This window comes from Mastigoproctus giganteus, chromosome 13, assembly GCF_048544385.1.
Source record: "Mastigoproctus giganteus isolate SK-2022 chromosome 13, ASM4854438v1, whole genome shotgun sequence".
In the NCBI taxonomy this organism is placed as follows: Eukaryota; Metazoa; Arthropoda; class Arachnida; order Uropygi; family Thelyphonidae; genus Mastigoproctus; species Mastigoproctus giganteus.
This window is the reverse complement of record NC_143587.1, coordinates 116,090,487-116,378,844: the sequence shown is the minus strand read 5'-3', so window position 1 is coordinate 116,378,844 and position 288,358 is coordinate 116,090,487. Positions and strand designations below refer to the sequence as shown.

Genomic DNA, 288,358 nt, shown 5'->3' with positions numbered 1-288,358 from the left:
ATGAATCAGATGACATAACAGGGCTGACAGTAGAGGAACCAGTAGCAGGAAGTGATCACGGAGTTCTACGGTGGATGATGACGAGAGAGGTAGCAGAAGTAAAAGGCAAAGGAATGGGTTTTAATTTCAGAAAAGGAAATTACGATGCCTTAAGGTACTACATGGCTTCTATTAACTGGGTAGATATCGCGCAGAGAATGAATACAATTGAACTGTGGTATGCTTTTAAAACATTAATCACAGATGCCTTGAATGCGTATATACCATTAAAAAAATACTCCACGAGGAGGGTTACAAGTTGGATGAATAGTGAAGTTGCCACATTACTTGAGCAGAAAAAGGTGGCATGGAAAGGTTACAGAGCAATAAAAAGTACTGAAGCCTATAACAGCTACAAGGTGATGTGTAATAGAGCCACAGAAAAGGTTCGACAGGCAAAGGCAGTTTATGAGAAATCACTAGTAAACAGAGCAAAGAGGGGGGGATAAAGAATTCTTCACATATATAAATGCCAAGAAGAGCAGGACAAACCAGATCGGACCTTTACGTAAGGGAAAGGGGATAGTAATAAATACACCAGCTGCCATTGCAGATGAACTCAACAGTTATTTTGCATCGATATTTACAAATGAAAAGCCTTTTGTGGCAATGGGAAATTGTGGGAGCGAAGTTAAAAAATATGTAATTAATGATATTGAAATTTCGCAAGATTATTTAATGAAAAAACTTTCGAGCCTACAGACCAGTAAGGCTCCTGGAGTTGATGGAATATACCCTATAATCTTAAGAGAGGTGGCAAGCGAGTGCATTGAACCATTGAGGCTAATTATACTAGCATCACTAGACTCTGGGGAGATTCCCTTGGATTGGAAAAGTGCAAATGTATCTCCCATACATAAGGGTGGCTCTAAAAGTGAAGTTGGAAATTATCGACCTGTCAGTCTGACTTCAGTAGTAGGGAAAATCATGGAGGCAATGATCAAGGGTGGAATTCAGGATCATTTGGATCGAATTCAAATTCTCAAGGATACTCAGCATGGTTTTGTAAAGGGAAAATCGTGTTTAACAAATCTGGTTCGCTATTTCGAAAGGGTCACTCACGAGCTGGATTTAGGGAATAATTTCGACATTGTTTATTTAGATTTCAGCAAAGCTTTTGACTCAGTCCCACATGAGCGGTTGCTTTATAAGCTGGAACAGGTTGGAATCACTGGGAAAATCCTTAGATGGATAGAAGGATGGCTTCAGGGCAGGAGGCAGAGGTTTGTGATAAATGGCTATTCCTCAGATTGGGTTGATGTAAGAAGTGGGGTTCCCCAAGGATCAGTATTAGGACCACTTTTGTTTTTAATATTCATAAACAACATTGATGAAGGGATAGAGGGCGTGATGTCTAAATTTGCAGATGATGTTAAAATTGGTAGAGTAGTTAATGATCACTGTCAAGCTGAGCTTCTTCAGAGAGACCTAGATAGACTTCAGGAATGGTCAGAAAAATGGCAGCTGTTCTTTAATCCAACAAAGTGTAAGGTATTACACCTGGGAAACAGTAATCCCAAAAAAACTTATTCACTTGGTGGAGTTCAACTAAACCCAGTACTGGAGGAAAGGGACTTGGGTGTTACGATATGGTCAGACATTAAATTCTCTGAGCATTGTAAACAGGTTGCAAGGAAGGCCCATGGTGTCCTATCGATGATCTATCGAACTTTTGCAAGTAGAGATAGGGACGTGATAATCCCATTATATAAGGCTTATGTTAGACCACACTTGGAATACTGTGTTCAAGTATGGAGACCGCACCTAAAGAAAGACATCGAGCTTCTTGAAAGGGTGCAAAGAAGGGTAACTCGCCTGGTGAGATCGGCAAAAGGGCGTCCTTATGAAGAAAGACTTCGAATATGTGGGTTGCAGAGTTTGGAAACTAGACACATTAGAGGAGATTTGATTGAGGTGTTTAAGGCTCTGAGAGGCATCAGTAAAATGAATGAGGGCAAAATTTTCAAGATTATAAATGATGCTAGAACTAGGGACATAAATTCAAGTTACGGGGGGAAATGTTTAGATTGGACTGCAGGAAGTTTTATTTTAGCCAGCGAGTTATAAATTACTGGAATAAGTTGCCTTCATGGGTGGTAGAGGCCGACAGTTTGGGGAAATTCAAAGGTCATCTGGATAGTACTTTCGGGTAAGGGAAGCGCATAGGATGATAGGTTTAATTTCCTTTTTTTTTTTTTATTAATTATTATTATTTAGTTATTTATTTTATTTTATTTTTTTGTTTTTATCATTGTTTTGTTCGGATTTTTTTTTTTTTTTTTTTTTGGCTGGTGCAGCATAAGCCATAGGCTTTCTTGCACCATGCGGCCGTTACTAATACTAAATAAAAAAGTATGTTTTTCGTTGACAGCATGAAAGGCTAATTCTGACGCTGCTGAATGAGAAGCACAAACTGAGGCTGCGTGTTGATTAACATGAAAATTCATAGAACTTTGGTACAACGAGTTGCAGTCACTGCAAGAAATGTTGTATACCAGGTCATTTATTTGTTTTGCGAACAAGGAAAGGACTGAGTGATTTTTCAGTTAAGTGTGTAGTTTCCTGTTGGCCTGGCCACAATTTTAAATTCGATATCTTTAAAGAATCTGTTAAGCTGTTTCTGCTTTAAAGATACCGAATTTAAAATTATGGCCAGGCCAATACAGAAACTACACACTACTGAAAAATCGCTCAGTCCTTTCCTCGTTCACAACACAAATAAATGACCTGGTATATATTTCTTGTGGTGATTGCAACTCATTGTACCAAGGTTCTACGCGTTTTCCTCTGAATTTTCGTGTTAATCAACACACAGCCTCAGTTCGTGCTTCTCATTCAGCAGCGTCAGAATTAGCCTTTCATGCCATAAACGAAAAAGATACTTTTTTATTTAATGAAGCCAAAATACTTAGTGTCCAACGTAATTATACCAGACTGTTAATTGCAAAAACTTGCGAAATTAAATTACATGAGAATTCTGTTAATGTTTGCTGACCATTTCTAATCTCTGATTCCTGGGCTTTTATGTGCATGCATGAAGACAGATAATCCCTATTTAAGTTTTATGCTCACCCCTGTTCGGTAATTGTTGTTCCTGTGATCACGACATATGGTCGAAAAGCGTTGTCAGCTTCAGGAAGGAAAATCGTTTTGCAATTTTTTGTTATATTTCTTTTAATTAATTTATTTAATTTTTTGTGTTAGATTGATTTTTAATTGTGTTCAATTGATTTTTAATTATTTTTTACTGTAATGTAAGATTTGATTTTTTTTTCATTTTAATTTCTGGAGGGTATCATACAGAAGTGTTCTATGTAGTATATTGAGGTAAACTTCTCTTATTATTTTACAAATATTGATATCAATGTAGTCCTGAGAAGAGAGAATATACATAATCACTTATAAGAGTCATAAATCTGTTTCTTTGAAATTCAGAGTCAAAAATGGTTAATTTAAAAGGGTCTTCTTTTTCAAATATCCCTCTATTAAACCAGTGAGACTATGAATTCTGTTTTCCTTCTACCAGATTGATGAACAGTCCACACGATCTTTGAAAACCATACCAAATATGCAATCAGGCCCTCCTAGGGTGGTAGACTTGGCCATATGATAGTTGTTCCACTTCTACTAATTGTTCTTCCATCAGCTCTTGTAGTTCTTTTTTTGTTAGAAGCTCACCATTGTTATTCAACAACACTCTTGAATGTCATCTACATTGATCTCTTGGAAGTTAATTTCATTTAGCCATTTACGTGACCTCTTCCTTTAGTGTTTGGATATTCTATATTAAGATATTGGGCTCAGTGCGGGCGAAGTTTTTACGGCTCCAGCAAATAGAGAGGTTTTCCTTAAATTTTTACCATTTTATTGACTAAATTGGCATATTAATTTTTTTCTAGATGTAGCTTATATTCTTAGTTATAATATTTAGTTTATTTTGAACTTAGATAGAGATTTTATGGGTTATCACTTAGTATCGGTAAAACCTGTACTGTTCGAAACTTGCCTTCTTTGTGTAATATCGATACGGAATAGCATTACGTATATCTCAAACTTGATAGCATAAGACATAATGTAAAACTAAATAGCGTAATACGTAGCACTGTAGTAGGAATCTGTTAACTTAGTATAGTATTGGCAATTAAATTTATAAATACTTTTAATTTTTATTGTTAACTAAATTGTATTTAAACTGAAATCATGCCCCAGCCTAGAGCAGCAAAGCAACTTGCGCAAAGTAGCAAAAGTGCTATGGTTTGCAGGAGAACCGTAGGGGACAATTCTCCAACACACCACAATCTAAAAAAAAATGTGCAAAATTCAACGTTTGCAGATCTCTCTCTCGAACAGGACATGATCTAGCCATAGAGGATGTCTTTGTGTGTGCTAGATGCAGAGAATTTGAAGAAATTATGCGCCAACTCAGCATTCTGATGGGCATCTATGAGAGCTTGAAGAGTCAGGTGGATGCCCTTGAAGGAATTAAAATGGGAGGCCCATCAAGTTCTCAGCTGCCCAACTCAACGCCAGAGCACACTCTTATGCACCGGGCAACCCAGCAGCAACCTTCAGGGCAGAATGCACTGGTCCCACAGGAGGTAGTTATTGTTGGCGACTCAATTGTCAGGGAAATGGGATATATATTGTGCAAAAACAATAGATGGAATAGGACCAGGCTATGTCTGCTAGGAGCAAAAGTTGATGATGTTGTAGAGCAGATATCATCTTTTAAGGGCACAAAATGTGATATTGTTGTACATGTTGGCACTAATGACATTAACTGTAGGAAATCTGCGGATTTACTAAGCAAGTACAGGTCAATGTTGGAAAAAAAAAGTCGTGAGTTAGGGTTAAATTTGAAAGTGTCTGCAGTCCTGGCCAGCATGATAGAAGGGAGTATATGATGAGAATCTTGTCAATCAATTTGGCCCTGGAGAGATTGTGCAGAGCTCATGGGGTAGAATTTTTCTCATCGTGATCTGTGTTTGTTAACAGGGGAGATTACCTCTACAGGGATGGGATACACTTAAATAGAAGGGGTGCAAGAATATTTGCTGATGCTATCGAGGCAATGTTAGGTGGGCCGGAAAACTGCTAGGTTGGGGGGATTCACAGACTAATAGATTAAAATTAGCCACAGGCAGAGGTGGAAATAATTCTTGCACTGCTTCTATTGGAATGAGCAGCAGCCCACAAAGCAAGTTGCTGGGGATTACAGGAACTGGTGAGGGTTATGAAACAAGTAAATACATGGGATGTGTTAGAGTAACTAAGAGTAAGAACAAGTGCATGTGTACTTGCATGTATACCAATGCTAGGAGTATAGTAAATAAATTTGATGAATTTGAAGTGCTGGGTAAGACATCCAAGGCAGATATAATTGGGATATCAGAGACGTGGTGTCACTCAGATATAAGGGATGCAGAATTGGAATTTGGAGAGTACAATGTGTACAGACAGGATAGGAAAGAAGGACAGGTTATGCTGTTAGTTAAGAAACACATAAAATCTAAAGAAATGCATACAGTTGATATAGATGGATAGTGCAATGTCGAATCAGTTTGGTGTGACATAAGACCCGGGAAAGCAAAAATGAGGCTAGGAGCTTGTTATGGGGCTAATGACTCTGATGAGTACAATGAACAGTTATACAGAGAAATAGAGTGGGCCAGTAAATCTGAGTGTCTTGTAATGGGGGATTTTAACTTCCCAGATATAAACTGGAACTTGTGAGTTTGTCACTTGCACACTAGCAAGGCTTTGGTGGATTTATTGGATGATTGCTTTCTACAGCAGCATGTTAGAGAGGCAACAAGAGGAAGTAACACTCTTGATCTGATTATCAGCAGTGATTATTCATGCATTACAAATTTACAGATAAAGGAACCAGTGATCACAGTGTACCGATGATTCATGCATTAAAAATTTACAGATAAAGGAACCAGTGATCACAGTGTACTGATGTGGTATTTACTTAAAGATGTAACTACCATAAGAGGTAAAGGGAAGGATTTTTTCCTTCAAGACCACTGTGGTCATAAAGGTGACCCCAGTGGTCGTGGGGATTTTTTGGGTTCTGTACATTGGGACCAACTGACGATGTTGTCAACAGCAAATTCTAAATGGGAAACATTCAAGGAAGTAATTTTGGAAGGAATTAGGCTTTTTGTTCCAACTAAGAAATACTGCTCTAGTTTAAAGCCCAAATGGTTGTCACATGAACTAATGAGACTCATATCAGAGAAGAAAAATGCATGGGATGCACATAAATTGTCAGGCGACACAGAAGCCTCTGATAGATACAAGCTAGTCTATAATTAAGTCACAAAGGAGGTTAGGCAAGCAAAGACAGATTATGAAAAATCTTTGGTAAAGGATGCAAAGAAAAACAGCAAAGACGTCTTTACTTATATAAACTCTAAATGGAAGGGAATGAATCAGATTGGTCCACTTGATATTCAGTGGTTTGACTGTATTAGCATTAGCAAAGGCACATGATGCAAGAAAGCAAGCTTATATAGCATCAGCCAAAAAAAAAAAAAAAAAAAAAACCCTTATTTCACTCATCCACTCACTCCAAATGTTTGTCAAGTTCTGCCTTGAATCTATTTAATCTATCAACTTCTACAACAGATGGAAGTTTCTTCCACCAATCAACCACCCAGATGGCTAAAGGCATATTTACGCACATCTATCCTACAACCATCTTTCCTCAATTTGAATTTATGCCCTCTCAGGTGATTATTCTGAGCAAGAGGAAGAATCCCATCCACATTGAGCATGCTCAAACCATCCAAGGCTTTATACACCTCAATCAGATCACCTTGCCGGTGCCGAGTCTCCAGACACTGTAATTTTCAAAACTTAAGCCTTTCTTCGTAAGAGCAACCCTTTGTTCCATTCACTAATCTTGTTGCCCTTCTCTGTACTCGTTCCGACAGCTGTACATCCTTCTTAAAATGAGGCCTCCAGACCTGTATACAGTACTCAAGGTGTGGCCTGACCATTGCCTTATACAAGGGGATAATCACCTCCTTATCCCTGCTAGAAAAATTCCTGTATATCATTGACAAGACACAATGAGCTACTCTTGCAGACCGTCTGCACTGCACAGAAAACTTCATATCAGCCTGCACAATTACCTCCAGATCCTTTTCATTCTCTACCACTGTCAGTGTAGTACCACAGAGTTGATACGTAACTCTGGGATTACTGCTTCCCATATGTAGTACTTTACATTTGTCAATGTTAAACTTCATTTACCACCTCTCAGCCCATCTGCTCAACTTTTCTAGATCCTGTTGCAGCAGTGTACTGTCATTAGTGTCATTAACAACCCTGTCAACCTTCGTATCATCTGCAAACTTGGACATCCACCCCAGGATATACCATAATCAATATCATTTATAAATACAGAAAAGAACAATGGACCTGACACTAAACCCTGAGGAACTCCACTAATAACATTCGTCCACGAAGAGCAGTGTCCATTGATTACCACTCTGTCTTCTCCCACTCAACCATCCCTTTATCCATAGCAGCAATTTGCCTCCAATGCCACACTGCTCCAATTTGTGCAGCAGTCTTCCATGTGTAGCAGTATCAAAGGATTTTCTAAGATACAAATATATGATATCAAAGTTATTCTTTGCATCCAGTTCCTTTGTGACTACATCATAGTATCCTATCAAATTAGTCAGACAAGACTTCTCCTTAATAAACCCATGCTGTGTCCGAGCTATAACTGAAGTCTTCTCTATATAATCCTGCAATGCTTCTTTAACCAGTGCCTCCATTAATTTCCCTGGAACAGAAGTTAAACTAACAGGTCTGTAATTACCTGTGTCTCCCTTTGATCCTCCTTTGTGGATTGGAGTCACATTTGCACATCTCCAGTCCATGGGTACCTCCCCTGAGTCCAGGGAATCTCTCATAATTATGGCTAAGGGTTTGCTTACTTCCTTTGCCTCCTCCTTTAATATAACTGGATAGATTTCATCCACCCTCTGTCCATACAGAGGGATAGATTATCCCTCTGTATAAGGCAATGGTCAGGCCACGCCTTGAGTACTGCGTACAGGTCTTGAGGCCTCATTTTAGGAAGTTTGTAGATTTATTTGAGCGTGTACAGAGAAGGGCAACAAGATTGGTGAGGGGAATGAAGGGATCCTCTTACCAAGAGAGGCTTAAGTTCTGCAAATTGCAGTGGCTGGAGACTAGGCACCTGCACGGTGATCTGATTGAGGTATATAAGGCCTTGAATGGGTTGAGCACGCTGAATTCTGATGGGATCCTTCCACTTGTTCAGATTACGAATCTAAGGGGACATAAATTCAAATTAAGAAAAGACAGATGTACATTAGATGTGCGGAAATTTGCCTTTAGCCAGCGGGTGGTTAATTGCTGGAACAAACTTCCATCTGTCGTTGTGGAAGTTGATAGGTTGAATAAATTTAAGGAGGAACTGGACAGGCATTTGGAGGGAATGGTGTGATTTTTTTTTTTTTTTTTTTTTTTGGCTGATGCTGCATAAGCTCATACACTTGCTTTCTTGCATCAAATACCACTGCCACTACTACTACTACTCACCCAGGTGCCTTTCTTGTGTTTATCTTCAACAATTTCTCCTCCACTTTACTCTCAGTTATTACAAGATTATCTAGCTTACTGCCAGAGTTGAATACACCTCTGGCATTACCCTCCCTGAATAACTCCTCATGTGTGAATCTCAATGCAAAATATTCATTTAGTTTGCTAGCTACCTGAGCAGGATCATCAACAGTTGAACCATCGATATCAAGTGCACCAATCTGATCTATCCCCTTCCTTCTAGAGCTTACATAAGTAAAGAATTCTTTGCTGTTTTTCTTTGCATCCTTTGCCAAAGATTTCTTGTAATCTGCCTTCGCCTGCCTAACCTCCTTTGTAACTTGGTTAAAAAGGAGGTTAGGCAGGCGAAGGCAGATTACGAGAAATGTAGATGATCATTTTCAGATAGCTGCTGAACTAAATGAGTATTTTGAATCTACATTCACACATGACAAGTTATTCCAGGAGGAGAGGGCCAGATGTTTATCAAACTCTAACAGGGAGTTAAATGATTGTGTAATAACTGAGAGCAAAGTGGAGGAGAAATTGTTGAAGTTAAACATAAGAAAGGTACCTGGGGTAGATGGGATCTATCCAGTTATATTAAAGGAAGGCAGCAAAGGAAGTAGGCAAACCCTTAGCCATAATTATGAGAGCATCCTTGGGCTCGGGGGAAGCCCCCACGAACTGCAGATGTGCAAATGTATCTCCAATTCACAAAGGGGATAAAAGGGTGAGTAAGTACAGACCGGTTAGTTTTACTTCTGTTCCAGGGAAAATAATAGAATCGCTCAAAGAAGCATTAAAGGATCATATAGAGAAGACTGCAGTAATAATTCAGACACAGCATGGGTTTGTCAAGGGGAAGTCTTGCCTGACCAATTTGATTGGATACTATGATGTGGTCCCGAAGGAACTGGATGCAAAAAATAATTTTGCTATCATGTACTTTGATTTCAGGAAAATGTTTGATACTATTGCATATGGAAGACTACTGTACAAATCCGAGCAGTGTGGCATTAAGGGCAAGTTGCTACAATGGATAAAGGGATGGTTGAGTGAGAGATGACAGAGTGGTGATCAATGGTACTGCTCTACATGGACTAATGTTATTAGTGGTGTCTCCTCAGGATTCAGTGTTGGGCCCATTATTGTTTTGTATATTTATCAATGATATCGATGAAGGTATATCAGGCTTCATGTCAAAGTTTGCAGATGATACAAAGGTTCGCAGGGTTGTTAATAACCGTAATGACAATAATTTGTTAATAACAGTATGTTGCTGCAACAGGATCTGGAGAAGTTGGTTTGATGGGCTGAGAAGTGGCAACTGAAGTTTAACATTGACAAATGTAAAGTACTGCATATGGGTAGCAGTAACCCCAGAGAAATGTACCAACTATGTGGTGTAACACTCAGGGTAGTGGAGAATGAAAGAGACCTGGGGGATAATTGTGCAGTCAGATATGAAGCTTTCTAAGCAGTGCATTCAGGCTGCCAAAGTAGGTCATGATGTTTTGTCAATGATATACAGTAATTTTGTGAGCAGGGATTTAGAGGTGATTATCTCCTTGTATAAGGCAATGGTCAGACCACTTCTTGAGTACTGAGTACAGGTCATTTTAGGAAGGATGTAGAGTTGCTAGAATGAGTACAGAGAAGGGCAACAAGACTAGTGAAGGGAACAAATGGTTGGTGTTATGAAGAAAGGCGTAAGTTCTGCAAATTGCAGCTTCTGGAGACTAGACACCTGCGAGGCGATCTGATTGAGGCGTATAAGGCCTTGAATGAATTGAGTAGGCTCAATGCTGATGGCATTCTTCCTCTTGCTCAAATTATAAACCTGAGGGGGCATAGATTCAAGCTGAGGAAAGACAGTTGTAGAATAGATTTGTGGAAGTTTGCCTTTAGCTAGCTGGTAGTTGATTGCTGGAACAAACTTCCATCTGTTGTTGTGGAAGTTGATAGCTTAAATAAATTCAAGGCAGAAGTAGACAAACATTTGGAATGAATGGATCAGTGAAATGGGAATGTTTTTTTTATTTTTTGGCTGATGCTGTATAAGCTTGCTTTCTTGCACCATGTGCAAGAAAGCAAGCTTACCTCTACTAATGCTAAAGATTGGATTTAATTATTCAATTTGAAATACTTTGGGTAAGGAGCAGCAATTCAATTACAATCATACCTCGCTTAACAGAGTAAATAATAAATTGCAGAGTATCACTTCATTAACAAAAATTTTGTTATCACAGGTAAAAATAACATAGCAAAAAAATGAAGATATGTTTACAAAAATAAACATGTTTGGAGAAAATTTATTTTTACTCTACATAAATGGTACCTGTATGCATTTTATAATTAAATAAAAAAAGAACACGAAATGCTTAACATAAACAAAAGTCAAATTAATTAATAAGCAAGCAAACAAATGCAGAATGCTGTGGTTATTCTTTACTGTTCTTGAAGATTTTTTTTCAAAAAAAAATGAATCTAGCATCATTGCTTTATATTCTTTAATTTCTCATGCAAAATTTCACTATAAAAATTTAATTCTTTCTGTATACCTCTTCACTATGCAACTTCATGCAATTGTGATTGTTTTCAGCTAGAATTTCTTATGCATGATTTCTCTCATTTAGGCAATAAATAAAATAAATTTTTTTTTTTTTTTTTTTGTTAATGACCTCTCTGAAGGAATTTTGCCATTTTCTGTAGAATCCACAGTTTCTTATACTGCTTGGTCTTCCATCAGCTCTTTTAGTTCTTCATTTGTTAGATACTCACCATTTATTCAACAACATTTTTGAATGTTATCTATATTGATTGCTTGGAAGTTAACTTTCTTTTCCATTGGCATGGTGTCTTTTGGTGTAAATAGCAGATTCTAACCTATTGTGTTCTTGTACTACTTTAGGCTTGGGCCATGTCTTCTTCTGGCCAGCGTTAAGACAATGGCCTGTTACTTTTCAGGTATTGCTGATATTGCTTATTGCTTTCATTTATTATAATTTTTTGATTGGCTGTCATTGATTTTCAGTTTAAATTAATTAGATTAATTAGCTAAAAGTGCATCATAGATAGCAGGCCTTAAATGGGCTAATAATGCCTTGTCAGCTCTGAGCATTTTGTAGTAGTAATAATTCTGTGGGTTCCAATTTATTTTTTAGTCAGTAGCCTTTTACAGCAGGACAGAAGTGATCAATAAACCTGTCACTAAACAAGCCCATTGTTACCCAAGTCTTTCTGTTGGATTTTCATATTATCAGTAAATTATGTTTGGGAGAAACTGTTCATTGCTCATAGTCAGGGGCGTGCTGTCCATGTGTGCAATGCGTGCGACGCACACCGGTGCCAGGAGGCCAATAATAAGAATATCAGGAACAGCAACTAAGGTAGGTTATTTAAAAAAAAATAACCCCTCTTAGTTAATTTTTTTTAAATAGCTAGCATCTCAAATAAAAGAGATGCTGGTTATTTAACTCTTTGTGTATGGTTTATTTTTACTTTTCTTAATGTGGTGGTGTTGATATGTGTTATAAAATTAATAGTGATAATTTTGGGTTGATTTAGAGAGAAATTTTTAATTTTTGAATATTATTTTTGTTATTTTTAATTAATGGTGTGCCGTATAAATTTTTACACTCAGGTGCTGCACACCCCTGCTCATAATGTCTCAGCTTAGTAAATGAGCTGTGGTTTAACTTTCTTTTCTCCTGTTTCTTTTCCACCTGGTAGAAGGGTCAAATGATCTTTAGCTGCTTTAAAGCCTGATGCTCTTCTTAGAAAATAAAAATTTTAGAAGGAAACTGCTTCAAAAACAACCCTGTTTCATCTATATTGAATACTAAATTCAAAGGACTTTTAATTTACTATGGCTTTTAGTTGAGTGATAAATTCTGCAGTTGCAGAATTTACCACACACCTGTAAATTTACCACACACCCGTCCCACCACCGGCGCAGGGGAGGGGGTGGAAAGGCACCAGGGAAGGGAGCCCATTGCGATCGCCAACAAGCGTCTGCAGGAAAACTATACAATGACCCTGTTGGTGTTGTCCAGTCTGGTGTCATGTCCGAGTTGTCATCCTTGGGACCTGGGTCCCGTCCATGTTAGTCCTTTACCTTAGTGTGGTTTATTTCCTAAGCTTTCCAGTTCTCAGGAGTGTGTCTTGTTCACATAGACCCAGCTGGTGGGGTGTCTAAGTTTGGTAGTCGTGTCCATTTGTCTTTCATGGGACATGGGTCCCGTCCATGTTAGTCTATTTTGGTATAGTTTGTTTCCTGAGTTTTCTAATTCTTGGGGGTTTTCTGATGTCCCAGTCCTAGCGAGCTGAAGAACAGATGTTCTTTGGTTATAATGGTAGTGGGTTGTGGGCTGTGGCCATTTGGTTTCTCCTCCTCCTCCTCGCGAACAATGCCTGTGCGTAATCCGAGAAGGCTTGATACTCCTCCTTCGTGTCTAGGAGGTGATGTTCTTGTCCCTGTGGTAAGTAGTGGATTCTGGTGAGTAAAACACCACGTAGGTCTTCATAGAGCCTGCAGCCATACATTAGGTGCTGTCAGCTCTCCAGCCCCCCGCAAGTACAAGTTGGATCAACCTGAATCACAAGTAGAGACAGTTTGGCATTAATCGCTCCGTGTCCAGTTAAGAGGTACGTTGCTTGTAGACCTGGGGAGAACCAGTTGGGTGAGGTTGGGTAGTTTTGTTCAATATTGGGTAGAAATTTCTTTGTGATCTCTCCCTTTTGAGGGTTGCACCACCTTTCCTGCCATGCCTGCTGCAGGTGAGTTTGTATCCTCTTCTTTTCCACATTTCTGTTGCTGGTTAGGTCAATAGTGAACCCCAGAAAAGTCTGTGGGGGTGCCTTTGTCTAGGTAGTACAGTAGGCTGCGTTGTATGATTTCTAAGTCCAGCGGGAGAGTGCCTGCGAGCACTTGCAGGGTGTGGGTGCTCACCGTGCGGCAAGCGCGAGTGATGGTTAGGAGGATGGGTCTGTGATACGTCTGTTTACTGCTGTTGTAGTTTTTTGAAACCATGCATCGGATGCGTATGTGATGATCGGAGTGAAGATAGCTTTGTAGAACAGTTTGAGGACTTGCTTTTTCAAGCTCCATTCTTTACGCGTGACCCTGGCAACCATGGCTGCGTAGTGTCTTATTTTTTTACGGAGATATTTCAGATGGTCCTGAAATGACAGGTTTTGGTCCAATATCACGCCTAGGTGTTTCAGTTGGTTGGAGAATTTGATTGTTTCCTGCCCAATTTTTATTTGCGGAGGCCGCCTAAGATCAAGGCGCCCCTTTAGTAGGATGGAGTTTGTTTTTGTGGGGGATATTTTGAGTTGATTTTGGTTTGCCCATTCTTGGAGAGTGGTCAGGGCCCGATTTGCAAGGACCTCTAACACGGCTCTTGAGTTTGCCTGTATCGTCAGAATGAGATCGTCCGCAAATGCCTGAGATTGTACTTCATGGAGATCGATGTTAAGAAAGGTGTCCAAGACAATATTCCACAGTAGTGGGCCAAGGACCGAACCTTGAGGGCAGCCCCGATGGACATGCCTGTAGAGTGTGCCATAGGGAGCGGTGACTTTGATGGTTCTGTTGCTTAGGTAACTTTTGATGGTGTTATAGAGGTTTTCCAGCATGTTGGCTTCGTGCAGCCTCGCCAGGACGCTCGGCCACCAAAGTGAGTCGAACGCCCCAGCGAAGTCCACGGCTATCACTAGTACTTTGTATCACATCTGTTTACCTTGGTCAGGAGGTGAGTTAAGGCATCCACGGTGGAGGTTCCCCGTCTGAAGCCGAATTGGTTTGCTGAGGCCAGGCCTGCCTCATCATAGTAATGTTGGATCCGTGTGTAAAAAGTAGTCGTTCAAATAGCTTACTGATAACTGTCAAAAGTGCAATGGGCCGGTAGGAGTCCGGAAGGTGTGGTGGCTTTGTTGGATTCTTTAGGATGAGTTTAATGTTTGCCATCTTCCAGGAATTCGGGAAGGTACCTTCTGTGAGACAGAGATTATATAGGTTTAATAGTAAGTTCGGAGCGTACTCTACCGTTTTTTTGATAATTTCGGGTTCCAGAAGGTCCGGTCCAGGGCATCTATTTCCCTTTATTAGGTCTGCTGCATTGCTGATCTCTTCCATGGTGAAAGGGTGCTCTTTTGTTGCCGTTTGATGAGTCTCGTTGGCCTGGCAAACTCGGCTGTTCTGTTGTCATTGTTTGTATCTCTGGATGAAAGGCAGCGTCAAGGATATTGTTGATGGTGTGTTCCCAAGTGATAGTCAAGTGATAGTCAAGGATACTTGACTATCACTTGGTGTGTTCCCAAGTGATAGTCAAGTATCCTTCAGGTGTTTTAGTGGCTTCAACTACTTCCCCTCTGGGAAGTTTGTTGGTGACGGGGCTTGTATACAAGTCCCCAAGGGTCCTTGTTTCCAGTGCTGGAGACTAGCTGCTCCCAGGATTGGTTTTTGCTTTCTCTAATTTGTGCTGTGTAGGCGTTTCTCACCTATTTGTAGCTCTGTCGTAGGGTTTCAATTTCTGCCATCGGCCAGGAGCGTCTGGCTCGCTGGAAGGCCTTTCTTCTTTCCTGTGCCTCCTTCCTGAGTCGCTGGAGGTTTTGATTCCACCAGGGCACTTTCCCTGGTGTTGGATTTTTCTTCCTGATATCTGTGTCGCTGGCTTGTTTTATGATTTCAGTCGTTTTAATTTGGAGGATTCTTGGGTCCTCAATACGTTGGAATTCTCTCTGTCGTTGTTGTATGCTATTCCGTAGGGTGGTCTGGAAGAGTTCCCAGTCTGCCTTTGCTATGGCATATCTATGGGTGGTTTGTCTGTTCACAGGTACTGTGGCCAGTGATTTGTTTAGACTGAACGTAATGGCGCGATGATCAGACGTTGTCCAGGCCTCACGGACGGTCCAATTGGAAATGTTGTTGGCAGCATTCCTCATTGCCGTGGTGACGTCTATAGTGGCCTCCCATAATGTGTTGCAGAATGTAGGCAGATTGTCAGGTAAGTTTAGTACAGTTAATGTTGAGGTTGCCAGGAACTCTTCTAACTTGGTCCCGTTTCTGGTACCCTGTCTATCTGGGGTATGGCTGTGCCACATTGGCGACCGGCAGTTAATGTCTGCTGCCATGATGATTTTTGAATTTGGGAGCATATCACTAGCCAGATGGGTTCGATTCCCGCCTCGGGCATGGATCACAGTAAAATGCAAAACCTTTGGGAGGTGCAATATGGCCATAGATGCTGATGCGCCAACTACTAAAAAAAAAAAAAAAAAAAAAAGAATACTCTATGACAAATGAAAAACTTTGGTCCTTCACATATTGTAGAAATGCAATTGATAAGGAGTTTGCATAGCTGTGAAATATAGTTTGCTTAAACTAATAAATTCATACACTTTACTGCATTTAATTTTAATGAGATTGCTCTGCTCCCATCGATGACAATGTTGAGTACACACACTAAGGCTTGGACTCATGTTTATCTTACAGACAAATGCTGTTATGTACAGTTCTGCCTAAGTTGCTAATATCTTTTTGAATTGTATATCACCACCTGAACTGGTAAATCTGCCATACATTTATCTGAGACACCATCAGATAGCTTTCTTGAAGCTGGTAGATATTCTATTGGAAAACTGCTGAACTGTGAACAGCCAAGCAGCATATGGAAGTAAAACTTCCCATTAAACACACAACTGCAGGGGCTCACATCTGATGAGTATGGACTTGGCACATCCCGGGTCCTGAGCTGGATATCATCATTCTTTCCTTTCTTGGTGGTTCCCTTCTACCTTCTAACAATCTCTCTCTCTCTCTCTCTCTCTCTCTCTCTCTCTCTCTCTCTCTCTCTCTCTCTCTCTCTCACACACACACACACACACACACACACACACACACACACACACACACACACACACAGAGAGAGAGAGAGAGAGAGAGAGAGAGAGAGAGAGAGAGAGAGAGTAACTCAAAGCAGAAAAAGTCTCAGGCTTCCTTGCACCATATGGATAATAATAACTGTTATGTCTTTAATCCCTAGAATAGCAATTGTCCTACATACACAATACAATGCTATAGGATTTTAGGAGGTTATTTCAATAGAATTTGAAATCGAATTCATACACTTTGTGTTTAGTTTTCAATTATGGGGCTCATTCTGCTCCAAAAGAAGACTTACACCAAGTACTTGGTGCTAACAATTTTAAAGCATACAAATGTATTCATTTGTTTTCAACTTCTGCATTGAAATATCCCCCTGAAATTGTATGATAACTTTGTTTAGCAAACATTTTAACACTTTGCTTTTGTGCAACAGTTTTCCTTTACATTCACATTCAGATATTTCTAAATTAAAGTACATATTTCCATAGTGTGTGTGAAATATCTTCAATAGGTATGACATACTGTAGATTACTTCTGTAAAGCATGCTTGATAAGACCAAGCTTATAAAAAAAAAAAAAAAAAAAGAAGAAAAATTCAGTCACCATCAAGAAATTAAAAAACATCTATTTTTTTTTTTTTTTTTTTTAAGTCAGTAAACAATTTAACAACTGATTTTATTTACTCCTATATTTTATAAAACGATTGGTTTCATCATAGGTATGATTATGTTTTGCTATGCACAGAACTACTTGACGGTCACATTCACATGAAAGCTTTGCACACTTGTCTTGCTTTGGATCTGAAAAGTAAAAAATAAAAGTTTAAGTATCGGAGTTAAGTGTATAGTGCTTACTAGGACAATTCAAAACTTCCATTCTTAAACCATATACTGGTGTTAAAGCAAATGGGATTATTAGCATATGGTGCTGTCAGCATTCCTTTATGCCTCTCTAGCAGCCATTTGGGAACAGTGGAAGATAATTTATTAGTTGCATTTCACTTATTTCATATGGCAAAAATTGCTAACCAGCTACAATCACTGAATTCTCTTTACAAAACAAAGAATAGTAAAATTCTTGCTACACAGATTATCTAAAATCTCCACACAAATGGGTTTTAATATTAACATTGGTCTCATATTTCATTACATAATTGCAATCGACTGCAAGTAGATGATGAAAGTTAACAGCAAACAAGATTTCTCTTAATTTTTAAGGTTAGAAATTATACAACTTATGACGAAAAAAGACCAAAGCATATACAGGAAGACATTGTTAATTTGATATTGGACAGTTTTAAGAATTACCTAACTCTACTCTTAAACAGATAAATTTTATACTGTATTTGGTTGTTTTAGAAAGATTTGTCAAGCCATTGCAAATTTCAGAATGATTTAAAATACTGTGTATAGATTTCTAAAAAAATAGGACTGAAGTGAAAAGGCCTTATAAATTTTTCTAATTGGGACTGTCATTTACAAAGAAATAACCCTTAAAGATGTATAATGTTACTTCTAACAGACGTAGGGAACATGAAAGAATAAAAATAATGTTTAGAATATAAAAGATCACAAGTATTGAAATAACAAAAAGCCGCAGAAAATTCAAAGTGACTGGTATCCATTACTGTTTAAGCAAAGAAGAACATATGGTGGCTAAGACTGCCATTAGTATCGAGCTTTTGCACATGCAGTTGTTCCAGTGTGTTGAATTAGCATTATCAGCGGAATATGATGCAAAAAAGTGGTGTGCAGTGCAGTGTTGAGTCAGTTTGATGTGACATAAGCACTGGGAAAGCAAAGTTGAGAGTAGGAGTGTGTTATAGGCCTAATGACTCCGATGAGTACAACGAACAACTCTACAGAGAAATAGAGTGGGCCAGTAAATCAGATTGTCTTATAATGGGAGATTTTAACTTTCCACATATAGACTGAACTTGTAGATTGGTCACTCTCACACTAACAAGACTTTGGTGGATTTATTGGATGATCGTTTTCTACAGCATCATGTTCGAGAGGTATACAGAGGGAGCAATACTCTTGATCTGATTATCAGCAGTGATTCTTCATGCATTAAGAATCTGCAGATAAAGGAACCACTAGGTTGCAGTGATCACAGTGTGCTGATATGGGATTTACTCAAAAATGAAACTATTATCAGGGGGAAAGAGAAGAGTTTTTGCTTTCGTAAAGGTGACAGTGGTCTCAGACAGTTTTTAAATTCTATACAGTGGGACCAAATTATGATGTTACCAACAGCAAATTCTAAATGGGAAGCATTCAAGGAATTAATCTTGGAAGCTACTAGACTTTTCATACCAATTAAGAAATACTGTTAAAGGTTTAGGTCTAAACTGATGTCAAATGAACTAATGAGACTTGGGGCAGAGAAGAAAAATGCATGGGATGCATAAAATTATCAGGAGACACATGCCTATGGTGGATATAAGATAGTCCTTAATCAAGTAGTAGTAGTAGTAGTGGCATGTGATGCAAGAAAGCAAGTGTATGAGCTTATGCAGCATCAGCCAAAAAAAAAAAAAAAAAAAAAAAAATCACACCATTCCCCCAAATGCCTGTCCAGTTCCTCCTTAAATTCATTCAACCTATCAACTTCCACAACGACAGATGGAAGTTTGTTCCAGCAATTAACCCCCCGCTGGCTAAAGGCAAATTTCTGCACATCTATTCTACATCTGTCTTTCCTTAATTTGAATTTATGCTCCCTTAGGTTCGTAATCTGAACAAGTGGAAGAATTCCATCAGAATTCAGCGTGCTCAACCCATTCAAGACCTTATACACCTCAATCAGATAACCTAACAGGTGCTTAGTCTCCAGCCGCTGCAATTTGCAGAACTTAAGCCTCTCTTGGTAAGAGGATCCCTTCATTCCCCTCACCAATCTTGTTGCCCTTCTCTGTACACGTTCAAGCAAATCGACATCCTTCTGAAAATGAGGCCTCCAGACCTGTACATAGTACTCAAGGCGTGGCCTGACCATTGCCTTGTACAGAGGGACAACACCTCCTTTTCCCTGCTAGCAAAATTCCTATATATCATTGACAAAACCCCATGACCTGCCCTGGCAGCCTGTCTGCATTGTTCAGAAAACTTCATATCTGACTGCACAATTACTCCCAGGTCTTTTTCATTTTCTACCACCTTAAGTGTAGTACCACACAGTTGGTACTTTTCTCTCGGGTTACTTCTACCCATATGCAGTACTTTGCATTTGTCAAGGTTAAACTTCAGTTGCCACTTCTTAGCCCATCTGCCCAAATTATCTAGATCCTGTTGCAGTAGCACACTGCCATATTACTGTCATTAACATCCCTGCCAACCTTTGTATCATCTGGAAACTTCGATACTAAGCCTGATATACCTTCATCAATATCATTGATAAATATACAAAACAACAGTGGACCCAACACGGAACCCTGTGGGACTCCACTAATAACATTAGTCCACGAAGAGCAGCACCCATTGATTACCACCCTATGTCTTCTCCCACTTAACCATCCTTTTATCCATTGTAGCAACTTACCCTTAATACCATTCTGCTGAAATTTGTACAATAGTCTTCCATGTGCAACAGTATCAAAAGCTTTCCTGAAATCCAAATATATGATATCAAAATTATTTTTTGCATCCAGTTCCTTTGTAACCACATCATAATAACCAATCAAATTTGCCAGACAAGACTTTCCCTTAACAAAACCCATGCTGTGTCTTAATTATTGCTGCAGTCTTGTCTAGATGATCCTGCAATGCATCTTTAACCAGTGACTCCATCATTTTACCCCGAACAGAAGTTAAACTAACTGGTCTGTAATTACTCGTGTCACCCTTCGATCCCCCTTTGTGAATTGGGGATACATTTGCACATCTCCAGTCCGTGGGAACCTCTCCTGAGTCCAAGGATTCTCTCACAATTATGGCTAAGGGTTTGCTTAGTTGCCTTGCTGCCTCCTTTAATATAACTGGATAGATCCCATACACCCCAGGTGTTTTTCTTATGTTTAACTTCAACAATTTCTCCTTAACTTTGCTCTCAGTTATTACAAAATCATTAAGTACCCTGCTACAATTTGATAACCTTCTGCCATTTTCAACCTTAATAATTCCTCATGTGTGAATGTAGATGCAAAATACTCATTCAGTTTGTTTGCTATCTGAGCAGGATCATCAACAGTTGAACCATCGATGTCAAGTGGACCAATCAGATTCAGCCCCCTTCCTTTTAGAGTTTATATAAGTAAAAAAATCCTTGCTGTTTTTCTTAGCATCTTTTGCCAAGGATTTCTCGTAATCTGCCTTCGCCTGCTTAACCTCTTTTGTGACCTGATTACAGACTACGTTATATCTGCCATAGGCTTCTGAGTTGCTTGATAATTTATATGCCTCCCATGCATTTTTCTTCTCTGTCATGAGTCTCTTAGTTCATTTGATAACCATTTAGGCCTAAACCTTGAACAATATTTCATAGTAGGAATGAAACTTTTAGTAGCTTTCATGATTAATTCCTTGAATGCTTCCCACTTAGAATTTACTATTGGTAACATCGTCAGCTGATCCCACTGTACAGAATTTAAAAACTGTCTGAGACCACTGTACTCACCTTTACGGAAGCAAAAACCCTTTCCTTTACCCCTGATGGTAATTATATCTTTAAGTAAATCCCACATCAGTACACTGTGATCACTGCCACCTAGTGGTTCCTTTATCTGCAAATTCTTAATACATGAATGATCACTGCTGATAACCAGATCAAGAGTATTACTCTCTCTCGTTGCCTCTCGAACATGCTGCTGCAGAAAACAATCATCCAATAAATGTACAAAAGTCTGACCAGTGTGTGAGTGACCAACCCACAAGTTCCAGTCAATATCTGGGAAGTTAAAATCCCCCATTATAAGACATTCTAATTTACTAGCCCACTCTATTTCTCTGTACAATTGTTCATTGTACTCATTCGAGTCATTAGGCCTATAACACACTACTACTCTTATTTTTGATTTCGCAGTGCTTATGTCACACCAAACTGACTCATCAGTGCACTGTTCATCTATATCAACTGGGTGCACTTCTTTTGATTTTATGTTTTTCTTAATTAACAGCATAACACCTCCCTTTCTATCCTGTCTATCCTTTCTGTACACATTGTACTGCCCAAATTCCAGTTCTGCATTCCTTGTATCTGGGTGACACCACTTCTCTGCTATCCCAACAATATCCGCCTTTGATGTTTTGACCAACACTTCAAATTCATCAAATTTTTTTACTATACTTCTAGCATTGGTATACATGCAAGCATACATGCACCAATTCGTATTCCTAGTTCGTATTCCTTCACTAACACATCCCATATACCCACCTATTTCACGATCTACCATCCGTCCCTGAGACCCGCAACACCCCTCGCTCCAGGTCGCTACTTATTCTAATAGAAGTTGTGCAAGAATCTCCTTCACCTCTGCCTGCAGCTACTGTGAAACTATTAGTCCTTGTATCCCCCCAAGCTAGCAGTTTTCTGACCCACCTAACACTGCCTCGATAGCATCAGCAAATATTCTTGCACCCTTTCTATTTAAGTGTATCCCATCCCTGTAGAAGCAGTCTCTCCTGTGAACAAGTATAAAGGAGGTTAGGCAGTGAAGGCAGATTATGAGAAATCTTTGGCAAAGGCTGCTAAGAAAAACAGCAAGGATTTCTTTACTTATATAAACTCTGAAAGGAAGGGGATGAATCAGATTGGTCCACTTGATATCAATGGTTCAACTGTTGATGATCCTGCCCAGGTAGCAAACAAACTGAATGTGTATTTTTCATCTTCATTCACACATGAGTTATTCAAGGAAGAGAGCGCTGCAAGGAGATTGAGGTGTTTAAGGCCTTGAATGGATTGAGTAAGCTCAATGGTGATGCAGTTCTTCCTCCTGTTCAGACTACACACATGAGGGGACAAATTCGTGTTGAGGAAGGATGGTTGCAGGTCAGATGTGCAGAAATTTGACTTCAGCCAGAGAATGGTAGATTGTTGTAGATCGTTGGAACAAACTCCCACTGGTGTTGTGAAAAGGGTAGTTTGAATAAATGAATAAAGTCCAGAAAGAACTAGGTAAGCTGTTAGAAAGGATGGACAGGTAAAATGGGAAGTGTTGGCCTTTTTTTTTTTTTTTTTTTTTTTTGGCTTATTATATACAGTGGATTCTGGTTATTTGCGCCACTGGTTAATCGGGGCAGCCGTTTATTTCAGACAAATCTTAATGAACAGAACCTAATTGAGAATAATAGCCAGGGTTTTCTTTGCTTAACTGGGAAACATGCCGTTTAATCGTTGCAGAAGACCGCAGCACTCGAGATTACCCTACGATTGTCTCCAGCCATACTACATTGTCCCTTCAGATTTATGGAGGTCACAACCATAAAACAATTAGCAGTTTCTGGTGTATTGGGCTTTTATGTTAGTGCAATCTGTTGTAAACAGATAGTAAACTTGATTTTATTGAATTTGCGATAATACCAACACCTTGTATTCTGCGGATTTTCTGTGAAATGTGTTTCTCCTTCCATGAAATCTTTAATCTTATAAAAAACAAATAATTTCAGAATCTTCTCTTCATTCCTTTTTTTTAAAGCTTCATAACTTGTTACTCCATTATTATCACTTGTGTATTGTGTTATTTGCAATTTGTGCATGCTGTGTTGTTTGTTATTGAATGTTTATCTTTTTTACTGTTTTAAATTTTAACCCTCCCCAAATATCAGTGAACAGAAATATCAATTAGTTAGTATGTACATTAGGCCATATGGTGCAAGGAAGCCTGAGGCTTATGCTGCACCAGCCAAAAAAAAAATTTGAGTACCCTGAGAGAGAGAGAGAGAGAGAGAGAGAGAGAGAGAATCGCCAAAAAGGAGAAGAATGATGATATCCAGCTCAGGATGCTGGGTGTGCCAAGCCCATACTCACCAGATGTGAGCCCATATGTATTAAGCTATGTACGTGAGCATGAATCTATTTTTATTTTGCTAACCAGTGGAAAATATTCTTCTGATTTTTGCATATCATTTAATTTTTTAATCAGTAAGGTAATAAAGTGTAAATTTGTGCTCAATATATCTTTACTTTTATAGCCTGTGGATAATAATAATTTGGGGAGTACAATGTATATAGAAAGGATAGACAGGATAGGAAGGGAGAAGGGGTTATGCTGTTCATTAAGAAACGTATAAAACCTAAGGAAGTGCATCCAGTTGACAGAGATGGACGGTGCAATGTTGAGTCTTTTTGGTGTGACATAAGCACTGGGAAAGCAAAAATGAGGGTAGGAGTTTGTTATAGGTCTGATGAGCAATTATACAGGTAATCCTCATGTAATACATAGTTTGGTTCCTACAAAATCTCGTGTAATGCGAAACCGTGTTATATGGGTCTAAGAACCAGTACAAAAAGTGGGGTTACGTTCCAAAAGCTAACAAAAATGCGCCATTTTTTTATAACTATCGGTAACTTAAATTTTTATAGTAGTAATAACTTAATATTTTAACTTTCTTTTTATAATAGTAATAACTTAAATAGTAATAACTGAACACATGTCTCACCTTACAGACTGTGACACTTATATGTGAGATAATGTATTAGAAGATGAAATGCATGCACAAGGCATAATTCCTGGTTTAGGTAATTAACTATATTATTATTATCAGTTTATTAACACAAGGTTCACCCCCTGTGCAGCTAGTGGGCTAGGAGGGTGTACAGAAATTTTGAAATATAGATTATACACTTTTATACAAATTTTCAGATCTTTATAATATAATTATTGTATAGTAATAATTATAAAATAAATATATACATTTACTTAATTGTATTCACTTTGAAATAACATAGATCTTAATAATTGAAGAGTTAAATACACAGGTCGATTTCTTTATCAGCAACTAACATAACAAATTTATTTATTTTCATTATATTATTGCATTTAATTGTTCATATCATACAAATTGCTAATAAAAACTGCTTAATTTTCACAGCAATCCTGGCGATTTAGTCTAGATGTGGTCTATAATTTGGCTTCTGTAGGTTTTATTGATTTCAAACTTTACCGGATCAATGGAGAAGGTGTTGAAGTGTTCAATGGTGTTACATGGGAATATTCCTTTTAGGGAGTCCAAGTTTGATAGCTTCATCCTAAGTGTGTGATAGCTTCTATTTCTTCCTCCTGTTAGTACAATGATATCTTCTATTAATGGGGAATCAATCTGGTGAGTTAGCAGCTTGGTGAGTGTTGACAGATTTTTTTTGAGGACAGTTAGCTTCCCTAGGTTGACTAGGAGAATGGATTTTGAGATGGTGAACGGGTTGCCTTCCAGAGGTTCAGCCACTGCAGAATCCAATATTCCATTGACAGAAATTTGTTACATCGAGAGGTAGATGCAGAGGACCAGATTTCTGAGGCATATAATGGTATGGGTGTGAGACATCTATTAATGTATTGTCCGATCAGTTTGATGTTGTGACAGCCTGTGAGCTCCTGGCAGATAGCCCAGAAAGCAGCATAGGTCTTCTTCTTTGCCTTTAGGAAGTGTTCCTTGAAATTTAAGTCTTCATCCCACGTTAGTCCCAGGTCAGTATGAGATGAAACTTTTGGGACTGTCTCACCATTAACTGTAACTCGAATGTCATTCTTGACTTTCGTCTTCGTGATTGTCATGTGGGCTGACTTGGCATTGTTGAGTTGGAGTACAGCTCGCTGTAAAAAGTCAATTAACTGTTGAATTTGCTTGGAGGTTTCATTATTAATTTTCTGTATCTGTTTGGGGTCTTTTGAATTGATAAAGAATTTTAGATCATCAGCCAAGGAGCTAAAATTTGGATTTTTTGTGAGTAACGGTTCAAGTAGGATTGCAAAGATGGTTGTTGACATCACTCCACCTTGAGGTACACCCCTTGTTGCATAAGTTGTTTTCTGGTCGGTTCCATTGGCTATAATTAAGTGTCTCCGCTGTAGTAAAGACTTCAGAATGATGACAATTTGGTTAGATACTTTGAAATATTCTATTAAAATGCCTATAAGAGTAGGAATGGAGACAGTATCAAAGGCAGATTTGATATTGAAGAAGATTATGTCCAGTTGGGCTCTGTCATTCAAGGCTTTTTGTGCTCTGAAAAGAGTATCGAATTGAGGTGAAGGACTGTGTGGAGGTAGGGTGGTCAGTGAGCAAAACAGTGTTGAATAATCACTGGGTATATGAGTTTTTGAAATATTAATAATGTGCATCCTATGGAGATTGGACGGAAGTCCTTAGGCGTCTTGGTGTTTCCAATTTTAGAGACTGGTTTGACATAATAAGATTTTCAGATTTCCGGTATGGTGCCTATCTTTAGAACCTTCTGGAAGATGTTTAAGAGAAGATCCACAATGTGCACAGAGCACACCTTAACTATAAACAGTGGTATACCGTCAGGGGCCCTTTAGTAGTTTTGTTGGGCAGGCCATTTATCACGTCAGTGAGCTGCTGCTTAGTGATAATAACATCATCCATGGCAGAGAGTCTTCTGGTTTATACTAGATAGGGTTGAAACTTCAGTGGTCGCATCTTAATGATCGAGAGATGTGTGTCCACTCCTTAAGTAGCTTTTTATCCACATTGAGATGGTTGTTGCAATTTGGGAAAATTCTCCACGACTTTGTAATTTGGGATAATATATACTGTTGATGTGCTCCTCTCTTTAAATGAAGGAAACGAGCTCTCGCTTTTAAAAGTTTCGTGGTCTGTACTGCTTCTCGATTTTAACCATTTTCTGTATGCCCTCTGCTTACTTCTAAAGGCAATTTTCATATCCGGATGGAACTACCACTACCACTGGGTTCTCTCAGTAATTCTGACTTGTTTAGATACTCCGATCATGGCGATATGTCTCAACTGCTCAGCTAGGGTTTGGATTGCCTCTTCAACAGATAGTGAAGATAAATTATCTCAATCAATGGTGGAGAGATGGTTGATAACGGTTTCAGGAATTTTGGAGAAAAAATCAGATGACAATGAGTATCCGAATAGTAATTTCTAATTTTCTTTCCTGATAACGTTGGTATGGGGAAGGTACAGGTGATAGGTGAGTGATCTGACGAGAATGAGAATGGGCTGAGTATGTTATTACAGTTGGGAAAGTTGTGGAATACTAGGTCTGAAGCTTGACCTGCTCTGGTTGGCGGTGTGATAGATATGTCTCCTGAGGTCTAAAGAATTCAAGATTATTGTAAGTCTTGTAGAGCTTTTACATGTCTTGGGACTGGCATATTGAAGTCTCCACCTACAACAGTTTGTTGAGTAGGGGCTAGGCTTGTGACTAACCAGGTCTGGAGTTCAATCTGTGTAACTTCGGACTGGTCAGGAGGGAAGTAAACCAAACAGAGTTGTATTTTCACTTGTCAGTTCACTAGTGTTACATACAAAGCTTCAAAATTGTTAGACTGGCTTAGTTTAACTCTTGTCGCCTGCCACTGGAATTCGAAGAATATTTGGATGCCCCCTCCTCTTACCTCTACTGTTTCCAATACCTTTGTAAGGGGTAGTTTGAAGAAGTACTGTATATTAATTTGTCGCTCATTTGTCAGCCAGGTCTCCATTAAACAGATGAGATCAGTTTCTCTGAGAGATAAAAGCGCTGGAGGGAGTGGAGCTTATTAGATAAACTGACATTTTGTAGGAAATATCGCAATTGCATAGTTTTTGATTCAGTCTCCAAACTAGCCATTAGTTGCTACGTTGGATTAGATTGTGGGTTTTGTCATGGGGCGTCTTTCTTTAAATGCTTAACCAGTGTTCCTGGAGGCCAGTTCTTCTGGTTCATGACAGTATTAGTCGCGTTAGATGTGCATATCACTAGGAAGGAAGCATAGCATGGGTGTTTGGTTCTTAATTTCTTTATGTCCACTTCAAACCCATATTCCATCAAAAAGATACTTTGAATACTCTGTTCTTGTCTCAGGGCCCAGTCCGGATACAAAGATCCTTTCTCTGGTGCAAACAGCTGATATATAGTATATGTCCGCCAGTCTTCTTGCCTGAGTAATCAATAGGAGGTTCGTATCAACTGATACATTAGTAGTTCGCCGAGAGAGACTAGGTTTAGATGGAACATGCTTAAATTTTTTACTTTGGTTTTCGACTAGGGGAATTTGGACTGTCTCCGTAAATGTGGGATATTCAATTAAAGTCGAATGAGTTATGCATGTTTTAGGGTTTGCAGAGGTCTGGGTGGGGACTGTGATTCCTCTTTTACGTGATGCTTCAGTCACTGCTGGGGAACCTGATGAATCACGTCTTCGCAGACATGGCAGCCTAGTGGAGTAGGAATTTCGTTTAGCGAGTTGTTGGCATGTTGTTTTTTCTGAAGTTCGGCACATTCATTTGCATTCTCTCCTTCGTTCACATGGAGCGGAATCTCATTGGTAGCAGGCATACTGTCCAGAGTGGGCTCTTGAGGTTCGTTGGCGTAAAGATGGTTTAATATTGGTTCTATTAGTGAATGTTGACTTGGAATTACCATTTCACTAACAAATTGTTTGAAGTCATGCAGTTGTGTTTCTACATCATTTAGTTCGTCTAAAATTACTTGGTTTTGGAATCTTAAATGTTGGTTTTCTTTAGTTAGATTACTAAGGTTGGTTTGCAGTGGTAACTTCGGCTCCCTAAGTACTCGTTCCGACTGGCTAAGGTGCCCTGAGAGTTGTGCTAGGTGGTCAGGACATAGGCAATTATGTATAGAGATAGGGTGTTCTTTTCTGGAAGAAGTACAGTATTGTGTAGTCGATCATTAACCTTTGATAGGCTCACTTGGCCTTCCTCATTTTCGAGGTGATGCTGGCTCTCTCTTTGTGACAGTTCATTAATTTCAACCATTTGGATGAGGTGCTTGGGTTTGCCAATCACTTCAGTTCAAGGTTGTGGTTAGACTTCTATAAGTCAAAGGTCTGTTATCATATGCGTGACGGTTTTATTTTATTCTCGCATAGAGAAAACTTCATCCCTGAGATCTTCAGTTTGCGCCCCCTAGATGTTTTATCAGGAAGGTAATATGTCCAATACTCTCAGGGAAGGGACATGTTTCCTCCAGCCGGCGACCTTCAAAGTTTGGAACGGCTAAACATAAAGTGTCACGTTCTGAACTATGCTCAGTTCCGGCTTGATTTCGTGGTTGCATATGCCTTATTTCATCCAATTAAATCTAGTTTTTTGTCATCTGCTTGTTGATGGTCAGATTTTTTGTTGGTTCCTAGGCAAGCTTCCACAACCGAGTTGGATGTTTCACTTGGGACATCTAGACTCGCGCTGTTGTTTATTTGGGACTGGCACATTGAATATTGAAATTCATTTAAGTTTACAATACTCTTTTCACTGTTAGAACCAGCATCAGCGAGGTTTTCATTATGACGGCCGCCATATACAATACTATCACTAATATGCCGTTGTCTACATCGATTTCTGTGGAGTTGCGTTCTGGAAACAACTGGTTTAATGTGGGTTGTAAGATTGCCATTAGCATTAACAACATAACTTATTTACCGAGATTGTATCCTAGTATTAAAATTCATTACAGAGTTGAGTGTAGAAATGGCGGGTACACTGTGTTCGCCAGCTATTTTGTCGTTAGCATAAACCCTGAGCGATTTCTCCAGTATCAGACAGTTTGTTTTCTGACCAATTATTACATCTCCTTGCATAGAATCTTCACTGATGGTTGGCTCCTCACATGGAGTTTCATTTTCATTCACAGCTACAGAGTTCTCTGAAATGAACACGGCAGCAGGACTGACATCACTGTTCCCATCGTTTGTTCTTGACAAGGTGGTTAATTGGGTGGTTGGATTTTTTCCTCGCATGATGTATATTTTAGATAGCGATAGAATCTATCTAGGATTTACATCACACAGGTTCTGTAAGTTTACGATTGTCAGCAAGTGTTTCCGTTGTTTGGGGTATGGCCACTCAGCACAGTTTTGTTCGCATAAGGCAATTTCTTGTGGACACTGTGCAGAGAGTGGTCATGTCTACGGAGATTGTCCCCATAAAGAAGACTCTCCAAAATGTATCAACTGCAAGAGACGTGGTAGAGATTACAATTATTCTGTAAGGGATGCCAAGTGTACAGAATACTTAAAAGCAGTACAACTTACGGACAGCAGAACCAAACATGAATGATAATGATTCAAATTCAGCAACAGCGTTGGCTGATAAGAATCCAATTTTAGGTAATATTATATATGAAGGTCATTATATATTATATATAAATGGTCAGCACTACAGAGTGGCAATGGATGAGATTAGAATAACAGCATTTGAAAATAAGTTTGATATTATTTGCATACAGGAACCCTTTCATTCTTTGCAGGTAGGGGGTGGGACCCACAAAGTTATGGGTTTTCCTACAGCAAGAATTATTCATTCGCTTGACAAACCTACAAAAAGTGCCATAGTTGTTATAAATAATGATCTGGTTGTTACCAACATTACAGGTATGTGCACGGACACTGTGACCTGTATAATGATTTCTACAACTTTGATAAATTTTTACATTGCATCTGTTTATTGTCCGCCAAGTGAAGACATACAATTGACTCTCCATCGTTTGAGACAATATATGTACTAATTTTGCTTCTAAAAATCTTATAATAACAGTGGATCTAAATACCAAATCCAACTTCTGGCACAGCGGTTTTACCGACCCTAGAGGATTAGCTCTCGAGAATTTAATTTCATCCTACAACTTAAGTGTACAAGACTTGCCTGACAAGCCGTTCACATTCTCTACTGTGAATGGCGAATCAAACATAGATGTCACTCTTACCACTCTTATTTTAACTGACTGGGATGTTATTCCAAGCCTTGTGAATAGCGACCATCGTATTTGGTTCACAACCACACGATCTTAGACGTTTCTCAATGAATACCATTGGAACAAATTCAGAGATTACCTTCTCACTATTTTCTCTGCAGATGTAGATAGTTTAAATGTTATGACGGCAATAGAATTTACAAATTTCGTCCACACCCACCTGTACTTGGCAATGGAGTACTCAGTCAAAAGAAAGCAGACCAGAAGAACTTCTGTTCCTTGATAGTCTTCAGACTTAAGTAACCTGTGAAAGTAAGTTCAACAGGCTAGAAAAGAATTCCAGCGACGTAAGCATCTTTCTGCCGAGGATGTTCGGACCTTCAGGGAAGCTTACAGTACGTTAAGGAAAAACTATCAAAAGGCAATTTCCAACTCTAAAGAAAGTTGTTGGAAAAATTTTGTAACGGATATAGGAAATAAAGAACCGTGGGGCTTGGTTTATTAGATATCAAGGAACAAAATGGCTTGCGGAGATGTTTATAACACAGTTAAAGTAGATGGTCAAGAGACTCAAGACTGGATATCTAGGATGGATTCCATAATTAACAACCTATTACCCAAAGATATATTGGATCTAGATTCACCTGAACAAATGCAAATACATCATGATAATGAAAAGTATGAAGGACCCTTTTCACAGCAGATTTGGGCTCTGCCGTGGCAAAGCTCAATGGTAAGAAATGCCCCAGTACTGACCTGATTGAGAATACAGTCATAGTTGAATTTTTTCCACACATTCTTTTAAATTTGATGAATAAGCGTTTACTAGAAGGAATATTTCCTCATTAATGGAAAATAGCTCTACTAAAGATACTGCACAAGCCTCAGAAATTAATATCAGATCCACGAGCCTACAGACCTATTTCACTTTTAGCAAACCTGGGGAAATTGTTTGAGCGAATGTTAGCCCCAAGAATCCAAAATATGCTAGAAGATCATCAGTTGTGTTCAGAAGCACAATACGGCTTTAAGAAAGGACGGTCGACTGAAGATGCTATAAATCTTCTGACCAACTATATGTCTAACTCACCTACTAAATATGTACTCGCTGTGTTTGTGGACTTTCAGGCGCGTTTGACACTTTATGATGGAAAAGTGCCGTCAGGAGCTTGAGATCCGTAGAGTGTTATGCAATCATACTTTAGCGACAGATATATTAAGGTGGTGGCAAAACATCTTACTTACTGGGCTCAGATTTCAAGAGGATGGCCCCCAAGGATCAGTGTTGGGACCTCTCCTCTGGAACGCTGTGCTGGATCAGTGTTTAACGAGGGAACACAATGGTATCAGTAAGATAGCCTATGCAGATGACTTGGTGATTGTTGCTGATGGAAGCACAAGTAGAATAACTGAAGAGAAAATACAGCCTATCTTGGATGACTTGATGTCATGGGCTACAGTCAACAAACTGAAAATAACCCCCAGTAAAACCAGTTTATGACTTTTAAGAACCATTTTAGCCACAATAGATCGCCCAGAATCCGACTAAATAATACCCAAATCCCATATGTATCCCAAACTAAGTATTTGGTTATCACCTTAGATGATAAACTCAGTTTTCTGTCTCGTGTGTCAAAACTCAGGGACAAAATCCGTTTTTTCACAGCCTCAGTTATCAGAGTCTCCAGGAAAGAGTGGGGATTATCAAAGAAAACCTTGAACCTTCATTATAAAACATATTTTTGCCTATTTTATCATACGCAGCAAGTGTTTGGTACCAAAAAGTATCAAAGGTAAAAGTTAAACAGAAACTTATTTCCACACAAAGATCAGTTCTTCTAACGATTAATGATATTCCAAGGACTGTTTCAAACAACGCACTCCAAATACTTGGCGGTACGATTCCTGTAAATTTATATATTGCTTTTTTTTCGGAGTTTGATTTTCTACCTAAAAAAAGGACAGTGTAAGACACTGCTTGGAATTAAGACTGACCCAGCCAGCGACCTTGAAAGGGAGAAGAAAAGGGTTTGGAAGGAATTTACTCTTGTCTGGCAAAAAAGATGGGATGAGAGCGAATTTGGGCTTGTAACAAGAAAGTATATTGCGAAAGTGGAATTCTAAATAACCCCTGGAGTTATTTCGTGGTTTAGACCTATGACAACTTCTTATCTGCTCACAGGGCATGGATCCCTCCGGGCTAAGTTATTTGAGCGTGGCCTGGAGCCTGATCCGTACTGCACATGTGGGGAATATGAAACGTGGATTCATGTACTTCTGAACTGTCCATTGTACTCTCAACTTAGAGCGGATTTAATGTCTGCGGTTCCAAACTTATTGGAGAACAATGTAAATATCTTAGTTGAAGACCATAACTTTACTGCTCTGCAAACCTTTTCAAAATCAGTTTTCATATTGAGGACTCAGCTAAGGACTTTACAAATGACCAAAAGACAAAATGTTTGTGTAAACAGACGATTTAAGTTATGTGGATTGTTATTGTGTTGATTTATGTTAATTGTTGCATTGATTTTGGCCAATTGTTATTGACAAGATTTATGTCAATTGTTTTTTTTTTTTTTTGTTTTTTTTTTTTTGAATTTTTTTGAATTTAGTCCAATAAAACAGTACTTTAAGACATACTATAACTTCTAAGTGTCAATTGTTATTGTAAAGATTGGTTTCTGTGAAACACAAGGTTTACGAGAATCCTTTAGTAGCTATCTCATTGTGTTTGTCAACAGGTTTGAAAGTTCCAGCGGACGGAGCAGACAGTGTTGTTAATTGTCCATTGCATATTATATATTGTTTTCTTGGTTCTCAGGAATTCAGACTGAGCATATTTAAAACAAGTATTGTATATATCTGTTTAATATAATAATTAGTGGGTGTTAGTGAGGATAATGTGTGGAAGTTCTCCACTGGTAATTCATTTGTCGACACCCACTGGTATTGCACTACATCCGGTGGGTGTGGGACTTGTGCATTCTGCACAAATACAAAACGTAAACTCGAGCCTAGAGAAGGGCAGTAGCTGTTTTATATTGGTGGTGGTAAAATACCTCGCACATGTTTTTAGCCTAGATTTGTTGAGTTTCTACGTCAAAACAGATGAACATAGGTGGAGATGGGCTTTTGCCTAGCAGCCACCCTTGACTCTGGATACACGCACGCAGTACGATTGTTATTGGCAGCAGCTTAGGTTTATCTATATTAACGGAGTTATTATGTTGGGTCTCAATTCCTTTCGATTTCGTCCTTTTATTTGCTAATACTTTCTTATGTACAGGTGTTTTGCAAGATTGGCAGAAGTACGATTTTCGCTTAACTAGTGACAATTTTGAAAGATTGTTAACACAACAAGCCCCTAAGCTAATTGAGCAGTTGACACATTGCACGGTGAGCGCCGCAGGCTTTTGGCACTGGCCACAAGTGCTTTTTGCGGTACACATGGTATTCTTCTGAGTAGGACTTGGCATGTTTAAATTCCACGAATTTTTCTACAGTATAGTGAACGTAGAATAACCTGCTTTCAAATGACTTAAGTTTAAGCTAAGAATAGTACTTACTTTAAGACGTTTTCTAAGGCGACGCTCAATGGATTTATTTCAACTTGCAGGCCGTTAGATGTTTGGGAGGAAGCCACTATTGTGTGGGTAAATTCCAAAGGGAATTTACCCACACAATAGCGCCGATTTAATCCCTCACTCAATGATTCAGGGATTAAATCGGCACCATTGTGTGGCAACCTTGACTTGAATGGATTACTGTGGTTATGATAAGCCTTTTGTAATGTCTGCAATATATGCAACAGAAAAATGACAATAAAATTTTACCTGTAATAGAGTTGGACGATAGTTCCATCAAACAGAATCTTCTGGTATATGATTCATCATGGTGCACTGTTACGAACTTTTAGCTCTTAGCGTGGAGCTTCAAAACGCGACCGCACGAGGAGGAACAGTGGCAGACACCAATATAATATCGGTGTAGATACACCATAATTAACCCATAATTTTGAACTACGTATGTAGTGTAAAAGGCATCGTTTTAATTGTATCTCATATTGTGGGTGCCTTCACAACGAGATAGCTGGTATTGCGCTACTTCAAATAAATAACGCTTTTCTAGTAGAGAAGACTACTGTTATTTATTTTCAGAGGATACCACCACCCAGATGATCGTTTTCGAAGCTAGTGGGCTTCATCATCAGTGGGCGGGCAGATATCCTGGTAATGCAACATGCCATCACAGTTGCGAAGTTATTTGGCATCTCTCATATTGTTAAAATAACTTCGCAACTGTGATGGCATGTTGCATTACCAGGATACCTGCCCGCCCACTGATGATGAAGCCCGGGACGCCAATATGGCCGCCGTTGAGTTCGGACGTACGATATATCGCTCCGTGATTTTTGTGTAAAAATTGTTTAAACTACAGTTTATGTTCTACAGTGTGTTCTCTCAAGAAGATATACAGTACAGGAGTCCCTTGGTGAGAAACTTTTTGCATTCTACCGGGTATTACGTTAGATCCCAGCGTAATTTATCTGTTTCCTTTGTTGCCAGACCGCACTGGTCACAATGTGGCTGACGGCAGGGAAATAGAGAGCCGACCAATATAACGTGGCTGGTATCTGGCCGTTGACTGGGGAGGTTGCTCTCATAGTGATTGCCTCCTGTGTTAACTTGTGCAGAAACAACGTTCTAATATTTCTGGACTGTGTTTAAAGCAATATTAGAGAGAAAATCATGACTTTTGTGCTTCCCCCCCTCCCATAAACTTTCCATGGTGACGTGAACTTCTTACTCGTGCGACACATTGAAATCGTGATGTCACCATTGTCTTCGGCGTTCCCCGTAAACACCACAGGGAACTAATCCCATCGCTCTGGGTGCACTTTAGCACTTGGCTGTTCCCTCCCCCCACCACGTGACCAAGGGGAGAACTTAAATTTGCGATTAACAGTTGTAAGACACGTAATAAACCTACGGACTTGTGGTTAGGGTCCATCGACAGCTCTTGGAGCCTTACTTTCAACAAGCACGCCCAAAACCCGATAATCCGGAAAACCTCTTAAATCCGGAATACCAACAAAATGGAGAGAAAATCGGACAGAACTACCGTCGCTGCAGAACAAGATCAAAATAATGACTCGATATTGAGAGAAATCCAAGAAGAGACGGAGAACCCCCGCTCAGGAGCCCCCCCCCCCACCGACAAAGAAAAAAATTGGAAAATGACTGCTCCAAAATCAGAAAGGAAAACACGCTCGCAATCCGAGCAAAAGGAGACAAATGAAGTAGCTGCCACACAGAATGACATTACAGAGGACAAACGGGATGCCAATGACGCATCAAAAAATGCGGAATCCCCCCCCATGGACCCTACGCTGCCCGAAGGTTCTGTTCTGGACCAGATGCTGGTCCTCCGGGTCCAGCTCGAAAACAAGTTGAAGGAATCCTCTAGCAGAATAACCACTGCCCTCAGAGGAGAAATTGTGACCATCTGGACCAAGCTGGAAACAGTTCTACAGAAGGTCCACGTAGAAGCAATAACAAATAAGGCCAAATTGGAGGTCTACATGGAATGTGGGGCAAAACAAATGCCACAGTGGGCACCCACTTACACAGAAACGCTGAGGAAACCTACAAATGTACAGACCAAAAGTCAATCGGTCAAAAGAAAAACCCTTCTGCCCACACCCAACATAGTGGTTGTACGACCAGTAGGGAATGAAAAATCCACCAGTGAGGAAATAAAGAAGAAAGTCACAGAAAACTTGAAAGAGGACTTTGGCGCTACTAGAATCAAAGCTATCTGAAAAACCAGGAACCCCAGAATAGTTATTGAAACGGCAACGAAAGAAGAAGCACAGCAGAAATTAACAAACCCCAAGATCTTCACCCTAGGCCTTACCGCGGAGGCCCCCAAAAGAAAAGGGCCATCTGTAATCATTTTTGATATTGACCAGGATATGACATCTGAAAGTGTAAGCGAAGAGATATACAGGAAAAACCTAAACCAATTACCTGACAAGGATGAAAAACAGCTGATTATACCCAAGTACAGAACAAAATCTAGAAATAGTGGAAACAGCAACTGGGTGGTAGAACTGGTCCCCGAAGCATGGCAGATCCTACGAATGCAAAACACCATATACATAGAGTGGAGCAGTCATAGATTTAGAGAACGTGTGGATGTACCAAGGTGCTTCCGATGCTGCAAGTACAGCCACACAACACACACCTGCGCCCAAAAAGAAGCAACATGTGGCCACTGCTCTGAAATGGGCCACAATTACAGCAGCTGCCCAAAGAAAGAAAAAGATCCCATCTGCATCAACTGCAAATCCCTGAGGTTAGATCATGCCCATTCCACACGTGACACAAACTGCCCAACCTACCAGAAAGCTAAGAGTTCATACCAGTCACGAATCAATTATGGGGATATACCATAAGAAATTTAATAACAGAATCCTTGTGCACCAAATAAATGCGCAGCGGGCCAGAGCAGTGGCTGACCAAGTACGGCAAAGCACTGATGAGGCTAACACAATGTTATCCTGATACAGGAGCCCTACACAGGGCAAGTCAGGGGCTATCCGCTCCAATATAAAATTGTACAATGCAATGAAGGCACTCCGAGGGCGGCGGTGGTAGTACAGAACCCGGAGATAACCACGACAAAAATACCACAACTCTGCACGCCATGGGCAGCATGTGCCCATATTATTATCTCTGTTGGCAGCCTGTATATGATCTCGCTATACTGCAGACCCGGAATAGAAATAGATTTCGCTATCACTTACCTACAAACTGTGCAAGAAACCGTAGCAGGACAAAGAGTCGTAATTGGCGCCGATGTAAACTGCCGCTCCCCTGTCTGGCACGGCACAGCACTACACCGGACCGACGAGGTACCAGGAATGGACAGAGGCTTGAGCAGTTCCTAGCAAATTCTATCTTCACTGTAAAGAATCAACCCTTCAATCTACCGACATACTGCAACACCCTATGGGAATCAACCATAGACATCATGCTAACCACAAGAAACAGAAGCTCATGTGACCGATTGGACTGTGTAAAACGCCTGGACCACATCGGATCACGCCACAATCACCTTCAATATCAAGAGAACGATGCCAAGACCGACAAATACATGGCGAGCAGGTTCGCCATCAAAAAGGCAAACTGGGAGAATTTTCGAGAACAATTGATCTGCAAAGCACAAGAGGAAGTGACAGGATGGAAAACGTAGACAGGATGCAGGAGAAAGTCACCCACATTATAACCACTGCAGCGGAAATGGTGATGAAAAGGAAGACACCCTCCGTAGGAGCCATGCCGTGGTGGACCCCGGAGTTACAAAGATTACAAAAGCAAGTTCAAATAAAGAGAAAAGAATACCAGAAGGCACGGAGAACCTGGCGACTGGCAGAGGTAGCCTATCTAAGACATCAATACCAACAGCTACGCAATGCCTACACTGAAAAAATAAAGAAAAATAAGAAAGCCTCCTGGGAGCAACCGGAAATGAGGACCCCTGGGGGGGGTTGTATACAAAATAACCACAAATAAGCTCCCCAGGGGGAAAATAACGACGGCAACAAAAACATCTCAAGGATCCCTGATCCCTCACTAAAACATGGGATGATTCAATTAATAACATTCTAAATACAATCAATCATTCTAGAACCCCCAGACAACCTCAGTGACAAGCAAGAAGAAATCTCCAAAGCGAACAAGGCATACACATCGCAACAAATGGAGCCGCCCTTCACCATGGAGGAGCTACAAAATGCTGCGGCACAGATGCGAAATAGGAAATGCCCGGGACCGGACCTCCTGGAGCCGGAGCTGATCAAAAAGGCTGTGGAACACATACCTGGCCTCCTGCTCAAACTTCTAAAATGCTGCCTGCAAGCGGCGAAATTTCCGACCTCCTGGAAAACCGAAAATCTGAAACTCATCCTGAAGAACCCTAACAAGCCACCGGAACAACCGGATTCCTACCGACCGATAGCTTTACTGACTACCGTGAGTAAACTATACGAAAGGCTGTTGCATAAAAGAATTATGAGCCACTACAAAGCTGCAACCTAGAATCACCAAAACAATATGGATTCAAACTGGGATTATCAACCATAGAAGCAGTCCAAAACCTTATATTCAAAACAACCCAATGCGACAGGAAGTACTTCCTAGTCATCGCAGTGGACTTTGCCGGGGTGTTCGACACCCTGTGGTGGCCCAGCATCCTCGGCTGGCTCTGGGAGGCAGCGCTCCCAACAAACCTCTACAAGTGTATAAAGGATTACCTAACTGACCGAAGAATTGAGGTGGTAACACCTTTTGAAAAGTGGCTCGATGGGTCCGCAGGGGCTGACCCCAGGGCTCGGTCCTGGGGCCGCTCATGTGGAACGTTGTCTTTGACGACTTCCTGGCTCAGGACTTGGGCAAAGTGAGCTGCCAGGCCTTTGCTGACGATTTGGTCCTGATGGTGGAGGCGGACTCCAGATTGGGCCTGGAGACTCATGCAAACCAGGCAATACAGGTGTTACAGGATTGGGCAAAGCTACACATGTTGAAGATCTCACCCACGAAGATGAACTTTGTTCTACTGAAAGGAGTGCTCGACATCCTCAGACCACCACAAATAAAGATAGCAGGAGCAACCATCAAACTTGCAAAACGAATACTTAGGAATTACAATCGACAGTAATTTATCCTTCACCCCTCACATCATACACCTGAAAGAAAAACTAAGGAATTATGCAGCATTAATAGAAAGAGTCTCACGCAGGGACTGGGGATTAAACAGAAAAACCCTGTCCCTCTACTACAAAGCAATTTTCATCTCAGCCATTACCTACGGATCCCCGATATGGTACAAAAAAGCAGGAACAGTAGTAAATAAAAGACACCTGGACACAATCCAGCATAGCATTATGCTCATCGTCTCTCATGCATGCAGAACAGTGAGCATGCACGCCCTCCAGGTCTTGGCAGGAGTCCTCCCACTGGACCTGGTGGTGACTCGCTGCGGGCTGATGTACCACCTGTCTAAGGGAACACCCACTACAATCTATGGACTCACCCTAGAACCAAACAACAACCGCAAAGCAGAAAAGCATAGAATCGTAGCTCACCTGCTACAGCTGTGGCAGGACAGATGGACAGCGTCAAACAAAGGTGAAGTGATAAAGAGATTCATACCATTGGTTGCCAAGACGTATCCAAAAGCCCCCCCCCCCCCGTGGTTTAACCCGGGGTTAAATGCAATGTACTTACTAATGGGCCATGGTCCATTCAAGGCAAAATTGAACATGCTGGGTATAACGGAGGAGCTAACTTGCACCTGTGGTGAGCCTGAAACATGGCATCATATAATGCATGACTGTGAGTGCTATGAGGAACACAGAAGCATGCTAATAACTAAAATACAGTACATACCAAAAAACAAAGAACACCATGTCTTGGACACAGAAGATGACTACGTGGCTTTCAGCCAATTTGCACGAGAAGTCTTCGACCGAAGAAGAACAGAAATTGCCATCCATAATGAATGAAAGTAAATTACATACTCGAAGAAAATCGACCACCCCACAAGACTGCAAAGAGCAAGAGGAAATCAAAATGAGCATGGAAGAAGAAGAAGAAGAAGACCACCCCGACCAAAGTGAGGCCACAAACGGATCAAAGGACCCTACAAAGATCAAGAAAATAGCAAAGTGACAAGGAACCTGGTCAGACACAGCCACAGGAACTAACCGACGAAGATGAGTATATGCAAACAAACCAAGTGACAAAAAACCCGGACTGGACATAAATGCAGGAACTACTTGCAGTACACCATATGGCGGTCTGAATAGGACTCCCTAGTCCTATTCACCTTTTATTCCCAATCCCCAGGCAGGGGGAGACAGTTTCCTGTTCCCTCCCCTGCCACTCCCCGCTTCTCTACTTCTGGTGGGGCATGGGCCTGCCCCACTGCTTTTGGGTACACCTACTCTATTGTTCCCATACTTCTGGCTTTTCCCCCCAGTCTTTAGCCTCCCTCCCCTACTCTGTCTATACACCAGCGCATGTCCCACACAATGTTAAAAATTAAAATATGTCCAAATTCAAACCGCGCATGCAAAACTCTTTCGTCCTAAACCTTTTTCAGCGATTATTTTTTTATTTATTTTATTTTTTTGTAATATATTTTTTTTTAGGCCCTAGCCACTGAAATCTCAGGAAACTAGGTGGCAGGGCCTGCCAGAGTAGGGCGCCTCCGTAGCCAGGTGGGAAGGAGCAGCAGTGGGTACCACACGCTTCTTGATTAGACCGGGGTTCGAGCCCGTCACCACCAAATACGAAAGATGCGGAAAGGTCAAGGAATGACCACCGCATATCCCCGGAGCAATATGGCCTTAGTTGCTAATGCTCCAAAATAACAAACAAACAAACAAACAAAACCTGCCAGAGTAAAATATCAACTACTGGTTACCTGTTCTGCCTGCACAAGGCTAAGTGTGGACAACGTTGGGCCCCAGCAGGGGTCTAGCAGCTAAATGGCCAGAAGAACAACGATACACAACACTACACTTACAAAATCCATACACTTTTAAATCTCTGGCCTTTACAGTGAACTGTTACACCTACAATGAAAGCAATGCAGAGTTGGGGGAAACCCCCGGTGCCGCTAGACACGAATACACTTTACACTTTTGATGATGAAGCCCACTAGCTTCGAAACGATCGTCTGAGTGGTGGTATCCTCTGAAAATAAATAACAGTAATCTTCTCTACTAGATAAGCGTTATTTATTTGAAGTAGTGCAGTACCAGCTATCTAGTGAAGGCACCCACAATATGAGATACAATTAAAACGATGCCTTTTACACTATATACGTAATTCAAATTTATGGGTAAACTATGGTGTATCTACACCGATATTGTATGTGAGATAATGTACGTTCATTTAATTTTCTTCCTCTTCGTCGCTGCTAAGCACAATCTCTTCTGCAGCATCTAGATTTCGTGTACCTTCTGTTCTCTTTAAAAGTCACAAACTGCACTCTTCGAAGTCACAATTATATTTTTATGGTCTCAAACAAGCACAAGTTCAATAGCACAGAACCTAACCCTGGGATCTCCCAACAAAGTGCACCGCTTTAAATGATACGTGAAAATCGGAAGAATATTTTTCAGTTATCAAAATAAAAATAAATTTACGCTTACATACTAGCTTAATTAATACGTACTATAATAATTGATATTTCTGTTCACTGACTTTTTTTTTGTTGTAAAATTTAAAACGGTAAAAATGATATGCAATTAATAACAAAGAACACGGCACACACAAGTTGCAACAAATGCGACACGCACAAGTGAGATATAGAGTGATGAGTTTCTGGACATTTATGTTTTTTATATGATTGAATATTTCATTTAAGGTGAAACACATTTCACCATAATAACATGAAAACCCACAGAATTCCAGCTATCAGTACTATCGCAAATGCAAGAAGATCGAGTTTACTTCCCGTTTATAATTGATTACACTATCAGAAAAGACCAGTAAACGGAAACTGCAAATTGTTTTTATTGTTTCATGGTAGTGACCTCCAGAAATGTGCTTTAGAAAAATATCATGAAGACGATAACTAGCGAGTCAACAGCAGGGATTCACAAAAAGGAATGGAAACGTTGAAAATTACATCTGAAAATCATTAATAGTAGGGTTTTCCCAGCGCAAAAGCTCAAAAATACCATGTTATGCAAGATTTCCTGCCATTCTCAAAACCGTGTTAGAGAGAAATCTTGTAGAAATACCGTGTTGTGCGGGGATAGCCGTAATTTATCAATCGTGATAGAGTAAAACCGTGTTGTAGAAGTACCGTGTTATACGGGAGTTACCTGTATAGAGAAATAGTGGACCAGTAAATCAGAGTGTGTTATAATGAGAGATTTTAACTTCCCAGATATAGACTGGAACTTGTGGGTTGGGTCACTCGCACACTATCAAGGCTTTTGTGGATTTATTGGATGATTGTTTACTACAGCAGCATGTTAGAGTGGCAACAAGAGGGAGTAGCACTCTTGATCTGATTATCAGCAGTGATTATTCATGCATTAAGAATTTACAGTTAAAAGAACCACTAGGAGGCAGTGATCACAGGCGCCTCCGTAGCCAGGTGGGAAGGAGCAGCTAGTGCGTAGCACACGCTTCTTGATTAGACCGGGGTTCGAGCCCGTCACCACCAAATACGGAAGATGCGGAAAGGTCAGGGAATGACCACCGCATATCCCGGAGCAATATGGCCTTAGTTGCTAATGCTCCTAAAAACCAAATAACAAACAAGCAGTGATCACAGTGTACTGATGTGGGATTTATTTAAAGATGTAACTACCATTGGGGTAAAGGGTGGAGTTTTTGCTTTCGTAAAGGGTGACTACAGTGCTCTCAGATATTTTTTAGGTTCTGTACAGCAGGACTACCTGATGATGTCACCAACAGCAAATTCTAAATGGGAAGCATTCAAGGAAATAATTTTGGAAGCTACTAGGCTTTTTGTTCCAACTAAGAAATACTGCTCTAGGTTTAGGCCCAAATAGATGTCAGATGAACTAATGAGACTCGTGGCAGAGAAGAAAAATCCATGGGATGCACATAAATTGTCAGGCGACACAGAAGCCTATTGTAGATACAAGCTCGTCTGTAATTAAGTCACAAAGGAGGTTAGGCAAGTGAAGGCAGATTATGAGAAATCTTTTGCAAAGGATTCAAATAAAAACAGCAAAGACATCTTTACTTATATAAACTCGAAAAGGAAGGGATGAATCAGATTTGTCCACTTGATATCAATGATTTAACTGTAGATGATCCTTCTGAGATAGCTGCCGAACTAAATGAGTATTTTGCTTTTACATTTTCACATGAGGATTTATTCAAGGAGGAGAGTGCCAGATGTTTATCAGACTCTAACAGGGAGTTAAAGGATTTTGTAATAACAGAGAAAAGTGGAGGAGAAATTGTTGAAGATAACATAAGAAAGGCACCTGGTGTGGATGGAATCTATCCAATTATATTAAAGGAGGTGGCAAAGGAAGTAAGCAAACCCTTAGCCATAATTATGATAGCATTCTTTGAGTCGGGGAAAGTCCCAACGGACTGGAGATGCGCAAATGTGTATCTCCAATTCACAAAGGGTGACATGAGTAATTACAGACCTGATAGTTTGACTTCTGTTCCAGTGGAGTCACTGGTTAAAGAAGCATTGCAGGATCATCTAGACAACATAGCAGTGATAATTCAGACACAGCATTGGTTTGTCGAGGGAAAGTATTCTCTGACCAATTTGATTGGATACTATGATGTGTTCACAAAGGAACTGGATGCAAAAAATAATTTTGATATCATACATTTATATTTCAGGAAAGCTTTTGATACTGTTGCACATTATTATTATTATTATTATCAGCCATACAGTGCAAGGAAGTCGAGGCTTATGCTGCATCAGCCAAAGAGAGAGAGAGAGAGAGAGAGAGAGAGAGAGAGTCGGAAATAAAGGAGTCACTAAGAAAGAGAAGGATGGTGACATCCAGCTCAGAACCCTGGGTGTGTCAAGCTCATACTCACTAGATGGGAGCCTCACATGGAAAACTACTGTACAAATTGGAGCAGTATGGCATTAAGGGTAAGTTGCTACAGTGGATAAAGGGACGGTTGAGTGGGAGAAGACAGAGTTGTGATTAATGGGTACTGCTCTACGTGTACTAATATTATTAGTGGTGTCTCTCGGGGTTCGGTGTTGGGCTCATTGTTGTTTTGTATATTTATCAATGATGTTGATGAACGTACATCAAGCTTAATGTCCAAGTTTGCTGATAATACAAAGCTTAGCAGGGTTGTTAATGACAGTAATGAAAGTATGCTAATGCAACATGATTTAGAAAAATTGGGCAGTTGGACTGAGAAGTGGCAATTGAATATTAACATTGAAAAATGCAAAGTACTGCATATGGGTAGCAGTAACCCCAGAGAAATGTACCAACTGGGTGGTGTTACACTGAGGTTAGTGGAGAATGAATGAGACCCGGGGGTAATTGTGCAGTCGGGCATGAAGTTTTCTGACCAGTGCAGACAGGCTGCCAGAGTATGTCATGGGGTATTCTCAATGATATACAGGAATTTTGCTAGCAGAGATAAGCAAGTGTTTATCCCTTTGTATAAGGCAATGGTCAAGCTATACCTTGAGTACTGCGTACAGATTTTGAGGCTTCGTTTTAGGAAGGATGTAGAGTTGCTAGCATGAGTATAGAGAAGGGCAACAAAGGGGATGATCTTACGAAGAAAGGCTTAATATCTGCAAATTGCACTATCTGGAGACTAGGCACATGTGAGATGATCTGATTGAGGTGTACAAGGCCTTGAATGGTTTGAGTAGGTTCAATGCTGATTAGATTCTTCCTCTTGCTGAGATTACACATTTTGGGGTGCCTAAATTCAAATTGAGGAAAGGTAATTGCAGAAGAGATGTGTAGAATGCCTTTAGCCAGCGCGTGGTTGATTGCTAGAACAAACTTTCATCTGTCATTGTGGAAGTTGATAACTTAAATAAATTCAAGGAAGAATTGGACAAACGTTTGGAGTGAATGGATGGATTAAATGGGAAGGTTTTTTTTTTATGCTATTGCTGTATAAGCTTGCTTTCTTGCGTCATATCCCTCTGCTAATGCTAATACTTAAAATAATAATAATTTATATTGGTTGGTATTATTATGCCTTTGGCCCTATTAGATGATCAATTCTTGTGTATCTTTTCCTTATTTACTACATGCCTTCTAATTCACCTTCAGGACTCAATTTTCCATATTCTTCCTAAAATTTAATTTAATAAAATTTAATTTATTTGGTTAAATAAATTAAATTTTATTCACAAAATTTAATTTATTTAACCAAAACATCCCACAACTTCACCATAGTTTCATTTAATTTTCCAAAGCTTACTCATTTTGAAAAGGAATCGTCAAATTCAGTGTCTGCTAATCTCTGCCTTGGTCTCGTTGAGTGGATTCTTTCTTTACGGATTTCAGATTAACGGATAAGTTCCCAACAAAAAAAAAGTACAAATCCTCCTCCTCTTGAGGAGATATTTGGATATCCTTGATAACACTATTTTCAACACTAATCTAAGTATATAGGATAGCACGTTATGCATATTCGTGGTCCCTTTATGGAGGGGCGTTCCTAGGATATGTGGCACCCCATTTAAAATTTTCTTCATGTGTGTATGTAAGTTTCAGATTTTTCAGGCGCCCCTTGAACGTTGGCGCCCGGGAGCTGTGCACCCCTTTCACTCTCGGGATGGCTTGCAGTTTTTACAGACTGGTAAGGTAAGGGCAGTGTGTATCGTATAAAAAAAAAAAAGTCGTCGTTTGCGTTTGTTTCGTAGAAACACATCCCCTTTTGAAGGACCGGCTAGATTGGTCAGGAGTGAAAATAATCCATAAATATTTCTAATAGTGACTGGACTCGAACTCTGGCCTTTTCTGCATGCTGTGCAAGAACAGTAATCATAACTTATGAAGAAAAATTTCTAATGACACATGTCAATTTATGACACAGGGTTCCATGATGACTATATGTTCCATTAAAGGCAAATATTTGGCTACACCAAAAATCTGATCTGTTCACAATGTTTACCCTGTTTTCCACACATGGACCACTAGAGATGTGACAGTTATTATAAGCTTAAACATGCAATTATCTCGGATAGAGAAGAGTTGGCTCCTTTTGCTGTCTGTGAATCATCCTCCTGCGAGTTTTACAAGACTTTGTCGTTGTGGATTTAAATGTGATTTCATTTTATTTAGTCTTGTGCTTTCAGTTCTGTTCTTGTGACATAATATTGACGAGAACTGATATTTCAGAGCTCACAGTGGTGAGCCAATTCTTGAACCGAGCATAGCATCGCTGAATCTAGTTGCAACTAATTGTGTATCATCAGGGCTTTAATGCGGAGTGGCGCAGTACATTATTACTTGTTGTTGAAAGTTGAATCAACTGTATGGATTTTAGACATTGTTGCTTACTTTTGAGTCTATCTACCTTCTCTTTAAAATTTAAGGATTTGTATCCGTAATACTGTATGTATGATATTGTTAATATATGGCAGGGTTGCCAAAGGTTAGCTGGGAATAAAACCTAGTAATAAATTTTAAAAATAATATGTATGTGTGTATATATATGTATTTGTATATATGCATGGTGATTCGGGAGGAATAGTAAATATTTTGGGAGGTTTAGTATCAATTATTCTGAGTAAAAAAGTTTGTATAAACGTGTCCAATTCTCAATGGATACGGAGATACCTCTGTTTGAAACCCATTGCTCACAAGCCATTATGAGAGGTATTAAAGAACGATAAATGACTTATTGTTTGCATTTATTGACTTTTTGAATGATACAAAATGCAAATAATTGACAAATTTTTTACAGTCCACAATAAATGTTCAAAAATCCCACCGCCAACCTCAATGCACTTTGCAACTCTTGTGGTAAATATGACATGTTCTTGGTGTTCGTTTATGAGGGCAGCAGTATCCAAAATGCGAGCGAGCAATTTGTCTCTTGTATTCACTTTTTCTTGTATATTGCACTTTTCATCCATTCCACAAACAAAAATCTAGCGAAGTGAGATCTAGTGCCATGGGACCACCGCGGCCGATTCATCATTCAGAAAGTTCGATTTAGATATTGTATCACCAGAGAGGTATAATGTGCAGAAGCTCTGTCATGCTGAAAGTACATACCAATCCCTGTAGCCAAGGGAACATCCTCCAATAGTAGTGGAAGTACGTTTTGCAGAAATTCTAGGTAAATGGGCCCTGTAAGACGATTTTGTTACACAACAGGTCCAATCAACTGATTGTCGATGATACTGCACCCATGTTTACATAGAAGCGGTGTTGAAAATTTGTTTCTACAGTAGCATATGGATTTTCGTCTGACCACCTATGAGAGTTACGGATGTTGATACAGTCACGGGTGAAAGTAGTTCCATCACTGAACAGTATTGTGTGTGTGGGGGGGGGGGGGGCTCCCAGGACAAAAGTTCATCTCTGCCTCGTTGCTCTGTTCAGTTTTTACAGACTGTTAAAGTAAGGGCAGTGTGTGTCATATAAAAAAAAAAATCATCCAGCATAGGAATATCCCATGCTGGATGAAGATAGACGAAACGGAAAGAGACAGAGAGAGAGAAAAAAGTTTTTCATCCTGCACAGGAGATTTTTTAGTCCGCACGGGAGAAAGTGACAGGAAAGAAAAACTGTTTGTGAGCTTGTGTGTTCTATAATATGTTGTGTTTTGGCCACCTTGAAGCAGTAATTACCTGGACGACTGCTTCCAGATACTCATCCGTAGCCACAAAAGGGCAAATTCCTTTACTTTCTTTTCCTCCCTGGGGAACGAGTTTCCCAGGAAGGAAAAGAAAAAAAAGTTGTATAAGATGAGAGGAGGAAAAGAGGAAAAGGACTTCCCCGTCCCAGGTAAGCCCCAATGTAGATTGGATTGCTAGAACAAAACAAAACAAAAAAACCCACACATATAGGGTGAGTTGGAGCTGGTGTGGTCTGGAGAGCCCCAGCCCAGGGCAGAACGTGAAAAAAAAAGAAAAAAGAAGTTAAATCCTGCAACCTGGTTGAGGAAAGGAAGAGAGCATCGCCCAGAATGCCAGCAGGCACGATGATAAAGTTTTTCATCCCGCACGGGACAGATAGAGAAAGACTAGCAGGAGAGTGCTAGGGCTACTCCAGGTCAGGGAACACTCCCCACTCACAGAGCAGAGTGCGAGAAGGGGGAAAGAGGGGAGAATAGTAGGACTATGTTCTACTGACTGAAGAATGTGTTCTATTTCATCCAAATTTTGTTCATTTGTATGTTCAGAAGAAATATGAGCACTGGAAACTACCAGTCTTATGGTGTAAACGCTCTTGAATCCGGTATTCTGTGGTTAAGAAACTGTCGACGGTATTCTCTACAAGCAGCAGTAACACTTCCACCACAAAAACAGGAGAGAAACGCTATATCGGCATATTCAGCATGTGTAAACTTCTAACAGCATCAGGTTATAACTGCTCCTTGATTACATCAGATTCAGGGAGCTGTGCACACCAGTTTCAAACAGCTATATCTCCATTGAGAATTGGACACGTTTATAAGAACTTTTTTACTCAGAATAATCGATACTATAACCTCCCAAAATATTTACTATTTCTCCTGAACACACACACACACACACACACACACAACAGGGGTTCCCCCATCTCCGCATAGTCTACATTATCGTGTTACAGTACGCTGTAAATGCCAGAGATTTAAAAGTGTATGGATATTGTTGGATGTAGTGTCATGTACCGTTTTTCATCTGGCCATTTAGCTGCTGTACCCCTACTGAGGCCCAGCGTTGCCCACACTAAGCCCTGTGGAGGCAGACCAGGTACACCAGTATTTTTAAATAAGTACTCTTGCAGGTCCTGCCACCTAATTTCCTGAGATTTCATTGGCTATGACATAAAAATGGGAGGGGGGCGCTAGAGGTTGGGTCAGGCCAAAGGAGTTTTAAGTTATACAGTGTGGAATTAAACACTTGTTAGTCCTGGTTTAGAAGAAAAAAAAATACTAAAGTGGTAAAAATAGTTCTGGCGATCTCCTCATTGAATAAAAAAAATTGTGTGCACATGGGCCAAGCACGCATAGCGGAAGTTAAGTTAAACTTCTTTATAATCTTTTGAAACGTTTATTATTTCAATGTTACAGTGGTTTAATATTTTGCAAGTTTATTACAAAGTATTTACACCTCTCCTTTGTACTCAACTTTGGTGGTCGCATTGCACGTATACGTGCTCTATACGCCTTACAACGCTGACTATTAGCCTTCGGCATGTTGAATTAGAAAATATTTTCCGTCAAAATTTTCTATGAAATACGGTGGTGAATGAGGAAAGAAATATTTTGGTTTTTAAATTTTAAAAATCAGAGTGCTAGAAGCTGAGATACGAGGGGGTATCAAAAAGTTAGTACCCTGACCTAGATAAAACATCAACAGGAAGGTGCTGCTTTTAATATAAGCTAGCTACATATTCAATAACTAACATGTGAAATTTCATTTCCGTAGGTGATTGTACACCAGAGGTGGAGCCTGGAATCTGAGGAAGACAAAGTGGAGTATCGAGCAGTGATCAAGTTCCTGCATTTGCAGGGCAAGAAAGCTCAGGAAATTGATGAAGAAACGAAAGGTGTGTACGGGCAGAATAGCCCATCCTATGACACTAAAAAAGTGGAAACAGGAGTTCCAGTGCGGTTGGACAAGTGTTTTGATGAGCCAAGAGAAGGAAAGCCATCAATATCCACAGACAGTGAGACAGTTGCAAAGGTTGAGCAGCTGGTGCTGAGTGACAGACATGTGACAATTCATTTCATTGCAGACGCAGTGAGAATTAGTTATGGGTCTGCCCACACCATTTTTCTGACGCCTTTGCAGAAGCAATGTCGAATGCAACGTTCTCGCCAACTGTTGGATTTGTGTAATGCGTATGTTGAGAACTTTTTTGATCGGTTGGTGACAAATGCTGGGTGTAGAAGTATGATTCGGAGACTAAAGCCATGTCTCGAGAATCGTGGTTTCAGGCAAAAAGTGCGGCTTTCTGTGATCAATGCATTAAACAACTGATCCAGAGATGTGAAAAATGTGTTACTATACATGGAGAGTACATAGAAAAGGATTAAAGTTCCTGTGAAGTTTCATGTTCTAGGGTTATATTATTTCTAGGTAAGGGTACAAACTTTTTGATACCCCTTTGTATAGCGATTTAAAACGTAAATGCGGCACACATGCGAGTTACACAGTGGCCACACTGTAAGGATACTGATTGCATCATGCGTCGCTGCTACGTACGGTCGCATTTTCGTGGCGATTTTTCTCAATCCACGGATGCAAGTTATTCCCATGTGAAAACTGCCTATGGCGCGCCGAAAGAAGTTTCACTTCAAAACCATCACCGAAATTGAGTGAGCAATCATGTTAATGGTTAGCCAGATTTTGGATTATCAGACTGAGAAAATTCAGTACTCTAGAGACGACAGTTAAGCTAAGAACTTAACTCAGATGGAAGAGACCTATTGAATTCAAGAAAGTCGTCTGCTCGACTTTTGAAATTGCTCTAGCAGTAGAATCACAGTAATGGAAAGAGAAGGGGCGGGGTAGGATATCGAAATTTGGCCAAGAATTAGATACTCCTATTATCTAATTCCACCATCTCTTCACCGATGTAATCAAGGAACATTTTATGTACCGAAAGTTTGGTTATAACAATTGATAACAGTGGTGTTTGTAAATCATGTAAAAAGATTAAACATTTTTAAAAAAAGTTAAAAATTAAAAAATTTGTTGGAATCAGATCGTTTTGTGAGAAAGGTGGTATTGCAACTCAGGTGAATAGTGACAAGGACGTTAGAATATTGGAGGCAGATAACCTGCTAAGAAAGTCGGTATGAATGGTAAGAACTTTGGATCTGAAACCGAGGATAATTATCTGTGATGTGAATCCAGACGTTGGTGAAGTGGATTTAATGAAAGAACTTTGTGTATGCAACTTAGCAGATGCTGATATCAGATAAGGTGAATTTCAGCATCCTTGGTTCTCCAAATCCAACTAGTATGGTGTGATGAAAAAAATTGGATCAGTGAAACATCGTTTAGAATCAGATCTGTGCTAGCAACACATCGGACATTTATGATTTTTTTTCCAGTTATATGTTTAAAAAGGTCTGCTTGGTTACTGTTTGTTACTGATGCCTTCTGTACGGTCTTGCTGTGAAATAATGTAAACGTAGAGGTATTGCGTTTGCTCTGTGTACAGATGAGCCATTCTCACTTGCAGTGCACTCTTAAAATTAAACAGCCAGTATGTGTAAGCTGTTTGGACAAGGTCATCCATTCCTCAGTACTGTACAGCTAAATTGTGTCCGAGTTATTTAAGAGCTGTCCATTGAGCTAGAGAAGAAGATGAGCATTAGAAGTATTTAGAAGAAAAACTTAGAAATGCAGCCAATGTCTTTAGGAGGGGTTGAAATGATATTATTATTAGCCATATGGTGCAAGGAAGCCTGAGGCTTTTGCTGCACCAGTCAAAAAAAAGAAAGAAATCTAGTTACCTTGAGAGAGAGAAAAAAACAAGAATCAGAAGTAGAAGGGAATCACTACGAAAGAGAAGGATGATGATATCCAGCTCAGCACCCTGGGTGTGCGAAGCCTATACTCACCAGGTGTGAGCCCATCTTGTTCCACATTTGGTGAAAGTCTAGTTTGTGGTCGATGTTAAGTTGTTTTGTTTTTGTTATTTGGTTTTTAGGAGCATTAGCAACCTTTCCGCATCCTCCGTATTTGGTGGTGACGGGCTGGAACCCCGGTCTAATCAAGAAGCATGTGCTACGCACTGCTACTCCTTCCCACCTGGCTACGGAGGTGCCTCGATGTTAAGTAAGAATTTGATTAATCTTTAAATCTTATTCTTGAATAGAATAGAATTCAATTTTTTATGTATAGTAGTTTCTCTACTTTATACATAGTAGATTTTTATACAGGGTGTTTCAGTTAAACGTTTCAGAACTTCTAAGAGGGGTAGGGTACATCCTGAAAACTCGAAATCATATAGCAATGTGGGGTCGGAAATGCTTTCCTGAAGCGGTGTTGTACGCAGAAGCACCATAAAGAAAAGAGACCGTAAGTGAGAAATCGTTTTAATAATACATGAAAAGAAGCAAAAGGTACATGGATTAAAGTAAGTGTTCGAAGTTTCTTCCACGGGCTACAATGCACGCCTCACATCTCCGACGCATGGACATCCGAACATTCTGGAATACTCCAGGCGAATTTCGAATTTCTTCGGCAGCTACTGCGATTCTTGCAACCAGCTCCTCAGCATTGTCAACAGGGGTGTCATAAACTAGCGATTTCATATGACCCCAGAAATAAAAATCAAGACATGATAGGTCGGGTGACCGAGCAGGCCAACGCACGGGACCACCACGTCCGATCCACTGTTGACCAAATGTGACATCCAGGTAGTTACGAACATCTCCGCTATAATGGGCAGGGGCTCCATCGTGTTGGAACCACATTGTCTGTTGCGTCGATGCAGAAATCTGTTCATCTCTCAAAAGTTGTGGCAATACTTGCTGCAGAAAGATCAAGTAGATAGGTCCGGTTAGACGACACGGTAACAGGTAAGGTCCGATGAGGTGATCTCCCATAATACCGGCCCATACATTGACTGAAAATCGAATCTGTGCTGCACGACGTCGTATTGCATGCGGGTTCTCGACCGCCCAGATATGGTCGTTATGCGTGTTGAAAATTCCTTCCCTTGTGAAGGATGCCTCATCGGAAAACAACACTTCAGCAGGAAAAAGGGGATTTGTAGCACATTTTTTTGCATCGACGCAACAGACAATGTGGTTCCAACACGATGGAGCCCCTGCCCATTATAGCGGAGATGTTCGTAACTACCTGGATGTCACATTTCGTCAACAGTGGATCGGACGTGGTGGTCCCGTGCGTTGGCCTGCTCGGTCACCCGACCTATCATGTCTTGATTTTTATTTCTGGGGTCATATGAAATCGCTAGTTTATGACACCCCTGTTGACAATGCTGAGGAGCTGGTTGCAAGAATCGCAGTAGCTGCCGAAGAAATTCGAAATTCGCCTGGAGTATTCCAGAATGTTCGGATGTCCATGCGTCGGAGATGTGAGGCGTGCATTGTAGCCCGTGGAAGAAACTTCGAACACTTACTTTAATCCATGTACCTTTTGCTTCTTTTCATGTATTATTAAAACGATTTCTCACTTACGGTCTCTTTTCTTTATGGTGCTTCTGTGTACAACACCGCTTCAGGAAAGCATTTCCGACCCCACATTGCTATATGATTTCGAGTTGTCAGGATGTACCCTACCCCTCTTAGAAGTTCTGAAACGTTTAACTGAAACACCCTGTATAAGAGGAACTACCATCTTGTAAACCTCTGTCTGACCTTATGTGGTCAGAGGTTTACAAGATAGATAGTGATCGCTACAAAGTGTAAGCAAAAAATTTATCTATCCAGTTTTTGGACTTTTGCCGTAGTTGTGTGTGGGGGGGGGGAGGAAGTGGATTATTTAATTTTTTCTAGAATTTGCAAATGTAATAAATTGCAATTCGATTTATTACATATAAAAGAATGTAATTCACTGCAATGTTTCTATCTGCAGAAATTAAATGTCCTTTCTCTGCACAACACAAGAGGAAAGTCTAATTTGGTTAGTGACCTTTCAAGGAATAAATAACTTTCTCCAAATATTATTCAGAAAATAGTAATAAACAGACAGGGATGTACGCAGAGGTGTATTACTAAAAAAAAAAAATAGTACCGGAATGCTCGTTCTTCAGAAGACTATATGATAACGCCACATCGACTGTACAGTAACTGAATCAGACTTCAGACTCACGGTTCATAGAACAACTAGTTCTAGCGTTCAGCTCATGGCGAATCAAAATGCAACGTTCGCACCCATCACAGTATATCTCATTTGTTGGATCTCTTTATCTAATACATACTTTAGTAAGAAACGTTCAAGTTTCATTGCGAAATTTATATTTATGTTTTTAAATAAATTTTAAAAGAAATCTATTAATTTTAAAGGTTACTATTAATATATATATTTTTAGTAGCAATGGGTAAAATAGATATTTCTCACTCTCCTTTGATTAGGCCTGACGGAGCCCAGTGGTCAGGAGCGAGAGTGCATAGCACGCGTTCCTTGAGTGGGCCGGGGTTCAAGCCCGTGATTTACTAAATACGATAAATATTTGTACTGACGATTTATTGTAAGCTCTACTGACTTGGTTGTCGTGCCGGAGTATAAACAGAAAATTTATTTATTTATGTCATTGTTTCATAATATTACGTGTATAAATTTAATGATTTTCTATTATGACATTTAGAAAAAAAGTACCGGAACGTCGTTCCGGCCCGAATACACCACTGGATGTATGTAGTTCGTATGTCACAATATAAAGTTCCAGAACCACTTCACGAAAACTGGATCGCCTCATTTGAAGCAACTGAATACTAATGGCCACTACACACCTTCAGGTGTACCGGAGCGTGTAGATGATAAACTGCACAGTTATTTTTACCTGCACAAGGCGACCGGAAGAAATATGAAAAATCATTCGATTTACCTGAGTGGCCTGTGCAAGCAAACCGGAGCACGTGTAGCGACATGGCAGGCGCACTGCCAGATTGGGGGTTTCTATAAATTCTATAAAAAAAAATTCACTTATTAATTTTGTTGCCGATTAATAAAAAAATTGCCTGGATTAGATGTAAATTTTAACTTTTAATGTCAGAGTGTCAATACATATAATTTATAATAACAGCAATAATAAAATTCATAACTATATTATTTTATTAAATTTTAATAAATCCTGGAGATTTTTCTGAGAATTTCACTAAAATAGGGGAATTTTAAATTGATCTAGGCCGGGGGGAATTGTCTGGAAACACTGGGCAGGTGTCAGTCGTGCGGTGAAACGGCCGTCCTCATAACAGTATCATTTTTTTTTTTTTAATTACTGGAGTAACTAATGAAAGAAGCTCTAAATCAGTTTATTCATTCATCCGCAAATAATTATGCCAATCTTTAGGGGCCACCTGCCCCTAAAGTGTGTGTGTGTAGCGGCCACTTAACAAGTTCACATGTGAATAAGCTTTTCTTTTTTTCAGCTATTTTTTGCACCCTGTATTACGTTTTATTTTACGTTTAAAACACTTCGTTCCAAATAATAAGCCAACTCCAGTGTATTGCTAAAACGTCGTCTATCGATGCTGTGGTCAGCCGACTGAACGAATGATGACAGGTTTACCTGAGCGTGTGGGTGCACTACGGACGTCCGGTAGACCTGCACAGGCGTGCCTGCGCGGGCATACCTGACAGGTTTACCTGAAGGTGTGTAGTGGCCATAACAGTTGTCTCTGTTTCCTTTATTTTAAAGAAATAAAAATATCCATTCCTCCTAATAATTCGAGGGTTTAGTGTCAAACAACAAAATCATTTTGTAGTAAACGTTTTTGTAATTAACCAAGAAAAAGTCATTTGACATTTTCTTGCTTACCGAAAATGTGCTTATAGCCGAAGCTAAATTGTAAAGTACTAGAGAGACACAGCTGTGTGACATGATATGCACTGTTATTTGTATAAAGTAAAACTAAAGTTATCTCAAAACAAAAATGCAATTTTGTAGTTAACGTTGTTTGGCAGTAAACCCTCGAACTGTGTGTAATAATTGGTCTAATTATTATTTTGCATGTTTTAAGTGGCAAAACTAAAACTATTATGGCGTGTTGCTTGTATATCTACGACGACACCTTATTTATAGTTAATTCTTCCTAAGTGGAAACACCCATGTCTGAAATGAAAATGTTTTGCCGCAAGAAGTTCAGTAACCCCACGCTCATTTAAAATTAATCTTTACGTAGCCACGAGCAATCTTACGAGCATTGTTGTTAAGAAAAATAACTCGTACGTTACTCTGGCACTCCTGTCGTATGTGCTGTGTGTTTTTTGCCTGTATATTGATTGAGTTGGAATAGCATATCTTGAATAGTCTTCATTAACATTTCCATATGAATAAGCCTTATTTCAAGATTTCTAGGAAATAACTGCTTTATAGCAAAATGCGAATACTGGGAGAAAATATGTAACAAAGCATATGCAAATACTCTACATTCACTTATCTGGAAAAGGAGAGGGTGAAGGAGAGAACCAACAACTGAAGAAGTTGTTTATTCAAATATTTTCGTCTATTTTATTTCCAAGTTTTTCCTTCAAATTTTCGTTTTTTGGCTAGAGTGCACAAACACCATGCAGGCATGGAGTTTCACCCTGCTGTTGTTGTTGTCTTTTGGGGCATCGACTTCTTTGGTCGTACTGCAATGGCTTGCATCATGTCACAAATACGCATTCGAACCGTCGGTACACCGGGCCACTTAAAAAATCATAGTCAATCTGCTGTTTGATACGTGATGAGTAAAATCAACCAAATGAAAGCGAGTGTTTCTTTATTTGAATATTTTAGGCTTATTACATAATTATTTAATCCTATGATGAAAAGCACTCAAGTGGAAACAACCAATTTATTTTGCACACTGTATTAAATGTTATTATAACTAAAAATCAGTTTATCGTGTCACAGTTATGCCTGCTGGGACGTCAGCCATTTCAACAAACTAAAACGCCTTTGAATCCAAAGACAAACAAGCCCCCTGTACCTATTAGTTGCTTCCAACAAGCGTTTCATTCTTGTTTCCCAAGCGAATCAAGTAGAAACGATACCGATTTGATTCTGCCTCCGCCACCTTCCAGGCAGGTGTGTCGTAGTTAGTTTTCATTCTTTGGGAGCGCCGAATGATAAAATTATTCCGTGCGCCCACGAAACACCCCCTTGAACCTTACCAATGAAAATTTATTCTAGCAAAAAAATCGTATGCAACGCCCATGCTCCTATTGTGCAAAGAGACTACCTTTTTCCAAACTCCTAAAGTAACACCAAATCAGGAGTTATTATTATTGGTTTATTACTCTAAAAAAGGTGCCACTCAGGGGACATCTTCAGTGGCTTATCATTACAAGCTTGGGCCCTAGTGCAACAGGACTCGAGCTCGTGATGATTTCTTAATTGATTCTCAAACAAAGTCATTTTCACCTTTTTTTTTTTTTTTTTTAGCCCTGATGCTGCTGCACCTTCTGCACTATAGGATGCTACGCCACTGAACGTTTATGTGCCAAGTGGTGCCGTTTACAATGTGGAGTGCGATGTAATATATCTCTATACCCAGAACATGTAAATTCGACCTGAAAGTTGTATCGGGGTTCATAAAAGTTCTATTACTGCATAGAAAAGAGGGATTACTGACACTGCTGTGATCTTTCATAAAGATACCTTTTATTTAGTATTAGTGGCGAAAATAATGCAAGAAAGCAAGCCTATATATATATATATAAAAAAATAATAATAATAATTTGTCTGATTCTTCCTTAAATTTATTCATACTATTCACTCGCATAACACCAGATGGAAGCTTGTGCTAACAATCAATCACTCACTGTCTGAAAAAATTTTCGCATGTACATCCCGCAAACATCTGTTTTCATTTTAAATTTATGTTCCCTTATGTAATCCAAGAAAGAGTAAAGAAAACAGCCGCATTTGAATTACTCAATCCATAAAAAGCCTTAACATTTCAATCAGGTTTCCTCCCAGATGCCTAGATTCCAGGCGCTGCAATGCAGAACTGACAGCTTTCATGATGAGAGTACCCTTTCGTGTCTTTGATTAATTCTGTTGCTCTTCTCATCACCTGTTCCAGCTCCACATGCTTCTTGAAATAACGCTTCCAGACCTGTATACTGTACTGAAAGTGTAGCCCAACCATCACCTTATACAACAGGATAATCCTCATACCATATTTTAAGCGAATATGAGAGATTCCGGAGCTTCGCAGAGCAGCATTGGAGTATATAGTCATACTTGTATCACATGTAAGCTATTAACTGCATAAACCTGCTTGACTTAGCGAATTATAGCCTTAGCTGCCAATGCGCCATTAAAATCCAAATTAATCAAGCATAAACCTGCCATTCGCAAGGGGTTTCTTGACAGTAGGTTTGTGTTGTTAATAGCTTAATTATGACCACCGTTCTTCCACACCATGTAGAAAAGCCATGGGCTGAATACCCTGTCAGGAGAGGAGGGCGTTGGGTATTTTTCACATCGATCGATTTGTCTCTGGCGATGGTTGCATAGTTTTTCTCCTGAAAAACTAGGAACCGATATTTTTTTATCCAAAAAATTTGTATGGAAAATCGAAATAATATTTCCAGATTTCACTGAAATTTGGAATGGCTCCACAAATATTTTTAAAAGGCCCAAATATAAAATTTCACCAATCCATCCACTAGAGTCCCTCTTTTACACAAAGGATGAAACCTTTGTTTCATCCTTTGTGTAAAAGAAGTGAAGACAGTGAAGTAGTGAAGACAAGAGGGTCGTATATATAGTCGAAGCTCTATATAACGCATACTCCCCACCAGGAATAAGAAAAACGGTCGTTTTATTGGAAGGACGATATAACGACCTTTTATGTCGATCATTGGTAAAATCAGTAACAAAACAAGTAAAAGCTTGAACATTTCATGTAATTCTACTAATACGATATGGTATAATATTATTTATATGTAATTAACAAAAGAACAGTGTAAAACAAGAAAATTACGATTGTAAATTTTGCATTGATTGTAGAGTGCAGTAAGGTTACAATTAAATTGAAAATTTCGTTACATAGGCTACATACCTATCAAGACCTAACAAGAGAATTGTTTCATACTTTAAAATAATCTGTAAAAGTATGCTCTTTAAATGGGAGAGCATGTTTTTAAAAAAAGGATTATGGTGTGCGATAGCAGTCATTTCATTCATTTAGGCTGCCCTTTAAAAAAAACCGACGTACAAGTTCTAATCCTTGATGAGCATCTTTCACTGAAACTTCTTGTTCAACCACCAGTAGGTGCATCATCTTCATTACTACAAATTTCAGAAGATTCCATTACGTTTACAGTGGGTTCCTTTTCATTCGTATCCTGAAACATTCAATGTTTCAGGATATGCCGCATCCACTTCTGCGTAATCTTTGAAGCTTAAGTTTTCCTGTGAGTTTAGGTGATGACGCACATGCTCAAATATTTCTTCCCTATCATCGGACTTTTCTTCGGAATTAAACAAAATTGTGCTAAGTCTTGAAAGCAAAATTCAATGCGAGATGGGCATCCTTCAAATAGTGTATTTATGTGTTTCATAACGGGATGAAGTTGAAGAAAAAGTGATCGCCAACTGCTTCAAACATGCTGGATTTACCCCCTTGAATGATGCAATGTGTGAAGTTTCACATGCTTCTTCCTCTATTAATAGCATTCTCTTCGGTAGTTTTTCGTAAAACACTGGATTACACCTTGATCAATGGCTGAATATTTTGTTAAAAGGTATTCGATAATCATTACACGTAGGTCATTTACTTGACAATGAGAGGTCCAGTCAGGTGCGGACCACCCCGAGGGTGAAAGGCGTGCACTGCTCCGGGCGCCAACGTTCAAGGGGCGCCTGAAAACCTGACACTTGTATACACATAATTTTAAAAGGGGACGCCAAATTTCAGTTGGTACCTGGCGCAAAATTACGATTGACACCCGGGCGCCACATACCCTAGGAACTCCCATGGGTGCAGTTATCCACAAAAACAAAACTTTTCTATTCTCGCTCATCCTGCCATCTAAGTCTGATCCATTCTTCGTAGATTTGTGATGTTGTTATTTGGTTTTTAGGAGCATTAGCAACTAAAGCCATATTGCTCCGGGGATATGCGGTGGTCATTCCCTGACCTTTCCGTATTTGGTGGTAACGGGCTCGAACCCCGGTATTATCAAGAAGCGTGTGCTACGCACTGCTGCTCCTGCCCACCTGGCTACGGAGGCGCCTGTGATGTTATCCGAGCTTTTTGGTTTGCTCGATACGTTAGCATTAGTAGAGGCATATACTCCAAAAGTTTGTCCAGTTCTTCCTTGAATGTATTTAAGCTATCTACTTCCACAGCGGAAATAGAAGTCTGTTCCAGCAATCAACTACCTGCTAGTTAAAGGCAAATTTTCTCACATCAAATCTACAACTGTCTTTCAATTTCCTCAATTTAATTTTATGCCCCCTCAAGTTCGTAATGTGAGCAAGAGGAAAAATCCCATCAGTATTGAGCCTGCTCAAACCATTCAAGGCCTCATATACCTCAATCGGACCACTTTGCAGTTGCCTAGTCTCCAGACGCTGCAATTTGCAGAACTTAAGCCTTTCTTGGTAAGAGTACCCCTTTGTTACCCTCACTAATCTTATTGCCCTTCTCTGTACTCGCTCTAGCAACTCTACATCCTTCCTAAAATGAGGCTTCCGTTTTCTTAAACAGAGGGATAATCACCTCCTTATCCCTGCTTGCAAAATTCCTGTATATCATTGGCAAGACCCCATGACCTGCTCTGGCAGTCTGTGTGCACTGCTTAGAAAACTTTATATCTGACTGCACAATTACCCCAGGTCTTTTTCATTCTCCACTATCCTGAATATAGTACCACACGGTACATTTTTCTGGGTTTACTGCTACCCATATACAATACTTTGCATTTTTTAATGTTAAACTTCTGTCAGGGCCCGCTTAACGCGTGACCGTCTGGAAAACCAGAGAGAGAGAGATGACATAAAATCACACACTAAACCATTGATTGGTTCAGGGAAATTCAAAAAAAGAATGATATACATTCATATGTTTATCGCGAAATAACCAGAAAACCTGCAGTCATGTAATATGCGCCACTTGTAAGAAAAACTCTCAAAGTTGCATACCTTATTTTAAAACTTTCATTGAGGGCATATGTTGTGTGCCCTCAATGAAAGTTTACATGTCACACAACATACATCAAATAGATAATCGAATTCCAGCTGTACTTTCTCCATCATGTGCCTGTTTATGGCTGTTTAAACGTTTTTTTTTTTTTTTTTAAATAACTACAACATGTAACCTTCCTTGATAATCGACTACGTAGAACACGCTATGCGATTGTCTGGGGCAACTACAACTTGCACCAATGTGACTGCATTGGTACGTCGATTTCCGTGGGCTTCGCTGGATGGCTGTCGAATATGGTACGCATTCTGTTACGATACACAGGGACGACCAGTATTTTTCCCTTTACGGATACAAAAGTGTTTTTCAAATTGCTTATACCAACAATAAACGTTGCTCCTAGATGGCAGATCAATTCTAAAATGTGTTTGGAATGTCTGTTGCACCACTGTTACACAGTTCGTCTTCGTGAACTGCAGAATGCCTTTTCGCTACAAATCTCTGGTGGCAAGATAAACCTTTCTCTCATCAGTTTGAATCAAAATTTGAGAGTGTTTCTAACGATTGGTGCATATTACATGATTGTAAGCCTACTGGTTACACAAATAAACATATGAAAGTGTATCATTTTCTCGTAGTATTTGGAAAAAAATATGAGTTCATTGGAAGCATTAATAGATGCGAATGGACTTTTGAGTTAAATATATGTAAATATAACTGCTAAAGTGATTTCCTCCCATTCTCTTTAATTGTTGATTTTGAAAGCCTGACACCTTCTTTTAGCCCTCCCATAGGTGCCTGCCTTCTCCGAAGGGGAAGATGTCCCTTCCTATTCCATGGTTACGAAATGGGCAGCAGAATTTAAACGAGAGGAGGAGAGCCTGGAAGTTGACCTATGCTGTGGGAGGCCTGCAATGTCCATCACTCCAGAAGTTGTTGACAGTGTACATGATCTGGTAATGAGTGATCGAATAGTGACAGTTTGGTACATTTCCAGCATCTCATTTGAATGTATGCACCACATAATAATAAGAGTTCGCGCTATGGAAAAGGTATCAGCACGATGAGTCCCAAAGTTGTTGACATCAGAAATGCACAAGGGTTGTTCAACTCTTGTGCATTCAAAACACTTGACTTGAACAACTCTTGGGCTTCGTGAGTTGTTCAAGAGTTGTTCAAGTCGAGTGAATATTTTCATAGTTTTCAAGCAGATCTAGGAAATTTCCTTGCAAGTCTCAAACATCTCATCCTTGTGACCATGGATGGGATGTGGGTCCATCACTTTCAGTCAGAGAGAGAGAGAGAGAGAGAGAGAGAGAGAGGAGTCCAAACAGTAGAAATACAGCTTTTCTTCCCTTCCAATAAAAGTCGATTCCTTTTGCTGGAAGGTGATCGCATCGGATTTTGGGATGCTGATGGAGCGTTGCTAATGGATTTTTTTTCATTTATTTACACACTCAAATATTATGTACAATCTCAAGAAACATATACAATAATTTATATACAATTTTATGTTCATTTTCATTCTTATATATAATTATCCTAGCATGTATATTTTTGTTCAGAATACAGTTGAGGAAACACTGTACAAAACACATGTGTGTGTTCTGGTATCAAGGGTGGCACCTAGGCGTAGCCCATCTCCACCTAGTGGATCTGTATTGAATGTAGGACCTCTGCAAAGGAGCAGCCAACACCTGGGCAGCTGCTGCCTGGCGCCTGTCCCCAGGCACGAGTAGCTGGGCCTGGGTTTTTCCTTCTTTTCCCCTTTCTTTCTTCCTTTTTTTTTTTTTTTTTTTAACCTCTTACATGCCAAAGTGCACAAAATCCCGCACCCACTGGAGGTAGTGCAATACCAGTGGGTGCCAGCTGTCCCGCTCCCAGGCTGTCCAAGCCTTAGAGCCCGCAAAAAAAAAAAAAACAAAAAAAAAAAAAAAAACCCAAGGCTTGAGCTCCAAAAACCCATTGAAGTCACACAGCCAAGACAAACATTTTTAAAGAATTGCAGTTTTCAATAGCAATATATATCAGTTACCCTATTAAGTTTAGCATTAACAAGGAAATAAACTGTTAACATTGATTACACTATTTACATTCCAGTGAGGTTTACCACTCTCTGATCAGTTCTAGCAACAGAATTTGACAATTATTTACAGTCGTTTTACAGCAACATTAGTTGTTACTTACCAATAGTTACATGTATTTCTGTTTTATACAATTGTAAAGACTGTCCAGTAGTCTAACTGTTCAGGAAATATATAGTCTGATTTAATTTCTTCTCTAGTAGAATCTGAGCTTGTAGAGTAGGGCTATAGAAGTTCCTCAAGGCGATTTCCATGTAGAGAGTTCACATAGTATTCCTGAGCTTTAGGCAGGTTTGCCTCTCAAAGAAAGGCTCTGAGAACAGTTCTTCTTGCAAAAACAGCAGCTTCTACTATTCTAGTAGAAGAAGGAAAACCCATAATCTTATGGGCTGCCCCTCCCACTTGTGAGGAATAAAATGGCCCCTGGATACAAACAATGTCTATACAATGCTCCAAGGCAATCACCTTTATTTCATCAGCAACTGCCCGACAGCGCTCACCATTTATTTGCAAAATTTTTAAATCACTATGTCCTTGCAAAGCTCCAGATGTAAAATCAGAGAAGCAGTTATTATCCATGATTGATTGATGCGCATGTTTGCTAATTCCAGTGCTCTCATGAACTCAGGACACTTAATGTCCCTTACGGAGTGATTATATTCTCTGTTTCTTCTCTTCATTGTGGAGGGTCCTCCTTGTGAGGGCACTCAGCGAAAACATGACCCCCATTAGCACAGTGGCCACAAGAAACAGTCTTGTGTGAACATGACTGTGCACCATGTCCAAAACCCAGACATCTAAAACACTTGTTCACTACCGTGAATTTCCGAAATCTATGGGAACCGAATCCAAGGAAAATTCTTTCATTATGAAACAAGCATTTATATAATCGAGGGCTGAAACCAATGACCCAATTAGTTGCATTAGTTCCAGATCCAGAATTAAATCTGAATGTTACTTCATCTTTTACCTCATCCTGGGTAAATTCATAATCTTTAAAATTTTTATAGTATAAATCCTCCAGGATTTCGTCCTTTGTAAACTCTTTGGGCACCCCATGTACAAGCACTGTTGGATCTGACATTTTTAGGCCTCTCGATCGATTTTAGACCAACCTCCTTTAAAGCTGAAACATTCCCTATCCTAGTTGCATCTTCTGAGTTTGTGGTTTCTAATAAAACCCCTTATTCCTCAGGAGACGAATATTTTTAATATTCATATTCTTATAATCCTTCTTAATTGCATCTAACACCGCATTCCTGACGTCTTGGCTCGAAGCCAAAGCAGAATTCTCTGTAGGTCTAAGTATAACAATGTTTTTAGGGTCCCAAATACCACGAGGACTAAAGGACTAACCGAGGACACAGGCACAACCTTATCTGCAGCTGCAACACCCATTGCGCGCCTCACAGTAGCCTCCCTAACAATAGTATCACCATTAGAATTCTCACAGACCAAATTCTACCTAACTGCATCAGCAAATAATCTGTGAGGAGCTGCTCGTTTCTCCATTAGCTGTTCAAAATGATTCGCTCGAATTTCTAGTTCCACTGATTTAGCTTTTAATCCCTCATTGTCAATCAATAAAGCTGTTGTGACTGCCTCCAAATCTTCCCACAAACTATGGATGCGATTTGAGGCCAACTTTGTTACTTTGCTTGAATCAGCTGACATAAACTCTCCCAAAGCCTTTCGGATTTTGGCTACCGTTGCATACACAGCAGAAGCCTCAAGGGATCCTCCAAGGTCCAAACCCTCGGTAAATGACGAATCCTGAACCACATCATTTTCACTAGAACTATTTTGATTATTCGTATTAATCGTAGAAGTAATAAGATTGAAATCCGTTTCTATCGATGGGGTAGACTCTTCCACCCACACATGAGGATTTTTATCCTTATCCTTGTCTTTATCTTTGTCCAACCGAGGAACAAGCACTCTGGGCGTTTTCGGGGTTTTTTTTTTTAACCTCTAGACAGTTTTACATTGTCTGAAGATTTCTTTCTCCTCACCGAATCTACTAACTGTGATCCGGAAGACGAATTCTGTGCGTCAGAATGTCTAGTTAAAGTTTTTCCCAAATCCGTATCCATGTTTGAGAGTGTATGTTTTAGTGAAGAAAAACAAAAGCCATAAATAAATAATCTTATAGCTGGATAGATTTCTCTTCTTCAAAATATCACGAAAGATAATCACCCTACTTCAAAATATGTATATTTTGAATTATATTATATTTAATATTATATTCAGTACTATGTATTATTGAGATGCCACTAGTTAGTGTTTTTCATCTCCATGGATATAGTTAAACAAAATTTCTCAGGTAGCCATTTTCTCCCAAGAAAAGTCTATGGGCTAATGCTAAGTCTATGGGAAATTTCACAACGGTATATATTCCAGTGTTATCTATATGTATAGTATTCAAATAATGAAAGAGAACACTTCACTCAATGATATCAGCACAACCCCACGATCCCGACACCCAAAATTTAACCCAACAACTCACCAACACTTCATCTTTAAGAAGCACATAATTTTATGGCAGGGGGTGGCTTAAGAAGAGGAGCACATTTCCACGATTAATCCAACCAACAATCCCTCTTTGGATTACCTTCAGGAATGCCAGACAGTCGGGGGGTATAATGTGTATCCCTTGTGAGGTGTTTGCATGAAAACACCGAAAGACAAACGCCGAGGAAAACTCAGCAAAGGAGCCTGCTCCAACCAGATCCGCCATTGCCAAAGGTGCACTGCATGAGTGCGGCTTTGAAATCTTGGAATATTCCCATATTCACCAAATCTAGTACCATTAGACTTTCACCTATTTCATAATTTGAAATAATACCCGGCTGGCATCCCTTTTCCTACCAACAGTGACATCATTGCTGCAGTGGATGCATTCCTAGATGCCCAAAAGAAAACTTTCTTCGCAGCTAGTATCAAAGCGTTGCAGCATCAGTACAAAAGTGTATTGACTTCAAAGGGGACTGTGTTAAAAAGTAATATGTTGACAGACTCCTCAAATAAATGCTTCATACTCAGACAGTGAACTTTTCAAACGTCACTCGTACAGCTACGAATGCGCTCTTAAAGCATACGCAGAGATTTTTCTGCATTACATCAGGAATATACGCTTTCAATTTTCACTTTTATCAGGCCATAACTTCAATTACATTAGTATGAAAAAAAAAGAAAAAAAAACCTTGGAAGTTATCCATTCATTTCATCATCCCACATGACAATAATTGAATATTATTCGTTATTATTAGTTTCTTTTAAACTCAGACGAATCTCAGTTTCTTCCTATGATTTGTGTTGTGAAACTTTTTGCTATTACCAAAGAAGATGGATAATGATGAAAGCTCATCTTCTTTTTATAAGAACAGAATAAATATTAAATAATAATATCGAAGATGGGTCACCTAGTTTTGAATTTAAGTATTCGAACTGTAAAAATGGCGGTTTTGATTAGACCATCCACCTCTTGTACATTTTTGAATTGAACATTAACTTACCACAGGACAGCATTCCATTCGAGTAAGACCAACTGTACGTTACTACATGAGGACGCCTTTCTTCACAATCATTGCCAGCTTCTAAATAACAGAGATCGTGTACCTTGCAACATCTGTAATGAATAACAACGTATTTATTACACAGCATCTGCATGTAAGAACTAATTTTACAGATGATTAATGAAAATTAAACACGTTTAAGAAAAAAGGAGAGTATGTCACGCAAACATATTCAGCAGCATATCCTCATAGTTCTATGAATAAGTTCTTAAATTTTAGGCGTGAGATGAGATATGCCTTATCAAAAATAAATAAATATAATGGATAAATAAAAATAAAATAAAAAGTTGTTCTAATTTTAAGTAAATCTCAGTAACCCAACCCAGTATACTATGTACGTGTAATCCAGTAAAGAACGAAGAAAGTTGTACTATTTTAATTAGTGTTAGTTTTGATGTAAATAAAGTTATTTTAAACTGCACCGTAACTCTATTAACAGTTCGTATATGTAATATAAGTATCAGGGGCGGGCCGTCCCGAGGAAGAAAGGGATGCACTGCACCCGGGCGTCAATGTTCAAGGGGCGCCCGAAATCTGAAACTTACATACACATATGTATGAAGACAATTTTAAAGGGGTGTCAGATTTCAATTGGCACCCGGGCGCCAAATTGCGATCGACACCCGGGTGCCACAAACTCTAGGTACGCCTCTGATAAATATAAATCTGAAAATAAGAAACTTCACGTCAGAGTAAAGTACAGTATAATAATAGCAGGGCATACCCTTTTTGCCATACTAGACGAACAAACCAAGTGTGCATAGTATCTGTAATAAAAAAAGGGGGGAGGATTCAATAATGCTATGCTGTGCTTGTTACCTATAAAAGTATTTATGAAAAACAGCAGCATGTTGTCACCGGCCATCTCATATGGTTTGTACTGATTTAATGCTTCATATGATTGTAGCAAAAAAAAATTTAAGTGAAGAAAGGCGTTTTGAGAACCAGTGTCTGTTTGTCGGTGATATTGTGCCAGCGTATTATGTTTGTAGAAGCGTATGTGGTGTCTCCTACCAACTGTGCTATCTTTAGTGGACGAAGTGTGCTCCCTTACCATCCAGCAGCTTTCCCACTAGCATAACATCCTATGGTGCAGCTGCACCGGCGCCCTGAACTCAAGGAAGCCCAGGAGGGGGAGGTGGGAGAAATAAAACGAGGGAGTTACAATTTTAAAGAAAAAATATAATAAAGTACATTGCACAAAGACACAAGCATGTGTTGATATGCCACTATTCTCTGATAAAGTGATAATATCAAAACAGCTGTCATTCATGATGGGAGCACCATTTTTCAAATAAAATGGCAGTACTGCTTAATACGAAAATACTGTTTATACGGAGAAATGGTATATCTAGGCGATTCATGCGATGGAGAAGGGGGGGGGGGGTAAACTAAAAAATGTGCACGTCCTGTTATCATTATTTTTTTTTCACCAAGCAATTATAATTAATTGACTCTTTCGAGATTTATTTTTCTATGGCAGTCAAATGTAATATAATAAAGCTAGAGTAATGACATGCAGGAATGCCGCGTGCCTATGAGGCTCCTTGTGCAAAGTCTTATTGTCCCCTTCCAAAATAATAATAGACAGTTATTTTATTATATTTCATAATGATCATTGAATATACAACAAAATAAATTTTGTAACTACGAAACTACAACTGTTTTGATATTTTACAACAAAAAATGTCTTTTATCAGATTATTTATCATATCAAATTTACTACTGGAAATAAATTTTTGATGATAATGTAATGGGCTGTAACTTTTTATTAATGTTTATAGTTAAAAGTACAAGCAACAAAAACGAGCATAATCATTCTTAATTTTCAATTGTTTTAATTTTTAAAATTTGTAAACTATTAAACTCCTAATGACACCCCCCCCCCTCTCGATTAGGCTTCTTTGTGCGGTGCACATCACTATATACAATTCTTCACTGCTTCTGATTTTAACTCTTGGAAGAGTTAAGATAAGAAATTTAAACTGTTATCAGAGGAATCGAACAAATCTCGAAATAGTGCAGAATACTGCCTTTTGCTTGCAGATTCTTCAACTTAAGTTTTAACTCTGCTTACTAATTCTTCAACTTAAGTCTTAACATTCAAAGATTAAGCAAAAGATTGATGAAATCCGTTGAGTCTTGTTACATATTTTATACGATATAATCAGAATATGTAATTTTACCTTTACAAAACTTTTCACAATTTTGTCATAAGTTGGTGGTACTTTCATCATATGTTCTCTACCACATGACAGGTCCACAACAACCAGAACTTGACTGCATCTCTCCCTGTCGGTAGTCCTCTCCTTCAGTCCATGATACTCATCAGACTATCAAATTGTTTCTTTCTTCCTCTTTAATAACCCACTACCTTTTCTTCAGCTAAATCCCTTAACAAACTCTTCGCTCAGTACATATTCAAGCCTTTTTTTTTTTTTTTTTTTTTTTTAAGCCTTAATGAGCAGGCTAAATAGTACTTCTCATTTCATCCTTTCAAGCCTTCTCCGCAGTACCTTCTGGTTGTGCGAAGAATATTTTGTGAGGATAAAGGTTGTATAGATAAGGCTTTTTTTTATGCAGCATGAGGATTCTTTGCATCTTTTAGGCTTTATTAATAGTAGTAGTAATGGCAAATGATGCAAGAAAGCAGGTTTATATAACTCTACAAAAAAAAAAAAAAAAAAAAAACCTACACAGTTCACTCATCCATAGCCTCCAAGAATTTGTCTTGTTCTTCCTTGAATTTATTCAACCCATCCACTTCCACAACAACAGATGGAAGCCCTTTCCAACAATCAACCACTCTCTGGTGTTGAAGGCAAACTTCCACACAACTGTCCTTCCTCAAATAGAATTTATCCTTCCTGATGTGTGCAGTCTCAGCAAGCTGAAGAATTCCGTTAACATTCAGCTTACTCAATCCATTCACGGCCTCAAACACCTCAGGCAAAGGCGCCTCCGTAGCCAGGTGGGCAGGAGCAGCAGTGTGTAGTACACGCTTCTTGATTAGACCGGGATTCGAGCCCGTGACCACCAAATACGGAGGATGCGAAAGGTCAGGGAATGACCACTGCATATCCCCGGAGCAATATGGCCTTAGTTGCTAATGCTCCTAAAAACCAAACAACAATATCAACCTCAGGCAACCCCCCCAGCGGGTGCCCAGTCTCGAGACGCTGCAGTTTACAGAACAGAAGCCTTTCTAGGTAAGAGTGACCTTTTGTCCCCTTCATCAGTCTCTGGATACCCTTCTCTGCACCCTGGCCAGCAGTTCTACCTTCTTCCTAAAGTGAGGCCTCCAGACCTGTATACAGCACTCCAAGTGCGGCCTAACCATGTTCCTATACAAAGGGACAATCACCTCCCCATCCCTGCTAGCAAAGCCTCTGCATATCATCGAAAAAATCCCATGAGCTGTGCTGGCATCATGTCTACACTGAAAGACCAGGGGGTAATTATGCAGCATGTCTGCACAATTACCCCTGGTCTTTTGCATTGTCTACTACCCCGAGTGGATAGAAATCATGGGATAACTATCTAGTAATGGGTAGGCTCACCTTTCGCCCGGATAAGGGCAGTCACACGGCGAGGCATTGAGTTCACTAGGTCGCGAAAGCGTTCCACAGGTATTTCCATCCGTGCTTGCTGTATTGCTGTTCATATTTTCGTCCAATTCCTTGGTGGAAGATCCAAAGCTCGAACGGACCTTTCCACAGCACCCCAAAAATGCTCCATAGGGTTCATGTCCGGTGAATTGGAAAGTCATTCCGTGGTGGTAAAATCTGTGGAATGCTCTTCGAACTATGTTCTAGTCACCACGGCTCTGTGGGGGAGGCGCTTGTCCTGCTGGAAGATTCCATTACCCTGTGGGTACACGATGACTATGAAGGGATGCAGATGGACACGTAACCTGGACCGTCTAGTGATGCATCTAGACGTACCAAAGGTCCCAACGTGTGCCAGTTGAACACACCCCAGACCATTACCGATCGCCCACCTGCCTGAACAGTTCCTTGTTGACGTGACGGGTGCATAGCTTCGTACGGTTTCCGCCAGATACATACCCTCCCGTCCCCTGGAAATAACTGGAAAGTGGACTCATTGGACCAGGAGTCCCGGCTCCAATCATCCGAGGTCCAGTGCCAATGTTTTTTTCCCAGTTGAGGTGTAGTGTCCTGCACTGTGGTGTTAGCAGTGGAACTTGGTGGATCGGCGGCTCCCATAATCTATTGCGGCTAATGATCGTCTGATGGTTTTGGCTCCTCCGTCGTTGAAGTCAGCAGTGATTTGTGCCACTGTCGCTCTCCAGTTGGCTGAAACCTGGCGAGACAGACATCGACGGCCACGTTCATCCACCACCTTTCTCTGCCCACCGCGCTGTCCACGATGATATCTTATTCCAGAAATGGCTTATTCCCGATACATTCTTGATACTATCGAATGGGGATAGTGCAATTTCTGAACCACCTCCACGATGGAGTGAGCCATGCGTTGGGCACCCACTATCATCCCTCTTTCAAAGTTGGTTAACTCACGACGTTTATCCATACTGATATCGAATTACCGTCTACGTGAATGTAGTGATGCAGTATACCTATATAACTGCCAAGCAGTGGGTTCGTTCGCCAGCGAGAGGAGTGACAGCGTCGAGCTGTTCAGGAATCAGGTATCTTATGAATTCTCTCCTTTCAGCGTAGTTTCACACAGTTGATAAGTTATTCTGGGGTTACTGTTACCCATATGCAGTACCTTGCATTTATCAAACTGACCAAATTTTCCTAGACATTGTTGCAATAGCTCATCCTGATGACTGCTAACCTTTGTATCATCTGAGAACTTATACATAGTATACGTTTGCAGATGTTTCTTGCACCAGGCATGTGATGCAAGAAAGAACGCTTATGAAGCATCAGCCAAAAATAAATAAAACAACACTTACACTTCACCTGTCCGTCCCCTCCAGTAATTTTTCTATTTCTGCATTGAATTTATTCAGGCCCGCCGCTTTCACAAACTTTCGCACGTCTGTCCTGCAACCATACTTCTTCAATTTGAATTTATGCCCCTCATGTGTATAGTCTAAGCAAGAAGAAGAATACTGTCAGTATTGAGCTTGCTCAATCCATTCAAAGCCTTAAACACCTCAGTCAGATCACCTTGCAGGTGCCTAGACTCCAGGCACTGCAATTTGCAAAACAGAAGCATTTCCTGGTGAAAACACCCTTTCTTCTCTGCACCCGTTCCAGCAGATCTACATTCTTCCTAAAATGAGGACTCCAGACCTGTATGCAGTGCACAAGATGTGGCCTAACCATTGTCTTGTCTTATACAATGGGATAATTACCTAGCAAAATTCCTGTATCCCTTTGACAAAATTCCATGAGCTGTCTTGGCAGCCTGTCCGCATTGCTCAGAGAACTTCGTATCTGACTGCATAATTACCCCATGTCTTTTTCATTTTCCGTTACCCTGAGCGTAGTACACTGGTGTGCAAAACTTAAGGATCAACACTATTTGTAAAGGTTACAACCATAAAATCTTTAATTAAGATGCTCTTTACTGATGAGAGTAGAATCATTCTTAGCAGCGATTCTGGACATCAGCTAACTGGCGAGAGATTGTCACAATGTATCACCCCGCAAACATCACTGAAAGGGATCGATTTGGTGGTTGAGGTGTTCTCGTCTGGGGAGGCGTTATCTTGGATGGACTTACACAACTCCAGATACTGGAAGCCGGTACTGTAACCGGTTCACGCTACTGTACTGAGGTAATCCTTCCCTATGTGCATCTGCTCCGAGGTGCCATTGGCCTCGAGTACGTGTTTATGTATGATAACCCCATACCCCATCGCACTGCAGCTGTTGATATGCTTTTGGAAAGTGAGGACATTATTCGTATGGACTGGCTGCCCGTTCTAAATCCTATCGAACACATATTGGACGCTCTGGGAATATGTTTCTGGTCCACACCCACCAGAAAATGTTCACCAGCTGAAGATGGCGCTGATAGAGGAAGAGACGATGTTACCGCAAGAACTTATCAACAACATTGTTATAAGTATGGACAGGCGGTGCAAAGCCTGCATCGACATTAGGGGTGGCCATATCTCCTACTGAGGACCACCTCTTCCCTTTGTTCCATTTTTGGCAGTGATGCATCGGTATCATGGCAACCAGTGCTGTGTTGCCATTTTTGAATCAAGTCCCTCTGTACCGTTTTGTTTCCGTTGTTGTGTCGGTGTTGTTTCCTTCATCATTTCTGTACCTCACGAGGTTCTTTTGGTATGCTTTTCCCATATCCAGGCCACTCCTATGAGAAGTTACAGGTAAAAACCTGACTGGTCCTTAATTTTTGCACACCAGTGTACCACACAGTTGGTACTTTAATTTGGGATACTACCCGCATGAAGTGCCTTGCATTTGTCAATGTTAAACTTCACCTGCCATTTCTCAGCCCTGCTCAATTTTTCTAGATTTTGTTGCGTAGTGCTGTGACTTTGATTACTGCCATCAGTCAATCTGTGTTTTTGTTGCTGTCGGGTTTTTTTTTTTGGAGCATGAGCGACTAAGGCTATATTGCTCCGTGTATACTGTGTAAATTGTATGTGGTCTGTCGTCGATTTTTCTGTTTTGAAGGACGAAAAGCTGTTTCCGGGAGAAAAAACCATGCTACACTCGCGTGACACCGACTAACTCAGCCACGTTGTGAAAAAGCTCATAAAAATTTCTCACGTCATTGACGGGATTCGAAATTAGGTCTTTTCCATCCAGGTGGGGAGGACGGCGATTCTACCAATTGCGCTACCCACGCGGGCCTTCAATCGCCTTGCCAACCTTTGTATCGTATGGGCCCAGCACTGAACCTTGGGAACTCTACTAAAACGTTAGTTCAAGTAGAGTATTGTCTATTAATAACCACTCTCTTCACCCACGCAACCATCCCTTTATCCATAACAGTAACTTGCCCTTAATACCACACTGCTCCAGTTCATACAGCAGCCTTTTGTATGCAACAGTATCAAAAGCTTTCCTGAAATCCAAGTATACTATATCAAAATTATTTTTTGCATCCAGTTCCTTTGTTACTGCAACATAGCATCCAGATTGGTCAGACATGATTACTTTACTTTTAAAAATGGTCACCGAGACTGCTCAGGCACCTGTCTGAGTACAATTGAAGATTGTTTAAACTTTAGTGATAAGAGTTTGTCTTGTAATTGCGAATCAGTGTTTGGCAGCTGACAGAGTCAACTGAGTGAGAATTCCTCACTTAAATCACGCATATCGTTTTTCATGGATTTTGCGATGTGGGTTTGTGTTGTCGTGCATAAAATAAAATAAATAAGAAAAAATTCTGTTTATTCTCCGGGACAACCACATAAGGTCAGAGGAGTTTACAAGAGAGAGAGAGAGAGAGAGAGAGAAAGAGAAAAAAAAATACGAGAACATTAACGGAATTAGTAGTCATGCAGAGTTGAACCACGGTCACTCAAAGTGCGTGTACTTCTGTAGTGTTGCTTGACTATTGTAAAGTGTTTTGTGTCTAATGGCCGCAGAGGTTTCCCCCACCTCCGCGTTGCTTGACTACTAAAGTAAAGTGTGTTAGCTGTCTGACGGTACCAGAGGTTTTCCCCATCTCCGCGTTGTATACTCTGTTTGTGCATCACAGTACTCTGTGGAGGCCAGAGATTTAAAAGTGTGTGGGGAGTGGAATGTCGTGTAGTGTTATGTTCTGTTGTTCTTCTGACCACTTAGCCGTTGGGCCCCTAATGGGACCCACCGTTGCTCACACTTTGTCACGGGGAGGCAAGTCAGGCATCCAGTAGATTTTAAGTATTCTGGCAGGCCCTGCCACCTGGTTTCCGAAGATTTCAGTGGCAAAGACCTAGAGAGAGAGAGAGAGAGAGAGAGAGAGAAAAAAGGGGAGCATTTCGATGAATTTACCAGCCGAATTGGGGTATAGGTTTAAGTGGGAGGGGTTAAATTTTGCGCTAGTTCAATTAACTTACTTTATGGGCATACTCGGTAAGTTAAGTTTGAGTAGGGGGAGAGACTGAAGGTTGGGGGGGGAACAGATAGAGATAAGAGGACAATAGGGAAGGCGTCCCCATGAAGATCAGTGGGGACAGGTCCCACCAGGAGAAGAGGGGGGCAGGGGAGGGAAGGAGTCGGGAACCGTCCACTCCCACCTCGGTGATTTAAAGAAACCAGATTAGGGCACCGGTTTAGATCGCGAAATGGCAGAAGGTCAGATTCAGGATGTGGTTCTTCCTGACACCGCTACCGAGGGACTAGAAAGTCATTCCATTAGTTGGTACTTGTCATACTTCAGTTGTATTTCCAGTTCTTCCATTTGCTAGTTTCGGTTTTGGTGAGGAACCTTGTACTACTACTTGGCGTATTGTGAGTAGTCAGTTCTGGTCCAACAGACATGAAGCTGATATGGGACATATCCATCATGTGTCGTGTCGCCATAGGCATCTTCCTCTTTGTTCATTGCCTTCTCTATTTAGTAGCGTCAAGTTTAGGTGTCATTTCTGGGTGTTCAGTCAGTAAGGATTTGTTGATAGGGGCACCATTCTTAGTTAGGTTCCTTGCTCGTTTGGTGCGGTTCTATGGTCTGCTGTGTACTGGCCCAGATTTGCTGAAGTCTCCTGCGTTGTTATGCAGAGCAATCAATGTCCTCCTCCTCCTTGCGAAAAATTCTGCGCGAACTTACTGAACGCTTTGTATTCTTCTTCCATGTTCAGTAAAAGGTGTTCCCGATTACGAGGAAGGTATGTAGTCTTGGTTATCAGGATACTTCGGAAATCCTCGTAATATTTACATTCACGCATTATGTGTTGCCAAGTCTCTAACTCTCCGCATCCACAATTTGGGTCTTCTACAACTCTCATATTATTTAGCTTGTCATTTATGGCACCATGATCCGTCAGTAGGTATATAGTGGGAAGAACCATTACATACCTACATAACTACCACTGCATGTCCTGGGAAGAACCAATGTGGGATTCTGGGGGTAGACTCTGCTGACTTGAGGTATGAATTTTCTTGTGATTTCTCCTTTACAGGAGTTGGACCATCTCTCTTGCCATGCCTTCCGCAGGTGCAGCATCAGTCGCGTTTTTTTCCTGTTTCCGATTATTCGCCGGATCTGTTGTGTACCCTATGAACGTCGTTTGGATTCCTCTAGAGAGCATGTACATTAGCCCACAATGCACCACCTCTAGATCAAGGGGAAGCACGCCCACCAGGGTCTGTAAGGCATGGGTGCTCACCGTACAGCAGGCGCGAGTTATAGTTAGTAGAATATTTTTCTGGATGGTGTCAAGAATTCTTTTGTTAACTGCTGTAACTGCCTTGGTAAACCATACAGGCGAGCCGTAGGTTATTGCCGGGATAAAAATCGCTTTGTAGTAGAGTGCCATAGTTCTTCGTTTTAGTCCCCAGTCTTTTCTAGTGATTCTTGCAATCATGGCCGTGTATTTTCTGAATTTCTCCTTCCAGTAGAGGAGATGTTGCTTGAAGGATAGGTTTGAGTCTAAAATGATTCCAAGATACTTTAGTTGTGTGCTAAGCTTGATGATTTGCCCCCTCCCCCCACCAATTTTAATCTGTGGGGCCGATGAGTGTCTAGTGTCCCTTTTAATAGGATTGAGCCCGTCTTTGTTGGCGAAATTGTCAATGAGTGCAGCTTCGTCCATTCCAGTAGCTTTTCCAGAACCCTGTTTGCCTGAATTTCCAAGTCGGCCCTTGAGTTCACCTCCACGGTGAGGATGAGGTCATCTACAAACACTTGACTGTTTACCTCTCCCAGGTCCATTGAAAGGAAATCATCTAGAACCACATTCCACAGGAGTGGTCCCAGCACTTAACCCTGCGGGCAGCCTTGGTGTACGGGTCTAGTTATTTTCTGATACGGTGTTATAACTTCCACTTTTCTGTCCTGTAGGTATGATCTTATGGTGTTGTATAGATTCATCAGTAGGCATGCCTCCCGGAGTCTGCCGAAGACGCTCGGCCACCAAAGGGAGTCGAACGCCCCGGCAAAGTCAATTGAAAGCACTAGGAAGTATTTTTTAGAACACTGTTTTGTTGCTTGGATAAGGTTTTGGAGTGCATCTACTGTTGACGAGTCTGAAACTGTATTGTCTGCTTGAGGCAAGGTTTTCTGAGTTATAGTGGCTAGTAATTCTCATGTGTAGGAGTCTCTCTAACAGTTTGTGGAGAGCAGAGCAATTGGCCTATAGGAGTCCTGCATATCTGGTTTCTTGTTTGGATTTTTTTTAATCAGTCTAAGTTTCCAGTTTTCCAGCTAGTTGGAAATTTTCCTGCCATGATGGTAGCAGTTGAATAGATGGAATTGGAGGTTCGGGGCTATTTCTACCACTGATAATCTCTGGCTTCAGCAAATCTGGGCCAGTACATTTTTTGTTTCTCATTTGCGCAGTTGCAGCTTGAAGTTGGTCCATTGTAAATTGTGGTTCCATCCCCTGCGTAGTATATGCATCGTTTGACTGACAGATGGTCTGATCAGGTGTCAGCATGCTCGGTGGTTCCCGTAGAATTGTATTGAGTATATTCACTATAACAACAAATTGAATTCAGTATTCAATTTGTTGTTATAGTACCTTGTGGCGTCTTGGTTGCGTTTGAACCTCTTCCCCCCGGGGAGTTTGTTAGTAATTATTTATGAACACCCCAGGGATCTGTGTTCCCAGTCGTGGAGACTAGCCTTTCCCAAGATGCTTTTTTGTTTTTTTTTTATTCAGTCAGTGTATCTGTTCCTGGCTTCCCTATAGCGCTGGCGCATATGCTCCACCTCCACGGCCGGCCATGATCTACGGGCCCGCTGGAACTCTTTCCTTTTTGCTTAGACTTCTCTCCTCAGCCCCTGGAGCTCCGGAGTCCACCAGGGCTTCGCACCCGACGCCGGCGTCTTTCTTCTCATTGCTGCCTCTGCCTCTGTTGTAATTATTTGGGTTATTTTTCTTTGTAGGATGTCTGGGTTTCCCTGCCAGTCAGGTTTTTCGTCCCTCAGTTCATTTTCTTTTTCTATTGAAAATATGTTCATCTTCAGCCTGATGGTAGGTCTCCTCGTCTTGGTTCGGTCAATTTGGTATGTTATAGTGCGATGATCAGATGTGGTCCAGGCGCTTTAGACTTCCCAGTTTGAGACATGCTCTGCTATGTTCCTTGTAGTTAGTCTGATGTCGATTGTAGGTTCCCATAGCGAATTGCAGAAGGTTGGGAGCTTGAAGGGCTAGTTTTGCACTGTGTAGGTAGAGTTCGATAAATAGTCTTCCAGTTGCTGGCCGTTTGAGGTGCCTTGCCGGTCTTGGGTTGTGCTGTGCCAGGCTAGCGAGCGGCAATTAACATCCGTTCCCACTATTATCTTTTGTCCTGGAAGGATGTCTTGGACAGCATGGAGGTATATTATAGATTGTTGGATGTCCTTCCCCGGCCTACGGTAGAGTGCGATCACTAGAGATTGCCGTAGAGATTATGTAGAGATTGCCGATAGAGGTGACAGTATGGGCACACGCTGCCCAGGTAGTACATAATTGTGGAATACGGGTTGCAGTTATCTCTGGATTGCTGATAACAACAGCTGCCCAGGGTGTATCTTCATCAGTGTGGATTACTTTGTAGGCCAGGGGGTATCGGGGTATCCCCTTACCTGTTTCATATTGTGTATATGGTTCTTAAAGCGGGATTACAACCGCGTTTTCCTCGTCCGCCTTAATGCGGACCTGCGCAGCCACTGCTCTGGCTCTCTGTGCGTTTAACTGGTGTATTTTGAGCACTCCGTAGTTGTATTGTTTAAGCCTTGCCCCCATAATTGATTCGAAGTTGGTATGTGCTTTTGGCCTTTAAGTAGGTAGGACACTTGGCATCTCTAATAGAGTGCGTGATAAATAAATAAATAAATAAGATCTTTATTGTACAGTTCATTGGTACGCGCAGGTACCACGACCCTACAATATAAAGATTATAAAGATTAATTATAGGCAGATTATATATATATAAAAAAAAGTTCTTATAGCAGATAACATTGACTCGGAAGGAAAACTAATACAAAATAACAAAAATAATACAAATTGTGATAACAAAAGATATTTTCCTCGAGTCCGGTTTTCTGAGAGTTTCTTGCCCAGCCAGAACGATCTAAGATCAATTGGTAGTTGTGGAGACCACGTGCAGATCTAAGATGAGCCGTCTATACTTTTTATCATCTATGATTTTAAACAAGTCCGCATCCAGGGATTGAACTAGACGGAGCTTCTGATAAGGGAGGAACCGATCTTTAAAATGTAGCCTCGAAGGAAGAGCAAGAAGCTTGGGAGTTGAGCGGAGAGCTGGTTGAGGAATCCGCCAGCACACGGTGTCCCAAACTTTGGGTGCTGAGACTCTCCCGGCAATAATTTTTACAGTGAAGATGAGTCTTCTCTCGTGCATTAATGCTGAAAACCTGGTTAAATTCAGCGCTTTGGCCATCGGTGTTGTGCGCTGCTGTGGTGGGAGATGACACTTCCAGGTTGCCCACTTCAGGAGCCAGTATTCAGTGGCTTTTAATGGTTTAATTGTGGTGTCTGCAGCTGAGCCCCACAACTCTACTCCATACAGTACACCTCCGAAAATCATCATTCCGATATACATTTTTATCAGGTTTATCCGATCCAACTGGAGAGACTTACAGTTGGCACACACAGGTTCATTTGTCTTGTTGGGGCAATTACTAAACTCATGGCCCTTTTCAGAGCAGTGGCCGCAGGTCGATGTGGTCTGTGTACATACAACATTCAAAACATTTTGGAACGGCCACATATTCCCTGAAGCGGTGGCTTCCCCACTCTATGTAGATCCTGTTCTGCACCCGCAGCGCAGTACCTACAGGCTTCCGGGACCAGTTCAACGATCCAATTCAGGCTGCCATTGCTTCTTGTTTTGCTCATGTACTTAGGAAATATAAGGTTCTGTCCTTCCTGATCTGGTAGGTCGCTTTGCAGATTTCTTCGGTACACTTCTTTTGTTAGTTTCTCTGATGTCAAGTCTTTATCTACATCAAAGATAATGAGTGATGGGCCTTTCTTTTTTGGTCATTTTGGGATTACTGATTATATGCTGCATCTCCTCTTTCGTTTTAGTTTCAATCACGACACCCGGATTTCAGGTCTTTCTAATTGCTGTTTTTTCAACATTCAAAACATTTTGGAACGGCCACATATTCCCTGAAGCGGTGGCTTCCCCAGTTGGGCCGTCCCTTTCTTTTTTGGGGGCTCAGCAAGTAGATCCAGCTTGGTCATTTTGGGATTACTGATTATATGCTGCATCTCCTCTTTCGTTTTAGTTTCGATCACGACACCCGGATTTCAGGTCTTTCTAATTGCTGTTTTTTCAACATTCAAAACATTTTGGAACGGCCACATATTCCCTGAAGCGGTGGCTTCCCCACTCTATGTAGATCCTGTTCTGCACCCGCAGCGCAGTACCTACAGGCTTCCGGGACCAGTTCAACGATCCAATTCAGGCTGCCATTGCTTCTTGTTTTGCTCATGTACTTAGGAAATATAAGGTTCTGTCCTTCCTGATCTGGTAGGTCGCTTTGCAGATTTCTTCGGTACACTTCTTTTGTTAGTTTCTCTGATGTCAAGTCTTTATCTACATCAAAGATAATGAGTGATGGGCCTTTCTTTTTTGGGGGCTCAGCAAGTAGATCCAGCTTGGTCATTTTGGGATTACTGATTATATGCTGCATCTCCTCTTTCGTTTTAGTTTCGATCACGACACCCGGATTTCAGGTCTTTCTAATTGCTGTTTATCCTGGTGGTTCTAAGGTCCTCTTTTAGTTTTCCATTATTTTCGATTTAATCTCCTCACTTGTTTGTTTCCCTACTCCTGTTGGTCTTACCAGATTAGGTGTTGGTAAGCCTGAGGCTTATGCTGCACCAGCCAAAAAAAAAATTCCAAGTTATCCTGAGAGAGAGAGAGAAGTAGAAAGGAATCACTAAGAAAGAGAAGAATGATGATATCCAGCTCAGGACCCTGGGTTTGCCAAGCCGAAACTCACCAGATGTCAGCCCATGGAGTTATTTGTTCACTGTTTTACTGTGCAACTTTCCCCGGCAGCAATCCATGTCTCTTTCTGTGTAGCTTCCTGGGCCTTTAAATTTTTAGTAATGTGCAGTCCATGTGCCGAGTTTGTTGATTTCATGGGTTCGTTTAAATTTCTACTAACCTACCAAAAAAAAAAAAAAAACTGCATTCTTTCCCTGTACACATTTTCGAAATTTTCATACAGCTGTCAGCATGCTACAGGAGTTTGATCAGTGCTGCCATCTAGTAATGAACGACATTTTCTCAGATACTGTAGTTCGGATATCATCTTTTCAATAATGATAAACTTTTGCTTAATATAATGGTTACTTTTCATGAAGTTTCACCATACGTGTATCCTTATTTAATGTAAATCTCTGAATATAAATAATTTGCTAGGGTAAAAGTAGGAATAGTTTCTTATCATTGAGGAGATTGCTAGTTAGTAGTGGTAAATTAGTAGTGGCAAATGATGCAAAAAAAAGAAGCTTATTTTAAAGCAGCAGCAGCAAAAAAAAAAATAATAATAATAATAAAAAATAAATACTTCACGTAGCACCTGTCTATCCCTCCAATAATTCTTGCTTTAATTTTTTACCCGCTTCCACAACAACAACAGATGAAAGTTTATGAATAGGCTGTTTAAGCATGAGTAATGCCTCTCCATCATTTCTACTCCCTATAAGTTAATATAATTCTTGACTAAATGTCAAAGACTATGAAAAGTCTTAAACAGTCTTTTCATACTCTTTGACATTTAGTCAAGAATTATATTTAGATTAAACCATGCACACCATCAAGCATCTCTCATATTGTGGAATTATACTTCATAACTGGGTTGTCACTATTGCAACAGGGTACCTGTCCACCCACCGATGATGAAGCCAACCAGCTTCTAACCGGTGCCGTCTGGGTGGTGGTGCCCATCTGAGAATAAGTAGCAGTAGTCTTCTCTACCAGAGAAGCATTACTTATTCGAAGTAGTGCAATACCTAGGCAACTCGTTGTGAAGGTATTCATAATATGAGATAAAATAAAACGATGCATGCATACTACCTATGGAGTAGAAATGATGGAGATGCATTACCCATGCTTAAACAGCCTTTTCATACTCTGACATTTAGTCAAGAATTATATTTAGAAATGAAAGTTTGTTCCAACAATCGACTACCCGCTGGCTCAAGACATACTTCCGCACAACAATCCTTCCTCAAAGTTTAAGATCATTCGCAGGCATAATCAGGGGCACTTTCCTTCGGCTGCATTTATATGCACATGAGTTTTTGAATAAATATGCGAGTAATACTTACTACAGCTCTTCTGCAATGCATATGTTCCAATGAAAATAGCACTTAAAAATATAATCTCCTTTTCAGTGATATCTATTAATGATTGCAAACTTAAAATTACTTTAAGGCAGAGGTTCCCAAAGTGTGCCCCTCCTGCTGGAGACACACTTGGGTTTTTTTTTTTTTTTTTGGGGGGGGGGGATATCTGTTGTTCTAATGAAGCACATTTTGAACGAAATATGGACAGGCATCCCACTAATCCAGGCAAACGTGTATTTTTTTCAGTGTTTGAGATTGAAGTATATATTAAATTTAAAAAAATTTAGATCTGAGTATATCCACTTTATACTTTAGCTACTTTAGTAGCTAAAGTACTAATAAGAGTATATAAAATAATAATAAGAGTAAATTTAATATATACTTCAATCTCAAACACTGAAAAAAATACGCGTATACCTGAATTAGTGGGATGGTCTGTCCATATTTCGTTAAAAATGTGCTTTATAAGAACAACAGACCTGCCCTCCCAAAAAAATGAGTATATGTATACTCTAGCAAAATTTTATGTCAGATCTGTTTATATGCTCTGGAAGATGGGGACGCAAATTTTTAATATTCCAAAAGAGAGGATGTGAAACTTATATAAAGGGGCGCAAGTTGTAAATATTTGGGAACCTCTGCTTTAGGAGTTATGTCAACACACACAATTTATAACTTACTCGTCAATCTGATCAACTACTGGACCACTTCCACCTAATCCACACCAGTTGCCGTAGGGAATTATTTCTGAAGGATCCATACCCGTATACGATTCGAACATATCACACAAATTAATCAGATCTCGTGGCCTTCTTGGTTTGGATATTCCTGTGGAATAATAGTAAATCGGATATATGTTATCTGTTGTTGTTATCAATTGCTGATTTAAAACGAAATGCTTTTTTGACCCGAATTTGAAATTTATCTTCACTTGTTAAGGTAATATTTCAAATGTTAGGGAAACCACATAGATTTACACAGACTCTGCATTCAATCGTAGTCTCAACTATGAGGGTTCTTTAATAAATATGCCCAATGACGCGTGCAGTACATGAATGGATGAAGTGGATGTAATCTCATATAAGACTGTGTGGGAGAGGACGGCATCAGTTTAGAATAGCGAAACCCTTGCAAACATGGTCTCGTGAGGTGATATACCGGGTGGTTATAAAATAAGTTTCCCTATTCAGGAGACCCTAGTGTCAAAACGGTTAGAGTTAGCGCTGTGAAAATCGGTGGGTATGTCATTTAGGGTATGGGGAAGCGATTCGTAAAAGGAAAAAAATTAGTTCAAATTTCCGTCACCAGGGGAAAACGGTGCTGCACATATGTAAAAGTTGCTATTTACTTCAAGACACACTGCTTATGCAAACGACACCCTGTTAGATAAAATCAGAAAAGCTAACGCCACTGTCAATAACCATTATAGCTCTTACAAAAAAGGAACGTGCTCTTTTAGTTCTGTTCTTCCAAAATAATAGTAATGCTAATGCAGCACTACGTGAATATTGGAAACTTAAAGGTTTGCGTAAAGGACCTTTGGCGTCAGTGGGGCTTCGAAAACTAATAAAGAGATTTGAAGCGACCGAGGAGTTAAGTGTAATTCCAGACAGATGATGACCACGTATCGAAACGGAAGTAGTGGATGCAAGTGGCGGTTGCAATGGTCAGAATGCGAAACACTACCAGTCAGTAGTGCCAGAGGTGTGTCCAGTGGCGCGTTATCCTATAGGCAAAAAAGACATCTGCCTAGGGCCCTGATCAAAGGAGCCGCCGAAAATCACTGTTTCAGAAACTCATTGCTGTTTTTTTATTAATATTTTAAGTGATTTTTATCGGAAACTGAACTTTATACCTGCCAAGGTCAGTGGATTTTACTTGAAGATTAATTTGAAAATTACGTTTTTTTTTTTTAAAAAGTTTTACCGATTTTGATGAAATTTTATATTTAGTTCTTCCTTAAATAGTTGGGGTAATTGAAAAAATAAAGACTGCCTTGTATGTACTAATTTCAGGCAAAAAGCTGAACTAAGTTCAGCTCTCCGTGTTCTTCTGTCACTCAATATTTAATGTTAATGGGAACCCCCTTTTTCTTTAGATGGGGCCCCCAAATTCCATTTTACCTTGGGTCACCATGAAGGTATAATGCGCCACTGGATGTGTCAAGAGACTTGAACCTTCCTTGGCCTACTGTACGTAAAGTGCTTCGAATAATTTTACGCTGGTTTCCGTACAAGATTCACGTAGTGCAAGAACTAAAGTCTTGTGATCGCAACAACGAGTAGACTTTGCTCTACGATTTCTGGCTTGTATGGAACTTGATGATACATGGGCTCGATGATCTTGTGGTCTGATGAGGCATATTTCACTCTTCGTGGGACTGTAAATGCACAAAACTGCCAAATATGGGGAACTTCTCGTCCATCTGCTGTGCATGAAAGACCACTGCAAAGTCCATACGTTACAGTATGGTGTGGATTCACAGCAGAGTTTATAAACGGACCATTTTTCTTTGAAGAGTCTACACCTCATGGCCCCGTAAGGTGTACAGTAACTAGTGCACAGTACTGCGCTCTTCTAAGAGATCACATTATTCCCACTCTGCAAGAAAGGCAATGCTTGGAGACCGTAGTGTTAACTGAAATGTTTACAAATAGTGTTAAGGAGTTTCTCGTTAATTGAAAGGTTTACAAATATGAAAAAACATGTTGAAATATTTAAAATGTTTATAACATTTCAGAATTAAAAAAATGATTTATTAAATCATTGCAAAGATTTACACATTAAGTTAAGTGGCATTGATATAATGAGTCCGATATTGGTGGTTTAGCATTATCTCAAGAGCTTAGAGTACTTCAAATTTATATTAAAGACAATATTACTCCATTTGAAGTTTTACAATATATTTTTAAAAACGATTTTACAGATACTTTTCCAAATGTAGCAGATGCATTAAGAATTTTTCTAACTTTACCAGTTTCAGTTGCCTCAGGTGAATGGAGTTTTTCAAAATTAAAATTAATCAAAAATTATTTTCAATCGACGATGTCTGCACAACGAATCTCTAATTTGGCAATAATTTCAATAGAAAATGATCTTTTGGAACAAATAAACATAAATGAATTAATTAATAAATTCGCACATCTTAAAGCAAGGAAACAAATTTGTATATTATAATTTTAATTTTCCTTTTATTTTATTATTGTGGGTACGATTAAGTGTGATTTAGAATTTAATGATTTTGTTATTTTTGTTTGATGTTTCATTATATTACATGTGAGATATGTTGTAATTCTTTTCTTTTTCAATAAATTAATAATAATTATTTACAGTTTTTTATTTTTTAATCCAAATATTTTGGGGCTGCAAATTTGATTTCGCTTACTGGCGGCGTATAGGGTTGCAGCGGCCCTGCCTCTCTACGTGGCAGTGAGAGAATAAATTCAAAGTCCAATTAGATGGTTGGCTTGGCAGAAAATACAGTAGTATGAATGTTCTGTTTTATTAATTATTTTATTCATTTATTATTTTTTTTTCTTGGCTGATGCAGAAAAAGTCCGCTTCCTTTCATCATTTGGCATTAGTGTCTCCTCCCACGTTACTAAAACTAATAAAAAACTGAAGTCCATGGCTTTATTTTATTTTTTTTTATTTAATAAAACATATCAAGCATTGATGCGCATCATATGTTTTAATAAGTTCAAAATACACGTCAAAATTAAAAAATATGAAGCAGTAGGTTTACAAAGCTATGAGGTACTTTAAAATGCTACCCAGTTTCCGCTTCAGAAAAATTTTTATTAAAAAAAAAAATAAACATAATTGTAAACTGTTATGGAATGAGGTGGAAGTGTTATTTTTGCTCGCGAACTTGTATTCTCTCTTTATAGTGTGTTGGCAGCTCCGATGAATATGAATGGCTTAAAGATTTCGTAAGGATTATAAAATAATAAAAAATATAACTTTACACTGATTATGATACAGACTGCAAATTGCAGCACCTGGAGAGTAGGCACCAGCGAGATGATCTGATTTGAGGTGTATAAGGCTTTGAATGGGTTGAGAAAGCTGAATGCTGATGGGACCTTCCTCTTGCTCAGATTAAGAACATGAGGGAGCATAGATTCAAATGGGAAAGACAGTTGTAGAATAGATGTGCAGAAATTTGCCTTTAGCCAGCGGGTAGTTGATTGGTGGAACAGATTTCCATCTTTTGTTGTGGAAGTTGATAGCCTAAATAAATTTAAGGCTGAGCTGGACAGGCATTTGGAACGAATGGAGGGATGAAATGGGAAGGTTTTTTTTTTTTTTTTTTTGCTGATGCTGCATAAGCTTGCTTTCTTGCATCGTATGTCTCTGCTAATGCTAACAAAGGATCATAATTTCCTTATTTGTCTAATCACAATCCAAAAAAATTTCATAAATTAAGTTTAACATTAGAGTTTAACATTTATCGTACGTACTTTCCTGTAAAGTACCTTGGCGATTGTCTTTTCATAATTAATCGCCGTATGCTTACATCTGACATGATTGCTGTATTTATCTAGTGTCTCAATTAGTTACAAGTTGAAGGCTGTTTCCTCTTTATTCTGCTACACCTAAATGTCTGCTATCTACGAAAGTTATATGTCCGGCTTAATTTATTGCAACTTGTCTTAGAAGCTGTTTTAGATGCACATTGAAAGTTTTAAATAAGTTTTCGCTAAAGGTCTTTCTGAACAGAAACTTTCTTGATAAACTAATTGTGTATGGCTAGTGATAAAGTAAATTGAGTAGGGTTTTCAGAAATGGCTATCTGTGTTTGTGCTTCTTTCTTTCTTTCTCTCTTTTTTTTTGATTGACTTCTAAACCAAAGGCATTAAAGAAGTTGCAGGTTTTATCAAGTGCATCATTTAATTTAGTGTTACTCCATTTACAAGGGGGTGTATCAAAAAGTATTTCCCCTAACCTTCTTCTGTGTATTCTATAAACGTTATGTTTTATGGACTATTTTGCTTGTTTATTTAGTAATATATGCCAGAAGTTTCATTGCTCTACTTCATATGTTTCTTTTGTTACAGAGCTGAATGTGCGACAGTATCATCGTGGATAAAGTTGAACATTGATCCATTATCAAATTCCTATTTTTGCAAGGCAAACAGCCAAGAACTATACATGACGAGATAGTCTACAGTGTATGGGGGTATGTATCCATCGTATGACTTTGTAAAAAAATTGGTGGAGACAGTTCAAGTGTGGCCGGGAGAGCGTCCATGATAAGGAAATAAGTGGGCGGCCATCCACATCTCACACTGATGAATTTGTGGAGAAAACTGAACAGTTGATGCTCAGTGACTACCGGATAACAATTAAACAGATAGTTGCTGAGACAGGATAACTTATGGATTAGTGGAGAACATACCGTAATTCAATGAATTTGAATATGAATAGTCTCAGCACGATGGATTTTTCGCTTGCTTACATGTCTTCAGAAAGAAATAAGGGAAGCCTGCCCTGCTGAATTGATCGCCATATGTGACAGAGATCCTGACCTGTTTTTTTTTTTTTTTTTTTTCTCTCTCTCTCCCCGATTGGTGACTATGGATGAATCATGGATATCAAAGCAAACTTTTACACACAAAAAAAAAAAAAAAACAGGTTTCAAAACAATAGAAACATCCATCATCAGTAACTCCCAAAAACGCCAGAGTACAACCATCTGCAGTGAGGTGTTGCTGTCAGTTTTCTGGAATGAATAAAGGGCATTATTCTCACAGATTACCTGGAGAATGGTACCACCGTCAATGCACATTACTACAGAAACTTACTGAAGATTACTTGCAGAAATTTAGGAAATACGATGCGGGATGCTCAGCGAAGCTGTTCACTGCTGTTGAAACCACTGATCTTGCCTGGAAGTTAGGACTTCATATTTTTCCGACTTGGCACCTTCCGACTTTTTCCGCAGCTGAAATACTTTTATTTTGTAATTTCTGCTACAGAAGCATGGTTTTTAGACCAAAGTGAGACCTTCTACAAAAACGGCATAAGGAAGCGCCGCAAAATATGGGAAAAATGTGTCACTTTGGGTTCTGACTACATAGAAGAGTAATATATGTTTCAAACCTCAACCTCCTGGGACACGTAGAACATGGTCAGGGGAAAACTTTTTGATGCTCTTCGTATTACTTGAACCAGAGATAACCCAGATCGTCAATTGCCCGAATAAAAAATTAAAAAAAAAAAAAAAAAAAGAAAGTCAGATAGCGTTCCACTTGGGGGAATCGCCGTTGAAATCACTTAGTTTTTTTTTTTATTTGAGAGTCAGAATCATAAGTGAGGTAACGATTAGATTATGATTTCTGTATAATGTAAAGAATATCACCATTAATATTACAGAATTCAGACAAAAGTTTGATAAAGAATTCTGGGATGCACAGAATTAAAAGCAGAAGAGAGATCAAGATAAATAACATACATTTAAGAATTTAGGTTTATTGCATCATTAGCATGGAAAGTAATACCAATCAGATTATAATCTTTCAGATATTTTTTTACTCGATAGTAAATGCGAGATGCACGAGAAATCATTTTAGTTAGTGAAGGTAAAAATAATATCTGAAATAGGTTGAATATAGAAGAGAACATTACAATAGGTTCCCATTCCTTAATTTCAACAGGATGTTTATTTTCAGCAGCAGCAAGGAAATTGCAATTTTTTTATGTAAACCCCAAACACGAGAGGTATTTAGGACCTACAGTACTTAGTACCGTGCTTGGGTTGTAGGTTGAGAAGACGAAAGAAGAATATTTGTTGACATTACACTTGAACTTCTGTAGACTGTAATTTTCAGGAAATACGTATGAAGGAAGGTTGTTCCAGAAAACGACAGTTGAATGAATAAACGAGGAAGAAGAAAAGTTGGTTCTATGAGTTTGAAGTTCGACAGTAAATGGATGTTGGCTTGTGGCGGCACGTGGTCGGACTGTTTTGAAAGAGAGAGCGGGAATTATAGAAGCCAATTCAGAAGAACAGTGCCAATGGAAATATCTGTAGAAGAGGTATGCAGCAGAAACATGAGATAGCGAGCGTAGAGACTCTGTTAGAGATGAATCATTAATTAACCTAACTGCCCTCTTCTGAACGGAGTCAAGAAGCCTGAGAGAGGTTTTGGGATCATATCATCACCCCAGATGTGGGAACAATATTCCATGGTAGGGAGGATTTGTGATTTGTACAGAGTGAACAGCTATTTGGAAGAAAAGTAACTCCGAGAGCGAAAGAGAAAACCAAGTTTTTTAGATGCAGAGGAAGCAATATTTGTAATGTGCTTGTGCCAAGAGAGAGATTAGAAGTCAGGGTAATCCCCAAAAGAGATATATCATTTTGCCTAGAAATCAGAGTGTCACCAAAGATAAGAATAGGAGCAGAAGAATCCTTTTTGTGAGATATAAGACAAGACTGAGTTTTACAGGATTGAAATCAACTAAGTTGTCTTTGCCCCACTGGAGAATTACCTAGAGATCGGCATTTAAGCAATTGGTAGCAGATTTTCGAGAAGTTTAAGCTGGGCAGGGCAAGGTTTCTCAAAATGGAAAGTGGAATGCAATGTGCTGTCATCGGCAAAACTACGGATAGGATTTCCAGTCAATGGAAGAAGGTCATTAATATACAAGAGGGAAAGAACTGAACCTTGGGGGACACCTGCATTAGTGGAGAAGTTAGAAGACAGAGAGCCATCTACCATCACACTCAGTGAGCGATCAGAGAGAAAACTGGATAACCAATTACAAAAAACAGTTGGCAAATCATAAGGTGGAAGCTTGTTTAGAAGACCTTTATGTCAAACACGATCGAAAGCCTTTGATATGTCAAGAGCAACTGCTTATGTTTCACCGAACTTTTCCATTGATTTAGTCCATAAATGGGTAATATAAGCCAGAATATCACCAGTGGATCGACACGGACGGAATCCATACTGCCGATCGTTGATTAGACGGAACGTTTCTAGGTAGTTTAAGAGTTGGCGGTTAATTGATTTCTCCATTACTTTAGAAAGAGTAGAAATAATTGCAATGGGACGATAATTGGATGGGAAGGATTTTTCACCCTTTTTAGGAACTGGCTGGATATGAGCAAATTTCCAAGCAGAAGTCAAAACGCCTTTGGAATAAGAAAGTGAAAAAAGGCGGCAAAGAACAGGAGTAAGTTCAGGAGCACAGATTTTGAGAACAAGTGGAGAAATACCATCGGGACCTGGTGCTTTCTTAGCATCAAAATTCGTCAAAATCCTTCTGACATCCTTTTGACGGAAGACCACAGGATGCATTGAATGGAGCGTGTTGGGGATGGTGGGAGGTATTTTACCAAGATCATTAATACATAAGTTGGAAAAAATGGGATGCTAGCAGGTCAGCTTTATCCTTGGCTGGAGTGACAACAGAACCATCTGGTTTGGACAGAGATGGGCAAAGGTTGCGGCCAATAGCTTTGGCAAGAGACCAGAATTCTCGGCTAAGATTAGGGCAAGAAGCAAGTTTTCTACTCTTAGACTGTTCAAACTCTAGTTTGGACTGATTAGTAACTGCTTAACAATTGTTGCGAACTTTGATGTAGGCAGAATATGAAACTGAAGAACTAGAAACAAGCCAATTATGATATGCAACGTTCTTCTCTTGAACAGCCTTAGCACATTTATTGGAAAACCAAGGTTTTGATAAAGGACGAGATTTTAAAATGGAGTGTGGGTTAAAGGATTCCATTCCTGCAAGAATAATTTCACTGACACGATCTGAGCAAAGTTGACATCAGAAGTTTTGAAACAGTAATCCGACCAAGGAAAAGAAATCTCGCAGGTCATCCATTTTTGCATTCTTGTAATGCCAAACAATACGAGGTTGGGAATAGCCGTGAGATAAAGGCTCCATTGGAGAAGAGGCAATCACTAAGTTGTGATCTGAGGTGCCTAAAGGACCTCTTACTTCGACTGTGTACTTAAAAGGGTTGTTTGTGAGAAAAAGATCAAGCGTTTTGGCTGTATGGTTAGGACTGTCCGGTATTCTTGTAGGTAAATGAACAATCTGTGCAAGGTCATTAGTGCAAAAGCCTCAGCATCTCGACCTGCTGGGTCGGTGTGACTAGAAAACGGAAGCCAGGTGGAGTTGTAAACTTTAAAATCACCAAGGAAAATTACCTCACTGTTAGGAAAGTTAGACTGGAGAAAGTTAAGTTGCAAAGAGAGGAACGTTAGAGACAACAGATGAATTTGACACAATGAAGTAGAGAGAGAGAGAGATTTTAAGCTAGAGAAGATCGAAAAGAGGAAATTCGAAATTACCAAGTCTCTGACAAGGAAATTGGAACGGACATATGCACAAGTACCAGTTTTGAGGCGAAAGGAATCATACAGCGAATAATTTGGGCAACTGAGATGAGTAAGTAGTAGTTGAATCAACCGATAACTGAGATTCTGTCATAAAAAGTACATGGGGTTTGGCAGACTGCAAGTGGAAATGGACATCGTTGAGATTAGAATTCAGACCACGTATATGTGTGAAGTGAATTAGGAAGTGTTTGGGAGGTTTCGATCTTTTCGCAGATAAGCTTACTCTATTAGTGCACGTAACATGACTTGGGAAAATATTTTTCGTTTAGACTGCGATTAAAAGTATTAGTCAGAGGCTCAAGAGAGCATAAATTGGACGTTTTATTAACAGAATTTGGCACAAGATCTGAGCCAGTTTTATTCGACAGTGGAAGACAGTCAATGGCAGTTTTTACTAAATCTATGTCAAGTGAAATTGTATTCTATTGCAGTTTTGTTTCCAAGGTAGTGTAACCTTTGTGAGCATCTCACATATCAAACTTACATATGAGATCAATCCATTGTTCCGAGATTATGAGCAGCCAAAAATTACGCGTCGATCCCGGAAACATACCTTAATAACGCTCGTGATTAATAACAATACCGGTGTTACCCACTAAGGTAACACCGGTATTGTTACCTTAGTGGGTAACAATACCGGTGAGACAGACTCCTTATGCTGAGAACAAGATTGCTAATTTATTAATTCTTGCCTAAAGTCAAAGGAAGCAAGCTCAGTTAAGGTTTCTAGTAGTGATTGGCAGTTCTGTCTAGAGCAGTGTTTCCCAACCTTTTTTTTACCATGCCCCACCTAAGTCTTTCTAAAATTCTGATGCCCCCTATGTAACGTTGGGAAACACCGATATACATATTTTTTATATTCAAAAATTGAATTATTTCCTAAATGAAGCCTAATTACAACTTGTTCAGGACACAAAACTTAGGTTTTAGGAAGAAATCATTAGGAAATTATTAAGAAAAAAACAGTAAGTAAATTTTCAAAACATATAATGGACAACTAAAATTCAAGTACAAAATAATTTATATGAAAGATTTTTTTATAATATTTTAATTTTTAGTAATTATTATTTAATTGTTTAATAATTTCAACATTCCATGTGAAGTCACTTCTAGATGAGTGCACTAAATTTAGTGAGACCCTTGTGCTTGATGCTTGCCGCAGAGAGATTTTATATTGGGCTCCAATTTAGTCAGCTTCAGTCTCAAGTCTCCCCGTTTTGTGATATCCAGTCGATTTCTTTTCTTTAGGAACAAATCATTTATGGCACTAAATCCACATTCAGCTAAATATGAAGATGGAAACGGTAACAATAGCTCTCTTGCAAAGTTGGTTGAATTTGGGTATTTAATTTCTGTTTCATCACAAAGCCATGCCATCGCTCCTTTTATATTGAATAAAGTTTTAACTGACTCATCATTTTGCATTTCTGAGAGTTCTTCTTGGTACTGCATTGATACATCAGACAAATCCACTAACATTGGTTGCATCATCCAGGTTGGAAAATCAATTTGTTTTAAATCAGAAAACCTTTCTTTTAAATCAGCGGACAGAATTTTCAGATGATCGACAATAACAAGTACAGCGGTATCAGTCACTTCACATTTTTGCAGCCAACGAAACTGTTCAAAATTTTTGTTACAAATATATTTTTGACATAATTCAATAAATGTAATGAAACCAAATATCTTCGCTTTTGCATCGACGAGAGTTTTATTTGTTCCTTGAAGTTGTTTATTTAATATATTTAGTTTTTCAAAGATATCGGCTAAATAACTCACAAATGCTTTACCATCGACCGTTAACAGATGCTTCATTTCAGGTTTGTCACTTAAAAAGTCACTAATAGTATCAAATAGTTCCATGAATCTTTTCAAGCAGTTCCCTTTCGAGAGCCACCTTACTTCAGTGTGAAGTAAAAGTCTCACATGGTCTCCATTTTGTTCTTCACAAAAAAGCTTGAAGAGACGCTCACATTTGGCATTAGCTTTAATAGCATTGACACATTTTATAACTGATTTTAGTACTTCATGAAGAACAGGCGAAATATTTTTAGCTACCAAGTTTTCCCTATGAATAACACAATGCACAAGAAGCATTTCTGGATTCTCATCTTTCATCAATTTTAAGCAGCCATTTTTCTTGCCCATCATATTAGGAGCACCATCTGAAGCGCAAGATGTCATATTTTTCATTGGTATATTATTGTCATCTAAGTAATTTTTTAGCTTATTATATATATCTTTGGAGGTAGTGGTGCTCTCTAATGATTTACAGAATAACATTTCTTCAGCAAAATTACCTTTATCAATATATCTCACATAAGTTATCAGTACGGCTTCACTGTCTCTCAAAGTTGATTCATCCATTTGCACTGAGAATTTTCTTGTTTTCAGCTTTCCAACAAGTTGTATTTCAATATCTTCACTCATTTCATCTATTCTTCTGCTAACAGTATTGTTATTGAGTGGCATAGCTTTCACGTCTTTGTCATCTTTTTCCAGAACTGTTTTAAGAAATGCTGATATTGATGGTTTGATTAAATTCTCTCCTATAGTATGATTTTTCCCAGATTTAGCAATGAGTAAAGAAATTTCATAACTAGCCTCAAGAGTACGATTGACAGTTGCAGTATGAGCAATAAACAGAGACTTTAATGTTGCTCTTTTTTCAAAATTCTTCTTTAAAGTTTGAAAGTAATCTAAATCTGAATTTACATGAGCATTATGTTTCGCCTTCAAATGCGCCTCAAGACGACCTCGCTTCATTGATTCGTTGGTCAAGCATTGTTGGCATAAAAGACAAAAAGGTGACCTTTGATCGTGGATAGCGGGTATGAAACCAAATTTTAAGTATTCCTCTGAATACTGACGAACTTTTTTTTTACTTGCACTACTCATTTTACTGCGCAACTGAAAGAAATAAATATAAGATAAATCAAAAACTAAAAATAAACTATGCATTAAAGTTAATTTAATTTTATTTTAATATATCAAAATTAATTATTAGTACGCTTTTTGAATGAATAAATCACACGAATTACTGAATTCGGGCTATTAAATCTGTGGTCTCTGTGAACAAGCAGATAAGTCTAATTTGTCAAAAATGAGATAAGTGCACTATAATAAAGTATTTATTATTTACTATTATGTGACACGCAGCTATCTTCGTTATTGTAGTTTTAGCGTGAGTAATAAATATTTGTATATTCGAATATATGCGTGTTTATATGAGAGTGTGAAGTTTATTTTTCCTCTCCTGCAAATTCGAGTTTTTGGACTTATTTGCTTATTTACTGAGACCACAGAAATACATATATGACAAATACATACCATTGTATATCACGGTTCTTCATTAATAATAATTCTGTGCGTGGACAAAGTAATTTTTATTTTAATCTGAGATCGTCAAACCTATCCAAATGTACAGTCACGATGCCCAAACGAGCGTTTGTATGAAAGGAATTACCTATTTCATATAACATGCTGAGTTTGCGGTAGGCTACAGTAGACAACCACTTTGCTTGCACATTGCATATGCCATAAGCAATCGTCCAATACAGTATGTACTATTCCTTCACTAGGCATAGTAAGCAATACTCTCCGAGCAAACTGTAGTTGATATTACTCCAAACTTTCAAGTGCAGCTCTATAGAAAGTACAACATTTAACGAATGCTTATTTAAAATTGAGATACCAACAATTCTTCTTTTGTACAAGTTAAATCATAGTAGGCGGTTGTTTTAAACTCTAGACGAGCAATTTTTGAATTGCCCCCCTGAACAATCAAATTGCCCCCATGTGGGGCGTGGGACCCACGTTGGGAAACACTGGTCTAGAGCGTACCAGGCATGTTCTATTCGAGACGAGCTGGATTTTTTTTTTTTCTCTCTGAATGTATTCGGCTGTTCTCTGAGGACAGTGGTTGCCATCAATTGAAAAAAAGTCTCTCACTGGAACTTGGAAATCTGTACTGACATTAACAGCGAGCCCAAAGAACATTAAACAGTCACCTTCAAAAATGTCTTTTTGCTAAATTAGTGGCATGCAGTCTGGTTCTCCATTTCTCTCCAGATGAAAGTATGTTGAGAATCCCATTGAAGATTGTCTCGACTCATTAATGAAGAATAGCATGGCCCATTGCTACCGAGCACTCTTGTGTGCACGAATTCAGACCCGCTCTTTTGTGTATAAAGGTCAAGGGTAAATAGGCAGTCTTGAATTAATGATTCCCACGCCTGAATGTCCGGATATAGGCTATCCTCTAGCCTCAGCAAGCTCTGAAACAAGTTGCCATGCTATGAAGTCACTATGACGACAAACAGTAATGGCTAATTTACGGTCACCTTGCATTGAGGGGAGGCACAAGGATAGCTTCGAACTGTTCTTAGATTCAGACTGCATGTTTTGGTTCCATTCCACAGTCTGCTTATAATAGTGATGTACCCAAATATTTTGTTTGGGTGCGAGCTCGTATGCGTTCAAAATTGTTAGCTTTTACAAGCATAAACACCTGTTCACTACAATTATATAATATAAAACAAAATATTCTTGGGGAATGGTTAAGCTTCCCCTCCTTCCTTGCTTGTGCCTTACAACTACGAGTCGCATTCAGCCACATTCAATCATTTATGCTTCCATTTTTCATATTATTTTCCACCTCTAAAGCCCGTCCGTTTGGAAGACCTTTAAATGACGAATACTTGGCTTTATTTTTATTGGCATTTCAAAAAGTATTGACATTCTTGTGTTCATTCCTTACTTTGTGAGCACCAAATTTCTTATGCTTGAGGCTACTACAATAACACTGACATAAATCGCAAACAAGGCTGGCGTTTATTGCTTAAACGTTATTAATTAAACTGTGGAGCAATTGTCGTGCAATCAAAGTTCGTAATTTTTTTTTTCTCTGTAATCAAGTTCCCATAGCAACTTTATAAATATATTCAGAAAGACCGGTTTCGAATTGTTTGCCAGTCAACAGGAAGACAAGGTGGCATTTTGAAACTGACACGTATAATGAATCATACATGAATATGTTGTACGTCTTGTTGAGTGCCAGCATGGGTGCTGAACTAAGTACGCAGGGACAAATTACCACTTTTACTACCTGGATCTTTTCACACAAACTTTTCAGCTGCAAATATTAGCAAATCGAGTCGGAAGGATTGTAGTAAGGATATACGGCAGAAATATACATCCCCGAACTTGTACGGCTTTCCATAAATTTGCATATATCCATTACTTTTCATAGAAAACTTTCGGTATACCTATGGTATGTCATGTGGTTTTATGTCAACAGCACTGGTTGTTGGCACATTTGAAAGTTTTCAAACATGTTCCAAAAATTCCAAGCTTAGCCATTAGGGATTGACAAGAGCTCACAGGTATAGGCGACAACTTAGTGTTTTCAAAGTGATTTTTCAAACTCAAAATAAAATCGTTCTTCGAACCCACAAGAAATTTACGAAGACAATTTAAACAAAGAAGGGCTATTTTTACACTGATCTCATGGTCAAAAACCATGAGATTTTAAATATCGAAATAAAACCGTTTCTGAATTTGAGGAAGTGGTAAACTTCCCAAAGGGCGAAGCACTTCTAGTTGGTATGCTATTAGCGTTCACTGAATTAAAAAAAAAAAATAAATTTTCTGTTTATACTACGAGACGACCAAACAGTCAGAGGAGTTCACAAGATAGACAGAATACAAGAAACAGCACCGTATTTAGCAGTCACGGGCTTGAAGCCTGGTCGCTCAAGGCACGTGTACTTATGCACCCGTGCGCTTGAACACTCGGCTACGGCTGCCTTTAATTCTTTCAGCCGTAGCAAAGTCTGCATCGTCAGGAACTTTCAGGAGGGTCAAAACAGTTCAAAATTATTAAGAAAGTAAAAATAGGAAAATTTGCATTCACTCTTATTGATATGATACACATTAGACGATCCCTGTTGATGGGGAGAAATGGGGAGGACTGACCAGTCTGATTTCCCTGGAGGCTCTCATGGTTAGCTTGCGCAGCCAAAAGATTCTTAAAGATGTCCTAGTTGCGGTCGATTGCAGATATTTGTTAATACTGTACTACATGCTTCGCTTACATACAAGAGAGTAGTAGGGACGCATTGGCAAATAGTAATAATAATTCACAGATAGATTCATAACAAAAAAAAGAGCAAAACAGCAACGACATTTATGCTCGAACCAAGAACATTTCGTTCCTGTGCATTGGCCATATTACCCATTCATTCCTCCAATAAGCGTACTGCAGCAAATATAACATCCAACTATAAATACTGTATATTTTAGCTAAAATTCGGCTTCAACTACAATATAGGGTATATGGATAGCCAATGTAATATGTATGAAAAAAATTAATAATAATAATAATTACCGGATTTATATTAGTCAGCTACTGACCATGTAGTAATAGTAGTTTATTATTATTACTACTACTACATGGTAGTGGCATGTGATGCAAGAAAGCAAGTGTATGAGCTTATGTAGCATCAGCCAAAAAAAAATTTACAAAACAAATCCCACTAAATGTTTGTCCAGTTCCTCCTTAAAGTTAGCATTAGTATAGTAGAGGCATATGATGCAAGAAAGGAAGCTTATGCAGCATCAGCGAAAAAAAAAAAAAAAAAAAAAACACTCCTATTTCACCCCTCCGTTCGTTCGAAATACCTGTCCAGCTGAGCCTTAAATTTATTTAGGCTATCAACTTCCACAACAAAGGATGGAAGTCTGTTCCACCAACCAACTACCCGCTGGCTAAAGGCAAATTTCCGCACATTTATCCTACATGTCTTTCCTCAATTTGAATTTATGCCCTCTCAGGTAATTATTCTGAGCAAGAGGAAGACCCCCATCGGCATTGAGCATGCTCAAACCATTCAAAGCTTTATACACCTCTATCAGATCACCTCGCCGGTGCCTAGTCTCCAGACATTGTAATTTGCAAAACTTAAGCCTTTCTTCGTAAGAGCAACCCTTTGTTCCATTCACTAATCTTGTTGCCCTTCTCTGTACTCGTTCCAGCAGCTCTACATCCTTCTTGAAATGGGGCCTCCAGACCTGTATACAGTACTCAAGGTGTGGCCCGACCATTGCTTATAGGTACTACATATGGGAAACAGTAACCCCAGAGCAACGTATCAACTTTGTCGTACTACACTGACAGTGGTAGAGAATGAAAAGGACCTGGGGGTAATTGTGCAGGCAGATATGAAGTTGTCTGACAGTGCAGACGGGCTGCAAGAGCATATACAAGGGAATTATCACGTTCTTATCCCTGCTAGAAAAATTCCTGTATATCATTGACAAGACATGAGCTACTCTTGCAGCCCGTCTGCACTGTCAGACAACTTCATATCTGCCTGCACAATTACCCCCAGGTCCTTTTCATTCTCTACCACTGTCAGTGTAGTACGACAAAGTTGATACGTTGCTCTGGGGTTACTGTTTCCCATATGTAGTACTTTACATTTGTCAATGTTAAACTTCATCTGCTCAACCTTTCCAGATAATATTGCAGCAGCATAGCGTCAGTAGTGTCCTTAACAACCCTGCCAACCTTTGTACCGTCTGCAAAGTTGGACATTAAGTCTGTTATACCATCATCAATATCATTTATAAATACAGAAAACAATAATGGACCCAACACTGAACCCTGAGGGACTCCACTAATAACATTAATCCACGATGAGCAGTGTCCATTGATTACCACTCTATGTCTTCTCCCCCTCAACCATCCCTCTATCCATAGCAGCAATTTGTCTCCAATGCCACACTGCTCCAATTTGTGCAGCAGTCTTCTATGTGCAACAGTATCAAAAGCCTTTCTAAGATCCAAGTATATAATATCAAAGTTATTCCCTGCATCCAGTTCTTTTGTGACTGCATAATAGTATCCAATGAAATTCAGGCAAGACTTTCCCTAAACAAAACCATGCTGTGTCCGAGCTATAACTGAAGTCTTGTCTAGATGATCCTGCAGTGCTTCTTTAACCAGTGCCTCCATTAATTTTCCTGGAACAGAAGTTAAACTCACAGGTCTATAATTACTTGTGTCAGCCTTTGATCCTCCTTTGTGAAGGGTCACATTTGCACATCTCCAGTCTATGGGTACCTCCCCTGAGTCCAAAGAAGCTCTCATAATTATGGCTATGGGTTTGCTTACTTCATTTGCTGCCTCCTTTAATATAACTGGATAGATGCCATCCACCCCGGGTGTCTTTTTTTATGTTTATGCTCAATAATTTCTCCTCCACTTTCCTCTCACTTATTACAAAATCATCTAGCTCACTGCCAGAGTTTACTTCACCTCTGGCATTCCCCTTCCTGAATAATTCCTCATGTGTGAATGTAAGATGCAAAATACTCGTTTAGTGTGTTAGCCACCTGAGCAGGATCCTCAACTGTTGAACCATCAATATCCAGTGAACCAATCTAATTCATTCCTTTCATTCTAGAGTTTACATAGGTAAAGAACTCTTTTCTGTTTGGGGTTAAAAGAGAGCTTCGAAATAAGAACATTGGTGGGGTCAACAGAGAGCTTCAAAATAACATCAGGTTTGAACAGGCCGCTGCGACCCTATGTGTCGCCAAAAGCGAAATCAAATTTGCCGACCCAAAATATTTGGATTAAAAATTAAATAAGGCGTAAATAATTATTATTAATTTATTAAAAAGAAAAGATTACAACATATCTCACATATAATATAATGAAACAATAAACAAAAATAACAAAATCCTACTGAAACTCTGGGAATAAACTTTAAATTCTAAATCACAGAAATCATACCCACAATAATAAAAAATAAAATGAAAATTATAATGTTGAAATTATACAAATTTATGTTTATGATGTGCGAATTTATTAATTAATTCATTTATGTTTATTTGTTACAAATGATAATTTTCTATTGAAATTATTGCCAAATTATTATTATTAGCCATAAGGTGCAAGGAAGCCTGAGGCTTATGCTGCACCGGGCAAAAAAAAAAAAAAATTCTGAGTTACCCAGAGAGAGAGAAACAGAAAAGTAGAAAGGAATCACCAAGAAAGAGAAGAATGATGATATCCAGCTCAGGACCCTGGGTGTGCCAAGCCCATGCTCACCAGATGTGAACCCCTGAGACTATTAGAGATTCGTTGTGCAGACATCGTCGATCGTAAATAATTTTTGATTAATTTTAATTTTGAAAAACTCCGTTTCAGTTTCAGTGGTAAAGCTGCATTAAGAAAAATTCTTAATGCAACTGCTACGTTTGAAAAAGTATCTGTAAAATAGATTTTAAAAAATATATTGTAAAACTTCAAATGGAGTAATATTGTCTTGAATAAAAATTTTAAGTACTCTTAATGCTAAACCATCAATATCGGACTCATTACGATCAATGTCTCTTAACTTCATATGTAAATCTTTGCAATGATCTAATAAATCGTCATCTGATCATTCTTTTAATTCAGAAATATTAAAAAAAATTTAAATATTTCTACATGTTCTTTCATATTTCTAAATATGAAAGAACATTTTTTCATTGTTTCAACAATTTTCTCGTTAACCTTTCAGTTAACGAGAAAATTGTAGTGTCCAAAATTTAAAAGAAAAAAAAATAATTTTTAAATTTTGTTGCGAATCCTGAATAGCTTCCACTCTACTTTCATAATCGAAATGACGTTTTTCAACCTTTTCCTTACAGTGCTTACTTTTGGAAACGAAGCTTCAATGCCAATGATAGTAGCCATATTATTGCTACGAATCGAAAAATTTTTTGGACTGCTTCCTCTGTTCTATTTTCTTGAAAATATTCGTTATATTTTGTAGACATTACATTCAAGAGCTTCATATATATGAGAATCCTTTTTTTTTTTTTTTTTTGGAGCATTTTACTTACCGGATTATCATGTCAAATTATAATTGAACAAGGAAACTTATAAGATGTTATTTTTAAGGCTATTGATTTAGTATGATTCCTTGCATCCATATATTTATTTTTGTCTTCAGTGATTATATCAAAATCATAGCAAAATATGTAGCTTCTCTAGTCATTTCTAGTATTTTATCTTCTAATATTAGTAGAATCGGAATAGGGTATGAACGAAATTTGCGGGGACGGTACCCAGGAGGAGGCGGGTCTCAACAATATTAATCGATTTTGCGGGGACGGAGGCAGGTCCCTTGCAGTGTTCATGCACGTGAAATGGTCTAATAATGTACTGGTGAGAAGAATCAGTGGTTGCATGTGGTGCTAATTTTTGCTAGCTGTTTTTTTAAAAAAATGCCGTTTCTTTCTCTTCATTTTGATCTCCGACATATTGTGATCTCACGTGACATCCCCCAGTAACATGCAGGTGAGGAGGAGAGAGGGAAAGCAATGAGCAGGAGGTGCCTTCACGTCCTATCACTGCCTTCTTCCTCTCTTTCTCTCCGAAGTACGGTGTTGTACCTATGTTCTGGAGTATAACCCTGCAATATATAAATATGAAACACGGATCCAGATAATAACAAATTAACATAAGTCTGCAATATCATGTACTGTATTTATTTCAAACGAATTATTTGCCTGCCGTGTTGAATATTGGTAAACGTTAACCAAATCAGACGATCAGCACGACTTCTGGGCATGTGGGACTGGGGGTTGGATAGGTTTTTATGAAGAGCAAGTTGAAGAATGGCAATCCCTTTGTCTCTTAATCCTTGCTTAGTAGCAGCACTAATTGTCTCAATTGCCTGAAGTGCAGAGGTGTGAACTGTTAATGCGTTCCCAATTAAGTCTCTCGTAATCCGTCGTTATATGGATATTTTCTTCGTTCTACGGAACTATTTTAAATGTAATTACGAAGGGGTATTCAAAAAATATCGCTAACTAGAAAAATTTTCTATAAAGAAGTTCGTTAAATAGGTTCGACTTGTATATGTCAAACATTTTTTGGCGCCCTCCTGAACTGCCGCCCGTAAGCGATGCTTACCTTGCCTACCCGCTTGCAGCGGCCCTGGTCTTGACTATCTTCAAATTCATCAAATTTATTTACTATACTCCTAGCGTTGGTGTACATGCAAGTATACATGCACCTGTTCTTACTCTTAGTCTGCGCGGGTAACATAGTGGTATCGTCACCGTCTTCCCCACACCGGGTGGAAAAGGCCCGGGTTCGAATCCCGTCGATGACCTTTAATGGACTTTTTTTCACTCCATGGCTGAGTTTCTCGGTCTCAGGCGTAGATAGCAAGGTTTCCCCCCCCCCCAGAAACTGGGGTTTTTCATCCAGTAAACAGACAATTTTGCCATAGAACACATGCAATTAACAGACATAAGACACAGCACGGCAGATGAATTTAATTATTCTGACGGCAGATGAATTTAATTATATTGACGGCAGATGAATTTAATTATTCTTCAACAACAACGTTGGAGCCTGTGCTTAATGGCTCCTCAGTTCCTTCCAAGTGTTCAAACGCACAAGGATCTGGGGGGTAGTTTTCGACTCCAAACTATCTTTCAACGATTACGTAAACCTCATACAGTCGAGGCTGAATTCATTACGCTGGGTCGCCAAACAACAGCTGCTCCGCACCACCGACCCACACCTGGTAAAAAGATACATCGTATCAATCCTTTACCCGACAATACTGTATGCTTCAGAGATATAGGCCTCGACTGCCGAATCTAGCATTAAAAGGATATTCTCTTCCGAATTCTGGCTTCTAAAATGGGCTTCCCCCAAACTCCACTTCCCCCAGCTCTCAGATCAACGCAGTTAGCAGATGCCCTTCAACTACGCAGGCTCCGATCCTACATTAGAGAAGAAGGCTGCTATTCACCATCAAGATGGCCACGGGTAAAATTACAAAGCCGAACTTCTGGGATCACTGCACTTGACGTATTCCTCCCCCTTATCTCCGGTCTTCAGCACAGCTGCAAGCCAACCATAACCGGCTAGTACTAACCTGCAGATTCCTGCCGAAGCAAATGCTGCCCTCACTGCAAGCCATCGGCGGGGACCTTCAAGAAGTGTTGAACAATAAAAAATAAAAAAAAATACAGGAAGGGAATCCTCGTCGAACTGAAAATCTAAAACTGTGCTTTGTTGCCTTCCAATAATCTGATGTAACATATATGTTTTTTCTCATGTTTGTATATATCTCTTTTGTAAATATGTATTGTAAACCCCTGGCACCACCATGCCGTGACTGGACTAATTGTATGTATATCATGCTGCAATTAAAGATTCTATTCTATTCCATTCTATTCTAAATATAATAGTTTAGTTAGTAGTAGTTGTTCTTACTCTTAAAACCTGCTATTATTTTTAGGCCTCCTGAATAATTAAATTCATCTGCCGTGCTGTGTGTCTTATGTCTGTTAATTGCGTCTGTTCTATGGTCGTTTTGTCCGTTTTGCTGGGAAAAAAAAAACCCCAGTTTCTGGGGGAAAAACTTTGTTATCTATGCCTGAGACCGATAAACTCAGCCAGGGAGTGAATAAAGCCCATTAAAGTTCTTCGCGTCTTCGACAGGATTCGAATCCAGGCCGTTTCCACTCGGTGTGGAGAGAACGGTGACGACGCTACTGTTCTACCTGTACGGACTGTTCTTACTCTTAGTTAACCTAACACAGCCCATGTATTTATTTGTTCCATGATGACTCCCGCCTATCCCTGAAACCTCCACACCCCACCCTCCAGGCCACTGCTCATTCTAATAGAAGAGTGCAAAAATCACTTTCACCTCTGCCTGCGGCTACTGTTAATCTATTAGTCTGCGATTCCCCCCCCCAGCTAGCAGTTTTTTCCGACCCACCTAACACTGCTTCGATAGCGTCAGCAAACACTCTTGCACCCTTTCTATTTAACTGTATCCCATCCCTGTAGAAGCAGTCTCTCCTGTTAACAAGCACAGACCATGCTGTGAAAAATTCTACCTTATGAGCCTTGCACAATCTGTCCAGGGCCGAATTGATTGACAGGGCTTTCATCGTGTGCTCCCTCCTATATGCAGAATTGCAGACACTTTCAAATTTAACTGTAACTTACGACTTTTTTCAACATTTACCTATACTCGTTAAGTAAATCTGCAGACCTCCTACTCTTAACGCCATTAGTAACAACGTGTACAACAATATTACCCTTTGTGCCCCTTAATGATGAGGGCGCCTCCGTAGCCAGGTGGGCAGGAGCAACAGTGCGTAACACACGCTTCTTGGTTAGACCGGGGTTCGAGCCCGTCACCACCAAATAGGGAGGATGCGGAAAGGTCAGGGAATGACCACCGCATATCCCCGGAGCAATATGGCCTTAGTTGCTAATGCTCCTAAAAAAAAAAAAATAATAAACCCAAAAAAATAAACCTTAATGATGATATCTGCAATACAACGTCATCAACTTTTTCCCCTGGCAGACATAACCTGGTCCTATTCCACCTATGCTTTTTACACAATATATTACCCGTATCCCTGTCAATGGAATCATCGACAATAAGTAACTCCTGTGGGACCAGCACATTCTGCCTTGGCGATTGCCGCTGTGTTTTTGGAGTTTGCGCTGGGCACCTGAGAGCTTGATGGGTCTCCCACTTTAATACCGTCAAGGTCATCTACCGAACTCTTCAAACTCTCATAAAAACCATCAGAACGCTGAGTTGGCGCATAATTTCTTGACACTCTCTGCACCTAGCACACACAAAGACATCCTCCTTGGCTAGATCATGTCCAGTTCCATAATTCCGCAAACATTTCACAAGTCGCACATTTTTTAGGCTGTGATGCGTTGGAGAATCGCCCACTTGGTTCTCTCCCGAATACAGCACTCCTGCTACTTTGTGCCTGTTGCTTTGCTGCTCTAGTCTGGGGTATGATATCCAATTGAATACCATTGATTAACAATGAAAATTAATAAATTTAATTAATTATCAATACTATGATATCTAGAACGATTACAGAGAAGGGCAACAAGATTGGTGAGGGGAACGAAGGTGTACTCTTACCAAGAAAGGGTTAAGTACTACATATGGGTAGAAGTAATCCCAGAGAAACGTACCAACTGTGCGGTCCTACACTCAGAATAGTAGAGAATGAAAAAGACTTTGGGGGAACTTGTGCAGTCAGATATGAAGTTTTCTGAGCAGTTCAGACAGGCTGCCAGAGTAGGTCATGGGGTCTTCTCAATGATATACAGGATGCTAGTAGGGATAAGGAGGTGATTATCTCTTTGTATAAGGCAATGGTTAGGCCGCGCCTTGAGTGCTGCGTACAGATCTGGAGGCCTCATTTTCGGAAAGATATAGAGCTGCTGGAACGAGTACAGAGAAGGTCAACGAGATTGGTGAGTGGAACAAAGGGTTGGTGTTACCAAGAAAGGCTTAAGTTCTGCAAATTGCAGCTTCTGGAGACTAGGCACCTGCGAGGTGATCTAATTAAGGTATATAAGGCTTTGAATGGTTTGAGCAAGCTCAATGCTAATGGGATTCTACCTCTTGCTCAGATTACTCACCTGAGGGAACATAAATTCAAATTGAGGAAAGAATTGTAGAATAGTTGTGCGGAAATTTGCCTTTAGCTAGCGGGTGGCTAAGCAACTTAAATAAGTTCAAGGCAAAAAGAGACAAAATTTGGAGTGAATGGATGGGTGAAATGGGAGTTGGTTTTTTTTTTTTTTTTTTTTTTTGACTGACGCTATATAAGCTTGCTTTCTTTTATCATATGCTTCTACTAATGCTAATGCTAAAATATCCATTCTCATTTCATTTATCCCACTTTTTTATTTTATTTTATGAATAAAAACTTATTATCGTGGATTTGTTCTTTTTAGCTTAAACTTCTATTTCAGAAAATAGCTGCTTGCTAAACCAGAATTTATTTTTGAAAAATAGATGTTTCGAATGTTAATACTTTTGTCATTATTTGCAAGAAGTGAAGCAACACATTTGTCACAGATAAACGCGCCTATCGAAAAGCAACCATTACATTCAAACGTTGTGTTCGTTTATTTATTTATTTTTAATAAAATCGGTTTATGTTCCTTTCAGGAGTACATAAATGATATTTTCAGACTAAACCTAGGGCAGAGAACAATGCAAACAAGCAATTGATTAGGCGGAATTTAAATTTAGAAATCGAAAAATCTAAAGGGTAATAGTCTAATTTAAACATCAATTTGAAAAATTTCAGCTCAAATATGATAAAAAAAAGTCCAGACGATATAGAGTCTAAACCTAAAAATAAGAGAGATAAATCCGGGGGCGTTTTAATTGAAAGAAGCCGTATAGGCTGTTTCCATTAAAACGCACTGAAATATAGTGTCATTTAATTGAAACCCACCGGTACCAACCTTTAAGTTGTTTCACTTTTAGTAAAATAACTTAAAGGTTGGACCGGTGGGTTTCAATTTTCTTCAAAATTATTTTATTACCATATTATAAATGAGTTATTATTGTTAATTAATAAAAGAAGAAAAAAAGCAATTTTTTAATGGAATACCGTTATGTACAATGCTTGAATTTCAGTTTAGTTTGATTATTAGCGAAATCTTTCGCTAGAATGCAATTGCTTTATAGAACCTCTTGATAGACAATATTTTCGGTGTAGACTCTCCCTGATATAGGCCTGTGTGAGTATGAGAGAGAGCAGCACACATCACCTGTCCATTCCCTTTAATAATTTGTCTAATTCTTCCTTAAGTTTAATAAAACTGCTCTCTTCCACTACACCAGATGGACGTTTGTTTCAACCATCAAGTAACCTCCCTCTAGTCAATAGCAAACTTCGCCGCATCTATTCTGCAAACATCCTTTCTCAATTTAAATTTGTCTCCTTATGTGCGTTGTCTGAGCGAGAGTGATGATCATCAACATTTATCTTACTCGGTTCACCCAAAGCTTGAAACAGATCTCAATCAGATCTCCTCATACGTACCTAGTTTCCAGATATTGCAATTTGCAGAAGCGAAGAAGGTTTTCTTGGTAAGAGTACCCTTTAGTTCCCTTCGCTAATCTCGTTCTCCTTTGCACTCTTTTAATCTGTTCCAACATATTCACATCCTTCCTAAAATGTGGCTTCTAGACCTGTATGCAGGCTTACCATTCCCTTATACAGATGAATAATTACCTCCTTATCCCTGTATATTATTAAATGTGCTAGCAGCCTGTTTACACTGAACTACTGAGGGAACTTCATGTCTGACTTCCCTATCATCCCTAGGCCTTTTTGTTTTCTGCTATTTTGAGTGTGGTACTACATGTCTGGTATGCTATTCTGCGATTACTGCTATTCATATACACTATCTTGCATTTGCCAATGTTAAACTTCAATTTCCGCTTCTCTGCCCATCTTGCTAACTTTTCTAGATCTATTGCAGCAGATCTATTTCTAGATCTATTATACCCTGATTACGGTCATTAACCACCCTACTAACCTTTTTATTATTTGCAAACTTAGACATTAAGCCTAATATTCTGCATCAGCATCATTAATAAATATAAACACAATTGGCCCAGCACCGAACCCTGGGGCTCCACCAACACGAAGAGCAGCGTCCTTTGTTGACCACTATCTTCTCCACTCAACCATCTCTTTATCCATAGCAGTAACTTGCTCCTAATGCCACACTGTTCCAATTTGTACAGCAGTTTTTTATGTGGAGCAGCATTAAATCTTTGTATATTTTGGCATTCACTTCCTTTGTTACTGTGTTTATAATCAGATTGAATCGCTTCTTAACAGATCCATGCTGTGATTACCGTATTTGATAAAAAGGTGCCTCCTTGAGGTACTGATTTTAGAAATGTTTTTGAAAAGGTGACTGTATTCAAAGATATTTGAAAATGCATGTTGTAAACATTAAAAAATATTATGATTACATATTTAGTATACTTTAGAACGAATTTAGAAATATATTAGAACGAATTGTCATTTTATTTTATCCGAAGAATTCCGGATTCTATGATGTCTTTCTATGATATTTATGAATCATGCGGATCGCAAAATTTCATGGAATTTAGCTGTAAAAGTTAAAAATGAGGATTCAGTAACGTTCAGTGGTTAGTTTTTAATCAGAAAATTCAGATGACATTTTTTTCCCCCCGTTTTTAAATTTACACGACTTCGTTCAATTTTTCTGTCAAACGTATCAAGGAATGGTTAGGAAGATCGTGTATACCCGAAGTTTTAAAAATTCACGTGAAACCTTGACTACTCTACTGGATCAACTGTTATCGTTGTAATATCCTGATTTACAATGCCATCAAATTTTTAAATATTTCGTACATTAAAAATTAGCTCATTAAATTCTGGTTAATATCAAACATTTCTGGTCAAAGACTTTTCAAATTATATGACATACAAAACTCGATGCCAGTGTCGTGAACAAACATATTCAAGAACGGTTTTGATAATGTACATAATATATTAGACAGATTCATAAATCAAATGTTGCTGGTCAGGAGATGGTGTATTTTTGTACAAGGGAAATACGTGAAAATATTTAATATATTTTTTTAGTAATGCCACACAGATGCGCACACTAGTGTAGCCGGCGAGTATTTCTGAGTTTGGCACCCCTACTCTAAATAATAAAAGGTATGGAAATCGTATTTTGTATTTCCAGTTTCTCCTTTCACAACTCGGATACAACGTATAAAACTTAAGGTACCCAGCATTCCCTAAATGAAAGGACAATTATCTTGGCTATATAATTCATTTGAATTGGAAGTCAAATTTATTCGTTTTATGCAATGAAAAGTAACCCACATGACCTCAGGAAATGAATGGATACATCACTAAAATAACAAAGAAAAAAATAATAAAATTGAATTAAGAGAAAAGTTACAAGAGCTATAAAAAATTACACTGCACGAGACTGTGTTACTCATGGCAGCTTGCTTCGCAATGTGAGAGACATGCATTTTGTAGCAATTCGGAACATTTTCTAAACATTATTACAACATTACATCTGTAGAGGGTTGTGCCATGATCTAAGAGCGAGAGACCGTGAAGTTTGAGTGACAGCGACTGTCAGTCAAGATTAGTAGAAACCTACAGGACAGTGACAAGACATTTAAGCGCTTGAATGCAAACAAGAAAACGGTGCCCCTCTTTCAATGAAAGTGCTCAATGTGCACTTTGTCACCTCCCTCCCACCAACTCTTCCAAGCATGAATGGATAACATGGTTAGCGTTCATTTTGCTACCCTGAGAGTAGCTCCTAAAAACAGCGCATCTAGGCTTCGTGTTAATATACGGACCTGGAATGGGATTGAAAGGAATCGACTAAAAATATAACTATACAGTAATTGCTTAGATGTGTATGGTAAATGTGACTACACTGTCGACGAAAACATGAAAAAGGAATTTTATGTTTTAACATCTGAGCGAAACCGAAACAAGTAGTTTTCTTAGTCCAAAATTAAGAAACTTTGGATTTGATTCAATTCAATGCAGACATGGATTTAATGATCAAATCCAGTTCTAACAAGATTAAACTGCTGCTCATACATTAATATTACGCCTGAAGTAACGGAGAGGCAAAGGCGAGAGTTCAGTAGTACATGTGAAGTTCACTGTGGTTTGAGGTCACAAGACTGATAAATGCGGCAACGTTCATGAATTCTCTATCTTGTAAAATCTTCTAGCCCTATGTGACCGTCCGGGGTATAAACAGAAATGTAATTATTATTATTATTTTTTTAATTAATTCCGGATTTGGAAATGTTCCATGGATTTCAAGGTTCCGAGTTAATTCCCCCACCCTTACGGGGGTACGAGGAGGGATATATCTTGAATTTTCCAAACAAGTCGGACACAATTCAATACTTAAGTAAACAAGAGGAACGGGAAATTAAACCAAATTCCCTTGAAAATTACAAGAAAGTGATGCAAAGCCCACTGTGCGCAAACTCATTCGAAAATCACGTGCTGTTTTTAACACTAAGTATTACCAAAGTAATCTCTTCAATGTGTACAGTACTTTTATATGATATCCAGATATTTTGAAATGCATGCTCTTTTTATGTAAAATACAAATTGATAGTTATTACCCGAGTGATAGTAATTGATAGTTATTACTCTACATAAGTAGATCGTATGTATAGCTTAGCTTAATTTTCATACATACGATCTAGTTATTACATTACAGCACATAAGGACTCCTTAAAATATCAATACTCTACATAAGTTAATTTTTTTTAAAATATTTCTAAAATATCTCATTTGAATTCCAATTCTAAAAAGAGGAAGGGAATACTTATACTTACCTATTAAGGTGACTAATTATTCATCACTGTTGTTATTTGAGACAAAAATAATCTTCGGTTGTGCATTTAAGTTTTAAAAAAATCAGGAAAGTAGAATTTTTTCAACGTTTCTTATGGAAAGAGTCGATAAACTGTTTATTAAAATTATTTAATAAATTGTAAATAAATTACGAGCTCATCTTTTCTACTATGTATATCATTCACCTAATTAGTTGAAACGTATAAAATATTTTGATATTCCGGAAATATTTCTCCGTATACACCAACAAATTACTACAAGACACGTACTTCGTGGTACCGGCAATCAAACATTTCATTTATTACATAACTAAGCAGATCAACATAAATTGCAATATAGGTCGGTATACAGCATGCCTGTAAGAAGCTTGTGTTTACGGGTCGATTTGATAACTATATAATTGATATAAAAAACTAGAAAGTTGCAGTGACACACTTTCTTGTATCAGCCTATTTTCACTTACCTGAGCTTAGTAACTCGAACATTATTAAAACTGCACTTAATGCAGAACTTGACGTGAAAGCCATTGCCACTTCCTTCGAGCGACTACGATCTATTGATAATAGAACTGCCACTTCAGTGATTTATTCTGTTACCTCACCTCTTGTGAAAGGTCTTCCCTGCTTTACACAAACTATAGTAACCGGGAAAAATTCTTCTGCGTTGAACCTATAAAATAGCCTTGGCCGGGATAATTTGCACACCCACCCTCCACTTCAAGTTTGTTTAGAGACATCTGTGACGCAGCTGGCTTTAAATTCAAGATATTTCGTGACAAGTCGTAAACAATACCACGAAACTGGTACACTCATAGTCAGCCACAGAGTATTCAAACGGGCTTTCCTTTACTAGAAAAACAGCTTTCCTTTGACGTCATTTTAGGTAACTTTTCCCAGTCTCTTAACATCTCCCAGCTGACTTTATCACTCGTTGCTGTCATTCATTACAGCAAAGGTTCCCAAACTTTCTCGGTTCACGGTGCCTTTAGTGTCTCAGTAATTTTTTCACGGCACCCCTAGGCCAAAATAAATACCTAACACAATGGTTTTCGACCTTTTAATATATACCTATAAAATAATTTTATTCTTTATATAGATGTACTAAATAAAGATCAATTATAGATTACCACAAAATTAAAAAAAAAAAAACGGTACAATGGATGCCGTACACCCTTTTAATGAAATAAATGTATAAATTAAAAAAAAAAATAATAATAATAACTTTAAGTAACTTAAACCCAATTACACGGCACCCCAAGAATGTTGTTGCGGCACTCTAGTGTGCCGCGGCACCTCGGTTGAAAACCACAGTATTACAGCGAGTTATATATATATATATATTTTTTAAATATACGTGTTATATTGCAGCAAGGATTGTCTTATATACCGAAATTTCTCGAATTGTAACAATTCTTTTTGTTTCCCTATGGTCTCAGCAGAACATCAAACGACTGTTGTAAGGAATTTGTTCCAGTGAATTATAGTTCAGTGCCTTACAGATCACGACACTTTTAGTGGAGGCATATGATGCAAGAAAGCAAGCTTATACAGCATCAGCCAAAAAAAAAGAAAAAAAAAAGGGAAAATAAACTCTTCCCATTTCACCTATCCATTCGTTCCAAATGTTTGTCTAGTTCTGCCTTGAATTTATTTAAGCTATCAACTTCCACAACGACAGATAAGAAGTTTGTTCCAGCAATCAGCTACCCGCTGGGTAAAGGAAAATTTACGCTAATCTATTCGACAACTATCTTTCTTCAATTTCGGTTTATGCCCCCTCAGGTTTGCAATATCAGCAAGAGGAAGAATTCATCAGCATCCATTCAAGGCCTTATACACCTCAGTCAAATCACTTTGCCTTGTCTCCAGACGCTGCAATTTGCAGACTTGAGCTTTTCTTCGTAAGCGTACCCCTTTGTTCCCCTCACCAGTCTTGTTTTCCTTCTCTGTACACGTTCCTAGCAACGCTGCATCCGTCCTAAAATGAGGCTTCCAGACCTGTACGCAGTCCTCAAGGTGTGGCCTGACCATTGCCTTATACATGTGGACATGTTTATATGTAAGTGCGGCACCCAGGACGTTTTTTTCAACTCCGCCTCGTATCTCTGTGAAGAATAGTATCACTACAAATGGGCCAGATATGTGTGTGACGTAGGTTTGTGTGTATTATGTGTGTGTTCTGTTCTGGCCTCTTGGCTACCCAGAAGCATCAGTCACCTGGGCAGATGATTCTGGGTAGGTACTCGTCCACACCACAGAGGAAAGAGAGGGGGGGGAACTACCCGCGTTGTAGGTTGTAAAAAAAAAAAAAAAAATGCCGGTAAAATAAAATAAATAAATAAAAAAGGTGCAGGTAAAAAAAACAAAAAAATATATATAATAAAAACTAGAAATAAAAAATAATAATAATAAATAATAATATAATAATAAAAAAAGCTAGTTGTGCAGGTAAAAATTAAATAATATATTTATATAAGAAAAATAAAATATGATAAGTACTGTATGGCAAATTTCGCAAAAAAAAACGAATTAAAATAAATAAATAAAAAAGTAAATATAATAAAAATATATAAAAAAATAAATAAAAATAAATGAAATAAAGAAATTGAATTTAGCCTTCCCCTTCACAGGTGCGAAATCTAGGATGTAGAATTGTTTGTTTGGTTTTGGTTGGCATTGGCATACAAGGTCTTTCGCTGGGGAAAAATGCCAGATGCAAAGGCCTGCAGGGAAAAACGATAGTCTGGAGTCTGGATTATTTGATCCATATGGTTTGGAGAGAAGTTCGGAATTCCTCTCCGAAGTTGATCTCTGAGATCCTCGTACAAGTCACTATCAAAAAGAAGATGGTACCAGTTATCCTTGGTCGGTAGCGAGAAGCCCCAGTTGGTATAGCTTTTCATTCAGGGAGCCGTGACCTGTCACCAAGAAGGCCGTCTCAAGGCTGAGAGAAAACCAGGATCTTGCAGTGTTGGTCATTGCAAACTTTACCTCGGGGAGGAATCTTTTGGTTACTGTGCCTTGTGGCGACGTGTTCCACCTGGTTTGCCAGATGTTGACCAGTTCATTGTAATATCGTGTTTTTTCACGCTTATCATCTGCAGTGAGATTAAGCTCAATATCTAGAATATAGGTTGGTATTTTCTTTCTGATTCTGAAGCAGAGCCCACGGAAGATTATAAACAAATCAAGCGGGAGCGTTCCCGCAATTACCTGAATAGCTGTCTTGGAGACAGTCCTGCATATTCGGTGGGTGGCCAGGAACATTCCTCTTTGAATGGAGTTCAGTTTGTGTCTCATTTTTATAATAACTGCACGGTAGAACCACACACCGGCGGCATAAGTTACATGTGTAGGAATACTGCTTTGTAGTATAACGATAGCGTTTTCTTAGACAAACCGCAATCACTTCGAGAGACTCTGAGGATGTAGGCAGTAATCTCGCAGTAATCTCTAAATAGCAATGTACTGCTTTTGAAGCAGTACTATTCATTTGAAATGCGATACCAAGCCAAGTCACAATGACTTAATGTCATCTCAAAGCAGCGTGTGCAAATTTAGGGTTCATACCTTGGGACTTTCCATTCCCGAGGAATTTTGTGAGCAGGGATAAGGAGGTGATTATCCCCTTGCACCAAAGTTAAAGGTTTTTCTGCCTCCATCCTCATGTACACATGTCCACATGTCCACAACCCTTCCTCATTGTTATTGTTGTTGAATGTACTTTCTTTGTTCATAGTGCGCAAGTCCCTAAGCTATACCCAAAGCTACTATACAAGTTGCGCGCCTCCGTAGCCAGGTGGGAAGGAGCAGCAGTGCGTAGCACACGCTTCTTGATTAGACCGGGGTTCGAGCCCGTCACCACCAAATACGGAAAGGTCAGGGAATGACCACCGCATATCCCGGAGCAATATGGCCTTAGCTGCTAATGCTCCTAAAAACCAAATAACAACAACATGATCCAAATACATGATCCTGTGCTATGCAACTTATACATGTTGCATAATACAGGATCATGTATGTTATAATAGAGAAACACCGACCCGTGTGTCCCAGGGCCATTGTGTATATTATGCGTCTGAATAACTGGAATAAGAAGAACTCAATGGGGAAATCGTACTCCCTCAGATCCGTTAACAGTAATGCGTTTTCTAATATATGCGTACTAGTCGCGTGTCCTGCGTCCTTAATATTTTGGAATCCGCAAAATTCTAAATATACTTCTAAATACACAAAATTTTACACCCATAGTGGTCCCAAAATCCCATAGCACCTCAGGGTGAAAACTTTAAACTTTAAAAACTTCTTTAAAAAGTCGGCTTCAATTGAAGAAGCGTTTAAGAAGCTTAAACTTCTCCAAATGAGTGAAAAGTGGCGAACCCACTATACTGTCATTGATGTGTTACGAATTTGCGAATGGCTCCTATTCTAATCGCCATTGACTTTTACTTCAGAACAGTCCTAGAGTGATTAACTCAATATTAAGTAAATCAATAGCAAACTGTGGTTGCCAAGACGCTTCTAGTCATCGCAGTATTACAAAACCTTTAAAATAAGTACTGAGGCAGGTTTTTCCACGAGACGGCTGTAAATTAAATGTATTCCGTGCGGTGGCAAAACTATCATACCACTAGGTCCGTCGTCGTGAGAGAAAAAAAAGGGGTCGAAAAATCAGAGGCTGCGACGATTAGTTTTTATGATTGTTAAAAAGCACGTGGTAAAGTTTAGTTTAGTTTAACTTCTGTTCCGGAGAAATTAATGGAGGCACTGGTTAAAGAAGCACTACAGGATCATCTAGACAAGACTTTAGTTATAGTTTGGACGCAACATGGGTTTGTTAAGGGAAAGTCTTGTCTGACCAATTTGATTGGCTACTATGATGTTGTTACAAAATAACTGGATGCAAAAAATAATTTTGATATCATATACTTGAATCTTAGGAAAGCTTTTCATACTGTTGCACATGGAAGACTACTGTACAAATAGGAGCAGTATGGTATTAAGGGCAAGTTGCTGCTGTGGATAAAGGGATGGTTGAGTGGGAGAAGACAGAGAGTGGTAATCAATCGACATTGCTCTTTGTGGACTAATTTTATTAGTCGTGCCCCCCCCCCCCACGAGTTCCTGTTGGGCCCATTGTTATTTTCTGTATTTATCAATGATATTGATGTCCAAGTTTGCAGACGATATGAAGGTTGGTAGGGTTGTTAATCAATACGCTACTGCAACAGGACCTCTAAAAGTTGAGCAGATGGGCCGAGAGGTGGCAACTGAAGTTTAACATTGACAAATGTAAAGTACTGCATATTGATAGCATTGACCCCATAGTAACGTATCAACTGCGTTGTACTCTCAGGGTTGTAGAGAATGAAAGGGACCTAGTCAGATATGAAGTTTTGTGAGCAGTGCAGATGGTCTACAAGAGAAGCAGATGGTGTCTTGTCAATGATATACAGGACTTTTTCTAGCAGGGATCTTCTTGTTCCAGTCACATAGTTCCCTGAGGAGCTGTTGTGGCTACCAACAAATTCCTCCAGCTGCATCGATCGTGTGCTATACGAGCAGCATCGCAAAGTGTCATGTCCGGAAGTTCGCTGATCTCATCCTTCCATCTAGTTGCAGGTCTTCCTCTGCATCTCTTCCTCTCGGTTTTTCCTTCCATTATATTCTTCAACAGAAAGTTTTCCCTTCTTACTATATGACCAAAAAACTTGAGTTTTCTTTTGTTGATGCCATGAAGAAGAATTTTAGACCTGCCAATTTTATTCAATACCCACTCATTTGTTCTTCGATCCAAGTAAGAAATACACAGTATTCTCCTGTAACACCACATTTCAAATGCCTCAATTTTCTTCCTGTCAACTCTTTTCAGATTCCATCCTTCGCATCCATAAGTAGCAACTGGAAAAATTAACGAATCGATGATTCTCAGTTTCGTCTTTAGGGACAGATCATGATCTCTCCATAATTTTATCAGATCAGCGACCAACGTTTTAGCAATTGCCTGTCGTCTCTTTACATCGTTTGAGCAGTCACTGTTTTTATTTATTGACCCTAAGTAATCAAATTCATCAATATCTTCGATATCTTGCCTACACTTTACTGGAATCAAGATTATCACCAATCACCATAATTTTAGTTTATACACATTCAGAAACAATCCTTTTTTCTAACTTGCTTCACATACTCTCCTCAGAGTTTCTTTAAGATGACCCTTAGAATTACAAATTTGCACAGTAAATTCTGCATAACGAAGGTTGTTTATCTTCAGTCCCTCCAATTTTGATGCCAGTCTCTAAATCTTCCAAAGCTTCACGTACGATATCTTCGGCATAAAGATTACAAAGGTGAGGTGACAAAATACAGCCCTGCCTGACACCGTTACCTATTGTGAAAAAGTCCGTGTTTCCCATGGTCGTTTTCACAGTTCCTTCCTGTTCCTGGTACGGTAGCTTAATCAGCTGAATTATGTTGATTGGGAAACTTAAAAAAAAAATAGAAAGTTCCCACAGCAGGGAACTATGGGAAAGTTCCCATAGCAGGGATTGGGAGATAATTATCTCGTTTTATAAGACAACGGTGAGGCCACACACCTTGCATACTGTATACAGGTCTGGAGGCCTAATTTTTTCCAGGAAGTAGAGTTCCTGCAACAAGTTTAGTGAAAGGAACAAAGCGTTGTTCTTATGAAGAAAGACTTAAGTTTTGCAAATTACAGTGCCTGGAGACTAGGCACCTGCGAGGTGATCTGATTAAGGTGTGTAAGTCCTTGAATGGTGTGAGCCAGATCAATTCTGATGGGATTCTTTCTCTTGTCCAGATTAATCGCCCGAGGGGCCATAAATTCAAATTAGCATTAGTAGAGGCATATGATGAAAGAAAGCAAGCTTATGCAGCATCAGCCAAGCCAAAAAAAAAACAAAAAAAAAAACCGCTCCAATTTCACCCCTCCATTCGTTCCAAATACCTGTCCTGCTCAGCCTTAAATTTATTTAGGCTATCAACTTCCACAACAAAGGATGGAAGTCTGTTCCTCCAACCAACTATCCGCTGGCTAAAAGCAAACTTCCGCATATCTAACCTACATCTGTCTTTCCTCAATTTGAATTTATGCCCTCTCAGGTGATTATTCTGAGCAAGAGAAAGAATCCCATCAGCACTGAGCATGCTCAAACCATTCAAGGCTTTATACACCTCGCAGGTGCCTAGTCTCCAGACACTGTAATTTGCAAAACTTAATCTTTTCTTCTTAAGAGCAACCCTTTGTTCCATTCATTAATCTTGTTGCCCTTCTCTATACTCGTTCCAACAGCTCTACATCCTTATTAAATTGAGGCCTCTAGACCTGTATACAGTATTGACAAATGTAAAGTACTCAGTACTTTACATTTGTCAATGTTAAATGTGGCAATTCATTTGCCACCTTTCAGCCCATCTGCTCAACTTTCTAGATCCTGTTGCAGCAGTGTACTGTCATTAGGGACCTTAACAACCCTGCCAACCTTCCTATCGTCTGCAAACTTGAACATTAAGCTTGATATATACCATCATCAATATCATTTATAAATACAGAAAACAACAATGGACCCCAGATTGAACCCTGAGGGACTCCAGTAATAACATTAGTCCACGATGAGCAGTGTCCATTGATTACCACTCTCTGTCTTCTCCCACTCAACCATCCCTTTATCCATAGCAGCAATTTGCCTCCAATGCCACACTGCTCCTATTTGTTCATCAATTTTCCATGTGCAACAGTATTAAAAACCTTTCTAAGTTCCAAATATATGATATCAAAGTTATTCCCTGCATCCAGTACCTTTGTGACCAGATCAAAGTATCCAATCAAATTGGTCAGCAAGACTTTCCCTTAATAAAATCATACAGTGTCCAAGCTATAACTGAAGTCTTGTCTAGATGATTCTGCAGTGCTTCTTTAACCAGTGCCTCCATTGATTTTCCTGGAACAGAAGTTAAACTAACAGGTCTATAATTACTTGTGTCGCCTTTTGATCCTCCTCTGTGAATCAGGGTGATATTTGCACAACTTCAGTCCATGGGTACCTCCCCTGATTCCAAAGAAGCTCTCATAATTATGGCTAAGGGTTTGCTTACTTCTTTTGCTGCCTCCTTTAATATAACTGGATAGATCCCATCCACCCCGGGTGCCTTTTTTATGTTTATCTTCAACAATTTCTCCTCCACTTTCCTCTCTGTTATTACAAAATGATCTAGCTCACTGCCAGAGTTTTACTCACCTCTGGCATTTCCTTCCCTGAATAACTCCTCATGCGTGAATGTTGATGCAAAGTATTCATTTAGTTTGTTAGCCACCTGAGCAGCATCATCAACAGTTGAACCATTAATATCCAGTGGACCAATCTGATTCATCCCTTTCCTTCTAGAGTTTACATAGGTAAAGAACTCTTTGTTGTTTTTCTTTGCATCCTTTGCAAGGATTTCTCATAATCTGCCTTTGCCTGCCTAATCTCCTTTGTGACTTAGTTACAGACTAGCTTATATCTATCGTAGGCTTCCATGTCACCCATTAATTTATATGTATCCAAGCAATTTTCTTCTCTGCCATATGTCTCATTAGTTCATCTGACATCCATTTAGGCCTAAACCTTCAACAATATTTCTTAGTTGGTATGTAAAGCCTTGTAGCTTCCAAAATAAGTTCTTTGAATGCTTCCCATTTTGAATTTTCTGTGGGTAACATCATCAGTTGGTCCCGCTGTATAGAATTTAAATACTGTCTCAGACCACCGTAGTCGCCTTTATGAAAGCAAAATCCCATCCCATTACCCATGATGGTAGTTACTTCTTTGAGTAAATCCCACTTCAGCACACTGTGATCACTGCCACCTAGTGTTTCCTTTTTATCTGAAGATTCTTAATGCATGAAGAATCACTACTGATAATCAGATCAAGAGTATTACTCCCTCTAGTTACCTCCCGAACATGCTGATGTAGAAAACAATCATCCAATAAATCCACAAAAGCCGTGCTAGTATGTGAGTACCAACCCACAAATTCCAGTCAATATCTGGGAAATTAAAATCCCCCATTATAAGACTGTCTGATTTACTGGCCCACTCCCTATACAGTTTCTTTTTATACTTATCAGAGTCATTAGTGAGTGGGAGAAGACAGAGAATGGTAATCAATGGACACTTCTCTTCGTGTACTAATGTTATTAGAGGAGTCCCTCAGGGTTCAGTGTTGGGTCCATTGTTGTTTTCTGTGTTTATAAATGATATTGATGATGGTATATCAGGCTTAATGGCCAAGTTTGCAGAGGATACGAAGGTTGGCAGAGTTGTTAATGACACTAATGACAGTATGCTGCTGCAACAGGATCTAGAAAAGTTGAGCAGATGGGCTGAGCGATGGCAAATGAAGTTTAACATTTGATAAATGTAAAGTACTATATATGGAAAGCAGTAATCCCAGAGTAACATACCAAATCTGTGGTACTACACTGACAGTGGTAGAGAACGAAAAGGACCTGCGGGTCCTTTTCCTTGGCAAAGTTGTTAATGACACTAATGACAGTATGCTGCTGCAACAGGATCTAGAAAAGTTGAGCAGATGGGCTGAGCGATGGCAAATGAAGTTTAACATTTGATAAATGTAAAGTACTATATATGGAAAGCAGTAACCCCAGAGTAACATACCAAATCTGTGGTACTACACTGACAGTGGTAGACAACGAAAAGGACCTGGGGGTAATTGTGCAGGCAGATATGAAGTTTTCTGACAGTGCAGACGGTCTGCAGTGTAGCTCATGGTGTCTTGTCAATGATATAGAGGAATTTTTCTAGCAAGGATGAGGAGGTAATTATCCCCTTGTATAAGGCGATGGTCAGGCCACACCTTGAATACTGTATACAGGTTTGTAGGCCCCATTTTAAGAAGGATGTCGAGCTGTTGGAACGAGTAGAGAGAAGGGCAACAAGATTAGTGAATGGAACAAAGAGTTGCTGTTAAGAAGAAATGCTTAAGTTTTGCAGATTACGGTGTTTGGAGACTAGGCACCTGCGAGGTAATCTGATTGACGTGTATAAGGCCTTGAATGGGTTGAGCAAGCTGAATGCTGATGGGATTCTTCCTCTTGCTCAGACTAAGAACCTGGAGAGGCGCACTTTCAAATTGAGGAAAGACAGTTGTAGGATAGATTTGTAGGGTAGGTTTGCCTTTAACCAGCGTGTAGGTGATTGGTAGAACGGACTTTCATCTTTTGTTATGGAAGTTGATAGCCTAAATAAATTTAAGACTGAGCTAGACAGGTATTTGAAACGAATGGAGGGGTGAAATTGGAGCTTGCTTTTTTTTTTTTTTTTTTTTTTTTTTGTTTGATGCTGCATAAGCTTGCTTTCTTGCATCATGTGCACTAATGCTAATGTGGGACCACGTTTCTGTCTCTCCACGTGTGCCGAGGGCGGGGGTATTCCGTTATTCGAAAATAAGTTAACTTGCCGTTGAAGGCACCATAGCCCGTCAGGAGAAACGATGTAAATAGATTTGGGTGGAACCAACAGGAGGCTCTGGGATACGCGCGTCCGACTGTAGGCAGGAACTTTCTGGTAATTTCCCCTTTTGTTGAAGCAGGCCACCTTTTTTGCTGCAAACGATTCTCAAGTCTGGTCCTTTCTTCTCTTCTATTCCCTGCTACATTGATGGTGTATTTCCCCAGAGTCTAAGATAATCCTTTGGTCAGATGGTACGTCATTCCGCAGCGTATAACTTCTAGGTCGAGGGGCAGGACCCCCGCTAGGACTTGGAGGGCATGCGTACTAACAATACGGCAGGCAGATGACCAGGAGAATTGAGCATTGTATGGTCCATGATCTTTTTGATAACCACTGTTGTGGCTCTATGGAACCACACAGGGGAAGCATACGTAATCGCCGTGGTGAAGAAGGCATTATAATTTGTTAAAGTTGATTTCGTAACTGGTGGTTGCAACTTTCTAGCCTCCACGAATGTAGACAAACTGTCTACCATTAAGTGAAAGACTGTATTTTGCACCCGTAGTTTCTCAGTCGATTCATGAGATTATAAAGCACCTTCTCCATAGTTGTCCAGGCCTTGAAGAGCTCTAGAAAAGGGTCCTTGGCTAGTTTACCTTTTTTGTTCACAAAGGGAGCTTTCACTTTGCAGTACAGGCATGATAGGATGTCAATGTTGGTTTCTTGGAGAGATGGGAGTCCCTGGCTTAATGCTGCTAGATTTGTATTTCTTCCTAGGCATATCTCGTAGTCTTCTTTTGAAGTTTTCTGATTTTTTATTTCTTCTTTGGGAACTTGCAGGGTCCACAACCTGGGGCCCTACATGGGCTTCATCCATACCCGATGCATCCTCTTCTTCAAAGGGATTAGCGGTGTGTGTGTGCCGAAGGAGTGGTTTCCTCATATTTCATTTTCCTTAGCTTCCTCTTGATTTTTGCTGAGCAGGGGAACAGGAGCCGTTGTCGTGTGGTTTGTCATGCTGCTCTACATCAGAAATGATGTGGCATTCCATGTCAGGTGCTTCTTATTCATCTTTGCTAGCAGTTGAGGTTCACTGAAACACTGGATTTGTAGGGTGCTTATTTTTTTTCTGGGGTGAGGGGGCAAGCCATCCCCTGAACATGGTTCCTTATCAACAGACGTTATAATATCCTGCCCCTGACTGTTGAGATGAATATATCAGGTGACTTCTTTTGGTTTCTGGATCCGACATTGTTTCACTAATGAGGGTGGGGTGAACATTCTCATACAAATCCCACAGCAAAATTGGATGCCTTCAAATTGATAGGTAAATTTGTTCAAAAGAAAAATTTCTAAAGTATCTTGTATAATTTTTTTCCCCAGATTTTTCTTGTAGAAAGAAAGATATATAGCTTGGAATATGTGGCGAATAGTCCAACTGTAGAATAACTACCCGTAGACATTCTTTGACAAAAATTACCACCGTTTCACATGTAGAAAGTAGGTCGCTACCCCAAGTTCAATCGGCAAGGTTTAGCATTGCAATAGAAAGTGGACACGGAGCAGCATAAATTGCAACAATACATACACTGTTCAGTGAGTGTAGCAATGCAGTAATTAAAGAATAAAAACTGTCCTTAGCAGAAAAAGTTTGTGAAGCAATCAGGCATCAAATGCAGCATCCAGCATGAGGTATAGCATATCCAATTTACATGAAAATCAATTCAAAACACTTAATAATACAAATAAACCTTAGCCTGAAAATACAATACAAAAAATAATACAAAAAAACCTTAGCTCGTGTTTTTTTCTAACTACATTTTTCATTAACATATATACAAACACTTTTCTTATACAATCATCCGGTTCTGCAGAGAAACACCTTCTGATTATAGACCATCTCATACAAATTCATCAATAATAAAACACTCAAAAGAAAAACATGTATGTGTGTATACATGCAACTATTCAGTGTAGCGGTAGCACCTGGAACAGAGTTCAACTCCGCCAGTTATCATCGTATTGTTCACAGAATGCTGTAGTTTAGCCAAATGGAAATCACATGTTTGTATGGGCCCTTAACCAAAGCGGTCCCAGCACATCCTCAGAATGAGGAGGTGGGCCTGTATTAACTTAATTGCCCTAAAAGAGGCAGATCCTGCAGCAACCAAAGGCAGTTCTAAATCGGTGAGTGCCAGCAGATTTCTCTAGTTGCCCATACTAGAGAAAAAGAAAAGAAAGAAATAAGTCACTGAAGGCTTCTTGAATTTCAGTACTACTAAGGATAATCCTGAAAGGCAAGCAGGATGCGAGAAGAAAGCATCCATTCATAATGCATCATTGGAACTCGTCATGGAAGTTGTAACTGCCTTCTGTCGAAAATGGTTGAAATTTGAGACAGCTTCAATCAAAACTTTTACATTGTCAGGCGAGAACTGTGGAACATTTTCCAGTAGGGAATTTCTAGTCATAATAATAAGGGCAGTGGAAGACGGGTACCCAATGCTGACAGAGGCAAGTGTTGTTTTTTTCTAAACCAAACGGAACAAGTTTTGATTTGATGGAACTGTACCCAGTGATAAGAAAAAATGTGTAGATATTAGGAGAGAAACAAGATGAAATTCGCCGATCGCAAACAGTACATTATCGAAAAACTGTGATTCTACCCTTGACTGACCTGGTCCAACGATCTTGCCAGATGTTAAGTTCCGACCAGATACGACATTTTTCTTGCTTTATATTCTGGTAAACCCCCCTCCAAGTACTAACTAGTACCAACTAATACTAACACTAGGTGGTTGATGACTCTCATCAACTGATGCAATACCACCACCTTGCTTACTGGAGGCCTCAAGTGGTGAAACCCACGTTTAGTCATCAGTGCAAAGTTCACAGCATCCCCCCCCACTTCCCATCGCCTTCCACGGTACAAAGTATTATAGGTTTTGATACCTTTCGTGTTTGGGATTTTCATAAAAAAAAAAAAAAAAAAGGGTGGAGTAAACTAAATGCTGATGACATACTTACTCTTTCTTATGTGAGGTATTAGGGATATTTGCAAGAGAAATGTGCAGAAATTGCAAAACCATTTTTGAATATGTGAAGGTCAGTATTAGTAGTGGAAAATGATGCAAGACAGTAAGCTTATATAGCATAAGCCAAAAAAAAAAAAAAAAAAAAAAACATCTACCTTATCTCATCCGTTTATTCCCTATATACAGGTCCAAAAAAAAAAAAAATCGTACCTCTGGACCAAAAGTTGCAGATTCTAAAAAGAAATTGATCTACTGATTCTCTAAATACGTGTCTGTAATGTCTCAACTGAAAGATAAACTGAAGTTTTAGTTGCTTAATGAATTAAAATATCATACAGTAATACATATGCTATTTTAAAAATGAGTCTCAGTCATTTTAAAAAATACTTTAATCAAACATATCTACTATATACATTCCTCTTTCTTGGGAGAATTTGCCTTTCATCGAGTTTTTCTTATAGTCCATTGTGCTTTTCTTGTTAAGAAACCAGCAGTAATCTTCCATAATGACAGTATTCCTTCCCATTGCTCATCAGTCCCTTACTTTTTAGGATACAGTAGACTCTAAATTTTCCAGGATAGATGGTAAAAAAAAAAAAAAAAAAAAATCCCTTATAATCGATTTCTCGATTAATCCAAAAATACAGTATGTACCCGACATACGTAAGAGATAGGTTCCAGGACTTATTACTTAAGTCGAGTTTTACCTAACTCGGGAATGACTAATAAAATATTGCTACTATATCCCTGATATGGCAAAATTACAAAAACTACATAATACCCTCAGAAGACTGAAGAAAAATAATTATATATTTTTTAATTAGTTCAATTAAAATCTATCTGGGGACAGCGGTGAAGTAGCCAGAGTGGCACATAAGAAAAACATAAAAGGAAGAAAAAACGCATGTTATTGTACTGCAAAAACCGATATGTATTTCGTAGCCTTAGTTATTATAGTTGATTCATTGGTGCCGATCGCTTCAGTGCTTCTCGTATTCTGTCTTTCTCCTTTTTGTATTTACCCTTGCCACTAACAAATCTGAATTCCGCGCGATACTTGTTAATGTTTGGCCTTTTTCTCGTACATCCTTATTATTTTAATTTTCTGATCCAACTCAATCGCTTTCCTTTTCTTGATAGACTTACTAGTACCGCTGTCACTTATTCTCTTAGTCGGCACCATGAAAACAGTCAAAATTAAATTTTCTGGAAAGTACTTCACGGGGTTAAGGCAAAAACTCACTGTTATCACCCCACGCGAGCTCACATTTTACTAAAGCACATTTCTGGAGATCACTACCATAAAACAATAAAAACAATTTCCAGTTGCGTTTCTGCTGGTGGAATCTGTTATAAACTGGTAGTAAACTCGATCTTATTCCATTTGCGATAATACCGATAGCTGGAATTCGGTGGGTTTTTAGGTTATTATAGTGAAATGTGTGTACCTTTCACCGAAATCATCAGTCATATAAAATATATATATATATAAATAACGTAGCGTAAGTCGGCGACGTACTGTATCGAAAAATGTTCAACAACCTATGTAAAAAAAGTATGGCGATAGATAAAAAAACGAAAAAAACTTACCACGCATTACTCGCGTGCCGACTTCCACCCGCAACTGCGTTCAGCGCGTGCGCGTGTAGTGTGTTGACAAGTGATTTGTATGCTCTTCAACTTTTTAAAAATTTAAATAGTTTCTTCCCGTTTATGAAATCTAAACTTATACTAATAGATGCTTTATTGGATGTTCTTCTCGTCCTTCAACTTATATTATGCAGATTGTCATCAGGTAACCTTTTATTTTGAAATTTTCCTATATGATATGTACAAAGGGTACTAGGAAAGTTTTGCAATATGACGCAACAATGAATCACAGGAAGCTGCTTGTTGCTGCATGTTGAGACATGTTCATACGTGCATAGTAGCCGCCGCGCCAAGTCGATGGGCTCAGTTATTCATTAGTAGTGAGAGTGTAAAGTGCTTGCGATGGCATCGTGGTCATGAAATGAGATAAGGACAGTTTTGCGGTATAATTTCGTGGGTGGTTTAACCATAGACCAGTGCTTAGAAGAAATGACTCTTGCACTAGATGATGATTGTCCACATCGTACAACGATATTCAGGTGTTATAGAGAATCCCAAAGGGAAATTTCACTCTGGAGGATTCTGAGAGGCCGGGAAGGCCACGAACGTCAGTTACGGAGGAAAACGTTACTGCTGTGAGGAAAATGCTTGACGAAAACAGGCGAGTGACCTACCAATAGATAGAGGATACTTTGGGCCTAAATGCACCAGCAATTCGTTCGATTCTGCAAGATCATTTGCACGTGAAGAAACTTTGTTCTCTCTGGGTGCCGCATCAACTGCTGAAGAGCAGATGACACGACGTGTGACTTGGTGCCGGGAGATGTTAAAAAAGTTTGATAAGGGACAATCTCGGTATGTGAACAACATCGTGACAGGTGACGAGACTTGGCTGTACTATTACGATCTGCCGACCAAGGCTCAAAACAAAGTTTGGGTCTTTGATGATAACGACACACCCGTAATTGTCAGAAAATCCCGATCTGTAAAGAAGAAAATGATAGCTGTATTTTTCAAATCGAGTGGAATTGTGGAACGTGTCGTTTTGGACACGCAGAAGACAGTCACAGCTAAGTGGTATACTGAACAATGCCTGCCTAAAGTCATTGGATCTATGAAAAACCTGTGGCCAAAGTCAAGAATGGACACCTGGTATCTCCATCAGGATAATGCTCCAGCTCACCGCGCCAAAGCCTGCACCGAATATTTGACCACGACAGGACTGAAACTTCTCGAGCACCCTCCCTACAGTTCAGACCTTGCTCCCTGCGACTTTGCACTGTTCCCGCATGTGAAAATGAAGCTAAAAGGGAGGCGGTTTTCCAGTGATGAGGACCTTCTACGGGCTTGGGACAACGAGTGTGCTTTACTCCCTAGTGAAACTTGGCAGAACTGGTTTAAAGATTGGTTTCGAAGGATGGAGAGGTGTATTGAATGTAGAGGAAATTACTTTGAAAAAATTAAATAAACAAAGCTGTATTGCAAAACTTTCCTAGTACCCTTTGTATATGTGTTAAGACACTCCGTCCGCTGCAGGTTGACACAAGGTCAAAGTTCTCAGCTACGAAAGCTTTACAGTCAACGACGGGAAAACACAAGGTCAAACATTCCTATTTTTGCAGGCGTTAAGAGTGCCATCGTACCTCCCTGCTAATAGCCTTACTTGGGGTTGTGGTGACCTTCCGATCTGAAGGCGATTAATTAACGGAACACGACAGTTTATTCTGTCAATCGCAGCTGCCTTGTTTCCAATGCATTTTTCGGGAACAATTTCCTATACTGTACTCTAGCAGTGATTAACATTTATTAATTTGATTGCTTGCTGAACTATTTACATAGTGAAGTAGCTGTGCTGTGTGTTAAATTATGCAAATCTAGATTAGTTATGGTCCTGAACATTAATTTGAATATGCAAAGCTCTACGCCCCCTGGCGGATTCAGTAGGACTTATTGGAAAATTGGTAGATTATGGTATTACAGCCCAAATATACCATTGATTGCTAATCTTTTGGCTATATGCCACAGACTTGTGGTGGGTATCATTTGCCATCATTTTCAGTGGCCTATCTTACTATCCTACCATACACTTGATAATCCGAACTGTACCGGTTATCCGATTTCGTGAAATGGAAGGAAGAACAGGAAAACACAATAAATCCCCGGGCCAGAGTGACGACCCTGTTATTGTGGAACCCCAGGATGAAGAGGAGGACTCCCGTTCTGGATCGCAACTAACCAAGCGGAAAAATCGAAATCAAGTGATCCCTAGATTGGGGCGGGAAACACGTTCCCATACAGAAACTAAAGAACAGCCAGAAATAGCCACATCACAAAAAGACCAAAAAGAAGACATACAGCAGGACTCACCCCTCGACCCTGCCATACCGGAGGGTACCATATACGAAAAGACGCTCTTTCTGAAAACCGCACTTGAGAACATTTTCAAGAAAAACTCAAATAGAGTGTCAGCAGCACTCAGATCTGAGATTGTCACAATCTTCCACAAGATGGAGACAATCTTACATGATGAACACCTTGACAGAGAGAGAGCTACTACACGGCTACAGGCCTATATGGAATGCGGGGCAAGTCAAATGCCACAGCGCGCCCCGACATATTCTGATGCGCTGAGGAATCAAACTGCGACAACAATGGCTCTCACAAACACCACCAACACCAAGTCTGCACCCAGGAAGACGCTGCTCCCTACACCACATCTTGTGGTTCTTAAACCACCCACTACTGATACTCTTAAAACTAGCGAAGAGGTCAAGAAGAAAGTCATTGACTCTCTGACCTAAGAATTCAAAACCGCCAAGATTAGAACCATCAGGAAAACGCATAACACTGGGGTAATAATCGAGACGGAAACAAAAGACGATGCCAACTTGATTATAAATAACGCCAAGATACCGACGCTCGTACTCTCTGCTGAGCTGCCTAGAGAAAAAGGCCCCTCAATTGTTATATTCGGCACAGACCCGGATCTGACCCCCACTTCCATCTGCGAGGAGATATACACAAGAAACCTCCAACAACATCTACCAGACAGAGACCACGCAAGTCTACTGGTACCTAAACACCAAACCAAGAGCGGGAATGGTAGCTCAATAAACTGGGTGGTCGGACGCCCCTGAGGCATGGAGGGTAATAACAAAACAAGAGAGGATATATATAAACTGGAGCTCCCACCGCTTCAGGGAACACATCGCAGTCCCAAAGTGCTTCCGGTGTTGCCGATTCGGCCACACCACCCACACGTGCGTCCAGCAGGAGCCAACTTGCGGACACTGTGCTGAGAAGGGGCACAATTATGCAAACTGTCCAAATAAACAAAGCGACCCAGCCTGTGCAAACTGCAAGTGGCAAAAACTCCCCCACACACATTCAGTCAGAGATAACAAATGCCCGGTATATATTAAAGCAAGAAGCGCCCAACAATCAAGAATATATTATGGGGACTCTTCCTAAAAGTTACAACAACAGCTGCATTAAATTCCTCCAACTTAATGCACAACGAGCCATTGCTGTAGCGGGACAAATAAGGAAAAGGGCCGAAGAAGAAAATCTAGACATTCTCCTGCTGCAAGAACCTTATACCTGTGCAGGCGCTGTCCGAGGATACCCACCCAGCTATAAAACTGTCCAAATGGATGGAGCAACCCCATGGGCTGCAGTTGTTGTACGAAACCCCAACATAACTGTCACCAAGATCTCACACCTGTGTCACGAGTGGGCATCCTGTGCACACATCATAACTTCTCTAGGGGGAACTCTACATCATTTCCCTGTACTGTCGTCCAGAAGCAGATATCCTCCCGTACATTCAATATCTGCATAAAGTGCAAACCGAACTGTCAGGAGCCAAGATCCTTGTATCCGCCGACTTAAACTGCCGCTCACCTTTGTGGCACAGTGAGACCCCAGAGCGTAGAGGCTCCAGAAATGGGCAACACATGAAGGAGTTCCTGGCCAATAGCAGCTTTGTTGTCATAAATCGCTCTAATAATCTACCAACATTCAGTTCAACTCTCTGGGAGGCCACACTGGATGCCACCATGGCAACTAGATCCCTAGCCGGTCACCTCAATGACTGGAAAGTGCAGGAGGATTGGACCTCCTCCGACCACAGGGCTATCACCTTTACTATGCATAGGTCACTCCACCGTACTCAGACAAACTGTTACAAACAGAATAGATATGCTGTCAACAAAGCAGACTGGGGAAAATTCAAAGAAGCCATCACTAGAAATGCACAAAACTTACCATCCAACCAGCTCCACAAACAAACTCCGGACCAACACCAATGCGCTGTCACCAATGCCATTGTAAATGCGGCTAATCAAGCAATCAGGAAAAGGACCCCTCGGCCAGGAGCCGTTCCGTGGTGGTCGCAAGAACTTGATATTTTAAGAAGAGAAATGAACCAGAAGAGACGCGCCTTCCAAAGAGCCAGACGGACCTGGCCGGCCCCTGAGGTGGAACCACTCAGGCAACAGTACAGGGAGGCCAGGAACACCTATACTGCTACGATTAGGCAGCGGAAAAAGCTGTCCTGGGAGCATCTGGTCTCTACTGTCGGCAACTCTGACCCCTGGAGTATCATCTATCGGATAGTCACAAATAAGCTGCCAAGGGGGGAGGTAACCCCTTCCACCATCACTCCCCAGGGTGCCATGACCAACAACTGGCACGATACTGTAAACAATATACTAGACGCCACTTTTAAATCCATTGAAGGAGACAACACTCCTGAACAGCAACTGCTATGCCAAGCCAACGATGCATACAAATCCCCCAGGACGGAGGAGCCCTTCACCCAAGCAGAACTCCAAATTGCTATTAACAAGATAAGAAACAGGAAAACCCCAGGATTAGATATGCTCGAGCCGGAAATAGTAAGGAAAGTGGCTGAGTACACCCCGAATCTGCTCCTGGACCTTTACAACCACTGTCTCCACTCAGGCTGGTTCCCTACAGACTGGAAGGTGGCAAACATTAAATTGATCCTTAAAAACCCTTCAAAACCACAGCACGAGCCGGACTCCTATCGGCCAATAGCACTCCTGACTGCGCTCAGCAAAGTGTTGGAGCAGCTGCTCAGACATAGGATTGAATCACACTACCTCACAGCTAGCTTAACAGCAAACAAACAGTTTGGCTTTAAACCTGGAAACTCAACCCTCGACGCACTGGAATGTATCCTTAACATGGTGGAGAGCTGCCGACAAAAATACTTTCTCCTCATCTCTATAGACTTTGCAGGGGCGTTCGACGCCCTCTGGTGGCCGAGCGTCCTTGCAAGACTCAGGGCAGCCCAACTGCCATCAAATCTATTCAGCTGCATAAGAAGCTACCTAACAAACAGACGGATCCTGGTACAGGCCCCTTACTGCAAGGTAGATCGACAGATACACCGAGGATGCCCCCAGGGCTCAGTATTAGGCCCCCTCCTGTGGAACTATGTACTGGACGAGTTCCTCTCCCTCGACTTAGGGGGTGTACAGGCATTGGCCTATGCAGACGACCTATCCCTAGCCCTTACTGCAGATTCAAGAGCCCAACTAGAAACTCTCGCGAATGCAGCAGTAACCACACTGCAAGAATGGACGGAAAGGCATCGGCTCACCATTTCGGCCACCAGGACTAAATCCATCTTACTTAAGGGCTACCTAACCCCAACTAGACCGCCGCAAATAAGAATCAACAATAGGACAATTAAGCTAGTCACAGAACTAAAGTACCTGGGAGTTATCCTGGACCGTAATCGGTCTTTCACCCCACACCTAAAATATATACAGGCTAAGATGAAAAAATACGCTGGCATGCTTGCCAGAGTCACACGTTGCGAATGGGGCCTGAAAAGGCGCACACTTACGATCCTTTATAAAGCAGCCATTATCCAGGCAATCGCATACGCCTCCGGTGTCTGGTTCCACAAAGCCTCAACAGCGGTAAATCGCAGACGACTGGCTATCATACATAGACCCATCCTATTGACCCTCACCCGAGCTTGCAAGACAGTCTCTACTCATGCACTACAAGTGATCACGGGCGCTCTCCCTCTTGATCTTGAGGTGATTCGCAATGGCATGCTTCAGCAACTCAGACGTGGCAAAGTCACAACCTTCCAGGACCACACTACGGACCCGGCTAATAACTGTAAAGTTGAGAAATACAGGCTGCAAACGTACTTGACATCGATATGGCAACAACGCTGGACGATTTCTGACAAAGGAGACATCACGCGAAGGTTCTTTCCGAACTTGCAAAAGGTGTACCCAAAATATCCGACATGGCTCTGCCGTGGTCTCCACGTCACCTACCTTCTCACAGGACATGGAGCTATCCGCCACAAGCTAAACCTCTTTGGACCGACAGATAACCCAGCCTGTGCATGTGGTTCCCTCGAGACCTGGGACCACCTGCTACACGAGTGTGAACTGTACGAAGATCTGCGTGGACATCTCATCACACGAGTCCAGTTCAACCCCAAAAATCAGGAGCACTACCTACTGGAGGACGAGGGAACCTACAATGCCCTAACCAACTTTGCTCAGTGCCTCTTTGTAAGACGCCAGACTCTTCCTTTGCCGGAAAATCTAGGACAACTAGGATAAATACAACAACAATCACAACAAATGATGAACCAAGATAAAACTGGACTGTGCCTGAACTGCACTCTCCCAAATACTGACCGATGGAGGACACCGATTCCATTTGAGAACTGTTAACCAAACGCATTGACTACAATCGGACCTTCGGGAGTCCACCCTGACTGTGACTGAAGCCTATCCTACTGAATATCCACCAGTGGATGGACCTGGATCCCACGAGTAACTACTTAATAAAAGACCAAGCATGAGCTGCACAAATGTCATACAGAACTGGACTGAAAACCTGGACAGAGATATCTTCACTCCACTCCTGGGAATACCAAATGGGGCAGCCCTGACGCCTTGGCGCCCGACTGAAGCCACCCCACATGTATGCCCTGTTGGCGAATAGGCCAGCTCCCTTGCCTGGCCTACTTTCTACCCTTCCCTGGCGGGGGATGAGGGGACAGCCCTGCTGTCACCTCCCCTTCTTTTCCTTCTGGTGGGGCATGGGCATGCCCCACTGTAAACTGGAGTTGTCTTCCCTATCGGCTCCATACTTCTATCTATCTCTCCCCCAGTCTTCAGTCTCCCTCCCCACTCTACCTGCACGCTAGTGAACGCCCCACACAATCTAAATTCCACAAGTGAAAATCAATTTCGCCCACCATTTCTTTTGACCTCCTAGCACTTTCTCCTCAACGTGATCACATTTTTATTTATTTATTTTTATTTTATTTTATTTTTATTTATTTTTTTTTTTTAGGTCCTAGCCACTGAAATCTCAGGAAATTAGGTGGCAGGACCTGCCAGAGTGAACTATATTCAAGTGGATACCTGGTCTGCCTCCACGGGGCGAAAGTGGGGCAACATCGGGCCTCAGTAGAGGTCTGGCGGCTAAATGACCAGATGAACAACGGTACAAGGCATCACACATATACAAAGTCCATACACTTTTAAATCTCTGGCTTTTCCAGTAAACTGGTTCACCTACAATGTAAATTACGCGGAGATGGGGGAAACCCCTGGTGCCGCTTGACCCTAAACACACTTTACACTTTACTCGCGTGCCCAATACGATGCTTCCCTTTGTTTTTTACAATGTCGCGTATGGTTTGATTACTAATATTATAATTTTTTTTAGAGATTTAATGGATACACCATTTTCAAACTTTTGAATAATTTCAAGTTTTTGTTTAATGTTTAATTGAAAGCACAATTCTTGCGTTTACCCATCATTTTCGCGATTTCTAAACAAAAAAAAAAAAAATAAATAAAATAAAATAAAAATACCGTTTGTTGTCGCTTATTTATGACTTGCAAAACATTTTTATATACCTTTCTATTTTTACTTGAATTTTATATAAGATTTCTGGTTGATTTTTTTTTTTTTTTTTTTTTAATTTGGAGTCTTGATTGAGAGTCTGCTGTATCCCTTCTGCTTCTCTCTCTCTCCCTCTCTTGGGATAATTCAGAAATATTTTTTTTGGCTGGTGCAGCATAAGCTTCAGGCTTCCTTGCACCATATGGATAATAATAATAATAATAGTATGTGAATAATGAACATGGGCCATATGGATGTAAAAACATTATAGTTCATCTTTTTAAGCAATACAACATAGCTACCATTTCAAATCACAATAACAGGTTTTGTTGTCTTATAAAAGAGCAGTTGTCTTCATGGTTTGAAATATACACCTTATTCACTTGAGAATTAGAATACATCTTAGTTTCAATTTTAGCTTTACCAGCAGGAATGAAAGTGTGTAACTTTTAGAAAGCAGAAGTGATACCATATAGAATTTCATGGAATAGCACAAGTTTGATTGAACATTCTTTAAGTTTAAAATTTCATCATGTGCTTCTAGTGTAACATTTCTGAATTCTGTTTCATGCCAGCACAGGTAAAGTTTTGTTTTTATATTGGGCAGTTGACCAATACAAAAACAAAAGTTTAGATAAATTGAAAGGTCAACTGGATAGTTACCTAAGTGAGGAGGGAAGCAAATAATTTGTATTTTCTTATCTCTATTATCGCTTTTTTTTTCCCTGGCCTGTGCAGCAAAAGCCTCTGGGTTCCTTACACTATGTGGCTGTTACTATTACTATTTACCAATCTGAAAAACAGGATACCTTTTTAGATTTGCAGTTTAGTTTGAAACTAAGAAATCCATCACATTTTGGAATAAATGCTATGTTCAGGTATGAATTGGTGTGTGTAGTGTTTCCAATTTTATTACCAAAAGTTACCAGATTTTCTGTAAACCAAATCAGAAAATTTTGTCATAACATGGATGCATCAAAAATAAGTTTTCCAATTTTGATAATTGAAATGAAAACTATAAAAAGTGGTAATCAAAAAATAAAAATAGAAACTTTATTAATGCTGAAACTGCATCTTAACCAAAAAAGAACTGACATATCTGGAGGACACTGTGATTGCAAACACATGTTAATAGGTAGCATTACATACGAATATGGCTAAAACAAAAGTAATGATGAACAAGTATGCCACGGAAAGGGAAATAATGATTGAAGGAGCAGTAATTGAAAAGGTGGAGTCATATACTTATCTGGGACAAGTTATTAGCTGTAGGCGCAGTTAGGGCTAGAGCCTCAAGCTGCGAACAAATTTAGACTATGTATATAAAGTGCTTAGCATCATAATACACAGCCATTTCTGAATAAACAGAAAATTTTTAAGGTGGCATCGTTTTAGGTTATATCTCATAACACTAGTCTTCTCCTTAGGTGAAGCGTTACTTATTCGAAGTAGTGCAATATCATGGCAACTCGTTGTGAAGGCATTCACAATATGAGATATAACCTAAAACGATGCCACCTTAAAAATTTTCTGTTTATTCAGAAATGGCTGTGTATTATGATGCTAAGCACTTTATATACATAGTCTAAATTTGTTCGCAGCTTGAGGCTCTAGCCCTAACTGCGCCTTAGTCTAAATACATCATACACCATCAGGCATCTCTCATATTGTGGAGTTATACTTCATAACTGTTTTTGCCATCATTGCATCACTTGGGTACCTACCCACTCACTGACGAAGGGCCAAATAGCCCTGAAACAGTGCTGCTAGGGGGAGCTTGATGATGTCCGGAGTTTCCGAGAATAGGTAACAACAGCCTTCTCCACTGGGGAAGCGTTGCCTATTCGAGGAGTTTATGAGTTTTTGAGTGGTGTGAGTTGAAGGAGTTACTGTCCCTTTCATTCTTCTACACTGTTTCTTTTCCTCTTCCACTCCTACTATAACTTTCCCTCTACCTTTTTTGCTTTTCTAAGTCTAATAGGGACAAGTGGATATTCGAGTAGATATTCACATACATACATCAAATAGCCCTGAAACAGTGCTGTCTGGGTGGTGGTACCTATCTGAGAATAAGTAACACTAGTCTTCTCCTTAGGTGAAGCGTTACTTATTCGAAGTAGTGCAATATCATGGCAACTCGTTGTGAAGGCATTCACAATATGAGATATAACCTAAAACGATGCCACCTTAAAAATTTTCTGTTTATTCAGAAATGGCTGTGTATTATGATGCTAAGCACTTTATATACATAGTTATTAGCTGTAATAATGATAAATGGCTGGAAGTCAAGAGAAGAATAAATTTTGGATGGATAGCATTCAGGAAATATAGTCACATACTGAAGAGCAATATCCCAGTTTGTCTGAAACGTAAAATAATGAATCAATGTATACTCCCCACCATGACTTATGGAAGTGAAACTTGGGCACTCACCAAAAGAATGGAAGAGAAGCTAAGAACTACACAGCGAAGAATGGAACGAATTATATTGGGAATCAGACTGTTAGATAAGAAGAGAAACACGTGGATTAGGCAGCAAACTCAAGTAAAGGACATTCTTATCAAAACTAAAGAACTAAAATGGTCTTGGGCAGGACACATAGCTCGAAGACATGATGACAGATGGACTAAGAAAATAACAGAATGGTACCCAAGAGGAGCTAGAAGAAAACCTGGAAGACAAAGGCGGAGATGGATAGATGAAATTCATGAGTTTTTGAGTAGTAAATGGATGGCCAGTGCTCAAAACAGAAGGAACTGGAAAGTTGCTGGAGAGGCCTTCATCCTGCAGTGGATTGAAAATGGCTGATGATGATGATGATGATGATTACATACATATTACATAATTAGCAATACAATACGTAGTTTAGCAGTTGTTTGATGTTAATATCAGACAAATCGCCATGGACATTAGAAAATGTTGTTCCACAAATATATCCTTGGTACTTGAAGCTGTCTTAGATATGCCAGATAGGCTGTGCTTGCTATCTGGGATTCTAAAATTCTGATGAAACTGATATTCGGGTTACACTCAAGCCAAGTGGATCCAATTTAAACGAAGTCCAGACGGTCTGTGACAGCCAAATCCTCTGCTTGCACCTTCACAATGGTGGGAATGTTAGTAATCTTCGGTATAACCCCCATGTGCAAGCACACTATGGGTGACTACCCAGGTGTGAATCAACGTAAGCAGGGGTCGAGGTGTTTAAAATTTCATCATGTGCTTCTAGTGTAACATTTCTGAATTCTGTTTCATGCCAGCATGGGTAAAGTTTTGTTTTTGTATTGGGCAGTTGACCGATACAAAAACAAAAGTTTAGATAAATTCAAAGGTCAACTGGATAGTTACCTATGTGAGGAGGGAAGCAAATAATTTGCTCATCACAACACAACTTGGTGATTGTCTCTTCTCCAATGGAGCCTTTACCTCATCGCTATTGCCAAAGTCGTGTTGTTTGGCATTACAAGAATGCAAAATGGGATGATTTGCAAGGTCTGTTTTCTTCTTTTCCTTGGTCGGATTATTGTTTCAAAACTTCTGTCAACATTTGCTCATATCGTGTCAGTGATATTATTCTTGTAGGAATGGAATCCTTTATTCCACATTCCACCTTAAAATCTCGTCCTTTATCCAAACCTTCGTTTTCCAATAAATGTGCTAAGGCTGTTCAAGAGAAGAATGTTGCATATCGTAATGGCTTGTTTCCAATTCTTCAGTTTCATTTTCTGTCTACACCAGAGCTCACAACAATTGTAAAGCAGTTATTAATCAGTCCAAACTATAGATTTTGAACAGGCTAAGAGTAGAAAACTTTCTTCTTGCCCCAATGGTAGCTGGGCATTCTGGTCTCTTCCCAAAGCTATTGGCCGCAACTTTTGCCCATCTCTGCTCCCACCTCTATCAAAATCAGATTGTTCTATTGTCACTTCAGCTAAGGATAAGGCTGCCCTGCTAGCATCCCATTTTTCTTCCAACTCATTTATTAATGATCTTGGTAAAACACCTCCCCCCATTCCCAGCATGCTCCATTCAATGCCTCTTGCAGTCTTTTGTCAGAATTTTGACAAATCTTGATGCTAAGAAAACTCCAGGTTCTGATGGTATTTCTCGACTTGTTCTCCAAACCTGCGCTCCTGAACTTTCTCCTGTTCTTTGCCACCTTTTTTTCACTTTCTTATTCTAAAGGTGTTTTGATGTCTGCTTGGAAATTTGCTCATATCCAGCCAGTTCCTAAAAAGGATGACAAATCCCTCCCATCCAATTATCATCCCATTGTAATTACTTTTACCCTTTCTAAAGTAATGGAGAAATCAATTAACTGCCAACTCTTAAACTATCTAGAAACGTTGTCTGATCAACGATCGGCAGTACGGTTTCCATCAGGGTCGATCCACTGGTGATATTCTGGCTTATGTTACCCATTTATGGACAAATTCAATGGAAAAGTTTGGTGAAACACAAACAGTTGCTCTTGACACATCAAAGGCTTTCGATCGTGTTTGGCATAAAAGTCTTCTAAAAAAGCTTCCATCTTATTCTTTGTCAACTGTTTTTATTGTTTTGTAATTGGTTATCCACTTTCCTCTCTGGCCGCTCACTGAGGGTGATATTAGATGGCTCTCTGTCTTCTAACTTCTCCACTAATGCTGGTGTCCCCCAAGGTTCAGTTCTTTCCCCCACTCTTTTCTTCTTGTATATTAATGACCTTCTTCCATTGACCAGAAATCCTATCCATAGTTTTGCTGACGATAGCACCTTGCATTCCACTTTCCAGTTTAAGAAACCTTGTCCTTCTCAATCAGCTTCAACTTCTCGAATATCTACTACCAACTCCATAAAGGCCGATCTCCAGGTAATTCTCCAGTGGGGCAAAGACAACTTAGTTGACTTCAATCTTTCTAAAACTCAGTGCTGGCTTATATCTTGTAAAAAGGATTCTTCCGCTCCTACGCTTATCTTTGATGATAGTCTGATTTCTAGGCAAGATAATATATCTCTTTTGGGGATTATCCTAACTTCTAAATCTGTTTTGGCACAAGGACATTACAAAAATTATCTAAAAAACTTGGTTTTATTTTTCGCTCCGGGCATTACTTTTCTTCCACACAGCTGTTCCCTCTGTACAAATCGCAAATCTGCTCTACCATGACATATTGTTCTCGCATCCGGGGCAGTGCCCCCAAAATCTCTCTTAAGGCTTCTAGATAGACTGCCTTAATTAATGACTTAATTAAGGCAGTTTGGTTAATTAATGACTCATCTCTAACATAGTGTCTCCACTCTCTGTCTCATGTTTCTGCTGCATGCTTTTTCTACAGATACTTCCATGGGCACTGTTCTTCTGGTTGGCTTCCATAATTCCTACTTTCTCTTTGAAAACAGTCCGAACACATGCTGCCATCAGCCAACATCCATTTACTGTCCAACTTCAAACTCACAAAACCAACTTTTTATCTCCCTTGTTTATTCACTCAACTGCCATTTTCTGGAACAACCTTCCCTCATACGTATTTCCTGAAATTACAGTCTACAGAAGTTCAAGTCTAATGTCAACAAATATCTTCTTTCATCTTCTTAACTTCCAACCCATGCATGGTACTAAGTTCTATAGGTTCTAATACCTCTCATGTTTGGGGTTTTCATTAAAAAAAAAAAAAAAAAGAATCTCATTTTACTTCACATTCATCTTTTAAGTCTTTTCTTAATAAAACAAAACTTTTCTGTAAATCAGTATTGAATTAACATTACTTTCTTGCAGCCATAAATGATAATTAGGATCCGTAAATTAAGAAACTTAGAATGCTTCTTTGATGATATTGAAAAGTAAAACTTTTTTTTTTTTTTTTTTTTGCATTTTGATTATATTATCTAAATTTACAGTGAAAAAAAAAAAAAATGAAATAGTATAGTACAGAGAGAGAATTAAGAATTTCAGCTAGTATGAAGCATTTGATTGCACACAACTTATGATTTAATGCTAAACTTTTCATCCCCAAAAATTACCAACCTGATCTATGATGTAAATTAAAAATTGTTTTCTGTTTTCAGTGACCTCTCCTTGCCAAGATGTTTCTGCTGAAGACATTACACAAAGTACTGACTTTACTTTTTTTATAATCCATTGCTCATTTATTTTGTGTGCTGGTTATGTACCAATTAGCCACTTCTCCCCTGAACTTTGATATCTTATGCACAAGTATTGTTAAATAAAAACTTCATAAATATTTCTAAATATTACTTTCCAAATGGAAATGTCTTTAATATGTCACAAAAAAAATTTTAAAAATGGAATGTTATATTTTTATTTTCTTATTATAAATACAAAAATGATACATTTTGGTTTTCCATCAGTGGTCAAATGTTAATCTTAAAGAAACCTTTTTATGGAATTTTTTGCTGCATCATATCATTACCTATTCAAATTAAGTAACTAAACAAATCAGCTAAAAAAACCCATTTCAAGGATATTTTATATAATATTCATAATTTCAAAAATTATTTTTAAATTTGTTGCAAACTTACAACTGTTTTTCACTGCTAATCATTTATAAACAACTGTTTTAAATGATTATCAGTGTAAATCAAAAAGCTTATATAATATGGTAAAATAGTTTTGCAAAAATGCAGTGCAACCTTGAAATAATTCTGGTGTCAGGATTAACTTTATTAAAAGAAACTCATGCCATAAAAGGTTGCTGAACTTAACCAAGTGGCTAGGATTGTTTCAAACTTTGTTTTCAGAATTACTGATTAGTTCCTTAAGGTCCATTTTGGTAGCATTTTGTTTAACAACTAATAAAGCAAAATCATTTAATCTGGTTTCGCCCTGTATAATTTCTTTTGTATTCTTTCATTATTTTTAATTTACTAAATTATCTTTCAGCACTAGCTACCATTACTGTAAAATGTAAGAAATAATGTATGGTGGCTCTCTACCATCATATAACATTATTATTATTTGCTATAGTATTCTTTCTGTAATGTTTAGAAATGGGGACAGGCCCATGCCCCTTCCTATTTTCCTGGACCCTTATGCTTTGCTAATTCTTGCAGTATGGTGGCTCTGACCCCCCAAAAAAACGGGCCAGAGAAGCAGTCCAGGAGAAATGAGGTTATGTACATGTGAAGTCAAACCTCTTGTCAAGTCATTGTCATATGTGGACATCTGTATATAGGTATTAAGTTCGCATTATGCTGACTACAAACTGTACCTTTGGTTGTGCAAACCATTACAAAAAGTTGTTTACACTGTGTGAAAGATTACTGGTAAAGAACATCCATGATTTTCATCCCTCTCATTACAGAAACGATCCCATTTCACTTGGTGCTGTGAACATGTAAATTGAGTAAAGGTATAGCCCTGTGTGTGTGGACACATGTTTTGGACACAAAGTGAATATTGTTCCCTGTGCTTAATTTACATCTGGAACATGCATGAATGTTAAGGTAGCTCTGTAGAAGGCACTAAAATTTTGCAGGCTGTTTTCAAAAAAATACCAATTATTTAACAAGAACAAGTTAAGTTCAGCTAACAATTTTGGTAACAAAATAATTTTGCTTGCCCATTCTTTAGCATTAGTAGAGGCATTTGATGCAAGAAAGCAAGCTTATGCAGCATCAGCCAAAAAAAAAAAACCCACTTCCACTTCACCCCTCTGTTCGTTCAAAATACCTGTCCAGCTGAGCCTTAAACTTATTTAGGCTATCAACCTCCACTACAAGGGATGGAAGTCTGTTCCACCAACCAACCACCCGCTGGCTAAAGGCAAATTTCCGCACATCTATCCTACATCTGTCTTTCCTCAATTTGAATTTATGCCCTCTCAGGTGATTCTTCTGAGCTAGAGGAAGAATCCCATCAGCATTGAGCATGCTCAAACCATTCAAGGCTTTATACACCTCTATCAGATCACCTCGCTGGTGCCTAGTCTCCAGACACTGTAATTTGCAAAACTTAAGCCTTTCTTCGTAAGAGCACCCCTTTGTTCCATTCACTAATCTTGTTGCCCTTCTCTGTACTCGTTCCAGCAGCTCTCCATCCTTCTTGAAATGAGGCCTCCAGACCTGTATACAGTACTCTAGGTGTGGCCTGACCATTGCCTTATACAAGGGAATAATCACTTCCTTATCCCTGCTGGAAAATTTCCTGTATATCATTGACAATACTCCATGAGCTACTCTTGCAGCCCGTCTGCACTGCTCAGAGAACTTCATATCTGCCTGCACAACCACCCCCAAGTCCCTTTCATTCTCTACCACTGTCAGTGTAGTACCACAGAGTTGATACGTTGCTCTGGGGTTGCTGTTTCCCATGTGTAGTACTTTACATTTGTCAATGTTAAACTTCATTTGCCACCTCTCAGCCCATCTGCTCAACCTTTCCAGATCCTGTTGCAGTAGCATAGTGTCAGTAGTGTCCTTAACAACCCTGCCAACCTTTGTATCGTCTGCAAACTTGGACATTAAGCTTGATATTTCTATAATTGTGTTTAGAGACTTGAAAAGTGCTAATTTTATTAATGTGATCTTAAAGTTAAAGCAAGTAGAAGTACATGTGTGGAAGCGATATACTTATAGAAATGAAAAAAATAGCAAAGCATTAAATGGAGACTGAGAATGGACATATAACATGAAAAATAATGAAACTAAAAAAAATGTGCTGTAGGTACTAACTGGCAGGTGCAAGTTTTCTAGACTAATTTAACTAGGTAGCATAGTGTATGCTACATACATAGTCTGAAAATTTTAACAGAATCTAACTAATGGACTGAGACTCATGGCCTCAAGAGGAGTTTTTTTATAATTAATAATATAAACAATTTGTTAAAATATTTCAGAAATGCAATTGGTAATTTGTTGAGTACTAGTTTAATGTACAGGGTCTCTATGTTAATATAAAAAGTCAAACTTTTAATTACACATCACAAAAGTCCTGAGACAAAAAGAATAACAATGGTGCATGTACAGATTTTGAAATGCTACACAACCAGTGAGTTAGATACACTGCTTGAAAGTTAAAAGCATCTTTTGTAATTTTCAAGTGGTCTTCCTAATTCAGTAATTTTTGTATATAATATTCACATTTTCAGACAATTGTGTTGTGAAATGTATTTTATAAATTGTGTACACCAGTTTTGCTTGAGTATTTCATATGCTTATTTTTTTTATTTTACTTATTTTTTTTTTTTTTCAGGCATTCCCTATCCTTGACTTTTTCTTTATGATCTTATATTCTTTTAAATATTGTATCAGCATACAGACTTTTCTTTTTTTATATATTTCATATATAAAAATAATTTTTTTACTCTTGTTTCCTTCTCTTCATTTTTAACTCTCATTTGTATAATGTGATAGTGTACACAGACATTAAAACATTGCTCTATAGACCAGTTTATATTCTTTTGTTATTTAACTCTATTTTCTATTGGCAGGCTTTATGTTGTGAGGACTAAGCTACTAATAGTTTTATTTCTCACTTCACAAGAGCCAGCACTGTGCAAATTTATTCCATCAGTGGACTGATAGAACATTTGTCAGAGTCTGTCTGATGCATTGATTTTTTTAGCATTTGAAATGCAGTGATGGGACTCAATGGTCACTCTTATTTTATTTTAATTAAATTTTTTTTTGTATTTTGGTCATGTTGTTGAAGTTGGTTTACAGTACCATTATATGTGATCACATATTAATGATCTTCAACTAGGATGATCCTAGTTGAAGATCACATATAGCTAGATATTGATATACTAGAGCTAGATATTGATATTTCACTTTATTTGGTTTCAGAGTACATACACACGTGTGTAATAAACTCCCATTATAGCACTTTTCCTGGGAATGGTCCCAAAGAGCACTATAAGCAAGAAAGCATTATAAGAACCCATTTTTGGAGGCTTTTTTTTTTTAAATCAATATTTTGGTAAATAACATTGTTTTTTTAGCTTTTCTTGCAGTGTTTATGAAACAATGGTTTGTATTAAGTTGAAAACCTGCAAATTTAATTTACTGCACATGCTTCTTTTTGTCTGCTGTTACACAGAATAAAAATTTTAAAAAGATTTTATTAATCTTGGGTATTATTGTATAAATGTAGTATTGACATAATAATACTGCTGTCATTAATGAAAAGTATTGATACAATGTTGAACACATAAAAGACACTACAGTACACTCAATGAAAGCAGGTGAATAAATTAATTTAAAAAATCTGAGGAGAGCATGTGAATGTTTGTCTGTTTGTTTGTTATTCAGTTTTAGGAGCATTAGCAACTAAGGCCATATTGCTCCAGGATATGCGGTGGTCATTCCCTGACCTTTCCGCATCCTCCGCATTTGGTAGTGACGGGCTCGAACCCCGGTATAATCAAGAAGCGTGTGCTACGCACTGCTGCTCCTTCCCACCTGGCTACGGAGGCGCCCCCATGTGAATGCAATGGCAAATAACCAGACATTCAGCTTTAAAGAGCAGCCTACCTTCAAAGGTTTGGGTTAAATAAGAAATAAATATCCCCTGCACTGGGAATGAATTCTATTAAGTAAAAACAAAACTGCACAATTAACAATTCCTGGAATTTAGTCCTTATCATCCAGTTCCCAAAAATCAAGAGGAAGGAGAGATATCTGGATTTATTCCTCCTTGGGCCTATAAAAAAAAAAATGCACAGCACTTCATAGGATTGATAATGGAACCAGAAGAAAACGGCATTAAAAATGGGACAGAGCTAAAAGCAGGAGAGTTAACTATGTGTGTGTGTGTGTGTGTGTGTTTCCATACAAGAAACAGGGGGGGGATTGTAATCAGAACTTGGCTTGAAACCTTTTTAGGGACCAAAAAAAAAAGCATACATTGAAAATTTATTGAGATTAAATTTTATCTTCAAGCCCAAACATTTGAAACTATATATTTCAGTAAGGAGGCCCTTGGGAGAGGCTATGGAATCAGAATTAGTAATGCCACACTTCTGAACCACTTCCATTAAATAACACAAAATTTTATGGAAGGTCCTTAAGGTGCTGAATTTATATTAGTCTGATTTTTAACAAAATTTATGTTCAACAAGATGGCTCAAGAGATCTTTTTAAAAGACCCAAATATAAAATTTTACAATGATATGTCCACTGGGGGTCAAGTTATATGTGGAGAGACAAACACAAATGGCAGATATGGTGAAGGCAACAGGTGCTTACACCAGTGTTTCCCAAACTTTTTTAGTCATGGAACACTTACGAAACACAAGTTTAGTGGTAGCCAAAGAACTGTTTGTTAATATTTTATTACGTATGACGTGCTATGCATCAGGAGCATCTTTATTTACAACACATATAAAGCCGAAATTCAAATAACTGTCATTATACTTTCATTTTGGTCTTTTATTAGTTGGTTCTTGTTTTTTCACTTCGGATTTTTGGAGAACAAAAGGCTGCGATTGTTCATCCTCACTTTAAAGTGTGACAATATTGTGTTCATTGTCATCAACCACAATTGCACTACTAGAAGTACTTTGCTTCTCGTCTTGAAGTTACTTTTTTCAACCACAAATCCATGGTCACATAATTTTAATAATAATATTTTGAAATACCAATAATTATTAAAATAAAAAATAAAAAAATTATACAAGGAAGTGAGTTTAGTTATGATATTGGTTCGCTTCCTCCTCTCCTTCAATCCGTGTACTCCAGACTAAATCACGTACAAATGGCATATTAGATCACAACATTGCTACTTTTTCGTAGATGTCATTACCACTACGCATACTTCTTTATGCAAAAGCCTGCCAAAATAGTGTTCTGTGGTCTATTTGATTATTAATCTATGCTAGTATATTAATAACCGAAAAAAAAAAAAAAAAAAGTTAAAAATTATAATGATACAAACGTGGTGTATGCTACAAATTTGCAAAATTTATTTATTTTATTAATTATTAATTACGATTTTCACAGAACACTTGTTCATATCTCACGGAACACAGTTTGGGAAACTGCCGGCTTACACAATCATATGTACCTAAAAGGAATAGGGAGGGAATTGTAGAATAGAAGCTTCTATAAATTGATAAAAATTTAATTTTTAATTTAATTTTTTTTATTGTCATTTAAATGCTACTGCAAGAATTTATATAATAGTATAAACAAGTATACAAAAGTGAAGATTATGACTGGACCTAACATTTTAAGTTGGCTTATGCTTTTCCCAAACAAACTATACTATTATATCATATAAAATGTATTTGCTTTACTCAAACTGTCTGATGATCTGTACACAAATATTCTAGGATTTATTAAAACAACTATCTCGTTTTGTGATTTTTTTTGTGTATCCTCCTTTTTCTGAAACTACAGTTTTATAAATATACACGTAGAACTTATATACATATAATGCAGTGGTCCCTTGATTAATGATATTTTGCATTATAATTCACCTCTCATCAAATCCCATGCATTTGGTAAACAATGAAAGTTTCAATTAACATTCAGGCATTATTTTTGGCTAAGAAAAGTACTCATAAACCATGCAGTTGTTACTTTTGGCATTCAAAGTACTGCAAATTCTGGGTATTTGTTTTCAGCCAATCACAGCACTTCTTTGTCTGTTTTACCTTTTCAATACAAACGTCTTTCTGTGATTTTCATAATATTATTGTGATTGTACAAACCTCTATCTCTCTCTGATTTTACTAAATTAAATCAATAGTCACAGCTCCAAAAGTGAGTGTGAAGGAAAAGAAAAGCAGGAAATCAATTTCTGTGCAAACAAAGCAAGAAATTATTTCAAAATATGAAAATGGCATTTAAGTTGTTTAATGATTGTTATGTAATAAAGTTATACAAAAAAGATTGTTATGCAACAATCTTTTTAGCTAAAGGTAAGAATTAATTTTTTTGTCTATTTACTATATTAATTATGTATATATTTAACAATGTTAGTGCAAATATTTATTTACTAACATAATGTTCAAATACTATCCAGTAATGTATTATAAAGTGAGTTTTTTTTTTTTTTTTTTTTCTGAAATAGTTCCAACTTCCAGTTGTCTTGAAATGAAATAAGTCTGTAACGCATATTTTCATATACTCAAATTAATAATAATTTCAATTTACAGTAATATTTGGAAGCATTTACAATCATTAATCAAGTGACCACTGTACACAGAATTCTGTGCAAGTTCTGTGTACACCAATTTGATATGTCCTTCCATCTTGTTTATTTTAACATTATTTTTTTTTAAATTGCATTATTCCTCATAAGCGAGCCAACTAACCAGCAGTTATTGCAATAATGCAGCACACAAACAACAGTACTATTTATAATTTTTCCATATACATACCATTTTTCTTTCAATGGCTTATATTGCACAAACCCAGTACATCAGAAATATCACAAAAATGCAAACGAGATGTTAATAATTAAAGAGAAACTGAATTAGAAATCATTAAAAATATATTTTTGATAGTATTTGTGACTATTTCATTTGTTGTTATAAGGGTTGATAAGTATTACAGAGAACAGTATGACTCAGACTTGCCTCTTTCCAATAACTGATTTTTATATATTTTAGACTATTCACATTGTTAATTACACTTACTATTTGTCTCCTCCATTACTACGGATAATGGAGAGACAATTACATTAATTTCATAAGACTCAATCACTGAGCTTATATACAGTTTAGCACGTGATTCGTTTTAACAATGCTTTGGTAGTAAATTATTTATAAAATACAGCACACTAAAATAACAATAAAAGAAATATTTAATTTATTAATAACGTCTAGGACTTCCTTTTAAAATGCGGAAGACAAAAGCAGCTATCTTTTCATAGCAAAGAAACATTAGGGCAGCAGTTAAAACAGTCTGTAATAACTTTGCTTCCAGACCCTTAAATAATCCCTTTATTCCTTGATTCCTAAAAAGAAAAAAAAAAAGTAATAAATAAATAACTGGTATTGTTTGCAAAATAATTCTGAAATTTATATCTGTTAATTATAATCATTGTAATATTTGCTGATTATATTCATTGTAACTTTAAGTTACTACGCAAACAATTCAGAAATTTCCTTGATATTTAGATGTATTAAATTATTTATTCAATTACGCATTGAATAAATAATTCATTGCTCATGTGAAATCTTAAATAATCACCATCTCATTACTGTATATAAATTAAATTAATGATTTCTAAAATTATAATTATAGGTGATGCACTCTGATTCCATCAAAACTACTGTTAGAAACTTGGAGTTTCAACCCCTCCTTTCCCCATTCTTTAAATGACTCTCTTCTAATTTTCTCAGGAATTCATTTATCTATTATAATTAGAATTTGTCCAGAATGTTTTTCCCAATTTGCCAGCAAAAAATAAATTATAATGACATCCATAAAACCACATCCTATGCTATTATTAAAGAAATACACAGGAAGGGAAGGGAACTGGTTATCGTATGAATGGTGAATTTTTTTTTTTTTTTTTTTGGTAGTTATTGGCGCATCGGCTTCTGTGACCATAATGCACCTCCCAAGGTTTTTGCAGTACTTTTGATCCAAGCCCGAGGCAGGATTCGAACCTGCGACCTTTGGGTTGCCAGGCAGGCACTTCACCCACCCGGCTAGCGAATGGTGAAATACTAATGCACGACACTCAAGTGGTGAAGTCATGTGACCACGTTGATTTTCACTCTTCCTCTAAAAATAGAAAGAGGAGAGATCTGTTTATACTTGATAGCTAGTCAAAGGACATGGTGAACGAATGCCATATGCTTGACTCCTTTTCTATCAACCGTTTTTGGTTATACATTTGATAACACAATTGTACTGGTGTATTTTCTACTTCATGTAGTATATCTTGAAACAGGCCTCTGAGGTTGGGAAAACTCATGTCACAATAATAAACTCATACACCAACCGTTTAAATTGAATTAAGAAAATTTTAATACTGTAAAATAAAATATAGTATAAACAATCAATTTACAATAAATATAAAACTTAAAATGGATTAAAATAAATATTTATATAAAACAATTAAAATATAGGATAAAAGTGCTAAAACTAGACTGTAGCTTTTGGAAGCATCCGCTTCCTTTCTCAACAGTAAGTTAAAACTTACACAACACATCCTTAAATAGCAGGCTCACGGCACTTCCACACGTGGTTCGGCCGGCGCATGGGCGGTACTCCCTTCATGCATATTAGAACCGGAAATGGCTCAGGAGCATGGAAAGCAAAACTGTTCATCCGCACTGAGGACCACGGCCTCAAAGAGGGGATGCATACCCGTCTCTGTTAATAGTATTAATTTCTGACGAACAGATTGGCAAGCTCTCGAGCCACTTGCGGTTCCAGAACCCATGCGCCCGGTCAACGATGAGATCTGGTGCTGCTTCTCCCAAAAAAAGTTCAGCCACAGCAGACTTTCCATAATCTGTGACTTTTATGGCATTCATGTGTTCCCCCATACGATCCTTAAATCGCCGCCTAGTTTCACCCACAATCCAGGCACTTTATCACGTATACGACCCCACTACTGAAATCATTCGTTATAGGGTCCTTAACCTGGGACACCACCGTGTACAACCTACACCCTGGCAGCTACACGCAGCGTGTCTGTCATTCACGAAGCACTCTTGTTATACGGGCTTTACTGAGCGTGGCAACTATGCGGTGGTAACTGGCACAAACGGTTCACTTTGCCAGGGCATCACCCCTCATATATTTGTCCATGACTCTCTGGGGGTAGCCACATTTCTTAAGATCTGCTGTGACTCATCTAATTTCCTTTTCTCTATCCTCAGAGGTACTGCAGTGGGATTGATTTGATTGATTGATTTTGTAGTTGTTGGCGCATCGGCTTCTGTGGCCATATTGCACCTCCCAAGGTTTTTGCAGTACTTTGATCCAAGCCCGAGGCGGGAATCGAACCCGCGACCTTTGGGTTGTCAGGCAGGTACTTTACCCACTCGGCTAGCCCGGTCGGCACTGCAGTGGGACTACCCTATCTAATAATGACTTAGCGACGCTGTTCTTATGTCGCATAGTTTGCGCCAAACTATAGTGAGTGTATTGGCTCTGGCACATAGGTTTTTTAAACACTATTGTTTTAAGCCTAAGTCCTGCTCTAGGGACCAATACATCTAGAAATGGGAGAGTACCAGCTGCTTCCACCTCCAAGGTGAACTGAATAAATTGGGAGAAGCTGTTAAGCAAATGAAGTACTATCGAACCCGTGACCTTTGGGTTGTCAGGCAGGTACTTTACCCACTCGGCTAGCCCGGTCGGCACTGCAGTGGGACTACCCTATCTAATAATGACTTAGCGACGCTGTTCTTATGTCGCATAGTTTGCGCCAAACTATAGTGAGTGTATTGGCTCTGGCACATAGGTTTTTTAAACACTATTGTTTTAAGCCTAAGTCCTGCTCTAGGGACCAATACATCTAGAAATGGGAGAGTACCAGCTGCTTCCACCTCCAAGGTGAACTGAATAAATTGGGAGAAGCTGTTAAGCAAATGAAGTACTTCATCCTCTCTCCCCTTCTGAATAATGGTGAAGATGTCGTCTACATATCTTTTCCATTTGCAAATGGGGAACTCTAACCCATCGAAGATCCTGTTTTCCAGTTCCTCTATGGCCAAATTCGCTACTATGGTGCTAATGGGAGAACCCATGGCTGTGCCATGAACCTGCTTATACATAACTCCTTGGTACACCATAGTGGTGCTAGTCAAAGTTCCACACCGGAGCAAATATCCTCCACATTTAAAGTAAACTAATTTATAAAGAGCCAAAAATACAATATCAAATAAAAAAATATTTTAGAAAAAGCCAATTAGATGAAATTTAGCAGCGCCTCTGACTAGCACCAGGTCCGAATTACGTGAAATATCACTAAGACTGGAAAGCATCAACTACAATACATGGCCAACAAAATTATAAATAAAATAAAATAGACTGACCATTATGCCCCATCTTGACAGAGGATCACAAGGCCAATAATGGTCAGGGAATCACTGCATTTTAAATATTAGACAAATCAATATACGAACAAATACACTGATTGCTCACTGCATAAGATGGCCCTTATGCAGTGGAAAACTACAATAGAACAAAGCCTAGTACTTGCATGGCAGCACTATACCACTGATAGAGCCATTGTTAAACCAGAAGACATAAGAAAAATTGGGCTACAGATGGCAGTATGAATGTGCATTAGTATATCAATTTATTTTTTTATAAAAAAAATTATAATTCATATATATTTAAAATAAATATATTATTTATGTAAATACTATATTTATCATAATATTATTTATTATAAGCAGCATGCGGTGAATTATGCACTATTGCAGCCCTGATGTTTGCAATGATCATTCTTAATTTCCTTCTCATTACAACTAGTTAATTTTAAAATTTATTTCATATGGTAATAGCGAATTGATAGGCTAACACGTGCTCATACTGACATCTATAGCCTAATTCTCTTATATATTCAGGCTTAACAGTGACTCTGTCAGCGGTATGGTGGTGCTGCCATGAGAGTGCTAGACTATTATGGATCAATCAGTGTATTGGTTCGTATATGCATTGATTTGTCTAATGTTCGAAATGCACTGATTTCCTGACCATTATTAGCCTTGTGGCCTCTGTCAAGATGGGGCACAATGGTCAGTATTTTACTTTATAATTTTCTGGGTCATGTATTGTAGTTAGTTTACATTTTCCTATCTTAGTAATATGCCATTTAATTCAAACCTGGTGCTAGTCAGAGGCACTGCTAAATTTCATCTAATTGGGTTTTTCTAAATTGTTATTTGATATTGTATTTTCGGCTCTAGCTAAATTACTTTAGGAACACTTTTTTCTGCAATACCCTTATCTTGATTCTATATTGATTCTTAAGTGATTTTATATATATAAATATTTGATATTTCAGAATAATGGATTTTTACGTAAGTGGCAAAACTCACTTTAAGACAAAAGCCAAATTACTAGTTTGATGAGAATATATAACTGGTAGTGTTAAGTGTACCAATGTATTCTATTTTTTTAAGTGATGAAAACTACTGTAATGCCAGGTCCACTACCACCACCAGTGGTGGAACTGATAATAAATTAATTTAGCATCAAATAATTAAACCGATAATTAATTTAGCATCAAATAATTAAACCGATAATTAATTTAGCATCAAATAATTAAACCGATAATTAATTTAGCATCAAAATAAAGATCAATTAACAAATTAATAAGATTACCGCAATAATTATTTGTAGAATATTTCAACATAGACACTGTTATCCAAATGAATTTAGTAAAATTACTTAAAAACGTATCCTTACACTCAAAGGAAAATCGATGATCAAACATATCCAGTATCATTAATTTTAGAGCTCTAAACCTGACCCCAAAATGCATCAAATCATCAACCAATACTTATGAATGAAAAAGGCCTTAGCATCATAAATAAGAATAAATTCAAATATGATGTAATTATAATACTATCCTGAAGTGGACAAAACTTTGACAACAGTCATGATCACAGAGTAGTATGTGAAATGTGTGACAGAATTTAAAGGTGAGAGATTAGTTGCTTTCTCGGTGCATGCATATGAAAGACCAAAAGTCTGAAATGGGATGGGGGTGATGCACATTAATAGAGTTTTGATGCAATTTAATTTCAAGGGTTTCTGCTATTAATAATTTTGTATAATTATCCTGAATATTAAGAATATTTGCTTCATTAAACAGGAAGGTATATCCTTCCTTAACTGTGTGAAAAGCTAATTCAGATGCAGCGGAAAGAGAATGGTTATTAAAGATCACATGAGAGGACCATTTAGCAACTTGGTGGGGATACCCAGAATTTATAGTTTTGCCACTGATTTTTAACCAGTTGACTAGAAATACTTCAGTTTTTTTGTGTTTTTTTTGTCTGGTAGGAAAACCTTGATGTAAGTCGGTCAACTAAGCTTTAAAAGTTTTAAAATTGCCTCTGGAAAATAATTACAGTAATGTGTAAATGTAATATCAGAAGAACTACTATTTTTCATGATATAAAATAAAAATAACCTTATACCATTCTTTTTAATCATCTACTAATTTTCATTCAGTATGATAATGATGTATTGCTCCATGTGGGACTTATTCAGGTGTTTAAAACATTGAGTGGACTGGGTAATCTAAATGTTGATGGCATCCTTCCTCAGATAAGACATGAAGGGACATAAATTGAGGAAGGACGTTGCAAGATAGATGTGTGAAAATTTGCCTTCAAGCAGTAGACAGTTTATGCAGAACAAACTTCCATTTGGTATTGTGAAATGGGTAGTTTTTTTTTTTTTTTTTTTTTTATGGAAAACCCAAACACGAGCAGTATTTATATTAGAACCTGTAGTACTTAATACCAGTCATGGGATGAAGGTTGAAAGAAGATATACTTGTTGACATTACACTTGAATTTCTGTAGATTGTAATTTTCAGGAAATATGTATGGAGGTAGGTTGCTCCAGAAAACAGATGTAAAAAGGATGCTGACCGGTTGCAACATATGTTCGGATCGGTTTGGAAAAGAGCAGGAATTATATAAGCCAATTCAGAAGAGAAAGATACCCATGGAAGTATCTATAGAAAAGGCATGCAGCAGAAACAATGTCTATGACACAGAGAGTGGAGAGACTTTGTTAGAAGTGAGTCATTAATTAACGTAACTGCCCTCCTTTGAATGGAATCTAGAAGCCTGAGACAGGTTTTGGGGGGCACTGCCCCAGATGTGGGAACAGTATTCCAAGGTGGTGCAGATTTGCAATCTGTACAGAGTGAGCAGCTGTCTGGAAGGAAAGTAACACCAAGAACGAAAGAGAAAATCCAGTTATTTTATATGCAGAGGAAACAATATATGATGTGCTTATGCACAAGAGAGATTAGAAGTCAGAGTAATCCCTAATAGAAATATGTTATCTTGTCTAGAAATCTGAGTGTCATCGAAGATAAGCATAGGAGCAGAAGAATCCTTTCTGCGATATGAAAGACAGGACTGAGTTTTGGAATGATTGAAATCAACAAAGTTATCTTTGCACTACTGGATAATTACCTGGAGATCAGCATTTAAGGAATTGGTAGTGGATATTTGAGAAGTTGAAACTGTTTGTGCAGGCAAAGTTTCTCAAACTGGAAGGTGGAATGCAATGTGCTACCATCAGCAAAAATATGGATAGGATTTCCAGTCATTAATATACAATTGGAAAAGAGTGGGAGAAAAAAGAAAGAAAAAACCTCGGAGAACACCTGCATTAGTGGAGAAGCTAAATGACAGCCATCTACCATCGCTCGCAGTGAGTAGTCAGAGAGAAAACTGAATACCCAATTACAAAAATCAGATAGCAAACCATAAGATGGAAGTGTATTTAGGAGACCTTTATGCTAAACATGATCAAGGGCCTTTGAAATGTAAAGAGCAACTGCTTGAGTTTCACCAACTTTTCCATTGAATTTGTCAATAGCTGGGTAACATAAGCCAGTATCACAAGTGGACTGACAATGACAGAATCCATACTGGCAATCATCAATCAGATGGAAGGTTTCTAAGATAGTTTAGGAGTTGGCAGTTAACAGATTTTTCTCCATTAGTTCAGAAGGAGTAGAAGTGCAATGGGATGATAACTGGATGGAAGGGATTTGTCATCCTTTTTAGAAACTGGCTAAACATGAGCATATTCCCAAGCAGTACGGAAAACACCAGTGGAATAAGAAAGTATAAAAAGGTGACACAAGAACAGGAGTAAGCTCAGGAGTACAGGTTTTAAAAACAAGTGGAGAAATAACATCAGGACTTGGTGCTTTCTTGGCATCAAGGCTGTCACAATTCTTCTGCCACCCTTTTGACCACAGGGGCATTGAATGAAGAGTACTTGGAATGGTAGGAAATGGTTTACCAAGATCATCTATACACAAACTTCAAATCACCAACATCATCATCACAGTTTTAAGGTAAAATTTAGATAGGGGATGGACAGGTGATGTGGGAAGTTTTTTTTTTTTTTTTTGTTTTGTTGATGCTGTACACCAAGTGGATAAAAATCACGAGATACCTACCTAGTAATGGGTAGGCTCGCCTTTCGCCCATATAAGGGCAGTCACACAGCGAGACATTGAGTCCACTAGTTCATGAAAGCATTCCCCAGGTATTTCCATCTGTGCTTGCTGCACCACTGTCCATAATTCCATCACATTCCTAGGTGGAGGATCCAAAGCTCGAATAGACCTTTCTACAGCATTCCAAAGAGACTTCACAGGAATCATGTCCGATGAATGGGGAGGCCATTCCATGGTGGTAAAATCTGTGAAATGCTCTTCGAACTATTCTAGTCACCACGGCTCTGTGGGGAGGCACATTGTCCTCCTGGAAGAGTCCATTGCCCTATGGGTGCACAATGACCATGAAAGGATGCAGATCTGCAAGGATGAACATGTAACCTGGACTGTTCGGAGATGCAGTTAGACGTACCAAAGGTCCCAACATGTGCCAGTTGATCACACCCCAGACCATTACCAACTGTCCACCTGCCTGAACAGCTCCTTGTTGACATGATGGTTTCTGCCAGATATGCACCCTCCCGTCTGATCGAAATAATTGGAAATGGGACAAAGGAGACCCATCTCCACTCATCCAAGTCCAGTGCTGATGTTCTTTCCCCTACCTGAGGAGTAGACTCCCATAATCTATTGCAGCTAATGATCACCTGATAGTCTTGATGGAGATGTTTCTGGAACTTCCCTCATTGAACTCGGCGCTACTGGAGATTTGTGCCACTGTCACTCTCTGGTTGGCTGAAACAATGTGAGACAGACGTTGACGGCCAAGTTCATCCACCACCTTTCTCCGCCCAGAGCAATGTCAACGATTAGATGTTATTCTGGAAATGGCATTTTCCCAATACACCCTTGATACTGTCGAACGGGGATAGTGCAATTTCTGCACCACCTCCATGATGAGACCACCTCCATGATAGAGTGACCCATGCATCAGGCACCCACTATCATCCCTCTTTCAAAGTCAGTTAACTCATGACATTAATCCATACTGACATCAAATTACTATGTGAGTGCAGTGTACCTATATAACTGCCAAGCAGTGGGTTTGTCCACTAGTGAGAGGGGTGACAGAGTCACATTGCTCAGGAACCAGGTATACTGTAAATTCTGTCCTTTCAGTATATAAGCTTGATTTCTTGCATCATTTGCCACTACTAGTACACTTGCAAAATAAATGGAAGTAACATTAAGAAATATGTACATGAGTGCAAGATCTTGTACCACTCTGATTCTCACCATCTCAATTAACCTTATCCTTTCTCTAGTAATTTTCTTTTTATCAGTTTAGAAATCAGCACATTTGTAAACACTGAAAAATAAAATAACACGCAAAGAAGAGGATTGTATGCAAATAAGATACTTAAGTTTACATACAAATTTATAAAGTTTCACCTCAATATGAAGATAAGCATTTGAAGTAGAGTCATCTGTTGCAAGTTATCTGATCCATACTGAAAGAAATAACGTATGATTCAATAGAGAAATTCTTAATATCTAAAATAAAAATAAATTGAAAAATAATATACTAGTGGCTCAATTTAATAATAAACTTTCTGGAAGAATGTCAAGGAAGTTTGGTATTAAATTTCATGTAATATTTAAAATAGTAATATTTAAAATATAAACACATTGTTTCTCAAGCTGGCATATTTATTTACATAAAACTAATTTTATGCTATAAATATAGGTTGTCAGTTTACCAAGCAATAATTAACAAAATAATTCACATTATTTTATTAATATTATATTTATATGATGTTAATTACAACATTTAAATGAATTTTTAAAATTGTTTTTTTTGGCAATTTACTTCTCCTTAAACTGACAAATGGCTTACTCTGTATCTAGCATCATGGGTAAACATTAGAAACTGTTGCCGAGATACTGGAAATTGTTACCAAAAAAAAAAAAAAAAAAAAAACCAACTTTGTGATGTCCAGTAAACATTTAAATTTTTGATAAAAAAAATCAATTATATTTAACACTATCTCAAAAAAACAATATGCACATATTGTATCCATTCAGCTTAATGGATACATATAGTTAGGAGAGAATGCTACCTGGTTTGTCTCCATTAAGGTTATTATTATATTAATACCATTCTTATTAGGCTGTTTGCCTATATTACTATACAGTCAGTCCTCGTATAGCAGGATAGTTGTGTTCCTAGAAACCCTCGTGCATACAAATAACAGGTCCTATGGGGAAAATATGGTTAGGTGCCAACAACCCATTTGTAACCAAATCATTACCAAACACAATAAATAATCATAATAAAATACTTACGTATTTTATTACAACTATTATGTAATAAAATATTGTTTGATTGATTTTCTATCCCAACAGATGACAGCCGTTCCATCTCTTCCAATTCTTTGTGTTTTGATCTAATAGATTTTATTACTGTTTTAAGTTGTTCCTGCTATGAAAGTTGTTTTTATTTTCTCTGCATTCTTTCTAATTCTTGGTGTTGCCTCATTTAAGCCTGTAGCATGTGCAATATCACATGTTCTTTCATTTCGTTCAAAGTGTTTTGCAATTTCATGGTTTTTCTCTAACAGAGGCAGACTGGCCATAAGCCTTACCGAGGAAACCACGGTGGGCCAGAGGCCAGAAGTGTGATTTTGGCCATAAACGCTAGTATGAGGCCGCTACAGATTTTCCCGGGTAAGAATTTTTTACCCAATCCACCTCTGTCTATCGATATTGCTTTTCTTTTTCTCTCTGGATCTGTATTGTCTTCACCAGGACGCTTCCTTTTCATACCTTTTAAATATTTTACTAATTTTTAGGGAATAAGGCACAATTACAAAATGAGGAGGCACACTTGATACACATAAACAAAGCTGCACGTGTGTAGCAACTGAATAAACAACATTGTAAAGGCGATAATTTCAAGTACATTTTTTTCTCACGCTGTGTTGTTGTTGTTTTGGTTTTTTAGGAGCATTAGCAACTAAGGCCATATTGCTCGGGGAATATGCGGTGGTCATTCTCCCTGACCTTTCCGCATCCTCCTTATTTGGTGGTGATGGGCTCGAACCCCGGTCTAATCAAGAAGCGTATGCTATGCACTGCTGCTCCTTCCCACCTAGCTACGGAGGCGCTCTCCGTAAAGGCAGAGACACACAATTAACACCTCACTAGCTCACATTTTACTAAAGCACATGTCTGGGGGTCACTACCATAAAACAATAAAAACAATTTCCAGTTGCATTTCTGCTAGTGGAATCTGTTATAAACTGGTAGTAAACTCGATCTAATTGCATTTGCGATAATACCAATAGCTGGAATTGTGTGGGTTTTTACGTTATTATGGTGAAATGTGTTTCCCCTTCACTGATATAAAAAACAAATACATTTTCAGAATCTTCTCTTCATTGCTATCGTGTTGCGTTCAGTTGGGGTGATTCTGCGTTTGACTGCCATTTCTTGTAAACACAAAGGCGAATCGTGAATAAGCGAATTTGATTGTGTTATATATGATATCGTTCCCCTATTTATAAATAGTGTATGATCGAATTTGTGTAGTGTAAACACGTGCTATACGAGGACTGACTGTACATTAAAGTGACATTTTGGGTATCTTACTGATACCCATCATCAGAACATGCTGTTGGGGAAACAGAAAATAGAAAGGTTACAAATTTTGAATATTTTAGAATATTACAGTTAAATTACCAAATTTTTACAATTATAATTACCAATATTACAATTTGAGGGTTTAGTGTCAAATAACATTAACTACAAAATTGGATTTTCTTTTTGCAATAACTTTATACAAATAACAATGCATATCATGTTATAGAACTGTATCTCTCTAGTACTTTACAAGTTAGCTTAGGCTGTTAAGTACATTTCTGGTGACTTTTTTTTGGTTAATTACAAAAACATCAGCTACAAAATGATTTTGTAGTTAATGTTGTTTGATACTAAACCCTCAAATTACAACCATCAGTATTACAATTACAATTTGTAAATTACAGTTCTAAAGTATTAAGTTTTGAATTGCTGTTACAATAGAAAACAGGAAATCTAAAGCAAACACAAAGAGATTAAATTCTTATCTGCTGACAGACTTTTCTTGCTGATGCTCCCAGAAACCTGATGTGCATATAGGCAAGAGGCTGCCAGCAGTTAATTTATAGGTGAGTGATTAACTCCATTAGCTAATAGGATAGTACCAAGTTTTATTCTGGATCCAGGGTTATTGTGTAATGGGAGCCCGAGGTGACCTTTGCTCCTATACTCTGCACGTCAGGGTTGGTGTGCAGGCTGGTTCAGGATCTTACAGATACCCATCATCAGACCATGCATCTGGTTCGGGTGGAGGGAGTTATATCTGGTCTATTTTCTTTTCCTGAATTAGCTGTTTCTTTTCCTATTGCTTGCTTGCATATTTACAATTACACAATTGTAAAAATTTGGTAATTGTAATTATAGTATTGGTAATTGTAACTGTAATATTCTAAAATATTCAAACTTTGTAACCTTTCCTATTTTCTGTTACCCCAACAGCATGGTCTGATGATCAGTATAGGTAAGATGTTTAAGATACCTTAAACATCACTTTAATGTATAGTAATGTAGGCAATAGCCTAATAAACTATATTATTAATTTCATGTGGTATATGAGTGGTATTAACATAATAATAACCTTAATGGAAAACAACCACGTAGCATCCTCCCCTAACTATATCGGATCTAAGTACGGACCAACCACAACCCATCCCATTTGTGACTTCTTCCTACTACTACTTCTTCATGAAAATGTTCGGAACCTCAGCAAACAATAGGAACCAGCAAATTCAGGAAAAAATAGCCCATATACAACTTTCTCCAGTCTAACTGAAACAGAAGCATGGTCTGATGATGGGTATCGGTAAGGTCTTGAACGAGCCTGCACACCAACCATGATGTTCAGAGTATGGGAGCAAAGGTCACCCCCAGGCTCCCACTACACAAGAATTCCCAATCCAGGATAAAACTTGGCACTATCCTATTGGCTAATGGAGTTAATCACTCACCCATAAATTAACTGCTGGCAGCACCCCTTGCCTGTATGTACATCAGTTTTCTGGGAGCATCGGCAAGAGCAGTCTGTCAGCAGATAAGAATTTAATCTTTGTTTTTACCTTAGATTTCCTGTTTTCTATTGTAACAGCAATTCAAAACTTAATACTTTAGAATTGTAATACTGATAGTTGTAACTCTAATATTGGCAATTATAATTGTAAAAATTTGGTAATTTTAGTATTGATAATTGTAACTAATATTCTGAAATATTCAAAATTTGTAACCTTTTTTTTATTTTCTGTTTCCCCAACAGCATGATCTGATGGGTATCGGTAAGATTAATTTATTCATGCTGATTAATATAGTAATCCCATACACAAATGGAACCCAACAGTACTACGTAAGTAGTGTGTATGGGTTGAAGGTTGACACAATAGAAGATACTTGTTGATACTGGACCTGAATTTTTGGAGATTTAATTTTCAGGAAATATATGTAAACAAAGATCTTCCAATGAACGAAAGCATAAAGACCAAATGAGGAAGAAGAGAAAAGTCGGTTTAGTGAGTCTGGAGTTGAACAGTGAATGGATGCTGACTAGCTGAGGTACATGTTTGGACTGGTTTTGAAGAGAGATTAAATTAAAAATATAAATTTTGAAGAATTGGAAATATCTATTAAAAAATGGCAAGCAGCAGAAATTGAATGTTTGGTTGCGTATGGGAGAGGGGGGGGGGTGTAAGAGATAAGTAATGCTTCTGAGAACAAAAGCAAAAAAAACAAAAGAAAGAAGATTTTTAATGTAAGAAAGCATAATTGTAATATGGTTATGCCAAGAAAGGCCAGAAGTTATGGTTATTCTAGTAAAGATATATGATCTTGTCTATAAATCTGGGTATAAAAGAGTGGACAGAGTTTTAGAGGGATTGAAGTTAACCAAGTTTTCTTCTTTCCACTGGAAAAGAAAACTTAGTTAATTGTAGGTAATTCTACTCACTGGAGAATTATCTAGAGTTAGCATTTAGAAACCTGCTGGTGCATATTTGAGATGTAGATGTGTGTGAAGATCTGAGTTTCTCAAACTGGTGTGTGTGTGTGTGTGCGCGCATACATGTTATCACCAGTCAGTGGGAAAAAGTCATTAATATACAGCCACACCCCAACTTACATAAGGGCTGCGTTCCGCAGAACTCTACGTAAGTGAGAATTTCTCTAAATGCTAACTACCAATTTCAAAATTGAGTAGCTAGTTTTCAAACGAGAGAAAGAGAGAGAGAATCTTCGTTGCAAAAAGAGGAGTATCTGTCTTACTCATTATGGCCTAAATCCAGGGGCTATTCAAGTATGATCAAAAGCTTTAGAAACGTAAAGAGTAACTGCTTGAGTTTTTCTGAATCTGTCCAAATACGAACAACACAAACGGATCAAGGCTGATGGAATCCATATTGAAACTTGTTAGCATTAGTAGAGGCATTTGATGCAAGAAAGCAAGCTTATGCAGCATCAGCCAAAAAATAAAAAATAAAAAAAATAAATAAATAAAAAATAACCACTTCCACTGCACCCCTCTGTTCGTTTGAAATACCTGTCCAGCTGAGCCTTAAACTTATTTAGGCTATCAACTTCCATGACAAGGGATGGAAGTCTATTCCAGCTATCAACTTCCACGACAAGGGATGGAAGTCTATTCCAGCTATCAACTTCCACGACAAGGGATGGAAGTCTATTCCAGCTATCAACTTCCACGACAAGGGATGGAAGTCTATTCCAGCTATCAACTTCCACGACAAGGGATGGAAGTCTATTCCAGCTATCAACTTCCACGACAAGGGATGGAAGTCTATTCCAGCTATCAACTTCCACGACAAGGGATGGAAGTCTATTCCAGCTATCAACTTCCACGACAAGGGATGGAAGTCTATTCCAGCTATCAACTTCCACGACAAGGGATGGAAGTCTATTCCAGCTATCAACTTCCACGACAATGGATGGAAGTCTATTCCAACAACCAACCACCCGCTGGCTAAAGGCAAATTTCCTCACGTCTATCCTACATCTGTCTTTCCTCATTTTGAATTTATGCCCTCTCAGGTGATTATTCTGAGCAAGAGGAAGAATCCCATCAGCATTGAGCATGCTCAAACCATTCAAGGCTTTATACACCTCTATCAGATCACGTCACCGGTGCCTAGTCTCCAGACACTGTAATTTGCAAAATGTAAGCCTTTCTTCGTAAGAGCACCCCTTTGTTCCATTCACTAATCTTGTTGCCCTTCTCTGTACTCGTTCCAGCATCTCTACATCCTTCTTTAAATGAGGCCTCCAGACCTGTATACAGTACTCTAGGTGCAGTCTGACCATTGCCTTATACAAGGGAATAATCACCTCCTTATCCCTGCTAGAAAAATTCCTATATATCATCGACAATACACCATGAGCTACTCTTGTAGCCCGTCTGCACTGCTCAGAGAACTTCATATCTGCCTGCACAACCACCCCCAGATCCCTTTCATTCACTACCACTGTCAGTATAGTACCACAGAGTTGATACGTTGCTCTGGGGTTGCTGTTTCCCATACGTAGTACTTTACATTTGTCAATGTTAAACTTCATTTGCCACCTCTCAGCCCATCTGCTCAACCTTTCCAGATCCTGTTGCAGTAGCATAGTGTCAGTAGTGTCTTTGACAACCCTGCCAACCTTCGTATTGTCTGCAAACTTGGACATTAAGCTTGATATACCATCATCAATATCATTTATAAATACAGAAAACAATAATGGACCCAATACTGAACCCTGAGGGACTCCACTAATAACATTAGTCCACGATGAGCAGTGTCCATTGATTACCACTCTCTGTCTTCTCCCCCTCAACCACCCCTTTATCCATAGCAGCAATTTGCCTCCAATGCCACACCGCTCAAAAGCCTTTCTAAGATCCAATTATATAATATCAAAGTTATTCCCTGCATCCAGTTCTTTTGTGACTGCATCATAGTATCCAATCAAATTGGTCAGGCAAGACTTCCCCTTAACAAAACCATGCTGTGTCTGAGCTATAACTGAAGTCTTGTCTAGATGATCCTGCAGTGCTTCAACCAGTGCCTCCATTAATTTTCCAGGAACAGAAGTTAAACTAACAGGTCTATAATTACTTGTGTCGCCCTTTGATCCTCCTTTGTGAATTGGGGTAACATTTGTACATCTCCAGTCCATGGGTACTTCCCCTGAGTCCAAGGAAGCTCTCATAATTATGGCTAAGGGTTTGCTTACTTCCTTTGCTGCTTCCTTTAATATAACTGGATAGATCCCATCCACCCCAGGTGCCTTTCTTGTATTTATCTTCAACAATTTCTCCTCCACTTTACTCTCAGTTATTACAAGTTGTTGTTGTTTTTTGGTTTTTAGGAGCATTAGCAACTAAGGCCATATTGCTCCGGGAATATGCAGTGGTCATTCCTTGACCTTTCCGCATCCTCCGTATTTGATGGTGACGGGCTCGAACCCCGGTCTAATCAAGAAGCGTGTGCTACGCACTGCTGCTCCTTCCCACCTGGCTACGGAGACGCCAGTTATTACAAGATTCTCTAGCTTACTGCCAGAGTTGAATACACCTCTGGCATTCCTCTCACTGAATAACTCCTCATGTGTGAATGTTGATGCAAAATATTCATTCAGTTTGTTAGCTACCTGAGCAGGATCATCAACAGTTGACCCATCGATATCAAGTGGACCAATCTGATTCATCCCCTTCCTTCTAGAGTTTACATAAGAAGAGAACTCTTTGCTGTTTTTCTTTGCATTCCTTGCCAAAGATTTCTCGTAATCTGCCTTCACCTGCCTAACCTCCTTTGTAACTTGGTTACAGATCAACTTGTATCTATCATAGGCTTCTGTGTCATGTGTTAATTTGTATGTCTCATTAGTTCATCTGACATCCACTTAGGCCTAAACCTTGAACAATATTTCTTAGTTGGTATGTAAAGCCTAGTAGCTTCCAAGATAAGTTCTTTGAATGCTTCTCATTTTGAATTTGCTGTTGGTAACATCATCATTTGGTCGCACTGTATAGAATTTAAATACTGTCTCAGTCCATCGTAGTCGTCTTTACGAAAGCAATAACCCTTCCCTTTACCTGTAATGGTAGTTACCTCTTTGAGTAAATCCCACTTCAGCACACTGATCACTGCCACCTAGTGGTTCATTTACCTGCAGATTCTTAATGCATGAAGAATCACTACTGATAATCAAATCAAGAGTATTACTCCCTCTAGTTGCCTGCTGATCATGCTGATGTAGAAAACAATCATCCAATAAATCCACAAAAGCCTTGCTAGTGTGTGAGTGACCAGCCTCCAAATTCCAGTCAATATCTGGGAAATTAAAATCCCCCATTATAAGACTCTCTGATTTACTGGCCCACTCTATTTCCCCGTACAGTTTCTTATTATACTCATCAGAGTCATTAGGCCTATAGCACACTCCTACTCTCAATTTTGATCTCCCAATGCTTATGTCACACCAAACTGACTCGACACTGCACTGTCCAGCAATGTCGACTGGCTTCACTTCCTTGGATTTTATGTATTTCTTAACTAATAGCATAACCCCTCCTCCCTTCCTATCCTGTCTATCCTTTCTGTAGATATTGTACTCCCCAAATTCCAATTCTGCATTCCTTATATCTGTGTGACACCACGTCTCTGAAATCCCCACAATATCTGCCTTTGATGTTTTGAGCAATACCTCAAATTCATCAAATTTATTTACTAAACTCCTAGCATTGGTGTACACGCAGGTATACATGCACCTGTTCTTTTTCTTAGCTACCCTAACACAACCTATGTGTTTATTTGTACCCCAATGATTCCCAGCAGTCTCTGATGGGAATCATTGGGGTACAAATTTTCCAGGCTTATTTTCCAGGCTGCGGCTCATTCCAATAGAAGCAGTGCAAGAATCACTTTCACCTCTGCCAGTGGCTACTGTTAATCTATTAGTCCTTGTATCTCCCCAATCTAGCAGTTTTCCGACCCAAAATTGGATGGAAGGTTGAGAGAGAGAGTTTAAGATTTGATGGATTTCTCCATTACTTTGAATAAACAGCTGACAGTTAAGATTGCATTTCTCAATGGAATATTCCATGAATTAGCAACATCTTAATGGATCCAGTTTTACAATTAATACAGGCAAATATGAGTGCATGGCATTCTTGAAGAAAATCCTGATGAACATGAAATAGTGTAGGCCATCCATTATCTGGCCTACATTACTTTATGCTCCTGTCTGCCTCATAGCAATAAAGCACACTGAGCTGTTTTAAATGTTTGTCCCAAACTGCACTTCAGCCATTGCCTATAGAAGCTCCTTGCAGTGCCAGTCATCTCTGAGGCACTGCTAAGGTGGCACCTGCTGTATATTAATAATACAACTACTGTACTGAGAGGTATGAATAATAAGCTATGGTTTTTAATAAGCTATCCCCACCTCTATACAGGTTGAGATTTCGGCATAAACTATCCCTACCCTATAATGTTTAAGCTACTATTTGTAGGTAACATTTGGTTTAAAAAAATAGTCATTAATAAGCAGAAGAGCACAACAGCAATGGCAGGGCAGGTTTTATATTCATATTAATATTCAGCTGCTTGGGAAATTGGTGGGCATTATAATTTATATAATGTCTGTTTAATTTGAGGCCTTTTTTTTACATCCTGATGATCTTGAAATCCTGAATCTGAGGGTTTTGGAAGAGTTCTGTTATCTGGCAGTGCAGGAAATTGATTTCTATTATAATATATAATTTTGACAAATAGTTTTCAGTTAGGCATTTCATAATGCATTGATTTCGTAGTTTTAACAGACCTTCAAATTGGTTGTTCTTGGAACTTCTACATGAAACCAAAAGTAATGTCATAAGTTTTTCATAAGCAATTCTTCTGTAAATATAATATAATATTTGAGCAGCATGGTGCACAAGTTATCTTCTTGATAACTTGTGCACCATGCTTGAACTAAAAAAGCACTTCACTTGTGTAAAGTTTTAAGAATCTGTTTTTCTTAACAGGGTCTAAATATCATAAGTTTTGCAGACTGCAAAATTAGAAATGCTCATGAGACAGTTTACATATTAATGTAATGGCAAATAATGCAAAAAAGCAAGCTTATACAGCATCAGCCAAAAAAAAAAAAACCTTATCTATCTTTATCTAGTCTCGTGTTTGTAATGACGTGATAATTTAGTCTCTGAGGATTTAGCTACGATTTTGTGTTTTAAGCCATCCCCCCCAGTTCTAAAGTATGTCTCCCTGAAGAATTTAATTTGGTGAGTTCGATTGCGCCTTTTTCTGGTCTGACAGTGAAGGGGTAGCGCTCTGCTTACTGATTCAAAATTCGAAAATTTCTACCGTTAATTCGTTGCCAATAATGGCTGCTGATTACTATTGGCTCCATCACTGTCAGAGTTAATTTTTTTGTGAGTGGCCTTTGATCCTCTGTTATAGGGGTGTCAAAGGGTTTGCTAACCTTTTGGTATCTAGGGTGGCTTGGTGATAATATTTAAAAGTACCAATAGCCAGCCATAAAAAAGAAATTATGTTCTTTGGCTTTGCCTATAATAAATATTTTTAGTTTTGGAATAGCTGCCATACTGTCTCCTCCAATTAACCAGCCAATAGACTTCGTGGACACGAAAAATAGGAGGGAAAAGTAAAATTTGGGCGCCGCCCTTTTATGACGACGTCAGGACTTTAGTGTATGAAGAGTTGTATATATAGTGTTCAAAAGGTTACAGTGTTGGTGTGTTATAAATATATATACTGTAATTTATATATTTATTTTGTTGCCATGGGGATCTCTGCTTAGTGATGACAGCCATATTGCTTATGTATATATCAGGCACTATAAGTTAAGGCTTAAAAAGAGACTTGCCGTTGCTTGACTGCCTCGCTGTACATTATATTCACATCGATACGAATTGAGTTGATCGCCTGCTTATTAGTCACGTGTTTTCACTTTCATTAGTGTTTTGTAAGTAGAAGCCCTTTGTGCATCTTGGCTAAAATAATAAGAAGACATCCAGAGCTGACAATGAGGATATCTGTGGGCCCAAGAACAGTATGTGCTCTATACACGGATCGGACACGTGCCTTTGAGCTCCTGTCCCATTTGTCCCTTTGACGTTTGTCTGCGAGAACCCCTAGTCAAGACTTACATGTTTCGATTCCTCTTCGGAAGAACTTTCGAGAAATAATAAATTTGTGTGTCCAGAATTAGCGGAGTTTGACTTAGGTTAGATTTTTAATTTTTAACTTTAGCCACTGGAAAGCTGGACATTCCAGTAATGGCTTATTCCGCCCCCCCCCACCCATCCCATCTATTGCCTCCAGCTATGGCCAGCGAAGGTCAAACAACCACAGCAACGGAACCTACTGCTTCGGAACCAGCAGTGACCAAGATATCGGAAGCCACATCCTGCGACAACAGGTGAATACCTCAAGGTCCAAAAGGTCAGCAACTGTTAATACTTATGCTAATACCGTATCTAATGGATTATGCTTGACGACAGCAAAAACCCCTCTCTCGCGACCAACAATAGTACACATGCAGTCGAACAACGTTCTTACAAATGTAGCAACCGCTATTACTTCCCGGGAAAATGGAATAGTAATTTTCGCTACCAAGGAAAACACTCCCCTAGAGCAGTACCTTACAGCGATCGCGGAGAAAGTACCACAGAAAAATATTACCCACGCATCCCGTGTGGCAGGAACTGTGCAGGTGTATTTCAGCCACCCCTCATGGGTGCAAACTATCCTGCAAAATGGAATAGACATCGGTCTTCATCACCTAGAAGCGGCGCCACTTAGCACCAACGAAAGTTACAATTTCAAACGTCCCACCTGAAATCCCTCATCAATTTCTGAGAGGGATTTTATCCAAATACGGATCAGTTACCAGGAAAATACGCACACTCTCTGCAGCAACCACGAAACCGGAATTTTCGCATATAAAAAGCTTCCGCAGGCAAGCACTTATGCACTTCGCCAACAATGACGCAGCAAACATCCCAAAACTCATCAACACCGATCTAAACGGAATAATTTACACCTTCTATACCTCCATTTCCTCACAATGTTTCTTCTGCCACGAAGAGGGTCACATCAGGAAAAACTGCCCGCATATCTCTAACTCTTCTGAAAGTAATACCGAAATTCAGGCGGCACCAACCTGGGTCAGGCCAGATGCACAAAGCGAGCTGACTGTTGGAGATAATGGGGATGCTGAAGAAACTGTCAAACAGTCTGAGATGCTTCCCACAACAAACTCTTCAGAAAAAGAAAATTCAAAGACCACAGAAGACCAGGACGCAATCTCTTCAGGAGACCGACCAACCGAAACAAGAGTTTTATCTCGGAATCAACCCCCAAGGCAGACCACGTCCAAAGCCACAAAACAGAAGACACACAAAGCGGCAGGAAAAAAGCAAACCGCTAACAAAAACAACAAGGGCGACGAAAATAAATACAGAACACCACAGAAGATAAACGGTCAGATCTCAAATAAGTCCATCATACCACCAAGTATGGAAATAAATAAACAGCTACAAACCACTCATGATCCAAATGAAGAAGAACCCGAATTTCTGGGCACTGAAGAAGAGACCAACTGTGATTCTCACAATTTAAGTGCCTCAGAAGACGAGGAAAACGAGTTTCCCTACACTAAAGGTCCTTTAACTGTGGAGAAACTACGATCCTTTCTACGGGAAGTACGCAGCTCCCCACAGAAGCTGGTGACAGCTCTGAAGTTCACCTCTAACATACCCGAGCTGATCTCACAACTTACGGGTCTGCGTTCCAAACTAAAAGGAAAGAAAGACAGAGCAGATGTGAATAGATCCAAACGCCTGTACTACTTGATTAACGGGCTTGAACAGCAATATCATCAATCAGGATGTTAACTGCCCCAAAACTTGCAAAACCCTTATCTTTATTCCTGCAGATAATGCTGACTCTTAGCATGCTATCACTTAATGCAAGAGGATGCTCCTCTGCATTGCGCAATAAGCTGATCCTTCACCAGGTCCAACGACATCATGCCGACCTACTCTTCCTACAAGAAACAAATATTAAAACAGACACAAGGCCATCCTTGAAATGGGGGCGCCTCCGTAGCCGGGTGGGAAGGAGCATCAGTGCGTAGCACACGCTTCTTGATTAGACCGGGGTTCGAGCCCGTCACCACCAAATACGAAGGATGCGGAAAGGTCAGGGAATGACCACCACCGCATATCCCGGAGCAATATGGCCTTAGTTGCTAATGCTCCTAAAAATAAAAAAACCAAAAAAAAAAAAAAAAAACCTTGAAATGGACAGATTGGTCATATGTATTTCATCATTCTCCAACACAACAACATCATGGGGCAGGAGTGAGTGTCGGCCTTCATCAAAAGTCCGCCTGCAAGCTCAATGTGATAGCAGAGATCGCTGGCTACGCAATTTACGCCCGCCTGGATACACCCCAGAAGGAAACCCTGCACCTTTTTAACATCTACATGCCACAGCAAGACAGACTTGCTATTCAAATAACCAACTTCATACAAAGCCACATCTCTACTATAGATCAAGAACACATCATTCTTGCTGGCGACTTCAACTGCACTCTCGACCCAAAAATGGACAGAGTACGATGCACTGAGCACCGCACAACATTAATTAATAACCTGCAGGCCTTGATAAACAACAATGAACTGGTCAACGTATTTAGACACCGGCACCCAGAAGAAGAGTCCTACACCTGGAGATCAGCAAATACAGCATCTGAAAGGCTACCTTACCAAGCCCGACTGGACAGATACATCCCAAAACACACCATCCCCCTGGTCAGAAGCATCACACATTTGCCATCTTATATCTCAGATCACTCCTTTATCAAATTACAGCTCTCTTTCTCACCCAATCACTACAAAAGTGGAGGTGCTTATTGGATGTTCAACAATAGCCTTCTTCAAGACAAGGAATACATTTCTAAGCTGCAAGACCTGATATCCAACCTTGCCCAATCCAAAGACAGATTGGAGCCCATGAACACGTGGTGGCCTAGATTTAAAAGTAAACTGAAATCATTCTCGCAAACCTACAGCCATCAGAAAAGTCAACAAAAGCGTAATAACCTCTCTATCAACTTGAGCAAAGGCTGAAAAATCTCCCATCTGATAGTCAGACCTATCAGTCAACACTACAAGCCATACAAACCCACTTAGAACACTCTGCAAAAGGCGCCCTGCTCAGATCAAGATACACCCACATAAATCTATCTGATGCCCCAACCAAATACTTTTTCTCATTAGAAAGCAGACATCAGAAATCAACCACCATCACTGCCATTCAGCTGCAAAACGGAAACATCACTGAAGACCCAGAGGAAATCTTTTCTGAAGTAACAAGATTTTATAGAGAAATTTACAGTTCTCAAGAAACCTCTACAAAGGCAACGGAGGAAATCCTTTCAGGACTTAAAAAAAAATCTCCCATACGGCCCATTGCAGTATGGAGAAACAAATCACCCTACAAGAACTAACAGCAGCATGCAAAGCCCTTTCCAAAAATAAATCACCAGGTCTGGACGGACTGACTTCTGAATTCTTCCAAACGTTTTGGGATCAACTCTGAGTGCTACTCTTTGAAATGCTTGAAGAAGCTCAGTTCCATGGACTACCAGCTTCGGTCACCACCTCTGTCGCTCGACTGATTCCCAAGAAAGGAGATCGCACCAATTTACAAAACTGGCGCCCGATTTCCTTAATGAATACGGACTGTAAAATCATTTCCAAAGCCATCGCCAATAGATTAAAAGCCACTCTCCCTGATATCATCAATCACCAACAAACATGCTCTGTACCTGGAAGATCGATTCACGACAATCTACATCTGATCCGAGACCTCCTCTCCACTGCAAACAGCCAAAGAGAATTCCTAGCACTAATTAGCCTTGACCAGAAAAAGGCATTCGACAGCGTAGAACACAGCTACCTATTTCAAACCTTGAAAGCCTTTGGATATGGACCTTACATCATCGGAACAATCCATCTGTTATACAAGGAAGCCAAATTCTGCCTGAAACTCAACAACCAGTTCACCTGCCTCTTTCCGTATTCCAGAGGAATAAAACAAGGCTGCCCACTCTCTGGACAACTCTATGCAATTGCCATAGAACCATTCCTTAATAAAATTGTCACCAGTATACAATCCCGGCGAACGCTGCTACCAGAACCCCACCTAAATATAACCTACTCAGCATATGCAGATGACGTCACAATTGCAATACAACACGAGAGTGAATTTGAAGTCATTCAAAAGGCTCATGATCTTTATGCTCAAGCATCAGGCGCAAAACTCAACCACTGTAAGACCAGCAGCCTGTGGGCTGGCAACTGGAAAACTAGAACCGACTCCCCCATCCAAGGCACATGGTCCAGCGAGGGACAGAAATACCTAGGTGTGTACCTTGGCAATACCCTCCTTTTCTCCCAGAAGAACTGGCCCGAATTGCTGAGTTGTTTCAACAAAGTACTCGGGAGATGGAGAAGCGTGTGCGCCACATCTTCGCTGAGAGGGAGAGTGCTTGTGGTCAATCATATGGCGGCAAGCGTTCTCTGGCACACCTTCAAAATTCTCACTCCACCTGCTGACTTCCTCCACCAAATCCAGGCATCTGTCCGAAGCTTCCTTTGGAACAAAACCAACTGGATGTCCTGCTCCAAACTTAGCCAACCACTTACTCACGGGGGTCAAGGGTTGGTCTCTTTAGACGACAAAATCACAGCATTCCGGATCACCTTTCTTCTTAAGACGCTGCAAACAAAATACGCACATTCCAACACTACGGATAAACTACAAGCAACAGCCACTAGAGGACTATCCCTTTCAACAATATTGAGAATGGACATGGCACCAGTACCACTCAAACTACCGCCGTTTTATAAAGACGCACTATACCGCTGGAAAAAGCTAAACCTTCACCATAATCTTGAGAGAACATCCCTTCCCGGAATACTTTCAGAACCGCTCTTCTACAATAAAAGAATAATAGACCCTGCAAATGATGATATTCTCTTCTTCCCTACGTGGAACTGGGCAGGAATAAGAACCATAGGCGACCTCCTGACACCAAGCCTTAAATGGAAAGGATCAGAAGATTTGCCCATTAAAACCATTAATGCAAAGCAGCAACACATACATCTAAAATCAGCGATCACACAAGCTCTTCCAGACATCACTACAACTAAAGGGATTGGAAATGTCACTGGATCCTCGCTTACACCAACCTTCATCATCACATCACCAGAAGACACGGTACCTCTGTCTCCTGCACCCTCCAAAAAAGTCTATCAGCTAATCATGTCTCGCCATGCAACCACGATTTTCCCATCATCCACCTGCCAAGCTGTCCCTGCACCCCTCTCCACTCACCACAAGCCACCATCAAACTTTCAGTGGAACCTTCCGTACAGGACGAAATGTTCCAAATCGGACGCAAACATCCAATGGAGACTGTGGCACAACATCCTTCCCACCCCAGTCAAGCTACAAATCTTTGGGTTACGCTCCTCAAACTACTGCCTCTTCTGCGCCACCCCAGGTACCCTGGAACACATATACCTGGCATGCCCTGTGAACAAGGAACTCGTCAAATACGCTTTGGATGCAGCAAAGCTTGCCTGCAACCACGCCCACACTCCGGAGGACTACTGGTACCTACTTCACTCTGAGCAGACAGCACACACCACCTGCAACTTCCTATTCATTGCGGCCAAGGCCGTCATTTACAACTTCTACTTGAAGCACACAAGAAGCAGTGACGACGTGCCTCCTGTCGACACATCGGTGCAACATCTGAAGTGGAGCCTACGGAGGAAGTTGCAGAGCAGACTTCTACTCGAATTCCACAGCAAAAAACCAGAAACTGCGGATCATCTTACCAGCGAATGGAACAGTGGCGGTCACCTCTTCACCATCACCGAACAGTCCATCACCTTCAACGTGTGACACTTAACATGAGAACGACCCAACCCCAAGAAACTGTTTTTTTTCTTATTTCCTGAAATTAAAATATTGAAACCTTTGTATTTCTTTCTAAAAAGTTTTCTTTATCTTTCTTTTTTGCTTTGTACATAGAATGTAAATAGTTGTTGTTGAAAATGTATCTACTGTTCACGTTTTAATAATAAAAAAAAAAAAAAAAAAATATCTATCTATCCATCCATCCCATATAATAATTTGTCAAATCTTTCCTTAAATTTATTCATATCCAAAATGCCAGATGGCAGCTTGGAGTTTTGGATATGAGTGGTACTTGGATATCAGTTACTCTCTGGCCGGCTGAACGCAATTTTCATATATCTGTCTCCTTTACCATCTTTTCCAATTTACATTTATCTCTTATGCACACGATATAAGAAAGAGTGGGGGTGCCATCAGCATTTAGTTTACTCAATCCATTTAAAGCCTTAAAACACATCAATCAGGTTTCCTCTCAGGTGCCTAGTTTGCAAGTTCTGCAATTTGTAGAACTCAAGAAGACATTTTGAACTGGGATATGCTTCAGGCCAAGCCAATCAACCTGAATTAGTAGCTGAACTGATTGCTGTGTTGAAGGGGAAATAGACTAAAATACCATCTTCCTGCTATCAAAGGTTCTGAGTCTACTGATGAGGATACAGTGTATAATTAGACTAAAGGTGGAATGACACGTTATTAAATATTTTATCAATAAACAATACATGGTGAAAATTACACTTTTTGGATGGTGTACACTACCCTCCAAAATTATTTGGACACACCTGTGTCACAGTCTACAGACCATGGATAAATACGTGACTCGGACATATAAGAAAGGTATATGAGCTAAGCCACAAAAGTTAGTTGTTCTCATCGTGGCATGCAGAGCTAAGGTGATAATTTCAAGAAGGGTGCTATTGTTGGATATCTTATTGCTGGTTGGACAATTTGTACAATTTCTGACATAGTCCACAGTATCCAAAGGTTGCCCACTGGTGATGTCATCTTTTTTTTTTCTCTTTTTTTTTGGTGTGCAGAAAAAGCTGGTGGCTTCCTTGCACTATAGCGCTAATATGAATACTGTTAGTGCAATAGGATGGTAACTGAAATGGAGAAAGAATTTGTCATCTTATTTTAGGAACTGGCAGAAAATGAGAAAATTTCCATGTATAAGGATAAACACCAGTGGAATAAGAAAGTAAAAAGGTGACATAAAACAGGATTAAGCTCTGGAGCACTTTATTCATTTTGAAAATCAGGTTGGGATTTCATTCTCATACTGTTATCCAGAAGAGTTGCTGATATCCAGAAGCTCTACCCTCTCATAGGTTTGTTAGCTATCCTTTCCTTAGTCTTTAGAGAGTCTTACAGTTGTTAAGAGGAGGACTACAACTTTTCCATTCTACATGTGATAAATCCAAACTCCTTCAGAGAATAAACATGCTTTGAAATAATTGAAGTTAGTATTTTATGTAACACTGGCAGATATGTCATGGGACAGAAATAAAATTTCAGTTTCTTAACGTGATGTGATTTAGGCAAGAAATGCAATTCCCAGTGTCAGTCATTCTGGCATACATTCTGGAATACAAGCCAAGTCTTGAAAAATACTATATATATATAAATTCCATTTACTGACCACAAAAGAGACATTACTAGCCAATAATCTCTTTATGTAACTTATGTGGGGGGGGGGGGTAAAAGCCTGGTTGATGCAGAAGTCAAATTTATTCAACTGCCTCAGTTTGGAAATTAGGACTGGAGTGGCATATATGACTTTAAAGGAATCCTCCAAGCAATCTCTCATAAAGGCAGACTGTCGTCCATACTGGAAAGTTATTTGACAAGAAACTTATAGAAGTTTCCAAGTTGTGGAAAGATCTACTATTTTTATGTTAACAACTAGCTGGAACCTAGACAATATATAAAGAAAACCTATCTTATGATTTAGCTATTCAAAATCAAATTCCTCAACAACACATATTTAGTATAAGATATGCTGGTAAAGGCTACACAGCATACATATTTATATGAATAAGAAATACAACAGACATTAGGCTCCTGAACTTACAAGAATTTACAAACTGAGAGAGAATGCTCTCTAAATGTAAATTTTTGGCATAAAATTACTCCAAGGAATTTTATGCCATGTCCAAATTCCTATTACTTTATTAATGAACACACCCAGTAAACAGGATGAATCAAAACAAAAGTTGACTAATCTGGTTTTGTAAAGATTAATAATTAAACCAAAAGCTGATAAATATCTTTTTTTTTTATTTTTTATTTATTCTGTGGAAGATACCGAATAAAAACAGCATTAAACAAAATTGCAGAAGGGGAACTGCCTTGAGAAATACCTACAGCCACTGGGTAAATTAGAGTCTATTTGGAGAAAAACACCAAAAATGTATTTTTCAAAATTAGTTTGTGATAATAGTGAGTAAAGACCCTACCAATCTGATAGTACTTTTATAACAAAAAAGATAATGGAGCTGATTAGACAGAGTCTAAAGATGAGCTAATGCCAAGGATAACACAGCATGCACTTTAGACTACAGCACTAAAATTCTATGCATGACATCCAACTAATTTAAACAAGACTAGCTGGAATCATACTGGAATAATATACTTTAATGATTGCTGTCACTCAAACTTTAGTGGAACTCACTAGGGTTATATTATTGCTAAATCAATACATGCAATCCAATCTTCCATAATGAAAACACTATTTTTACTGCAGAACTTGAACTATAAAACACCCCCCTTTGCTGGAAGAAATCCTATACTTCGCAGTAATTAAATGCTTCTGCCTTAGTCATATTAAAAGCGGAGCAAGTAGAATCAAAAAGCAATAAGACTTCTGATAAGGAAACCTCTTATATAGTTTATAGCAACGGTTCCCAACCATTTTTGACTCACGAACCCCTTTAAACAATTTTTTTTTTTTTTATCACAAACCCCTTTCAACATAATATTTTTAAAGCGAACGACTAAGTACATATTCTCTGAAATCTTATAATATTTCTGAATTTTTATTATAAAATATTTCCAGTAATATGTTTTTATAAGCGACATGGCATAATAAAAATTTTTATTAAGTATCATTTATATTTTGTAAAGCAATTATTAATCTGTCAAAACTAGATTTCACACAGGCTAAGGGTAGAAAACTTGCTTCTTGTCCAATGGTAGCTGACCATTCTGGTCTCTTGCCAAAACTATTGGCTGCAATTTTTGCCCATCTCTGTTCCCACTTCTGTCAAAACCAGACGGTTCTGTTGCCACATCAGCCAAAGATAAAGCTGACCAGCTAGCATCCTATTTTTCTTCCAACTCATGTATTGATGATCTTGATAAATCACCTCAAACCATTCCAAGTACACTCCATTCAATGCCTCCTGTGGTCTTCCGTCAAAAGGATGTCAGAAGGATTTTGATGAATCTGATGCTAAGAAAGCTCCAGGTCCTGATGGCATTTCTCCACTTGTTCTCAAAACCTGAGCTCATGAAATTACTTCTGTTCTTCGCCGCTTTTTTCACTTTCTTATTCCAAAGGTGTTTTTCCTTCTGCTTGAAAATTTGCTCAAATCCAACCAGTTCCTTAAAAAGGGTGACAAATCACTCCAATCCAATTATCTTGCCATTGCAATTACTTCTACTTTTTCTAAAGTAATGGAGAAACCAATTAACTGCCAACTCTTACACACTATAGAAACATTCTGTCTGATCAATGATCAGCAGTATGGTTCCCATCAGTGTCGATCCACTGGTGATATTCTGGCTTATGTTACCCATTTATGGACAAATTCAATGGAAAAGTTGTGTGAAACACAAGCAGTTGCTCTTGACATCTCCAAGGTTTTCGTTCGTGTTTGGCCTAACGGTCTTCTAAATAAGCTTCCATCATATGGTTTGTCAGCAGCTTTTTGTAATTGGGTATCCAGTTTCATCTCTGACCACTCAATGGTTAATTTGCATTAGCATTAGTAGAGGCATACGATGCAAGAAAGAAGGCTTATGTAGCATCATCCAAAAAAAAAACCTCCCATTTCACCCCTCCATTCTTGCTGTCCAGCTCAGCCTTAAATTTATTTAGGCTATCAACTTTCACAACAAAACATGGAAGTCTGTTCCACCAATCAACTACCCACTGGCTAAAGGCAAATTTCCGCACATCTATTCTACAACTGTCTTTCCTCAATTTGAATCTATGCTCCCTCAGGTTCTGAATCTGAGCAAGAGAAAGAATCCCATCAGCACTCAACTTCTTCAACCCATTCAAGGCCTTATACACCCCAATCAGATCACCTCGCAGGTGCCGCAATTTGCAGAACTTAATCCTTTATTGGGTAGAGCACCGCTTTTCCCCTTACCAATCTTGTTGTCCTTCTTTCTACTGATTCTAGCAACTCTACATCCTTCCTAAAATGAGGCTTCCAGACCTCTACACAGTACTCTAGGTGTAGCCTGACCATTGCTTTGTACAACGGGATAATCACCTCCCTGTTCCTCCTAGCAAAATTCCTATATATCATTGACAAGACTCCATGACCTGCCCAGGCAGCCCATCTGCACTGCTCAGCGAACTTCATATTTGACTGCACAATTACCCCCCCCCCCCCCGGTCTTTTTTACTTTCCACTTCTTCGAGTGTAGTACCACACAGTGGTAAGTTTCTCTTGGGTTATTGCTACCCATATGCAGTACTTTGCATTTGTCAACGTTAAACATCGGCTGCTGCTTCTCAGCTCATTTGCCAAACTTATCTATATACAGTTGGAGTAGCATACTGTCTTTACTGTCGTTAACAACCCCCAACCTTTGTATCATCTACAAACTTGGACATTAATCCTGATATACCTTCATCAATATCATTGATAAATATATAAAACAACAATGGGCCAACACAGAACCCTGTGGAACTCCACTAATAACATTATTCCATGAAAGAAATGTCCACTGATTACCACTCTGTCTTCTCCCCCTCAACCATCGTTTTATCCATTGTAGCAACTTGCCCTTAATACCATACTGCTCCAATTTGTACAGTAGCCTTCCATGTGTAACAATATCAAAAGCTTTCCTGAAATCCAAGTACAGTCAGTCCTCGTATAACACGTGTTTACACTACACAAATTCGATCATACACTATTTATAAATAGGGGAACGATATCTTATATAACACAAACCGAATTCGCTTATGCACGATTCGTCTTTGTGTTTACAAGAAATGGCAGTCGAAAGTGGAATCACCCCAACTGAGTGCAACACGATAGGAATGAAGAGAAGATTCTGAAAATGTATTTATGTCTTTTATATCAGTGAAGGGGAAACACATTTCACCATAATAACGTAAAAACCAACACAATTCCAGCTATCGGTATAATCGCAAATGCAATTAGATAGAGTTTACTACCAGTTTATAACAGATTCCACTAGCAGAAACGCAACTGGAAATTGTTTTGATTGTTTTATGGTAGTAACTCCTAGAAATGTGCTTTAGTAAAATGTGAGGTGTTAATAGTGTATATCTCTGCCTTTATGGTGTTGTTTATTCAGTTGCTACACGCACGCAGCTTTGTTTATGTGTATCAAGCATGCCTACTCGTTTTGTAATTGTGCTTTATTCCCTAAAAATGAGTAAAATACTTAAAAGGTGTGAAAAGGAAGCGTCCTTGTGAAGACACTGCAGATTCAGAGAGAAAAATAAAAGCAATATCAATAAACAGATGCAGACTGGGTCAAAAATTCTTACCCGGGAAAATTTGTAGTGGCCTCATACTAGCGTTTATGGCCAAAATCACACCGGCCTCTGGCCCACCGGTGTTTCCCCCGGTAAGGCTTATGGCCAGTCCACCTCTGTCAATAAAAAAAAAATATGAAATTGTGAAATGCTTTGAGCGAAATGAAAGACCATGTGATATTTCACGTGCTACAGACCTAAATGAGACAATGCCGAGAATTACAAAGAATGCAGAGAAAATAAAAACAATCTTCATAACAGGAACAACTGAAAGTGTAATTAAAATCCATTAGATTAAGACAAAGAATTGGAAGAGATGGAATGGCTGTCATCTGTTTGGACAGAAAATCAAACAAAAAACAAGTTTGCTTATGACAGAAGCAAAAGTATTAGCAATATTTTATTACGATTATTTATTGTGTTTGGTAATGCTTTGGTTACAAATGTCTGTTCAATCTTGGGTGGTCAGCACTTAACCCTATTTTTCCCATAGGGCCTGTTGTTTAAATTGCATGATTTTGCATTGCACGAGGGTTTCTAGGAACGCAACTATCATGCTATACGAGGACTGACTGTACATGATATCATAATTATTTTTGATGTTCAGTTGCTCTATGACCACATCATAGTATCCAATCAAATTAGCCAGACAAGACCTCCCTTTAACAAACCCATGCTGTGTCTTAACTATTACTGCAGTCTTATCTAGATAATACTGCAATGCTGCTTTAACTAGTGGCTCCATTATTTTCCCTGGAACACAAGTTAAACTAAAAGGTCTATAGTTACTTGTGTCACCTTTTGAAAAACTCTTTTGTGAATTGGTGATACATTTGTACACCTCCAGTCCATGGCAACCTCCCCCGAGTCCAAGGAAGCTCTCATAATTATGGCTAAGGGTTTGCTTACTTCCTTTGCTGCCTTCTTTATTATAACTGGATAGATCCCATCCACACCAGGTGCCTTCCTTATTTTTAACTTCAAAAATTTCTCCTCCACTTTGCTCTCAGTTATTCCAAAATCACTTAGCTCCCAGTTAGAATTTGATAAACTACAGGCATTCCTCTCATTGAATAACTTCTCATGTGTGAATGTAGATGAAAAATACTCATTCAATTTATCAGCTACCTGAGCATGATATTCAATAGTCTACCCATCTATGTTAAGTGGTCCAATCTGATTCATCCCTTTCCTTCTAGTTTACATAAATAAAGAACACTTTGCTGTTTTTCTTTGCATCCTTTGCCAAATATTTCTCGTAATCTGTCTTCGCCTGCCTAACCTCCTTTGTGACTTGATTACAGATAAGCTTATATCTGCCATAGGCTTCTGTGTCACGTGATAATTTATATGGATCCCATACATTTTTCTTCTCTGCCACGAGCCTCATTTATTCATCTGACATTCAGAGGGCGCTGAATCTCTTAAAAGTTACAGCTGACAGTTACAGGCTCCGCAAAAACGATAAGTGTTTGCCTTTTATTTACATGATTGTTATTTTATATTGTACTTAATACGTAGTCATATAGTTATAGTTACGCTGGTTATTTTTTATTTTTAATTTAGATAAAGAGTTTTTGTGGATTTTACTTACGATAGGTAAAACCGTTATTTCGTTCCATTTTGTAGCCATTGTTTTTGGATATAGTGGTAGGGAATTCAAATTTTTTAATTGAGGTAGCTAGGTAGCTCTAACGCATAATTATATAGTAATACGCTTCACTGTTTCTATTTAATAGTTTCTATTCAAATACTATTGATATTTAATTTATTGATTTTATTAATTTAAACTACCATGCCCCAGACTAGAGCAGCAAAGAAACGGGCACAAAGTGGCAGGAGTGCTGTGACTCAGGGGAGAACTGAGGGGGGCAATTCTCCAACGCATCACAGCCTAAAAAAATGTGCAACTTGTGAAATGTTTGCCGAACTCTCTGGAACGGAACATGATATTGCCATGGGGGATGTCTTTGTGTGTGCGGGATGTAAGGAGTGTAAGGAAATCAGGCGACAACTCAGCGTTGTTATGGGCCTATATGAGAGTTTGAAGGACAGGGTGGATGCCCTCGAAAGATCTAAATTGAGGGGCCCATCAGGCTCTCAGCTGCCCATATCAACGCCAGAGCTCACTCCTGGGCATCGGGCAACACAGCGGCAATCTCCAAAGCAGAATGCGCTGGTCCCAAAGGAACTAGTTATTGTTGGTGACTCTATTGTCAGGGAGACGGGGAATATATTTTGTAAAAAGGATAGGTGGAACAGGACCAGGGTATGTCTGCCAGGGGCAGCGGTTGATGACGTAGTAGAGCGGATATCATCTTTCAAGGGCACAAAAGGTGATATAGTTGTACACGTTGGCACTAATGATATTAAGAGTAGGAGACCGGCGGAATTACTCAACAAGTACAGGTCACTGTTGAAAAAAAGCCGTGAAATAGGGTTGAATTTGAAAGTGTCTGCAATTCTGCCCAGACACGAGGAGGGAGTATATGATGAGAGCCTTGTCGATCAATTCGGCCCTGGAAAGATTGTGCAAGGCTCAAGGAGTAGAATTTTTTTCAGCCTGGACTGTACTTGTTAACAGGAGAGATTGCTTCTACAGGGATGGGATACACTTAAATAGAAAGGGTGCAAGAATATTTGCTGATGCTATCGAGGCAGTGTTAGGTGGGTCGGAAAACTGCTAGTTTGGGGGGATACAAAGACTAATAGTTTAACAGTAACCGCAGGCAGAGGTGAAGGTGATTCTTGCACAACTTCTATTAGAATAAGAAGCGACCTGGAGCGAGGGGTGTTGGGGGTTTCAGGGACGGATGGCAGTCATCATGGAATAGTTGGGTATATGGGATGTGTTAGGGTAACAAGGAATAGGCATAGGAGCATGTATGCTTGCATGTATACCAATGCTAGAAGTATAGTAAATAAATTTGATGAATTTGAAGTGTTGGTCAAGACATCAAAGACGGATATTGTTGGGATAGCAGAGACGTGGTGTCACAAAGATATAAGGAATGCAGAACTGGAATTTGGGGAGTACAATGTGTACAGAAAGGATAGACAGGACAGAAAGGGAGGGGGTGTTATGCTGTTAATTAAGAAAAACATAAAATCAAAGGAAGTGCACCCAGTTAATATAGATGAACAGTGCTCTGTTGAGTCGGTTTGGTGTGAGATAAGCACTGCGAAAGGAAAAATAAGAGTAGGAGTGTGTTATAGGCCTAATGACTTGAATGAGTACAATAAACAATTGTACAGAGAAATAGAGTGGGCCAGTAAATCAGAATGTCTTATAATGGGGGATTTTAACTTCCCAGATATTGACTGGAACTTGTGGGTTGGTCACTCACACACTAGTCAGACTTTTGTGGAGTTATTGGATGATTGTTTTCTGCAGCAGCATGTTCGAGAGGCAACCAGAGAAAGTAACACTCTTGATCTGGTTATCAGCAGTGATCATTCGTGTATTAAGAATTTGCAGATAAAGGAACCACTAGGTGGCAGTGATCACAGTGTGCTGAAGTGGGATTTACTCAAAGAGGTAACTACTGTCAGGGGTAAAGGAAAGGGTTTTTGCTTCCGTAAAGGGGAGTACAGTGGTCTCAGACAGTTTTTAAATTCTGTACAGTGGGATCAACTGACGATGTTACAAACAGTAAATTCTAAGTGGGAAGCATTCAAAGAATTAATCGTGGAAGCGACTAGACTTTATATACCGATTAAGAAATATCGTTCAAGGTTTAGGCCTAAATGGTTATCAAATGAACTAATGAGACTCGTGACAGAGAAGAAAAATGCATGGGATGCATATAAATTATCAGGTGACGCAGAAGCCTGTGGCAGATATAAGCTAGTCTGTAATCAGGTCACAAAGGAGGTTCGGCAGGCAAAGGCGGATTACGAGAAAGCTTTGGCAAAAGATGCTAAGAAAAACAGCAAGGATTTCTTTACTTATATAAACTCTAAAAGGAAGGGGATGAATATGATTGGTCCACTTGACATCGATGGTTCGACTGTTGATGATCCTGCTCAGATAGCAAACAAACTGAATGAGTATTTTGCATCTACATTCACACGTGAGGAATTATTACAATTTGAAAATGGAAGAAGGTTATCAAATTGTAGCAGTGTGCTTAATGATTTTGTAATAACTGAGAGCAAAGTGGAGGAGAAATTGTTGAAGTTAAACATAAGAAAGGCACCTGGGGTGGATGGGATCTATCCAGTTATTTTAAAGGAGGCGGCAAAGCAACTAAGCAAACCCTTAGCCATAATTATGAGAGCATCCTTGGACTCAGGGGAGGTTCCCACGGACTGGAGATGTGCAAATGTGTCCCCAATTCACAAAGGTGGATCGAAGGGTGACACGAGTAATTACAGACCAGTTAGTTTAACTTCTGTTCCGGGTAAAATAATGGTGTCGCTGGTTAAAGATGCATTGCAGGATCATCTAGACAAGACTGCAGCAATAATTCAAACACAGCATGGGTTTGTTAAGGGAAAGTCTTGTCTGACAAATTTGATTGGTTATTATGATGTAGTCACAAAGGAACTGGATGCAAAAAATAATTTTGATATCATATACTTGGATTTCAGGAAAGCTTTTGACACTGTTGCGCATGGAAGACTACTGTACAAATTGGAGCAGAATGGTATTAAGGGTAAGTTGCTACAATGGATAAAAGGATGGTTAAGTGGGAAAAGACAGAGGGTGGTAATCAATGGGTGCTGCTCTTCGTGGACTAATGTTATTAGTGGAGTCCCACAGGGTTCGGTGTTGGGTCCACTGTTGTTTTGTGTATTTATCAATGATATTGATGAAGGTATATCAGGCTTAATGTCGAAGTTTGCAGATGACACAAAGGTTGGCAGGGTTGTTAATGACAGTAATGGCAGTGTGCTACTGCAACAGGATCTAGATAATTTGGGCAGATGGGCTAAGAAGTGGCAACTGAAGTTCAACCTTGACAAATGCAAAGTACTGCATATGGGTAGAAGTAACCCCAGAGAAACGTACCAACTGTGTGGTACTACACTTAAGGTGGTAGAAAATGAAAAAGACCTGGGAGTAATTGTGCAGTCAGATATGAAGTTTTCTGAGCAGTGCAGACAGACTGCTAGGGCGGGTCATGGGAATTTGTCAATGATATATAGGAATTTTGCTAGCAGGGAAAAGGAGGTGATTGTCCCTCTGTATAAGGCAATGGTCAGGCCACGCCTTGAGTACTGCGTACAGGTCTGGAGGCCTCATTTTAGGAAGGATGTAGATTTGCTTGAGCGTGTACAGAGAAGAGCAACACGATTGGTGAGGGGAATGAAGGGATTCTCTTACCAAGAGAGGCTTAAGTTCTGCAAATTGCAGTGGCTGGAGACTAGGCACCTGCGCGGTGATCTGATTGAGGTCTATAAGGCCTTGAATGGGTTGAGCACGCTGAATTCTGATGGGATCCTTCCACTTGTTCAGATTACCAACCTACGGGGACATAAGTTCAAATTAAGAAAGGACAGATGTAGAATAGATATGCGGAAATTTGCCTTTAGCCAGCGGGTGGTTAATTGCTGGAACAAACTTCCATCTGTCGTTGTAGAAGTTGATAGGTTAAATAAATTTAAGGAGGAACTGGACAGGCATTTGGAGGGAATGGTGTGATTTTTTTTTTTTGGCTGATGCTGCATAAGCTCCTACACTTGCTTTCTTGCATCATGTGCCACTACTACTACTACTACTACATCCATTTAGTCCTGAACCTTGAACAGTACTTCTTAGTTGGAATTAAAAGCTTAGTCGCCTCCAATATTATGCCCCTGAGGGCTTCCCATTTAGAATTCAACAATGGTAACATCAGTTGATCCCACTGTATAGAATTTAAAAACTGTCTGAGATCCCTGTAGTCACCTTTACGAAAGCAAATGCCCTTCCCTTTAGCCTTGATGGTAGTTACTTCTTTAAGTAATTCCCATATCAGTACATTGTAATCACTATCACTCAGTGGTTCCTTTATCTGCAAATTCTTAATACATGAATAATCACTGCTGATAATCAGATCACGAGTATTACTCCCTCTGTTTGCCTTTTGAACATGCTGCTGTAGAAAACAGTCATCCAATAAATTCAAAAAATCTTGCTAGTGTGCGAGTGGCCAACCACATGTTCCAGTCAATATCTGGAAAGTAAAATCTCCCATTATTTAAGACATTTTGATTTACTGGTCCACTATTTCTCTGCACAATTGCTGATTATACTCATTAGATTCATTAGACCTATAAAACATGCCTACTCTCATTTTTCCTTTCCCAGTGCTTATGTCACACCAAACAGACTCAACATTGCATTGTCCACCAATATCAGTTGGATGCACTTTAGATTTTGTGTTTCTTAACAAACAGCATAACCTCTCTTTCCTTCCTGTCCATCCTTTCTGTACACATTGTACTCCCTAAATTCCAATTCTGCACTGCTTATATCTGTGTGACTCCACGTCTCTGATATCCCAACAATATCTGCCTGTGATGTCTTGACTAACACTTCAAGTTCATCGAATTTATTAACTATACTCCTAGCATTGGTGTACATGCAAGTATATATGCACCTGTTCGTATTCTTAGTTACCCTAACACAGCCAATGTATTTATTTATTCCACTATGACTCCCAACAGTCCTGGAAATCTCCACTGCCTTGCTTTCTATGCTGCTGCTCATTCTAATAGAATGCAGTGCGAGAATCACTTTTACTTCTGCCTGCAGCCACTGTTAACCTTTTAGTCTGTCTAATCCCAAAACTAGCAGTTTTCCATTCCACTTTGATAGCATCAGCAAATATTCTTGCACCCGTTCTACTTAAGTAGATCCCATCCCTGTAGAAGCAGTCTCTCCTGTCAACAAGCACAGACCAGGCTGAAAAAAATTCTACCCCTTGAGCTTTGCAAAATCTCTCCAGGGCCAAATTAATCGATAAGGCTCTCATACTTCCTCCTTTCGCGTCTGGGCAGAATTCAGCCCTAACTCGTGACTTTTTTTCAACATTGACCTATACTTGTTGAGTAAGAGTAAGAGATCTGCAGATTTAATGTCATTACGTTAATTGATATCATCTTTTAAGGACACCTTTTGTGCCCTTAAAAGATGTTATCTGCTCTACAACGTCACAATGGTAGAGGCTCTCTGACTTCTAACTTCTCCAGTAATGCTGGTGTCCCCCCCAGGTTCAGTTCTTTCCCCCACTCCTTTACTGTTTTCCTCTTGTATATTAATGGCCTTCTTCCATTAAACGGAAATCCTATAAATAGTTTTGCTGATTAGCTTTAGCATTAGCAGAGGCATATGATGCAAGAAAGCGAGCTTATGCAGCATCAGCCAAAAAAAAAAACCACTTCACCCCTCCATTCGTTCGAAATACCTGTCCAGCTGAGTGTTAAATTTATTTAGGCTATTAACTTCCACAACAAGGGATGGAAGTCTGTTCTGCCAACCAACTACCCGCTGGCTAAAGGCAAATTTCCACACATCTATCCTACATCTGTCTTTCCTCAATCTGAATTTATGCCCTCTCAGGTGATTATTCTGAGCAAGAGGAAGAATCCCATTGGCATTGAGCATGCTCAAACCATTCAAGGCTTTATACACCTCTATCAGATCACCTCGCAGGTGCCTAGTCTCCAGACACTAATTTGCAAAACTAAAGCCTTTCTTCGTAAGAGCAACCCTTTGTTCAATTCACTAATCTTGTTGCTCTTCTCTGTACTCGTTCCAGCAGCTCTACATCCTTCTTGAAATGAGGCCTCCAGACCTGTATACAGTACTCAAGGTGTGGCCTGACCATTGCCTTATACAAGGGAATAATCACCTCCTTATCCCTGCTAGAAAGATTCCTGTATATCACTGACAAGACACCGTGAGCTACTCTTGCAGCCCGTCTGCACTGCTCAGAGAACTTCATAACTGCCTGCACAATTACCCACAGGTCCTTTTCATTCTCTACCACTGTCAGTGTAGTACCACAGAGTTCATACATTGCTCTGGGGTTGCTGTTTCCCCATACGTAGTACTTTACATTTGTCAGTGTTAAACTTCATTTGCCATCTCTCAGCCCACCTGCTCAACCTTTCCAGATCCTGTTGCAGCAGCATAGCGTCAGAAGTGTTCTTAACAACCCTGCCAACTTTTGTATCGTCTGCAAACTTGGACATTAAGCTTGATATACTATCATCAATATCATTTATAAATACAGAAAACAATAATGGACCCAACACTGAACCCTGAGGGACTCCACTAATAACATTAGTCCACGATGAGCAGTGTCCATTGATTACCACTCTCTGTCTTCTCCCATTCAACCATCCCTTTATCCATAGCAGCAATTTGCCTCCAATGCCACACTGCTCCAATTTGTGCAGCAGTCTTCCATGTGCAACAATATCAAAAGCCTTCCTAAGATCCAAATATATAATATCAAAGTTATTCCTTGCATCCAGTTCTTTTGTGACTGCACCATAGTATCCAATCAAATTGGTCAGGCAAGACTTTCCCTTAACAAAACCATGCGGTTTCCGAGCTATAACTGAAGTCTTGTCTAGATTGTTGGGTCCATTAAAGAAGCACTGCAGTGCTTCTTGGTTAAAGAACCACTGTCAGTGTAATTTTCCTGGAACAGAAGTTAAACTCACAGGTCTATAATTACTTGTGTCATCCTTTGATCCTCCTTTGTGAATTGGGGTCACATTAGCACATCTCCAGTCTATGGGTTCCTCCTCTGAGTACAAGGAAGCTCTCATAATTATGGCTAAGGGTTTGCTTACTTCCTTTGCCACCTCCTTTAATATAACTGAATAGATTCCATCCACCCTAGGTGCCTTTCTTGTGTTTATCTTCAACAATTTCTCCTCCACTTTACTCTCAGTTATTACAAGATTATCTAGCTTACTGCCAGAGTTGAATACACCTCTGGCATTCTCTTTCCTGAATAACTCCTCATGTGAATGTCGATGCAAAATATTCATTTAGTTTGTTAGCTACCTGAGCAGGATCATCAACAGTTGAACGATCGATATCAAGTGGACCAATCTGATTCATCACCTTCCTTCTAGAGTTCACATAAGTAAAGAACTCTTTGCATCCTTTGCCAACGATTTCTTGTAATCTGCCTTTGCCTGCCTAGCCTCCTTTGTAACTTGGTTACAGATCAGCTTATATCTGTCATAGGCTTCTGTGTCATATGTTAATTTATATGTATCCCATGCATTTTTCTTCTCTGCCATATGTCACATTAGTTCATCTGACATCCATTTAGGCCTAAACTTTGAACAATGTCTTAGTTGTTATGTAACGCCTAGTAGCTTCCAAGATAAGTTCTTTGAATGCTTCCCATTTTGAATTTGCTGTTGGTAACATCATCAGTTGGTCCCACTGTATAGAATTTAAATACTGTCTCAGACCATCATAGTCGCCTTTATGAAAGCAAAAACCCTTCCCTTTACCCCTGATGGTAGTTACCTCTTTGAGTAAATCCCACTTCAGCACACTGTGATCACTGCTATCTAGTGGTTCCTCTATCTGCAGATTCTTAATGCATGAAGAATCACTACTGATAATCAAATCAAGAGTATTACTCCTCTAGTTGCCTCTCGAACATGCTTATGTAGAAAACAATCATCCAATAAATCCACAAAAGCCTTGCTAGTGTGAGTGACCAATCCACAAATTCCAGTTAATATCTGGGAAATTAAAATACCCCATTATAAGACTCTGATTTACTGGCCCACTATTTCTCTGTACAGTTTTTTATTATACTCATCAGAGTCACTAGGTCTATAGCACACTCCTACTCTTAATTTTGATCTCCCAATGCTTATGTCACATCAAACTGACTCGACACTGCACTGCCAGCAATGTCGACTGGCTTCACTTCCTTGGATTTTATGTGTTTCTTAACTAATAGCAAAACTCCTCCTCCCTTCCTATCCTTTCTATGCACATTGTACTCCCCAAATTCCAGTTCTGCATTCCTTATATCTGTGTGACACCACATCTCTGATATCCCGACAATATCTGCCTTTGATGTTTTGAGCAGTACCTCAAATTCATCAAATTTATTTACCAAAATATGATAGTATATTGCATTCTACTTTCCAGTTTGAGAAAATTGCACTACTCAATCAGCTTCAACTTCTTGAATATCTGCTACCAATTCCTTATATGCTGATCTCCAGGTAATTCTCCAGTGGGGCAAAGACAACACAGTTGATTTCAATCCTTCTAAAACTCAGTCTTGTTTTATATCTCACAAAAAGGATTCTTCTTCTCATATGCTTATCTTTGGTGACACTCTGATTTCTAGGCAAGATGATATATCTCTTTTGGAGATTACCCTGACTTCTAATCTCTCTTGGCACAAGCACATTAAAAATATTCCTTCCTCTGCATCCAAAAAACTTGGTTTTCTGTTTCACTCTTGATGTTACTTTTCTTCCAAACAGCTGTTCACTCTGTAAAAATCGCAAATCAGTCCTACCATGGCATATTGTTCCCACATCTGAGGTGGTGCCCCTAAAACCTCTCTCTCTCTGGCTCCTAGATTCCATTTAGAAGTGGGTAGTTAGGTCAATTAATGACTCATCTCTAACAGTCTCTCCACTCTGTCTCATAGACGTACTTTTTCTGCTGCATGCCTTTTCTACAGATACTTCAACGGGCACTGTTCTTCTAAATTGGCTTCTATAATTCCCTGCTCTCTCTTTCAAAACGGTCCGAACACGTGCCGCCACCATCCAACATCTATTTACTGTCCAACTTCAAACTCAGAGAACCAATTTTTCATCTTTCTCTTTTATTCATTCAACTGCCGTTTTCTGGAACAACCTTCCTTCGTATGTATTTCCTGAAAATTACAGTCTACAGAAGTCTAGTCTAATGTCAACAAATATCTTCTTTCATCTTCTCCACCTCTAACCCAAGCACGGTACTAAGTATTATAGGTTCTATTACTTCTTGTGTTTGGGGTTTTCATTAAAAAAAAAATTAAACTAGCTCTAGATAACATAAACAACCACCATATCAAGCAATCTCTGATGTATACCGACTCCTTAAGTTTAATCACTGTGATTCAATCTACTTTTGCCGCCTCTCTTTCCATTCTTAAAGAGATCTTATCTAAATTATGTCACTATGAAACAGCCAACCAGAAGGTTACCGTCTGCTGGATCCCTGGTCATGTTGGCATTCAGGATAATGAACGTGCGGAGAACGCTGCTAAAAAGTCCCAACACTGGATATTCTTGTCAAATGAAAATGCCCTACACTGACTATAAATCCATTATTAAAACAAAATAGGAAACAATAGTCCAAAATTGGCAAACTCAAATCAATAATAAACTGCTACAGATTAAAAAAAAAAAAATTAAAAAGAGCCACAGCAGTGGGCATCTAGTTTTAGGAGAAGCAGGCGAGAAGTGATTCTGACAAGATTCCACATCAGTGATTCCCATCCAATTCATCTGTATATGCTTATGGATGAGAATCCCTCTCAGTATTTCTTTTGCCAGTTACAGCTAACAATAAAGCATATTCTGATTGAATGGCCCCAACATTCAACTATCTGAAAATCCAGCATAGCTCCCTATCCAGGTTCAGTTCTTTTCCCCACTCTTTTCCTCTTGTATAATATTAATGACCTTCTTCCATTGACCGGAAATCCTATCCACAGTTTTGCTGAAGATAGCACATTGCATTCCACCTTCCAGTTTGAGAAACCTTGCCCTGCACAAACAGCTTTAACTTCTTGAATATCCACTACCATTTCCTTAAATGCTGATTTCCAGGTAATCCTGCAGTGGGGCAAAGATAACTTAATTTCAATTATTCTAAAACTCAGTCCTGTCTTATATCTCGCAAAAAGGATTCTTCTGCTCCTATGTTTATCTTCGAGACACTCCGATTTCTAGGGAAGATCTTGGGGATTACCCTGACTTCTAATCTCTCTTGGCATAAAGCACATTATAAATATTGCTTCCTCTGCATCTAAAAAACTTGGTTTTCACTTTTTCTCTTAGCGCTACTTTTCTTCCAAACTGTTGTTGACTCTGTAGAAATCGCAAATCCAGCCTACCATGGAATATTGTTCCCACATCTGGGGCGGTGCCCCCAAAACCTCTGTCAAGCTTCTAAATTCCATTAAAAAGAGGGCAATTAGGTTAATTAATGTCTCATCTCAAACAAAAAAAAAAAAAAAAAAAAAAATTATGATATTGGGGTCACCTGTAAATGATTACATCTACCCATATATTTATTGTGTCTATAAATTAAAGTGTGTTCTCTGGTTGATTTGCCTGTTTTGAGGGACGAAAAAAACCCCAGTTTCTGGGGTAAAACCTTGCTACCTATGCCTGAGACTGACTAACTCAGCCACGGAGTGAAAAAAACCTATTAAAATTCCTTGCATCAACGATGGGATTCGAACTCGGGCCTTTTCCACCTGGTGTGGGGGCTGGACGGTGACAATACCACTGTGCTACTAGCGCAGACAGTCTCATCTCTAACAGTCTCTCCACTCTCTGTCTCATAGACACACTGTTTCTACTGCATGACTTTACTACAGATACTTACACGGGCTTCTGAATTGGCTTCTATAATTCCCGATCTCTCTTTCAAAGCAATCCGAACATGTGCCGCAAAAGTCAACATCCTTACTGTCAAAATTTATTGATTCATTCAGTTTCTGTTTTCTGGAACAACCTTTCTTCTAATGTATTTCCTGAAAATTACAATCAACAGAAGTTCAAGTCTAATGTCAACAAGCATCTTCTTTCAACTTTTCAATGTTCAACCCATGCACGGTACTAAAGGACATAATATACTGTAAGATAGTAAACTAATTATAAGGAATTGTGGGAGATGTAATTTCCTTCTTTGCCAATTCTTTACTTTTTATTTAATTTTATTTTACTTTATTGTTTATTATTAGTTATAGTTTGTAGTTTACAATAATATACCTATGTAAATCTAAGCAGACACCATTATAGAATTTTTAGTGCGAACCTCCACGGGTTCACCAACCACTGGTTTATAGCAAATTTCTTCTTCTCTTCTCTGTATGCCATCTCCTAACAGAGGTCGGCGACCACCACAGCAAATGTCTCTCTGAACAGTTGCTCAGTGTTCGGTCCTATTCAATTCTTAATGTTATCAAGCTATGATGTATGTCTTTTTCCAGGCTTTCTTCCATTCTCCCTTTAATAATTAGCTGTGGAATTGCGTGAAACAAGGTGAAGATACCCCTCGATGGTATCTTCACCCTGTCATGGTAATGGAGCTTGCATGCTCTGACAACCTCGAAAGCCATGTTGGCAGTAATGTAGCTACTAGTAGGGTCACCCAAGCTAGTATGGGTCTTCGCGAGGTAGGAGCTAGACTAAGAGAGATACCTAGGAGACGGGAACTCAGATTCAAACCAGGGTAGATGTGACTCTTTAGCCCAGTAAGGCAACATACCTAGGATAAGGTGCTCTAAATAACACCTCTGGACAAGGGCTGCAGATCCTACAGTACACGCAATAGAAGTTATCTGAACAGTAATTGTCCTGACAGCTTAGTGATATTTTATATCATTACAGCACTGCAAGGCAGAAAACCATTAGGGAAACTACTGCATTACTATATCCGTAGAACAATCACCATGGCAGAGCAAATTTACTTTTGTTTAAAAGCGAAGATAAAGAATTCCCCCATAGTTTTAACCAGTCTAATATTCTAGTTTTTCAACATCCTCTCCACAGCAATTAATTGTAACCACTTGCCTAACCAAAATACCATTTCATTTATGGATAGGAAATGTAGAGTGGACCATGGAAATAGCTGCTTTAAGAAAGCATAAGCCACTAATATTTAAGACTAAAAATACAAATGGTTTTACTTTACTCATAGTTTGACTAATAGATTGAGAATTAAAAGCAAAATTGCATTCAGTTTGAACCTGCTACACAAATTCAAAAATATTAAGTAATAATCATTCCCTTTAATAATAGGAGACTGAATTAAAGAAAAGACCAAAACTTTTACTGAAAAAATAAACCACTCTTTTGAATCCAGAGTGGTAATAAAATCTCTGGCCACAACAAAAACAAAGCCTGATTTAGAAACAGATGTTAAGCAGACCATAAAAATTTCAAAAGCAGACACATTCAGATGAACAAGAAACAAAAATAAGAGGTAGATGAACAACCATAGTGAAATCTTAATTAGATATTTAAAACCAACACTGCTTCAACCCTCTCCTCAATTAATTTTTGCAAAAATGTGACAGAAACAGTCCTTTAAACAAAATTAACACATCACCACAACCACTAATCTTGTTCTTTCTAGAGGCAGCAATACAATTATATCCAAAATTTGAATAAAAGTCATCCATAAAACTTGATTCATTAACTGTTTCTGAAAATACGATTATATCAATTAAGTCTTTTGCTGGGAACAACTTAATCAAATCTAACTTATTTTTTATAATACTGATATTCTGACAGAACAAATGAAACTACCACTCACCAGAAAAATTTATATTTTTCGGAATAAGTGTACCACAGTAAGCAAATTTAAGCCTTCCACCATTATGAAGCATTTTTACAATTCCTATTTGCTTAAACAACTGAAGAAGTTCACAGGAAGCATTGTGATCAAGATGTAAAAAAATGTTTTTTAGATTTTCTTCCCCTATTATTCATTGAACATTTACATGCATAATTCTAAACTATTGATAAACTACAATAATATTTCACACACATGATTCTGAATCACTCCTTAGAGTGGGAACTTCTATTCTGACCAACTTCCACAAAATTTTTAAAGGCTCATGGGGGTAGAATTTTTCTCAGCGTAGTCTGTGCTTGTTAACAGGAGAGACTGCTTCTACAGGGATGGGATACATTTAAATAGAAAGGGTGCAAGAACACGAGGCAATATTAGGTGGGTCAGAAGATTGCTAGCTTGGGAATAGACAGACTAACAGATTAACAGCAGCTGCTGGCAGAAATGAAAGTGATTCTTGCACTGCTTCTATTGGAATGAGCAGCAGCCTGGAAAACAAGGTGCTGGGGATTTCAAGGATTGCTGGGAGTCATTGTGGAACAAATAAATACATGGGCTGTGTTAGAGTAACTAACAGTAAGAACAGGTGCATGTATACTTGCATGTAAACCAATACTAGGAGTTTAGTAAATAAATTTGATGAATTTGAGGTGCTGGTCAAAACATCAAAGGCAGATATTGTTGGGTATCACACAGATATAAGGAATACAGAATTGGAATTTGGGTACAATATACAGTCTGTCATCGTATAGCACGATAGTTGTGTTCCTAGAAACCCTCGTGCAATGCAAAATCGTGCAACATAAACAACAGGCCCTATGGGAAAAGTAGGGTTACGTGCCGACCACCCAAGACTGAACACACATTTGGAACCAAAACATTACCAAACACAATAAATAATCGGGTAATTTTAATCGTTATAAAATACTTATGTATTTTATAACGATTAAAATACGTAATAAAAAATATAATATATTTTTATTATAATATAATAAAAAATAAATATTTTTTATTATTTATTATATTATAATAAAGTATTTTTAGTATTTTTTAATACTAAAACAGTATTTTTACGAATAAAATACGTATTTTATTCGTAAAAAATTTATTATATTAAATAAAATAGTCGTAATAAAATGCGTAAGCATTTTATTACGACTATTACGTAATAAAATATTGCTAATGCTTTTGCTTCTATCGTAAGCAAACTTGTTTTTTTGTTTGATTTTCTATCCAAACAGATAACAGCCGTTCCATCTCTTCCAATTCTTTGTGTCTTAATCTAATGAATTTTAATTACACTTTGAGTTGTTTCTGCTATGAAAGTTGTTTTTATTTTCTCTGCATTCTTTGTAATTCTCCGCGTTGCCTCATTTAGGTCTGTAGCACGTGCAATATCACATGGTCTTTCATTTCGCTCAAAGCGTTTCACAATTTCATATTTTTTTCTCTATTGACATAGGCGGACTGGCCATAAGCCTTACTTACCCTGGAAATCCCGGTGGGCCGGAGGCCGGTGTGATTTTGGCCATAAACCGTAGTACGAGGCCACTATAAATTTTCCCGGGTAAGAATTAGATCCAGTCCGAATCTGTTTATCGATATTGCTTTTCTTTTTCTCTCTGAATCTGTAGTGTCTTCACCAGGACGCTTCCTTTTCACACCTTTTAAGTATTTTGCTAATTTTTAGGGAATAAAGCGCAATTACAAAACAAGGAGGCACGCTTAATACACATAAACAAAGCTGCTCGCGTATAGCAACTGAATAAACAACACCGTAAAGGCCGAGATACACTATTAACACTCCACATTTTACTAAAGCACATTTCTGGGGGTTACTACCATAAAACAATAAAAACAATTTCCAGTTTCGTTTCTGCTAGTGGAATCTGTTATAAACTGGTAACAAACTCCATCTAATTGCATTTGTGATTATATCGATAGCTGGAATTGTGTTGGTTTTTACGTTATTATGGTGAAATGTGTTTCCCCTTCACTGATATAAAACACATAAATACATTTTCAGAATCTTCTCTTCATTCCTATCGTGTTGCTTTCGGTTGGGGTGATTTCGCATTTGACTGCCATTTCTTGTAAACACAAAGGCGAATCGTGCATAAGCGAATTCTGTTCGTGTTATATGAGATAACGTTACCCTATTTATAAATCGTGTATGATCGAATTCGTGTAATGTAAACACGTGTTATACGAGGACCGACTGTATACAGAAAAGATAGACAGGATAGTCAGGGAGGAGAGGTTATGCTGTTAGTTAAGAAACGCATAAAATCCAAGGAAGTATAGCCAGTCGACATGGGTGGACAGTGCAGAGTCAAGTCAGTTTGGTGTGACATAAGCATTGGTAAAGCAAAATTGAGAGTAGGAGCATGTTATAGGCCTAATGACCCTGATGAATACAATGAACAACTGCACAGGGAAATAGTGGGTGAGTAAAACAGATTGTATTATAATGGGGAAATTTAACTTCCTGGATATTGACTGACACTTGTGGTTGGTCACTCGCAGACTAGCAAGACTATCTGGATTTTTTGGATGATTGTTTTGTAAAGTAGCACGTAAAAGAATCCATCAGAGGGAGTAATAATCTTGATCTGATTATCAGCAGTGATTCTTCGTGCATTAAGAATCCACAGATAAAGGAACAACTAGGTGGCAGCTTTCGTAAAGGTGACTGTTGGTCTGAGACAGTTATTAAATTCTATACAGTGGGACCAACAAATGATGTTACCAACAGCAAATTGTAAATGGGAAGAATTCAGAGAATTAATCTTGGAAGCTTTTCATACAAACTAAGAAATACTGTTCAAAGTTCAGGCCTAAATGGATGTCAGATGAACTAATGAAACTCATGGCAGAGAAGGAAAACACATGGGATGCATATAAATTATTAGGTGTGACACAGAAGCCTATGGTAGATATAAGCTAGTCTGTAATCAAGTCACAAAGGAGGTTAGACAGGTGAAGGCAGATTACAAGAAATCCTTGGCAAAAGATTTGCAAAGAAAATCAGCAGAGAATTCCTTACCTATGTAAATGCTAGAAGGAAGGGGATGAATCTCATCACTTGATATTGATGGTTCAACTACTGATGATCCTCAGGTAGCTGACAGATTGAATGAGTATTTTGCATTTACATTCACAGGGAGGGGAATTTCAGAGATATTCAGGGAGGGGAATTTCAGAAGTTTCTCGAACTCCGGCAGAGAGCTAAATGATTTTTAATAACTGAGAGCAAAGTTGAGGAGAAATTGTTGACGATAAACATAAGAAAACCACCTGAGCTGGATGGGATCTATCCAGTTATATTAAAGAAGGCAGCAAAGGAAGTAAGTAAACCTTTAGCCATAATTATGAGCACTTCCTTGGACTCAGGGGAGGTCCCCAATAATTGGAGATGTGCAAATGCATCCCCAATTCACAAAGGGGATAAAAGGGTGACAAGTAATTACAGATCCGTTAGTTTAAAAATTCTATTCCAGTGAAATTAATGGAGGCACTGGTTAAAGCACTGCAGGATAATCTAGATAAGACTGCAGTTACAGTTCAGACACAGCATGGGTTTGTTAAGGGGGAAGTCTTCTCTGACTAATTTGATTGGATACTATGATATGGTCACAAAGGATTTTAGAATAGCTTTCAATACTGTTGCACATGGAAGACTACTCTATAAATTGGAGCAGTATGGCAGTAAGGGCAAATTACTGCTATCAATAAGGGGTGGTTGAGTGGGAGAAAACAGATAGGGGTAATCAATGGACACTGCTCTTCATGGACTAACGTTATTAGTGGAGTCCCCCAGAGTTTAGTGTTGGGCCCATTGTTGTTTTCTGTATTTATTAACGATATTGATGAAGGTATATCAGGCTTAATATCCAAGTTTTCAAACGATACAAAGGTTAGCAGGGTTGTTAATGACCCTAACGACATACTGTCATTAGTGCCATTAACAACTACTGCAACAATATCTAGAGAAATTGAGCACATTGGGTGAGAAGTGGCAACTGAAGTTTAACATTGACAAATAGTACTGCATGTGGGTAGCAATAACCCCAGAGTAACTAACATCAACTGTGTTGAACTACACTCAGTGTAGTGGAGAATGATAAAGACCTGGGGTAATGGTGCAGCCAGATATGAAGATTTCTGAGCAGTACAGAAACTCTACAGCAGTTCTCACTCTAAGAAAGTGGTTTAAAATAATACATGGCCAATTTCGTCTTTCCTTCTTTTTTTTTGTATTTGGAAAACAATAAAGACTGGTTTTTGTAACCAACAGAATAGAATGCTCATCTGATTACACAAGGGTCCGTCATTTTCTTTGTGATATGCGTTTCGTTGTTGTTGTATTTGGTTTTTAGAAGCATTAGCAACTAAGGCCATATTGCTCCAGGATATGCGGTGGTCATTCCCTGACCTTTCCACATCCTCCATATTTGGTGGTGACGAGCTCGAACCCCAGTCTAATCAAGAAGCGTGTGCTACGCACTGTTGCTCCTTCCCACCTGGCTACGGAGGCGCCGATATATGCGTTTTAAACAATAAGACAGTGGTACTATTTTTATTTATATTTATTTAAGACAAGCAGGTAGGCAATACTTACTCGCAATTTAGACTGTACTAGTTGTAATGGATATGTCAGAACTGTAGATATGCTCTTAGATAGTGCTCCAATTAAGAAGTACACACTAGCATCTAGATTCTGAAAGAAAGTAGCCACTTTAAATATAATAGTTGATTTTATGTTTATATAAGGCTATACGTCAAAATGTTCAAATAATTAAAATGTGGTACAATCATACAGAAACTATGTTGTGGTTATGCTAGGTGAATACTAAGTTTTTCGAGAGGTCACAGCTATACATCTCTGCAGCTACTCGGGTCAGTGTAATAAATTAACTCCTACAAGTTACAAAATTTAAACATTATGTCACACTGAAATTCGTAATGATTTAGTTTTTGTGTTATATGTGTAAAGAATTTACTACCTTGCCCATTCAAGTGTTATACTGATACCACAGTGAAACAGTCTATTTCACATTGGATGAAATTTTTTTTTTATTGATGTGACATTAATTCCCAAGAGTAATTATAATTTTCTGTAACTACAAAAAACAACTTGTTGCAGTTGCAGAAATTTTTCCACATATGGTGTAATAGTGTTTAATTTGATTAATCATTAGTTAATATCATAACATGTAGTTCATCTTTTTATTAATTTTTTTTTATTGACTCAATTTACATGATATAAGTTTTATAAACCATTTTTAAAGGATGCTGAAACTATTTTATTATAATAAACCTAAAACAAACTTTTGCAGAATGCACAGTGGCAGTTTTTTGCTAGATTCACCATCAGTAAACAATTAGTAAACAAAAAAAAAAAAGTTTTAAAAATTGAAAGCAAAGTAGTAATAGGGAGGAGTGTGTCAGAACATGCAAATATTCAAATTATGAATAATTTAGAGCTAATAAACTTCTAGTTATGGCAGTTATATAACACTAATATACATACAGCAGCACAAAAACATCTGTATGCAGAAAAGGAGTGAACTAACTTTGCTACAAATGTAATCAAATATTTCATATTGTGAAACAAGTTATGTCTTACAGCATTATAAAATTCAGAGCAGAACATGAGTTAGGGTTTGGGTTTTTTTTTTTTTTTTTTTGGCAGATACTGAAAAAGTCTGCTTCCTTGCATCTTTTGCCATTCTAACACTAAATAACATAATGTGCCCCCACGAAAGTATATTACTCTTTATTAGTGTCAATAACTAGTATATTTGTTTTTCACTTGTTATTCATTTGAAGAGGTTGAGATCTGAATCCTATTGGAGACTGGAGGAATTCTTCTGAGGCCTCCACAACTGGGGCTGTAAGGAGGAGGGAGTAGGATCCTTCCCACTCACAAGTCATTCTGGATTTTTTGACCTGCTCAACATGCAAATCAACTAATGAATACAACAAACTTGTACAGACATAATATATAAGCAATACAAAATGACACAATATAGTCAAAGTAGTCAATGTGCCAAAAATTCCATCAAAACAACAATTATTACCAAGACAGCTGTTTCAGGAACAATCCAGTAATAACAAAGTCTCTACTTTGAGACTTTCCAAAAGGTGCAGATATTAAATTACAAATAATTTAGAGCTTGTAAGCATTGAACTGTTTATTTGTAGCATATGATTGAAGTAACTTCTAATGTTTTATGCATTTAATAAACTTAGTTTCTCTTTTTTATATGAAACAATCAACAATGCTTTTGCACTACATGTTTATCAGTAGTGTTTTATATAATTCCTGCTGCTTATCAGATTTAATCTTTAGTAATAATATATATCTAAATAAATACATTTACAGTAATCTGTTAATTAATCAGTTTGGAGATTTTGTTCAATTTTTTTTCATTATCCAAAGTTTACTGAAGATTTGTGAAACTGCAGAATATCATATGTACTTGTGAACTAATCATATATAATTATGTCTCTCTCTCTCTCTCTCTCTCTCTCTCTCTCTCCTTTTAAGTTTTACAGTTTTTTCAAATAACAGAGAATGTCACATTCTACAACCTATCATTGAGAGATGTGGATAGTTAGAGGCAGGGAAAAGAATACTAGTCTAAATCATAACGAAATATAATTATAATGATAACCTGCAATTGATCTTACCGATTCTAACTAGAATCGGTAAGATCAATTTAAAAAATTTATTTTACCTACAATAAACATCAATTTAAAAAATGAATGAATTAATTAATGTCTATTTAGAAGTAGTAGAATTATTTAAAAAATTGGCAAGATCAATATAAAATAAAATTCTTTTTTTTTTTTTTTTTTGCAGGTTGTATACAGTGTTATCAAAAAATAAATAAATAAATAAATTTTCTGTTTATACTCCGGCACGACAACCAAGTCAGTAGAGTTTACAATAAATCGTCAATACAAATATTTATCGTATTTAGTAGTCACGGGCTTGAACCCCGGTCCACTCAAGGAATGCGTGCTATGCACTCTCGCTCCTGACCACTGGGCTACGTCAGGCCCAAAACTCTAATAAAATTTCTGAAGTCAAAATACCAAGTCCATCATTTCATGTTTTACATTGAGAACCATGAATCCATTTCAAGTAACTTATAGGCTATAGCTAAGTTATTGCCAAGATGAGACAATGCTACATTACATGGTAGTGATACAACTGATTGTTGGTCCTCTCAGATTCTAAAATGGTTTCCCCACACTAAAGGGTTCTATGATACAATCATTTCCACAACTGCACAGTACATTATTGTAATTAGTGTGCAAAATTCCTTAGGTGAAATTACTAGAAAATGAGAAATAACTGGGCTTACAATTAAAAAAGAAAAAGAAAAAAAAAAAAACCTGGAATCAAGTGATAGACTTAAGTTCTGCAAATTTCAGAACTTTGCAAAGTAGGTGGGGCACCTGTGAGGTGATCTGATTGAGGTGTAGAGTCACAAAGGGCTGAAAAGCATGGGTACAAATTGCTTGTAACTAACACAAGAACAAACCACAGGATATACTGTGATATGTTTTTTTGTGTTTATTTAAACAAAGTCTATTCAAAAAATACCTGGATTATGTTTGTTGTTAAAGGTTTGAGAGCACAATAAGACATGTGCAAACATGTTTGCACATGTCTTATCCTTACCACAGCAAAGTAAACCATTTACTTATTTATGGCAGTCTGTAATGGTTGATGGATAAGCATGCTTTATATCTTATCAAATTTCAAAATGCACTGGAAAATGCATGTTTTAAATTTTGCTTTAAAATCAGATAAACTGCAAGTGAAATATTCAATCTTCCTGAAATAGTACTTGAGGACTCTACAATCAGTCTTCACTTAAAAACAAGTTTTAAGTGACACTATCATTTCAAAGAGGATAGGGAGTTTGTCAAAAGTGATCCACGACCTGGACAGCCCTCAACAAATGAAATAGTGCCTCAAGATTATACTCCAAAATGACCACTAGGTCAGAGAAGTTTATAATTAATTATTTTTTGATAACAAATATAATTATTAACTGTATTTAGCAGTCTTGAAGTCCTCAGGTCCTTGAGGTTGTCACAGACATTCTCTCAATATGCCAGACAAGCTGTACTTGCTACATGGGAGTCTAAAACACTGATGGAACTGATATTCGGGTGACATTCAAGTCAAGTGGACCCAATTTCGGCGAAGTCTGGACGGTCTGTGACAGCCAAATCCTCTGCTTGCACCTTCACGATGGTGGGACTGTTAGTAATCCTGGGTATAATCTCCATGCACAAGTAAGCAGGGGTCGAAGTGTGACGCCCACGCCACATGGAGGAATGCCGCCCCTCTATGTTACCAGGTCCACTCTCATCAACTGGTGCAATACCACCACTTTGCTTATTGGAGGCTGGAAGTGGTGGAACCCATGTTTAGTCTCTAGAGCTAAGTTCTGGTCAACCCTTCCATCATGCAGTATGATTGATAACTTTTGAGGTTATGATGAACATCGTGGCGAGATCCAATATTCCTTACATTTCGAGGGCACAGCTCTAAAACGGTGTTCACAAGCCGGCCGCTAGTTAGTACACCGGACCGAACCTATTGGTAACTCTCTAGGAGGCTTCCGGATCAGCTAGTATATAATCTAGCTACCTCTACTCTGCCAGATAGTGACTGGAAGGAGTCATAGTAGTGTGTATGCAGGGAGCATTGTCGAGGCCACGTCATGTCAAGGATCTGGGTATATTCTTACCATGCGTATGCCATATCCAAAAATTTCATTACTTCATACAGCATGTCCCACCCACTTTTTCTTACTATTGAATACACCATGAATTGTCAAACTAATAGAGCAAGTTTATCTGCGAAAAGATCTAAACCTCAAAAACACTTCCTAATTCATTTCACAAATATACGTGGCCTCAATTCAAATCTGAACAATGTCCAGTTCCACTTGCAGTCTGCCAAACCCCATGTACTTTTTCTGACAGAATCTCAGTTATCGGTTGATTCAACTACTACTCATCTCAGATGCGCAGTAGTTGAATTATTCGCTATATAATTCTTTTCGTCTCAAAGGTGGTACTTGTGCATATGTCCGTTCTGATATTTCCTGTCAGAGACTTGCCAATTTGGAATCTCCTCTCTTTGATCTTCTCTGGCTGAAAATCGCTCTACCTCATTCTGTTAAATTCATCTGCTGTCTCTACCATTCTCCCAACTCCACTAATCATTTGGAGCTCTCTGACTTCCTCTCTTTGCAACTTGACTTTCTCCAGTCCAACTTTCCTAACAGTGAGATAATTTTCCTTGGTGATTTTAATGTTCACAACTCCAGCTGGCTTCCGTTTCCTAGTCACACCGACCCAGCTGGTCAAGATGCTGAGGCTTTTGCAATTACTAATGACCTTGCACAGATTGTTCATTTACCTACAAGAATACCAGACAACCCTAATCATACAGCCAACACGCTTGATCTTTTTCTCACAAACAACCCTTCTAAGTGAGAGGTCCTTTAGGCACTTCAGATCACAACTTGGTGATTGTTTCTTCTCCAATGGAGCCTTTATTTCATGGCTATTCCCAACCTCGTGTTGTTTGGCATTACAAGAATGCAAAATGGGATGACCTACGAGATTTCTTTTCTTCTTTTCCTTGGTTGGATTACTCTTTCAAAACTTCTGATGTCAACATTTGGTCAGATCGTGTCAGGGAAATTATTCTTGCAAGAATTGAATCCTTTATCCCACACTCCACTTTAAAATCTTTATCTAAACCTTGGTTTTCCAATAAATGTGCTAAGGCTGTTCAAGAGAAGAATGTTGCATATTGTAATTGGCTTGTTTCTAATTCTTCAGTTTCATTTTCTGCCTACACCAAAGCTCACAACAATTGTAAAGCAGTTATTAATCAGTCCAGACTAGAGTTTGAACCGGCTAAGAGTAGAAAACTTGCTTCTTGCCCTAATGGTAGCCGAGAATTCTGGTCTCTTGCCAAAGCTATTGGCCGCAACTTTTGCCCATCTCTGCTCCCATCTCTGTCCAAACCAGATGGTTCTGTTGTCACTTCAACCAAGGATAAAGCTGACCTGCTAGCATCCCATTTTTCTTCCAACTCATGTATTAATAATCTTGGTAAAACACCTCCCACCATTCCCAACACGCTCCATTGAATGCCTCCTGTGGTCTTCCGTCAAAAGTATGTCAGAAGGATTTTGACGAATCTTGATGCTAAGAAAGCTCCAGGTCCCAATGGTATTTCTCCACTTGTTCTCAAAACCTGTGCTCCTGAACTTACTCCTATTCTTTGTCGCCTTTTTTCACTTTCTTATTCCAAAAGTGTTTTTCCTTCTGCTTGGAAATTTGTTCATATCCAGCCAGTTCCTAAAAAGGCCAATAAATTCCTCCCATCCAATTATCATCCCATTGCAATTACTTTTACTCTTTCTAAAGTAATGGAGAAATCAATTAACTGCCAACTCTTAAACTACCTAGAAATCTTCTGCCTGATCAACAATCCCCAGTATGAATTCCGTCAGGGTCGATCCACTGGTGATGTTCTGGCTTATGTTACCCATTTATGGACAAATTCAATGGAAAGGTTCGGTGAAACGCAAGTAGTTGCTCTTGACATCTCAAAGGCTTTTGATCGTGTTTGGCATAAAGGTCTTCTAAACAAGCTTCCATCTTATGGTTTGCCAACTGTTTTTTGTAATTGGTTATCCAGTTTTCTCTCTGATCGCTCACTGAGGGTGATGGTAGATGGCTCTCTGTTTTCTAACTTCTCCACTAATGCCGGTGTCCCCCCCAAGGTTCAGTTCTTTCCCCCACTCTTTTCCTCTTGTATATTAATGACTTTCTTCCATTGACTGGAAATCCTATCCATAGTTTTGCCGATGATAGCACATTGCATTCAACTTTCCATTTTGAGAAGCCTTGCCCTGCTCAATCAGCTTCAACTTCTCGAAAATCTGCTACCGATTCCTTAAATGCCGATCTTCAGGTAATTCTCTAGTGGGGCAAAGACAACTTAGTTGATTTCAACCCTTCTAAAACTCAGTCTTGTCTTATGTATCGCAAAAAGGATTCTTCTGCTCCTTTACTTTTCTTTGGTGACACTCCGATTTCTAGGCAAAATGATATATCTCTTTTGGGGATTGCCCTGACTTCTAATCTCTCTCTCTTGGCACAAGCATATTACAAATATTGCTTCCTCTGCATCAAAAAAAACTTGGTTTTCTCTTTCACTCTCAGCATTACTTTTCTTCCAAACAGCTGCTCACTCTGTATAAATTGCAAATCCGCCCTACCATGGAATATTGTTCACACATCTGGGGCACCACCCCAGATGTGGGAAAAAAAAAGTCAAAAACTCTCTCAGGCTTCTTGATTCCATTCAGAAGAGGGCAGTTAGGTTAATTAATGATTCATCTCTAACATTTTGTTATTTGGTTTTTTTTAGGAGCATTAGCAACTAAGGCCATATTGCTCCGGGACATGCGGTGGTCATTCCCTGACCTTTCCGCATCCTCTGTATTTGGCGGTAACGGGCTCTAACCCCGGTCTAATCAAGAAGCGTGTGCTACACACTGCTGCTCCTTCCCACCTGGCTACGGAGGCGCCCATCTCTAACAGAGTTTCTCCACTCGCTGTCTCATAGACATACTGTTTCTGCTGCATGCCTCTTCTACAGATACTTCCATGGGCACTGTTCTTCTGAATTGGCTTCTATAATTCCCGCTCTCTCTTTCAAAACAGTCCAAACACGTGCAGCCACCAGCCAACATCCATTTACTGTCCAACTTCAAACTCACAGAACCAACTTTTCATCTTCCTTGTTTATTCATTCAACTGCCGTTTTCTTTGACAACCTTCCTTCATACGTATTTCCTGAAAATTACAGTCTACAGAAGTTCAAGTCCAATGTCAACAAATATCTTCTTTTGTCTTCTCAACCTCCAACCCAAGCACAGTACTAAGTACTATAGGTTCTAATACCTCTCATGTTTGGGGTTTTTAAAAAAAGAAAAAAAAAAGTCTAGCAGACTTGGGCCACATTCAACTCAAAAGCATGTGCATTATTGCATTGTCATGCATAACCACTTAGCTATATCTAGCTTTGAACTTTGGTATGAAATGACTAAAGGTTAACTGTTTGTGAAACCTGTAAAGAAACTATCTCTGCAAGTTCATGTCATTCCATTTTAATGAAAACTTTGAATATAAGGTGTATTCCTTCAGAGTTCATGACACAGCTGTCAAAGAACAATGTAAACCCTGCCAGCAAGCCACTTCCAATTGGTTTGAACATGTGGCTAATGACAAGACATTTCTGCAATGTATCATAATTGCAGATAAAACTGATCATGAAGCCACACAGCAGTCATCAGTTTTATCTGCAATACACAAACACTCACCAGAGGGGCATAAGTTCTATGCTGAAGATCTGAGATGGATTTGTAATACAGTTCAAAGAAAAGTACACTAATGGGCAGAAATCACAGGTAGGTCCACCTTTTGCCTGGATAAGGGAAGTCACACAGCAAGGCATTGAGTCCACTATTTCACAAAAGCATTCCACAGATATTTCTATCTGTGCTTGCTGCACTGCTGTTGATAATTCCGTCACAGTCCTGGGTGGAGGATCCAAAGCTCGAATGGACCTTTCCACAGCATCCCAAAAATGCTGCAAAGGGTTCATGTCTGAGGAACGGGGAGACCATTCCATGGTAGTAAAATTTGCAGAATGCTCTTCGAAACGTGTTCTAGTCACCACAGCTCTGTGGGGAGATGCACTGTCCTGCTGGAATATTCCATTGCCCAGTGGGTACAAGATAACCACAAAGGGATGCAGATGGTCTGCAAGGATGGACACTCATTCAGAAATGTGTCTAGGCATACCAGAGGTCCCAATGTGTGCCAGTTGAACATGCCCCAGACCATTACTGACCATCCATCTGCCTGAAAAGTTCCTTGTTGACATGGTGGGTGCATAGTTTCAAGTGGTTTCGGCCAGATATGTACCCTCCCATCCATACATAATAATTTCAAAGTGGACTTATCGGACCAGGAGACCCGTCTCCAATCATCCAAGGTCCAGTGCCGATGTTTTTTTGCCCAGTTGAAGCATAGAGTCCTGTGTTGTGGTGTTAGCAATGGGATTCTTGTGGGTCAGCGGCTCCCATAACATATTACAGCTAATTATTGCCTGATGGTCTTGGTGGAGATGTTTCTGGAACCTCCCTCGAAGTCGGCGGTGATTTGTGCCACTGTTGCTCTCCGGTTGGCTGAAACAATGCAGGACAGATGTCGATGGCCACGTTCATCCATCACTTTTCTCTGTCCACGATGAGATGTTATTCCAGATATGGCGCATTCTCGATACACTCATGATACTCTTGAATGGGGATAGTGCAATTTCTGTACCACCTCCGCGATAGTGACCCATGCGTTGAGCACCCACTATCATCCTTCTTTCAAAGTCTGTTAATTCACGACATTTATCCATACTGACATTGAATTATCGTCTACGTGAATTCAGTGATGCAGTGTACCTATATATCTGCCAAGTGGTGGGTTTGTCCACTAATGAGAGGGGGTACAGTGTCGAATTGCCCAGAAACCAGGTATCCCATGAATTCTGTCCTTCAATGTATACTAGAAAAGTGAATTCCAAAGACTGATTGTTTCATTATGATAATGCACCTTTGCATTTGTCACTATTTCTACATAGTTTTTGGCCAAACTTGGAATAGCTGAAATCTAGAAAACATTAATTTAATGATATTGATACATCAATTTAATGAATTTTATTGATATATAAACAATAAAATAGTATGACATCTTAGCTTTCAGATTCCAAAGGTGGGAAAATCATTGTGCTAAGTATGTCTCAGAAGGACACTATTTTGAGGGAGATTTGGTCCATCCCATAAGTATGCTTATTGACCTACTATATTACAGTAGTCTGGATATTTTTTGAATAGACCTTGTATACATATTATAAAATGTATAGACAATATATATATATTATGGTTACAATTTGCTGTTACACATATTTTAATAAAGCATAAATTAAAAATACGTTTGCTCATATGCTAGCTGAAAAGAAGTTTCTGTATTATCTGACTTTTGTTTTCAATTATTTGTGCTCCTTCCCCTACCCAAAATCTGCATAATGCAGTTTACTGTAGACAAACTTTATTTACATGACATGTAAGTTAGTGCGAGTGCATAATTTCTACACACAGCCAGCTACTAAATAAATAGGAATTGGCATCGTTAAGTGCTTTATGACTTTATTTTCATTTAACATGTTTATTTGAATAATTTATTCCTTTAAATATAACCACTCTCAGTAGACCAATCATATCAAATAGATAATTAGATGCATCTTAATCCACTGGTAAAGGTAGAACTTATAAGCTTTGTTAACTGCATTGTATGTGGAGACCTGAAAATAATTCAGTACCAAATTTACCAAAACAAAGAGATACCTTAGAATGCAGAGCAGTGCTAGCTTTTCGCTTCAAGGACTCGTACACCATGAACTGCACAGCCGGATTGGATACCAAAATTAAAGAAGGCAGAGCTCCACTCCACAACGTTTTCCATCCTTCTGTCCTTATAATTTTGGTAAATGCATCTGACAATGAAAATTTCTGATATTATTTATTCTTAAAATGTTCTTATATGTAACACTCAGCTAAATGACAAGATAATTATGATAAATTTTAATTTTGACACATGCTAAAGTCTGAATCTAAAACTAATATTATAATGTGTTCTTACATAAAATTAAGGAGTAGAGAAAAAAAAAAAAAATATGCCACATTATTTGAGCTAATTCATACAAATGACAATTTTTACAATCTTTTCACATTAATTCACATAAGGTTGAGTGGGAGAAGACAGAGTGGCAATCAATGGACACTGTTCTTTGTGGACTAATTTATTAGTGGAATCCCACAGGGTTTGGTGTTTGGGGCCATTGTTGTTTTCTGTATTTATTAATGATGTTGATGAAGGTATAACAGGCTTAATGTCCACGTTTGTAGACAATACAAAGGTTGGCAGGGTTATTAATGACAGTACATCACTGCAACAGGATCCAGAAAAATTGAGCAGATGGGCTGAGAGGTGGCAACTGAAGTTTAACATTGGCAAATGTAAAGTACTGCATATGGGTAGCAGTAACCCCAGAGTAACATATCAATTGTGTGGTACTACACTCAGGGTGGTGGAGAATGAAAAAACACCTGGGGATAATTGCGCAGTCAGATATGAAGTTTTCCAAGCAGTGCAGACAGTACGAAATATCCTATATATCATTGATAAGACACCAAGAGTAACTCATGGTGTATTGTCAATGATATACAGGAATTTTTCCTAGCAGGGATAAGGTGGTGTTAATCCCCTTGTATAAAGCAATGGTCAAGCCACACCTTGAGTACTTCTGCAGGTCCAGAAGCACTCATTTTTGGAAGGAAGCTACTGGAGTGAGTCAGGAGAAGGGCAACAAGATTGGTGAATGGAACAAAGGGTTGCTCTTATGAAGAAAGGCTAAAGTTCTGCAAATTGTGGTGTCTGGAAACTAGGCACCTTGCAGGTGCCTAGTTTCCAGACACCACAATTTGCAGAATTTTGAATTCAAAATCAAATTTGCATTTGGTTTTGAATGGTTTGAGCAAGCTCAATGCTGATGGGATTCTTCCTCTTGCACAGATTATTCGCCTGAGGGGATATGAATTCAAATTGAGGAAAGACAGTTGTAGAATAGATGTATTGAAATTTGTCTTTAGCCAGCGGATGGTTGATTGCTGGAACAAACTTCCATCTGTCGTTGTGGATGTTGACAGCTTAAATAAATTCAAAGCAGAACTATATAAACATCCGGAGTGAATGGATGAGTGAAATGGGAAGGGGTTTATTTTATTTTTTTGGCTGATGCTGTATAAGCTTGCTTTTTTGCATCATATGCTTCTACAAATGCTAATGCTAATTATTAATTTTATCATCGCCACATCTTTGGAAAGGATCACAAAGAAGACTCAAAAACAATCAAAGAAATTTAAAAAGGCTGTAATGCTAATTTTTCCACTCATATGAAGAACTTTATGAGTGTCAAGTTTACCATGCAGTTTAAACAAAGAAGAGATTTTGATTGAAAGAATAAACTACTCTTGACTAAATTTATGTATATTAATATGAGGTAAGAAATAGAGTCACATACTGGCTGGGATATCACCTTGGTCGAAAAAGTCCCCACTGCACTTGTCAGGAAACCAGAGCACAAATGCTAGAGATAGTACTGGAACAATCAGCAAGATAGGTATCAACTACATTAGAAATTTAAGCTGCAAAGAAGTGAACTGACAGAATTAGGTTCATATGGCTTGGAAGAAAGTTTAATTGGCTAGGATGCATTGTACAGTACATTTATGGGCACATATTAGGATGAAAGCTGGTTGGTGAAATTTTTCTACAGTATGGTCTAGATCGGTGGTGTCCAACCTTTCCCCCATACAGGGGCCATATTCAAAGTTAGATTTGTTTCATGGGCCGCACTGAGTGATTCGAGAAAAATTAGTGATACATTTTCCATATCTTGTTACATGCAAAAGAAAAGTTTCTATTTTCATGTTACCGTTTTTATTTTCAGGCTATATATATACAGGCATACCTCGAATAACGAATAGGATGCGTTCCACGAAATTACTTCGTTAAGCAAAACTTCGTTTTCAGAGGTAAAAATACTATGGCCAGAATAGGGATACGTTCCTACGTAAAGAAAATGAAAAGCTTTTTTCGAACAAAGAAAAGTTTTATTAAATAAACAGTCAACTTACATACAAAGTGAAATCACATTTTAAAATATGAGTCTAAAGTTGATTGCTTATGCTTTTTTTCTCTTTCATTTAACAATTGCCTATACGGAGTTATTGCATTTAACACTGATCGCTTAACAATAAAACTTCTTCCTAAATCAGGATCATTTTCACTAAAAAAATTTAAAACGTTTTCAATGTCATTTAAGCACCTTTTTAAATCTTTGGTTGTTAACACTTTTTCAGCAGGAACTTCTTTAACTTCGTCTTCATTATCTTTGTCTTCGTTGCTAACAAGGTTTTCTGAATCTTCCACTGAAAAACCATCATCTTCTGCATTCAATAAATTTCTAACATCCTCTTCATCGACATTTTCGAAACCTATTGATTGCACCATCTGGATAACTTCATTTCTAATTTCTTGGATGTTATTTTCTTCTTCTAGTACAACTTCTGGCCATATTTTGCGGCAAACTCCATGTAAGCATTTCTTAGTGACTTCTTTCCAAGAACTATCAATGTTTTCAATTGCGTTTTTAATGGTGTAGTTTTTCCAAAAAGTTTTAACTGTCATTTCCTCTTTATCCTCTAGTTCAGTTAAACTGCTTAATGTTCGACGCAGATAATAAGCTTTAAATGATGCTATTACTCCCTGATCCAATGGTTGAATCAGGGAAGTTGTGTTTGCTGGAAGAAACACAACTTTGACAGGAATGCATGTGTCCAACGTGTTAAGATCAGTAGGATGTCCCGGAGCATTGTCTAACAACAAAAGAGCTTTTTCTTCAAAGTTGTTTTTTTGACAATACCGTTTTACTTCAGGACAAAAGTGGTTAACAAACCAATCAGTAAATAACTCCTTGGTAACCCACGCTTTTCTATTTGCTTTCCATATTATAGGTAAATTCATTTTTATGTTACCTTTTAACGCCCTCGGATTTTCTGAATGGTAAACTAATAACAATTTTAATTTATAATCCGCCAGAGGCATTTGATCCAAAGAGTAACGTTAAACGGTCTTTGGCTGCTTTGAACCCAGCAGCTGATTTTTCTTCAATAGAAATGAAGCTTTTTGTTGGGTAGCCGTTTCCAGAACAAACCGCTTTCGTCAACATTGAACACCAAATTTGGTGGAAATTTTTCACGTTCAATTATTTCCTTTAGTTTTTCTGGAAACGTCTCCTGTTAATTTTACACTATGAATCCTGGCCCGTTTTTTAAATTTCTCGAACCAACCACGAGAAGCCCCAAAGGTTTCCGTAATTTCTTTAGTTTGTTTAGATTTCAGGTGATTAAACTGGAATATTTTTTATGTTAAATGGGGCTTGAAATTGCAGACTTCGTTATATCGAAGCTTCATTATCAGAGGTAACGTTAACCGAGGTATGCCTGTATATATAAATATGCAAATTCTCAACACTTATGCGCAACAAATCTGTCAGTGATTTATTTTTTAGATTTTATTAAAATTATAAAAATATGACTTACTTTTGTTTTTTTTAAAAAAATACTTTGTTTCCTTTTAAATGCTCACTTTAGAAAATTTACCACCTGAAAAAGGATAACTGCTTTTTAATATTAAGGTGAATAAATAAATATAATGACACACCTAAAATTGAAAATATTCGAATTTTTTTAGTAGAATACACAACATTTACTGAACAACATTTAACGAGATAACTGAGGCAGGATAATTTTAGATAACTGTTCAAAATTTGGTTGAAAATTTGCAATTCTGAATACAGAATGAAGATGTTCATATGTTATTCTGCTTCTTTTTAAATATTTATTTGATTTCATATGTGAAAAAATTTTTCTCACAAACATAAGTTGATCTGAACAAAGTAACTATTTTCATGGCTGCGTGGGCCATATAAAAATTATTCACAGGCTGGATCAGGGCCGTAGATTGGACACCACTTGTCTAGATGAAGACTAAAAAAAAAAAAAAAAAAAAAAAATGAAATATTTATAAAGGGCAGTAATGACAAGAATAGTACTGACATTTTTGATAATACTAATTCTACTGCAATGAGAACTAGAGTAACTAGGCAGATGGAGAAAGAAAAATACCCGGGATAATTGTACAGAACATGAAGTTTTTTGAGCAGTGGAAACAGGCTACTAAAGCAACTGATTGGGTTCTGCTGATGATGTATAGGAACTTTGCCAGTAGGTAACAAGAAGGTGATTTTCCCATTGTATACTGGAAATAGTTAGGCCAAATCTTGAGTGTGCACAGGTATGGAATCTTCATTTTAGGAAGGATGCAAATCTATTGGTGTAGGTGTGCAGAGAAGAGCAGTAAGATTAGTCAGGGGCACAAAAGACTTCAGAATTGCAGCATCTGGAAGCTAGGCATCTTCAAATCTAAGACTAGACCGAAATGTTTTAAGTCTTTAAATGGATTGAATAAATTCATTGAGTAAACAAAATGTTGATGGCATTCTAACTCTTTCTCAAATGATGGACATAAAGGCATATAAATTATTTAAATTGAAATGAAAAAAGGATGATTGCAGGAAAATATACAAAAATTTTCATTCAGCCAGAGAATACAGGAACTCCCCAACTTACATAAGGGTTGCTGTTGTTGTTATTTGGTTTTTAGGAGCATTAGCAACTAAGGCCATATTGCTCCGGGAATATGCGGTGGTCATTCCCTGACCTTTCTGCATCCTCCGTATTTGGTGGTCACACGCTCGAACTCTGGTCTAATCAAGAAGCGTGTGCTACACACTGCTGCTCCTGCCCACCTGGCTATGGAGGCGCCACATAAGGGTTGTGTTACGCGGAATGCTACGTAAGTCGGAACTTCCCCCATGCTTGTGAAGCACTCGCAAATGGTGAACATGTAAATACAATTATTTATTGTATTTATTCAATTTTTTATCTCAAGCACAGGAAAAATTACAAAAGCATGCAATTTAAAAAAATTTCAAAGAAGGAGAGGAGACAGGCATAAAGTCAGTAAGTTTAACTCTTGAGCATCGTCGTAGGAATCTACATCTTCAGCTGAAAAGTACGCTGCTGCGGAGGTTGAGAGCTGTGTAGATTTAGAAGGGGTCAGCTGCTGAATCTTACAAAATATAGAAGAAATAAGGAATATGGAAGAAGAAGTTTTCTTACACATGACTTTAGATGACATCTCCAAGCAAATCTCTTTGAAACTCAGCATTCTAAATGGGATACCACTTGATTCAAGTTATTTCATTTAAAAAACTTTTTCCATACTGAATCCACATTATGGACGAGCTTCAATTTCAGGTTTATGTTAAAAGATGATGGTACTATAATCTGGATTAAAAGTTTATTTTGCTGTGAAGGTATTGAAATTCTGGACAAAAATTTATTTCATTGACAGAAATGTGGTTCACCTTAGTGGTTATATTGAGAGTCAAAACTGGAGAATATGGAGTCTGGAAATCCATTCATTTTTTGCGAAACCTCCTTACATGCCAAAAAATTGGTGTTTGGTATGCATATCTCAAAAAAGGATAGTTGGGCCCATATTTTTTTGAACAAACCATTACCTCTGATGTTTACCAAGGTATCATAATGCAGTTTATTGAAATGATAAAGGAAAATGAAAGCAACGTCTGTAATAACAAGATGGGACAAATTGCCATACTGCATGCTCAACCACTGAAATGTTGCAAGAGTTTTATGGGTATTGAATCATATCACAAGGACTTTGGTTTCCTGATTTAACATCAGAAGACTTCTTTTTACGGGGATTATTGATGCAGTAAGCTACAAGAGCAACCGACAAAGTGATTGGCAGCTCAAAGTGAGCATTAAAACAGTTGGAAATATATCAACACAAACTGTTGTATCACTTGAAACATAATCAAATGAGTAGTTTTTTTTTTTTTTTTCCGACCATGCTGTATAAGCTTGTTTCCTTGAATCATATGCCACTACTAATAATTGTGAAAGCTGGGACACAGAGAAAATTTTGATTCTAAACTAACTAATCAAAACTGTAAAAAATAAGTAATTTTAAGTATCTAGAAAGTCTTTAATGAAGATGGAAGATTAGACATAGAAATAAATAATAGAATAAGTAAAGCAGGAAGTGGAGGAAGATAGTTAAACAAATTTATTTGGAGCAAATGAGAAATTAGCCACAAAACTAAATTTAGATATATAGTTTTTAAGCGTATTTTAACCTACAGAGTCAAGAACTGTGTAAGAAAGAGGAATTTATCAAACTAAAATCTTGATAAATCCGAATTAAGAAAAACAAACTGGACTGAACTGAAAGGTGGAATTATTGGCAACACAATTAAAAATGAGGAAATACGAAAAAAAACTTGGGTAAAGTGAAGCAAATTAAGATGATACAGTCATAGAGAAGGGATGAAAGAAGGGAGATATTAACTAACAATTATTTGAGGCAAAAATGAATGATAATAGGTCCAAAAGCAGACCAAGAGGAAAGTGGATTGATGGCATAAAGCAAGTATTAGAAGAAAAAGGGGCTCCACTGTCTAGAGCTAAAAATAAACAGAAAATAGAATAGTGGAAAAAATAGTGAATAGAAGGCTGATGGGTCCAAGACTGATTTATATTAACATAATGACCTATCCTAAGAGGTAGCAAAGTGGTTACAACCACTATCTTTTCACATCTTGTGGAAAAGGACTTGGTTCAAATCCTGTCAAAGATGGGAGTAATTTTGATGGCCTTTTCTTCATGCTGTGGCTGAATTGCTCAGTCATATGAGGGTATCATGGTTTTTACCATACAGACTATGGATTTCTATCTGGGCAAAATAGGCATGCCAACCAACAAACAATACATATATTGTAGGTATTGGATAATATTTAAAATAATTAAATGCACAAGGCATAATACTTTAAGAGTTTAGTATCTATATAATATCAGTGTTTTGATACACCACAGACACTCTTAAAAAACTACAAAGTAGTTGTTGTGGGCATCATTTGCTCTTTCTCATATTGTGCTCTGCCTTCACGATGAGCTGCCATGATACTGCACTACCTCAAGACTGAGCGTTACTTATTTGAGGTAGTGCAGTATCATGGCAACTCATCGTGAAGGCAGAGCACAATATGAGAAAGAGCAAATGATGCCCACAACAACTACTTTGTAGTTTTTTAAGAGTGTCTATGGTGTATCAAAACACCGATATTATATAAATACTAAACTCTTAAAGTATTATGCCTTGTGCATTTAATTATTTTAAATATTATCTTATACACCTTTTGGCATCTCTCATATTGTGCGATTAACTTCACAACTGGGTCGTCATGTCTGCAATACTAGGGTACCTGCCCACCCACTGATGATAGGCCAATAGCCTTGAAACATGTCTGGGTGGTGGTACTCACTGAGAATAAGTAACAATAGCCTTCTCTATTAGTGAAGCGTTACTTATTTGAGGTAGTGCAGTATCATGGCAACTCATCGTGAAGGCAGAGCACAATATGAGAAAGAGCAAATGATGCCCACAACAACTACTTTGTAGTTTTTTAAGAGTGTCTATGGTGTATCAAAACACCGATATTATATTGTAGGTATTGGATACAGACCTTTGTGAGTGTGTATGCTGAAGGTATATGGCTCACAGAATCCCTAACATAAAAATATTTGTTTGTTTATCATAGTGACCTGCATGTCCACTAGATATGTGAAATTTGAATGATAATGATGATGACAAGAGTTAAGTTTGATGTAAAGTGCATGCATCCCAGGAACCAATTTTGTAAAGTCTGGTGGTTCCCCAGCTGGATGCAGTGAAGCACCTCTCGTCATCTTAGAGTTGGTGCATAATATACGTGTGTTAATCAGTATTCCCTTTAATAATCATCATTAATTCTGTAAGTAAATTTACTTACCATTTGAATTACATTAATTTTTCTACTCTCAATGGAGCAAATGTGATAATTTTCTATCCATAAGTGAAAATGACATTTCTTAGTAGTAAGCTGAAACATCACTGTCAAATTGGAATTCATTACTATTTTACTTTAATGTTCTTCATAATGAGGAGAAGGAATTTATCTGTTTGTTACTTGAGAAATCACTATCTTATTTGACATGTTCACTACAGTGAATATACTCATTTAAAAGTATGCAAGTGAAGGGAACAAATAGACAGGAAATACAATCTACTTAGACAACACTGTGCTATGTCAAGACAAAAAAAAAAATATTTTAGAAACGTTTAAGAAAGTAAACACATCTCACTCAGATGACATTGTCTCCTTTGATAGCACATTTACTTTAGTGTTTCTGGATGTGTGAAGTAAAATGCCAAAAGATAAATGACTGAACACAAATGGGCACAAACCTTTAAACCAGTGTTTCTCAAACAGTGTGCCACAAGATTGGGAAAAACTCCATTGAGTTCAATGGCATCACTATTTAGGTGTGCCATGAATATGCATCCTTTAACTTCAAGTGTGACTTTAGTGACAAAAGATTGGGAACTACTGTTCTAAATTGACCAAAAGATAGGCTTAGAGGTTATTCCCTTTGTGCATAAAAAAAAGTCCTTTGGCAAGTTTAGAGGTTACTGAAATGCTGTGTCCTTGTGGTGCTTTGTGGTTCCTGACAAGATGGGGTGCCAGCAGATGGAATCCTTTAATTCATCATATATTTTTAATTGTATTCACCCATTTATTTTTTAGTTCACAACACTAACTCAAAAGTTGCATACCATGTGCCACAAAGGAGACAAGGTCATCTCAAAAAACTGTGTACTTTCATAAGTGAACGCTTCTAGCATTAAGGTAGAAGGAAATGATTTCAAAAATTATTTCCTTCTAGTTCAATGCAAGTGCACTGTTATACAAATAGATGTTCATTTATTATTAGCATATTCACTCTAATCAAACAACTATAAGAAAAACATACCTCAATACATGCATATATAAATATATATTAGTATAAAGTAAAGCATAAAGCCATCTGAAAATTACAGGTGACATTTATGGATAACTTTACAAGTTCAATTCCTACTTTAAATCATATCAAATTTCAACTATATTCCTCTTCAAAAAATTCTGAATTTTAAAAAATTAAATAGAAGTACCTAAAACACCTTTGTAGTGAGGATACTTTTTCAGCCTGTCATTATCCTGAGCTGTCAATTTAACACCTTGCATCTTCAGTCTAGCATTCACAACCCAAAGTGGAGTTGTTGTAAGCACATTAATTACTCCTGAAAACAACATAAATAATAATTATGAATTATGTGTGATAAATTAATAATTTTATCTTTTATCACCTTATATTTCATAATTTTATATTAAATTAAAAAATAGTAATAATATGCAATAATCTTGTTCTTAAAAATATTAAAATGTTTTTCCCTCCAGGCTACATATAAATGAATTGAATAAAAGACTGGATAAAAGTATTAAACACTTTTCCTTGGAAAAGTACAGTAGCCTCTCGATTTTCCGGGATAGAGGGTAAAATAAAAATCCCAGATAATCGACTTCCCGGTTAATAAAAAAATACAGCAAGTTCCCAACATACGTTCCAGGACTTCTTACGTAAGTCGAGGTTAACATAACTAGGGAATGACTAATAAAATATTGCTCCTATATCCGTGTTATGCCAAAATTACAAAAACCACATAATATCCTCAGAAGCATGAAGAAGAATAGTTATATTTTTAATTAGTTCAATTAAAATTTTATCTGGGGACAGCGGTGAAGTTGAAGTGGCACATACGAAAAGAAAACATTAAAGGAAGAAATTGTACAGTAAAAACTGATATGTATTTTGTACGTAGCCTTAGTTATCATAGTTGACTTCATTGGTGCCGATCCCTTCACCGCTTCTCGTATTCTGTCTTTTTCCTTTCTTATTGTGTTCACTGTTGACACTGACAAATCTAAATTTCGCGCAATCGATACTTGTTCATGTTTGACCATTTTCAAACATCCTTATTTTAATTTTCTGATCCGAATCGATCGCTTTCCTTTTTTTTTTTTTTTTGATAGATTTACTAGTACCGCTGTCACTTATTCTCTTAGTTGGCACCATTATAACGGTCAAAATGAAATTTTCTGTAAAGAACTTCACAGGGTTGGTTGATTGATTGGGGATTTATTTGGTGCATCAGCATCTAAGGTCATAGTGTGAACTTCACAGGGTTAAGGCGAAAACTCACTATTATCAGCTCATGCGAGCTCACATTTTACTAAAGCACGTTTCTGGAGGTCACTGCCATAAAACAATAAAAACAATTTGTACTTTCCGGATTATTGGGTTTTTCTGTTAGTGCATCTAATTATAAGTGGGTAGTAAACTCTATCGTATTGCATTTGCAATAATACCGATAGCTGGAATTCTGTGGGATTTTACGTTATTATGTTGAAATGTGTGTCCCCTTCTCTGAAATCTTCAGTCATACTGTATAAAAAAAAACAAACTTTAACATTCTTCTCTTCATTCCTGTTTTTAAGCTTATTCCGCTTGTGGAATCTTACTCCATATCCCGCACGTACAAATTCCAAAATAATAATTTTGGAATTTGTACGTGCCACAATAGTCATTATTGATTGCTTATTATTATTATCCTTTTTTAAATTTTACAATCCTAAAAAATATAAAAAATGAATGAAAAACATTAAAACGTAAGTTCGAAGTTACGTAAGTCGGGGACTTACTACAGGATATTCAAAAATGTTCAGCAACCTACATAAAAAATATGGTGGTGAATAAAAAAAAAAAAAAAAAAAAACTTACCACGCACTACTCGCATGTCCAATACAATGCTTCCCTTTATTTTTTTCGATGTTGATTTCGAATCCAATAGCTTTCCTTTATTTTTTACAATTTCACGCATGGTTTGGTCACCAACGTTATAATGGTTCTTTAGAGATTAACAGATGCACCGTTTTCAAACCTTTGAATAATTTCAAGTTTTTGTTTAATTGAAAGCACAACTTGTTTGCGTTTACCCATCATTTTCGCGATTTCTAAACAAAAAAATTTTTTTTTGTCATCCATCCCTGACATAAATAACGAAACAATTTTTCTCTTTGCGGTGTGACGAAACACAAAAATTGAAGCGACGCACTAAAACAAACTAAACATTTTTTTTTTTTTTTTTTGAGCATCTGGTGTGAAGACAGTGGAGTTGAAAGTAATAATCTCCCAATGACAACTTTATAACACCCTGCTTGTCGCTTATTTACGACTTGCAAAACATCTGTTTATACCTATTCTAGTTATTACTTGAATTTCATTATTATTGGTTGGTTTTTTTTGGTTTTTTTTTGGAGTCTTGAGGTGTCCCGGTTAAACGATCCTGGTAAATCGAGAGTCTGCTGTATTCTGTAACTAACTTCAAGACCTCCTATAATTTTCATTTCATTTTAAAAATTAAAAGTTTTATTGATTCCAGATGGCATACAATTTGTTGATAATGACTGGAAGAAATCTGAAAGTTATTTAGGTCTGTCCATTTAAACATATTAAACCTTGAACAATGTGCTTTGTAAAGGATTGACATGTTGGCATATAACAAAATTTCTTAATGGGTTTTTTTTTTTCAGGTTACTAATATTATCTAGTTCACAAAACCAAATTTCCATATTCATTAATAGTTGCAATAGTTATTTTCAAAAAAAATCATATTTATTCAATTTTTTGTTTTTTTTTTTTTCCTTTTTGATTTGATGGTTTTTTAAGTTTATAATGCAGTTTAGTTTCCAATAGAAAATTTACTTTAAAACTCTGTTATTAAGTTCAAATATAATAGAAAGATTGTGTAATTATACAAATTTCAAAAAACAATTTATTATGTATAGTGTACAATCTTTTTTTAAATTTTATACATGAGCTAAAGTTTCAGTTGGACAAAGTTTTTTCATAAGTTTATAATGGGACTGACAATACATACGTTTCCCTGAACCCTTGTTAGTAGATGCAATACCAAAGAGAGAATATATATTCCCCTACCCAAAAAAATAATTCTTTGTGAGCAGTGCTCACTTCGGTTTTCTTTGCACACAGAATAAGAGAATGCTTTCCACTTTAAAGCGACTGGTGGACTCAGTAACTGAGAGATACAATATTCCCAGGGTCATCTAAGAGCTAATGTGCAATATGAATAGACCATCTTAGGAGTAATCATGGTGTTAAACATTTTCCCACACTGCTGGTGGCAGAGTAAAAGGGAGAAAAAAAATATATTTTTTTTCAATCAATTATATCTTTCTGTGCAGCTCAGAACAGAAAATGAAGATTTCCTAACAGTTATAGGTAGCAGCATTTGGTTGTTTCCATGATAATATAGAATTATTCCTAGAAATTTTGTGATTATGTCATATACAGGGTGTCTGTAAATGATGTTTCCAATTTTGATATTTTTTTATTCAGAATTACTTCAAGCTACACTCATGAAACACATACCAGCTGAAAGATCAATAAGTTTTTTTTTTAAATTGGCACTCTACCCGCTATGCTCGCCAGAATGGCAAAATGGCAACAGGGCCGGAGAAAGCGTTTTGGGTATTAGCATTTCATGCAACAAAATCTGTTGTTACGGGATTTTTTTGTGGGGTTACGTGAAGGACAGTGTGTACATCGCTCCACTACCAACGACACTGCAGGAGCTGAAGGCACGTATCACAGAGGCCTTTGGTAAAATTGATTGCGAAATGAAGCACCACGTGTGGCAGGAGATTGTTGTTTGTTTGTTGTTGTTGTTGTTGTTGTTTTGATTTTTTATTGGCGCATTAGCTTCCAAGGCTATAATGCACCAAGACCAGTTTGTTTGTTATTTGGTTTTTAGGAGCATTAGCAACTAAGGCCATATTGCTCCAGGGATGATATGCGGTGGTCATTCCCTGACCTTTCCGCATCCTCCGTATTTGATGGTCATGGGCTCGAACTCCGGTCTAATCAAGAAGTGTGTGCTATGCACTGCTGCTCCTGCCCACCTGGCTATGGAGGCGCCAGCAGGACATTGAATATCGCTATGATATCATTCGAGTTACTCATGGTGCCCACATAGAACTTTACCAATGAGACTTAAGTACTTTCATAAAACTTATTGAATTGATCTTTCAGCTGGTATGTGTTTCATGAGTGTAGCTTGAAGTAATTCTGAATAAAAAAATATATCAAAATCGAAAACACCATTTATGGACACCCTGTATATTAAAGAAGAAAGAAAGGCCTGCTGGAGATCCTCACAGGCTAAGCAAAAACATGGGCTGTATTAGAGTTATTAAGAGCAAAAGCAGGCACATATATACTTGCTTATAACACCAATGTTAGAAGTATATTTAAGAAATTAGATGAATTTGAAGTAAATTGTTTTATCAAATGCAGACATTGTAGGGATATCAGAAACATGGTGCTACTCAGACATAAGGGACCCAGAATTTGAATATGGTGAATACAATGTATACAAAAAGGATATTATACTGGTATTAATAGCTTCGAGTGTTTGCTTATAACTATCAGCGTATTATGTATGTAGAAGTGTGTGCATACAAAGGGCCAATATGCATGTTGTATGGGCTGAAAACACTGAGTAACTCGTGGGGGGGGCATCCACCCGAGATTAGCTAACTACCTCAAATGAAGCAGACTTCAAAAATTCCTCCAGTTGTTGCAGAGAATCAAACCCAGACTTCTCCAAACAAGTGGCAGACAGAAATGTATGGGTAGCATGCTGACTGGCTTCCATGGAGGACTTGCCAGAAAAGATGTAGCTTTGTTAAAGTGGTTCTAAAGGATCCTCTCAAACGTGCCTTGTGTCTTTGTAAAGCCATGTATAGCTTAGTAATGTGTCATGTTGTATGTCTGGCTGATCATATCCTTGCCATGAGGAGGCAGGCCATCTTCTGTATGCATTAAATAATGGGTTTTGAGCCTCTTGCCACAGCCCTGGGATTGCAGTGACAGTGCTCAATAAAGGAAAGAAGGGGAGAGAGGAGAGGGGATAGTTAAGTACATACACTAAAAAATAATAATACAATAAAAATAAATTTACAAAAATAAAAAATAAAATAAATATATAAAAACTACATAAGATATAATATTAAAGGAAGGACTTGGATAAGGAAGATATCTCAGGGGGTAGAAATTGCATTTAATACTACTGGGGGGGGGGTTACAATATTAGTAGTGGTAAATGATCCAGGGAAGCGCGATTGTACAGAATCAACAAAACAAAAAAAAACCCTTCACACATTACATATTTATCCTCTCTAATTAATGATTTGTCCAATTCTTCCTTAAGTGTTAGGGGATAATGGAGAAGGCATCTCCTATCAGGAAGGATCAGAGTAAGCATAAGAATGGTTTCTATGCTTGTTAAGAAGGTATAAGCAGTGTAATACTTCTCAGTGTATGCCAAGTATTGTGTATGCCCTGGATTGCCAAGGTCAGGCTCATTGACACTGTTAGGGCCATTCCACATTCAGGAAAGGCTGCAACACAACCCAGGTGGCAAGAGCTTAGACAGGGGCACGTGTTATATCCTATCCAAGTGTTAACCATGCATAAGACAGGAAGGGACTTAGTTATTTCCATATAAGGTTAGTGCAGCATTTCCCAACCGGGGTCCATAGAAGCTTTGAGGGGGTACACAAGAAAAAAATTGTATTTCGGGGGTCCATAATATGAGCTAAGGGGTTCGTGATAAAATATTATAAATAAAATAATTTGTTAAATAAAAATAATAATAATAAAATAATCTAATGTCATAGAAAAGTCCAGAAATTCGCAGTTAGAAGATACTCTTATTTTCTGGAACCTTCTTTAGTTGCTGCAAAAAAAAAATTTCTTTCCATAGAAAATTCTCGAAGAAGAAAACATTATTTAAGCACCGACTAAACTAGAAAGAATCAGTCAGTCAGAGGCAGTCATTTCATTCCATAGTGAGTAATTGGCATCATCGTGGTGAAATCTATTGTTTTTGTTATTGAACGTTATTGTTCTAGTGAACTATATTTCCATTAGTACCTACAAGCATTTCCAACATTAAATATTTGAGGTTAATAATATTATTATTGTTTTCAGATTACCCATGGCTCATGCAAAGAAGAAAACAAGACAATATTTGACTGAATATCTGTCATATGGTTTTATTGAATCACAAGAGAATATCACAAAACCAATGTGTCTTATATGTATGACTGTGCTGTCTAATGATAGCATGAAGCCAAGTAAGCTTCGTCACCATTTGGAGACAAGGCACAACGAAAAGAAAAATAAATCAGTGGAGTATTTCCGAAAACTACAAGACAATTTTCAAGGAAGAAACAAATTGGATCAGATTTTTAGTAGACAAGCAAGCAATAAAGATAGCAGTTTATTAGCATCATATGAAATCAGCAAAATAATAGCGAAATCAGCAAAATAATAGCAAAATCTGGAAAGCCACATAGCATTGGTGAAACTGTCATCTTGCCTTCAATATCAGTTGTAATTTCAACAGTGCACGTGAAATTACCGATACCTTCCTTTGAGCAATAACACAATATCCAGATGCATTGATGAAATGTCTGAAAATGTAAAAAATCAACTTATTGCTCAATTACGAGTGAAACAGTTTTCAATGCAACTCGATGAATCAACTTTGATGGGCAATGAAGCACTTATTGGCATATGTAAGATGTATGGATGATAATCAACTCAGAGAGGAAATGCTTTTTGCAAGATTCCTCAAAACAGATACTAAAGGTGAAACAATATTTAAGGAAGTCCAGTCTTATTTTAGAGAAAAAAAATATTCCACTCGAAAATTTAATGGCTTGTGCTACTGATGGCACTCCTTCCATGGTCGGTAGGTACAAAGGGTTTATCACTCATTTAAAAAATGCATTGCCAAAAGTATTTTGCATACATTGCTTGATTCACCACCAACATCTGGTGGTGAAGAGATTGAGTGGACATCTTCATGAAGCCTTAACCACCCTTGTAATAAAAGCTGTCAACCTCATTAAGGCTAATGCTCTTCAAGATCATCTCTTTTGCAAATTTTGTGATGAAAATGAAGGATTTGACAGTCTTGTACTGCATACAGAGGTGCAATGGTTGTCTAAAGGCAATTGTCTTCGTTGCTTCGTCGTCCTTTGGGACAGTATTGTATCATTTCTAAACAAAAAAGAGATTGGAAAACAGTTGGTTGCCATGAAAACAGACATATTTTACCTCTCAGATGTGTTTGAAAAACTGAATTCTCTTAATAAGCTGCAGCAAGGACATAATTGTGATTTAATATCTAGCAAAGAAGCCATTAATGCATTCCTAGGAAAACTCAAATTGTACAGTCTTAATATCTCACACGTGCATTTGACCAGTTTCCAAACCTTGCTTCAGTTAGCAGCAAGGTTTTAAAAGATAATGATTGTGTTGTGTATGTTGATCATTTAAAAAAAATTTATGAAGACATGCAAGTTCGGTTCAAGGACCTACTAGAACTAAACATCCCAGATTGGGTGCTGATTCCATTTGAGGTAAATGTTGCTGATGTTGAAATTGATTTACAAGAGGAACTTGTTGAATAGCGGTCTGATGAGACCGCAATTCAACAAGAAGTCTATTCAAAAAAGTCTGAAGTCTATTCAAAAAAGGAAATCATGATGTATGGAAGAATAGTGACATTGCATGTAAATATCCGCTTTTATGGGAGAAAGCTAAAATGTATGTCATTGTTTTCGCATCATCTTATCTTGTGGAATCTGACTTTAGTCGTGTAACACAGTTGTTAACAAAAAATCGTAATCGACTTAATATAGTAAAAAGAAATGTTCTTCGTCTGACTCTCGCAAAATTGGAGCCAGATATTAAAATGCTAATATCAAAACATCAGTCACAAGGATCTCATTAGTAGGGCCTATTTAATGGGATCCTATTTAATAGCCTTAGGAATAAATTGATATATGTTGTTTGAAATAGTTTTTTTTTTTTTTTTTACTAATTCTGTCATTACAAGTAAAAATATGTTTCAGTTTTATCAATTAAAATTTTCAAAATTTGTAATTTACATTTTTTATATTATATTGGAATTGTTTAATTATTAGCTTTTCATCATCATCATCATCAGCAGCCATTTTCAATCCACTGCAGGATGAAGGCCTCTCCAGCAACTTTCCAGTTCCTTCTGTTTTGAGCACTGGCCATCCATTTACTGCTCAAAAACTCATGAATTTCATCTATCCATCTCCGCCTTTGTCTTCCAGGTTTTCTTCTAGCTCCTCTTGGGTACCATTCTGTTATTTTCTTAGTCCATCTGTCATCATGTCTTCGAGCTATGTGTCCTGCCCAAGACCATTTTAGTTCTTTAGTTTTGATAAGAATGTTCTTTACTTGAGTTTGCTGCCTAATCCATGTGTTTCTCTTCTTATCTAACATTCTAATTCCCAATATAATTCGTTCCATTCTTCGCTGTGTAGTTCTTAGCTTCTCTTCCATTCTTTTGGTGAGTGCCCAAGTTTCACTTCCATAAGTCATGGTGGGGAGTATACATTGATTCATTATTTTACGTTTCAGACAAACTGGGATATTGCTCTTCAGTATGTGACTATATTTCCTGAATGCTATCCATCCAAAATTTATTCTTCTCTTGACTTCCAGCCATTTATCATTATTACAGCTAATAACTTGTCCCAGATAAGTATATGACTCCACCTTTTCAATTACTGCTCCTTCAATCATTATTTCCCTTTCCGTGGCATACTTGTTCATCATTACTTTTGTTTTAGCCATATTCATCTTTAGTCCAAAATCCTTACTAACTGCGCATAACTGATTAAGATTTTCCTCTAATTCTTTGGGATCGTGGCTTATGACCACAATGTCATCTGCAAATCGTAAATGGTTTAGGTACTCTCCGTTCACATTGACTCCTTTCTGCGACCAGTCTAATCTTCTGAAAGCTTCCTCAAGGGCAGCAGTAAACAGCTTCGGAGATATTGTGTCTCCTTGTCGAACTCCTTTCTCGATTTTAAATTTGCTACTGTCTTTGTCTAGTCTAATAAAGGATGTAGCACTCTCATATGTTTTCTTCAAAATCATAATATATGGAGTATCTATGCCTTGTCTTTCCAGTGCCCGAAACATTGCCTTATGCTGTATGGAGTCAAATGCCTTTTCATAATCCACAAATGCCAGGCATAATGGTGTTTTATATTCATTTGCTTGCTCCATTAGCTGTGATATTACGTGAAGGTGATCCATAGTTGAGAATCCTGTCCCAAAGCCAGCTTGCTCTTTCGGTTGATTCTCATCAAGTATTCTTTCTAATCTGTTAGTAATGACCCTTGTGAACAACTTGTAGATATGGGATAACAAGCTAACTGGTCTATAATTTCCAATTTCTGATTTATCTCCTTTCTTATGCAGCAAAACTATGATTGCATTATTCCGCTGCTTAGGCATCACACCTTTTCTAATGCACTTTGTGAACAGCCTTGCCAGTTTTTGTGTTATGTCTCTTCCTCCCAATTTTAACAACTCTACAGTAACTTCATCTTCCCCCGGGGCTTTCCGATTCTTCATTTTCTTCAATGCATGTTCTACCTCATCAGGAAGAATATCGGGTATGTCGTATGTGTTGCTACTTTGCAATCCATCTTCCCCACTGCTGGTAGCATTCCCTCGCTCCTTGTATAATTCTCTATAGTAGTCTTCTGCTATTTGAATTACGCCTTCTCTGCTGTTTATAAGTACACCATTGCTATTCTTCAGTTTCAGTATCATTTATTAGCTTTTACCAACCTACAAATAAATATTTCATTTAGGAATATTACATATGCGTATATGGGGGTCCATATACGTAAAGTTAGGACTCAGGGGGTCCACAAGCAAAAAAAGGTTGGGAACCCTTGGGTTAGTGTATGATATCAGTTTAAGGTGTTTTGGTTAGTTGAGATGTAACTTGAAAAGCCAAATATAATAGAATCACAGTCTATAGTAAGATGTTAGCAGATGACAAGAAGGAATTTCCACAGTCCTACATCCCAAAGAAGGGTGCCTTCCGGGGTTATGTGATGTTTTGCTCATACCAGCCCTGCATAATTAGGTTGCAGCAATAGGAACCCAAATTTCATATAAGTAGCCAGGACAGTGTGGAATACAGCAGGGCAGCAAATGCTGCTCAGATGGAGAACCAATACATATAGCATTAACATTATATTTCATTAGTAGAGGCATATGAAATTCTTCTGGCAATTCAAGAGAACAGCATGTCACATGTTTTGTGGGAGAATCTTGAATTTATATAAAAAAAGTACACTGTCTATATGGGGCAAATACTACAGAACATCACGTCAAAAAAAAAAAAAAAAGACATGTCACTATGATATAAATTATAACTGACTAATGTCAATTAACGGCCTCCGTAGCCGAGTGGGCAGGAGCGGGAGTGCAGTAGCACACGCTCTTTGAGTAGACCGGGGTTCAAGCCCCTGCCTGTTGAATACGGTCGATCTGCCAACCCGCACTGGACCAGCGTGGCAGATTATGGTCCATTTCCCTCAGCATGAATTGTTGAGGAGGCTTCCACCCTGCAGTGGGTTGATAATGGCTGCACTTTACTTTTTTTAATGTCAATTTGTCAGTGTGTAGGTTACTAGTACCTACATTATTATTTAAAAACACATTAGAAACTATGGTGCACAAAATTAAGTATTACCTGCAATGCATGCTAATGAAAGGTCCTGCAAAGCACTGTGCATTTTCATTTCCTGGGCAAATACAGCACGAAGACCATGAAATGCATAAAAATATACAAAATTGGAACAACATAAGCTTGTTAAGACAGGAACTAATCCTCTGTATAATGACTGTCTAGATAAAGAACAAAAATAAAATTAATAATTTATAAATTTTCTATTTTGTAAAATAGTCTATTATCCATTACAATAGAATGATTAATATAGAACACATAGAACTGAACTGTTTCTCCACTAGCTTTCCATCTTACCATCAGCTGGCATTTTTGAAACATTCTGTATAGCAGTTCTACTCTTCATCAGCACCACCTGATTTCTTACTACTGTTCAGTGAGACTTGCTGTCAAAAAGCAGAAAACTCTGCCACTGAATACTACAGCCAGTTCCTCTCCCAGCTTACATCTGCAATTTAGCTTTCCACTAGACTGGCATATACAAAAATTGGTATGCATATGCTCAAAACATGTCTTCATAAGCCCCACTCAATTTTTTAGCTATATTTAGGTGTTCAAGAATAAGATCATTCACCAAACAACTTTCTGATTAAACCGTACACACACACACACACACACACACACACACACACTTTATATTAAAATACAACCATAGTTTGTTTTTTTTACTAGTACGGTATACCTTCATACATTAGCTTACCTAGAATTTTTCTGTCTGTGGATTTTTATTTATAACAATGGCACTGTTATTTTTTTTTTTTTTTAGTTTATATATATATATATATATATATATTTGTGTGTGGGTGTGTGTGTATATATATTTTTATATACACACACACTCATGCCCCCACAGGTCTAAATCTAAAAACATCAAAATTACTGCCCGACCTATTTGGCCCTAGAACAAGTTATCAGCGAACAACCCTACGCTCTGTTAAAATTACAACCGTTGCTCAAGAAACAGCGATCATCTCATTCTTAAATCTGGTCCTAGCCACTGAAATCCCAGGAAAGTAGGTGGCAGGACCCGCCAGAGTACTCTAGCTACAGTGGTACACCCGGTCAGCCTCCCCGTGGCATGGTGTGGTAACGTCGGGTCCCACTAAGGGCTCGGCGGCTAATAGACCGGAGGAACAAAGGGCACAACACAATATACAGCACATGACCCCCACACACTTCAAATCTCTGGCCCCGATACAATGTACACCCGCGGAGATGGGAGAAATCCCAGGAGCCGTTAGACACTAACATACCTTATACCTTATCCAAAAACCAGAGCAATTGTCCAAAGCAGGATATTATTATTATTTTATTTTATTTTTTGTGAAACAGTCATTTCATTTTGATGCAAAGAACATTAATTTTTAACACCAATGTAGAGAATCTGTGAAACTCTTCACTAATAAAAATATTTTATTTTTACATTATTAACCCACAGCTGCCAACTTTTGACTTTTAAAAAGCTGGATGTTCTTTTTAAAGTCTACACTGCACTAAAAATATGATTTCATTGGCAACACACACACACACACACACACACACACACACTTTATATTAAAATACAACCATAGTTTGTTTTTTTTACTAGTACGGTATACCTTCATACATTAGCTTACCTAGAATTTTTCTGTCTGTGGATTTTTATTTATAACAATGGCACTGTTATTTAGACTTGGCTGTCAAGAGCATTTTCAAAGCATCATCAGAAAGAGATGATCTGACATAGGTTTTTTTTTTTTTTTTTTTTTGGTTGAATATTTTCTCACTTGACAATGCTATGAGAAACTGTTAAAATATCAAGCATTACTCCGGGATAATCTGTTGTATTTCAGGATGTTGCACATGCATTCTTGTGCACTTTAATTCCCCAAGGTCCACTGTACATCAATTATTTCATTATATATTCACTATTCTTTCCTTCCTAACCAAAAAGCTCACTGCGCATCATGTTTAGGGTTGCCAGCTCCTACGTTTTTCCACACAAGCTTTAAGTTTTTTTTTTGTTGATTTTACTGTTTAAATTTTTAATTTGCCTGTAAGCAGGTTTCTTCCTTTTTTTCTCATGGTTAAAAGTTGGTTGCTAACACAACCATCAGATGACACTGCAACTATTCAAAAACTGCTGGCAACAACATTTTTTCAACAGTTGCCTACCATGAGAAAAGAGGAAGAAGTCGTGGAGCATATGGTTCTTTCACTTTCATTGTCCATTATGTGGGAGAAGAAAGAAAATGTACCCAATATCAGTAAAATAGTACGATATTTGTTAAGTATTCCTGGCTCAAATGATGTAGTAGAAAGGATGTTCTCGTTAATGAAATTGAAGTGAACAGATGTCAAACAGAAGTCACTGAGAATTAATCGAGGCAGAGTTTCAGATTGCAATGAATTTCTCTTTTATATGTAAAGAGTTCCTTCAGTAAGTAGAACAGGATAAACAATTGTTAAAAAGGGCAAAATGTCAAAAAAAGTACAATTAAAATATCAGACAATTTGAATTTTCTTCTATTTTATAAAACTAATTTTGTCAACAAAAATCTTCCTTTTTTTTTTTTTTAAGGAAAACCTGACAACCCTAATCATGTTTCAATTTTCATTCTTGCTTAACCAAGTCCCATAAATTGCTTCATTCTTTCTATTATTTTGAAAAAAAAACCAATGCTGAAAAATATATTTCTTGAAAAGGCTGTTTAAGCATGGGTAATGCATCTCAATCATTTCTATTACGCAGGTAGTATGCATGCATCGTTTTACTATATCTCATATTGTGAATACCTTCCCAATGAGTTGCCTAAGTATTGCACTACTTCAAATAAGTACCGCTTCTCTGGCAGAGAAGACTACTGTTACTTATTCTCTGATGGGCATCACCACCCAGACGGCACCATTTCAAAGTGGTTGGCTTCATCATCGGTGGGTAGGTATCCTGTTGCAGTAGTGACAACCCAGTTAGGAAGTATAACTCCACAATATGAGGTACACCATCAAGCATCTCTCATATTGCAACAGGGTACCCGTCCACCAACCGATGAAGCCAACCAGCTTTGAAACGTTGCCGTCTGGGTAGTGGTGTCCATTTGAGAATAAGTAACAGTAGTCTTCACTACCAGAGAAGTGTTACTTATTCGAAGTAGAGCAATACTTAGGCAACCCGTTATGAAGGTATTCACAATATGAGATATAATAGTGTGTGTTTGTGTGTGTTGAAAAATCAGTTCATTTCAATTTGGTTCAATCTGATTGTTCTCTGAATAGCTCTACTGGATAATGAAGAGTTCTCTAAATATATCTGAAGTTAAATAATATCTAAGTTAATGCGTCTGAAAATTCAGTTGGCAACTTGCCAACTATCATTCTGTTTGGAGCCAGCAGATGAATTACCAAAAGGAAATGCAATTTGATCTTATAATTTCATAATAGAAAGTCAGCCAGTTGCCACAGTAATTCCACAATTTAACAAATTTATTGTGAAGTCATGCACCATCTGCTATGAGTGTATTAATTATCTGAAGTTGAAACACTTCATTGTAATAGTAATAGTGGCATGTGATGCAAGAAAGCAAGCGTATGAGCTTACGTAGCATCAGCCAAAAAAAAATAATAAATAAATAAAAAATATTCACACAACCATTCCCTCTAAATGTTTGTCCAATTCCTCCTTAAATTTATTTAACCTATAAACTTCCACAACAACAGATGGAAGTTTATTCCAACAATTAACCACCCACTGGCTAAAGGCCAATTTCCACACATCTATTTTACAGCTGTCTTTCCGCAATCTGAATTTATGCCCCCTTAGATTCGTAATCTGAACAAGTCGAAGAATCCCATCAGAATTCAGCATGCTCAACCCATTCAAGTCCTTATACACCTCAATCAGATCACCTCGCAGGTGCCTAGTCTCCAGCCGCTGAGGCCTCCAGAATGAGGCCTCCAGACCTGTACGCAGTACTCAAGGCGTAGCCTGACCATTGCCTTATACAGAGCGACAATCATCTTTTCCCTGCTAGCAAAATTCCTGTATATCATTGACAAAACCCCATGACCTGCTCTGGCAGCCTCTCTGCATTACTCAGAAAACTTCATATTTGACTGCACAATTACTCCCAGGTCTTTTTCATTTTCTACCACCCTAAGTGTAGTACACACAGTTGGTACATTCCTCTGGGGTTACTTCTACCCATATGCAGTACTTTGCATTTGTCAATGTTAAACTTGAGGTGCCACTTCTCAGCCCATCTTCCCAAATTTTCTAGATCTTGTTTTTTTTTTTTTTTTTTTGTTAGTTGTTGGTGCATCAGCTTCTATGGCCATATTGCACCTTCCAAAGGTTTTTCATTTTGTACTCTGATCCAAGCCCGAGGCAGGATTCGAACCCGCGACCTTTGGGTTGCCAGGCAGGCACTTTACCCACCCGGCTAGCCCGGTTGGCTCTAGATCTTGTTGCAGTAGCACACTGCCATTACTGTCATTAACAATCCTGCCAACCTTTGTATCATCTGCAAACTTCGACACTAAGGCTGATATACCTTCATCAATATCATTGATAAATATACAAAACAACAGTGGACCCAACAATGAACCTGTGGGACCACTAATAACATTAGTCCACGAAGAGCAGCACTCATTGTTTACCACCCTCTGTCTTCTCCCACTCAACCATCCTTTTATCCATTGTAGTAACTTACCCTTAATATCATTCTGCTCCAATTTGTACAGTAGTCTTCCATGTGCAACAGTGTCAAGCACTTTCCTGAAATCCAAGTATATGATATCAAAATTATTTTTTGCATCCAGTTGCTTTGTAACCATGCATAAAACATGGTAAAGTTCAACCTGATTGTTGTGCATACTAAAAACCATCAACCTGTTTTCACATTCATGACACTGTCTCTGTATTCACCTCTCATTGGCCTCTAATAATTGTGACTAACAAGAAAGTCAATCTTTATTAATTTATTAACAGGGGTGGGTGGTGTTTTGGTCCCTATTTCCAGACCATTAGCAAAGCAAGTTAGGAGAGTTGTCATCTCATATAAACTTAATTATTTAAAAAAATGCCTTGTTAATCTTTACTGCTTTCTAAATTGAGAGAGGGGTATCATCTGTTGGCTGGTTATGTGCATCGAGTGCAATACAGCCCATAGATCATACATTTTATCAATGAAAAATTAAAGCTATATACGTAAGAAAATTTAAAGACGACAAACAGAAATATGGGCTTTAACGGCAAGAGATTAAATGTATAATAAAAAATTCATTTTTTCTCTCTTTGAAATCAATATTTAAAATCCACATACACAAATCCAAGAGGACTGATATTTAGAGGGAAGAACAGGTTACTTGTGTCTCTAATTGACCAATCAAAGATTAATTGCTCTCTTATGACAATCTCCCTTCTCTTGCTTGACTGGACATCCTAACCAGCAAGAGGATGTTGTGCATGTGATCAAGGAACCAGTATAGTTTCTGAATGTGATGCTCTTTATAAAAGTAAATATCATGAAATAACAGTGATTTAAATTATAGTTATCTGTTACTGCAGAATAAAGTTTGCCCTTTAATATGACTATCTGAAAAATCACAGCAAACATTCTCAGGTGTTTATTATGGCCGCATTTCACTGATGAAAATAAGAAATTCACAGAATTTTTTTTAAAAAAAAGTACAATTTTAACAGGGTTTTTTTTTTTTTTTTTTTTTTTTTTCATAAAAAGAAAAGACAATGAAAAACTTATTGCAAAAGATGGGGGGAACTATGCAACAAACTGTTACAATGGTAAGTTAGAGAAAGAAATCAAACTGAATTAAAAAGATAGATTAAACCACATGCATAAATCTCTACATCATAAACCTAGAGTTGGCAGTTATTAAAGAAGAATTTTAAATATATTTGCCTCTTTAAAGTGACAGAACAATTAATAATAAATCTAGTTTAAGTTCGTATATATTTGGCCTTCAGAAAAATATTTTTCAAGATAACTAAATCCTACTAGCTAACTTTAGTATACTAGTAAAATAATAGAACAATCATTTCCTTTAGTATCATTTCACTTAACTTTTGCAACGTTCAGTTCACTTTCATATATGTAAGATATGAAATTCATATATATCTACCATATATGTAAGAAACTTGCTGTAAAAGACTGGCTTAAACCTTTACCACATGCTCCATAAATACAGAATGTCCACAAACCTCCTTCACAAAACTAAACTATTACTGTGTGAATAAGGCACATGATATGAATCCGAAAACACATCCACGTGAAAAAGGATATTTTCATGTTTTAATTAGATGTGGGCACCTTCTGCTACTCTGCAAATGTCTGACCTACAATCCAGTGCCTCCAATATTTGTCACAACACATCTGTCACTGCAGCCGACTTCTTCACAAATGCATTGTTTTAAGTTCCATAACAGTTGTTGACATGGATAGAACATACACCTAGTCTTTCATGAATTCCCAGATCAGATCAGACCAGGTCAGATCATGGGATTGTGAGAGTCACAAAATCTCTTCCAATTTATTTCCCAGGAAACATTGTGTTCGGAACTATAATTCTACTCAGTGGCATCTTTTTAAACCAGCAGTGATAGAGGGTAGATGAAGGTTGTTAAACGAAAGTATGCACTGTGCCTTCTCAGGGTTGGCAAATTTCACCATGATTTACAATTTTGCAATAATGCTGCCATCTACTGCAGCACACACATTTCTAATTGGTGAATAAAAACTTGAAAGATATCCTTTGTCACCTGACTCTCACAATAAAGCTTTAGTTTTTTTTTTTTTTTTTTTATGAGGTTTGTGTACATTGTGCCACTGAGCTGTTTGAGTTTATTAAAGAAACATATTTACTTACCTTTCTGATTTCTTTAAATATCTATACAGAAAGATTTATATAAAGGAATTTTATCCAAGGGTCTCCTTAGCCAAGTGGTCAGGAGTGGGCATGCAGTATCCTGGGCACACGCTCTTTGAGTAGCCCAGGATTCAAGCCCCTGACTGCTTAATACAGTCGCTCTGCCAACCCACACTGGATTAGCATGGCAGATTATGGTCTATTTCCCTGAACATGAATCATTGAGGAAGCTTCCATCCTGTAGTGAGTTGATGATGGCTGCAGTTTATCTTTTTATTTATTTATTTTATCCAAACAGCATGATAGTTTGTCACAATAAGAATGACTTTAGTTGGCTACTTTGTGGGCTGAATAAATATGCATATTGTGCATTGTTATTAGCATGGAATGCCATTTATATTAACCTAGACTCAGACAGTGAGAATTAGCACAATGTATTAGAATAATATGTAATCTGCAACTGATGCTAGAGTGCTAATATGCATAAAAGAATCATAAATAATAAGTGTTGACAGCCAGTATTCAAAAATGAGAACAAAAGAAGAATAACAGCAAGTGTAAAATTAAATTTAACTGCACAGTTAAGTTAATTTTGTTTATTTTTAAGAAAGTGTTGAAATACAGAAAGTTTTTATATTCATATTTGTTAAAATGCAATAAAGTTAACCACAAAAGCAGTTAATATCCATTAACAATAAAAAACATAACATCACTACCAATTTTAATGCTTTCTGTCATTCAGTTAAAGAATTACCAAGAAAATGTAATCTGTTTGGCAGGCATCATTACAGCTGGATACTGAAATGAATGCAACCCTTTCCATTCTACGCTGCATCAACATCACAACTGCAGCTCTGGCCTGCTGTCAATACCAGTACAGTGGGGCCCCCAACAACCGATGGTAATTCTTTCCACAAAATCCATTGTATGTTGAAAATATTTTAAGTTTAAACCAATAATACATTGATTTCCTGTAATCCGTTCCCCAATAACACATAAAATAGTTATTTCTTACATGTTATACTTTATTTTTACATTAAAAATTAGTTTTATAAAGATTATTTAATAAATAGTCAAAAAAAAAGCTTAAAAAAAAAAACAACAATAAAATAGCATTTACCTTAGACTTGAAGTGCAGAGCTGATGAAATCAATGGTGGCAAAATGGTGGTGGGCCTATATCATGTGTCAGGTATCTTTTCAGTCTTTTCTTGCTACTGGCAAAGAAACTGTCCAAAGTGGACTGTTTTTACGACTTTTTTGTAGCTTCCTGAAGTAAGAAATGAATTTGTCTTCCATTTTGCACATCATGAGTTGCGTTTTTATCATTTCTCTTAAATGCTCACAACAAGAAATGACAGTCTTCAATCCTTCCGCTGACACTTTTTGGGTTTCCTTTTCTTCCTCTCCAATGTCACTATCCATAATTTTCTCCAACTCTTGTAGCTCCTCTGTTGTTAGCTCACACCCATGAGCGTCAATAAGGTCCCCCACATCTTCTTCGCCGATGTCCAGACCCATTGATTTACAAGAGTAACAATATCATTTGTCAAAGAACCATCATCTTCAAATCCGTCAACATTATGGATAATTAAAGGCCAGATGTTTTTCCAAGTTGAATTTAAGTACCTGGTGGAAACATCATTCCAAGAACTTAATCAGCCTCACACGGTCCAGCATGTTGAACTTCAACCTCCAAAATTCTTTGAGGGTGATAGCATTTTCACCAGAGGTCAGTGCAAAACAACTTGCAAACATTTTCGTGGTGTAGATTTCCTTGAAGTTTGCAATCACTTGATGGTCCATTGGTTGAAGAAGAGGAGTGGTGTTGGGTGGCAAAAATTTAATTTGACTTGAACAAGGTTAGGATCATGGCCTAACACATTATACATCAGGAGCAGTGCCCTCACAGGAAGGCTTATTTTTCTCAAGATAACTCTACACTGAAGGACAGAAAACATCAAGCTCCCATTCATTGAAGACATATTCTGTAACCCAGGCCTTCTTGTTACTGAGCCAAAACACTCCCAGCATGCCTTTGTCGACCTTTTGTTGTTTAAATACTCTGGGAGTGTTAAAGTGATAAACAAGCAAAGGCTTCAGCTTAAAATCTCAAGAGGCATTGGCACCCAACAGGAGTTGAGCCTATCTTTCATAGGCTTATGCTCGGGTAAACTAGCCTCATCCTTAGTGATGTACATTCTCCTGGACATTCGCTTCAAGAAGAGGCCGGTTACGTCAATGTTAAAAACCTGCTGAGGAAGATAACCCTCCTGATCAACAAACTCTTGGAATTCAATTTTAAAGGTCTCTATTTTTTTTATTTATTTATTATTATTATTATTTTTTTTTATCAGCACTGGATGCTTTTCCATGCCTTTCAACACTTGATATTCACCCTTTTTTTGAAGCGCTCGAACCAGCCTTTGCTGGCTTTAGTATTCAAAGTGCACAGCACTGCCACTGGTTGATGGAGCTTTAAGTTTCAGATTGTCATAGATCTGAAACAATCGTATGAGTTACGTTCTGCGTGCCACACGTTGAACAATAAAAAAAGATGTTATTTGGTTGAGAACAATCGTACGAGTGATGTTCCGTGCACCACGCGTCTGAAAATTTTCACCCATGTATCATTCTAGCTATATCAGAAAGCCATCAGTACCTGCAAATATCACCAGTACTTAAAATAAACGATCATATGGAAGGTATATTGGTTCCTGAGAATATCGGATGTCGACGTCATCATAAGTTGAAGCCCCACTGTATAAGGCATGCTGTAACTAGAATAGGAATATGCAGTTATTTTCAAAACTATCAATGATAAATTATTGCTTACTTAACGACATAGTATACCTTGTGCTCCTTTCTACTAATGATTAGTTTAGTGTTTACATAATGTCTTGAATATTTAAGTCGGCCTACAACTGTTCTGGTTTCGTTTCCTCAATCAATTTTTCTATTTTATGTGTGATACTCTAACATTCCAAGTCATGGGATTAATTTTATCTAGAGAGCATCCTTTTAAACAAGCCAGCTCAGTATTGTTTAAGCCAGTCCTATCACTTTGCTCAAGGGTTTTTCAAGTAGTTAAAGGAGTTTCACAAAAAGGGTACCAACCTTTTTCAGAACTAGTTCAGTAGCAGGGTTGTGATTGTAACACTGCTTAACCTACCTCATAACAGATAATATTGTAGACTTTTCAAATGATCTGTTATTGTCTTCCTTTAATACACTGCAGCCCACATTATATTTTTATTGTTTTAGATTCTGCTGCTTTTTAGGATTTAAAAAATTTTAAGAATGGATATTTCTCATAGAGAACTTAACATTACTTAGAGATAATTAATATGGTAGTAGAATCACTCTTGAAATGACGAAGGTAGCGGTGCATCTAAGAGAGAAAGTGTATATGTATCTATATTTTAGATGGCCCAAGCTTCTTCCCCAAGGTTAAAAAATATGAAACCAAAACTCTTAACAACAATTAAAAATGATATGAGCAGCACATATCATTTTAAATACACTGAAATGTAAATATACTTGAAAAGTGTAACTTTTTTCTTTTTTTATATATCATGTATGTACCTCTTAACAAACAAAACTGAATTATACTTGTATACTTACGCTCCCTCTTCCTTAATAAGATCTTCAACCATAGCAAGAGTGTTCTTAGATGTTCTGTATTCCTCAACTGAAACATAAGTTATAAATGAAAATGCTGTTCATTTTAAAAGCAGACATTTTTATAATCAGTCACACATATACAAATCTAAAAAATAAAGAATTTGTTTTCTACAGATATCTCTGTTTATGAAGTGTATATATTATAAAAAGTATAATATAATATAATTGTAACTACACTGATAAAAAAGAGAGGTGGTCAAACATTCAACAAGTGAGCCACATACTAGAATTTCTGAAAATGTGGAAGGTACAATGTACACAAATTTTTTCATACATTTATTGTGGCTAATTTAATAATTACTACATTCAATCACCCATTTGATCAGTTTTTCAAACATTAAACTTGGAAATGTGATTTCAATCACTGAAAATATCATGATAACATTAGCATCAAGGAAAACATCAACAGTGTTTCCCTTTAATTCTGATGCTACCAATAATGTTACAGTAAAATCTTGTTAATACAAACTCAGTTTATATAGAGTACTCGTTAATATGAAGAACATACCAGTCCCCTGAGAAAGGATAGGCTTTTCTATGTAAATATATTCGTTTATTACAAAATTTGGTTAATATGTATTACAAAATTCATTTTCACCCAGTGAGAAATAAATATTGTTATTTTGTATGTTTAATACAAATCTTGGCACAGCTTGTCGATTATTGCCCTATTATTGCCTCTGGCCACCCGGTTCCCTGCTTCCTGAAGGATGGTACTGACTCGTTAGAAATTACTTTTGTGTAAACAAAACCAGTTTATGGTAGCTACAATATAAGTGCACTCTGAAAAACATAATTTTGAAAGATGAGATGTTATATTATCAAAAGAATAAAAAGTTTTTCTAAGTTTACATACACTACCTCGCTCTCCACGGGATTAAGGTCAATTCAAAGAGTCTTTTGCTACAGTATACAGTAATCTATTTTTTGTGCCATTTTATAAGCACAAAAAATAGCTGATGACTTTTTTCGGAACTTGTGTCTTTAAGTTAATTTGAAATTTGTTTATATTAAATCTCATCTATTATGTTATGGTTACAAAATGTAAAGTGATGGAATTAAGCCTGGAAATTAAACTGAAAATTATACAAGTGGCTGATAGAATTGAATTAGGAAAACGGACATTGCAAAGGAATACAACATCCCATTACATACTTTATCTACAATACTGAAGAACCGAAAAAAAAGAAAAAAAAAAAGGAGCTTCAAACAAAACATTGAGCTGTACCAACAAATGCATGCATCTAATTTGCCAATATCAGGTCCGATTTTGCAAGAAAAAGCAAATTATCTAGCTCAGTAACATAGAATTAGTGACTTCAAATGCAGCAGTGGATGTCTCCAAAGATTTAAAGACAAGAATAACTTGGTTTCGCGAAATGTTTGCGGCGAGTCTGGATTAGTCGACAAAGAAAAGGCTACAGACTGGTTATGTTCTGTATGGTCCATTCTTGAAAAGTATGAGGATATTTTTAATCTTGACGAGACAAGTTTATTTTATAATTTGCTGCCAACCAAAACATTTGTTGTTCGAGGAGTCTTGTCATGGTAGAAAATTAAGTAAACAAAGACTCACTGTTCTGTTATGCTGCAATTCAGATGGCAGTACAAAACTATACCCACTTGTGATTGGTAAGTTTTCCAAGCCAAGATGTTTTAAAGAAGTTAACCAACTTCTGTGTGATTATGTGGCCAGTAGAAGTGCTTCACTTATGGTCAAAATTTTTCGGTCGTGGTAATCAAAAGTGGACAGAAGAATGGCTTCAGAAAAAAAAGGAACATTTTGATGATTCTAGATCGTTGTACAGCACATTCTGCAGAGACATTAAGTTGACAAATATACGGCTGTTGTGTTTAACCTCCCATTACCACCAGTTTTATGTAGCCACTGGATTACTGCATTACTTAAAACCACAAGAGAGCATACAGATCCTGCCTGATAAAGTACTTGATCCTCAATGTAGGAGAAAGGGAACAATTTGCAGCTAAACTGGAATGTCCTGGATGCTACCTGTAATCTTGTTATTGCTTGGGACAGTATTGCATCAAATATAATAATCAACTGCTTCAGAAAAAGAGGCTTTGGAGAGAATATCACCGAAAAACATGATCTAGCAGACGAATGTGATAGCAACATTTAGGAATGGAGGAATTTGAAGGAGCATATGGATTTTGTTGGCAAATTTGAAGAGGTTTGTGAAGATGATGATGAAGTTGCTACCACAGCAATGCCAACACCACAAAAGCTGCTGAGCACGAAGCAAAATGATGATGTTTTTGTTACTAGCGACAAAAAAACGTAAAGCGCACACACACACACACATCTAAAAAAGATGCCCAAAATGCATTGAGCATAATAGAGAATGTATTGGCCTGCAGTAACATTGATAAATAAACAAACAACTATTGCATTTAATAATGTGTGTGCTATAGTTAAAAATGCATATAAGACAAAAACTGCACTGAATATTGGATTATTTCTTTAAATTAGATTAATTTATCAAAAAGTTACAATGGATTGCATGTCTCCTTTTATATTAAGATTAATTATTTTTACTGTGATACTAAAATATTGTATATATCAAAATATATACTGTACAATATTTTCATTCTGTTAATTGCTTTTCTCTTAGTTTATCTTAAAGATAAAATAAAACATATAAAAAGTATATTGTTCCTATTACTATATTGTTAGACAAGGCTTTTGTTTTTATTATTTTATTAATTTAAATTATTTTTGATATTATTATTATTATTCTTAGACATACAGTATGTGCAAAAAAAAAAAGGTAAAATTTTGGTGGATATTGTAGAAAAGTGCATCTAACTGTTTGTCTGCTAATGCAGATGCATGCGGTTCTTATATTGTGGATTTGGAAATATGGGAAATCAGAAGCAGAACCTACTTGTCCACATTTGCTTGGTTATAAGGTTCTTGAAAGTATACCCACAACTGCAAAATTTTTCAATGATTCTTTGCAGTTATTATGGCCAAACTGAGAACTGACTCATGCCAATAAAGTCTGCATTTTTGTTAGTGATGCTGCTTCACATATACCATATTTGATGGCCTACAGGATGCATTGGCATATAGGAGGCATCCCCATTTTAGAAAGAAAAATTAAGGAAAAATGTTTTAGTGCAGTAAGGCATTTAATATTTATTCTAATGTGTACAGTAGGAAAAAGGCTCATCCTAAACATGTGATCAGAACAGCAAGAAAAATACTAATACTGTATAATAATACATTAATTATTAATTAGACATTATTTAACTTTAATGTTCTGCAAAGGGAAAGTTCAGTCTTAGCTGGAGAACTCAGACAAGAAGTGCTGGTCGGGGCATCAAAAGTATTGATGCAAGAACGTTCCCATGGTTCAATTCTGACATCAAACTCGCTTTTCATCGCAAGCAAAAGGCCTACAGACAATGGAAAAGGACGAATAATCAACAAGATCTCATCACATATAAAAGGGAAAGAGCTTTATTTTTAAAACAAAAAAGAATGGCTCACAGGAAGCTGATTTTCAACAGGATACAACTCTCAAAAAGAATACACGCGTTTACGCAAAATCGGTCAACAATGGAAGAGAAGACCTTCAGGGAATGGACAAAATTGGCCTTTGAGCAGCCCAATCAATCCATTTTTCCAGTGTTAGGACACACGAGCTACCCTGTATTCTCTAATTTCGCTATCAGGAGAGACCATCTGATTGAGATCATAAAGAAGCTATCGCTAAAGTCAGTAGTAGGTTCAGACGGGTTTCCACTGTTCATTTTGCAAATATGCAGTGTTTACACTGTTGATATTCTGGTGCATATTTTTAATCAAATCATCATCAAATCATCATCAGATCCCCAAGAAATATGGAACACTTTGTGTTCCAGATTTCTTGCCCAGTACCAAAATGTAAGCATCCAAAAGGACTGAAGAACTACAGGCTGATAGCCATTAGCGCTGTGGATTCCTGAAACTCTTTGAGAAGGCCATTAACCCTGCACTTACAGAACAATGCTTCAACCACAGGACTCCCTACCTACACACAGTAATCAAAGGCAGGTCTACTAGTACCAACCTGCTTGACAAACAAGAATACAAAGAACCCTCAGCGGCCAAGCGCAACTTGATGTCATCTTTTTCGATGTAAAAGCAGCATATGACAGTGTCAGTATTGATGCATTAATACATATCTGGGAGAACTATTTCAATGTGACTGGTAATGCTCTACGAATTTTACAAGCAATTCTAAAACCTAGATTGCTTCTAATCACTCATCAAAACTATCAATATAGGTGCCTGGTCACTACAGGAGTACCACAGGGAGGGGTCCTTTCCCCCCCTTACTGTTCGCTGCAGCCCTTGAACCCTTTCTTGCATCACAACAGGACTTTCTGTCTTATGCAGACAACATTAAATTCTACATAACATCGTCTAACTCTAATCAAGCAGCTACCATCAATCAACCGGCCAATCAAAAAATACAACTAGAAATGTATCTAGATTCAATCAGTCTAGAACTTAATCATGCTAAATCAGCTCAAATGACCATTACAAACAAAAGGTTAAGGAACAAAACACAAATCTGTATCGCAGGGGACCTGTAGCAAAAGTCATCTCACATAAGGACCTAGGCTTAACGTGGGATGAGGGTCTCGCATTTCAGCAGCATCTAAGCGTCACCAAAACGAAGACCTATGTCAGCAATGTGGCTGCTATGCCAAGGGCTCACAGGAATACATGATCCTCAGCTTATTATCCGATATGTCCAACGCTGCCTTTATGCCATTCTATTATATTCCTCCATCATCCTCAGCACCTAAAACCCACTTCAAATTTCTTGGGCTAGAGTACTGGATCTTTAAATGGCTTAATAAAATAACAGGGAAACAGTATACCATCTCTAGATCGGTGCTCTACACAAATTTAGACGTGATGCCTTGGAAACAGATTACTGCCCAAAATATTTAACACTCACTAAACTCATAACTGGATGCATAGATGCTCCCAGAATGGACGACATTGTTAGGATTCCCAGAACAGCAGGATGCTACCACATGGCCCCACGGCTTCCTCTTCAAGCAGGGCTAGACAGTCTAGGTCGCCTAAGTACTATGTTCCTTGGAAACATTATCCAGCTTATCAACAGACTAGCAATTGATCTAGACAAGTTCTGTGACTCAAAAGTATACAGATCAGAAAAACTACAGGAAACTTTCACGTGGATGGAGCTATAACATTTACTCCCACTGGAAAAGCTGTACCTAAATTTGTAAATTTTTTTACTGTTAAATCGGCTACTGAAATTTGTAAATATTTCATATTTATGGCTGTTATTTATGTAAGTTGACCTTGTTACATCCACTGATTGTAAAAACTGAATTATATTTTTCATATAATGTAAACTAGTTTGTTTATATAGAATGTAAATAATTAATTGTACTATGGATCAACCGCCTGGCTGAATGGCCATGTAAGAGGTTCCAACCATATTTATTGGGTCAATAAACTGGTTTATAATAATAATTTTGAAAGAAAAAAAAAAAAAAACTGCCTTCAAATCCCAAAAACTCTTCTTCACTAATGTTGGTATCACTATCTTCAAATAATGCCGTGGTCTTCAGTGCCATCACTAATTCCAGTCTTCTTGAAAGACTTTATAATTATTTTACCACTTATATTTCTCCAAGATTCCTTAACACATTCACACACTTGTGCAATAGTGGGTCTCTTCATTTTTCCTGTGAGTGTAAGATCATGATCCAGTTCTCCCATTCATTTGTTCCACTGTTCTCTCATATTTTGCTTAAATTACTTGTTTATGGACACATCCAAAGGCTGCAATTGGCTTGTCAGGCTACCAGGAATGACAATTACCAGTGTATTCAATTCCCTCACCCTCTTTTTAATGACTTCAGTTCTGTGGGCTCTGAGCTGGTCCCAAATGAGAAGAGATGGTTTTCTTAAGAGACCACCAGGACACCTTGTCCACATTTTTTCGAGCCATAAATTCATTCCAGATTCATCCATCCTTTTGGATGAACACTAACAAATGCACCTGGCATTTTTTCCTAGGTGGAGTTTTTCTTTTAAATATTAAAAATGGTAGTAGTTTTGTACCATCAGCACAGCAGGCACAACTGTGTAATGTGTTTATATTCACAGTTTTGTTGGATGGTGCATGAAAGCTTAGTGGGACCTCGTCCATATTTCCTATTTGGCCAAGTTCAAAAGAAGTTCGTTTTCGTGCCTTAATTACAAATTTATGGAATTCCAGTATTTTTTTCTTCATAATCTGCTGGTAATTTTTGTACAATTGATGTTTTTGTACACATTGATAAACCATGCCTTTGCATGAATCAGTAACACCAACCTCCTGTTCCAGGAAAAATTCAGAATTCCTTGTCCTGCAAATATTCAGGCTTTATGCATAATCATTTTGATAGAAACTTCTTAAATTCCTTTCATCTACTACCCACTTTTTTACATCTTCTTCAAGTTCTGGCCAACATGGGACAGGATGACGAAAGTTATGTTTACTTTTTTTAGCAGCTTGAAATTATTTTTCTTGCTTCTGCCAGAAACATATCAATTTTTCCATAGGCGGTGGCCCAAAAAAATTTCTGCAGCTCTGTTATCATGTTTTTTAGCATGATCTATTACGTTTAGTTTATATCCGATAGTGTAGCTCAATCTCTTTTTCTCCTGCAGCCATTTTCTGAGGGTAAAATACTTTAAAATAATGTCAAATGCCAAGATTAAACAATATTGTTACGAAATGGGGTTCTGATTAAAAACAACTGATATACAATTAACACTGTTCTTTATTTTATTTCAGTCACCCACAATTAAAGTACACTACCATACACGGAGACACACTCAACGTCAAAAAAGCCGGCACAGAACAAACTGGCCTGCCAGTCATGCCACTTCTTAAAGGATTGGCAAACTATTAATCTGGAGAAGAATCTCAAAACTTCTACTGTCTTCTAAGGCTGTTCCTGTGTTCTCTGGCTTTCGAAACTTCTTGGAACTGATTCCAAATAACTCTGCAAGTCCAAAAGTAACCTAGGGTGCCCCGCTATCCTTCAGAAATAAAAATATTCTGACCAAACGGCGAAATGCAACCTACCCACTCGACCCAATGCTGATGAGGGAGGGCTCACTTCCACATATAGGACACAGGGTGATTTTTCAAGGCATTTTTTCAAAAAAAATTGCATCTTATATAACGTCAAATATGGTAATAAAAGCAGCTTCTGCATTACAGGTTTTCTATCCAAAATTGATACACAACTCGTTTAGCCCATGGCTTACATAGGCATGCAGAAACAGTTGACAGAATTTAAGTTAAAGATGGCTACAAGATAGATGTGTTATTTGTTGTATTAAAAAAAGATCTTCATAAAAGTCCCTACACAAAAGAGCTATTTACAGAGATATACAGTTGTACATAAGAAATGATGTAGTCTTCCATTTTGCACATCATGAGTTCAGTGTTTTCAATATTGGGGTGTTTTTTTTTTACCACTTCTCTTAAACGCTCCCAAAAAGAAATGACAGTCTTAAGCTGACACTCTTTGGGTGTCCTTTTCTTCCTCTTCCTCTCTAGTGTCACGCTCTGTAATTTTCTCCAACTGTTGTAGCTCCTCTGTTGTTAGCTCATGCCCATGAGTGTCAATAAGGTCCTCCACATCATCTTTACCAACATCCAAACCCATTGATTTACAAGAGTGACAATATCATTTGTCAAAGAACCATCATCTTCAAATCCATCAACGTTATGGATAATTAAAGGTCAGATGTTTTTCCAAGTGGAATTTAAGCACCTGGTAGAAACATCAATCCAAGAAATTAATCAGCCTCACATGGTTCAGCATGTTGAACTTCAACCTCAAATTCTTTGAGGGTGACAGCATTTTTGCCAGAGGTCAGTGCAAAGCAACTTGCGAACATTTTCATGGTGTAGATTTTCTTGAAGTTTGCAGTCACTTGCTGGTCCATTGGTTGAAGAAGAGGAGTGGTGTTGGGTGGCAAATATTTAATTTGACTTGAACAAGATTGAGGTCATGGTCTGGCACATTATACAGCAGAAGCAGTGCCTTCACAGGAAGCTTATTTTTCTCAAGGTAACTCTTCACTGAAGGACAGAAAACTTCAAGCTCCCATTCATTCAAGACATATCCTGTAATCAAGGCCTTCTTGTTACTGCACCAAAACACTCCCAGCAAGCCCTTGCCGACCTTTTGTTGTTTAAATACTCTGGGGGTGTTAGAATGATATACAAGCAAAGACTTCAGCTTAAAATCTCGAGAGGCTTTGGCACCCAACAGGAGATTGAGCCTATCTTTCACAGACTTATGCCCAGGTAAACTAGCCTCATCCTTAGTGATGTACATTCTCCTGGGCATTCACTTCCAGAAGAGGCCGGTTCTGTCAATGTTAAAAATCTGCTGGGGAAGATAACCCTCCTGATCAACAAACTCTTGGAATTTAATTTTAAAGGTCTCAAATGCTTTTTTTTAAATCAGCACTGGATACCTCTCTATGCCCTTCAACACTTTTGATATTCACTCTTTTTTTGAAACGCACAAACAAGCCTCTGTTTGGCTTTAAAGTCTTCAAAGTGCACAGCACTCTGCCACTGGTTGATGGAGCTTTAAGTTTCAGACTGTCATAGATCTGAAAAAAAATCGTATGAGTGATGTTCTGCATGCCACACGTTGAAGAATAACAAAGATGCTAATTGGTTGAGAACAATCGTGCAAGTGATGTTCCACATGCCACATGTCTGAAAATTTCCACCCATGTATCATTCCGGCTATATCGGAAAGCCATTGGTACCTTTAAATACCATCAGTCCTTAAAATAAAAAATCATATGGAAGGTATATCAGTTCCTGAGAACATGAAATGACATTGACATTCGATGTTCTCAGGAACTGAATGGAATCGAATGTCAATGTCATTCAATGTTCTCATCGTAAGTAGAGGCCCTACTGTACTCTTTTGAAGCGCAGGAAACGAATTTTCTCACTGGAAACCATTAAACTGAGTATAATGTCATTCCTGCTTTGCACATGCTATAGACCAGTGGTTTTCGACCGGGGTGCCACGGCACACTATGGTGCCACAACAACATTCTTGGCTTGCCATGTAATTTCGGTTTAAGTTAAAAGTTATTATTATTATTTATTTTTTTACTTTTTGAAATTTATACATTTATTTCATTATAAATAGCTGTACAGTATCCATTGTACCGTATCTTTTTAATTTTGTGGTAATCTATAATTGATCTTTATTTAGTACCTCTATATAAAGAATAAAATTATTATAACAAGGTGTCTCAAAAATATTGGTACAAACGTTTAGGGGAGGTAGGTAGCATCTAAAGGAATGCGAATCGCATAGGAACCCATAACCAGAAACGTCACGGAAAAGTAGTAGCAGGGGCACAAGAAGCAGAAATGACTCAAGACAGTCATTAGTGGCAAACATTTATTTGACATAATATTAACAATGGAGTACGAGATGGATGCATTTCATGATGTTACAACAGATGCTCGAAGGTTACACCATGAGACGCAATGCATGCGTGACACCAACGCAGCATGGATTGGCGGACACGGTCAAACACACCTGGGAGTTTCTTTGACAGTAGCAGCAGCGCAGACGAGTCTCGCCACGAGATCCATTTCTGTCTCCACAGACGATTCATACACGATAGATTTGAGGGCACCCCACAGAAAGAAATCAAGGTTCGATAAATCAGGTGAGCGTGGGGGCCAGGAAACGGGTCCACCACTGCCAATCCATCGACGCCCCAAAACGCCTGTTCAAATGGTCATAAACATACCTTCCATAATAGGCAGGCACCACGTCATGTTGAAACCAAATGTTGAGTCTCACATTTGCTGGAACATCGTCAAGTAACCTTGGTAGAACTTTTCAAGAAAGATCCGATATTTAGCGGAGTTCATGCAGAATGGTAACAGGTATGGGCCGACTAAGCAGTCACTGACCATCCATACCTGCCCACACATTTATTGTGAAGCGATACTGTGCCACATGAGGGCGCACACTGTGTGGGTTGTCGTGTGCCCACACATGAGCATTGTGCTGATTGAATAAGCCTTCCTGAGTGAAATAAGCCTCATCCATGAACAAAACATAGGCTGGAAAATCAAGTCTTGAACACTTTCTTGGAGAAACCACTGCGCAAAAGCCACACGTGCAGGATGATCTTGGAGGAGCAGTAACTGAACCCTTTGGAGATGAAAAGGGTGTAAGGAATCATCGTGCCAGACATGCTGTACACTGCAACGAGACACTCCTAAGGCAGAGGCAACGGCACGTGTGCTGGTAGTAGGATTATTCTGGACGGCATTCAAAACACTTTCTTCCATGGCGGGAGTTCGCATCGAACGTGGTCTGCCCGCACTATTCCTGTTACCTCTAAATGACCCATAAACGCACGAATTTTGATGCACACACGCAAACAAACAGTGGTCCGGTACATGTCTGTCTGGGAAGCGTTCTCTATAAATTCATTGAGCGGCTCGTCCATTGCCCTCTGTCGACTGGCTTCACTTCCTTGGACATAAAGTCCAAGGAAGTGAAGCCAGTCGACATCGATGGACAGGGCAGTGTCGAGTCAGTTTGGTGTGATATAAGCATAGGGAAATCAAAATTGAGAGTAGGAGTGTGCTATAGGCCTAATGACTCTGATGAGTATAATAAGATATTGTACAGGGAAATAGAGTGGGCCAGTAAATCAGAGAGTCTTATAATGGGGGATTTTAATTTCCCAGATATTGACTGGAATTTGTGGGTTGGTCACTCGCACACTAGCAAGGCTTTTGTGGATTTATTGGATGATTGCTTTCTACATCAGCATGTTCGTGAGGCAACAAGAGGGAGCAATACTCTTGATCCGATTATCAGTAGCGATTCTTCATGCATTAAGAATCTGCAGATAAATGAACCACTAGGTGGCAGTAATCACAGTGTGTTGAAGTGGGATTTACTCAAGGAGGTAACTACCATCAGAGGTAAAGGGAAGGGTTTTTTGTTTTCGTAAAGGCGACTATGATGGTCTGAGACAGTATTTAAATTCTATACAGTGGGACCAACTGATGATGTTACCAACAGCAAACTCAAAATGGGAAGCATTCAAGGAACTAATCTTGGAGGCTACCAGGCTTTGCATACCAATTAAGAAATATTGTTCAAGGTTTAGGCCTAAATGGTTGTCTGATGAACTAATGAGACATGTGGCAGAGAAGAAAAATGCATGGGATACATACAAATTAATGGGTGACATGGAAGCCTATGATAGATATAAGTTGGTCTGTAACCAAGTCACAAAGGAGATTAGGCAGGCAAAGGCAGACCTACGAAAAATCCTTGGCAAAGGATGCAAAGAAAAACAGAAAAGAGTTCTTTACCTATTTAAACTCAAGAAGGAAAGGGATGAATCAGATTGGTCCACTGGATATTGATGGTTCAACAGTTGAGGATCCTCCTCAGGTGGCTAACAATCTAAACGAGTATTTTGCATCTACATTCACGCATGAGGAGTTATTCAGGAAGGAGAATGATGTAGGTAAAGTAAACATTGGCAGTGAGCTGGATGATTTTGTAATAACTGAGAGGAAAGTGGAGGAGAGATTGTTGAGGATAAACATAAAAAAGGCACCTGGGGTGGATGGGATCTATCCAGTTATATTAAAGGAGGCAGCAAAGGAAGTAAGCAAACCCCTAGCCATAATTATGAGAGCTTCTTTGGACTCAGGGGAGGTACCCATAGACTGGAGATGTGCAAATGTAACCCCAATTCACAAAGGAGGATCAAAGGCTGACACAAGTAATTATAGACCTGTTAGTTTAACTTCTGTTCCAGGTAAATTAATGGAGGCACTGGTTAAAGAAGCACTGCAGGATCATCTAGACAAGAATTCAGTTATAGCTCATGGTTTTGTTAAGGGCAGGTCTTGCCTGACCAATTTGATTGGATACTATGATGTAGCCACAAAAGAACTGGATGCAGGGAATAACTTTGATATTATATATTTGGATCTTAGAAAGGCTTTTGATACTGTTGCACATGGAAGACTGCTGCACAAATTGGAGCAGTGTGGCATTGGAGACAAATTGCTGCTATGGATAAGGGGATGGTTGAGTGGCAGAAGACAGAGAGTGGTAATCAATGGACACTGCTCAACGTGGACTAATGTTATTAGCGGAGTTCCTCAGGGTTCAGTGTTGGGTCCGTTGTTGTTTTCGGTGTTTATGAATGATATTGATGATGGGATATCAAGTTTAATGTCCAAGTTTGCAGATGATACAAAGGTTGGCAGGGTTGTTAAGGACACCACTGACGCTATGCTGCTGCAACAGGATCTGGAAAGGTTGAACAGATGGGCTGAGAGGTGGCAAATGAAGTTTAACATTGACAAATGTAAAGTACTACATATGGGAAAAAGTAACCCCAGAGCAACGTATCAACTATGCGGTACTACACTGACAGTGGTGGAGAATGAAAAGGACCTGGGGGTAATTGTGCAGGCAGATATGAAGTTCTCTGAGCAGTGCAGACGAGCTGCAAGAGTAGCTCATGGTGTCTTGTCAATGATATACAGGAATTTTTCTAGCAGGGATAAGGAGGTGATTATTCCCTTGTATAAGGCAATGGTTAGGCCACATCTTGAGTACTCGTATACAGGTCTGGAGGCCTCATTTCAAGAAGGATGTAGAGCTGCTGGAACGGGTACAGAGAAGGGCAACAAGACTAGTGAATGGAACAAAGGGTTGCTCTTACGAAGAAAGGCTTAAGTTTTGCCAATTACAAAGTCTGGAGACTAGGCACCGGCAAGGTGATCTGATAGAGGTGTATAAGGCTTTGAATGGTTTGAGCATGCTCAATGCCAATGGGATTCTTCATCTTGCTCAGAATAATCAGCTCAGAGGGCATAAATTCAAATTGAGGAAGGACGGATGTCGGATAGATGTGCGGAAATTTGCCTTTGGCCAGCGGGTGGTTGGTTGGTGGAACAGACTTCCATCACTTGTTGTTGAAGTTGATAGCCTAAACAAATTTAAGGCTCAACTGGACAGGTATTTCGAGCGAACGGAGGGGTGAAATGGGAGTGGTGTGTGTGTGTGTTTTTTTTTTTTTTTTGGCTGATGCTGAATAAGCTTGCTTTCTTGCATCATATGCCTCTACTAATGCTAATGCTAAAACATAGGCTGGAAAATTCAAGTCATGAACACTTTCTTGGAGAAACCACTGCGCAAAAGCCACACGTGCAGGATGATCTTGGAGGAGCAGTAACTGAACCCTCTGGAGATGAAAAGGGTGTAAGTAATCATCATTCCAGACACGCTGTACACCGCAACGAGACACTCCTAAGGCAGAGGCAACGGCACGTGTGCTGGTAGTAGGATTATTCTGGACGGCATTCAAAACACTTTCTTCCATGGCGGGAGTTCGCGTCAAACGTGATCTGCCCACACTATTCCTGTTACCTCTAAATGACCCATAAACGCACGAATTTTGATGCACACACGCAAACAAACGGTGGTCCGGTACATGTCTGTCTCGGAAGCATTCTCCATAAATTCATTGAGCGGCTCGTCCATTGCCCTCTGCTAATCCATACACTAAGTGCATGTCTGCCAGCTCACAGTTCGTATATCGATGCATGCTCTTCGTGCAGCGACTACTACTTGAATGAGTAAACCAGAAATTTTTTCTCTCGCGAACTGATGAACAGCGTCGTCTACCGACTTACGGTGACGTTTCCGGTTATGGGTTCCTATGCGATTCACATTCCTTTAGATGTTACCTACCTCCCCTAAACGTTTGTACCAATATTTTTGAGACACCCTGTATAGGGATATATCAAAAGGTCGAAAACCACTGTGTTAGGTATTTCTTTTGGCCCAGAAGTGCTGTGAAAAAATTACTGGGACACTAAGGGCGCCGTGAACCTAGAAAGTTTGGGAACCTCTGCTATAGACTGTCAGAGATTCAAAGGATAATGAAGTTAAACAGTTCAATGTCACTGCCAATGGTGAAAAATGAAAGCATTAATGCTCTTGTTGAGGAATTGTGTTATACTGACAAGAGATGACTTCCCATTCTCCTGTATCTTTGTATCCTTCTTTGAGGTGCTCATAAATTATGGATGCTTTCCATAAACTCAGCTGACAAGTGCTAATTCAGTTATCAACAATTAATGTATAGTTAATCTCTTGCCAGTGCACACCAGTGCTGTATTATTTGTTGATTGTGTTCTCTGCTTAACATTAGCCGTCTTTGTGAGTTTAATTTCAAAATAATAATTTCATTAATATTTTAAGATAAAACTCCATCATGAGTTCCAACTGATCGGTGCCTCCGTAGCCAGGTGGGAAGCAGCAGCAGTGCATAGCACACGCTTCTTGATTAGACTGGAGTTTGATCCCATCACCACCAAATATGGAAAGGTCAGGGAATGACCACTGCATATTCCGGGAGCAATATGGCCTTAGTTGCTAATGCTCCTAAAAAAAACCAAATAACAATAACAATCCAACTGATCATCAACATCGCCAACTAGCATTACAGGTAAGATGCCTTGGTAGTCTCACGTCTTGATACAAAACTAGATATTGTAAAAAGGCACAAAAAAGTAAATGTTCACCAGATATTTATTTTTTTTGTGCCTACTATCCTACCTTGTTGTTGTTGTTGTTGTTGTTGTTGTTAGCAGTCTTGATTGCTAACAACAACAACAAGGTAGGATAGTTAACTTGTATCTGTATCTTGCACCTTCAAGGGCGTGCACCTATCCTTAGTAGTACCAACAAAATAACAGCAAATGTAGCAGAAACTACAACAGGAGCTGTATTGCAAGTGAGTAAATGCAGGATATGATAATGGACAGGATGGAAAACCTACTCAGTTTGGGGACTGAAGAACTAACACAAACTTATTCTGCTGAGTTGGATCATGACTCAGGAAAAAGCAAAATCATTGTGGAATAATTTAAGGGATAATTAAGGCCAAGAAGGTTCTTCAATCAGTTAAGAGATGTTTAGAGCTAGTCAGGGTTGAGTTGGATGTTTTAAGAAACATGCTAACCTGTATACAACTTACATGTAAAAGAGGTAGTAAATGCTAATGCTGAGATGGCTGAACTTAACAATACTATAATCTCCCAAGTAGACCTAAATAGAGCTGATGAGGTTGTGACAGGTGTGTGATTTTATAATGTCCCTTTGTTTTCCCATGCACAAAGACCTGACCCAAATGCAATATTCCAAATTGGCACTCACCATAATTTTTATAAATTAAGAATAATATCCCTGTCTCTGCTAGCCAAGTTCTATTGGAAAAATTCATATCTGTATCATAACACCAAAATCTTTCTCATCCTGAACCACCTTTAATTCAGTGTTTAAAGATTTTATCGCAAGATTTCTTTTCCCCAAATCGTATAACCAATCTATGTCATTCTGAAGAAGCACTGCCTAGCCTTGATTGTTAACTATCCTACCCACCTTTAAGTGATCAGCAAATATTGACAGCCATACCTGTGTATCCTCATCAAAATCGAGGAAAATCTGAAATAAGAGGGGCTGCAACACTGAACCCCCGTGAGACTCCACTCACTACATTATAGCTGTCTCCTTTCACTATGCCAGCCCCTGATCCACCTGCAGATCTTTCCAGAAACTCACATTGAGGGAAAAAAAAAAAAACTTTAAAAGTAAACTAGTTTATTATTTGTACCAGCATATTAGAGAAAGTATTAAGGGTTAAAAAATATACTTGTCCTCATCATTACTAACAAATCAGATGACATTACAGTGTTTAAAGTACAGAAACCGTTGTCAGGATGTGATCATGCAATCATCGATTGGAAGATGAAGAAAGATGTTGCAGTAGTTAAATGTAAAGGCATGGATTTTAACTTCAGAAGAGACTTTGGCAGTTTAAGGCACTATATGACATCTGTGAACAGGACAGATTGAAAAGGGATGGCAAATACATTTGAATTATGGAATACTTTTAAAGCAAAAAAAAAAAAAAAAAAAAAAAATCACAGAAGCCATAATGCGTACATACCTTTAAGAAAATATTGCAGGAGGAGGATGCCAAAATGGATGACTGCAGAGATGGCTGGTCAAATAGAGCAGAAAAAGATAGCAGCGAACAGTTACAGAGCAATGAAAAGTACTGACGCCTACAATAGGTAAAATTTTATCTGTAACAGTACCACATTATACAAAGTAAACTTGACCAAAGTCGTCATCCTGCCATAAAATACAGGAATCAATCCATTAAATATACTCCTGAGGTGAAATATCTTGGCATGCTTCTTGATGATGGCATGAGTTTTTTTTCACATATCATGGAAAATGAGTTGTTCTGCTCAATGTAATCTATATTAAGGAAATCTTCCCTAATCCTGAAGATTTAGGTTTGTATCAGATTTGTGCTTGAAGAGCAAGAAGCACTATTTATTCTTTATTCTTATTTGCTTTCTTCTCTTCTTTTTATAGGGTGGATCCCTTCATATGATCCTCTCCTTTCCTATCTCTTTCCATTCCACTCCAAGTTCCCATACTCCTCTTTCTTTACTCCTAACTACATTTTCTCTTTAAAATCGCTCTTTCTTGGGACTTTGTCCTGGGAAAGAGCAACAAGAGAAAGCAGATCCTGGCCACCTCCATATGGCAGGGATGGGGTGGGACATAGTGACCAGGTGTTGCCACTTCCCACCTGCTAAGAGCCAGGTACCAGCCAAAAACATAACAGAAAACTTGCATAATAACATTTACACACCCAACACACTACATACAAATGGCCAGTTTTGGTATAAGCTTCAACACAAGAAGTACAATAGTGGCTAAGGGGGGAACTCTGGGGTCTGCCACAACAACACATGAATATCCCTGAATATATCCCTTTAACAGTACCACAAATAAGGTCAGGAAGGCCAAGGCTGCATATAAAAAATCATTGGCTAAGAAAGCAAAGAATGGGAACAAGGAATTTTTCATGTATGTGAATACAACAAAGAAAGCGAATCAGATCAGACCCCTGTGCACTGGGTGTGGGAAAGTTTTAGATAACCTATTACAGGCAGTGATAATGTAATCCAGGGCCATGTAGTTAGATATGGCATTCTGAAGGACACACTACATGGCTTTCTTAAGGGTAAATCATGATTAACTAACTTAGTAGGCTTATTGTGACACAGTTACTCGTGAGCTGGATTTAGGGAATAATTTTGACATAGTTTATTTGGATTTTAGCAAAGCATTTGATTCTGTTCCTCATGAGAGGTTGCTGTATAAGCTTAAACAGGTTGGGATTACTAGCAAGATTCTAAGATGGATTGCTGGGTGGCTGCAGGGCAAAGGGTTGTGATTAATGTATATGCTTCAGATTGGTGTAACATCAAGAGTGGGGTCCCTCAAGGATTGGTTCTTGGACCACTGTTTTCTCATTTTAATAAATGACACCGACAAAGGGATAGAAGGTGTGATGTCAAAATATGCAGATGACATAAAGACTGGCAGAGTCGTTAATGATCAGTGCCAAGCAACGCTCCTTCAGGATGACTTGAACAGACTTCAAAGATGGTCAGTGGCAGCTATGTTTTAATGCTGCTAAATGAAAGATATTATAATTGGGGAAAAGCAACCCACAAATAAATTAAACATTTGGTGGGGTTGAATTAAAAACATTGGAGGAAAGGGATCTGGGAGTTACAATACAGGCAGATATGAAGTTTTCTGAACAGTGTAAACAGGCAGTCAGGAAAGCCTTGGTTGCCTATTGATGATTTATTGAATGTTATCCTGTAGAGATATGGAGGTCATAATCCTACTGTATAAGGCAATTATAAGACCACATTTGAAATACTGTGTTCAAGTATGGAGACCACATCTAAAAAAAGACAGCGTCTAGAAAAGGTCCAGAGACAGCAACTCAAATGGTGAGATCAGCAGAAGGACGACTGCATGAAGAAAGATTACAATTATTATATGGGCTACAGAGCTTGGCAACCAGGTACCTCAAAGGTTGCAAGACCTGATTGAGGTTTATAAGGCTCTGAGAGGGATTAGTAGTAAAATGAATGAAGGTGGAATTCTCACTGTTCTAAACAATGCCAGTACTGTACAAGGGATCATAAATTCAAATTACAAGGCTTGAGGTTTAGCTTAGTTTGTAGGAAGTTTTTTAGGCAGTGAGTCATTGACAGCTGGAACAAGTTACCTTCATGGGTAACTGAGGCTGACATTTTGAATAAATTCAAAGGTCTACTGGATACTTACCTGTGTGAGGAGAGAAGCATATACAGCTAGGCCTCGCATAACGCAAGTTCGATTAACGTGATATTCAGTTAACGCTATTTGAAAAATGATACCACTTTTCACTTTACACGATGCAAATTTCCAGTTAACGTGATTTTTTTTTTTTATGCAATAGTTGAAAAAGATTTGAATTGCGCGTTAAGCTTACCGCGAATCATACAGTCAATAAACAAACGTTTGCCTGCTGCCCGCCTCGGTGTGTTCCATCAACCATCAGAAGAAGACCACGAAGGAGATAACAGTAAAAGAATTAGATGAAATCTTTCATATCCCATAGAACCTCAAACAAAATTTTGAGGTTTGATGTTCTCTGCTATATTTATTTCGCCAGGGCCCAGAGAAGATTGTTGTTGGCTATTGGAAATTGATTGATGAAAAGAGAAAGTCAACACTGTTCAAATATTTCCGCAAAAGTAATTTCTTCATTTGGGCGCCTTTAATGTCTCAGTAATTTTTTCAAGGCGCACCCAGACCAAAAGAAATACCTAACAGTTTCGTTTAGTAGTTAGGTCCAAACAACTTAATAAGAAATGCTGAAACTGTGAACTGCCTCGAGCTAGTAGTTTACGCAGCATCCGACAGATGTCGAGTATTGCTGTGTTTCCCTCGAAAATTTAAAATATTCCGCGGGGCACAATTCAAGAACCGCTGTTTTATGCAGTAAACATTTAATTCCATAATTATTTTCATCATCTTTTACATTATATACAGTTAAAAAGTTATTTAAAAGGTATTTTTAAAATTCTTTATGGACACTCCAGAAGCAATTATAATTTTTCCTATTGGTTATGATATTCGATTAATGCGTTTCCGTTTTGTGCAATGCGCTCGTGGGACGAATTAATCGAGGCCCGCCTGTAATTTCTTGTGTAGTTGGTTGGGTTCTTTCTTCTTTATTTTTTTCTTTTCTTTTGAACGACACAGCAAAAGCCTGTGGTTTCCTTGCACTATATGGCGAATACCATTACTGTTACTATCCCAACACACTTCAGTTTGCAGTAGCCTCTCATGAGCAACCTAATGGAAAGCTTTACTAAAATCCAGATATGTTTAAATTGTTTCCAGCATCTTAAGTACTTTATGACTTCATTATGGAAAGTAACCAGATTTGTCAGGCAACTTCCCTTTAGGACTCCATTCTTATCAAGATGTTTCTGTATTACATCCTTAATCACCAATTCCATGATCTTATCACCTATGGAAGTCAAACTCACTAATCTATTATTAATTTCTAAATTTCTCTACAGAGTGATTCCCATAGTGAGAATTACTGTCCTGTAACATGAAAATTTTCCTGTTGTCCTAAATTATCTCATAACATTTCATATTGAGTTAGCATTAGCATTAGTAGTGGCATATGATGCAAGAAACCAAGCTTATACGGCATCAGCAAAAAAAAAAAAAAAAAACTTCTTCCCATTTCTTCCTTGAATCTATTTAAGCTATCAACTTCCAGAATGACAGTTGGAAGTTTGTTCCAACAATCAACCACTCACCTGGCTAAAGGCAAATTTCTGCACATCTATTCTGCAACTGTCTTTCCACAATTTGAATTTATGCCCTCTCAAATGCATAATCTGAGCTAGAGAAGAATCCATTAGCATTGAGCTTGGTCAATCCATTCAAGGCCTTATACACCTCAATCAAATTACCTTGCAGGTGCCAGGTCTGCAGAGCCTTTCTTGGTAAGAGAAACTCTTTGTTCCCCTCACCAATCTCATTGCCCTTTTCTGTACTCATTCCAGCAGCTCTACATCCTTCAATGAGGCCTCCAGACCTGTATGCAGTACTCAAGGTGTGGCCTGACCATTGGCTTATACAGAGGGATAATCAGCTCCTTATCCCTGGTAGCAAAGATCATGTATATCATTGACAAGACCCCATGAGTTGCTCTGACAACATGTCTGCAGCACTCAGAAAACTTCATATCTGACTGCAAAATTACCCTCCAGGTCTTGTTCATTCTCCACTATCCAGAGAATGAAGATGCAAAATACTCATTCAATTTGTCAGCTACTTGATCAAGTTCATCAACAGAGTGTAGTACCACACAGTTGGTACAGTTACTCTGGGGTTACTGCTACCCATATACAGTACTTTGCATTTGTCAATATTAAACTTCAGTTGCCACCTCTCAGCCCATCTGCCCAACTTTTCTAGATCCTGTTGCAGCAGCATACCATCATTACTGTCATTAACAACTCTGCTAACCTTTGTATCATCTTCAAACGTGGACATTAAGCCTGATATGCCTTCATCAATATCATTGATAAATATAGAAAACAATAATGGTCCCAACACCAAACCCTACGGGACTCCACTAATAATATTAATCCACAAAGAGCAGTGTTCATTGATTACTACTCCGTCTTCTCCCACTCAACCAGCCATGGCAACAACTTGCCCTTAATGCTATACTGCTGCAATTTGTACAGTAGCCTTTTATGTGCAACAGTATCAAAAGAGTTCCTGAAATCCAAGTATGTATCAAAATTATTTTTTTTTGCATCCAGTTCCTCTGAAACTAAATTGAAGTATCCAATCAAATTGGTCTGACAAAGTTTCCCCTTAAACTCATGCTGTGTCTGAATTATAACTGCAATCTTGTCTAGATAATCCTACATTGCTTCTTTAACTAGTGACTCCATTATTTTCCCTGGAATAGAAGTTAAACTAACAGGTCTGTAATTAATCATGTCACCCTTGATCCCCTTTGTGAACTGAGGTTACATCTGCATATATCCAGTCCAGCGGTCCCTCCCCTGAATCTAAGGATGCTCTCATAATTATGGCTAAGGGTTTGCTTACTTCCTTTGCTGCCTCCCTTAATATAACAATTTCTCCTCCACTTTGCTCTCATTTATTACAATATCATTAGCTCCCTGTTAGAATTTAATAAACTTCTGGCTTCCACTTCCTTACAGAATTCTTCGTATGTGAATGAAGATGCAAAATACTCATTCAATTTGTCAGCTACTTGATCAAGTTCATCAACAGTCAAACCATCAATATCAAATAGACCAAGTGGAGTTCCTATATGCCATCATTATATCCTCTGAAAGCAAATCAGGTTGATATGTCTGCCAAAAGAGTTATGTACTTCAAAGTCTATGGTTACTTGCACAATAAACACTGAACCATGTAGATATATTTTCTTGAGACTGACCAGCCTGAAACCTTCTTTAGGCTCTCTGCAACAGAAACTTTCAAACAACTGGTTCCTTTCATTCTTAACAAATCAGTAACCCTAACGCGATGGATAGCTCATTTAATGAAAAATAAACTTCTTGAATAAAATATGGTTGCTTTATAGATTATGTGAGCAACTAAGTCACCAGGGAGTCAGGCAATAATAATTTGCATCATGTGAAATTGTTACCCTCTTTGGATATGTAAAATCCACTCCTTGCCTGTTTGCTGGACAAAAAGCCTGAGTTTCCAGGAGAAAAACCCTCCATGAAACTCGGGCTTTTCATGCTACCCTTGTCTGAGACCGAGCCACGTTATGAAGAAACCCATAAAAATTCTGCTCATCGCTGATTGGGTTCAAATCCGGGCCTTTTCCACCCAGTGTGGGTAGGATGGTGCTTATATGTGCTGTGCTACCACGAGGACCCACAGAACATGCACATCTGCCCATGAACACATTATTTCTACAGATATAATGCACCTAAGTTTGTGAATGCATGCTTGGGGGCTGTTAACATCGATATCTCATCTTGTCCAATCTGTGTCATTGAGTTTGCGTACTTTTCACATTCTGTTTTCAGTAATGAGTGAAGGATGACAATGCATATTGGAAGATAGTGCATTTCATCATTTTAATTCTACCAATTATAATTACGATCCTGTCACACCATGCAGAAAAGCCCCAAGTTGTCTGCATAGATGAAGTGAGCAACTAAGTCACCATGGAGTCAGACAGCAATAATTTGCAGTATACAAAATTGTTAGCCTCTTTGGATATGTGATGATCCACTCCTTGCATGTCTACAATATATGTGAAAAATATATTACAAAGTATTAAAGTAAATTTTAAAAACTAGTTTATACAAAAATATTCCAAAATGGGATAGTCAAACTGAATCACTTACCTTGCAATCTTGAGCGTACTGTGTCAAGAGGAAAAAATACTGTCATAGCTGTTATGCTTCCCTAAGTATAGACAAAACAACCTGATGAGCAATTTAAAGGATGTTCACATAGTTATAAAAATCAAAAACTGTATTCAAAACAACTGATTTTTCTGTGAAAAACCTTTCTTGTGTCTAATATATTTTGAAAAGAATGTTAAAATACCTAGAGAATCAAGAAAAAAAATGCCTAAAGAATCAAGAAACCATTTTAAAATAAATGAATATTAATTAAAAGATTGAATAATAAAATTCACCTTTTTTATGTTTCTTCCATAATCTTGTATAATTTGACTATGCTGATTAAAATAAGATCAAATTTTTTTCGAATTCTGGTTACCTGAGCAAATAGTTCATAGACCCATCATATATTGTATGCAAATTGTTCTCTGATTGGTTTGCATGTTCACTGTACACAAAAAAAAAAAAAAAAAAAAAAAAGTTCCATGGAGAAAAATGCTGATTACAGAGAAAATGTCAGTTTTTGCATGGTATACCCATGCAAAAACTGACAGAGAAATAAACAGCACTGTTTCTTACAATAGCAGCACACAATTTTCACCTGTGTGCAGCATCAGGATATTAGCATTATTAATACTAGCAAATGATACAAGGAAACAAGCTCATACAGCATCATCAACAAAAAAAAAAAAAAATCATAATAATACTACCCACCCCATTGTCCATCCCATCTAATATGTCTGAATTTTGATTAAATATATTCAAACCACCTTCACAACACCAGATGATAATTTGTTCAAACTAGAAATTCTTCTCTGGCTGAAGGCAAATATTTGCACATCTATCATACACCATCTTTTTTCAATTTGAATTTATGTCCACTTGTGGGCACTGTCTAAGAAAGAGTTAGAATACCATCACCATTATGTTTACTCAATCCATTTCTCATATCTTCATAAAAACACCTAACAGTACTCCATCAGAATATTGGTGTTACACTCGTCATTGTTTTTTCATTATATCAATGTCTTGAAGAAATTCTTTCCCATGCTTTTTGCCAACATCACTGACAAAAGTTTTTATAAGTTAGTTTGAAAAATTAATTTTTCAGACTAACTTATAAAATCTATATTATACAAGAATATGAAAACTGAAAAAAAAAAAGTGATGCACTTGTTTCTAAAGAAACAAATATTCTTAAATGATGGCATATACAGAGTGACACAAAGTCCCTATGCATGAGATTGCATCCTCTGTTAATTATTTTTTTACATTTTTTCTAAGTAGGGCTTCAGTATGATGGACACAGATCAGTATACGACAGATGAGAGACTGATTACTCATGTTTAGGTTCACAAATGTGCAAAAGAGCAAGTTTTGAAGACATAAGGACAAAATTTTTGCAGAGATTCAATTAACCTACTACAGGTTAAACTATGTAGGCATGGGAGAATGCTTTTTCCACAAGAAGTGTCTTTGATTTAAAACGTTCTGGTTGTCCAGCATCACATCAACAACATTCTGTGGACATTGTTGAAGCATCCCATTTGAAATCACCACTGATATCACCTCGAAAAATATCTGAGTTAGGCATTGTGTAGTCCAAAAAATAATGAAAAAGGATTTGGATTGAAGCCATTTAGGCCTGGATGTGTTAATGAGCATTTCCAATAGAAACCTGGTCACTTGTGACATTGCTTGCAAGGTTCTTTTGCAACAATTTCCCACCACTGAATCAAGACAAAGAGTATCTTTTCAAATAAGTGTGCTATTTACCTTATTAATTGATTCAGGAATGTTTATTTTTGGTGCAAAAAAAATTCCAATTTTTATGAGGAAATTGAGCAGCATCCTCCTCGTGTCATGATAATGCAGCAATTTCAGAAGGTCACTTTATAGGGCCATATTTTTTCAATAAAAGTGTCATTGCACTTCTTATTTGAACATGCTTCAGTGGTTTGGTCCATAACTCCATTCTGCTCCAATTCATATTGATGAAGGTATATCAGGCTTAGTATTGAAGTTTGCAGATGATACAAAGGTTGGCAGGGTTGTTAATGACAGTAATGGCAGTGTGTTACTGCAACAGAATCTAGAAAATTTGGGCAGATGGGCTGAGAAGTGACAATTGAAGTTTAACATTGAAAAATGCAAAGTACTACATATGGGTAGAAGTAATCCCAGAGAAACGTACCAACTGTGTGGTACTACACTTAAGGAGATAGAAAATGAAACAGACCTGGGAGTAACTGTGCAGTCAGATATGAAGTTTCTGAGCAATGCAGGCCATGGGATGTTGTCAATGATATACAGGAGTTTTGTTAGCAGGGAAAAGGAGGTGATTGTCCCTCTGTATAAGGCAATGGTCAGGCCACGCCTTGAGTACTGCGTGCATGTCTGGAGGCCTCATTTTAGGAAGGATGTAGATTTGCTTGAGTGTTTACAGAGAAGGGCAACAAGATTGGTGATGGGAATGAAGGGATCTTCTTACCAAGAAGATCCCTTCCTTTTCCTTTTTTTTTGGCTGATGCTGCATAAGCTTGCTTTCTTGCATCATATGCCTCTACTAATGCTAATGCCAATTTGAAGTACTGGTCAGGACATCAAAGGCAGATATTGTTGGGATATCAGAGACATGGTGCCACACGGATTAAACAGTGCAGAATTGGAATTTGTGAGTACAATGTGTACAGAAAGGATAGACAGGACGGGAAGGGAGGAGGGATTATGCTGTTAGTTAAGAAACACACAAAAGCTAAGGAAGTGCATCCAATTCACACTGGTGGACAATACAATGTTGAGTCACTGTGGTGTGACATAACACTGGGAAACACAAAATGAGTAGGCCTAATGAATCTGATGAGTATAATCAGCAATTGTGCAGAGAAATAGTGGGCCAGTAAATCAGAATGTTCCATAATGGGGAATTTTAACTTTCCAGATATTGACTGGAACTTGTTGGTTGGTCATTCGCACACTAGCAAGATTTTTGTGGATTTATTGAATGACCGTTTTCTACAGCAACATGTTTGAGAGGCAATCAGAGGGAGTAATACTCTTGATCTGATTATCAGCAATGGTTCTTCATTGATGTTGCACGTCCACGCAACAACAATGACGCATGATTAACGTGCCTCACTCAGCCCGTTGTATTGTATTTAATTTTGTATTTAATTTGTCAGTTGACAAAGGGACACGCGTCCCGAAAGCTACTGATTTTTTGTTAATATATTTGTATAACTGGTTTATAACTAACTTAAGTGTATATTAAATATTGACATTACCATTCCTATGCTTTTACTTAATGCTTTTATTATAAACTAATTTTAAATAACCTAGTTTTTTTATAATATTTTGCATTTTATTTATAATTCATGTTCTTCAAAATATTTGATAGCTTTTCTTTGCAATGCAAATGGGCTGCTAAAACAGTTCATGGGATTCTGTCAATGATATGCAGGAATCTTGCCAGCAGAGACAAGGTAATTGCATCACTGTATAAGCCAATGATTAGGCTAAACCTTGAGTACTGAATACAGGTTTGGAAGCCTTATTTTAAGGATGCTATTGAAATAAATGCAGAGAAGAGTAACAAGATTAGTCAGGGGCACAAAAGGGAATTCTTACCAAGACTCCAGTTCTACAAATTGTAGAACTGGAGTCTTGGTAGGAATTGTAGAAATTGTAGCACTTGAAAACTGAGGCACTCGTGAGGAGACTCAAGTGAAGTGTTTAAGGCTTTAAGTGGATTGAGTAAACTAATGTGTCAACCTGAACATCTGAGATTTCTGTCACAATCCTCTGCCAATCTTGAAGTCTAACCCCACACTAATCCTGAAACGTAATTTTCTGAAACTATGTGACTGTTCCTTACCTATTCAGGCATTTCCAAATACAGGCACCCTGCATGTTGGGATTAACCTGCATAAGATAACTACCAATAACAAATGCTGATGCATACTCCTAGAGCGGTTCACATCTGTTTAACTGGAATAACTGTTTTTTTTAGTTAACTGGAATTTTTTTTTAACTGGAATAACTCTAATTTGTAATATTGTGGTTTAAACTGTGTCAGATTAGTAATGATGAAATTAGCCATCCACATCGCCTATTCGTGCTATGCCGTTGAGTTTTTAAGCTGCAACAACAATTGTTTTCTCATCCATTGTTTGTTTTATTCAGCCTTCCCTGTCATTGTTTTCAGTTGTAATGTGCAACTGATGTTTCATATTTGTTTCTCTTTATATTTTCCTATTTATTTTATATGCATTTTTATAATATTGTGTAACTAATAATTTCTTATGTAACTTCTACCTTTTCCCAATTTTTAATCACATTTATCATAATCTACTTAAATGATTCTTGGCCATGTCACTGTGATGAGTGTTACTGTTTTTAGTACTGTTAACTGCATTACTAAGCAGAAAATTTATTAACTGCATCCTTATTCTTTCTCACACATTACATACAAGGGGTTTACATTTAAATTGGAAAAGGATGGTTGCATGTGAGACGTCAAGAAAATCTGCTTTCAGTTAAATAAAAACTGATTGCTTCCTCTGATATTTTCCCACTACCAATACTCCTTTAATAGCTTTTTTAACTTGAGACTGAAAATGATATTTTATTTATTAATTTTCATTTGGGCTAAACTCCATATTATGGGTACCTTGTCACTGCACTACAGGTATGGCCAAATTCAGGATGGATTCAAGCAAAAGAAATGTGGGGTTTTTTTTAATAAACTTTCATTTTTGGCTAGTGAAAAAAGGTTGTTAGTTTACGCCAGTAATTTGGGATGGATTCAAAACAAAAGAATCCACTTGCTCTTGAGGTGTACACATAATCTGGAGTATAATTTTTTTTTTTTTTTTTCCTATCCTCGCCTTTTTCCCATTATTATATGGGGTCAGCATTTATTTTATTGTTTTGGCATGCAATTTTTACGGCCGGATGCCCTTCCTGACGCCAACCCTCACCCTTTATCTGGGCTGGGAATATGCGGTGGTCATTCAGTGACCTGCCGCATCCTCCGTATTTGGTGGGTACGGGCTCGAACCCCAGTCTAATCAAGAAGCGTGTGCTCTGCACTACTGCTCCTGCCACCTGGCTACGGAGGCGCCAATCTGGAGTATAATCTTAATTTGTAATATTTATTTAATGGGCAACAAAAACAATTTATTTGGCCCAAGTAACTCTGGGTGACCACCAGACTATTACTTTAAGAGTATTGCGGTGATAATACTTTATCTTTAATTTTAAACATAGGTAATTGTATAAATGTATAACTATATAATATCGGTGTAAAAACACCATGCACAATGCTTAAAGGAAAAAACTACAACAGTAGTGTAAGGGTATCATTTCAACTGTATCTCATATTGTGCTCACCCTTCACAACGAGTTACCATGTTTTGCACTACCTCGAATAAGTACCACTTCACTAACAGAGAAGACTATTGTTATTTATTTTCAGTGGGCACCACCATCCAGATGGCACTGTTTGAAATATGGTATGGGATAAAGATCTCTGTTATCCTCATACTATCCCTATTAGACTTAGGAAAGCAAAAAAAGATGTAGGAAGGTGACAGTAGGAGAGGAAGAAAGGCCGTCGAAGGAAGAAAGGGACAGTTACTCCTTCAACTCACACCACTCAAAAACTCAAATTCCTCGAATAGGCAGTGCTTCCCCAATAGAGAAGATTGTTGTTACCTATTCTCGGAAACTCTGTGGACATCAAGGCCCTCCCCAGACGGTTTCGTTTCAAGGCTTGTTGGCCTTTCATCAGTGGGTGGGCAGGCACCCTGGTATTGCAAACATGACAACCCAGTTGTAAAGATAATCCCACAATACGAGAGATACCAAAAGGTGTACATCATAATATTTAAGTAAGAATAAATGCAACTGGACATAATATTTTTAAGAGATAATTATCTATATAATGTCGGTGTAAAAACACCACAGACAACTCAAAGGAAAAAACTATGAGGGTAGTGCAAAACATGGTAACTCATTGTGAAGAATGAGCACAATATCAGATACATTTGAAATGATGCCCTTACGCTACTATCATAGTTTTTTCCTTTAAGAATTGTCTATGGTGTTTTTACACCCATATTATATAGATAATTATCTCTTAAAAATATTATGCCCAGTTGCATTTATTCTTACTTAAATATTATCACATACACCTTTTGGCATCTCATATATTGTGGGATTATTTTCACAACTGGGTTGTCATGTTGCAATACCAGGGTGCCTGCCCACCCACCGATGAAAGGCCAACAAGCCTGAAGCAGTCACTAGGGGGAGCCTGATATTCACTCAGTTTCCGAGAATAGGTAAATACAGTCTTTTCTACTTGGGAAGTGTTGCCTATTCAAGGAATTTGAGTTTTTGAGCGGTGTGAGTTGAAGAAGTTACTGTCCCTTTCGTTCTTCTGCACAGTTTATTTTCTTCTTCCACTCCTACTATAACTTTCCCTCTACTTTTTGCTTTTCTAAGTCTAATAGGGATGCGTTATTATCCCACACATATACAAACAAGCCTTGAAACAATGCCAACTGGGTGGTGCCCACCGAGAACAAGTAACAATAGTCTTCTCTATTAGTGAATCAGTACTTATTCGAGGTAGTGCAAAACATTGGTAACTCGCTATGAAGGATGAGCACAATGAGATAGTTGAAATGATGTTCTTACACTACTATCGTAGTTTTTTCTTTTAAGAGTTGTCATGGTGTTTTTACACCGATATTATATAGATAATTATCTCTTAAAAATATTATGCCCAGTTGCATTTATTCTTTCTTAAATAAATGTATAACATATAATGTATAAAATTGATTATTCCCATTTTAATCTTGGTCTATAATAGAAATTTAATATCAGCATTCAACCCCTTTGCCTACTTTACTAACCTTCTCTACTTCTTAGATAGACTGTTTCCTCTTCAACAGCCCCTCCGCTCCGCGCGAATAGCATAATGTGATCTTTAGCGACCATACTTTTGAAATCAGATGGGTATATGGGATGTGTCAGGGTAACTAGGAATAGGTGCATGTATACCAATGCTAGAAGTATGGTAAATAAATTTGATGAATTTGAAGTGTTGGTCAAGACATCAAAGGTGGATACTGTTGGGATATCAGAGACGTGGTGTCACAGTGATATTAGTAATGCAGAATTGGAATTTGGGGAGTACAGAAAGGATAGACAAGATAGGAAGGGAGGAGGTGTCATGCTGTTAATTAAGAAGAACATAAAATCAAAAGAAGTTCATCCAGTTGATATAGATAAACAGTGTACCGTTGAGTCAGTTTGGTGTGACATAAGCACTGCGAAAGCAAAAATAAGAGTAGGAGTGTGTTATAGGCCTAATGACTCAAATGAGTACAATGAACAATTGTACAGAGAAATAGAGTGGGCTAGTAAATCAGAATGTCTTATAATGGGGGATTTTAACTTCCCAGATATTGACTGGAGCTTGTGGTTTGGTCACTCACACACTAGTAAGAATTTTGTGGATTTATTGGATGATTGTTTTCAGCAGCAGCATGTTCGAGAGGCAACCAGAAAGGGTTGATCTGGTTATCAGCACTGATCATTCATGTATTAAGAATTTGCCACTAGGTGGCAGTGATCACAGTGTACTGATGTGGGATTTACTTAAAGATATAATTACCATCAGGGGTAAAGGAAAGGGTTTTTGTTTCCGTAAAGGTGAAAACAGTGGTCTCAGACAGTTTTTAAATTCTGTACAGTGGGATCAACTGATGATGTTATCAATAGTAAATTCTAAGTGGGAAGGATTCAAGGAATTAATAGTGGAAGCTACTAAAAGTTTCATACCTATTAAGAAATATTGTTCAAGGTTTAGGCCTAAATGGTTTTCAAATGAACTAATAAGACTCGTGACAGAGAAGAAAAATGCATGGGATGCATATAAATTATCAAGCGACTCAGAAGCCTATGGCAGATATAAGCTAGTCTGTAATCAGTTCAAAAAGGTTAGCAGATTACAAGAAATCTTTGGCAAAGAATGCTAAGAAAAACAGCAAGGATTTCTTTACTTATATAAACTCTAAAAGGAAGGGGATGAATCTGATTGGTCCACTTAATATCAATGGTTCGACTGCTGATGATCCTGCTCAGATAGGAAACAAACTGAATGAGTATTTTGCATCTACATTCACACATGAGAAGTTATTAAGGTTTGAAAATGCCAGAAGGTTATCAAATTGTAGCAAGTTGCTTAATGATTTTGTAATAACTGAGAGCAAAGTGGAGGAGAAATTGTTGAAGTTAAAGATAAGAAAGGCACCTGGGGTGGATGGGATCTATCAAGTTATATAAAAGGAGGTGGCAAAGCAACTCAGCAAACCATTAGCCATAATTATGAGAGCATCCTTGGACTCAGGGGAAGTCCCCACAGAGTGGAGATATGCAAATGTATCCCCAATTCACAAAGGGGGATCGAAGGGTGATAGGAGTAATTACAGACCAGTTAGTTTAACTTCTGTTCCGGGTAAAATAACGGAGTCACTGGTTAAAGATGCATTGCAAGAATATTTGCTGATGCTATCGAGGCAGTGTTAGGTGGGTCGGAAAACTGCTAGCTTGGGGGAATACAAGGACTAAAAGATTAACAGTAGGCACTGGCATAGGTGAAAGTGATTCTTGCACTGCATCTATTGGAATGAGTAGAAGCGTGAAAAACAAGATGCAAGATATTTCGGCGCCTCCGCAGCCAGGTGGATAGGAGCAGCAGTGAGTAGCACATGCTTCTTGATTAGACAGGGGTTCGAGCCCGTGACCGCCAAATACGTAGGATGCCGAAAAGTCAGGGAATGACCACGCATATCACCGGAGCAATATGGCCTTAAAAGCTAATGTTCCTAAAAACCAAATAACCAACAAACAAGCAAGATATTTCAGAGACTGCGGTACAAGTAAACACATGGGTTGTGTTAGGGTAGCTAAGAATAGAAACAGGTGCATGTATACTTGTGTGTACACCAACGCTAGGAGTTTGGTAATTTCTCAAAGCATCAAAGGCGGATATTGTTGGGATATCAGAGATGTGGTAATTTGGGGAGTACAAAGTCTACAGAAAGGATAGGAAGGGGGGGAGAGAGAGAGAGAGAGAGAGAGAGAGAGAGAGAGAGAGAGAGAGAGAGAGAGAGAGAGAGAGAGAGAGAGAGAGCGCTCTTGATTTGATTATGAGTAGTGATTCTTCATGCATTAAGAATCTGCAGATAAAGGGGATTTACTCAAAGAGGTAACTACCATCAGGGGCAAAGGGAAGTGTTACTGCTTTCGTAAAGGTAACTACGGTGGTTTGAGACAGTATTTAAATTCTATACAGTGGGACCAATAGATGATGTTACCAACAGCAAATTCAAAATGGGAAGCATTCAAAGAACTTATCTTGGAAGCTACTAGGCTTTACATACCAACTAAGAAATATTGTTCAAGGTTTGGGCCTAAATGGATGTTAGATGAACTAATGAGATATATGGCACAGAAGAAAAATGCATTGTGCATTGGATACATATAAATTAACTATATAATATCGGTGTAAATACACCATAGTTAACCCATAGATTTGAGCTACGATTGTAGCGTAGAAGGCATCGTTTTAATTGTATCTCATAATGTGGTTGCCTTCACAACAAGATAGCTACTATTGACTTACTTCAAATAAATAACGCTTCTCTAGTAGAGAAGGCTACTGTTATTTATTTTCAGCATACCACCACCCAGACGATCGTTTCAAAGCTTTCTGGCTTCGTCATCAGTGGGCGGGTAGGTACTGAGATGGCTTGTTGTATTACCTAAACGCCCACTGATGACGAAGCCAAAAAGCTTCGAAACGATCGTCTGGGTGGTGGTACGCTGAAAATAATAACAGTAGGCCTTCTCTACTAGAGAAGCATTATTTATTTGAAGTAATTCAATAGTAGCTATCTTGTTGTGAAGGCAACCACATTATGAGATACAATTAAAACGATGCCTTCTACGCTACAATCGTAGCTCAAATCTATGGGTTAACTATGGTGTATTTACACCGATATTATATAGTTAATTATCAAAACCCATAAGGATTATGCCTAGTGCATTTAATTTTCCCAAATATAAATTAACATGTGACACAGAAGCCTATGATAGATATAAGTTGATCTGTACCCAAATTACAAAGGTTAGCCAGGAGAAGGCAGATTACGAGAATCTTTGGCAAGGGATGCAAAGAAAAACAGCAAAGAGTTCTTTACTTATGTAAACTCTAGAAGGAAGGGGATGAATCAGATTGGTCCACTTGATATCAATGGTTCCACTGTTGACGATTCTGCTCAGGTAGCTAACAAATTAAATGAATATTTTGCATTAACATTCACACATGAGGAGTTATTCAGCGAGGGGAATGCCAGAGGTGTATTCAACTCTGGCAGTAAGCTAGATAATCTTGTAAGAACTGAGAGTAAAATGGAGGAGAAAGTGTTGAAGATAAACACAAGAAATGCACCTGGGGTGGATGGGATCTATCCAGTTATATTAAAGGAGGCAGCAAAGGAAGTAAGCAAACCCTTAGCCATAATTATGAGAGCTTCCTTGGACTCAGTGAGGTACCCATAGACTGGAGATGTGCAAATGTGACCCCAATTCACAAAGGAGGATCAAAGGCTGACACAAGTAATTATAGACCTGTTAGTTTAACTTCTGTTCCAGGAAAATTAATGGAGGCACTAGTTAAAGAAGCACTACAGGATCATCTAGACAAGACTTATAGCTCGGACATAGCATGGTTTTGTTAAGGGGAAGTCTTGCCTGACCAATCTGATTGAATACTACGATGCAGTCACAAAAGAACTGGATGCAGGGAATAACTTTGATATTATATACTTGGATCTTAGAAAGGCTTTTTATACTGTTGCACATGGAAGACTGCTGCACAAATTGGAGCAGTGTGGCATTGGAGTCAAATTGCTCCTATGGATAAAGGGGTGGTTGAGAGGGAGAAGACAGAGTGGTAATCAATGGACACTGCTCATCGCGGACTAATGTTATTAGTGGAGTCCCTCAGGGTTCAGTGTTGGGTCCATTATTGTTTTCTGTATTTATAAATGATACTGATGATGTATCAAGTATATCAAGCTTAATGTTCAAGTTTGCAGACGATACAAAGGTTGGCAGGGGTTGTTAAGGACACTACTGATGCTATGCTGCTGCAACAGTATCTAGAATGATTGAACTGAGAGGTGGCAAATAAAGTTTAACGTTGACAAATGTAAAGTACTACATATGGGAAACAGCAACCCCAGAGCAACATAATAACTCTGTGGTACTACATTGATAGTGGTAGAGAATGAAAAGGACCTGCGGGTAATTGTGCAGGCAGATATGAAGTTCTCTGAGCAGTGCAGACGGGCTGCAAGAGTAGCTCATGGTGTCTTGTCAATGATATAAAGGAATTTTTCTAGCAGGGATAAGGAGGTGATTATTCCCTTGTATAAGGCAATGGTCAGGCCACACCTTGAGTACTGCATACACATCTGGAGGCCTCATTTCAAAAAGGATGTAGAGCTGCTGGAACGAGTACAGAGAAGGGCAACAAGATTAGTGAATGTAGCAAAGGGTTGCTCTTACGAAGAAAGGCTTAAGTTTTGCAAATTACAGTGTCTGGAGACTAGGCACCGGCGAGGTGATCTGATAGAGGTGTATAAAGCCTTGAATGGTTTCAGCATGCTAAAACCTGATGGGATTCTTCCTCTTGCTCAGAATAATCACCTGAGAGGGCATAAATTCAAATTGAGGAAAGACAGATGTAGCATAGATGTGTGGAAATTTGCCTTTAGCCAGCGGGTAGTTGGTTGGTGGAACAGACTTAGCATTAGCATTAGCAGAGGCATATGATGCAAGAAAGCAAGCTTATTCAGCATCAGCCAAAAAAAAAAAAAAACCACTCCCATTTCACCCCTCCGTTCGTTCAAAATACCTGTCCAGTTGAGCTTTAAATTTGTTTAGGCTATCAACTTCAACAACAAGTGATGGAAGTCGGTTCCACCAACCAACCACCCGCTGGCCAAAGGCAAATTTCCGCACATCTATCCGACATCCGTCCTTCCTCAATTTGAATTTATGCCCTCTGAGGTGATTATTCTGAGAAAGATGAAGAATCCCATTGGCATTGAGCATGCTCAAACCATTCAAAGCCTTATACACCTCTATCAGATCACCTCGCCAGTGCCTAGTCTCCAAACTCTGTAATTTGCAAAACTTAAGCCTTTCTTCGTAAGAGCAACCCTTTGTTCCATTTACTAATCTTGTTGCCCTTCTCTGTACCCGTTCCAGCAGCTCTACATCCTTCTTGAAATGAGGCCTCCAGACCTGTATACAGTACTCAAGATGTGGCCTTACCATTGCCTTATACAAGGGAATAATCACCTCCTTATCCCTGCTAGAAAAATTCCTGTATATCATTGACAAGACACCATGAGCTACTCTTGCAGCTCGTCTGCACTGCTCAGAGAACTTCATATCTGCCTGCACAATTACCCCCAGGTCCTTTTCATTCTCCACCACTGTCAGTGTAGTACCGCAGAGTTGATACGTTGCTCTGGGGTTACTGTTTCCCATATGCAGCACTTTACATTTGTCGATGTTAAACCTCATTTGCCACCTCTCAGCCCATCTGTTCAACCTTTCCAGATCCTGTTGCAGCAGCATAGCGTCAGTATTGTCCTTAACGACCCTGCCAACCTTTGTATCATCTGCAAACTTGGACATTAAACTTGATATCCCATCATCAATATCATTCATAAACACCGAAAACAACAACGGACCCAACACTGAACCTTGAGGAACTCCACTAATAACATTAGTCCACGTTGAGCAGTGTCCATTGATTACCACTCTCTGTCTTCTGCCACTCAACCATCCCCTTATCCATAGCAGCAATTTGCCTCCAATGCCACACTGCTCCAATTTGTGCAGCAGTCTTCCATGTGCAACAGTATCAAAAGCCTTTCTAAGATCCAAATATATAATATCAAAGTTATTCCCTGCATCCAGTTCTTTTGTGACTACATCATAGTATCCAATCAAATTGGTCAGGCAAGACCTGCCCTTAACAAAACCATGCTGTGTCTGAGCTATAACTGAATTCTTGTCTAGATGATCCTGCAGTGTTTCTTTAACCAGTGCCTCCATTAATTTACCTGGAACAGAAGTTAAACTAACAGGTCTATAATTACTTGTGTCAGCCTTTGATCCTCCTTTGTGAATTGGGGTTACATTTGCACATCTCCAGTCTATGGGCACCTCCCCTGAGTCCAAAGAAGCTCTCATAATTATGGCTAGGGGTTTGCATACTTCCTTTGCTGCCTCCTTTAATATAACTGGATAGATCCCATCCACCCCAGGTGCCTTTTTTATGTTTATCCTCAACAATCTCTCCTCCACTTTCCTCTCAGTTATTACAACATCATCCAGCTCACTGCCAATGTTTACTTTACCTACATCATTCTCCTTCCTGAATAACTCCTCATGCGTGAATGTAGATGCAAAATACTCGTTTAGATTGTTAGCCACCTGAGCAGGATCCAACAAAGCATGACTTCCATGCTTTGTTGTGGAAGTTGATAGCCTAAATAAATTTAAGGCTCAGCTGGACAGGTACAGTATTTCAAACGAACAGAGGGGTGAAATGGAAGTGGTTTTTTTTTTGGCTGATGCTGCATAAGCTTGCTTTCTTGCATCATATGCCTCTCCTAATGCTAATGCTAATCATCTAGACAAGACTGCAGCAATAATTCAGACACAGCATGGGTTTGTTAAGGGAAAGTCGTGTGTGAGAGATTTGATAGGATATTATGATGTGGTTACAAAGGAACTGGATGCAAAAAATAATTTTGATATCATATATTTGGATTTCAGGAAAGCCTTTGACACTGTTGCGCATGGAAGACTATCGTACAAATAAACACAAGAAATGCACCTGGGGTGGATGGAGCAGAATGGTATTAAGGGTAGGTTGCTACAATGGATAAAAGGATGGTTGAGTGGGGGAAGACAGAGGGTGGTAATCAATGGGTGCTGCTCTTCGTGGACTTATGTTATTAGTGGAGTCCCACAGGGTTCGGTGTTTGGTCCACTGTTGTTTTCTATTTTTATTAATGATATTGATGAAGGTGTATCAGGCTGTGTCGAAGTTTGCAGATGATACAAAGGTTGGCCGGATTGTTAATGACAGTAATGGCAGTGTGCTACCGCAACAGGATCTAGAAAATTTGGGCAGATGGGCTAAGAAGTGACAACTGAAGCTTAACCTTGACAAATGCAAAGTATTGCATATGTGTAATAGTTCAGTGTTGGGTCCGTTGTTGTTTTCGGTGTTTATGAATGATATTGATGATGGGATATCAAGTTTAATGTCCAAGTTTGCAGATGATACAAAGGTTGGCAGGGTCGTTAAGGACAATACTGACGCTATGCTGCTGCAACAGGATCTGGAAAGGTTGAACAGATGGGCTGAGAGGTGGCAAATGAGGTTTAACATCGACAAATGTAAAGTGCTGCATATGGGAAAAAGTAACCCCAGAGCAACGTATCAACTCTGCGGTACTACACTGACAGTGGCGGAGAATGAAAAGGACCTGGGGGTAATTGTGCAGGCAGATATGAAGTTCTCTGAGCAGTGCAGACGAGCTGCAAGAGTAGCTCATGGTGTCTTGTCAATGATATACAGGAATTTTTCTAGCAGGGATAAGGAGGTGATTATTCCCTTGTATAAGGCAATGGTAAGGCCACATCTTGAGTACTGTATACAGGTCTGGAGGCCTCATTTCAAGAAGGATGTAGAGCTGCTTGAACGGGTACAGAGAAGGGAACAAGATTAGTAAATGGAACAAAGGGTTGCTCTTACGAAGAAAGGCTTAAGTTTTGCAAATTACAGAGTCTGGAGACTAGGCACCGGCGAGGTGATCTGATAGAGGTGTATAAGGCTTTGAATGGTTTGAGCATGCTCAATGCCAATGGGATTCTTCATCTTTCTCAGAATAATCACCTCAGAGGGCATAAATTCAAATTGAGGAAGGACGGATGTCGGATAGATGTGCGGAAATTTGCCTTTGGCCAGCGGGTGGTTGGTTGGTGGAACCGACTTCCATCACTTGTTGTTGAAGTTGATAGCCTAAACAAATTTAAAGCTCAACTGGACAGGTATTTCGAACGAACGGAGGGGTGAAATGGGAGCGGTTTTTTTTTTTTTTTTTTGGCTGATGCTGAATAAGCTTGCTTTCTTGCATCATATGCCTCTGCTAATGCTAATGCTAATGTAACCCCAGAGAAACGTACCAACTGTGTGGTACTACGCTTAAGGTGGTAGAAAATGAAAAAGACCTGGGAGTAATTGTGCAGTTAGATATGAAATTTTCTGAGCAATGCAGACAGGCCGCCAGGGCAAGTCATGGGGTTTTGTCAATGATATATAGGAATTTTGCTAGCAGGGAAAAGGAGGTGATTGTCCCTCTGTATAAAGCAATGGTCAAGCCATGCCTTTAGTACTACGTACAGGTCTGGAGGCCTAATTTTAGGAACGATGTAGATTTGCTTGAGTGTGTACAGAGAAGGGCAACAAGATTGGTGAGGGGAATGAAGGGAGCCTCTTATCAAGAGAGGCTTAAGTTCTGCAAATTGCAGTGGCTGGAGACTAGGCACCTGCACGGTGATCTGATTGAGGTGTATAAGGCCTTGAATGAGTTGAGCATGCTGAATTCTGATGGGATCCTTCCACTTGTTCAGATTACGAACCTAAGGGGACATAAATTCAAATTAAGAAAAGACAGATGTAGAATAATGTTGGGAAATTTGCTTTTAGCCAGCAGGTGGTTAATTGCTGGAACAAACTTCAATCTGTTGTGGAAGTTGATCGGTTAAATAAATTTAAGGAGGAACTGGACAGGCATTTGGGGGAATTGTGCGATTTTTTTTTTTTTTTTTGGCTGATGCTGCATAAGCTCATTCACTTGCTTTCTTGCATCACATGCCACTACTACTATCCTGCCGTAGTGGATTCAAGCAGTGGCGAAACTACCGTAATGGCATTTTGCCACTTCATGATGGTAGTAGACCTGACATAGTTTTGCCACTAGTTTAAAACAACTGATACCAGGCCTGAAACTTTTGTCTTTTTTTTTTTTTATTTATTTTTTTTAATTATAATTGCAATGATGGAACACTCATCTATTGGATTCTTATTTATTGAATTATTGTTCACGATCTCAACATTGGACAGTAATAGGTAGTCCTAAATTATTTTTTATTACGGATTTTTTAATTCGTGTTATTCTAAATGTGACAATTTCATATTCGGAATAGTAACATGATTTGAAACTTACCGTAGCTCCAGCTACTGCATGGACTAGTGTATCGTAGGTAAATAAGTTCTCCCATTTTATGTGCTTCGACATTTTCGAAATTTCCCGATTAAAATGCACTACCGTCAACCAGTAACACTACCGATATCACACGACTTGTAAAAAAAACCCACTTTCCTCATATACAAACATATATAAATATATAGACACTACCGCTACTCCAAATAAACACATGAACTGTCGATATACAGCTATCTACTGCTCTGTGGCTCTCCCTACATCCAACAGGTAGTTTTTGCAAAATAAGTAATATTTATATTAGTACAGTATTAGTACTGCATTGGAAAACGACAGCAAAAAAAAAAAAAAAAAAAGCCAACGCTTCCCATATCACCTGTACAATCCCTAAATTAAAAAAAAAAAAAAAAGCCAACGCTTCCCATATCACCTGTACAATCCCTAAATTAAAAAAAAAAAAAAAAAAAAAACTTATATTAGGCCACCCGAATAATCAAATTCTTATGCTGTACTGTGTGTCTTGTGTCTGTTAATTCCGTGTGTTCTATGGTCGATTTGTCTCTTTTGCTGGAAGATTCCCCAGTTTCTGGGGGGGGGGGAAGAGAACCTTGTTATCTGTCCTGGACACCGACTAACTCAGCCATGGAGTGATAAAATCCCATTAAAGTTCCTCTCATCATCTACGGGAATCGAACCCGGGCCTTTTAATAGCCACATGCACAAGTTGTGGTCATTCAGGCACTACACGTCATTTGTGCTTCATCAGGAAAGAGAGTAGTGTTCCCCCGATAAACTGTTCTACATTCTATCTGCACAACATGCAATTGACCATTTAATAGATAATAGTTTGCGCGGATATGATGAAAGAGATTTATGATTTACTACTTTTCCTCTCGGGGAGGGGAGGACAGCGACGATACCACTGTGCTCTCAGCGCAACTCCTCTACTGTTATTATTATTGCTCTTACATTATATATTATTTATCCCTGATTCAGGGTTACACCTCGTGACGTATATTGCTACCAAGTACACAGGGTCGATGATGTTATGTCTGGTGTTACTGTTGGTCGAGGGATTCTCTGACTATCTGACAGGTGTTCAGGATAGCGACTTTATGGAGTCCCTTGTAGGTGTTCCCTGGGAGCCCACCTGCTAGGCTGCTATGCAGGATCTTTGGCACCATACCGGTGGTTCACACGATGATCGGATGGTCGTTATTTGTTGCATATGCCACATATGCAGGGCCGTGCCGTGCTATGATACAGAGAGGTGGCCGCATCAGGCGGCACAGAAAGGGGGCGGCATAAGCAGCGAAATCAAAATGAAATTTGAACCATTAAGGGGCGGCATTTCGAAGACTTGCATCATACTGAGAAAATCTACCGCACGGCCCTGCACATATGCATAGGCATATGTCACTATATCTATCAGATAGGCAGCCTTTTCCGTCTTGTCCACAAGGGTTATATCCGGTCTGTAGTGCTGGATTGTCTTAGCTATTATTATGGCGCAGTCGCAGTATACCTTGTGGGTTGGGGGTTTCTAGTGCTGCCTGGAGTTCATATTTGTAGTATGGTACACTTTCTTTGATCAACCGGTATTTCCTTGGTAGGTTCTGATGTATTATCCTGGCTTACCTGGTCGTGCCTATGAGCGTACTCAGTGTGGGTGAAAACTTGCATCCCGTGGCGGTGTGTTGGATCGTTTCTGAGGCCGGGTAGCATAGTCTAATTGTCTCAGCGGACACTCCGGGCTCCTTGACGATCTATTTCTATAGTTTCTGGTGTTCATTGCCTAGTCTTAGATGGCGAGCATGCAGTCTCAGGGAAGAGCGCCCAGCTCGTGAGCCATGCATTGGAAGCAATTTTATCTGTGATCTTCAAGAGATCTTTATAGTATCTGCAACTTTGCACATCTTTCTAGCTTAGTTTGTGCCTCCTGGTTGGAAGGGGTGTCCTTGCTTAGGTTGAGTGGGGTATACCGCTTGACTATCTTCTTTATGGCCTGCTCGAGTGCTGCTCTGTGTTTCTGAAAGGAATCCTTCAGGTCAGGAATCGCTGTTTTCTGTTACTCGTCAAGGTCTATCAGGTCACTCCCACGTTCTTTCCCTGCAATTGTCAGTCTCTCCACGGCTGACTTCGGGTGGTGTTGGGGGCTCTTGGCCATTTTTGTCCCTGTCTTTCTCACGATGATATCCTCCAGATCGGTGGTAGTCCAATCTATGTCCTGGAAGGAGTATGTTAGCACTGGGACTGCATAGGTGTTTATGGCTTTAAGAGTTTCCATCCGTTCAGCTTTGCTTTCAGGAGGCTTTTGAGTTTCTGATGATATTTTTCAGTCAGACAGACCTCAATTTCCTTGTACTGTAATTGCTGAGCCTCCATCATCCCAAGTATTTGTAGGTCTCTCCCTCTGCCACGGCTTCGATCTCTTTACTAGTCTTCAGCTTGTAGTTTCGGTTGACTAATTTTCCGTGGTGCAATCCGTGGGTCTTTCATTTCTCTTGACCAAATTAAATCCTAATATCATTGATGTATTCTTCGATAATCCGGAGTAGTTGCTGGAGTTGCTGCCCGAATTATTATTGCTCGTATTATTTCTCCCTGATTCGGAGTTCCACCTGTCGACGGGTATTCCTACCAAGCACACGACTTGGTTCATGTTATGTGTAGTGTTATTGTTGGATGAGGAACTCTCTGAGTATCCTACATGTGTTCAAGATTGCTACTTCATAGAACTAATTGTAGGTGTTCACTTTAGCGGAGATGGCAGAAATCCCAGGTGCCGTCTGACAATGAACATACCTGTAGGTGTTCACTGGGAGACAAAATGCTGCTAGGCTGTTATGTGGGGTCTTTGGCACCATAACAGTGCTTGACACGATGACCAGGTTGTCGTTATTTGTTGCATATGCCACATCTCTTTCATTTCTGTCTTAGGTTCGTGTACTTCCTGATCTTTTCCTCATAGGTTTTCTGCAGGTACACAACAGGCTAGACACAACCCTTGTCAACAAGGGTTGCATCCGGTCTGATGTGTGGGATTGTCTTATCCATTATTATGCGGTGGTCCCAGTACAGCTTGTGGGTTGGGGTTTCTAGTATTGCCTGGGGTTCGTACTTGTAGTGCAGTACACTTTTTTGATCAACTGACATTTGCTTGTTAGCTTCTGATCTATTGTCCTGGCTAAGTAGTCGTGTCTACTAGTGGATCAGTCAGGGTGATCCGAAGATGATGCATCCGAAGATGATGTGTTGGATCATTTCTGAGGCCAGGTGGCATCGTCGACATGTATCATCGGACACACCGGGCTCCTTGGCGATGTGTTTTCTATACTTTCTGGTGTTCGTTACCTGGTATTGAATGGCGAGCATGAATCCTTAAGTCTCGGGGGAAAAGCGTCCCACTGTTGAGCCATACATCGGAAGCAATTTTATCGATGTGATCTTGATGGACAGCATTGTAGTGTCTGCCATGGAGTGTCTTCTTTATCCATCTTTCTAGCTTAGTTTGTGCCTCCTGGTTAGAAGGGAACTCTTCGCTCTAGTTTGAGTGGGGTATAATGCTGGTGTGTCTTCCTTGTAGTCTGGCGGAGTGCTGCTGTGTTTCCGGAAGTAATCCTTCAGGTTAGCAATCGCTTTTGTCTGTTGCTCGACGAGGTCTATCAGGCTCCTTCCTCCTTCTTTTCGAGCAATTGTCAGTCTTTCCATGACTGACTTAGGGTGGAGTTGGCGGTTCTTGTCATCAATGTCCTTGTCTTTCTTATGATCTCCTACGGCTCGGTGTTAATCTATGACCCCGTAGGAGTATATTGGTAATGCAGTCACATTGCTTGTGTGTGTGTGTGTGTGTGTGTGTGTGTGTGTGTGTGTGTGTGTGTGTGTGTGTGTGTGTGTGTGTGTGTGTGTGTGTGTGTGTGTGTGTGTGTGTGTGTGTGTGTGTGTCCTGATATGAAGGGTGGCTCCTAGACATAAGCCTATCTCCACCTATTACTCCTGTAAAAGCTGAGAACCTCTGCAAAACAGGCCTGAATAAAGAGTGTTATATGTCAGGCCATTTCGCCACCAGGGACTAACCAACACCTGGATCAACCATTCTCTGTATGTGCTGTAATGCACAAATCCCACACCTACCGGAGATAGTGCTATACTGGTAGGTGCCAACAATCTCGCCCCCAAGGCTGCCAAAACTTGGAGGCCAGCGGAAAAAAAAAAAAAAAAAGAAAAAAAAAGAAAAATAAATAAAATAAATAAATAATAAATAATAATAATAATAATAATAATAATAATAATAATAAATTCCAACTAGGAACAATGTATACTTGTTGAAACAAAAGCAACATTATACAATTATTTACATGTAAATAGTAATATTTGTAAAATAATAAGAGGAGTTTACCTCAATATAGTACGTAGAATACTTCCGTATGATACCCTCCAGAAATTATCTTGTAACTTATCTTGAAGATACCTCCACTTATCTTGAAGTAGACCCGGCACTGTTTACCAATTTGGTCAATCAATACAATAAAAACGTTAACCACGTATCGAAAAACGACTACATTACTATGGTCCAGTTAAAGGAATTGAAGGCCAGAACATACAATATTCCTGCACTTTTCGTTCAGGTAAAATTACACAAGACTGGATTTCCTATTCAACCTATTGTTTCCTACAGGAACTCGGCATTTTCATCCTTAGCCACACATGTATAAAACCCTTTAGACAGGTAATACAATTTGGGATTAAGAAATACGATACATTATTTAATAATCTTAAAGACTGTAGACTCGGCGACAATGACAATTTATTCTCACTAGATGTTACCTCGTTATATACGAATGTAAACGTTGAATACACATTAGATATTATTTGGGATATGTTAAATAAAAACTCGACACCGATTAATTATACGAAGCTACCTATTAAGGAAATTTTTCACTTAATTAAACTTTAGTTGAGGCCAACTACATCACCTTTCGAGACAAGGTGTACAAACAAATTTTTGGATTACCAATGGGTTTGAGCCTGAGCGGCTTAATGTCAGAGATCTATCTCTCAACGATTGAGCATATACATTTGACACCTTTTCGACCCCGTATCACATACTATGGGAGGTATTTAGACGATGTTCTAGTTATTACCGATAGTAGTACTATCCAAGAAATTTTACATTCGTTTAATAATATTCATTCTGGACTCAAATTTACATTGGAAAGGGAGGATACGGATACAAAGTCATTAAACTTTCTAAATTTCACGCTTACCCGGGACTCGAATAAAATACAATTTAGCATCTATCGAAAACCTACAAATACCTGTATGCTTCTACATACATCCGTTCACCTACAAAAGATCGATTATCTTTAATCAATTTCTAAATGCCTATAAATATTCAACGACGGAATCTGCTTTAGACTCAGAAATACAAATATTAACTAGTAGGTTCTTAAACAGGGGTTATTCCATTAACACAATAAACCGAATTAGGGTACAGGCTAAGGATAGGATACAAAATACTACACCAACCAACAATAGTAATATCAAAAAATACTTTATTTCTGTCCCATAAGTTGAACAGTGGCACAAACAACTTAATAGATTCTTTAAAGATACCAAATTTAAAATTGTAGCCAGGCCAATACGGAAGTTACACACTATACTGAACAATCGCTCGTTTCTTTCAGCATTCGCAACACAAATTAATGATCTGATATACAAAATTTCTTGCGGTGATTGCGACTCGTCTTATGAAAGTTCCAAGCGATTTTCTCTTAATATTCGGGTAAATCAACACGAAGCCTCAGTTCGTGCTTCTCGTTCAGCAGCGTCAGAACAAGGCCAAAATACTTAATGTTTAACGTAATTATACGCGACTATTAATTGCAGAAACTGTAGAAATTATATTACACGAGAATTCTGTTAATGTTCGGCGGCCATATTTGATCTTCGATGCCTGGACCTTTACGTGCATGCGCGAAGACAAATAATCACTATTTAAGTTTCAGGTTTAACCCGATTCAGTAATTTTCATTCCTGTGATCACGACATACGGTCGAAAAGCGTTGCCAGCTTCAGGAAGGAAAATCGTTTTGAATATTTTCGTTAGATTCTTTTAAGCGGTACCCTTGAATCTCATTATAAAGAAAGGTTTTTGAGTAAAATGATGCTGCGAGCTTACTCACAGTGACATTCTGAGTAAGTCTTGAGGGCACAGGATTTATTGTCCTAATATACATTGCTAGATGATTAGATGAAACCCAGGTTTTCTGCATACACATGGTAGCAAACGGTCTTGCCGGAGGCCGAGTGATCCATGAGTACATTGATTGGCAAGCACACACACACACACACTACAACAGAAAGACCTGCGGAACAAGTGTATCTGATATAGAATTATTCAAAGTACATAGGTAAGTAAATTTCAATTGTCTATCTCATGGGGAAGGCTGGAAATTCCTAGATCCAATCTAATATTGTATCTATGATAGTGACCAATGGTCAACTGTAGGAATGACATTAGACAGGCTGTATTGGCACTCTCGATCATATGCCGCTCTGAATTTCTGGATTTATTTACTGGGCTGTGGACTCTCCTTGACTAAAAAGACTGTGGACTTCTTTTGAGACCATTTTCACAAATTATTTTGACAGTATTTCTTGAGACATACCCCTAACGAAGTACCTGCCTCTGTTGTCGGCCATATATATATATATATATTTTTTTTTTATGTGAACCCCAAACACGAGAGGTATTAGAACCTATAGTACTTAGTACCGTGCTTGAGTTTGAGGTTAAGAAGACGAAAGAAGATATTTGTTGACATTGGACTTGAACTTCTGTAGATTGTAATTTTCAGGAAATGCGTATGAAGGAAGGTTGTTCCAGAAAACGGCAGTTTAATGAATAAATAAGGAAGGTGAAAAGTTGGTTCTGTGGGTTTGAAGTTGGACAGTAAATGGATGTTGGCTGGTGGTGGTGGAATGTGTTCGGACTGTTTTGAAAGAGACAGCAAGAATTATAGAAGCCAATTCCGAAGAACAGTGCCCATGGAAGTATCTGTAGAAGAGGCATGCAGCAGAAACAGTGCGTCTATGAGAAAGCGAGTGGAGAGACTCTGTTAGAGATGAATCATTAATTAACCTAACTGCCCTCTTCTGAATGGAATCAAGAAGCCTGAGAGAGGTTTTGGGGGCACCACCCCAGATATGGGAACAATATTCCATGGCAGGGCGGATTTGCGATTTATACAGAGTGAGCAGCTGTTTGGAAGAAAAGTAACGCCGAGAGCGAAAGAGAAAACCAAGTTTTTTAGATGCAGAGGTAGCAATATTTGTAATGTGCTTGTGCCAAGAGAGATTAGAAGTCAGGGTAATCCCCAAAAGAGATATATCATTTTGCCTAGAAATCGGAGTGTCAATAAAGATAAGCATAGGAGTAGAAGAATCCTTTTTGCGAGATATAAGACAAAACTGAGTTTTAGAAGGTTTGAAATCAACTAAGTTGTCTATGCCCCACTGGAGAATTATCTGAAGATCGGCATTTAAGGAATTGGTAGCAGATTTTCGAGAAGTTAAAGCTGATTGAGCAGAACAGGGTTTCTCAAAATGGAAAGTTGAATGCAATGTGCTATCATCGGCAAAACTATGGATAGGATTTCCAGTCAATGGAAGAAGGTCATTGACATACAAGAGGAAAAGAGTGGGGGAAAGAACTGGACCTTGGGGGACACCGGCATTAGTGGAGAAGTTAGAAGACAGAGAGCCATCTACCATCACCCTCAGTGAGCGATCAGAGAGAAAACTGGATAACCAATTACTAAAAACAGTTGGCAAACCATAAGATGGAAGCTTGTTTAGAAGACCTTTATGCCAAACACGATCAAAAGCCTTGAGATGTCAAGAGCAACTACTTGTGTTTCACCGAACCTTCCCATTCAATGGAAGAAGGTCATTGATATACAAGAGAAAAAGAGTGTGGGAAAGAACTGGACCTTGGGGGACACCGGCATTAGTGGAGAAGTTAGAAGACAGAGAGCCATCTACCATCACCCTCAGTGAGCGATCAGAGAGAAAACTGGATAACCAATTACTAAAAACAGTTGGCAAACCATAAGATGGAAGCTTGTTTAGAAGACCTTTATGCCAAACACGATCAAAAGCCTTGAGATGTCAAGAGCAACTACTTGTGTTTCACCGAACCTTTCCATTGAATTAGTCCATAAATGGGTAACATAAGCCAGAATATCTCCAGTGGATCGACACTGACGGAATCCATACTGGTGATCGTTGATCAGACGGAAGGTTTCTAGGTAGTTTAAGAGTTGGCGGTTAATTGATTTCTCCATTACTTTAGGAAGAGTAGAAGTAATTGCAATGGGACGATAATTGGATGGGAGGGATTTGTCACCCTTTTTAGGAACTGGCTGGATATGAGCAAATTTCCAAGCAGAAGGAAAAACACTTTTTTTGAGAACAAGTGGTTTTGAGAACAAGTGGAGAAATACCATCAGGACCTGGAGCTTTCTTTGCATCAAGATTCGTCAAAATCCTTCTGATATCCTTTTGACGGAAGACCACAGGAGGCATTGAATGGAGCGTGCTGGTAATGGTGGGAGGTGTTTTACCAAGATCATTAATACATGAGCTGGAAGAAAAGTGGGATGCTAGCAGGTCAGCTTTATCCTTGGCTGAAGTGGCAACAAAACCATCTGGTTTGGACAGAGGTGGGAGCAGAGATGGGCAAAAGTTGGGGCCAATAGCTTTGGCAGGAGACCAGAATGCTCGGCTACCATTAGGGCAAGAAGCAAGTTTTCTACTCTTAGCCTGTTCAAACTCTAGTTTGGACTGATTAATAACTGCTTTACAACTGTTGCGAGCTTTTGTGTAGACAGAAAATGAAACTGAAGAATTAGAAACAAGCCAATTACGATATGCAACATTCTTCTCTTGGACAGCCTTAGCACATTTATTGGAAAACCAAGGTTTAGATAAAGGACGAGATTTTAAATTGGAGTGTGGGATAAGGGATTCCATTCCTGCAAGAATAATTTCACTGACAGTGAAATTATATGATAGTGTTATGATATCGTAACTTCCAAGACCAATAACTTTGTAACTCCATCAAGATAAATCATCATTGAACACCAATGAAACCAGCATCGAACAGAAGTCGCTCCTCTGAATCAGAATCATCAGTATTCCGAAAATATTCCCCCCACATACTAATTCCATGGAGGTTAGTAGTCAACTTCAAACTACCATAACTAATCAACTACTTAACGGATTTCAACAATAAACAGCCCAAAACACTCGTCAGGACTCCCCTTAAGATAAAAACATCCTTATTTGTACCAATCTCTCTTACTCTCAAAATTCCACAATGGACAACACCTGTCTAATCACTACCCTGGAAAAAGGGCTTTCCACATATTGATTGAACTATAGCTTTTCACCAGGATCTGCTGGGAAAGAAATAACCATTCCAACAGGATCTTTACTACCTATAATACTACATATAACACTACTAATGTATTTTGTTTTGCACTAATAATAATAATAATAAATTTTATTCACAGGAATGTACAGGGACACGATTCCTGCAAAACCAACAACACAGGCAATGTGTTGTTAGTTTTGCGCTTCCAGTTGTAGTGACTTTCATGCAATTCGGTCATGGTCCCATCAAAGAGGATTGCGCCGCTAGATTTTTTTCTGATTGGTAATTTATCTAATTTAAATTTATTGGTTTTTTTATTATTTTTTTTTTCAGAATATACTCATTTTACAACTTTCCCCTGCACAGGGCGCTTGGAACGGAATTCTACTCCAGTATTTTTGTGCTTTTAATCAGTGCCAAACCAAGGTATTTTCGCGCCCTGAAGAGAAATATTTTTCGGCGCTCCCTTTACTAAGGATATATATATATATTTTTTTTTTTTTTTCATGATTTGTAAATTTTGGCGCCCTGGGCAAGAGCCCTGTCAGCCCGTGTCTTAATATGGCACTGCTTTTAATTCCTAATGTTTTTTTTTTGTCAGTGCCTTCTTCTACAGTCCAAGAATATTCCAAAATTTATACCGGTAGTAAAAAATATTTTTACTTACAGTAATAGTTTGACATATGCGATTAAAATTTTTATTTTGGTTTTTTTCTGAAACAATGTTTTATATTATCGGCAATCTGTGACAAAGTGACCTCTGAATTCCGCCAGGGGATAGTATTTGTTTGTTATTTTAATCAGCGCTCTAGTTGAAGCATTTGGAATAACTGGCAGTCATTACCTTGTTAGGTACCACTCCTTAACTAATAAACTCCTATTGTAGGGGTAGGAGGGAGAACTGAGAGGGCTTTTAAAATTTCGGAATAGAACTTGGTGTCGATCCGAATTTTTCTTATCGAGAAATGCCCAGTTATTCGAAATATGCTTCCATTTTTATGCCTAACGTATATGTATAGAAAACTGGACATTTTATGGAAAAAAGAAAGTTGTAATGAATGCATTGAGTTTTATTTCAGATCCGTTTTAATTGTTTAAAAAATTAATTGAATTTTTCCATTTTCTGATTAACAGAAGTGAAAATTTGATAATTAACTTTTAACCAATTAATTACTGATTAAAAATCCGAAGTGAAAAAACAGTAACCAACTAAAAAAAAACAAAAAACGAAAGTATGATGACAGTTATTTGCATTTCGGCTTTACATGTGTAGGAAATAAAGATGCTCCTGATGCACAATGAGTCGTACGTAATAAAATATTAGCAAACAGTTATTTGGATCCAGCCAAACTTGTGTCCAGCAAATATATTGTGGGATGAAAAGTGTTCCGTGACTAAAAACGTTTGGGAAACGCTGGTTTATATAATGATAAGTGTAAGTGTAAGTGTAAGTGTTTTTAGGGTCAAGCGGCACCAGGAGTTCCCCCCATCTCCGCGTAGTTTACGTTGTGATGTATTACAGTACACTGTAAATGCCAGAGATTTAAAAGTGTATGGATCTTGGATCGTGTAATGTTGTGTACCGTTGTTCTTCTGGCCATTTAGCTGCTGGACCCCTGTTGGGATCCAATGTTGCCCCACTTACGCCCCGTGGAGGCAGGCCAGGAACTCCGTAGACTTATTTACTCTGGCAGGTCCTGCCGCTTAGTTTCCTGAGATTTCGGCGGCTAGGACCAAAAAAAAAAAAAAAACTTTGGGTGGCATATTCCAATGGTCATCAAGAAAATAAAATAAAGTGTTTTTTGTTATTTGCGTTGACGTGGGGATATTATCGCTTTAATTTCTTAGACCGAATGCTGGGCGTATAGCGGTTTTGATGTATTAATTTTGATGTGTGGGACTTCGCTAGCGTGAAGATAGAGGGGAGGGAG

At 38.5% G+C, this 288,358-nt stretch overlaps 2 protein-coding genes across 2 annotated transcripts; both read right to left on the bottom strand.

The window, feature by feature from the left end:
• Nucleotides 1–17,197: 17,197 nt before the first annotated feature.
• On the bottom strand, nt 17,198–111,307 carry LOC150076382 (neutral phospholipase A2 3-like). Its single transcript, XM_090387344.1, has 4 exons — nt 111,075–111,307; nt 82,661–82,808; nt 66,491–66,603; nt 17,198–17,322 (listed from the first exon to the last, which is right to left on the bottom strand). Exons 1-4 carry the CDS (start codon nt 111,136–111,138, stop codon nt 17,198–17,200), a joined length of 450 nt encoding a protein of 149 aa, XP_090243470.1. The 5' UTR covers nt 111,139–111,307.
• A 36,082-nt stretch (nt 111,308–147,389) lies between these two features.
• On the bottom strand, nt 147,390–277,232 carry PMP34 (Peroxisomal Membrane Protein 34). Its single transcript, XM_090387343.1, has 9 exons — nt 276,992–277,232; nt 260,595–260,655; nt 238,072–238,138; nt 227,594–227,748; nt 217,016–217,144; nt 207,622–207,770; nt 197,724–197,822; nt 156,103–156,161; nt 147,390–147,534 (listed from the first exon to the last, which is right to left on the bottom strand). The coding sequence occupies exons 1-9, from the start codon at nt 277,061–277,063 to the stop codon at nt 147,390–147,392; spliced, it is 936 nt and encodes a 311-aa protein (XP_090243469.1). The 5' UTR covers nt 277,064–277,232.
• Between the last annotated feature and the right edge of the window lie 11,126 nt (nt 277,233–288,358).

Bases quoted from the DNA above. Each gene is read 5' to 3' on its own strand.
- PMP34 (XM_090387343.1), bottom strand. From the start codon at position 277,063: ATGTCGAAGCACATAAAATGGGAGAACTTATTTACCTACGATACACTA. The intron at 217,145-227,593 runs GTAATACTTAAT...TGTTGTTTTCAG, and splicing joins TTCATTAGCATGCATTGCAG to GAGTAATTAATGTGCTTACA. The intron at 147,535-156,102 runs GTGAAACTTTAT...TTTTCTTTTTAG, and splicing joins ATGCTTATCTTCATATTGAG to GAATCAAGGAATAAAGGGAT.
- LOC150076382 (XM_090387344.1), bottom strand. From the start codon at position 111,138: ATGGCTTTCACGTCAAGTTCTGCATTAAGTGCAGTTTTAATAATGTTC. The intron at 82,809-111,074 runs GTAAGTGAAAAT...ATTATTCCACAG, and splicing joins GTTCGAGTTACTAAGCTCAG to GAATATCCAAACCAAGAAGG. The intron at 66,604-82,660 runs GTAAGTTATAAA...TATTCATTACAG, and splicing joins GTAGTTGATCAGATTGACGA to ATGTTGCAAGGTACACGATC.